Raw genomic sequence first — 286,323 nt, forward strand, 5'->3', positions numbered from 1 at the left:
TGGAAAAGGAGGGGAATGGGATGTTGAGATGAGAATTTTGTGTATATCTAGATACTTCAGGAAGTTTCCTTTTAATCTTCATGGCAAGAATAGTAAGTGTGTTTTTCTAGCTCTGCATAGTTGACACTTAGGTGTGAAATAATGATTGTGTATCTTTAGTACTTCAGGGAATTGGCATCCTGGAGGCAGGGAAGTGTGGCTGTGCTGTTTGTATCTCATCTTGGAGAGTTTTGAGAAAAAAATAGCACGAGCCAAAATGAGGTGGCCCTCAGAAGCTGCTTGAAATTCAGTGTCCCTTCCTGTCTTCTGCAGGTGGTTTCACCACCATGTGCTGTGTTCTCCAGTGCAGGTCCCTTCGTCCTCTCTTTATAAGCTTCCACAGGTTAGCTTGATGCCCTTTCTCAGTTTCTGGCATATTAACCCTGCTTCTGACAAGATCTAAAACTTGTACAGTCTTTTTAATCCTCAATTTTATCTGGCATAAAGAGGCCAGAGATTAGTATTTTGCTATAAAGGTCTGGAAATGTTATGTGCCCTTCTTGTAGCTGTTTTCCTCCTGCAGTGTTGGTGGTTTATTTCTTCCATTGCGTGCTTTTAAATTAAACTTTGAATTCTACTCACTAAGATAGCAATAGCAATTTTAAATTTTAAAAAAAAAAGGTGTACTTAGCTGTGTTTCTGTAACTTTTTGAAATGGAAAGTTTTAATTTCATTCTTAGCTTGTATTTAATATTTGTAAAAGTTGTGAAAATGATAAGGAAAAAAGTCTATGTAGCAAAGATGGGGAGCCTGAAACATGAGAGTCTAGAGATGAACTTGTAACTGGTTTCTTTCCTGAAATTTTAATAATTGTGAATCAGGATATTAATGAGAACACTGGAATTTGATGGTTTAAGTAAAGCCTGTCTAGGGACATGGAAGAGATGTTGCAGATTCCCTTTTCTCACAACTCTTGTCTGGATTATATGTATAACTTTTATTTGTGTGTTATGCTAGTTTAAAAATTACAGGGTTTTTTTTTCCTCACTTGAATTTTGGTTCAGATGTAAAAAAGAAGTCTCAGCTAATTAGTTTGAATAATTTGCTGTGTTAAAAAAAAAACCACCAAAAAAGTGATGAGCTTGTAAACATCCTTGTATATGTATAGTAATGCAGTTATCTTTTTTCTTTCAGATTTCCAGAACTGGTGTAGTTTTGAATTTGAAGGAAAGACCAGAAGTTGGAATAATCTTCACCTTTTATTTTGAATAAGAAATAATAATGCAGCGAAGGCAGGGAAGAGTCAACGCTGGACTCCTGCTGCTGCTTTATCAGATTTCTCAAGTGGGACTCCAGAACATTCCTTCTGTAACCCTTGGGGTACTTGCACTGAATATTTTTCTCTTTCTGAATCCTGTGAGGCCACTGCATGAAGTGTGTATCAGTGTCCATGAAGGCTTCTACAGAAAGAACTGGGAGCGTTTACTGCTTTCTCCTGTCCACCATGCAGATGACTGGCATTTATATTATAACATGGTTTCCATGCTGTGGAAAGGGATAATGTTGGAAAAAAAGATTAAGAGCAGATGGTTTGCATATATAATTGCAGTATTTTCAGTGCTGATTGGAGTTGTTTACATGGTGCTGGAATTCATGCTTGTGAGAATTCTGGATGATCCTTCATATGAAAAGAATTGTGCTGTAGGTTTTTCAGGTAAGGCACATAGTGCAATTTACATATGTAAATGACTATAGGTACTATATAGCAATATTGGTAGACTGCAGAAGATGGATAGTGTACATCCATATGCATGTATATTGTTATGCAAGTAAAGTTACTCTGTTTTATTAACTTAAAGCATGTACTTCAGGTAATGGCTTTTCTCAGCTCCAGGAATGCTTTTTTAGAGTTCAATCATTTTGTCAATGATTTCAACTAGAACTCCCATTTCTAAATTTTTGGGTGGATTTGAATACCTGAATAGCTCTAGTGAGTAGGCATATTAAAAGCAACTTAGAATTTGGCTACTATATAAATATGTAATTTCTAATCTTAAATCACTGAAAAGTACCAGTGCCAAAGCAGCTTAGAACTGTCACTCTTGCAGGCAGCAGCGTGCTTCATGGGGCTGTGAAACTGCATGGTACTTGAACTTCAGGAGTTAAGGTGTTTTTCATTTTGTAATTATTTGGGCACAAGTGCTTCTCTCCTTATGTGTCTTCTTGTTTGCAGGAGTCTTGTTTGCTTTGAAAGTTCTTAACAACCATTACAATCCAGGAAGAGTCAGCCATGTCCTTGGATATCCGATAGCCAGTAAATATGCTTGTTGGGTGGAGCTGGTGGCTATTCATTTAATCTCACCAGGGTAAGTGCATTTTAATATTTAAAAGTTAGGGGGAGAGATCTGGGCTGTCTGGAGTACTTTGAAATGTATTCAAGGCAAGGTTGGATAGGGCTTTGGGCAACCTGTTCCAGTGAAGGATGTCGCTGCCCGTGGCAGGGGTTTGGAACTAGATGGACTTTGAGGTCCTTTGCAACCCAAAGTGTTCTGTGATTCTTTGATATCAAAATATGTATAGTGTTCACTGGTATCCAGATGGACTGTTCAGGCTGCAGGTAAGTGTTGAGGCTACGGTCTGCTTTTTGTCTTTGACACCCTGTATTTTGACCTCATTTCCAAAGAAAGAGCTGAAATACTGTCCCCAGAAGTGTGTTACTAAGTATTTGAGGGTTAAGAACAAAAGTGGATGGACAAGGAAAAGGGAAGGTGTCTTTTAGCAAAGTACACCAACTAATACACTGTAGTTCTGAGGGCTTCACAAGGAAGAAAACATTATGCAGTTTGCTGGCTATTTCTGTGCTAGTCCCCTCTGTCCATTTCTTGTAGTCTCTCCTCTAACCTTTGATAAAGCCATCATCCAGTATTCTGCAAATTCTATGTAGGTTTTACTGTCCCACAGTCTTGCTCATCACCTTCCTTAATTTTCTTGTGTTCTGCTGAGAATAGTGCCTTTCTGTTCTTTAGCAGTTGATTTCTGGTGTTCTAATTGCAAATTAGTAGTTTGCTTGTATAGTGTTTTATAACTCTCAGTCATATTAGAGAATGTAGGTGAAGCACAGGTGCCAAACTTATAAACTACCAAACCACAGTTGATACACAATTTCCCACTTCACCTAAGTATTTTTTAAAGGGAAGCAATGCTGACATACTCTGCATGAGATACTGTGATACTGCAGATAGAACATTTCCAAGATCAGAATAAGAATTAAGATACTCCTTATTTTAAACACTGGTTTTATTGCCTTATGACTTGCTGAGGTTAGTTGGCCACTAAGGAGTCCTATGTTAAAAGAGAGAAGAGCTGCAGCGTGCTCTGTTCCAAATGCAGTTTTAAATGTGAGCTGAGAGGTCACTTGCGTGGCATTTCCACAAGTACAAACACACAGTTTGCATTAAAAACATTCTTCTAAAAAATACCATTTTTGACATTAGCTGCACATAGGTTTTCTTGGTCATCTGGCTGATGTGATTGTTTGGCACATCGTTCCTGAAATAAAACAATGAACACATCATACTGTGTCTGGTAGAAGGAAAACATGAGTTTAGTAGTTGGGTGCTACTTGGGGTTTAGTAGTTGGGTGAGTTGTTTTTCAGCTGCTTTACTGCAACAGAAAGTTTACTGGGATAGAAATTCACTGGGATAGAAAGCTTATACAAGGTCCAAAAAGAATGTCAAAAGCCTTTCATAATTCTGTGGAAGCTCCGATTGCTGCCTGGTCTAAAGAACCACTACACTGTCACACACAATTCTAATGGGATCATTTCACAGCACTCAAATAATAATGGATGCAATAGAAAACTACAGTAGTAGTAATCTCCAGAAATTCATGTCCCAGAACATAACATGTTTAATTAGTAACTGCCAACTGTCTTGAAATGAACCATAACGATTGTAGCTCTCAGAGCATTGCTCTTACAGGCTCATTTGCATGCTCAGGGCGCATTGTGATACTTGTAGATCAAGCTGCATAACTTAGTTCAGAATATATAAGAAGTTAGTAATTGGAGCAGAACTCTGTCCAGTCAGACACACAATGTTTGGGTCTACCTTAGTGGAATGATGTGTTTGGATCACCTGAGAATCTATAGTCAATGAAGGGCTATTGAAAACTGATTTGTTTGCTAGGACATTGTTTAGAATTTTCAAGTGCCAGTAAACCCCTTTCTCATTAATGTTCTTATTATAGGGAAACTTTAAAACACGTGCAATATAATCTTCACCTTATGTCAAGTAAGGATATCGAGATATAAGATCTCTGTAGCAATTCTTAGGATAATTTATTTGATTGAAGAACAGGCATATGAAAAGATACTTCATGGTTAATGTCTGTCTCTTCCACACTTGGGCATATGGTATCTGGAGTCATCAATCCCTGTTTCACTATTAAAGAAAAAGCTTATTTTTCAGGTTGTTTCTGATCTAACTCAAATATTTATTAAATTTACAAAAATGACACTTTAGAGGTTGGAAGCTGAACATTAGTTTTCTTCAAACTTTTCTTTCAGCAATTTGAGTAACAAAGACTGGAAATAATGGAGGAGCAGAAAGTTAGCAGTGGAGAAGAGTAAAGGATGTTATTTTTCTTAGTGTTCAGAAATGTTGAAGTTTGATATTGTGACTGTCCAGAATTGCTGGTTTTGCAGTTTGTCAGGAGTAGTGAGACTTGCTGTCCTGGAGTCCAGAGATTCTCAAAGAAATCTTAACATTTTGGTAGCTCGGTGCATCTCTGAAAACTCACAAGCATTCCTCTAGAGCTTCATTTGACATGTGTTTTGGTAGATTTTATAGTTACTGAGTTTCAGGGGTCTGATAAAGTTTTCCAGGTCTGTGGGTGATGCAATCCATAAAGTGTGAAATTATTTGTCTTTGATTGATTTCTATTTTCTAAATTACATCTAGCCTTAAGTTTGTTTCCAAGTTTCTCTTCAGAACATTTTCTAAATAACATATATTGGTGTTGATCTGAGCCAGTTCTGTTGACTGGTTATTTGAGGGTTTTTTTGGCTCCTTAAGATGCTTATTAGAGTTCTTCATCTTAAATAAAAGAGAGAGGGAGACTTTGCAAACTGAGAGCTATCCCACACAGGAACAGGAGCACAGCAACACATCTCCATTTGGCAATAGAGATGCAGATCATTGTCATAAGCATTCGTAGCTGACAACTGAAAATGTTATGTAGTTGTAATGTGTAATGAATCAACAGTGAAAACCAGTTGGTGCTTCATTTCACCTGGGGTCAAGGATCCATGGCAAATCAAGATTTCAAAGCAGATCATAGTCAAAAATAAATGTAATAGGAATACTGTGCTTGTTTATTAAAAGAAACCCAAACAAACAACAACCAACCCCACAGAAGTTTTTATATATATTTGAAAGTGCAAGAACATCTTTTGACAAATCTGACTTTAAATTTTTCATTATTTTGCCTTGTACTTCTGAGTCTCAGTCCTATTACAGTGACTGCTATGCATACAAATGTTTTGCATAGCTCTAATAAGCTTACCTACAGAGGATCTCATGAGGTTATCTTCCTATTTCATCTGCTTTTTAGATTTGTCACTTGTTCAGTGGCTAGGGATATTGCTGAGACACCCCTGGTTATCACTTAGGTATACTGTTGAATTGCTGCTTATACTGTTCATTGATGAGAACTGCTCCTTGGGAACAAAAGGGCTAGGAACAACCAACCAACTAGAAAACCCCAGGTTTGACAGGGATGGCATTAAGTGATGAGAACCACTTTACAGCCTCTTACTGATTTCCCAGGTTGACTCTGGCCTGGCCAGAACCAGGACACTGATGTGTTACAAAACTATTACCAAGTTTCCCCTCTCCATTTAAGGAAAGCAGTGGCATTTTCCCTTGTAGGGCTATGTAAAAATATTGACTTGTGCAGTCATTCAGTTGGGTTTAATCTGCATTCAGGTAGGTTGTTTAGCACTGGTAAACTGACCATTTGGGTTTTTGTAGCAAAGTGTATAAATTGTCACGTGCAGGTGACTGTTCATGTGCTAATTTGGAAATAAACTCTGCATAAATATATGGATTTGATTCCCATGGGTTTTAAAGAACAAAGTTGGCGTAGATTCTTCATTTCTGTTGCTCAGTAAGTGACTTTGTCCTGTGGTAATACTGTGTGTATAAACAATGCCTATCAGACTTGGGGGTTTGCTGTTGTGAAGAAGTTGTGGGAAGTGACAGGTGTAGATTATCCTCTCTGTTTGCATTTGTTGAGTCATGACTGACACATTCTGATTTGTTTCTGTTCTGTAAGTCACCAACAGTGATGAGGAATTTATTTTAATTCACTGTAAGGAGACTGCAACAGCATTCATGTAAAAGTTAAGGCAGAGGCTTGGAAATATCAGCTCAGAATTTGTTATATTTGAAAAGCAAATACCATCCAAATGGTTTCCCCTCCAGTGCTACCAGTGTTCCTGGAAGTTACACACACAAGTGGAAAAGTATAACTAATTCTGTTTATAAGATTTTTCTGAAGTAATGTGCACATCAACTTGGTGGCAGGTATCTTCAGGAAACAGTATTTAGGCATATTGCATAGTTGTCATTGGTGTGAAGTGAATGGTTGAGATTAAGAAGGGCTCTGGGAATATAGCTACACTTTCAAACAAAAAAAAAATCTTTGTACTGGGTAGAAAACTAGTTAATGTTGATAAAGATCATTGGCATTTAGAGAGGAAGCCATGCCATTGAAAACCTCAAAAACCTGTTTATTTCCATTCAAGGTTCTGCATGTGTTACAGAAAGTGAAAATTCTACTGTGGAAAAAATAAATTATCAGATTTTCTTTGTTATGTAGCAGGAAAAAAAGGCACTAGCTTATGTTGCAACCAGGTGAATGTTTCTTCACTAGTCTAACTGAAAAACATCAGCCAGTTTTTACCTAGTAAAATACTCATTCCCATCAAGGCACTGATATTTTCATAAATAGTGTAAAAAGCCTTTTTTGGAATTACTTAAGGAAGGTTGCTTTATTGCAGTTACTGTAAGAGTTTTTAACTATCTGGAACTATTTTCTCTATATAAAAAGCAGGCAATAGGAGTAAATTCAGTTTCCTAGATTAGACAAGTGGAACTCATAATACAAGTGAAAAGGAGCTGTGTTAATAACTTTAACAAGACTTTTTCACACAACTTTTGTGTTTTTTGTAAATTGCTTATTAACTTTTTCAGCCAAAATCCATGGTATTTAGCTCTAAATTTTGCATATAATCCTGCCTTGTGAAAACAGTTGTAACTTTGCCTTTAATGTCTGCAGACACAACTCATCCATTATGTGGATTTTTTTAAAAAGGCATTCTACTGAAAATTAAAATTCACTGCAAAATGTAGTCAAATGTCAAGAAGCTTGACATTGAGGTATTACTGGGGATTAATGGTTCATATGCACTTGAGTTCATTGGAAATAGGAGTATCCACTTTGGACTAAAGCATGCAGATAGAGGAATGTTAATTGCATGTGTAGAACAGTTATTTTTTTATAGTTTACTGAAATGGTATAATTCTAGTCTCTTAAAAAATATAGGATAAGATTATAGGGCTTCTGAATTACTCTGATCTCAGAATAAATGCTCTGATAACTGCAGAAGGAAAAACTTACATATAAACCTATACATGTGAATATAGTTAATACTTACCAATATTTAGTCTAATGCAGATGACTACTTTAATAAACTCTGGTTGCTGTTTGCAGGGTCTTAGTAGCCCTCTCATTTTCCCTTGTGAAGCAGAGGCAAGTGTGGGAGAGAGTGGATCCTGATCCTGGGAGGATCTGGGAGGCCTCTTTGGATGTGGATGGAGACCCCTCAGTTTCTCCAGTCTGCTGTTCTACTTAAGGGTTTTTAAATCTGCTGCTAGGACTTCTGTCCATTACTCCTTGTTCAGTGAATAGAGAATGTGGAGAGTACATTCTTTACTGTTTATAACAATCTTTTCCATATTTTAAGATTATTGTGTCCGTGGGAGAATTCAATAGACTTAAGGGATTGTGATCCCTTCAGTCTTGGAAGTTTTGTGGGTTGGCTGGTGAAGAGAAGGCTGTTTTCTGGGTTTTTTAGTTTGGTTTTTTGTGTGGTTATTTTGTTTGTGTGCTGTTTGGTTTGGTGGTGGTTATTGTTGCTTTCTTTTTTGTGCAGCACACAAAAAAGTAACCTCAGTTCTCCAGCTGAGTCCTACCACTGCTGAGTAGGGTGGAGGGTTATTTAATTCTACTTTCCAATAGTGCTGCTGTTTACAAGTTTCTGGTAAAAATACTTGTCTCTTTTGTAGTGATGTGCTGACCTGTGCTTTAATGCATAATTCACTGTGTCCCCCAGGTTCTATCCTGAAGCTTTCCTATTGTCCAGCCATTTGCATAGTTGATGGTTTCTGTGGTATCTTCAGAACTCTCTTTATCACATCATATTTCTTTTCCAAATCACTACTTCATGTTGTCAAGGTTGCTTTAAATTGTAATGTCATCTCCAGTGACCCTTACATCTTCTCTTAGCTTGTTGATATTTGTAAATAATATTTGGAATAGATTGTCACAAATCCACTGGATTTGTACCCTAAGTTTGATAATCAATCACTGATAAGTATTGAGTCAAGTTTGGTAACCACATAGGGATATCCTTAGTGTAGCTTTAGAGTTAAGGGCTTTAAACCTTCTTTATGACAAATACTGTGAGACAGTGCTGCATTCTTACAGCATGTGTGACATCTGTTGATTCTCCCTTTCTGTGAAGCTTGTTGCCTTGTCAGAGGAGGAATTTTGTTGATTTGAGATGTGTTCTTGATAAATCTGCTTTCTGTTTCTGGTGTTCTTACCTTGGTTGACAAATTGTGTGTGTCTTAGTAGTTGTTGAACACACAGCTTTAGCTGGGAGCAGAGGATAGTGACTAGTCTGTAGTTGTCTGACTAGAGTCCTCCTCTGTTGATCTCTTCAGAATTTTGCTGCATAGTTACATTTTTTCGTTTGCTTTGACAATGTTTAAAGCATTTATTAAAACAGCTTTAATAATGTGAGGGAATCTGTCTTTTTGTCCTTTATGGAATTCCTTTTCTCTAGGAATTACAGGAAGCAAGATGCTACTGTTGATCACACTGAAATTCATGTTATGACAGCATATGGTGAAAATTCTTTGACTTATCAAATGTAGTCATTTTCTGCACATCAGTGATAGTATCTGTGTGACAATGTATCTGATACTGTTTTTCATTTAGAAAAAGCTTTTTAAAAATTTCCATTTTGAGTTTCCACTTATAATATATAAATAGTCAATAGTGTTTAGGCATCCAGTACACTAACCTGTTCAAGAGACATGAAGTGGAAATTATCCTCCCAAAGACTTTTAAAAATGGAAGAGTTTTGATTATTCATATAGTGTAAATATATAGCAGTACTGTGTTGCAAGAAAAGATCTTGATTTTGGGGTTTGTGCATCAATGTTTTGCTCAGATAAATCAGGATTAGCATAAATTTTGTTTAAAACACTGCCAGGAATATAGGTGACTCGCTGTCATGTTGGAGATTTCTAGAGTAAGGCATTTTAAATAACTTAGTGTTATGTCTATAGATGTTTTCCCTGTCAGTCCTGTATCTTTCACAGATTTTGAAAACCTGATCCAGAAAAATCTGTTTGGAAGATTTGTTCCTTGGAGATACTTTATTTTCTCAACTTCCTTATAAATTTTCACATGATCATCTACATGTTACTCTTCAAAAAATTGCTGTTTACTTATGGGAAGGAACTGCAGCTCTACATAGCAGAATAACTTTGTGGGTACGTAGGCTGCAAAAGTGAATTTAGATTTGATCTTTATCTCCCTCTACTGACATGCGTTTTCTGGTGTACTTGTGTCAGTGATGCCTGGAAGTTGTACCATCACAAGTGCACATGCTAGGATCTGTGTAACTACTTTGGGTATCTGTCTGGAATGTAAGAAATATAATGTTTAAACCTGTTTTTACATCAAACAGAAGTTTCTTTCCTGCTTTATAAAGGTGCAAAACCACTCATCTTCCTTCAATCTCTGGACAACCAGTGTAAATCCAGTGGACTGATTTATTTATAATTGCATATACTAGGAAATTTTAATGTTTAGTGTATCAGCTTCTCTAACTTCCTAAGAAGTGAACAATTTACAAATAGTGTGTAAACTTGGTTAAACTCAAAATATTTTAATCTTAATTAATGGTTTAAACCTGATTAAACACAGAAGAACTTAACTCTTAATTTGAATGCTGAAAACTGAATTATGGATTTAGAGTAGCCACAGCCATGGCAGTACTTGGACCCAATCTCCTTATTTGCTGTAAACATACAGTTCCATGTTGACGACTTCTCAAAAGACCCTTTTCATCCTCTATGCAGATGGGCAGCTTCTTGTTTTAAAAGAAGTTGTTGGTATGAATAAAAAAGAATTTGGATCTCAGCATTTCCCTCATTGTTCTTTTAATTTTGAAGGCACCGTGTAACAAAGATTGCAAGATCCACATCCTTGCATATCTCAGGCTAATTGTAGGAGTGTAGTGATAGTACAGTAGAGGGTACTGTATTTGTGCTTTCATTTGAAACTAAGTTGTTTTGACAGAATCTGCCTGGACATTTCAGTGCAATCCTGGGGGTTTATTTTTTAATAAATTAAAACTAGTTTCCTACCTCAGCAAGTCTTTAAATGATTTCAGTATTCTTTCCTTTGTACAAGTAATTAAAATGACCTCTCCAATTATTTTCTAGCTTCTTCAGGATATTTGTTAGATACCTTTCTTTAACTGTCTGTACCTACCAATTTTAGGGTAGTTAAAAAGAAGGAAAACTTGTCACTATGTCCTTGGAGGGAAGTAATTTCTCTGATTGGTCTTACTTGGGTATTTTCTCTGTTACACCAACTTCTGCGCTCCTTCTGGAGCTCTACAAGAAAAGTCTCTTCCTTCCCATCACTCACAAGATTTTCTTCTGTTGTAGTACTTCTTTTGCTGGGCATCTGGCAGGCATTCTTGTTGGATTGATGTACACTACGGGACCCTTGAAGAAGATCATGAAAGCCTGTGCAGGTATGTAACTTTGCTCAATTTGTAAAATCTGCATAAGAAAAACTTACTTTAGAAATTGTGAGTCAGGCTTATGGAAATTCCAGCCATTCCCCCAATGTCCTTCAGGTATTTTTGCTCAGAGGAATATCTTTTACCCTTCTTAAACATTTATTTAGAGTAAAATGTGTCTCATAAGATGTCGATGAAAATGGCAGTTTAGGTGGAATGTGGTGAAGCCATAAAAATATGCCAGAAGACAGCAAGTTTCCATGTTGATTTCTAATAGTTGCAACCATTCTTGTGGCAGTCTTTAGAATATGGAAAAGGTTATGGGATGCTTGAGAAACTACCAAAATTCTCAGTTGTTCCAACAAGGTAATACCACAGCTTTTCATACTGTATTAATTCTTACTTTTTAAAAAGACAGGATTTTAGACATCTTTAGTCTAACAATCGTTTTAAATACGACCTTGGAATTGTAGGGTTGTAGTTCTTATGTGAACACTACAATACATTTCAGTGTTCTATTTGGAAGTCTAAGCCCTGTCACAACAGCTGTGGTGGGGTTGGTTGTCAGAATTGGTTTTATGCCTAATCAGTGACTAAGTTGAGGACTCTGTTCATGACTGTGCCATCAAGTTGAGCATGGGTATGGTGTTTGTACAGTGGGACAGTATTTGTTCAGATCTGTGTGCTTTTCACAGGAGGTGCTATCACAGTTTGGTGATGCAGACTGTAAGTCATACGTGTTTAGCAGTTTCATTTGGAAAAACAGACTGAAGCATCAGATTTCCTACCCCATAGGAGTGAACAGACAGTGTTACGTTAATTAAACGTTAACATTGCATGTTTCTGTGGCTTGGGGGAGCTGTCTGATGACTACTAGGACAGTCAAGTATCTGATTACACTGCCTAGGGAGGTTCTACAGTCTCATCCTTTGATGTGTTCAAGACTTGACAAGACAGCACTCTTCTGGAGTAACCTGGTCTGATCTTGTAGCTGACCCTGCTCAGAGCAGGACTTGGGCCAGGGAGCTTCTGAGGTTTCTTCCGGACTAATCATTCCAGGATTCTGTGATAAAACCCAAGGTGCTGACAGTGAAACATGCTATGAAATCCTGCCTCTGTAAAGGCAGCTGTGTGACAGACCTGGAGAGAGGAGTGTTTCAGTACACAGATCGTCTTTTTCTTCAGTCTAGCAGAGTGGAGATAGTGCAGTGTTATTCTAGTCCTCAGTTTTCTGTGCTTTAACCCATTTTTACCAACGTGCAATCTCAGTGCAGAAATTATTCATTATATGTTCTCAGAATGCTTCTTAGGTTGGTTTGCATTCTTCTTTTAGTCTACATGGCTATGTTGCTTAAACAAGGCACACTACTATAAAATCTAGAGCAGCAGACAAGTTTACCAATATTCTCTAAATGATGCCAAAAAAAATTCAGATACCCCTTGTTTCACATTTGTATGTTATGAAACAGGCTGAAAGAAAGAGAACTTCCATTTTGAATTTGTATTTTATTAAGGCAATGTAATTGTTTTATTCTAATAGTACATGTTTTATTCTTTTATTTAGGTGGAATTTCTTCATTCACTGACCCTGACAGGCCAAGGGACTACCATTCAGGTAAGTATTCTCACCTAGTTACCTGAAAACTTATTTGAGCTATAAAAGAAGTAAAACTTGAAGGAGCTAGTTGAATGGAAATACATAATATACAGGCTATTCTGCAAATCTGTATACTTGCTAAGCTTATTACTTCTCTGCCTATGTCTCACCTTTCTTTCTTAGGGAACTGTGTGGCTGTATTTTGTACAAAAGGCTTTAAACCTCAAATTAAGGTCATGACTTCCTAAACCCTACCCTGGGGAAATACTGTCCTTTTTGCAGAAGGTGCAGCAGGGGGGAAATTGTGTCTACTGAAAGCAGCCCTTGGAACCTTCATTATTCTGCCCTGATGTGGCAAATTGATATTTTTCATTCTACAAAGTTGGTTTCCCCACCTCCACCAACCCCCCCAAGGAACTCTTCCTTTGAGCACTTTCTGTGAATCAAGTAACTTACATGTTAAAAGCCCACTCCTCAACAGGATAAATTTGGTCTGTCTTCAGAGTTTATATGTGGATAGTTGAATACTGGCATACTTTGTACCACACTTGATTCACTTCTTGTGCAGAAAATTGAGTCATATGTGGAGTGTACAGAAATAACACGTGGAGGCCTTGGCTGGGAGGAGCCAGCTGTGAGAAGGGCTGTGTGTTGAATCAAAGCTAAGGGACCTATAGCCCAGTTATCTTACCTCCTGCGGTGACTTATGCTCTTTCCTAGGCACCTGCTGTAAGAACAGGATAAATACTTAATGATAACCCCCTCAGATACCTGCTGGTGTGCAGGGCCTTGTGGCTTAAAGATGTTCTCAGCAGGAAGGTTGAAGGGGGAATTTTGGCTTTAATAGCCTCTGATGGATTCCTCTTCCATGAATGTGTCAAAAGCTCTGTGAATCGGCACGAACTCTTCTAGCACCTACAACATCACAGCACAACAACTTCACAGTTTACTCCCTCATGTAGAATCTGTCATTTTTTGTTTGTTTTGGAACTGCTGGTTTCTAATTTCATTTGCACCTTAATTCTTCACTGGGAAGGGAAATAAAATCTTCGTTCTTAGGTGCTTTATTCACATTCGTTATGGGTTTACAGACTCCAGTCCTGTACTCACCATAGTAATCTCTCCAGTTGAAAACTCATAGTCTCTGTGGTTGCTTATATGATAACTATTTCATATGTTACCATTCTCTGATGTTTAGTCATGCAGAGGTTTTTATTTTTTATAATTTTCTATAAGAGAGATGTGCTTACTCTAAGACACAGTGAGCAAAAGTTAGTGCTGCTTTTATTCTGTGATAGAGTTTATATTCTATTATTTACCTCCAATTTTATTGTGTTAAATAATTCCCACAAGTGAAATTATGGACCCTTGAATGTTTTTGAAGCATTTGAACCAAAGGATCTTAACCTACTTTCCTTACCAACAGCAACAAGGATTGTTGTACCTTAAAAAGGTATTTACCTAGGATTTCCATTATTCCAGTTCTCAAGTCAAAAAAAGCTTGATCTAAAAATAAAATTAATACTGGGAATTAAGTAAGATGCCATCATAGACTGTGTAGTGAGCACAAGCTACCTGTTCCCATGACTGACAGTCTGAGCCCCGTTAAAGATGTTCATCTAGTTAGGGGTTTGCTGCTTGCATTGCTCTGTATCCTGTCTTCATAGAGACAAAATCTTCCTTCAGTATTCCAGTAGAGCAGGGTGGGTAGAAGCTCTAAAGATTTATTTGGGAAAAGGTACTTCAGTCGCTAGTAAGAAGAATTTGGACTTGACATTTGAACTCCATAATCTGTTGCAGTGACTGAACAAAGACCAGCTGCTGGGAGCTGGGGTGGGTATGAAGACCAACCTTGTGGAATAAGAGCAGATTCTGAATAGCCCTCTATTTTTCTTTCCCAGCTCTTCCTAAACAGGGTAAAGAGGAGAGATTTCACACAGCGTGCTGAGGGACTATATAGCACCTCAGAAAAAAACTTGAGTATGCTGATAGCAAGGAAGTCTGGGGTTTTTGCATGTCTTGGGCAGTCCCTGAGGTAGCCATGCTGTTGCTTTGAGTTGTGAAAAAAAAGGGAGATGATAGAAGAGAGTTAACCTTAATTAAAGCTTGGCTTTAGATGGAACTACTGGTTTTTGGTACTAAATTAATGTATCTACTTGCTACTGCCATTTAAATACCCCCTGACACATTTACGTTCATTCCTTGTGTATATGCTTAGTCTTTCATCCTATTTGTAGAAGTCTTTGTGGAAGTTTTAACCTTTTGCTTTGTGGATGATATATGTAATAAATTTGGGCATTTGTGAATTAAGAAAACTTAGTGTCACAGGCTAATGATGTATATACAGTACATCCTCACCTTGATTATTTTTTCATTTTCTGGTTTGCTGACTTATTTCTAATTTCAGTAGAAAAAGAGATGATCAGAAAGTTATGATCAGAACAGATTTTATGCAATAGTACAAGGAAGCAATTTAATAAGAAAAAAATATTTTAATACATTTAGTATTTGGTATCTGAATTAGGTTTTTTCTAAATGTGGTTCATGAATAAAGTATTAGGACATTGATTAATAGGAACACCTGGAACATGTCAATGTTACCCAACTGTTTCTTGAAAAAGCAAAGATGATGGCTTTCTGAACACTTGCAACTTGATGACAGTGTAAAATGTCAAACACACAAAAATTTACACTTATAGAACAAACTTAAAATACAATGTTCTTTTTCTTTCATCAGATAACTGCATGCTTGTAGTACCAGAATTTTATAGTCTTCACACATGCAGTTCTGAAGCCTCCAAAAACTAAATTTATAGCTGAGAAAATGTTCATTCAAATGAATATAATGCAGAAGAGAATGAGGTGAATACAAGAAGACTGCATCCAAAGTGCATGTGTGTTTGTATATATATATATCTAAAAAGCACATATCTATGTAAAACACAGATATGACAGTTAGATGGTATCTTGCAGTCAGTGTATTTTCCTGTAGACTTACACCTCTTAATCATAGTCAGTATGACTTACAGGCTTCTAAAATTTGTTTTAGGACTAATTCATACAGACTGAAAAATAAAAATAATACCTTCTAATCAGAGGAGTTGCCAGTTATTGGAGAAATGGCAGAATTTCAGGTTACTGCAAAATCATACAAAGTGGGCACTGCAGGTGTATGAAGTCTCCCAATGTCAGCTGTATGTTACAAAAAGGAAAAACCTGTAAATAGAATGACATTTTTCCTCTGTGTGACTGTAATTTATACACACATTCATGTGCACATACACATGGAATGAAATATGTGTAGGTATATTTGCATAATGCACACCAAGTAATATACACCCATACAAATCAATTTGGATTCACTTTCTCCAGTTTTTTTTCCTGTTTTTCCTGTGTAAATTTAAGGTACAGTTTTCTATTCTTATTTGTTTCAAGGTTCTAGAACTTGTGACTTTTTTCTTCAACACGTAACTAATTTCTTTTGAAAATTATGTCCTCACTTATCTGTCCTCACTTATCACAATCTGGGCTTGTTACTAATTGCAGAAGTTCCACAAGAAGGTTAAACATGGAATCCACATAACTAATGAGATAACACAAGACTCATCATTGTTGCTCCTGATCTGAAGGGAAGTGGCATGCTGTGTGTGTGTTACACAAAAATATGGCTAGTTACTTTATTTTGAGAAACCCATGCATGTTTTCTATCAGTTGGAAGAAACTGGCTACATTTCTGTACTTTGGTTCTTCAAAATCCCCTGTCCAGCTGTCTGGGAGAGAAACTGGAACAGCCCTGCAAGCTTTGTATTTTGAAGATGCCAAAATGGGGTAGAAAACGGAGCTTTTCGTAATAGTTTTTCTCAGTTTAGCTTTTCTGTGCTCAGGCAAGATCAGGTTGCTGTAAGAGGAAGCCTGTCTTGCTCAATTTTGTAGCTAAGTAATTTAAAAGATGTTTTGGAAGTGCCACGTGCCTGGGTGGGTGACTGTTCTGGTGCCTGGCTCTGAGAAGCTGCAAAGGGTTGGTAGTTCCCGGTTGTCGGTAGCGCAGGCGACGTGCGGCGACTGTGGCGTGAGGTGAGGGTTACGGTGCAGCGGTTCTTTTCATAGAATCATAGAATTGTAGGGGTTGGAAGGGACCTTGAGAGATCATCGGGTCCAACCCCCTGCCAAAGCAGCTCCCTAGGACAGGGCATACAGGGCGGTGTCCAGACGGGGCTGGAATCTCTCCAGAGAAGGAGACTCCACACCCCCTGGGCAGCCTGTCCCAGGGCTCCCTCACCCTCACTGGGGAAAAGTTCTTCCCCATGTTGCTGTGGAACTCCCTGTGCTCCAACTTGCAGCCATTGCCCCTTGTCCTGTCTCCACAGACCACTGAAAAGGGGCTGGCTGATTCCCCCTGCATCCCCTGCTTCAGATAATTATAAACTTTAATTAGGTCCCCCCTTAGTCTTCTCTTCTCAAGGCTGAAGTGTCCCAACTTACTCAGCCTTTCCTCATAGGGAAGATGCTCCAGGCCCCTAATCATCTTTGTGGCCCTTCTCTGGACTCTCTCCAGGAGATCCCTGTCCTTTTTAAATCAAGGAGCTCTTTTCTAGGGCAGGTGTAGCTGTGCAACAGCACAATATTAGCTGCATCTGTTCCTGCAGAACTTTGCAAGACCCTGTTTCCATGTGTTTTCTAGGTCCAAATGTTGCTTGAATTTGTGGTGACACCGGCGTGTATTTGTGCGTGGACACTGGGGGGAAGGGAGAGACGGGTGGGAAAAGCCTGAAACCTGCCTGTTTTGTGGTTGCTGCTCTACTCATATTAATAAGGTGCCCAAGTATTGACAAGTAAACATGTAAAAGGAGCTGATAATAAGTATCTTTCAATTTTGATGAGGAGCTTCTTAACAAAAGCAATTCTCTATGACACTCATAACAATTGTAAAAAATGAGATGCTGAATCCATCTTTTTTCTGTTGTTTTTCTCTTCTGTTACCAGAGTCTGGCTGTGGAAATAAGAAATTAATTCATGACACGTGTTGTTAAAATCATTGAATCCTAATATTTTTTCTTTTTCAAATTAAAATAACTTGTGGAAGGAAGATTGCATAAAGGTAATACCTGATTTCACACTCTTCTCCTGAGTAGCAGCAATTTATTTTCTTTAATTTGTATTTGTTTTGCAGATTATTATGGGTACCCAGGTTATCAATACAGAACACCAAGGAGCTATTATGATTATACAGGTGGGCTTACTGAAGAAGAACAGCTTGAAAGGGCAGTGCTAAACAGTCTTAATGAAAGAGGTAGGAGTTCTATTGTATTTTCTATTTTTAAGTTTGGTTCATACTGAGAAGGGAGTTGGAGGAGTGGGGGGTGGTGGAGAATGGATTGGTCATTATTTTCAGTATTTTGTATGTATCTTTAGAAACAGATGGAAATTTCCTGGTAGAATTTTCAGAGATGAAGTGTAACAGATTGTTCTCTTAGTGTGATTGCTTTTATTTGTTGCTTACTCTATGATTACCTTGCCATTAGTACAGTAAAAGAAATTCATTTATAACAAAAAAACTCCTAAATAAACCAAGTTTCAGTGCCAAAAAAACTTATACTTTGAAAAGTAGCATGAAGTGGCATGATGGAAGAATTGATGTTACCAATATGTAAACCTTGTCTCTGTGTGTGTGTGTGTGTATATATATTTGCTTCACTGATTTATTCTTCACACTATTCTTTCTTACCTTAAAGGAAGTTTATATTCCAGCTACCTGAAAGACCTAAAAAAAATACAGAAATACTTAGAAATAAAAATGGTGTTTGTTTTTAACTGGAATTTATTAATTGAATCTGTATAAAATATATTAATTAGAATATATTTTATCTTTATATAATGCAAGTGAAATCAAGAGGGGAAAAATTTGTAGAATCTGTTTCTCAGCTTCTGAAAACTTCATTACATGAGGAAAAATATGTGTAGTAGAACTGACAACATATTTGAGTGTCACATGCATAATTTTATATTAAAGTGATAAAGGGCAGAAATTAGTGTGTAATGTCTCACACTGAGATAGCTTCTCCTATCAAACACTGCTTCCTTTCTAATCTGTTGCATGTCAGTATAGATTATTTTGGGAGTTTAGCCAAAAGCTTTAGATGCTCCTTATTTATGAAGTCAAAAAGATTTCTTTTAAATTTGGTGAAGCTGTAACACTTAATCTTAACAAAAATAACCTGACTGAATAGCTTATGTCACTTTCATTTTTCATAGTTTTGGTATTTTATCTTCCTGGGTCCAAACAAGCAAACATTAGGAAAAAGGCACATAAGCTTCTGCTTGTAACTACAACCCTTAAAATGCAGAGCACCATTCATAAATACCTGCTTAGAAAATGAATTTACACCACTGTGTTATGGCTGTCAGAGAAATATCAGGCAAAATATGAAAATGAATTACTTGACAAATCCTCATCACTTTCAAACCTCTGTGATCCTGTTTTTATTACTAAGAACATGTGTTATCTGGAAGTTGGTTTTAAAAAGGCAGCAGATGAGGCAAGGTTGTGATAGGGAAAAAAAAAATTCCTTTTTGGTTTTTTTACAGTAAATACAGCTTTCTGAATTACCAAGTTGCATCTATTGTGAGAGTCACTTGGCAGGCAGAAGTGCAGACTTCTAGGGAAATGAGGGCTCCCTTAAGTGTTGGGTGTTTTTTCCAAATTATCTTAATTTTTATGTTCAACTTTGTTCTGTAAGTGTAGCTCTGTCTCACTGTCCTTCAGCATTTTGAAATGTTATTTTCAAATATTATTTCAGTAACATCTAACATTTCAAATGTTATGTTTGTGTTTTAGTTGTTATTTTTAATTATTAAGAAAATGATACAACTGACCAAGTGATGATAATACTAATAACTTGATAGTATACACTTAAAAACTTTTGTGTGCACTACACTAGCTACTAGAAAGAACATGAACTCAATCCTGATTGAACCCAGGGCACATGTATTCGTGTAGAGCACCTGCAGCTTTGTAGCCTTAAATAATCCACATCACTAGGAAAGTAAGTTGGGTTTTTTTGTGTCCTTGTGGATTTTGGACAAAGGTAAGTGTTCAACCATAAGAGGGGATATTTTCTTATTTGGAGACTGCCCTTTGAGGAAATGTGAGAGAGAATTTAAATAGCATCTCTGTACTAAGTGTGTCTCACTGATAGGTAACTGTGGCATACCAAGTCACATCTTTAACTTCAGTTTGAGACAGCAGGATATTTTAAGACTGGTAGTGTCTGTTCTGAGTGCTAGCTACAGTGGAGCACTTCAGCTTGGAACAGCAATACCTTAGAGCTGAATTCTTCAACTAATTCCTTAAACAAGCTGCTGAAAGGTTAAGTTTGCCTACAGACAGATGTTTTATTTCACAAAGAAAGAAATACAGAGCATGTAATTAATCATACTTGTTTTAGTGACACAAAGGATGAGATAACATTTATTGTGCTAACAAGCAATTAGGATATTCTTCCTTCAGTTTGAAAAATAATTAGCTTAAATGAGCACTGTCCTTTGAATGTGATACATTTTTCCCTAAAGCATGACATTCACAGTTGCTTGCAATTACATAGATGATGAAACAGGTACTCAACACAACTAAAAATTACATGAAATAATTTGAAATATCTAAATGGGTGTAAAAACAGGCACCACAACCAGAATGTAGGGCTCTCTCTCATTATTAATCTTCTTTTCCAACTGTAACATTTAAACTGTGACAGTTGTTCTGTGGATTGGACCACAGAAGTGTTTTGCAGTGGTTTACCCAGGTTAGTACCCTACTGAGCCAGTAAAGGAATCAGTGGCATCGTGCAGAAGTTCCTGGTGTCAGTTGCCCACAGCTGCACACTGGTTTGTGTTAGGACATACACTGAATTTAACCTCAGTAGTTACTCTTCTGTAATCTCATGCAGGGGTTACCTAAACCCACCATACAGTGCATTTCTGCCCACTCTGCATTCAGGAATTCCTCAACTGCAATTCTGTTTTCATGTTATATCCTGAAAATTCCTTAAATATAATTAGTACCTAATGCAATAACAGAAATTTCTAGGCTTTTTCATGGGAATTAAGTAGGCATTGCTTTTAAGGCTATGAAACTGTCATAAATGTTCAGGTCCATTTAATAAAAACAATTGTTACTTATTCTTTCCATTCCCAGCTGTAGGTTAGACATGTTCTTGTCTCAAGCAAGAATCCATTTAAAGAGTATTTTTTTTCCTCCAAAATACTGTGGGTGTTTTCCTCATTTTCAGTGTTCTCATAATTCTGTATTGGTTACAAATTGCAGTAATGGTTCCTTTAGTCAAGTAAAAAATAATTTTGGATTAAAAACCCCCTAACAGTTGATATTTAAATGATATGGTTTTACAATGAAGTTAAAATAGGTGCCTTGCCATTTTTAGTTAATACATTAAGAACAACTACTAGTAGTAGTAATGGCAGGATACCATATCTCTTGTCTGTTGCTTGCTATTCTGCTCAGAAGAAAGATCTTGATGAGTGTGGTATATGGGTTTGGATATTCACTGTGGTGGGTGTTGGGATTTTTCATGAGTTGAACATCAAAGTCTTTCAGTCTCAATAATGTGAAGAATCCCTTGCAAATTCATGGCTCTGCACAAAGGGATTTTCCTCTTTTTAAGACAAGGTTCTTTAAACATGTAGGTGGCAGTTTTTATAGTTTGTGACTAAAGAGAAATGCCTGTAAGAATACATCTATAGATAGATATTCCTCTTATATTTTATAGTGAAACTGTCTGTGCATTTCCTGAGTTCTTCTTTAAACTGAAAGACCCCAACCTATTCACTCTAAGTTATTTAGATGGCCAAGTATGGACTAGTTGTAGGTGCATTTGCAGTGTTGTTCAGGTACCTAGGCATCAGGCTGACCTGTTGTCTGAATTTTTAAAGGTTCCAATTACTTTTTCCTTCTACTGAGAATAGACTTACTAGTACTAGTCTATGAAATTTGCCAGATACATGGAACATCTTAATAAGAATGAAACTGATGAAATAAGACTAGAGAAAAATGCTGTATATCACAATCTTTTTTCTAGTCAGTGTTCTTTCCCTTCTGCAATTGTAGGAATATCACTCCTTGTATTTGACTGTGATGGTTTCTGTAGAAATGTCTTAATGTAATATGTTCAAATATGCAGGGCATTATATCTGATTAAAATACATTTTGACTAGATTAGAGATCTTAGATAAAAATGTGGTCTAGTTAATTCCTTCTTAAAAGCAACAGTACATGCAATGGTAGATTTTTTAAGCTTTGTGCACACTTGACCTTTAAAGATACTGCTCTGTGGCTTTAAATAGCATGTAAGTGTTTTGAAAATACTGGATGTAGTCTTGTCTCCTTTATTTTTGTTTAAGCAGAGACTAAATGCACTCAAGTCTTACATTTTAAGTATTTGTTTTTTTAACTTTTTAAAAGCAATGTTCGTTTGGTCCAGGTAGTAAACAGTGGATAACCAGTTCAGGACCAGCTGTGTGTCATTCAAGAAGAAATGCAGGTTATATAGAGGGTTTTTTCTATGTAGGTACTACGTTGAAGATTTTCAATGTAGCAAAGACCTCCAGAGAATTAGCATAACCATGGAAATTAGATGTTTATTTCTGCTGTCTCTTGTCCAGAGCACTACACATTTCTTGTAATTTCTCCTGTGTTATTGTTATGGTTATATCCATACAGACAATTTGACATTCTAGTAGAGGCATGACTTCCTTTCAGGAATAGTGTGTGGAGAGCCTTCCTTCAGATGTCTGGAGGAAAATGTACTAAGAGAATGCTTTTGATGTACTAAACACTAGAAAGTGCTGTGCAAACTGCTAGTATGGTCTTTAGTAGTTTGTTTCTTTCTACTTCCCTTCCTGCTCATTACTCAGGTGTTCATGTGTCAGCATCATGACACCAGTACACTGAGAACATCGGTTCCCTCGTTCCCGTTTGACACCCTATTACATCATGTCTCCCAAGGCTGTTTTGTCCTGGCATTGTTTGCTTCTCTCTGGTTTGCCCTGGATTATAGTACTGTGCTGAGATTGCCATATTCAGTTTTTAATGTTCAGGGGGTAGTGGCTCTCTTAATGCAGCCCATCTTTCATTCCTGCATCAGACACTGGGTAGTGTATCAGGTGGTTTTGGAAACACTGGCTGAAAGGTTAACATCCTTTGGTCTTTGGGCAACAAGCTTGACAGTGTCATAGTTGTTCTTAGGTTCTGATTATTGCTACAAAAGATTTTTGGAATTTAAAAAATCATTATTTTTTTTTTCTTTTTAAGAAGTATGTAGCACTAATACAAAGTATTTATTTAGATTTCCATGCAAAAATGTTTACAGAATGCTCATTTTTTGTGGGTGTGTGACTTCCTGAATATGCAAACATTTCTGAAGATACTGCCAATGCAGCTTTCTCTTGGATGGTTTCCTCCATGCAGAAGTTTCAACTGCCAAAGAAAACTAAAATAGGAAGAAAGCACTTTATTATTAGAGAAATATTTTTGACTGTAGCTAGACATGTTTTTCTTACATTCACTCTGTTACAAATGCAGGGTTTGCATGTGGAGGTAGAGGCTGTTCTAAGACTTGGTGTCACAAATGAGTCTTCTCACTGGCTTCAGTGATCTCTGGATTTTTTTCCCCTTCAGTAACTTGAACTTTTCTTAAAGGAACAAATATTGTTCCTTTCACAACAGGTTTGGCAGGGTCACCTTGATGGAGAACAGGTAGTTCTGCTTAACAGCTGTGAGCAGTTGTGTAGGGGCTTCTTAAAAAGACTTTCTTGCTTTTGAGAAGATGGTAGTTGCTGTGGAGTGGCTCCAGTCTGTATTGGTATCTCTATCCATCCATAGGGGTTTCTTAGTCTTGGCACTGGGAAATGGGTATTGTTCTGAGGTTTTTGTTGTACATCTTTGTTAGGCAAGCAGAAATGCAGCAGAGGAAAGACAAAAGTGTTGGTTCCTTTTCAAATGTGATTTTTATATACACACTGAGAGTCTTATGAATGTTAACTCTGTGGATGCTTTTAGGGAGAAGGTCAGTGAATATTCCTAATCTGGGGTTTACCCATGATTTACTGTTTTAACTCTTGTTTTATCATTGGATTAGTTGTGCAGAGTGAGTATAGTTTCCATTTTGTTCATTGGGACTATCTTAATGTGTTCTGAACCCTTACTGAGTCACTGGGACCGAATAAATCAGTCATTCCTGATAGTTTCAGGAAAACTATATTATATCTCATTGGTCAGCATCATGGCTGCATCCTTGTGTTCCTGAGGCCCACTGTGCTCTGGCTTGCTTCTTTTATACTTCTTGTTTTCTGTCCAGAGTGAATAGCTTGTATGTGAAATAAACCTGTAATTTGGAGCATGCCATAGGTTCCTGCTGTTGTTATTCTGCAGCAGGAGGCTTTGATTATGCAAAAAAGGAATATAAGGGAGAATGTTGTCTTTCATACTCAGTCTTACATGGCTGTGCAACCTTGTAGACATAGATGAGCAAGTTCAGCTTGCCCTGAGCTCTGCCTGGATATGAGCCAGTGCTCATCAAAAAGACTGTTTCATTAGCTCAGCTTTTCCTAGTGCAGTTAGTTACATGTAGCAAGTACAGACCGACAGGATCCTTTCTGCAAAGAAGTCATAGACATCCTGGCCTCAGTTGGGAATTCCAGTGTGGCTCACAGAGCGTTGCAAGGTTGTAGTGAACGTCTGCACTTGTTAAGTCTGACTTGGTGAAAGATGTATAATGCCACTTACATCCTGTAGTACACAAAAAGGTGTGGCTAGAGCCTGGGTTTGATGAACCTGAAATAACTTAAATCTAGCGTTGAGTGTATTTTCAAAGGGGAAAAATGGTGATTCAGATCAGCACAAATGTACTTTTTGTCTTTATTCACTCAAGGAATTACATAGCTTGAATGTTCAGTGATTCAGCTGCTGTCACTCCCTTACCTTTTCGCTTGTGTTTTAACCGTCATTAAATCCTTTTATTCAAGTCCCACATTGGATTTGAAGTTATTAATGTTAATCAATGATATGTAAATATTCTTTTTTTAACAATTGAGCAGGACACCTTTGTGTTCCATTTTTTCTGGTCACGTTTTTAGCATCCAGAAGGGACTAGAACTTTCCTGTCAGCTGTACGATTCAGAAACACTGAACCAAGTACTGTAACGTCACACAAAAATATCTGCCAACAATAGGTGTTTAAGGACATAACTTGTGAGTAGCTTCATAGTTGTAAGCAACTGCCTAAGGGTGATGAAATTTCAGTTGCATTTGTTCTTTGTTTGTGCCAGGAGAAACTTTCAGCCTTTTCAGTTCTACTTTGTGTAACTCCTTATCCTGTTTGTTCTTGCTCTACTCTTTGTCTTAGATCTCATTTATAGTCCTCTTGTTCACTCTTGGACAGTGTTCTTTACTTGATCTGTATAACTTACTGTAGAAAAGGTCCAAGAGAGTAACATACAGAACATATGAATTGTAAAGTAAATAAGTAATTTTACCAAGTACTGAATGTCTAAATATAATTTGGAGGATGGAATTTGAAAACATCTAAATGCTTAGGAACGTGCATGAACAGACCATCCAAGGGAGAAAGCTGTATAGAAAAGAGCATGGAATAAGAGGAGGTCCCCAATTCTAGGCTTTTGAGTGAAGGATGTACTGCAGGTACTTGAAAACCTTACAAATATGATTTTAACAACTTCTGTTACTTAAGCAAGAATTTGTTATTTTGATGTGGATACAGCAAGGGTGAGACTTTCAGGGATGACTAAAATCTAAAAATCCTCATGTGTGAAGAGATCAAGATGCCCATATTAAGTCTTAGCCATCTCTTTTTCCCAACAAAACCAAGTTATCAGAACTTCTGCAGGGAATGGGTTTGTGTGTTTCTCAGCATTGTCCTGCTCTCTTTTAAATATGAGAGTGGGATGGGTTGAGCATCCGGACACATTGTGCATTACTTGCCCTCTAACTTCATTAGCAACAACTAATTTCCTGCTAATTTGTGTTTTGATTTTTCAGCCAGTTGATTTTTTCAGCACAACACAGGAAAAAAATAGTTAGACTTGGATTTCTCCTCTTCACCAGTTTGTTATTTTTCAAGTCTGTGGATGAGGAATGTTGGCACCAGCACCAGGGAGAATAGTTTGCTTCAGAGCATGACAAACTTCTTTCATACCCTGACAGAAACTTGAAGGGCAGCGTTAGAGACAATAGCATAGGCTATTGCATGTGGTCTGCTTGGAGCTGAATAAGAAAAACAGAGATAAGTGCTAAAAGCCAAATCTGTCAGACTACATAGCATGTCTGCATTTTGCAGAGGGAAGGAGGTGAAAGAATAAAAGCAGACATTTTTCTCCCTTAAATTGTAGTTCCTGTCTGCCTTCCAGTGCAGTGTAAGAGTGAAAAGGCTGCTGTGTTTGTTTTTCCTCCTCCTCTCATGCTTTAGGAGGACTAAGAGGCTTCCAGAAGAGTTGAGGCAAACAAATATTGCATGTGCAGTGCCTTTCCTTAGGGTTGTCTGGGCACCTCGATGAATCAGGAGGTAGTTGGTTGAACTACCCTTAAGAGATTACTACTGATTGTCTGGGAGACGTGAAAGAACTAGAGCAACACTGAGCATTTAACTATCACTTCTTCCTGCCCTCCAGTTCACTTCTTCCATTCCATATGCATCAAAAACATCTGGCTGATAATGCATAGAAAATTAAATGCTTGGTTGTTCATAAATGGAGGGAACTCACATTTTCTGAAATAGAAGGCTTTAAACATTGGTATTTTGTGCAAAAATGGAAGTCAGTCAGCTGTATACCACAGGTAGGGCAACATAGTACACTGTATGTAATCTGTAGCGTGCTCAAGAGCAGTTTGTGAACTTTGGTTACATCCTGGCCTTACAGCATCACTAGCAGGGGTGTGCTAGTTATGGAAGAGGCATTGTATGAAACTGGTATAAATGAAAGCAAATGGAAGTCGGGACACTTGATCAAATACTTCCAAATCACTATTGTCTATTTCACACCTATTTTAGCAATCTTGATCTGTTTCTTGGAGGATGTCATGTTGAGACCCCCAAAGGACATCACAGCACATACCTTAAGGTCTGTACTGGAGGGTTCCAGACACTTTTTTATATTTCCATTTTCTTAATTTTAGGAGGAGGAAAGAGACCTTCTGTTCAGGAGCTGTGGGAAGATTACCAAGGATAGAGACTGTCTGTATTGTCTGTGTTTCCTAGAGGAGAGGTTTGAAGGGTCTGAACAAACATCCTGGCTTTCATGACAACATATGCCATCTTTAGACTCAAAACAGTTCCTAGAAAAAGGATTGGAAGAGCTTGCCAGATCTGTGAGCTGTTATGCCAACAAATACAGTATTTCTCTTACTCCTCTGATGGTGACATAGGTACAGATGCTGGCAGCCTGTTGCATAATCAAATGACATAATGCAGAAGATGCAGTGAAGCAATTAAGATGTATAAGTTGGTGATGTCTGTATGAGATGATCCTAACAGTACTGCATTTGTGGGGACCTAAGCTAACATAGCAGCTGCTGAGTGAGCAGTTTGTTAGCTGCAGAAAACCTGGTTTCAAGGAAAAGAAATCCTGCAGTGAGTTTGCTGCAGCCTGCCATGTAATACCTGAACTTGACTGCTAGGTGTAGACTTCCTGTCCTTGGCAGGGTTGTACCTGAGGCACTGCTGTGGGCTGTCCTCTTGGCACAGACACGTCTTTTCATCCAGATTGGGGTGCTCTGCTGATTGTTTAGGTTCAGAGAATGCTTTGAGTTGGAAGGGACCTCAAAGACCATCTAGTTAGCTGTATGCTCCTTGCTGTGTTGAAAAGATTGCTTGTCTGTGGTTACCTTCTACAAAAGTAAGAGGGTTTTTTGGACATGACAAGTATTTGTTCTTGGTATGAGTATGTAAGTGTTTGTGTGGTTTGGGTTTTGTGTGGGTACCACACTCAGGAGTGCCAGGGAAGATAGTGGTACTGAAAACTGTAAACTGTTAAACTAAAATATTCTAGGTGGCTCTGTTACAACTAAAGCTAGCATGGAAAAGAAATACAGACATGCTGCTTAGTAATACCAGCACAACTTATTTGCTACACCCCTTTTGTGTAGCAGCATCAATGCTTATCAGGAACTAATTGCATATTTCTACCAGCCAGATTTCACAGGTTGGTAGCTTGATAAATTCTTCCTGAAGCTTAGAGAAACTCTTGGAGATGCTGTTATCTAACTGAAAACTAAGGCCACTACTTCAGAGAGGGAGAAAAAATCAGGTGAGTGTGTTTTATGTGACACTTCTGTGGCTGGCACTAGAAACAGAACTAAAACCCTGTGTGGAGGTTTTTGTCTGTTTGGCTCACCCTGTGACATGACCAGTTGATTTTTCTTCCTTACGCTGAATTTCATGGAGAGGAGCAAAAAAATTCCACTTCACACATATTCTACAGGTGTTACTAGACTGGCAGGGTGGCATGGTTAAAACTCTACTTGCATCCCATCTTGATGAGCAGAAGGCAGTTGTGCAGGTGAAGTTGCAGTGGTGTGGCTGTGGGAGCTCTGTGCTGCTTGGGGGACTGCTCTGCTTGCATCTGCAGGGAGTTTGGCTGCAGGTTTGTGTGTCAGAGTGAGAAGAGCAGTTCTGAGTTATCTGTTAGACTGGTGTAGCTGGAACTTCTCATTCTATGAGGTCAGGTACAGCCTTTCAGCTGCCTGCTTTCTTTGGGAAACAGGAGTTGTCTTTGGGTGTTTTGATGGTCTTGGTGGGTTCTTACTAGAAAAACTGATACTTTCCTTCCTGTTCAAAGGCTGTTTCTGCTGAAGTACTCTAAGCTATAAATTGTCATCTCTGAAGAAGTCAGTTTTTCCACCTACTCCTGTCTGCTCTTCTAGCTGATGCCTCTGGTAGCTGTATTCTAGTATTTGAAGTGCTGAGGATGTAGAAGAGCTCTGGTGCCTTTGAGCTGGTTGCTGCCACAGGGAAAAGCCTCCCAGAGCAAGTTGTGTGTGTCCAGAGTGCAGAGTGGTATTGCAGGTACACAAAATGAGAAAAACACTACAGACAAGCTGTACTGGATAACAAGACAGGCAGAATCTGGAGGGTTGACAGCTGTTAGCTGTTCTGCTTCAGGTGTTGGTTATGTGCTTGGTCTCATCAGGAGAGGCATTTTGCTGTTGAGCACTGTACACCATAGCAAGCCCAGCCCTGAACTTGGCACTGGTTTAGTACAGAAACAAGTATATATGTGTTCCAGTGGCCTTCACTTTGCTCTCCTCTTGAAGAAGCCTGATGGAACAGAGGAACTGCTAGATGCTGGCAAGTAATCCCTGCGTTTCAATTCAGGGAGACAGTAAATAACTCTCTAATATTTAGTGCAGCAGCTTCTTTGGGGCCCATCTGCTTCAGAATAGCCCTAATTCCACTTCCAAGGTGTAATGCTTTGCTGGCTGGAGTTTGTCCCAATTTCTGTGGTGGCCTGTGTGGCTCCAGACCCATCTGCAGGGTTAGCCAGTCCCTGCTGCCTCCCTGCTGAAATGTGGGGCAGGGGACTAAGATCTCTTCACTTAATCACCTTCTTCCTTACTAATGAAGTCTTATGTGCACAATTAAAAGTGTGAAGCTAATACTACCAGCTAGCATGTGCCCTCTCTCCTTTTGTTTAGTTTCTTAAAGAGAGAAACAGGGACCCAGTTGCAGCTGTCATCTTGGGCATCCTTTACTGAAACATATGGATCTGCATGGGTTGTAAGTTCTATTACTTGACTATTAAATTGCTCCTCAAGCATCTTTCTCTGAATCACTTAAAGCAGTTTGGCATGTCATACTCTTGCTGCTTTGCTTTCTGCTACAAGATGATGAGCTTTTTCAAAATGCTTCAGACCTGAAGCTCTCTGGAAAAGATAAGGCTTAAGCCTGGGTAGGATCAACTCATGTCTTCTTGCTGACATCTCTTCTGGCTTTTGGGGTTTTTGACTAGATTTACTTTCTGGCAGGTAGGGAACTATTGGAGATTGGCTGTGTTAGTGATTTTGGGCAACAAACTGTGAATGTCCACAGTAAAAACTCCTGCTGTTTGCTCAGTTTGCAAGAGCTGCCTGTGCTTTAATACATGGGAGAATAAATAAATTAAATCTTTACAATTACAATTTTATTGTAATTGTCTTTTTTTTTCAAATATATCATGCAGTAGGTATAGCAACAGAAGCCAACGTTTTTTAATAATAGTTTTCATCAATTTTGCCTTTTAACAAAATAAATACAGTTTGATTCAAGAAAGAAGCAATAATAGTCATCTGATGCTGTCCTGATTGGCCTATAAAAGGTCTTAGTGTTATAGTAGTTAATTTGAAATAATCTTACTTGCAAATGACCTGTTACAAGCAAGGCAAGCTCTTTGGTGTCAGTTCAGTGATGAAATGAAAGTTTAGGTTTTACTTCATGAACATCTCAAGTAGGAATCCAGAAGGCACACTGAAACACTCCTTAACTTTCCTTCTGTTGTCACAAAGTCTCCAAGTAAGTTTTGGGCATTATCAGCTGTTGTAAGCTAATAGTACCCAGAATTGCATGAGAACAGAACTGAAATACAGGTGTACTGCAGAGTGAAGTCTTTCCTTTGAAAGAGCTGCATCCAGTAGGACAGTCTTTAACTCCTTGAACTTGTGCTGAGTTTGTGCTGTCTCTTCCTGTGTAACTTAGAATATATTTTCTCTTCTAAACCAGAAATACCCATTGCCTTACTGATGGCAGAATTTTGGGAATTACAAAACTGAGAAAGCAGGTAATAGAAGTTAAGATGAAAAACAAAAACAAACGCAACCAGAGTCTTTTCTTGGGAATCAGAAGAACCTGTACTGGGTGCAGAATTTTCAGTGCAAAGTCTTTAATGCCAGCATGGTATGACTAATAGTCCCACGCAAAGATGTGCTTTTCTTTCTGCCTCACTGAGTTGGGCACTTGCATTTAGAAAATGATTGTATTGAACATGCCAGTAATTTGATTCCAAAACTTGGAACTTGACTGGAACCCAGAGAGTCTGACAGACTTCAGTTTCTTGAGAGATTCCCCTGGTTACTTTTATCTTTTGAACTGAGAAGACTCCTGCTCAGTAGGTTGTTTTTCCTGTACTGTTTAAATCCAAAAGAAAGGGTGCAAATTTGAGTAGCAGTCTGTGTTGGGTTTTTAACTAGCAAAAATGGTCTCATGGGTCAGTTTTATAGTCTCCTTTCTAAAATTGTTGTCATGGTTACTGTGCAAGCAATTCCTTGTGCAAATCTCAACATAGATCAGGTGCTGAAGGAAGACCAGGGACAAGGATGGGTGGTGTCAGCACTGGCAGCCTGAGTGGATGAGCTGTGTGCTGCTCTGCTCCCCCCCTCCGTTTTCTCAGCTGTTAAAAAGAGAGGACAATGAGCATTGTCCCCTTCATTTCAGACCATGTGTCTGTGATTAATCAAGTTTCTGGTTTTGCCATGCTAGGTGACCTCTGCTCCAGTGCTTAGTGCATTGCACATGGTGCAGGGGGGGCTGGGGGTGCAGAGTGACGTGCTGCAGTGCCTGACTGCAGTGAGCATTGAGGGCATGGTAAGCGTGTCCATTTAATGTGTGGATGGAAATGTCTGAGGCTATTAAAGCTTTGTCTGTGTTACACTAATACAGGTGGAGTTAAACCAGTTGCAATTAGGGTGATTATCTTGTTTTGGTACAAAGTCCTGTAACTGCAAACTTCAGTGACAAGAAACAGAGTGAGGGGGGAGGTGTGGAGGGGCACCTCTGTCTTCTGCATTCACAGGACACAGCTGTAGTGCACAGTGGAGTTAACTTTAAAATCTGCTGTGTAAGGGTTGGTGTTTGGTACAGCATCCTTGGGGTTTGTCTGTCATCTGGTCTTACTGGGCTTTTAAATACCTTGCAGTCCCTTAGCCTGGAAGTGTTCTGCTGGCGTGTTGACAAGATGATGTTTGTTTCTTGCACGCCAGTCTGGGTGGGGTGTCAGTAGTAGCAGAGCCTAACTACCACTTCTGAATGCTGTGGCTTACATTGTGATTAAAGCTGTTACTAATGTGTATATTGTAATTTTAAAAAGTGCCAGGAAAACTGTTTTGGGTAACAGGATAATTCAAATATATCCCTTATGCCATATATATATGTGTGTATTTCAGCTATTATTAATATTCATATTGAAAGGATACCCATCAGAAGTCAAAGAAAATACTAGACATTTTAAGTGGTGTTATGTTATTACATAAACCACTCTGTGAAAAGCCCTTAACTTCCTGATTTTTCCCCATTTTTTCACCCCAGATACTATATACTTATAAAAAACCCCCAGTGATTTTTTTTTTCTCAGAAATCTTCTTGCTGTGACACCATAAATATCCCTGAGAATGCTGTAGTGAATTCAGTGGTGTTTAACTATTTCTTTACTTAACCATAGATGTTGAGTAAGATAAATACATTTAGATATACTCATATGTGGAGCCAGGAGTCGGGCTCGGTGATCCTTCCGAGTCCCTTCCAACTCAGGATATTCTGTGGTTTCTATTCCATTATGTGCCTACCATGATGACTCCAAAAGATTTCTTGAGCTTTCTCAGGCATTCAACATGTTTGTCCAGACATACTTCAGTGCTATTATGACAAGAGTCACTACTGACCACCTCAACTGGTTTTTTTAGATAAGGAGATGGCTCTTGGGTTAAAACAACCCAAAATGAGTATGTGTGCCAAGCTCTGTGACTTCAGTACGTTAGATTTCTATGGGATTTTGGCTAATATTTGTCAAATAATGATGTAGGTTTTTCAGAGGCAGAGTATTAAGTTTCAGTATTTTTTGAAATTTGTCTCTAGCAAGTTGAGACAGGGGGACAAGCTGAGGATAAAATACTAAAATATAAGTGAAATTCCTTCCCTCTATTTACATGGATTTGAGAAATCCCTTTAAACAGTGCATCGCAGAGCAACAGCACGTACGTTAGTGCTGCTGCCTGTCAGAGTTTATCTGGAAGCAGGTACCTCTGGAAGCATTTTCTCAGAGTTTGACATCTTGACAAACACTGAGGGGAAACTATGGACATGTTCTAACACTTCAAGGACTCATACCTGATTAGTGAGTACTCTGCAAGCTAAAATGCTGCTGTAATTGGATGAGAAGCTCACAGTCTCTTTGCAAATTGGACTTCCTGTCAGGTAACAGGCCTTGTGTGTGAGCTACAAACAAGTTCTGGTGCAGGATGCACCTGTATTGGAAACTCATCTTGAAGTCATGAACGTAATGGCACAACACTTGTCTGCTTTTCCTTACCCACTTTTGCTGACTGAGAGGAGATCCCAAGGTGAAAGTTTAAAAAGCACTGAGTGTGGCAGTGGCTGTTGTGTGACCTCTGCAGGTAACTGCTGATCCTGAGCAGCTTGCTGTGCCCAGAGGGACGTGTCTCCTGTGGCCCCTCAGCTGAGGTGGTGCGTAACCACGGCCTTGGAGTCGCGTCTCCCCTTGGTGTCTGGATGAGACTGCTGCTGCAGAGCTGCTGCACAGCCCCTTCCTGTCCCCAGGAGGGGTGCCAGGGCAGAGACCCTGGGTCTTGGTGTGCTGCTTCTGCTCACATTGTTTCTGAAGCTGCTGCTGAGGGCGGCTGGGTGCTGGCCCAGCACATGTTGGCCTGCGGTACTGAAAGCAAAACCAGAGGCAGGTTTTGCCAGAAGCATCTGCTGAGGATGCTTAGATAGCATAACAGTCTGGAGGTTACTGTATAAAGCAGGGATAGCGAAAAATGTGAACTCCCAGGCTAATACCTGTTCTTCCCTTTGTGCTTTGGTTTTCTTTTTGTTTCAGTGTCTGAAGAGCAGATGCTGGGATTGCCCTGAAACCACTGGAATTGGGAACGTTCGGTTCCTTTGTCTTGCAGTGTTTTGGTTGACAGGGTATGGGCATTTCTCACGTGCTGCAGAAGAAGTAACATTTGTCTCTTGTGCCTTGTAGATTCTGGTGGAACAAGGTATAACAATGAGCGGCGTCCCTACGGCTTCTGGCTCCCACCTGAGCAGCATTCGGAGGAGGAATGGCGGCGGCAAAGGCTTCGTAGGTTTGAGAGACAATGAGATTAGCAGGTCTCAATGATGGAAATTGTGAAGTGCTATTCAGAGTTACCAAAGTGTTTGTAATATTTTTATTTTTCCTTTTTTTTTTTACTACTACTTTACTACTACTGCAGAGATTTTGTGAGCTCAGGTTCAAAAATGGGAACTTGCATAAAGAGAGTGAGGTAGGAATCAAAATGTGATCTTTGGCAGTCTCCATCTTAATGCACCTTAAAGACTGATGGCTTTATCAAACTCTCTGGCCTTTTAAAAGAAGTTCTTTTTTGTAGCTTCAAGAATTCCTTGGCTTCTCAACTACTGTATTCTCAGACAACAGGTTTTCTTCATCCATCATGGGTGTAGAAAGTACTTTTTTTATACAACTGTCAAACTATGCAATTTTTCCTTACAGACTTGCCTCTATTACCTGTGGTGACCAACTGTTTTTGGGACTGGTGTCTGAAATGTCACTTGAAAAGATTGCTTTGATGACAGCTAGATCAGGAGTCTAGGCTTAAGCTATTCAGCAGTCCTAAACTCTGAAAAAGCTGTGGCTGTCCTTATCCTAAGGAGTTAACACAACCTTTGTGTTGCAGTTTTTCTTAAAACGTGCCATTGCACTTAGAGCTTGTATGCCACAAGATGAATTGTAAGCACTTGTTTCCTAAAGCCTTGTTTAATATTTATGTTTTAAATAAAACACTTCCCTGTAGAGTTGAAATAATTTGATAGGAGCTTTATGGACAGGGGGTGGATATGCCATAGAAAGAATACATTTATTTAGTAACTTAGGCTTTTTTGAAGCACCTATTTGCCTTTGTAAGAAAGCTTGGATGTTGTGCACGCTGTTCACGTGGCGTTAGAAATGTGATGCTTTCTCTGTACGTGTCTCTTCACGTCCAGCAGCAGCAGTAAGAGTTTGAAGAGATCCTGTCTAAATACAGGCGACCTCCAATTCTTGGTTTTCTAGAAAGCATTTCTAGAGGAGTTGATAGAGCAAGGGAGCTCAGCTGTCACCTTGGACAGACCCTCACCCGCCTATTCAGTAATGGTAACTAAACCTCAAGGGGTTTTGTTCTGCTACCACGCAGAAGTTCCTCGAAATAGCCAAATTTCTGCTCAAGTTGGGGACACTCCTCTGTGTTTTCAGTCCCAAAGAGGTGGGATTGCACAAGAATAATTCCATGACTGGCCTTTGGCCCACAGCTTGGATTTTCTGCTGCACTAATTTAGCAGAGCATTAGGATGAGCAATTTAATTTCTTCCCAGGTTCATCATGTGATCACCGGTCTTTGCTTTAAGAGGTCTACTTCTCTGTGGAGTTATAGTTTGAATGTGAAAATGTAGAGCTGTTTCAAAACCAGGAAAAGATCCTGAAACTCATTTTTTCACTGTGCTCTTGAAATGGAACACCACCTGCTGCAGCTAAGCTTTTGTTTGCAGAGAAGAGCACGGGCTGTTCTTTGTCTCCTGTGCCATTTTTGCTTTCACCATCCCTTTTGCTGAGTTTTATGCCGAGCAGCAGCACAACACAGTTACAGCAGCAATGTGGCTGGGGGTCCTGGGAGCCCAGAGGTGCGATGGCTGCCTGGCTCGGGCCGTACCCCTCAGGCAGCGGCAGAGCGGTTGCCGGCAGGTCCCAGCCCCTTCGTAGCGAAGAACTGTTGGCTGCTGTTGTGAGAGACCAGATACTCCTGTGCTCTCTAGAAACAGGCAAACAGAAACCTGCCTACAGTCTGCATATTGTTCTCAGTGGGAAATAATTATATGTAAATGAGGAGGAAGCAGTCTGAGGAGCCAATTCTAGTCTTCCACTGAAACCTCTGATCACAGAGTAACCTCCCATGTCTGGTAAACTCTGTTCCCATTATCCAAGCCCACTGCATTAACCCCCAGTCAGGTGAAAAAAAGTCATTCCTAAAACATGATTAAAGTTTTAAAAGCGCTTGTTTTTGTAAAGTGAGGTTAGAAGTATGTGAAACTAAGTATTTAGAAAAATGGTCAGGACTCACTGTTTAGCTGTTAACTTTTTTGTATAGAAAATTGAAATAAATATTTTTTTACGTTTCAAACTGTGTCTTCTCCTTTATAGCAATTAAGGCATATAACTTCAATTACAGGCTGCCACTAGAAATGAAGACCTGTGATACTGAGAGTAGAGAGTGATTGGTAGGACTAATCTTGTTTCTTCTTGAATTGAGTGGAATATCTGGGATTAGATTATTGGCAAATTCTGTACTTAATTATTTTGGGAAGTTTATTAACAGAATTAATAACTGTTCCTTAGTTGAAACCATTAACACACACACACACACACACACACACCTCCCCATCAGTTTAGGCTTCAGAACAGCAGTATGATAGTGGATGTGAGTTCCAATTTATTCCTAACACACTCACTGTCACACTTCATCTCTTCAGGGACAGAAATTAAGGGCAACCTAGAGCTGTGTATCCACCGCTGCAGATTTTGTGACACCGGCTGGTGCCTGGCTGGCTCACCACGGAGGACAGAGTCCTGAGAAGAAGCAGTTTGGCACAAAATATTCAGCATCTGAAGCTCGATTCCTTGTTGCAGGAGCTGATTTCTCATTAATTTTTTGTACTTCCTCTAAACTCTGTGATCAGGTACCATGTAAGAAATTCCATCCCCCCCTTAATTAATCCCAATCAGCAGACTTGTTAACAGGCACATTCCTGAAATGTAATGGCTGAGTGACCCAGCGTATTACTGCTCATGAAGTGAGGTTTCTCACAGTCCAGAATCAGGATGTGGAGAATGAACTGTGTGTCTAACTGCTGAAATTCTGTCCCCTCTTCTCTTCTGTCCTGAAGCACACTGTGTATTCTCATATACGGATGCTTTGTGTCCCAAAGGGGGAGGTGCCCTTTAAGATACCAAGGAAAGTTCCTGCCTGTTCCACACAGGACAGATTGTGCCAGGTGAGCGTAGGGGGGATTCTCAGCAAACAAGATCGGGCTCTGTCCTGTCCCCCTTACACTACCACCTTGGTGCCAGGGGAGACTGCTGCCCTGGCCTCCTCTCAGCAGTCCTTCTGGCTGAGGTTTTGTTCTCCCTGGCTCCCTTTCAGACAAGGTTTGCCTGCTGGTTTGGTTAAAATCAAACCCAGAGTTTTCATGGTTTGTTTTTTAAAGTCTGGCTAATGCCACCTTGTTTGTTTTCCCTGAAGAATCACTCTGACTCTGCTGGGGTGGTGGGTGCCCCAGGAGACAGAGAAGGGAATGGCCACCCTAACTTTTGCTTTTGTTTTTTTTGGTTCTGTTTTATTTGAAAGGGAGAATTTCACTCTTACTAGACATGGTTTGTTCATACCACATATATGCAGAAAAGGAAACATGACCCTAAATATTGGTTTGTTAAATTAGTGATCCATATAAAAGTCCCTGGAACTATGATGTGTCTGGGGAGAGTGGTGTCAGTCCCTGGTAGTTAATCTGACCTGTTGCAAAATGACTTGCTTTTTCTCCTGTGTAGTAACTGGGGGATTGTGAATGCCTGCAGGGCCAAAGTGACTTCCTACTGTTAAATACAGGAATAAAGAGCTGTTGAACCTGTACTCCTCCTGCCTGTGTCTAGACGGTGGGAACACAGGGCCGTGTGGTGCCTGGAGACTGCACAGTAAAGCCGGGTGAAGCCTGGAGGAATGGTCTGAGGAAGGGTTTAGGTAGAGCTGCCTCTGCTCTCGGTGCCGTGTGGTGGGAGCGGGTGTTGCAGTTGGTTTGTGCTTCTGAGTCCCTGGCTGGTGCCAGTTCCTGTGTGGCACTGACTGACTGACTGTGAGTCGCGCTGTAGCACAGCCGCTGGCTGACGGTCATGCCTGTTCTGTGGCCTCTCGAAGGGCCGTGCAGACCTGGAGGATGGAAGGGTCTTAGGATTTTCTTAATGCACTAATGATTGTTTCCTATGTATATAAACAACCAAACTGGTGATTTCTCATGTTAATAGATTTCAGAGGGCAAGAAAACACTAAAAGCTCTCAGCTTGCGGTGCCAGAGCTGCTTCTAAAGGAGGAACACACTTTCTTGAAGGGGATGAATCTTCTAGTAAATACTGATGAGTAAACCTCTTCCAGGAGCTGTGAAAACCAGAGAAAGGCAGTCTGCTGTGCAAATTTAGGGTGGTTTTCATTATATGGGAAGTGCTCAGAATGGCAAAGTGATTGGGTTGGTAGGAGAAGAGTGAGTATACCTGGGAGAGCAGCCTTCTGTTGTGTGAGAACAGAGGTAAGTTCATCTCTCTTACCCATCAAGAGCTCTGTGGTCAAGCACAAGATGAGGTTGGCTGTGAGGTGGTGGAAGATGCTGCTTAATATGTTGCATTGAGGAACAGCGTTTAGTACATTCATTCTAGAGTAACAAACAGGGCTGTGTTTTCCATTCCTCTTAAAATACCACCTCATCTCAAACTTGCAGTGCTATCTGGACATCTGGATGCAGTGACTAGAGCAGGGGAAAGCTCAAAGTGTGAGCGTGGAGCAGTACCTGTTCAAATGCTGAGCGGGGCTTTTCCTCTGCCCCTCTGGCTTTCCAGGTCACCAAGGCAGGCAGCATTTCAACAGCTGGTTTTGTTGCTTTGTTCCAGTTGTGCAATAGATCCCTGATGGAGGAAGCAACCATCTCACCTGCTGGAAAGCTTCTCCTGGAGTTGTCAGAAATGGTTTATGTTGGAGTGAAGGCAGATGAGCTCTGCCCTGGCCTAATGGCTTCTCTTCACAGCTGGCTTGGAGCAGTCCTTTTCTCACAACCCTGCTCTCCATTCCAGCTTCTTCCAGTGGCTGGGAATGTTTTCTTCTTTCTTGCCTAGGCAGCTCTAGCATGTGAAACACCGGAACAGAAGTCCTCATATTCGGAGCCTCCCTCTACGTATGGCATAACGAATTAATTCAGTTATTTAAGGGTTGCCTGTAAGGCCTGAGCAGGTCAGGCTTCAGCCTGGGGTGTCAGTGACAAGAGGTGTTACTTACAGCAGTTCACATGCAACAGCAGAAAATAAGTTCCCTGCATGGGGTGTGGCCATTGCCTTGAGCAGTGTGTTTACTCATGAACAATTTCAACTCTTCACACAGAATTTCCTAATTAGGTCCCTCTGAATAATTTACCACTTGTGTTTTCTCTTACAGCCACTAGACAAACAATGGCAGAATGAAAGCTTGTGCTGCTTTATGCTTTGGTCTGTCAGACTCACTTTGTAATATTAAGGAATTTATCTGCAGTTTGGTTTTGAATTAGCACAGTATTTCTGACAAAGGCCGGAGTCAGCTGAGCATGAAAAGGAAGTCAACACAGTGTTTAGTATTTAACCTATCAGTGGTAGCTTGCAAACACACCTTCTGTAGAATACATGCTTAGGGAACACAGTGAAAGGTTAAGCAGCACAGGTACAAAACCTCTGCATCAGGATAGCAGAAGCCATGGCAGGTTGGCACTGCCTCTTTAAATCAAAAGAGTGAGATAGTAACATGCCATGAAATGACTGACTTAAATTACAGGTCTCTTTTTGCTGATTCTCTCAGATGTTTTTAAGATTCTTCTGTCTACTTGTTCAAGGCCAATGAACACAGATCCAATTCCAAGATCCCATTTTATTCCATCTTACTTGTGTTCAGGTTGTCTTACTGTGACAACGTTCACAAAACCACAGTGTGTCATGTTTTTGTGATTGGTTATCTAAGTGCAGTGAGTACTAAAAGCCCCACTGTAAGAGCTCCCAGCTAAGCACCTGCCTTTCTTCAGTGTCTAACCTGCCAAGAAGCTGCAGATGAGTAACAGGAGATGGTGAGTACTGTCAGGAAACTCATACATGAGAGCTTGATGTGGAATTCTCCACTGGGAACACGAGGCATCGCCAGAGAAGGTGGGTGTTTGTGCCGCTGTGGACGTGAGCTGAAGCTGTGAGCCTGCTGTGGGCTGAGCTGTGTCCTCTCTGCAAATCTGAAAGAACAGGTGCTGAGGTGTGGTGCTCCCTCCTCTGTCCTGCTCCTCACAAGAGGCAGCTCAGCACCTTGGAGAGTCCCGATGTGCGGAACAGACTGGGAAGCCAATCTTGCCTGTGTGCGAGATGCTGTCTGGAGCAGGAGGGGATTAAATTACTTCACAGAGTTCAAAACAGAGATTTGTGCCTCCTCAGAAGCCTGTGCAGCATGCCAGAGCTGACATGTGCAGCTGGGATGGCTGAAGAGGGAACGAGAGGTGTGCCCTGTCCCATTGGGCCACTAGGACCAGAAGGGAAATGTTCCCAAGACAGGGGGAATCGGGACACATCCCAGCTCAGCAATTGGCCCTTTCCCAGGAGAAAGAGTGGGAGAGTTTGTTGGCCATCGTGTAAGCACAGCAGGTCAGAGAGGTTTGGTGCTTTCAGAAGGAAGTTGCAGAGTCTGATGTATTTACACTTGAATGGACTTACCCTCTGACTATTCTGTTTTCCCCTGGCTCAGCCAGGAATGTCTCTTTCCTGCTCTTTGAGTTTGGGTCCCCAACTTTGAAATTGGCTGATCAGCCTGTTGTACTCGTGATGGCTTTGGAGGGAGTTTTCTTTGAATTCGGACTCTTGGGTGCAGATCTCTTGTTTCCTTGAAAATCCTTTTGCTGGGGCACCTCTCTTAGCAAGCACAAATTGAAAAGTGCTGGAAAACCCATTTTATTCCATTCTAGTGCAGCATTTGAAGTGGTAAAAGGAGCACTTGTGGCCCTCTTGCACGTGATGAGTTTTCCATTTGCAATCTCCATTTCCAGTAGCTTCACCATGGTTCAAATATGCCTCTCATAGTTCTGGCTTTATAGCTGAATGGAGGAGGTATAAATGTGTTTTACCTTTCCCAAAAGGCTATTAGTGCTTTAGCTTATAAACCTTTTAACAATCAGTGCTTTAAAATATAAAAAGCATCCCTAGAGTGATGTTTCCAGAAGGACCTTAAAGGGGATGGTTCTTTTTTTGGGTGTGGTATATTTACAAAAGAAGCAGCAAAATAAGAACAAAGTTTATTAGCTTCAAGTTGTAGACATTTGTCCTAACACTTCTTATATTCATCACTCAGGTAAGTCCCCACCCATTTTATCTCCGTGCTCCTGTTTCTTTTCAATTAATAACAGAAACTGCTTTGTTTTTTCCATCTACTAGGATTGGAGCTTAATAATTAAATTTAACTGCTCTTAGAAAATAATTGCAAATATAAACATTGCCTTTAAGGATTTTTTCATCTCAGCTAATTTTATTTCCTTACATAATCTGCAGTTACAGGGATTTGCACCTTCGTGTCGCTCCTGCCAGCGCAATTTCCAGTGCTTTAAAGCACAGTTTGGTTCAGCATTGCAATGGCAAAACACTTGGATCTTCATTAGTTTTATTGTGATGGGTTTTCTAACAATGACCTTTTCCTCTTCTTGCAGGAACAGCACGTGCAGGTTTCTTTAGCTGGGGAAATTCAGCTATCTGGCTTTAAGACATTTGTGTCTTGGCACATCTGTGTCTACAAGGGTAAACAGTGATACTACGCCCTGTGTATGCAGCACTCTTCCTGTTGTGAATGCCATCTCTAGGAGGCAATGCAGTGTCTTGCCCAACACGAGTGGTTCTGTTGGTATTGCCCGTTCAGCTGCCCAAGCTCGGGTTGTTACCTGTATGTTCTGGCAGTGGACTCCAGCGTGAGAGTTTCACCTTCTGGAACGCAGGCTTTCCCACTAACTTTTACTACCTGTATCTGTGTCTATGTGGGTGGATGAGGCTCTGCAGGTCTGGCATCTTTCAGTCTTCTGTATCCATCCCAACACAAGGAGCAGTGCTGCACCCTCTCAAATATATTAAAACACTAAATATTCTTTAAACCTGTAGCCTGGTGGTTTATGCATGTCTCACTCTAGCTGTTTGGCTCTGTTCTGCTCACTAGCCGTGCTTCAGGCATACCTGGCATCTACTGATTTTCTTCCTCTGCTCTTGTCCTTCCTTAAGAGTTCCTGACAGGGGGGCTGATGCAAACTGCAACTCGGGCACCACGGTTGTCAGCCAGAAACTGTATTCGTTGGCAAAAAACTGACACGTTCCCCGCTGGCCCTGGCACTCAATGAATGGTGCTGATCTGAAGTCTTCCAGGCAACTCCCAGGTGACATAAGGGACTGTCCACCACCCTGATCACCAGATCCAGTGTGCTGTAAAGAAGAAAGAAAAAAAACAGATAGCTGTGCATGAAAGAGAAGTAAATTGTGTTGCTCTGCCTTTTTCTGACCTTATTAGCGTTTAAATGTACAGGTTTTGGTGATCTTGAGTTGAAGCTTCCTTTGCTGGAGAGGAGCTTCACTTGCTCTGTAATGAGTTAACCTCAGAAGTCTAGAGCCAGCTCACTTGTTTTTCTGGTATTCCTCAAACAAGAAGAGAGTGATCCAGGTAGATTCTGAATGATGCTGTTATTCACCCTACGTTGCTAACTGATGTTAACAGTGTTAGCTGGAGGGTGGCACTAACAAGACCTGGGACTCTAATTCTGGAAAGTGTCTCTTTGTACGTGGAGATCCTATTGCTTCTTAAAGACAAACAAGCAAAATGTGTAATTCTAAGGAATCTGTAGCTGCAGACTGTGCCTTTCATGTATATAGCTACAGCCAGGTTCTGCAATTTGGAACCTCATCCTGTGTCTTGGTTGCCTTTTTGAAGTTTGCTAGACATTGGCTGGCTTCCTTTTCAGACCTGAACATCTCTGAACCTTTTGAACACCAACCCAAGGAAACTGCTGCATATGGTCCTGTGCCCAGGCTCTTACCATCAGAAACGAATATCCTATCCAAAGGCTTCTCCAGTTCGCTGGGCAGGGAGGAATTGACTGATCTTGGCTGTGAACTGCTACTGCTTGGGCTGGGGCCTCACATACAGCACATCTGCTTATGTATGGCTGGATTTCCTCTTCGGAGAGCGGCGTCATTGGTAACGGAGCAGCACTTGACAGCCAGTAAGACTTATCGTTCCGGCTGGCGTAGTAACAGACTTGGTTGATGTTACAGTAAGCAAAGGGCATGGTATTAAACATAGGAAGACAAGATCCTGCCAGACCTGAAAGTAATAAGAAATGATGAGAATTTCACCACTTCTTTCTAGGTAAGTTGAAAATAGTCTTCTGGTCAGTGTTGCCACAAAACTAGATGTTCGCAGGAGTTAATTCCAAGATCTTCAATACCTTAAATATTTAATTGTGTCACAATCCAGTATTTAAACACTAAGGAGCTTGTCACTATGGGAAACTGTTATGAGAACAAAATTCTTCTTAGCTGTGCCAACACTGAAAAATAAATTAGGCAAGAGGTGGTGGCTGGTTTAAAAGGAGATTAGCTATTTACAAACTCATTAGGAGCAGTGAGAAACCAAATGCCAATGCTGATAAGTAGAATTTTTTTTTGTAAAGTACGACAAGCTGTTGCTACCAGTGCATTAAGCTGAAATCTCAGCAGCTGTTCTACTGCTTTCTAGAAAGGTTTCACAGACTCTCAAAGTGTGAAATAAAAGGATTGAGGGATTTTGCAGAGCTAGTCCTGCAAAATTCTCATCAGGCAGACATCAGTGGGAATTAAGAAGTGAGACTAGTGCATACTTCAGCTGTGAAGTTCTTCCAGAGCTGAATTTAGAACAGCTTCACGATGACCTATTTAGTTACATTAATGATCACTGCATAGATGTTCTGCCTTCAACTCTGTGCATGATGTATTATTTCTGTAACACCCCAAACCCTAATGCTTCTATACAGAAGCCAGTTTTGTTTATCACTGATAATATTCTATTCCAGTACTAATAAAGGATCTGGAGTAGCCTGAGTAAGGAAAATGCCTGCAAAGAACGCACTGATCCCGGGAACCAAGGACTTTGCTTCCTTTGACTCTTACTTTCCCTGCTGTTACAAGGTGTTCTGTTACCAACTGGCTCTCCTGGGGAATGCCAAACACACAATAGGGAAAATATTTTAAAACAATGCTGCTACACTAAAAATATCTCCTTTTTTAACCTTTTAAATACTACTCTTTTTTTGTCCAGCTTATTGGTTCTTGATCTTTCCTCCTAGGAACCTTCTCTGCCTCTTGCATAACAGGACACTAAGAACATAGGAAACTACTTCTGTGCAAACTGCCACCCATGAGTTCCTCAGGCTGCAAGTCAGGAGGCTTACTTAGTTAGTTTTAGTCAGAATTGTAGAAAATATAAAAGAAATGGCAAAAGACACAGAAAAAAGACATGTCTGAGAGGAATTCACCTCTGTCTTTTCAAAAAAATGCTGCTTCCTGACTCTTGGAAGCACACAGTTCTGCTGTATACATGATGCATAGTTTTATTTGTAAAGCCTATTCATGCTACCCAACTGTAACCAACTGACTTAACCAGATCTTTTTCCCAAGCTGTCCCTTCAGTAAAAAGGAACAGATCCTCAAGGGAGTTATTTGAAAGTGGACAAGTAAGATTCCAGATTAGGAAAATCTCTTCAGTGAGTTCAAAGGCAGCCCAAAATAAATTAAGTAAGCCACTCATCTCTCCAACTTCTATTCAAAATTACTTAGAGGTAGAAACACTTTTTTCATTCCACTGACCAGTAATGGGTCACATGATAGGGTAGCATAACCAAGTTCATTGTAATCAGTGTAAATTAAGTTTGAGTTTGTGGAAAATAACTCATTGATGATTCTATAGTGTGTTCCATTCAATTTGTCTTCCATTGTTTAGATGACACCACATTAGACCTTAACTGGAGAGCAACTGTGTACTACAGTACATACCAAGGTCTTGATTGTGAGCTTTCTCTTGTCCTTCCAGGTACAGCAGACTGTAGCCAGCCCATAATTTTGGCATCCCCTGGGGACAGAGTGGTTCTCTGTCTGACTGACTGTGAAGGACGAGCAAGAATCCACTTGCAGCTCTAATATGGGGGCCTGGTGGTCCTGGGATACCTGGCTGGCCAGGTGGGCCTTATACATAGGAGAAAAGGTAAAAGGAAGTTACTTGTATGAGCACACAGCTAGTGTGAATGTTGTACTGTGGTGATTCAGGGCTTCCTGACTGAATACGATACAACTTCACGGGTTGTCATCGGCAGTACAAACACCAGGAGGCTCAGGTCACCTTTGTGGGAGGGAAATGAACTAGACTCTGCCACTGGACATCTGAGTGCTGCCTTTTCTGTGGTGCTGCAGGGATTCAGAGGTGAACAGAGATGGATGATGATTTCCCAGACTTATCACTAGGAAAAGTTGTCTGGTCCGAATTTGCATCCCTGCAGTAACAGTCAATGCCCTTTCCTCACATGGGTATTAAACCATGTATTTATTAAAGCATTTCTTTATTAAACAGCAGTCACAGATAAAATACAGGTTTAATTACTCACAGACAGTGGCACCATTAGCCCCCACACATGCTTACTGATACATGGTGTTTGAGCACGTGTGGTTAATTGCCTTTCTGGTTAATAGTGGATGTTGAGAGAGATTTTCTTCCAATAGGTGTTTGTTGGGTGACACAAAGTCATTCACAAATGTCACTATCAGTGCTTGAACTGAGAGGGGGACAGAAGTGTCATGGTACCTCAGGCTAGAGGTGTGTGTGTCCACGTGTGAACTGTGGGAGTAGAGAGAACACTGTGTCTGTCTCCCACATCTCTCCCCAAATATCCCGTCTCATTCTTACCTCGTGGCCCAATGTATCCTTGCTCTCCTGCATTCCCTGGGTCACCTGCTGGTCCGGGTGCCCCAGGCAAGCCATCTTGACCTGGCAGCCCACATGACCCTTCTTCACCCTTTTTTCCTAGACAAAAGCAAAGGAGGCACTTTCTCTTCATGCAGCTGCATTTAAAGGTTCTGTGTTGTCCAGACACACACAACATGCCAAGGGCCAGTCAGCAGGATTGACAGGATCAAGAAGCAGCGGTTCAGGATGGAGAGTTGCAGCACTGCTTTCTGCTGGGAATTCTCTTTACAACTTAGTCTTAGGACTCTGGTTAGCAGAGGTTTGGGATTCCATTAGGGCTAAATTTTAAAGCATGAATATTTTAACATGCTCCAAATATAACCTGTCTAAAGCATAGGAATGGTTGAGGCATTGGTTTTTGATGTGCTGGTAAAAAGGTAAAGCACCACTTGAAGAAGTCTTTCTCAAGAGTGCATGAGGGTTTTGTCCTCCTCCTTGAAGGAAAAGGGAATGTACTGCAGGCAGGCTCCAACAGCCTGGTTCATCATTATTGATCCATCAGCCTCAGCACTGACCAGTCCACTGTGTGTTTCTGGAGACTATCAATCAGTGTTCAAGGGGAAGAGAAAGGGTGAAACTTAAAGAAGTAACGGTGACACTCAGACCCATTTAAATTTGTTGTCTTAGTGGCTAAAATACATATCCAAGCTTCCAAAACACAAGCTTACCTTGGGGTCCAGGGTGGCCTATTGCCCCTGGTAATCCTACAGGGCCATCCTCTCCTTTTTGCCCTGCTTCCCCAGGAGGCCCTGGGATTGTAGGGCATGAATCATCTATTTTTCCTGGTTCACCAGGGTCACCTGGAATGTATAATTGGGAAATAAATTGGAGACAAGATGGGTTAATAGCTCCCATGTGAAAAATCAGCTTAGCTGGTAGCTGGTTTTAGTATTCAAGTGTATACTTTAAGTATTTTAAGATCTGGAGTTATTCTCACCACTTTTAATTTTACTCTTAGTCTTTTAGAATAGCAGTTAACAGCCTGGCAAGCATGCATTGGCAAGTGTATGCTAGCTGATAGGTTTCAAAGATTCAGTATGCAGTTTCTGTCTTAGTGTGCCCCAAACTGATTTGGGTTAAAGCCTACCCAACTCCAGAACAAACACCTGGGCACGTGTGAAGACTCACAGTACTTTGCCTGTGCTGTGGCTGTAAAACCATCAATAAGCAGGCCAAAGAAGCTAACTCACAACAGCCATTTAAATTAACTGTGATAATAAAAAATTTTTAAAAGGCTGCATTTTAGCTATTGAGAGCTACTGGGAGCTATTAGCTACTTGCATTTTGGAACAAAATCAGAATTAGATCAATTTAGTTGATTAAGAGTTTAGTGTTTGTACTGATCCAGTGATAGGATCCAAGCTTGCACTAAGTTTTTGGTTAGAAAGCGCTTTGTGTGACAATGAAAACCCGCATAAATTGGTAATTTGAAACTATTTTATAAGTATTTTACAAGTCTAATTGCCATCATAGCATGGCACTTCTCAGGGTAGCATTATCATGACATTGGTCTGCTTGGAAGTGAAAAATCTATTAGAACTATGTTGTTGTAGCAGTATCTACTATTCCTCACAGCCAAGCCAAGACTATATTCTAATGAGAGTAGAATGTATCTATAGAGAAGGAAGTCCACATGAACAGAGCAATAATCAATAGTCATGAACTTACCTATGAAACCTGAAGCATTTGAAAGATGGAATGCAGGTTGTGGCCGGTGCGGTGCAGGTGGAAGCAAGTTTCAGGCATGTAAATTAGAGTAAATGAGAACTGAGATCACATCAGGTGACATTAGAAACATAGTTCAGAAATTTTTACACAACTCAGATGATCAATTAAATCGAGGGTTTTTTCCAAGATTGTTTTGTATTCAACTAAATGTTAGGAAGATCATATATGAATACAAAGGTCATGGTTACAGTTGAGTGACAACAAACAACTGGTTCATATTTACCTGTGGGACCTTTGGGACCAGGTTTTCCTTGAAAACCTTGGTCTCCTGGTTGTCCTATAGCACCAGGTGGACCCTGTGAGCCATGGATTCCCATAGGACCTGGGAAGAAAACAGTTGTGCAGTTGCATGCGGTTTCATTCCAAGGAGATGCACACATAAGATGAAGTCTGGCTGCTTGAGTTACAAAAAATGTTTGGGACAGCTCAAGTCTGTTGTTTCCCAGAAAGAAAAGCACATTTTTTCTCTTCTTTTTCTGGTGTTGAACCAAATTTAAATTTATGATTTTTCTTTTTGTAAGGATTGGAAGGGATTCTCTGCTGCATATGGAAGAAGCAGAGTATCTAGATCCCTGCTTGCAGACTAAGGGATCTGTTGAAAGCCCAAAGCTATTGATAAGAGGCATATGTGAGAGACTATATTAATTTAAACACATCTGCACCTTCCATAGTTTCTCAGGACTCCAGCAGAGCAGTCAAGGTTTGCTTTATCTGGCAAACTCAAAAGTTACTGCCTCATTCTCAGGTCGGTAGGGGAGTCTTCCAACAAGCTGTTGGAAGCAATACCTGTGAACCCAGCTCTAACCTGACCTTCTGCCCCTTAGGTAGAACGGGCAGAGCTCTGAAGTGTCCAGCCTACTCCTGCCTCACGCAGCCTCTAATGGCATCCCCTGTGCACGGGCTGTAGTCACACAGGGCTGGGTTTAAGTGCACATACCAGTTAAAAATATCTTAGCTCATACCCTTTGGGCCGCCTCTTCCTTGTTTCCCTGGAGGACCTCTGGGTCCTTGCGGCCCTCGCAGCCCAGGATTGCCTGGTGCCCCTCGAATGCCGATATCCCCTGGATCTCCTCGCACCAAGACAGTCTCTCCAGGAGGACCAGGATTCCCAGGATGACCTGTGGTAAAAGAACTTCATTCTTAATGTATCCACAAAGTAGAAACACCTAAAATAGCCAGGTTCCTTTGGGGTATTTTCCTTGAGATATAGGACAGCCCTTGCATGTTCCTGGAGATATTAGCATTAGCCATTCTCCAAGGCACTGTAACGAAGACAATAATAGGAATAGCTCCCAAAACTGTGGGTTCTGTGCAAGCAGAAGGTGGCAAGTTAATGTTACACACACTGAGACCCTGTTTCTCTGTGTTTATTGTAGTGCTGTACAATAAATACCCTTGTATTAGTACCCTTACAACCTCCCTCCCTTGTTTCCCATTCTCCCTGCTGGGTAAGGAAGGGTTCAAGTAATTAATTAATGTAAAGGATCAGAACAACTTCAGTTCCAATTGGCAATCAGAATCTGTAGGAATTGACTGGTGGATCCCTTGGCAAGTCCTGCCTGTAACAGAAGTGAGGTCTACATAAAGGTTTACAAAAGAGTTGCCAGCTTTAGCTTTCCCAAGACTGGATTTAAACTGGGAAACTTTTTGTGGGTTTAGGAACAGCAGCAGGCCTCTGGACAATGTGTTTTCTCCTCCTTGGTAGGGAGAGAGGCCAGTGACCTTAATTTCTGTTTGCTTCTGTGGAGACTGAGATACATTGTAGCAGTAGAACTTCTACAGAATTAATACAGGCCAGAAAACTGAATCTGGAGATCTGTATTTTAGCCTTGCTCTGATGATCTGCCCAGTGTTCACTTCTCTGTGTAGCTATTGAGGTATTGATTGGTTTCTTTGTTCCCCAGGCACTTTCATACGTTGTTCCACAGACAGCAACCTAGTGACTGTGAGGAGTCTTCAGGGGGTTTTACATGATCAAAGTCATGTTTGCTTGGGGATTTTTTGTTTTAATACCTCTGATGCCGTCTAAACCAGGTGGTCCTTGATCACCTGGAGGACCAGGAGAAGCACTATCAGGACATCTTCCCATAGGTCCACTGGGTCCAACAGGTCCTCTTCTACCTAAAGGATCAAATTTGCAAAATAAAATCTTGAGGGTTATTTTTAGATTACTGAAATCAGTTACAAACTAAAAGAATGTTGATGTGAAGTCACGGAGGTAATGTGTGCTGTCACTTGCATACTGTACATACCAGTAGTTAGGCTAACAAAGGCATCTTGTAGAAGTGAAAATGTTTGTTGTCTTTTAAAATTTTTAGTTCTTTCCATAAAATCTATTTAAATTAAAGAATGCATCATCACATCTTGGCACATTGCCACAAACAGCCACCTTCTCCTGAATTAGAACTGGTAAAAATATGAGTGGGGAACCTTGAAGTCATTCTGCCTGGCACAGGTTGAGTATCCACAGACTGTTCCTCCAGAAGTGAGTTCAGCCATTTCCAAAAGATGAACTTACTGGCCTTAAATGTAGCTTTTCCTATTTTTTTAATCTGGGTTTTTGCGAAATAAGACATTTGTGACCTTACATGTGACAGGCAGGATGAGTTGCAGGTTACCATTCTCTGTGTAACACTTAAATAGTTGCAGCTTGTTAGCAGGTGCATTGTGCTCTGTTGCCTTCTCTTTAAAAACAAACAAACAAACCAACCAAATCTAGTTTCTTCAGTCTTGTTTTCAATCCTGTCCTACCATGTTCTCTCTAGTGAGTTCTCCGTGATTTGTCAAAGCTGGGCAAATCCCATGGGAGGCATGGCCTCCTAGGTCAAGGTGTATTAATGCATCCTAGAATTAAACTTTTTCCCACATCAGCACCATTCTGTTGTCTCCTCCAGTTCACAATCCAGTAACTGAATTGAGAAAAATGACAACGTCTTCATCTTAGAATGATCCAGCTCATCAGAACTCACCTCTGCTATTTGTCTTCTAGATGCTAAGTGACACTGTTTGATAAAGCTCAAGTAATTTCTAGTCACAGAACTGCTGAGGCTTGAATAGGCCTTGGGAAACTTCCTAGTCCAACCCCCTCCTCAAAGCAGGGTCAGCTAGAGCAGGTTCCCAGTCTGTCCAACTGGGTCTTGCGTATCTTTAAGGATGGACACTTCACAACTTCTCTTGGCAACCTGTTCCCATGTTCATTTACCTGCACAAGGAAACCAAAACTTTTCCTTGCATTTAAGTAGAATTCCCACATGTCAGTTTGTGCTGCTGCCTCTTATTCTGGCAGTGGGTACCACTATGAGGAATGTGTCTCCACGTCCTGGCCATCACGTACTTGTACACGTTGATAAAATCCTCTGAGCCTTCTCTTCTGGAGGCTCAGCAGTTCCCACTCCTTCAGCCTCTCCTCATATGACAAATGTTCCAGTCTCTTAGCCTTTCCTCAAACACTTTCTTTTCACTACTTTTATGCAATTCCTGTGTCACAAAGGCTCTTAATCATAGCAAAGCTGTGATACAGTTCCATATTGCATTCACATCAGAATAGTTGACAAGTTTTACTGTATTTCTGTGACTACCAAATCTCCTGCACTCTTTTTCTTCAGGAATTTCATCCCAAGAGGCAACTCCACCTAACCATTCCCTGTGTCCATCCAAGTTACTTTCTATTCTCACTCCTTCCTGTAACATAATAAACAATAAATACTGGGATGTCTCTATCAACTCAGAAAACATCAGCATGTTATTGCACTAGAAATGTTTTTACAGAGGGAATCTTCTAGATATGTATCAATGTTCATACTAACCAGGGCAAGATCCTGTGAGGGCATCATTTCACCTCTGCAGGGCACCACTAAAGAGAAGACCTTTCTTACCTGGGAATCCTGGGAATCCCCTTTCTCCAGGGGGACCTGGAATAGAAATACCAGGCCATCCAGGTTCACCTCTGTCTCCTTTTGGTCCAGGTTCTCCTGGGTATCCTGGGGGCCCTGTTTCACTTTGACCTTTATAGGAAAACAGTTAAGTACGTAAAGCTTACAGCAGAGTACAAATACAGATGTGCAGAATAGAAATACCAGCTGCAGATGTTCCTGTGCAAGGGTTGCCTGGTGCTATTTTTCTGATTCTCTCTTGGAAGCTGGATAGAGTTTTGTTGAATCTGGCCCTTATTTGTCTCTTTCAAAGAAAGTAATCCCTTTGCTTTGATGTGCTTTGTTGGGGGTTATTTTATATGGTGTCATTATTGTCTGTAACTGGAAATGTAAACTGATTGCATGGTCCTAAATTTCATTTCCTAACATCATAAATTTGGCATCTGTAGATTGATGGTGAGCACTGGTTTTAAATACTCCTTCAAAAGCACCTTTTAGAAGTTGCAAATAGATCAGCAAGAGTGAAATCCAGGTTCCTCTTACACTTGTGGCACAACTCCCATGTACTTTAATGGGGCTGGGATTTTCTAAGTCTCCTTTTAATTTCTTAGTTTATCTTTTACATATGAAAAACCCAGAGACTTGGCTCTACTTTGAATCATCTGCACTGAACATGTTCATTATATAAACAGCCTTGAAAGGTTCCAACATAACTATGTGAGTAATGGAAGTTTTTAAAGCTTTCCCCACAAATAACTGCAGGTGTGTCATGAGGCATACTATAGATTCTGTTTCAGTTTAGTCTGAACCTTAATGGGCAAGGCAAAGAGCAAAATAACGTGCATCATTTTATGCACATTCAGTCATTTGAGAGATTTTCTGTTCCACACAGCTATTTCCCTTCCTTACCTGGAGTTCCTGCAGAACCTTTTTGACCTTTCAGTCCATCTAAGCCATCCAGTCCGGGCAGTCCTGGAAGACCTGAGAAGTATTACAGGCATGACTGGGTGTCACAATGATACTTTAAAGTCACAATTAAAAATTATGGCACTTTTTTTTTCTGACAACACATTCTGGATCAACACAGGGTATTTCTGGAATTTGATTTTTACTGGCAACCAAAGAGAAGATCACAGTGCACCTGAGTGTAGCCTTTTTGAAAAGGAAAATATGAAAAAAATTCTGAAAATAGCCAGCATAACACAGTTTCACATGAAAGTGATCAGAAAACATACCTTTTAATACTTTAGGTATTTCTACACTGCAGCTAACAGCAGGAAGCTCATTATGGGCTAATTTATTCAGTAGTGAACCTGGTGTCTGTGGTTAGACTGCTACTGCTTCATGTGATTAACTGATTCAATGTTAGCTGTGTTATCACTGTACAACCAGGTGACTGGGATGCAGACACCACCCAAAATAATGGTCAAGCTGCAACTTCTTTACAGCTTCTGTTCCAAATGTGAGTGCAATTTAATCTAGCTGTGCTAGAAAGAAGCTACATTTTCACCTGGCTTCTTTTCCCTGGTCCTGCAGATTTCACACAGAAAACTATGGGTGTTTTTGGTGGGGTATTTTTGTATCACATCATTCCAAATATTCTTTAAACTGAACAGTACAAAAAGTCTTTGAAGACAATGAGTATGTAATTGAGGCCTCTGCTGACATGTGATAGTACACAGTAGCTTTGTCATTACTGATGCTGACTAGATGACCAGAGCACAGGCTGAGTGCTCATGGCAGTCAGGTGTAACTTTTGCTTTGTGCTTTTATGAAAGTTACTGAAACACAGTAAGTAAAAACATAGATGGCATTTTTTTAATGTAATTTGGTAAACTAATCTGAGATTGTGATTGTTGTTTGTAGGGGAGGGTAAAAGTATCTCTCTGTCATTTGTGCTTTATAGTTTTCTAAGTTGTATAGATCAAGTATCAAATATGAAAGCATACTTAGCACATGTGTGATGCTCCTTGCTCCAGAGAGGGACAGATTAGAGTGGACAGTGATCATCAAGCAGTTGAACAATACTGTCAGTGCTTATTCCTGTCCACCTTTGCTGCTTCTGTCTGCCTAATTTCCTTCCCTGCCAGTTCCTCTCCCCGCTATGTGGGATTCCCAGTCCAGTTGCAGTGGGTTTTTTTCCACAAATCTGAATTATGTTTCTCCTTTTCTGGGTCTGACACGTGCGATGTAGGTTCTGTGTTTCAGCTCCTATGCTTGACCTCAGCATGTCTTGCAGCACACAAATCTGCTGTATATTCAGAGCATGAAGCACAGGAGAGTTTTACTCTACTGAAACACATATGAATTTCCCCAAGTTTATAAGGTGGTCAGATTGGGCAGTGACAGACAGCTGTGGGAAGAGCAATACAAATGCCCTTCACCAAATGTTTCACCTGTCAAATTAAAGGTCCCTAGTTCAAAGATAGGTCCTCTGTGCAATGTATTTTGCCTAACAGACATCAAAAATAATAATCCCAGAGTTTTGGTCTGAACTACTGAATTATTTTAGTTAAAATTTAATTTATGAATGAAAAAAGGGTGGGTGTGAAATCCAGCCTGTAGCAAACACAAGTCTAGAAAAATTTTAAATCCAGAAGATTGTTTGAAAACCTGCAAGACATTGATAATAGACTCCCTATGTAATCCCCTTTATAATATGGGACACTAGTAATCCAACCTGTAATATCATCTGTACCCTTAATTAACTGCTTTTTAACTTTTAATGACATTTTAAGTTTCAGTCCTGCTTTCTGTAGTCTGCTTATGCTTTGGGGACATTCCCATTTTCAAATTTATGGAAGAGTTGCATGCCAATTTGGGGAATTTAACGGTGGTATTGTAAAATGATTATGAACTCCTAATGATTTTTGGCACCCAGGTCACCATTTAAAACTTTTGATCTTTAGCTCATTCAATCAAGATTGATGGCTTGGTTTACTTGCTTTCCAGGGAATTTCTCACACATTTGCCAGCAATCCATTATAATATCAGCACTTGTAATTCTAGATTCCTGGATTGCTATCATCCTACATTTCTAGGTACAGCTGAATTGGCTGACCTGTGTATGAACCACTGTTTCTGTATTTTACAGCCCAAATCAGCTTCTACTCACACAAATAATTCTGATGTGCTTAATATTACTCGCTTTGTCAAGGATTACTCACACAAGGAAGGCTTGCCAGACTGAGCCCTTAACTAGTGAAACTATCTCTGTACTAAAGAAAATGTGATTATGCTTTGGTAGATGCTGTTTAACTATTCTTTTTAATGTAAAAGTTCTTTGGGCACATGACATTTAATGTAGATGAGAAGCAATTAGACTAACGAGGCCATGTACTTAGCTATGAACAGCCAATTAACCATTTCACTTCCAATGCTAGCAACAATACTTATTGAAAATAGCATTAAGATCTATATTCTCCCATTGAATTGGGATACAAATTCCATTCAGTTTTCATTACTGGGTGTAATTTCAAAGATGTTAACCTTCTTTTCAACTGTGCTGGCAATGTATAGCCTCCTAAGGCTTAGCAGGCAACTTGGTCTCTGAAGAATCTCCATTTGGAACTGAACATTTCCTTCTGCAGCAAGTGTGTTAATTTGTTACCTTTCCAGTGCTGGACTTGGGATAACCTCTGTACAGTGTAGAGAGAAGTGTCTTACCACTTATGGAAGAAGGAAAAAGTCCATCTGCCTCAAAGAAATTTTCAGCAGAACTATGGTTTTTGGGGGTTTTTTTGACCCCTCTCAATTTAGATACCCCTGTCACTACAGATGTCTGCTTTTGTTGCAGCAACTATGGTTTGCAACACTGAAATGTTCTCTTGGAGATTATGCACCAGCAAGGAATCTGACATGTCAGTTTAAATCAGTGCAACTTCTGTTACTATAAGCAATTCAATCTAGTCTCCCTTCTAATCATTTATCATAGTGCCAGTGTTACTTCACTGTGATTTCTGTATATGGGTCACTAATATGATTCTTCCTGTCCAGGAACTAGTTATGAAGAAGCACTCTGTAATACAGAAAGGACACAAAGTACATAGTTGATTGCCTTTCTTTATAAACTATTAATGTGACTTGTAATTTGAATCATTCTGAGTATAGTAACTGTTAACCATGCTCTCTAACAAAAACGACTGTACAGATGAACTGATGTTCAATCTAAACACAACAATCGTTGTCAGAAGTGTAACTTAGGATTTGAAGGAAACATTTCTACAGTAAATCCACCAAAATCAGGTTTCAGAGAAAAACAACACAAGAAGACCAACCCAAGTTATCTTACTACAGTTTGTTAAAGCAAATTTGTAAGAAAAAGCTGTTCCCAGCAATCTGCTGAGTTTGTAGAGTAACAGTGGCACTCCATGGTGAAAAGGTAGAACACAGCATAACTGAAGTGAAACATTTTAATTACAGCAAACTCCTTTTTCTTTCCTTAACTTCTGCTGTCAGTTACATCAGCTGAGCCAGAATGTTTCTACCTTCTTCCTTACTCCTTTTAGATTGTAGCCCAATTTTCTGAGGTAGCATTTCTATTACTTTTCAAAAGTTATGAGAACTGGGTTAATTCTTCTAGTAACTTACAAGACTACAGAATCAAAATCATGCTCAGAGTTAGGCCTTTCCTATTTTCATTGCTGAAAGGGTATTTATGTTTGGTGCTGTTACATTACCAGAACAATGGCATTGTAGACTGTTTACCTTTTCTGCCTCGGGATCCAGTTAACCCTTGCAAACCTGGAGGACCCAAAATTCCATGTTTCCCTTTTTCTCCTGGTTCTCCTGGCAATCCTTGAGGACCTGCAGCTCCTGAGAGTAGAAAAAAGAGATCTGTGAAGATGCAAATCTATTAAAGTGTTGAATTTTGTTTTCCTGCTGTGCAGCACACTCCATTATTCAGAGGTATCTGACAGCGTGTGGGAACGTACGAAGACCTGATGGATCTTCTTGTCTGAGGCTCTGAGCAGACCATGGCTGCTGTCTATAGGTAATGAAGTAGCCTTCAGTACAAGCCTTCATGTGACCTCTGATTTCTCTAGCCTCTTCTAGAGAGGTGCTACCTCAGCTGCATTTTCTGGTTCATGGCAGTATTTTTTAAACTTCAGCATTACCTGGTAATCCTGGCATTCCTGGGTATCCAGGGTCACCCTTGGATCCTGGTCTTCCAGGTTGCCCTTGGATACCTGGCAAACCCTTCTCTCCTGGGAATCCACAGAGTCCTTTAAGGAGGAAAAAAAAAATAATCTAGCATTGCTTTGTTAAAAGTTGCCTGTTCTTCATCTCACAATAAGTTTTAAAATATAGAAGTTTAGTGAAGGGTTTCTTGAGTAGAAAAAGAGTTTTATTCAGATACCTGGAAATGTCTAGCAAGATCCAAGCCAGGTTTTATTCTGGTAAGTGTTGTCCTGTCCATTGGTGTTGTACTAAACACCACCAACACTGTTGGCACAACATTGCACATTGTGATGCTTCTCCAATCCCTGGGTTTATAACTATAGAAAATACTGCTCACCATGCACAGAAAGCAGAGCTCCCTCTCCACTAAAAAAACTTAATGAAAATTAGTTCTTAAATTCCAATTCTTAATTCAATCTGACAGAGGTACCTGGTAATCCTGGGTCTCCGGGGGGCCCTTTCTGACCGTATGTCCCAAGCACAGGAGTTGGGTCACCTCTCTTGCCTGTTGAGGTACAATGACTTTTATTTCATGCAAGTATCCTTTTCATCCACAATACTAAAGCTCAGATCAGATAATTTACTCATAAATGTTAATAGCTCTAAAAGGGACTGAGAGAACAGGGAGTGAAAAATGTTTTGGCATATGCAAATTCATAGAATGGGCTGGGTTGGAAGGGACTTCAAAGCCCATCTAGTCCCACCCTCCTGCCATGGGCAGGGACACCCTCCACTAGCCCAGGTTGCCTAAAGCCCCATCCAGCCTGGCCTTGAACACTGCCAGGGAGGGGGCATTATCTCTCAGCTCAGCCTGTCTCAAAGCACTAAGTCTGTGTTTAGTATGACTCCTGGCAGTGCTCATGTGAATTTCCCATAATGAAAAAACAAAAATTATGTGAGCTTTCCCAATGCTGACAGCATGTACTGAAAATGAAAGATATTGCATAAATTCCCTACAGCACTTTATTAAACACAGAGAGCTCCTTACGGAGGTTTGTTAGGATGTGCAAAATCAATAGAGTGTGAGTCTGTTTACTTGGTAACCACACTTTTAGGGACTAGCTGGGGACTTTAGGCCAGCACACCTTCTTCTTTCTGTCTGTGCTAAAATTCTTGTGGCTTGGAATTATTGATTCTGTAATTAATTTTACCTTATGTTGTCTGTACAAATATCTGACCTCTCCTACCTATTCATGCTGTCTCCAGCTTCATTGTCTGATTTTGCTGCGAAGAGTTAAGAGGAAATATGGAGTTCAAGTGTTGCAAGAAATCCCCTGCCAAAGCAATCCCCACTTTACTGGCTATTTCCTGCTTTAGTATTAAGTTCAGAAGCTTATCTTGTTACCTTTAGATCCTTTTGGGCCAGTCAGTCCTGGGTTTCCAGGGATTCCTGGTGAGCCTATGTCACCCTGATTGAAAAAAAAAACCCAACAAAAATGTTTGGATATCTGATATGTGTAGCAAGAGTGATCTATAAGAGCATTTGTATCTCTTACACTGGGAAATGGACCAGAAATTTATATGAACAGCAAAACTGTATCTGAAGCTCAAGAGAAATGCCTGCTTGTTACATGTCTAACACTGACCATTAGCACTTCCAAAAAAACTGGACATTAGACTTGCTAATCATCTTGGATGTGTGCTTTTATAATTTATGTCAACTTTTGGCTTGAACAGCTTAAACTCCCCACAGATGGCTTGAGTAATTTGATTTAAAAGGTACTATAAAAATGTAGCAAATATTGTTATATGTTACTGAAAATTTACTATAAACATTAACCAGAAATATGTTGTGATATAACAGTAAAAATGTAAAGATGTCTGTGTTTCCTTTTGAATAACGACCCATAATCAGTAGAACACAGATTATCTCTTCAAAGAAATATAATAAAAGACAAGCCAAGCAAAGATATGTCCCTTTGCCATAAAAACAACTGTGCTTTATGCTGCATGTAATCTCACTGCCTGTCTACCTAGTATACAAGCCAGTGAAGAATTTACCTTATATCCATATGCAATATATGTGTGGTTTTGTGTAGCTGTCCTTGAGCAGTGCTGCTTGCCTGGGTTCTCTTTGGTGTGAGTTGTCTGTACAGACATAACATTTGGTTTGTCTTGGCTACTGGCTGCTGCATGCAGCAAGATATGAAGCAGCAGCTCTGTGTTACCTTGTGCTGCTGCTATATTATGATGTTTGCATAAGTGACTTGTCAATCCATTCTTAAGAATAATAAAGATTTGATTTCACATCCAGTTTTTGCCCCACTAATTAGGACAGTGTAGCCTGTACTTCCACCAAGTGGCAATTTAACAAAATTACAAGGTGCAGATAGGAGAGAGGGTAGAGGCCCTTTGGCCCTGAGTGCTGTTGCTGCTAAAATGTAATCAAAGCATTGAAGTGCTGCATGAAGGAATTTACCATTCCTGTTACACTGACAGTCTCTTCTCAGGAGGAACATCTAAAGGGTCAGTACAATAAAAGTACCCTTCGTGATATTCTTGGAGACAGGAGGTAATGGCAAAGTCCAGGACATTTCACTACCACTTTCAGTTTACCTGGTCTCCTGGCTGTCCTTGAAAACCTGTTATTCCTTGAAAGCCCTTTGGTCCTGGGAAGCCCCGTGATCCTGGAAACCCCATCAGGCCAGTGTCACCCTGATCACCTGGCAGACCTGGGACACCATTCTTCCCTGGAAATCCTGGGGTGCCTCTGAAGCCAATATTGCCTTTTTCACCTGAATTTAATTGCAGAACAAGAAAATGACCAATATAGTCAAGCCATTCTTTGACACTTACTGTGAAGATGGCTATGCCATCACACATTCTGGACTGCCTTACCAAGTGTGTAAATAAGCTAGCCTGCTAGTTTAAGAACCTATGAACCCAGAAAGGTTGCAGGATGTTACTGCAGCCACCAGCCCAAACCTGTGAAAAAACCCAGTGATTTCTCTCAGGCAAACGTGCATATGCAGGGTTTTATTTTGTGAACTTACCTCTTTCACCTCTGACTCCATTCTCACCAGGAAACCCTGGTTCCCCCTTCTGTCCTTTCTCAAGGCGGATGTTAACGCAGCCACTGTCTCCTGGAGGCCCCCTTTCACCTTTGAACCAAACATATGGAATGTGAGTAAATACTCACAAGTCACTTGTCCTGAAAATTAATTTTGGTGAAGACTTCCCTAACAGAGAATGCCTTCAAATACTGCTGTAGTTCTCTTAGTTTCAGCAGGCTCACTGCTAACAGAATTTATGATTGTTCTCTTGCTTTTCAGTTAATTCTGTAGTAACACAGGTGATGTTAAATCAGAATTATTTCCCTGTTTGTCTATATTATGAAAGTTGGCACTCCACAGTGTACTGTCTTTGATTTCATTTCACCTTGGAGATGGTTATTGTCTTTCCTATATTAATACTCTGAGAGTTTATTTCCTATATGTTTTACATTGATAAAAGAACACAAGCAATATGATTTAGTGGTAAATGCACCAATTGATCTGAGTGGAATTAAGTTTCTAGTTATTTTTCATTATGCATTGGTGAGATAACTGGATTTAATATTTAGTATATCTGAAAACAGAAATTAATATACCCTTATAAGAAGAAGTAAATATATTCCTAACACAGTAGTAACAAAACTAAACACAGCAGAAACACAACTACAGTGAAATTTTTTACCAACCTTTCATTCCTACATCCCCACAGTCTCCACGAGGCCCAGGTGGACCCATTTTTCCTTCTTCACCTTTCACACCAGAGGTTCCCATTGGGCCTTGTGTTCCTGGGAGTCCTGGGAAACCTTGGGGTCCTTGAATCCCTTTGCTTCCTGGTAATATTAAATGTATTGTTCACATATTCAATCTGCTATGCTGTTGCTGTCATATTCTAAGGAAGAGTATGAAGCAAAAGGCAGGAAGTTTAGAAATGCTCCATAGGAAAACACAAAGCTAGAGAACCAATAGCTGGAGCAAGGCTTCATGTGGAGATCAATGTTGTTAAATCCAGATTGCCCTGAAGCAAACAAACATCTTCCTCTCCCTGCTGCTACCCCCTGGAAATTTAGGCTACAGTTATTACTAAAGGACCTATCCTGAACATATCTTAAATACAAGGCACAGCCTAAGACACCACCAGATTTTGCATGTGGACACTTGGAGTCATGATTCCTTCTGTCCACTCAGAATTTTTGTCCACTACCCAGGGATGATTTGGGACCAAGGTCACTTTTTTTTAGTAGATGTAATGGGAAGCTACTTCTCCACTTAGTCATCAGCATACAGTCACAACACAGAATACTATTGTTACTGCCACTGCCCTGCTGCAAGGTCTTATTCTCAAAGGTGGAAAGGGTGGAGAGTGAAAAGTACTTTCTAGTTTTAACAGCAGTAGAAATAACTCCCTCTACAAGAGAATTTACAGAAAAGATGATTTGCAGGATGGTTAACACACCTGTTTGTCCTGGGAAGCCAGGTGGTCCTTTGCTGCCTGGAAGTCCTGGAATTCCTCGGAAGCCTGGAGGACCTGGGGGACCTTGTGAGCCAGGAGAGCCTTTGAGACCTTTGATTCCAGGTGGCCCAGGTGGGCCTCTGTCTCCCTTCTGACCTTTAATGCCTGGTAAGCCTGAGAAAAAGTTTTAATTTATGTACGTAAATGCAGGAACAGGGTTCAGCAGCTGCATTTAAAAAGTAGCCAGTGATAGATTTTGGTACAAATGTGAGTATCATCAAATATGACAAAATAACTTGGAAACTTTGCTACCACATCAGAGTTCTGGTTTTCCTAGACTCTTCATCTGGAATGTTTGTTTTCTTGTATTTCTTTACTCACAGATCTATCAGTAGAGGCACCCTGTGGAAAATCCCTACTAATACTTTTGATAGTCTGCTGTCTCTCCCTTACGAATAAGGAAAACAAAAGGATCACAGTAATGACAGGAGCTCAGTTCAGCTACTCAGGACAATAGAATAAGAGATGATTTCTCTGTTTGTTACTTGACAGTGACCACACTGGTTTGTTCAGTAAGGAACAGGATGGGAAGGGAAGTTGGGAACCATCTGAGATGCACACTACACATTCCTTGAGTTTAAGGAGATGTGCAAAACATTATGTACACCTCCACTAAGGAGCAGACCCCATGGAAATAGATATAATACCTGCCACAAAAATAATGTAACTATATCTACTAGAAAAGACGTGCAAACCTTAGAGCTGCGAGGTAACCTGATCGATGTTGTGTACCTTGAGGTCCTGGCAGGCCTATGGCACCCCTGAGTCCTGGTGGCCCTGGCAAACTTGTGTCACATGGTGGACCAGGGAAGCCTGGACATCCTGGTGCTCCTATGTCACCTTCTGGGCCTCTAAAACCTTTAGCACCTGGAAATCCCGGTGTTCCAGGCTGTCCTGGAAACAAGAAACATCATAAAATGTTTTACCTCCATTACTCACCATCCCTCAGAATTCTTATTTGTAATTTTGACATATACATATCCAGTGATAGCAATATTTTAGTTATCCTCTAGTTTTTCCATAGTTTGTGAAGCATGCTGCTTTTCTATGATGTAGAATTGTCTGTTTTGGGGAACTTTCTTTAAGGAACAAACCCAAATTCAACTCTCACTGACAGGCGAGGCACAGAAAGCTAGTTTCTCATGTGTAGGAGCAGAGGGGAAGGAGCTCACTGGCCTGCACCAACTACTCAGCACTGGGGTCAGTTCTGCAGGTGTTCCCTGCACAGAAGGGCGTGTGTTTCTGCTTATGGCCAGGCAAAAGACCTGTAACAGGAAACAGCAATATCTGTGGGAAGTGGGGAGGAAGCAGGACTGTGGCAGAAAACAGCAAAACTCCCCTGCAGAAATGAGGAGTGTAGTGCCTAAGGTGTTGAGGACTATATTGTAGAACTCTGGGCAAAGAAATTCACCTCTCTCCCCCTAAGTGTTCTCCCACCTTTTGCCAGACTTTTCAGATTTGAGTAAGCAATCTAAGGCAGGGACTGCCTGTGTGGCAGAGAAGGAGGCCCTAAACACAGAAGGCACTAGGCAGCAAGTAACAGTAGTAAGAATGGGAAGCTGCACTGTTACTCCACTGACTGGGTAAAGGTGTCTTCACCTTCCTGCAGTGCAGATCTCCCCAGTGGCTGATCAACCTTAACTGTAAAAATGTAAACATCAAAATAGGGAGTCCCCTTCACAGTCACCATTATGGATCCAGGTAAGTTTTAGCTGAATCAGGACTGACTTGGCTCAGCTTGCCACCAAAATGCATCATAAAAACCAGCTCATACCTCGAAGCCCAGGAACACCTGGATCACCCCTTGCTCCTTGTGCACCAGGGGGTCCTGGCAGTCCCCTGTTGCCTGGGATGCCTGGGGGACCATACGTGGTATCGCCGGGCACACCTTTCTGACCGTCTGTGCCAGGTGGACCTGGAGGGCCATTTTTACCATCCACTGTAGATCCTCTTTCCCCTTCATCACCAGGATCACCAGCTTCTCCTCGAAAGCCTGTTGATATGATTTTTAAATTGAAATAGGACATAATTCAAGAGTGGTTTTTTTCCTCAAAACTGCAGAGTAGTATAATGCAAATTTAACAGAATGAAACTTTGCAAAGAAAATTAACATCATCCTTTAAATTTCAGGTTTCTCATTTACAGCTAATGATACATGAAGGAGGCAATGATTCCTGTGGGAAGTGACAGTGGTTTTGGGGGGGGGGGGGGGGCAGCATCTATTTGTACAGTTCAATCCCTTTGCTAAAATGATACTAATTATTCTCAGCTTTCTGAGAGTATTTCCTCCCTGGACACTGAACTTTAGGTTGTTGCAGCATCTGCAATGCTGGAAGAAAGGAAGGGAAACTGGTAAAGATTCCTCTTTCATTAGCTTTTGTTGAAATATGCTTCCTATTCCACCATATTCTATTCTACCTTACCCTGCATACGTACTACAGCTTCATCAATACACCTCCTGGATTAAGAAAAGCACAATTCACCTTCTGGCCCAGGGATTCCTGCTCCTGGCCTGCCTCGGTGGCCTTTTTGCCCATCAAAGCCATTTGGTCCAGGATGACCAGGAGGTCCTCTTAAACCCTTTGGTCCTGGAAACAGAAAGAAAATATGAAAAAAAACCCTGACAGAACTCTAATATGTGTGATCTAAAGAAACACTATTGCATCTTTATCCCTTACAAATTCATGTACTCTGAAGACACAACTGGATTTTATCTGCTGCAAGCATTTTGGGCAAGAACCACCACCACATTTTGAGACATCTATCTGTTGAAAAACTAGAATACCATATTTTTATAGGATAGCTTCTTTTTTAATTGGCAACTTAAAACTACATTTCAATTAAACCCCAAAATTCTCCCATCTGTAAACATACCTTGAACACCTTTAAAACCTGGGGGGCCTGGATTTCCAGGGTATGGTGATGTAATGCAGACAGTCTCACCTGAAGCAAGAGGGAGAAAGAAACTGGCCTATTTGATTTTAGAAAAAATGGGATCTGAAGATGTGGAAAGGTAAAGAGAAGGGACTGTTTATGCACGTTGTTGTTTCCATATTACTTAAAGCTTGATGTAGAATCTTAACATGTATTTTTCTTGACATCTTTGTTTGCACAGAGTATTGGTAGTGATTCAAATTGTTGTAATACAACTGTTACTCTGTAAAGACAATTTTTTTCTACACATTGCACAAATTTGCAATTCCATTTGTCTCCATTGCAAAAAAGAAATAATACTTTCTTCTCAATTCCATGTACATTCCTGTTGTATACATGTTGCTGTCAGTGTATTTTTTTTTTTTAATTTTGCTGGGGGTTTTATAACCAAAAAACAGACCAAGACTTAAGCTTGAGCTGTGTTTTCCTGCTCCTTCAGCAAAAAAGCATTGCCTTGCAAATCCTTACATGCAGGAATATTTTTCAGAAAAATAATTCTTCTGATAGTGTCCAAGTTGCACTTTGCAGGTTTAAAGCCCCTAGCAATTCATATTCTCACTAGTGTCTGCTGCTAAATGCTGACAGTAATGTACCTTTCAGAGCCCATATTTCACATGGTCACTGAGCTTGCCAAAATTGATTTTCACAATAAATTAATACCACTGTACAGCATACATATAAACTTTAATGGAGACTATGAAACAAGGGTTTTGTTTATTGGTTCTTAATGTAAATATTCCAAATTACCTTTCTGGCCCTTTGGACCAGGTGCCCCAACATTACCAGTATCACCAAAGTCTCCAGGGCTTCCTCTGACTCCTGGAGGGCCAGGAAACCCCACACCAGGCAATCCCATCTGTCCTTTTATCCCAGGAAGTCCTGGGACCCCAGAGAATCCTTTGTCACCTGGCAGTGGTACTCCAGGATCTCCCTAAGAGAAAGACATTGTTAATAAGAAGTTAGGTTTTGGTATTTATTTCCTCTCTTTGATTATCAAAAGCCATGGTAGAGAATTTTCTGGAGAAACAGTAAGTGACTACATGGATGATATCAGTAGTTTCAAATTTTAAAAGGCAATAGCAACAGAGGTAGAGTTTTGTGTTGTGTTTGGCTTTTTTCCTGACCCCATAATATAGAAACATGGTATATGCAGATATTATATTCAGGAATACCAAAATACACAGTAATGTTTCCAAGGAAATAATGTTTCAAGGGATAAAAGTACTTTTTTAATCTGGTTAACATAAAATGATAGAAGTGATTAATCTGCTGTGAATTTGGCATAAAATGATACTTCTAAGTAGCTAGTCCTTTCATAAGACAGTATGTTAACTGAAATGGGAAAAAATACTGAAAAAATCAACTGTACCTCAACTCCTTTTTCCCCAGGCAATCCTAGTTCCCCATCTCTGCCATCATTGCCTCTTTGACCTGGAAATCCTGGACCCCCAATAGGACCTCTGTCACCTTTGATTCCTGAAAGTAATTTAAAAAAAAAAAAAAGGTAGTATAATATTTATAGTAAATTTGGGTTGTGGGGTTTATTATTTTATTTCTGCTCAGGTAAATTCCAGGTAACCATTCATATTATCTGTATGACAACTGCCAGATCTTGATTTCAAATTTCCTTAATTTTGAGACATTTTAGGCTCAGGAAGGTGGTCTCTAGCTGTCCACCTCATGGAATAATTTGGTGTCTCTGTAAAAGAAGTGTATAAAATCACTGCAATATTGTGTCTGTTGTTCATATTATATACAGAGTAAAAACATTTTGCTATTGAAGTCAGAGCTTTCTTCCTGATTTCAGGGAAATGAGGATATATATATAGCAATGCCATATGATGCAGAATATTTGCATCAATGTTCCCAACAGGGTTTTTTAATCTTTTTTCCCCTACATTTCTCTTTCAGTGATATTTATGAAAATTAAAGGTTTTGCATAAAAGACAATGAAACTGTTCTAACCACAAAGATTCATTTTGCTGTGTCAAGAAATCCCTTTGCAAATACACTGCAAATGTTTTGCCCTGTGCCAAACTCTGCAAACACAGGCATCTAAAGCTGAGCAAACTTTTCACAAACAATAATATGGACAATCCTTTGTCTGAATAATTAGTTTAGCATTTCTAACAAAGCTTTGCCATCAGATTGCAAAAGAAACAGAAAACAACAAATCACAGCTTTTGCAAATTACAACCATAACTGTGGAGAGGTTTTGATCTATTTAATTACAACAATTTCAGTTGTGCAACTGGTGGCCTATTGTTTCTCTTCAATGCCTGGTCAAGAGTCATTTTTAGAAATAGGAGCAGGAATCTAAATAGCCATTGAGACTGAGTTTTTTCCAAGAAGAATGTTGGTGTTTTAAGTTGAAATAATAGCTGGGATACTGGCATATGGCACTTCAGGAGGTGGCTTCTGTACAATAATGTTTCTTCATGCTTTTGCAGTAATTGTATTCTGCTTAGTCTTTGCTAAATAGACCTCTCTAATATCAATCATATGACATGAAAAGTAATTTTTTAGTATTAATAACAAGCTGTTAAAACTCTTTTATGGCTCAACTATAGAGTAAAAACCACAAAATCCTGTGTTGATCTTGTGTTAAGAAGAAAATGAATGAGATGGCACCAGGAAAGTGCTTTGGATATATTGTACCTCCACTTAGGTTATATCAGCAATTTAATTAGTTTATGAAAGAGTAGATAAACATGGTTTTCTCACACTATTACCTAGTCATTGTATAGGAAACAAAAAGGCTAATGATAAAATGTGTGTTACCTTTTATTCTAACTCTTCCTGGATCACCTTTCTCTCCTTTTTCACCGTGTTGTCCAGCAGAACCAGGTATCCCCTTCCCATCAAGGAAGAAAGAAAAAAAATAAAGGGAAAAAAATTGTCAGGTATCTCCAGCAAGAAATCAGTGTGGGAATTGAATGGAAAATTAGATACTTCATTCTTGCTCTTGCATTGTTTCACCAAACCAGATGACAGGCTATCAAGAAAAACTTACCTCTTCTGATGTCTGTAAAGAGGTGTGTGAATGACACTTGGCCTTCTCAGGATGCCTCTGCCACATGCACAGATGCACAATTACAAGAAACTGTGATGCTAGAAGAATCAGGTCCACAGCTGTATACAGCTGTGGCTCTAAATACAGGAATAATAAGGTGCAACTGATTCACAAACACTTCCCACTGCAGACTTCGAGCCACAATTCACCAAGGCTGCGCAGGAAAGGAAATCTCTGGAGTGCAGTGACTGCTGGATGAGGCTGTTCACCCAGAAGTGCACATGGCAGGAGGTAAGGCATGTGTTTTTGTTGAGTGAAAGCCCACAAAACTACCAATTAAAAATTTTCATCTACATCTAGTTAGCTACCTTGTATTTTCAGAAAAATGTATGACTTGTCATGTTTAGAGGGGAAAAGAAGTCCTTTTCTATATATGTTTATGCCAGTTTGTGCTCTTGGCCCTCCAGGCAGTTTCTCCAAGCAGTTTGCACATGATCATTTTTCTTCACAAAAAGTGTTGTCAAGCACTGGAACAGACTGTCCAGGGAAATGGCTGAGTCACCATCCCAGCAGTTATTTAAAAGACTGTTATTTAAAAGGTATAGTGCTTAGAGACATGGTTTAGTGGTTGGACTTGGCAGTGATATGTTAATGGTTGTATTTGGTCATCTTGAAGGTCTTTTCCAATCAAAACACTTCTGTGATTGGTGAGGATCTGATCTTGGAACAGTACATGGGGGTAAATAGGTAAAATTAACACAGAAGTAAAATGCCACTAAGGTTGAAAAGGGGTATTACTTAGCCAGTTTCCTCTGTTGTTAAATCTTTCACCAAGGAACAGGTGGAGAAAATACAATTTATAAAGTGATTGTAAAACATGACAATTATAAACCTTTAGAAAAATGTGGTATCTCTGAAAGAAACACTGACTCTGTTAAAATGTCTACATCTTCAAGCTGACAGAGACCAGTTACTGATATATGAAAAGCAAAATGAGCTATTGGGAAAAAGAGAGAGCAGAAAAATGAAAAAAAGCATGTGTGTGTAGAGATATATATATATATAGATAGATTTTAATGAAATAAAAAATATAATCCAACACAAAGTTCATAATGAAACTGTTGGAAGTAGAGTGACAGAGCCCGTCCACCTCCTCCCTTCATTCTTACAATGGTTCTGTTTTGTTGACTTTTGAAAGAAAATGTTGTGGAAAATTTTAGCAGTTCCTCATGTGAAAGAGTTCTGCTATTAAAACACCACCTCAAAAAACCCCATAGCTGAGCAGTCATAAAGCCAAGCATATCTAACTCTATTTTCAAAGGAATTGTTCTCACACACAAGAAAGACTATTAAGAAGCCTCCTCTGTCTGGCATCATTTTGGTACACAGCATCCTGGACATACAGTCCACAGGCCAAACCAGAACAAGTGGAACAAAATCACAGCACATCCAATATATCATCTTATAATAGATTTCTAAATCAGAGAGATTAAGTGGTGTTTTGAATTATCACTCACTGTAGGGATTAAAATAAACCACATGATGGACATTACAGAAAGTAAGCCTGTATTCAAAGGTAGTAGCAGGTTTCACTCAGTTAGGCAACAAGCATCACCCAGGAAAAATCTAGGTCTTGAGCTCAAATTGATTTTGTCTGTTAATCCTGCTGGCAGCCAATATTAAAGTTAGAAATACACATCTGACCTAATGTTATCTTTTAAAAATTTCTTAATTTTATTCCCCTTACTTTACCATGAAAAAATCTTCACACTTTTTTTTCCATTAAAAATTGCAATGAAGTGGTCTTGGGAAAACATAAACATCTTATGCTCATGTCAGATGATTCTAGTACTCAGAATCTTCACTCTAAAAAAGTTTCTGCTCTTGAGGAACTTGAAAGTGCTACATTGCAAGGAAGCTAGTCAAGCAAATGGAGTCTTTATGTTGATGCTTACAGTGACTTTTCCTTCTCAGAACTCTTAAATCAAGGGCAAAATTTGTATTCCATTTCAGCTTAAGTGCTAATATGAAAGCATAGAGAGATCAGGAATTGCCTGTAGTGGGTGATCTTTGTGGAGAACAGTTTTTGGCTGAGTAGTGACTGAAAATGGGAGATGATAAAGTAATATGGAACAGTAAAGGGATAAACAGTAACAAATAACAATGACTTTCAGACTTGGAGGTGGAGGGGAAGACTCTACATTATATTCAGATTGCCTCATAAAATAAGCATAGTAAGTAAATTAAGCCTTTCAATTAATTTCTTAAAGGAATAAAGAAAATTACTTGAAATGCCTGAATAAAATCAAGGGCTCCTTTTTCTTCAGACCCTGTCCCACTCCCAGGTGGATGTTTAGTCATGGAAACCATCTTGCCCTGCTGACATCATCTAATTCTTTTCCTTGGTAAGGTTTTGCTGGAAATTTTCCTTTGAAATAACTCAAAAATCATCTTCAGTGGAGCAGTTTGTGCATCTACAAAGTTTCCAAGAAAACCAATGGGTATTCCAAACTAAAAGTAAAACCAAGTCAAAACAAGATGAACACACACCTACTTTCCTAACCTTCCTGATCATCCCACAAACACAGTGTGAGACTCCATCCCTCAGTGTAAAACTCTGCCCACTGCCACAGGTAGAAAGTAACAAAGAGTGTCCTACAAGAAGACTGTAATAAGCAAAAGTAAATAAAACTTTCAGATAGTTTACTAGGGCAGTAGTGCTAGTAATGCCTCCTGCATGGGCGGTAGTTTGATGTTACTTATTTATGGAAATGTATGAAAACTACTCACAGGGAGCCCTGGTGATCCCATTGCACCAATTAAGCCTGGATCGCCCTTTTCTCCATGTCTTCCAGGGTATCCCATTTGTCCTTTCTTTCCTTGCATACCTGGAGGTCCTTGCATGCCACGGGGCCCAGGAGGACCAGCACTACATGAGCAGAGGCCTTGATTTCCTACATGAATGCATCAAAATTACACTGAAACAGTTGCAAAATTAACACACAAAAACCACTGCCCTTTTTCTTTTCAGTATCAGCAGTGCACAGATCATTTTATCTCATGATAGCCTTCAAAGGAGAGAGGCACATCAGTGTCTCTTTACAGTGCTGAGTAACTGATGGGTCTTATCCTACAAGTTACCATAAACCTGTCTCAAACTTAGGTCTGACATATCTGGCAATGGTCTCATACTCAGATTGCTGCTATCCAGGCACACTTACCCTTTTCTCCTTTTTCACCTTTTCTTCCTGGAAGGCCAGTCTGACCTTTTGCTCCAGGTTCTCCAGGGATCCCTCTTTCAGTACAGATTACACCTTTGAAAAAACAAATCATATAGTTAGCGTAAATCAGGTTGACTACAGCTTAGGTCATGTGTTCTCCCCTCCCTTACCTTGTTATCCTCATGTGAAAAGCTAGATACCTTATGAAATGCTTTACAACTCATCACTTATAGATCATACTTCAAAAGTGAGCCTGGGGAGATTTGATGCTGGCACTGTTTTTTAATTGCCACTACTTCCTTTTTCCGCTGTAGAATTTTACAATTCTTGGGGTTTTGCTAAGGGATGCAGATTTTGGCTTCCTCAACAGTTTGCTGTGTTTTTAACTTCAGGTTATTATGGTTTTAGGGACATTTTTAATGTTAATATTTGGGTTTAAATAACCCAGAAGACTATGAAAATCTTGTCATCTCCTTGATTGACAGGAAAATCAATAGGAAAAACATGTATACATCTCATGTAAAGCTTGATGTATCTGTCAAAATGCACTTCTCACCTCTATGTTTTTTGTATGAGCAACAAAAGCAAGAAATCTGTTAATATACAGAATAATATTTTTGTCTTCTAAACTGCTGTTGAACTTACTGGGTGGTCCAGGTAAGCCTGGTCTTCCTGGCTGTCCTGGTAGGCCTGGTGGTCCAGGAAATCCAGGTCTTCCTGGGACTGATTCACCCCTTCCAGGGAAACCAGGGTCACCTTGAAAACCTTGAGGTCCTGGTGCCCCACTTACTCCTGGCATGCCAGGCAGACCTATAAAGAAAATAATGGTATATGGTCCATACAGCTTCATAGTAACAATCGCTATAAGATGTCGAAGAGGAAATTCCAGACTATTCAGAGCTGTTCTGAAGAAGAGCTTCCATATAACAAAGACTGGAATCTTCACATTTTTCAGGATTAAAATAAAAAGGGACATTCCTCCTTTAGACCTTCAAATGCTTCTTTTCCTCCACCTCACTAGCTCATTTCCAGACATTCCAGTTAATCTAATTCCAAGAAGTCATCCTCATCACCTTCCTTCATATCTATTGAGATGAAGAGCACAACACTCCAGAAATAGGCATACCATGGATTTACAGTGCATGGTAAAATTCTGCTTTGTCTTCTGTTCCTGTTCTAACAATTCCTAATGTTCTGTCATTTTGGTTCTTTTTTTGGCCACTAAACAGTGAGCTAATATTTTCATTGAATGCTTTGTAGAGATCAAATCCTTATGTTGGTGACTTGCATCAAGCGAGAAGAGTTTTCTTTTTGCTGCTTTCTCTCCTGCCCGTCTATAATTCACATTTTGTCCCCTACTTCTCTTACTTGTTCCATCATCTCCTGGTCTTCCTAGCAGGCCTGCAGGACCAATTGGTCCAACTGACCCCAGATCACCAGCAGGACCCGGAAATCCAGGATCTCCTTGTGGACCTACACGGAATTACAAACACATGTGAATCAAACACCTTATGCAATCAACGGCTTTAATTTCAATTAAACTGCAACTAAAGTTATCATTTGGGAACTACACAAAAGTAAACTCTGGTAACCACTTTTGTCTTATGAAACATTTTAAAATGTGTAACAATTGAATTTTAAGGTGGGAGGATTTGGTTACTTTTCTACGGATTCCTGTCCATTTCATGGGCACAGTTTTAAGTGTTCATCACTCCACAGCAGAATTCTTGTGCTGCATATTTCAGAATGCTGAGAGAAGTGTTTGCCCAAAACAAATACATGAGGTGCACGTTTATTTTAAACGCTACATGTTTTGCACATTTGGCAGTGCACATAGGAAGGTCATTCAAGGATTCTCCTACTTGAAATTATCCATATTTTAAAAATTATATTTTCAAAATTGGTATAATATATAAATTTTTACAAAGCAATGACATAAAGAAAACCTGAATCAAATAGAAAGGGCTTAATTAAATTGCAAAACCAAAATATTGGTAGTAGTTCTAACAATCTGCTAAAGAATTCTCTGAAGAATGGATCCACTCATGCACCATGCACGAGTAACTTGTAGTCAGGCATTAGGAAATGTTTTAGGATCCCTAGTGATCACTTTCAAACACCTTATCAAAATAGGTTCTACACTTTATACAGCAGAAAGGCTAATTAAAACTAGCTATAACCTTTTATAGGAAGCAACGGAGTTCCAACAGCTCCAGGAAGACCAGGGGGCCCTTTTTCTCCTGGATCCCCCTGCAAGAGTCCAACAATAAATTTTATTAATAGATAAAAATATGCATTAGCATGTAACTGAAAACTGCAACAATAGTGGGGTACGTAAGGATGTGACCCATCACAGTTATGACACTTTATACCGTTTAAAGTCATGATTTAAAGCAATCATCTTTCAGTATAGCAGTGACTAAACAGTAATATACCTACTGCACATATCTATCTGACTCTTCAGAACTTGTGACTGTTGTCTTTGATTTCATTCATGTATTGTAAAGACGAATCAATTACAGTAAATCAATACCCTATTTAATGGAGATGTTTTCACTTAACTAAGCTGTAATTATTTACCTTAATCTTCTATACCAGAATTTTGAAATTACTTCTATGACAGATAAGCATTGAGAAAAGAGATTTCAGTCTGACAGATATTACTGATGGCAAAAGATGCTCAAAGTTCTACAAGAAGTCTAAAACATCTGCATTGGGGAAACATAAAACCCATAAAACTAATGGTAAGGAAAATCACTTCTGCTTGGAGGATTTCTAAATTAGCTTGGATTCTGATATTTAGAATTGCAAATGAAGTGGACTTCAGGGATGTCTTTAATGTGGCAAAATGTGTTAGACTCTCTGCTTTGTAGATTAGGAATCAACCCTCCTCTCTGCTGTAAATGGGAACTGAGAGAACAAGAATATGAATGTGGGAACTGCGTAGCGAGGCTGCATTCCTGTGACCGGACTTCAGGGTTTTTAGGACACAGACAAGGAGAACTGGGACTGCAAAACTGGATTCCCGTTCTTACAGAAGTAAAAATAAGAAATCCAAGCCTCTTTATGGACATTTTTGTCTTTGTTTTTAGTTGATAACTCTTAGATATTTAAACAGCTCTGGAGCTGTCACTGACCATCGTCCTCTTGTCCTTTGGCTCTTCAGCCAGCCTTTTTCCTTTCACTCTATCTTGCATAATGAAATTATTACCGTTGTGTCATCTTTGGCTATTTTAAATAGGAACGTGAATTTGTCTTGTGAATTTGACACAGACAAGCCTTTTGTGGGGCAGGAAAGAAAAAAGATCTTGGTATTTCTTTAGGTGACACGTTCCAGTGGTGATTTCTGCAAATCTGTGCATTTGTGCTGCTTGATGTTATGACCCTCTCTGGATGGCAGCTTTTTATTTGCTGTATTTTCACTGTTGTTACACTCCTACATAGTGGTATACATATGCTTGCATAATTTTGTTGGCTGAAACTGTTTTCCCATAAAAATTTCAGGAGTCTTGACTTGCTACCAGTTTATTGGAAAAAAAAAAATCCCCAAAACATCCAACAGAATCATATTTCTACCATATTCTGTAACCTGGAGTCTTCTTAAAATGGAAGCTTATAATCACCTATCCATTTTACTGATATCCCTATTAAGCATTAGACACTGCATTTGTTTTTTAAGTTTCCTATAGCATTATATAATGTCAGCAGCCAAGAACATTTTGCACTTCCTGTAAAGATCATTCATTATTTTAATGAGACAAATTCCATTAGTAGCAAAGACAAATGGTCTCAGAGTGATTTCAGCAGAGCTCGTATCTTCTGTTGTATTTTATCTAAAGTTGCCTTCTGTAGTTTTTCATATTTATGACAGAAAGGTTGATGGTTAGAAGGGACCTCTGTGGACTGTTAGAAGGGACCGCTGGGGATCATCTTGTCTGACCCCACTGCTGAAACAGGACCACCTAAAGCCAGTTGCCCAGGTCTATGCCCAGATAGCTTTAGAGTATCTCCAAGGCTGGAGACTGAGAGCAAGGCTCACCTCTCTCAGCCTGCTGGCAATGCTTCTCCTAATGCAGCCCAGGATACTGTTAGCTGCCTTTGCAGCAAGGGCATGTGGCTGGCTTGTGTTCATGATCCATACAGTGTGGCCAACGTCCAGGCTTAAGGATCAGAAGGTATGCCAAAAATTTCTTGAAGTCCATTCTATGCTTTAAGCAAAAGTTAACATTTTTAAAAGATTAAATCTACTTTGGATGTGACTTTTTCCTGAATCTCTTTCTCTTAAATGTTAGATTTGAATGTGTCTATTTCAGAAAATCCATATGAGCACAGGTTATTCTCAGGAAGGGTTTAAATCATATTCTTGTTCCTCCAGTTTATGTGACTTTTTGCTGTACATCAGCAACAGCTGGTGAGGCCAGATGAACAGTTGATGCAGACTAGATAGATCTGCACTTTTCAGGAATAATGATATTTATCAAGGTCATTTTCAAGTAAAACTACAGCATCTGTGCAATCCTTCTGAATTTTTGCATATCTGCAGGAGTTAACCTGACTTGGTTTTTTAAAGTTTGTGTCCATACTTGTTTCGTTTTCTTTTCCTCCATGTGTTAGCAACTGGAATTTCATTTTTCTGATTCATTACAGTAGGTAATTCAGTCTTTTCCCTAGTATAATTCACCAACAAGTTTTTTTTTTTTTGTTTACTGTTTGTAGTGTTAATTTATGGTGTCTCAGGCTCTGGGCTAATCAATAGAGACTGAAGAATGCACTGTTCTGTCTATACAATGTCTTGACTCACGTTTATTAATGATGCCCCCAATTAAAACAGTGTGCACATCAGGGTGACTACTTTTTTATCAATACAACACTTAAGGCTTGATTCCAGTTTTGAAGAGTAATGGACTGTAATGATCTTTGTGTTACTAAATAAGACATGCAGTGTTTCTGTCTAATTAGTATCTGGATGATCTCACATTGTTGCAAAGCTGCTAATGGGCAAATAGCAGAAAAATTAACATCCATGGACTATTTTTTTTTCCCTAAGCATGACTACATAAATGAAATCTTGGCTGAAGAATTTGATCTAGCACTCTCCTGGCAGTCCTAGCTTTGAAACAAGTAGGCCTGTGACTAAAACAGATGTTTTTATTGTACTTTTACTTATTTATTCCATGTGCTTGTCATGTCTCATTTGTAAAGCTGCTTCTTGAAAACTTGTTTCTTGCTTTTTATTTGTTGGCTTTCTGCTGCATCTTTAGTGATATACTACCTCTAGCAAGTTTGGACCAGCCACAGTTTATTTCCTTTTGTCATCACAGATTATGCACGTTCCAATTTTACAACAGAGGTGATTCTTGCTAAAATCTCTAGTGTTGTTCCTCTGATTTCACAAATCCAACTAATCATATTTTAAGGAAAGTTATTGTTCTATATGCAGCTTTCCAAAAAGATTATTTCAGAGGGAAAGAAACACTTCTTGAATTTTGTATTTCAGAATATTTAGAGCCATGTTCATTAGTGTCAGATTTTCTGTAGTATTGTTTTTGTCCTCTGTACTGTGGTAATAATTTGATGATGATCTTTTTTCCAACACTGCTGTCTCTACTGATGATCCTGTCACCCACCTTATTCGCTGCAGTATTTTGCTCCTCCTCCTGCTCACTGCTGACCACTTGTATCCTATCCCAGTGACTTCTTATAGCTTCCCCTGGCTAGACTCACTGCTGCTTTGCTCCTTATACTGTAGCATCCAGAAGTGGTTTTCCATGCTGAATGTGCTTTAGCATTGTAGATTCCACAGAAAATATAATAGTTTCCCTTCGTTTAGGTTTTTGTTGTTAGTTAGAACTACAATATGGTCATTGGTTCTGTGGCCTGAAGAGAATTCCATGAATTTCTATGCAGCCAGGTCTTCTGAAATGGCTACTAATCATCTCTTCCATGCTTGGCAGATGACTGTTCTCCTCTTTTACTGCTTACTGGATGTAACAAACTTCTAACACCTACTAGAAAGCAGCATGTATTCTAAAAGAATCAAAAATGGCTAGCATCATCTAAGTGAGCAAAAGCAGGACACTTTTAATTGATGCTGGTGTGAAGGAGTCCAATTTCCACTCTGTTACCCATCTTGGAAAAGCTACTGTTGTGAACAGCTTGAAACACATGCAAAGAGACTTTGGCATATCATGCAAACAGGCCCACCTGAAACAAATTTTGCTTCCTCATTTGATTCCAATTATCATCATAGTTCATGGAATAAAGTTTATAGGATCATACTGTTACCTAAGTAGCAGGTTCCTTTACCCAGCATGTGTCTCTGGGAAATGCAGCTCAGCTATGGATAATTTGAGGAGTACTACAGGTTATGGATTAGCTACACCCTTATAGTTAAAGGTAATTATTGTTAATTCATCAATTCCTCTGGTATGCAAAATGGAATTCCTACTCTCTTATGCACCAAGCAGGCACGTTTACTCACATTGTTACTTAATATCAGTTTAGTGAACAACTACAACTACCATGAAAACAGTTAATCTTAAAAGTAATTGTGAGTGTAGAAAAGGAAATGGCCTGGGAAGCAAATACATTTGGAAGGAAGCATTAGCATTTGTACAGAGCAGTGTGAGTGTGTGCATGCACACATGGGAGTTTGGTAGCTTTTTTACCTGTATGCCTGGATAGCCAGGTTGTCCAGGAAAACCAGATAACCCTGTTTCCCCCTAGAAAGGATTACATAAATGTCATTTGATTAATCTGTTAAAATACATTAATATAAGTAACTGAAGGAAAAAAACAAAACACCAAAACAGTCACATAATCCTATCATGTTATAACAGCATCTGCAGTTTGTTTCAGAAAAGGCTTGCAGAAGAGATGGTGTGTTTCACAGAATCTCTGGTTAAAATAAACAACAGGTATCACCAGGTTATGTAGATAGTGGTCAGCAGATTTAGTGTGGCTGGGCACAGAACTAGCTGGAATACATACCAGCAGACTCTAATAGACCGTCTGCTTAATACAGCTAAAATTGGTTTGTGCCTGCTGAATGTTTCTCTTAAACCACTACTGCATGGAAAGTAGCTGCATGTCAGCTCCTCCTCTCCTTTTTCTGATCTACTGATATACTCATCCGTCCAGTATTCAAACTCTTTAGGTAGGCAGTGGCAGAAAACAGACTAAGAAGTAATTTTGCAGATAAAAGTCAGCTGGAACAAAACTCTAGAGGCCAATGTCTGCACATTAATTTAATTTATGAATAGCATGATCGTTACTTTAAGGAGATTTGAAAAAGAGCTGGAGTGTAAAGACAGAGCCAGAAAGCTAAACAAAACATGCATATAACACCAAAATTTCAAAACCAATGTCACTGTGGCAACCAAAGTCACCATGCTGTGTAACTTTTCTGTCACTTTATATGCATGTCCCACTGGCTCTTCTTCCTTCTTGCAACTTCAGATCCCATTAGCCAATTTCAGCCAAATTTCTGAGAGCAGCAGCAATTCTAAGACAAAGGGTTCATACAACTTCCTGCAGTACCAGGTAGCAGAAGAGTAAGAAAGGAATGCAACGTGAGCCATCCAGCATGCAGAGATTCCAAATCTGCATGAATCCACTGAAAACTAAATCTCAGTTATCCCACTGTTCAGGGAGCTGCTTATATATTATATGTTGTCTTACCTTCATTCCAGGAAAACCTGCAGGTCCATAAGAACCAGGATTACCCTGATAAAAGCAAGTAGAATGTGAGCTAAACCAGTAAAAGTTTATTGAAAATTACACCTATTTGAAACTACCTATTCAGAATTGCTGTGGAGTTAGTGTTCCTTAGATAATTATTACTTGGAATATTTCCCAAAAACTTTACCAAGTTTTTGCAAATTCTTTACATGATAGATGGGCATGAATTTGAACTATTGTCCAAAGTTAATCAGTCAGGTCTTCACTTAATTGTTTTATCACATGGCACAAAGCACAGTAGTAGACACATTGCTCTGAGTGAGCACTGTTATGAAAATCAAACACAAGCTGCTGTAAAAAACTGCCATCAGCAAGTACATAATACATTACATTACTCTGCTAGTACTGCTGCAGAGAAGCTTTGTGCAACTCTAAATATTTAGAGGCTAACCCTACAGATTTACTTTCTTTCCAAGGACAGAAAGTCTGTATGAGCTTATGTTTAAGTCTGACAGGGTGAGTCCCAGGGCAGGACTCTGAAGTATTCTATACAGGAAGTATCATAGATTAGTTTAAAAAAAAATACTTTAAATGTTCCTCAGAAATGCAAACTTAAACTTCTAAATATATTATGAACCAAATTACAGAGAATATGTGAAGTAATTTATTCTGCAACTTCCTTACCCGCAATCCAGGGAATCCAGGAATGCCTTTTTCACCCTTTTCTCCTCTCCCAAGTTTGCCCTAGAGCATTCAAAGTACTTAATTTAAACAAGATGCTCAGTGAAGTTTGCCATAGATTTATTTTTTTATGCATGTTTATTGAATTATGTATATATTAGGTTAATGGTTCTAGTTTCACTTGTTAGACTCTATCACTGGGGCTTACTTCCTACAGCATCACTAGCAGTGCCTGCATCGCTTAAGTTATCAATGAACCTGCTATGGTCTCCCCTCCAAATGTAATGTACTTTCAGCAGTTTAATCTTATATGTATTTATTTTTTAAAGCTTTGGGCATCTTTTGTACTGCATCAGTCAATTTCTCAATTTCTGAGTTCCTGTTTATAACTAACAAGTGTTCTATTCCCTACATGGACAGCTAGTACTGGAGCAAGCATATAAAGCCCATCTTTTTCAAAGTAAATCTGATAGAAAAAAGATGAGTTTTGTCTCCTTTTCCAGTGTAAAGTAACAGTGGTCCTTTTCTGATGGAAAATTAATTTCTGAGAAAGACTTAGAAATGTGATGTTCAGGCTTCTTATTTCTTCTTTCCTGCCTACAAATGTAAGTAAGTTTAACATAAACTAGACTCGTTCTTTTGCTTTCTATTATCATCTTTTTCTGAGATCTGGTAGTTTCCTGCCTCTGGGTTTTTCTCTTCCAAATTTATTAGCAATGAAGACTCCACATCTTCTTTGTGGCTGCTTCTGCTCAGCATGCAGGAGTTCCTTACTGGCATACCAGTGTTTACATTATGTTGAGAGAAACAAAAGCAAAGGTAGAATAGAGACCAAACAGTGACTCTTTCTCCTAACAGGTAGCTTTGCCTCTCTACTCATGAAGGTACCTGCAAAGGTAAGTTCATCTCTTTTCCCTGACACACTTATGGAGACACACATCATGCAACACATACAGATTTCTCTTCTTGAAAATAAAAAATTCTCTATTTCTCTTCTTGAAAATAAATAGTCTGTGCTTCTGTTTTCTTCACAGTTCCAGTCCATTTTGTGTCAGTAGCCCAACTGGAAACAACACTGACCCTTCACTACCAGGCAACATCCAATAGATACTTATAAAACAGACTCAGAAGGGTTTCCCAAAGGGGTTTGAAATATTTTTGCTTTCATACTGATTTAGGTGGTGATTAAATGTTGCAGCACAAATGCTGTTATTTTTTCTATCACCTTGTAATTTTAAAGATTAACTTAATAACCAGAGAAGGACTTTGCCATCACCATGGAAAAGAAAATAAACCATCCCATTACTTACTTTGGGTCCACGTGGCCCTCTGTATCCTGTTGCCCCAGGCAGTCCTTTTTGGCCCTGTGCATGCAAGGAAATTTTTTGTGTATATTAATATGCAGGACATAGCTATGTGCTGTTTAACCTTTCAAAGTCCTGTTATGGACTGTTAAATAGTATTTTCTTAAGCAACAGGCCTGTTCCTCTGGGTGTACTAGGCAGAAGCAAGAAAGACAGACAAGTACTGATTTTTATCTCTGTTAACACTGTGGAGACAGGTACATCTTTTCACTTGTAGGGACCTGCTAATCTGGGCTTTGTGCTTTCAAACATGCAGACAGTAGTTTTTTGTTTGCCTCTCTATTCAGTTGGATGTAAGTATTCACACCTATAGATCTGTGCCTCCTGCCTAGCCTCAGTCTCAACAGGATGCAGGACTGGCTCATGGCCATGATCAGGTCAAGTGTTGCACAGCAGCGTATGTCACACTTCACAGAAACATGGGGAGTTCTTTCGGTCTTTTGGTCCTCTCCCTCTTCCTCACACATGTTCACACACCCTCCATTTGCATAAGCAAAACTTAAGATATGATTTGAGGCTGTAAATGCCAAATTCAGTTTTTCATTTGTGTATTCGAGCAAATCAAACTTGGGGTCACAGAGACTCCATTATTGGCCTCCATGATGCTGTTTTGTAACCCCCATTCTTTTTAAACATCCTAATATTTAAGCTGCACAGCTGTTGCTAGGTGCAATACTGACATACAGTAAATAACAGGAACTTGCATTAAAAATAGACAACAAAATTACCCCCAATTTTCATATCAAAAGAGCACACCAGAAGGGTTAGGGTTGATAGTTCAAAACATTATGTCAGAGAAATCTCAAAAAGATTAATTGCCAAAGATCTGAAAAATAAAAGCCTTAGTGAAGATGCACAAATAAGATTACATACCACAGTAGCTAACTTTACCTGAGATGCCTGAAATAAGATTTGCTAATGACAAAAAGTGAAGAACAACAAAGCAAGAGCAGTTATCTCCTTTCTGCATCAAGACAGCCTTCCCTCAAGGACATGAACTAAAGTATACATGGGCTGTCCTCTCCTGAAAGTCTATAGGAAAAGTGTGGAACAACAGGATTTCTTTTGAAGTTGATGGTTTCTTACTGGTGGAAAGCTTTGTGCTTTCCACCTTTGCAAAAATTACATCACAAGATTGTTCTTGCCGAGTTGAGCGAAATTACACAACTGAGTCAAATTAACACCTTTTCTCCTTTGAACAGGTGAGCTCCAGGAGGTCCAACTAACAGTGGTGGCCCAGGTGGCCCAGGAAGTCCAACATCGCCCTGTGGAAGCCAAGGGAACATCAGAGAAAGTGGAAGCCAAGGGAACATCAGAGAAACAATCTGTTCCATGTAGCATTTCAGTGAGACTCAGTGTGTTCTTCTGTTTTATTACAGCACTATATACTTCTGTACTCATTGAATATGCACTATTACTCACAGATAAAGGTTTGTACTGAGATCTCTAAGCCTCTTTACCATCTTCCCAGATGAGCAAGGCTGACAATCTTAATCCCCTCCTATTCTCTGTTATTAAAAATAACATTATGGCTTAAGGAAGTAAATGAAAACTCTTCTCTGAGTCTGCTGTGGTGATGGCTACAGGAATCTCAAGTCTCTTGTGTTCCAGAGCAATGCCTCTGATCACAAGGCTTTGTGAATGTGAACATAAATTAGTGATTTACTATGGAGAGTTGTGTATGATAGAAACTTGAAGAAGTAACTGGGCAAACTTAGAGAAGAAAAATCAAATGTTACACATTGTTTGTACAAGTCTGTATGTGCTTGTCTGTTTCTTACACCCTCTCTTTGGCATCTGTTGCTGGACATAGCAAGAGATGAGATTCAGTGACTGATCTAGTACAGCCACCATAACTAGAGGGTACTATTGTGATTATTCAGATAGTGTTTGTGCTATGTAAATGCTTACTAAAATATTGATTGTTGCTTTTCAAAACCTCCAGAATATGCTTGATTCCTGTATGCAGCTCACTGAAGCAATCACTTCTGCACAGAATTTATTGATTCAATAGCTTATATTACTTCTCCATCCATTCTAACATGATTACTGGGAGCACACAGGCACAAAGGAATGGGTTCCACAGAACACAGCAAGACTCTATTATACTTCTACTGCAAGAATATATTCAATATTTGATTTCTTTACTAGCATTTGTTTTCTTACCGGCTCCCCCTTTTGTCCATCCACTCCAACACCTGGATTTCCCTGATTGACAAAAAATGTACAGTTTGTAAATAATCAAAAAATGTTGACATGAAAATTTAACCAAGTAGTAACTCCTCTGAAAAACTTAGTAACTAATAGCCATAAAGGACACCTCAAATATTTGTATAAACTAATCTACTATTTCACTAACAACTTCAGGAAAAGTCCGTACCTACCTGTTCACCTGGCAAACCAGGGTAACCTGGAACACCCTTTAAAAGAGAAAGAAGACAAGTTAATATGCCTGATTTAGAGACAGCTTTGGTTTGAAAAGTACCAGTAGCACCTAGAGGCAGAATTTCCTCTTGGGATGTACCTATCCCAAAGTGCAATTTCCTTCACTTGGTCAGTACTTTCAGGCACTTTTCTGTCTCCCACAAGGTGGCCTTGGGGAAATGAATAAGGAGAGTGCTCCAGCAGCACTCCTGCATGACCACAGACTGCTAGGATGAAAAGTGTTCACACAGGCATGGGAAAGAACGACACATGCTCCAGTTCCTGAACTTCCTAACTCATGAGGTAAGGCAAAAATCTGTCTTTTTATCATCTTCCACAAATATTGTTTCTAGGCTTTGATTCACATTGAGACAAGTTTAAAAATTGGTAGAGAAGAATTTCTGTATGTCCTGAAAATGCAAAGGGGTTTAATGGTGGTGATCTTACAGGCAAGCCTGGTTGGCCTGGGTATCCAGATGAGCCTGTTGTACCTCTTGACCCTCGAGGTCCCTGGAAAACATGACAAAAGGTTTCTCTGAAAATACCAAGAGTTTACCTTTTTCTCCAAAAAATTAATCCTGCAAAAAACCCACCTGCATCACGTGGACTCAGTCTGCTGGCCACTGCATTCCACCCATGGCCTGAATCTTATACCATGCCTGAACCCTGTCACTAGAGCAGCTCAGCACTAGTTTCTGAATAATACCATACAGATACTCAACAGTGTAGAGTCTTATGTTATTAATGTTTTGAAAGAATACTTTGTCAGTAGTTGTGCTACAGTGTGGGGACCTGATACAGTTCATCAGTGAACACTTTTTTGAAGGGCATAAGAAGAGAAACCCAAAGCAAGCTCTTAAGTGTGTCAGCAACAAATTTCAACTCTCTCTTCTCATGTTTTTATGGCCAAAATATGGTAGTCTGCCACATGTTCTTGGGAGAACCACCAGACACTGTTGAAGAAAGTGGCACATCTCTAAGCATCTAGAGTTTCACAGAGAAAATGTTCTGCAAACCATAAGTTCCAGGACAACTCCTCTTCAATGCACAGTTAATGCAGGTGGGTATGGTCTGTTTGTGCTCCTTTTCAGCCAGCATGAACTGCTCATGGGGGCAGCCTATAGGGATTTGAAGTTTGCTACACTTTATCCTGGAATTTTGCTAAGGCAGGCAGGGAGAACCCCCAATATTTCTTTACTATACTAAGAAGGAAATTTTGAAAGATCTTCAAGACATAAAAGCATGAATAGAACTTGTTGAGTGTACTTACAGGCCTGCCAGGGGGTCCAGGATCACCTCTGTCTCCCTGTAATGAGAGTTATTTAGCAAATCATAGAATCATTACAAGTTTTGTTGTGGGTATTTTCTAACTGCATAGCCATTAAGATCACAAGCTTTGCATTCCAGTTGTTTACTTGCTTTTAATGATTTTTTTAACCAAGCTTAATTAAATGGTGAGGAATTATGAGAAAAAGTACATTTGGCCTACATGTTTCCTGCAAGACATGCTTATTTTTTTTTACAATTGGATACTTACTGGTGATCCTTTTCCAAAGTATGAAACATACACTGAATTTCCTTTTTCTCCTTTTTGTCCTGGATTTCCCTTTAATGGAAAAAAATTATCTTTTAAAACATGATCTACTTACTAATACCTTACATTTCTATGGAGATTGAATGATAATTTCCCAGGCTGTGCTCTTCTGATGCCTAAATAGGTTACTAAGTAACCCACTAGAACCAGCATCACCAAATAAGCATTTTGCAGTTCTTTTATCCAAGACCCTTAAAAGTAAAATTACCTTCTGTATAGTTGAGCATAAGCACTCCTAACAGCTTCTGGCCTCCTGCTTTCTTAGATGTTCCTTAGCTCCTGAGTATTTCAATATTCTACACTCTTCACAAATCTTGCCTTTAGTATCAAGTATACCAATATGCCCACCTTTTCTTTCAGTTACTCAGTGGTTCTATGTATTGGCACTCTGCCTTCTCCTAAAGTTCATGCAGTTATTTAGAAGAATCTAGCGTAATTCTGCATGCAGTTAGAAACCTGAAAATATGGACTGTTACAACATTTCCATCTATTAGGAAATATGTTTCACAGCCTACAAAAAAAAGAACATGATGCCCAAAGGCCCTTTTTTTTTAAACAATTAAGTTCCCATGGTAGTTGCTGTGGAGTCCTTCATACAACTTTGCCAGTCATAGCATGATCAAAACCTCAATCTGACTTAGCAGGAACAGAGGATTGTTTTTTCCAGATGTAATTGTAATGCTCAATCGATGGTGAGGAGTATGATATGTACATAGCTGAAGATGGATCTATTAAGACATTATTTCTGAACTTTTCTCACTTGAAATCCAAATGTAGTGCATATAATTTAACTAAGTCTACCAGTTTAACTATTGATTTCAATACAGTGGGATACTCTTTTTTTCATAGAACTTTACTTAGGAACTGTACTGGTTTCCTGATATTGTACAATGTTTGCACAAATCCTGAAGTCAGAATGAATCAGGGAAAGCACTTATCTCTGGAAGTATAATGAAAAGAAGAGTTACAGCTGTCTGCAGCTGGATATAACTACAGTAGGCTGGATGCAGATTACAGGTCAAACAACAGCTGCTAGGGAACACATTAAACACATCAAAAGCTATATTTGTCTTTCATTATTTCACATGTGATCTCTTGTGTAATGCAACATCTTTATTAGGTTCAGTTTGTTCCTTTCTACATGTCTTAGGAAAGGGCTAATAAATAGAAACTCTTTTATTTTCCAGTTTCATGGTGAGATAAATGTACAGATTCTATAAGATAATAGAAGTAAAGCTGATGAATATGTACATAATGTTCAATTAAATTATATGGGACAGTGTTATAAGTAAGAATAATATATGAATGTTAGCTGTACTATATAGTCTAGTTGGTACTTGGTGCAAAAATCTGATTTAAAAATATGCAATCTGCATAGAGAAGCTGGAATAGCATTCTTGTACACAAAGAATGTTGTTTTTCTGGGTAGCTAAATTAATTTGCACTGGAATTTTACTGTGTATATCCAAGGTTACATGCCTGTTGTGTCTCCTATGCTTTGTAGGTTGCAAATATTTTCTAGGCCTGCCAAAAAGCATGCTGTAATTTTGTCCCATGACTTATTTTTCCTTTATGTCATTTGGCTAATTACAAAAAGCAAAACTTTATTTTGAAAGCCACAGTAAGTAAGAAAATACATGTAAAATTAGAGTTTGAGATGTAGTGAGTTTACTCTTTGGAGAGATAATAGACTATTTTGAGAATTACAACAAATGAGACTGTTATCAAATTTTATATCAGGTTGTGTATTTCATAGCATTTATTACACGTCCAGGACTGAAATTGTATGTTTTTTCTAAGTGCTATATCTTTGATAACATCTCTTCACTCTGGCACCCACTGCACATTTTTTGATTCCTTGCGTCTGAATCAGCATTTTATTTACCTCCCACTAAAGATATCTGACTTTTCATGTAAATTGCAGTTCTCTTTAATTTTTTATTTAGAAAATTTCAGGGAAGCTATTAGACCAATTAATCAACTATTGATCACTCAGAACTAAAATTTGTTTCTATGAAAAGTCAAAGACTAGGGTCTAGATCTGTTCAGCAGAATTACTTTGGAGCTACAGTAATTTATATCCCTTATTGACATGAATCTGTGTTGTATCTTCATTAGAAGAGTACTACTAATAAAACTATTTAAACAATTTTAAAATATTTTTCATTTTAACAGCAAAAAACCCCCATTATCTAATTTTAAACATTTTAACTGAAATGATCCTTATGTATACAGATAAAGACCGAGGCAAGAGTAGGTGTGCATAGAGCAGTCATTAATTAATAGAATCATAGAATGGTCTGGGTTGCAAGTGGCCCCAAGGATCACAGAGTTCCAACCCCCCTGCCACAGGCAGGGACACCAACCTCCAGGCCTGGAACTAGAGAAGGTTGCCCAGAGCCCCATCTAACCTGACCTTGAACACCTCCAGGGATGGGGCATCCACCACCTATCTGGGCATAGGTAAGTGTAATAGTGGCACATAAAACTGCAAGAAGATGGTTTTGGAGGAGATCTACTAATAACTTGTGTGCTCAACCACTAAAAACCTTCAACTGTTACAGGACTTAAGTTTGTTGACGTTTCCATTTATTGCTAATTAATCTCAGGTATGTCCCTACTACTAAGACTTTTAAAGGAATTTCAAGTATTGATAAATGGTCTGATGGTTTCAAGCTACTCCTTGTTTGTGCTTCCATGAAATGGTTTTAGTTTTGGTGTGGTCATGTACTGGGGAAGCAAAACAGAATTTGTCTCTCAAGGTAGACTTCATATATATATACGCATGCACATTATATATATATATATAAAAATACTTTAGGATATATTATTTAAGATATCTTATTAATTATACATTATTTCCCATTCAGGTTTAACTTAACCTATTAAGGCAACAAGTGTCATTTACTCACATTAACTTTAGTAAGAATGTCTAGAAATTCACCATGTAGTGTAAAGCCCCTTTCTAAAACCCTAGTCTAAGACCCCCTAGTCTAAAACCCCTTTCATTTTAAAAGCTGTTAGCTAGGAGGGAAAATGTGCATGTGCAGAATCCACAGACAGGAGAATGCCTTTTGCGTACACAAGGACCTCTTGGTCCAATATAACCATTTTCGCCCGGAAATCCTGGATCTCCTCTTGAGCCGTTGCAGCCATCTAAACCACTCCTGCCCCTGGGTCCTGCACTTCCTGGTAGTCCCTGAAAGACAGTTATTAGACACACACCATGATAAATAGGGAAGTACTTGTAAAATTAACAGAACAGTTGAGAAACAAGTGTCATGGATCTGAAACAGTGGACATCACACAGTGGTTTCACCTTCATAGTCTTGGCACTAGAACTGTTTTCTGTTGTGACCAATGGATTATTTTATGTGTCGTTCCCTGAGGCACAACAAATATGACAAGAAGAGTACTGGTTATGAGGGCTGGACCAAGCTCTCACTTGAGTTAAAAAGTAACATGCTGTCTTCTCAGATACTACCTTCTTCCTATTTTTAAGGTTCTTCATCCCAATTTGTGGATGCTTTTATTTTAATTAATATTTTTCATAAGACGAATATACATTTCTTTGGAGTGCTGCTTTTTTGTGCTAAATTTTGGTCTTGCATTCTCTGCATTATACAGACATTCTGGCAACAGTCCCATTGTCAAGTGTGGACAGCTGACAAGCAGATGCTAAGACACCCACTCAGTTACTGGTTCTGTTTTCATTTTCAAAATAAAACATTTTGTTTGATCCATATGAACTTCCTAACTGCACAGGAATTTAGTTCTAATAAACAGCATTTTTCAAATACTGTATCTAAGACAGATTATCATTTTTTTTACTACACTCATTTCTAAAATGAAGAAGATACTCAGAAAATATACAGATATATTTAGGACCCATTTTCCTTCTACAGTCCCTATTCAGGTTAAAATTACTGGACTTGGTGGCTGCCTTTTTATTCTGCAAAAGGACTACAAGCCAAAATCAGAACACTTAAATAGAAAACAGTAGGTGAACTGAGATACTTTCAGAGGTGTTAAGAATGCAGCAAGTAGGCTACAGCTAGCTATACAGCCTCAGGAAAATAAACTCATTGTTTTTAATCCTAGCACTGACACATGCTGCATGGGCATGACTAGTCCCTACCTTCACTGCTCCACTCCTGCATGAATGGGACTTTGTGAAGACTGTTATCAGCAATAAGCACAGTTTAAGTTAAGAGGCTTTTACATTTTTTGCAAAACATGTAATTCTGTAGGTGACATAGTATCAATAGGTTAAAAGAAAATAAATAAGTAAAAAAGCCAGACAATTTATTGAGCATATTATTCTATTAGAGGTCTTTCCCATGACCTTATAGAAACTGGAAGTTTTATAAAGCAGTAGTCATTCAATACGTACAGGAACACCATCCAAACCAGGAAATCCTGGGACTCCAGTTGGGCCCTAAAAACAGGTGACAAGAAAATGCAAAGTTGCTGAGGTCATTAACTCTTAAAGAATGTGTGATACTATATAGCAAGAAACAAGAATCAGTCTTGTTTGATATATGAATCAAAAGCCATAACTGTCTGAAATAAACATCTGAAAAAAAGTTATATGGGCTGAGCAAGAGACTTGATAGCTACACCTGGTCCAGGACAAACATCTAGCACTCATACTCATTCTCCAAAGATTCCAAAATGATAGAAAAGGAGAAGTTGCCTGTAATTTATAGAATAATTCTATACATAATTTCACAACTTTGCTCCTGTTTTGATAATACCACCAGCACTATTTCTATTAGCAGGGCTTACATTTCAGGTGTTCTGGATGCTGACATTAGTGATTTCAAATCATCCACTGAGATTAGACCATTAAAACTAATATGAAGTACCAGGAGCCAAGCACAGGGACTGTGCAGCTATGAAAGATGTGGATTTGAACTGCAATTTAAACTCCACAAGGGGCTAAGAAAACTCTATTTAATATACAGTACTTACACTGTACACTTTACAAAGCACTGTACTCCTGCCTTGTGCTCCACATTCCTCCTACAGCCCTCTCTGAGGTTGAAGAGAATGACATGGTATATAACAATTGGAGACTCAGTGTGTTTTATTTTGCTTGATGTTGTCTGACAATTCTAATTTTGCAATCCACAAGAAAAATCCCCTGAAACATGTTTGTTTCAAAGAAAGCTGTAAATCATTTCAGTGAGAATTTTGTGTGACTAAGACCTGATCGTTCAGGTTTTGTTTCATTTGCCAATATCTAACATTGCATACTGTATACAACCTAAAACACTGTATACAGTGTTTCTTACCTTATCACCTTTTTTTCCAGCTGGCCCAGGCTGCCCATTCTCACCTCTCTGTCCTTTTTCCCCTGGCAGACCAGCTGGTCCTGTAGATCCCAACGACCCAATCGGACCTTGAGGTCCCAGCTCACCAGGCTGACCCTGAAAAGAATCCAAAGAGTGAATGACTACTGATGTAAGCCTTGCAGCAGGCAGCATTTCAGGGATGACTGTATGGATAAAACAAGGCTTACAATGTATACTTGCTCATGATTCAAAACAGCTTGCTGTACAGCCTGCAGATCTGTTCCATGCATTAGATGCTACAGGAGCATGACCTTCAAATTCATCTACTTGCTCAAGGTGATCATTTCTTTTCATCTTCATTAGGTCTCCAGTACCACCTCTCTGAGATGCCTGGGATAAACTGCAAGTCCTCCTGGCTCTACCAATGTAAGTAACAATTTCTACAACTGTAAGACTCCACTGAGCATCATATTCTTGGTACCAGGTAAGTGACAGCTCATTTTAGACTATGGGACCTTACAGACAATTAGAACAAATTGAGAGTCCCATCTTTCTTTTAAGTCAAATTACATATTAATTATCTTAAGGTTTTCTAGCTCACATATCTTCCATCTTTACTTTCAGATCTTAATGCCTTAATTTAGAGTTGCAAAATTTTCTACAGAAAAAGAGGCTAAGTTAATAGTTAACATATTTACAGAAAGTATACATTTTAATAGATTGTGTTAAAATAGTCTGGGAGGTTGCAGAATGTCAGTATCTAAACTGAATATCCAGACCTACAGTACTACACAGACCATCTCCATGTATTTCTACGAACTTTTCCAAGGTAATATATATTCTCCTGAAATAAAAATACTTGCCACACCAACTGGATTTTTTCAGTCTATAGCACTGGTGTGGAGTGGTTTTGGATATGTTGCAGTTTTTGCTCTGTGCTGCTAAACAACTATTAAATGATAGATTAAAAGTGCTGAATAAAGCAAGCTTTCTAATCAGGCTTCAAATGCGAGCTGTCTACACTTTCGCTCTATTTACAGGTCTTTATTTCTCCTACTCATCTCTTTCATTCTGTGTCATTGCCTTTGTTTAGCTATAACTTGTCTTGCTTTCTAACAGAAGAGTGTTTTGCTTTCTGTTTGGAATTCATCGGTCAATTTATTGCAGTATTAAAAATGAGAGCAAAATGGAGCCCCGTGCATTCCTGAGAAAAGCATGTGGCTCTGAGACCACTTGAGGGCAGTAAAAGACGTTTGAGTACAACCTCCATTCACAGAAATGACAGACCATATGTTTGTTTCTATGAATGGATTGAAGGAAAACAAAACGACAGAAATCCAAGGTGACTGTAAGCAGACATGTTAGCTTCAAATCACAGTGAAGCAACAGAACTGAATTGCTTGGTTTCCCAGTGTAAACTTTTCAGCAGACTGAATCAGTCTGAACAGAATCGTACCTTGTGAGTTGCAAGCTGGGATCTAAACCTCTTTTTCTTTTTACTCCTTCCCTGTGTGTCTTTTAAAATATGTCAGTAAAATCAGTGTGATTTGACAGGAAGTAAAGAAACGTGTGATCTGCATCATCCAATGAAATCAGCACAGAAGCAGAGGAATGAGACAGTTAACAATACATGCCTGGAACAGGAATGTAGTTTAGGCTTGTGCTGTACTGGAAGCAGGGCTGGATAACCACTGGCCCTGAAGCTAGAAATGGGAATTTAGTCCAGAGGCTAGGAAAAGGCATTCTACAGTTACAAATAAGGACCACCTGAAAAAGTATCCTCACACAACTTCTGTGCCATTTGTGCGTACTGGCTCCCCTCACTTAAATCTTGATTCTGCTTCCAGTGAAGTCACTGGCAAAAATTACTGGGCAGACTCAGCATGTTGTCTTCAGGAACAGTTACAGTTTCCTTGATACCATCATTTGAGCAGTGTGTAATATTATGCAAGTTAAGGGCTACTAGTATTAAAAACTGCTGATTCTGCATCCTTGTTGACAATGAATGGACAGTCAGGATTCTGGGTGTTTCAGTATTTGCTTTCAAGAATGACTGAAGCCTCTGTTGACATTGTCTTGCACATCCTCTGTTGTAAAACTGAACTTATTCATTGAAGAACTCTTAATGCAGCTACTGCACCCTTGAAACACTTGATAAAAAAATAGACTGGAGAACCATTTGAATTAAAGCCTACTTTTGAGTATAAGAAGAGTGAAATGAGACTAACAATAAAGTAAAATGCAACTGTTTGAAACATTCACTACTGAAAGTGGTACTTTACACTGTTCCCATGTAAAAGGAAACATATAGCAGGGGGAAAAACCCAAAAGACTTAAGATATGTCTCATTAATGCTCTAATGCCTTGGTCTTAACACTGCATTTTGCTTTCAAATTTCTGCAGCAGCTTCAATATTTTTAGTTCATGGTGCATATGCTCTGATTCAAGAGTTGAAAGAGAAAATTTTCAAATCATATCATTTGGATAGTTGAAACATGATTTTGACAGTATTCAGTAAAAAGCTGAGATGCTGTATGAATCCAGTGGTAGTTATTCATCATCATTAATCGATAAATGCTTCGAGGACATCTGGACTTTTAGGCCATTAAAATGTCATCGTTAGTTGCTACCCTGTGAATTTAATTTACTCCACAGTTTATGTCTTCAGTAGGAGGTAGTGAAGTCATAAAATAGAGTGAATCCAGAATTCACAATGGGTTTGACAGCTGATACAACTTTAGCATGCCATGTGAAGCTGGTGGATTGTCTCTCTTTCTTTCAGCTCAAAGACTGATAATGACTGGGAGCTTTGTTAAGACCAAACTGATACCATGTCATAACATCTATTATCACATCTATTATTTGTGCCCATCCAATGTGACTACCACAGCACTACAGTCTCAGGACAGCTGTACAAATAAAGAGGATGAAGGTAGTCATGCTCATGTGGAAATGACAAATTAGCTCAGTTAAAATGAAGGGAATATTATGCCTGCTCTGCCATCTGATGCCAATAAATTCCTTTAGGATTTCAATGCCTTGTTAATTGTCTAGGTCAGGAACTACCCATGCCAAGACTATGGTCTGTTATTTTAGCATATCCTGGGCTTGACCTGCAGTAAGAAACTGACTTTTGACAAAACAAGACTATATTTTTTTTAATTAAGTATGCTTCTTAAGACTAAGCCTGCAAATACTTCAGAATCATGCAGCAAAGCATTTAATACTGCTTGGAAAAAGTGATGGCCAAGGTTATTTTTTTTTGGTTGCTGACACTGAAGAGCACCTGACTTTGAGAGTGTCCTGAGCACTTTGTTAGAAAGCACAATGTTTTAGAAGAGTCCTAATAGGAAATAAAATAGCCTGGTTCATGCTGTCAGAGTGAATTCTGTCTTGCTTTTCAAAGTCAAGAGAAGTCCAGTTCTTGCCTTCAGTTAGGACAGTACTCTGTGTTACAGGCTAGGTGGATGTACCAGTGAGATGTGAAAGGCATTTACATTCTGGTCACATAAAAAAAAAACGCCCAGCAACTCCACAGAGTAAGACTGTAGGCAAACAAAATAGTGCCCTTTTTCATTCTGCCCTAGACTCTGTGCTGTAACCAGTCTTTCCCCTTCTACCAGCATTAGGATGGAGAAAGGAGAGCAGTTTGGGGGCAAGAGAGGAGTGCAGACAAAGCCATTTGCAGGCAGATGTTTTCTTTTGTAATTTGCTTAGTGAGGTGGGAGCATCTGCTAATACTCTAAGCTCCACCCATGTCCTTTCCCCTTTTGGAAGAGCAAAGCCACAGCTTCCAGGGCTCCTAGGAGTGTCCATTCTGAGACTTTCCACTTCTCCACTATCACTGTGTAGGACTGGGACCAAAACCATTTTAACTGTAAGTCAAGGCTCCAAAATAAAGCTTCCAAATATTTACTTTATCAAGGTGAGATAAATCTCAGAAAGTACACAACTTGGCATTAAATCCACTTTCATGTCCTTAATAGACCAATTTTTTCTGCAGTTGTGTAACCAGACTAATACAGGGCAGGTACTTTATTCTCAGTTTGGTCTGAAACAGCAGATCGTGGGACTTTTCAGTGTTAGACAACTTATTTTTACAGTCAAATTTTGAGACAATTAAATGCAATAGCAATTCTTAGTGCTTCTCAGCGCTAAGATCATTCTGCAAAACTACTGGAAAATTCTGTGGTCTTTTATCCTATTTTTCAATGATGCAGCTTCATATTCACAGTGACACTTCACTGTAGCACAACAAATCACAGAAAAGTGCTGGTGACATTTTTCACATCGTACTTTGGTTTATGTTTTAACCCTGTGCAACCATGAATAGAGAAAGTACCCAGTGACCAGTGGGTGTCACTGTGGTGCTAAACAAACACTGAACAAAACAATTTGGCACCGAAACTCTTAAGAAACACTCTTAATGTCTGAGAGAGCTGCAAATTGAGCACTTTAGACCACAAATAATTAACATCAGATTTGCTAGTAAAATAAAATTCACTTATGCCCTGATTACTTTTGCTGAAACAAGTCACTGATTGGCAGGTTTTGGTTGATTCAAATTTGTGAAAAAGAATTATTTTTTAGAGTTTTGCCTTGCCTGACATAGAAAAGTATGGTGGGACAGGGAAACCAAAAGTATTAAGGAAGGAAGATAGATGATCATGAAGAAAAGAAGGGATAATTTAGCAAGAGCAATCTTTTTTTTCTTTTTTTTGAAAGCTGTCTAATATGAAGAATGTGAATTTACAGATGCTGCAGCCGGACGTTGTATAGGAAGAAGAGCCTCAAATAGACCTTACAGGGAGGGGAATGGAATGATCTTGTACCTATTCCACATTCTGGTAAGCAGGCTCCATTCCCAACCAGTTCCAATCCTAACTTCTACACCAGAGAATTGCCTACTGTTCTGCCTACTTACAAAATATGTGTGGTCTGCTTGGGGTATAGATCCTGGGGGTCTCATTTCTCTAGGTCTGTTTTTCTGTGGTTCTCAACAAAGGTAAGTGAAATGCAATAGTGATACTACAGAAATGCACAGCTGGTTTTGCAAATCTTCTATTTTAAACCTGTATCATGGCTAATATGCAGAGAAACATGATCAACAAGTATGAGGCAAATATGAGAGATCTGGGTTCCCCCAGATGCCAGTCTGCATATAGCTCTGATAGGGGATTTAAGATCAAATAGATGGGTTTTACATATTAATTTCCCAACTGTACAGCTTGAAGATTCAAAAACAAGTGCTGGACGTTTCATGTGAACAACAGGCTGCCACTGCACACTGACATACAAAAAAGTTTGATTTAATAAACATCTCTTACTCCCCAGAAATTTTAGTTTCCCAGTTAGTGAATATTAGATGGTTTACACTGTTTTGTAAACGGGGCTCACTTAACCCACAGGATCTACTAGGGAGATGTGACAACCTACACAATACATTAGGGACATGTTACAAGAGAAGTGATGCTAGAAGACAAGCCTAATACAGAGTTAAATGTCACCATTCTTACCCCACTGCCCTGAAGTATACATCAGCTGACTTTCTAGCTTACCTGTGAGAAGCACCTGACTTAGTATCTCTTGTGAATGCTCACTCCTTACACTTTGTATGCCAGAAAATGTGTGACCCCCCCTTCCTAGGTTTCTGTTTGCTAGGTTCTCCCCTACACCAGCATGAAAACAGGCCACTCGCTTCATCTGCAAAAGAATGAACATCAGTCTTGCTGAGTTAATATTTATTATTCACTTTGCTCCAGGCATTTCACATGATCTCATAGAAGCTAGATCAGGTTGGGTCATGAATAGGCGCTTGCTTTCTAAATCTACTTAACTGTATAAACAAAGCCAAAGGAATTGAATGGGATCAAACCCTGGGGTGGGCACAGGACAGAGTTACAATTGGTCAGTGCTAGCTGCAAACATTTTTTTAACTACCTAAATTCTGTTAGAACAGCCAGCATTTTTTGAGGTCTCTGATATACAACACTGCAAGAGTTACCAAGGAAATCACTCCCCATGTCAGAGAAAGAGGGGGAAATGGAGGAAAGGTTTCATTGTCTGATGGACATATGAGGAGAAAATTAAATTCACAGACTGTAGGAGAGACCAAAGAGGAAAGGGGGAGGGGGAAATCTAAAACCACAAAGTTGCTGTTTGCCTCTAGTTAAAAAACATTGACATTGCTACTGCCTTATGGAAGACCATCCAACATGATTGAGAAAGAAGAGGCAGAAGACAGTCTTGATTGTTCCAGGCTGCCACCAAGAATCATGTAGAACTCTGACTGGCATATATACTTTCACTAGTGACTTTCTGCCCTTGTTTATCTGTTGTGTAGTTCTTAAATGAATATGTATTGTAGAACACAGTATGCACCAAGAGATTTAATAGCACAGTTTAATGGTGTGCTATGGAACAAAGAGTCTTTTCTGAGTTGTAGCATGAGATCAAGAGAGAAATAGTATAATAGTATAATATAAAACTAATTCCACAAGGATGTAATTCTGATTGAACAGAAATCAACTTCCACTGTGATGTGGACAACTGTAATGATATCAGAATGGGATATACTACTAGCACTAGTGACCAGAATGCTTTTCAGACAGTGATTCCTTGCTAATGAATAGTAATGATAACCTGTTTATAGCACAGACTTATCTGGGGTTGAGAAGAATGAAAAATAACAGGTAGACAAGCTCTTCTAAAACCCAAAATAGAAATCAGTGTGTCAGTATACTGGTTTTATATAAATATTAAACAACAGTTCTGCTATTTGCTTCTCTTTTTCTTCCAACTTGCCTGATTTCAGTACATTCAAGTACGGCCACAGTATTTTCCTTTCCATACCCGATGGTCATCTTTTATCTAGCTAAACTCTGAATGATCCTGTCTATTTAAAATGAAGAAGGCTTCCTATGTAGACATTTAAAAGATTTTCAAATTGGCAACTAGAAGGCAAAGTTTTCATTCCACTTGCATTCACAGTCTGCTGCAAAATCCTTACACAGAATCACAGAATTACAGGGGTTGGAAGGGACCTCAAGAGATCATCGGGTCCAACCCCCCTGCCAAAGCAGGTTCCCTAGGACTGGCTGCACAGGGAGGCATCCAGATGGGTCTTGAATATCTCCAGAGATGGAGACTCCACACACCCCTGGGCAGCCTGTCCCAGGGCTCTGTCAGCCTCACTGTGAAAAAGTTCTTCTGCATATTGGTGCAGAACTTCCTGTGCTCCAACTTGCAGCCATTGCCCTTTGTCCTGTCTCCACAGACCATAGAAAAGAGGCTGGACATTTCCCCCTGTGTCCCACACTTGAAATATTTATAAACATTAATCAGATCCCCTCTCAGCCTTCTTTTCTCAAGAAACAACCCCAGTTCTTTCAGCCTGTCCTCAATAGGGGAGATGCTTCAGGCCTTTAATCATCTTAGTAGCCCTTTGCTGGACTCTCTCCAGGAGATCCCTATCCCTCTTATACCAGGGAGCCCAGAACTGGAAACAATACTCCAGATAGGGCCTGACCAGGGCAGAGTAGAGGGGGAGGATCACCTCCTTAGACCTGCTGGCCACACTCTTCCTGATGCTCCCCAGGATCCCACTGGCTGTCTTAGTCACTATGGCACACTGCTGGCTCATGGCCAATCTGTTGTCAACCAGGACCCCCAGGTCCTTCTCCACAGAGCTCTTCTCCAGCAGGTCATCTTATACTGTCCTGGTAACCACAGTTTTAACTAATTGTACTTCAAAGTTTAATTTGAGGTGCCTACTCTCTTATTACCCTAGTTTTTTTACTGTTTTAGTGGAGATATGTTAATGGCTACAGTTATATCATCTGCAGCTCACAGTGGCTCTAGTTTTACAAAATGTGAACACACTTCACTTGTCACTGGTCATTACAAATACACAAAGCTGATTTATTTGTTCGTTATTATGAGCTCTAAGACTTATGTTCTACCTTAATTTTAGTAAAAAATTTTGTTATGGATTGACTGTAAGTCTGCTTCAAACACAGAAATAACATGTTCATTTTACTAGCTGAATTATCCGTGGGGAATGCTGCCAAAGTCTAAAAATGAAGGTAACATTCTAAAATCTGTAAAATAGCAATGTCATCAAATACCCATCATAGTGTTTTATATGTCAACAAAACCCCGTCAAATGGAACTAGCAACAATATTTTCCTCACAGTGTGCTGACAAAGTGAAACCCTTATCAGATAGGCACACCTTAACTTTGAAACTATACAGCTGCTATTTTATCAGCAGATAGGTATTCTGCCATCTCAAAAATCTCCTTTTCGTTAGTGTCTGCAGAAGGATGTAGGGAAATGACCATTAGGAATGTGCAGAACACACTGCTTAGGTTCTTATTCAGGTGTTAAACTATCACTTGTAAGCTGGACTTCTAACATCTCTCTAGGACAAAGTCTACGTTATGATAAAATGAGTGTGCCACAAATAAAGCTCTTTGCTAAATAGCTTCTCTCCCAGTGCACCTTTTTATGGGAGATACAAGTTGACAGAACTTTCCATTGAAACTGGAACTCTATTTGGAAGTATTCAGCCAACCACAAAGAATCAGAAAAACATATGAATGGTCATGTTCCAGCTAGCCTAATGAAGGATTTGGTTACAGTTCTTGAAAGAGTTTGAATAACATGTTTAATCAGTTCATCAAAGGTCTGATCATGTGTGTTTCTAACACAGATGACACCTTAGCAATACAAGACAATTTGCCCTTGCTGTCCTGTACATTGAGCAATACTGTGCTCAGTGGAAGATCATTAGGGGGAAGTTCTTTACAGAAAGAGTGGTGAGGTGCTGGAACAGGCTGCACAGAGAGGTGGTGGATATCCCGTCCCTGGAGGTGTTCAAGGCCAGGTTGGATGGGGCCCCTGGGCAACCTTGTGTAGCTCCAGGCCTGGAGGTTGGTGTCCCTGCCTGTGGCAGGGGGTTGGGGCTCTGTGATCCTTGGGGTCCCTTCAAAACCAGACCATTCTGTGATTATGAGGGCAATACCCTACAACTGACACCCTGTGGTAAAAGATTTTAAAAGTTAAAAAAAAAATTAAAAAATAGGCAGATGGCCTGTGTATATCAACATAACTCTGTACATCTACTGATGCAGCTCGCTCAGATGCTGTCGTTCTCATTCAGTCTCTGCAAAGGCCCCCGTTACTGCAGTTGGTGTTGAGATCTGCTAATAAGGTTGTCTTTCCAGCTGTTCTGGATGAGATTACTGTTCCATTGCCTTTTGCCTCCAAGTACAAGAACTTTCTAGAATTCTTTAGTGTTTTCAGCAAATGTTTGCTGAGAGGGCCAGCTCATCCTTAATTTTGACAGCTAGCCTGTGCTAAATAGTGAAAAGGGAAAAACATATGGTGCTAAAGCAACCAAATTTATACTGTTGGTCTTACCTCAACTTCTTTACAAAGAAGGATTATTTAATAAATGGCACGATTCTGAAATTTTAGGCTTACATATTGTATGATGTCAGAGGCTTTCAATGATCATTTATTTCTTGCACTTTAAAGACAGAATTAAGGGAGACACAAAACTCCGAGCAACCAGCCTGGGAACAGGATTCAGACAGAAAAGTAGATAAAGCAAATGTTTTGCATTCTAGGAAGCTAACAATAAGATAAACAAATCTTTTATTTTGTAATGGGTAGTCTCCACAAAAGTTAGGGAAGCAAAGTTAGTGTGTCATAGTGTAAAGGCAGAACAGAGCAAAGTTTAGGAATCAGCAGGATTGTAGGATGAAAAAAAAATCCTACAGAAAATAATTCATCACCATACATTAGTACAGAAAAAATTACAACAATCTATCTGAAGTGGTATTTAGTTAAGCCATATGTCATGTAGGGTCTGATACTTTCTTCTATTTCTTACATATTAATAGATATATTTCCATAAAATATAGATTCATATTATATTGGAGAGACTTCATCCATCAGTGTGCATACATATTTCAGAGCTGCTTCAGAAAATGCTATCATTCTTGAACTTATTTGTATAATGACATTGAGTTTTGAAATGTTTATTACACTTCTATTTGGCACTTAGGTCCAGATGCTTGGAATTATTTTGAAAACTAACTGCAAATGCAGAAATCATAGTTCAGTTTACCTGTGATAGGGAGGACATCTTAGGAAAGAACAATAATGACTGCAGTGAGTATTAACAGCTGATTATGGGCATGTAATTCAGAACTGAGAGAGAACCAGAATAAGGGAAATCTCCTCTAGTTTCAAATTCAGTTGTTTTTAAATGACACTTTACATGAGGGTTTTGGTATCCAAAACAGTCAATTCCATATCACTGACACTGTAATGCTGCTAGTCATAATACATTTCCTGGGATGCCCTTTTGTTCACACACTGTTAGAGAGATCGACACATCCTAGGCCCCTATTATGAAAATCCTACAGCATGGGGGACTTTCATATAGACATAATCCTGGAGGATTAGGATAGGATCCAAGGACACCAGGGCAGTGACCATGACACAGCAAAGCGTGCAGCTTACTGCAGAAGGACAAGAAAGAAAAGGTCTGTCTTGCTTTTGTGGCAGCCCTGGTTGTACACAAACAAATGGGGCATGCTGCTCTTCCAAAAACTTATCCACCATATTCAAGCTTTCTGACTCTAAATTTTAAGATTAACAATTCCTATCATTTGAGAGTTTTTCAGTTGTTCAGTAATCAGAGCATGTACCTAAATAAGATCCTTTCCTCATATAACGTTTAAATTGTTTGCTATCACTACAGAGAAATGCATTTTGAGAAAAAACAGCCAAGATAAACTAGTCACCACTGGACCATATTTCAGTTAACCAACATCTGCCATTACTAATTTTACTGTTAACATGAAATTGCTTTGGCTTCATTTAATGTTCCACAATTATTTATAGGGCAAAGACAATTCAGATTTTTGTTTGAAGTGCTTGAAGCTGGTAAAATAAAAAGTCTGCAACCTTCCCTGGAATCACCTAAGCCAAACCTAAATTCTTATGAAACTAGTAAATGTCTTAGTCATTCTCTTTTAATCAACCTAGTAGAAAACAAGCATAGATTTCTAAACCGTATATTTAAGAGTGACCTTTGTCTAAGTATTAAATATTAGATAGACCTCAAAGAATCCTTAACACAAAAGGGCATAATTATTACAAACCTAATTTACCAGCAAACCTGTTTACAAACAATCTTAACTTCCTCCGACAGTAGCTGTACTTCACAACAGTGAGAGGATTATGCTGTTTTGCTGTATGGAGGCTTGTTTATGGCTGAATATTGATGTATTTAAAATTGATTTATTGCTTTAGGTCAAACCATATTGATTTTAAAGAACAGCAATGTGCACAAAATGAAGAGCATTTACAACTGCAATTATCAGTAGTTCTAATCACCACTTACTCTTGAGCCTTTTTCGGGAAAGCACCGGCACACTGAACAATCCTGTTCTCCACATGGGCCAATATATGCATATCCTCCCTAAAAATTTAAAGTTTGCAGATTTATTAATATGCAAGAGACAAAAATCCATCAAATATTGTCAAATGGACATATTGTCTAGTTAGATTCTTTTTTACAGCAAAAGATTTGGCTGCCATTGCATACCCACAGGGCAGTTTCCTGCTGATGAACAAACTTCACATAGCAGCAAACTTCATCTTGGTGCATATGAAGCTTTTGCAATGTTTGCTTAATAAAATAAACCCATTAATACTACATTTAAAATCCTGCTGGTTTGGACTTCTCATCAGCACAAACATGCTGGCAAAGTAAAGGCAACAAGCAAAAGCTTATTACTGCTGCTGTAGACAGTGAAAGGCATTACCTACAAGTAATGTTAAGTAATGCTAAGTAGTACAGCTAAACACAACTAAGGATCTAGGCTGCATCTAGAAATATTTCTGAATTTAATTTGTAGTAATGTGAAATTTGTAACCCATCATGTTAGGTCAGGAGATTGTTCAACTACGTCTAAATGTTAAAAGGCAAAACAAGATGAAGAGCAACAAGCCCATTCAGTGATAAAAGACTTTTTTATTGCAAAACTGTGTAAATGATCAAAGTGGGTTCTAAAAGGATGGCAAGGACTTAAAAGGTTTAAGAACAATTTAGGTCAGCAAGTAAAGAGCGATAACATGAAAATATTTGGTAGGCATGGATTTCATTTTTATCAAGGTCAGCATTGGGTTTTAACTGGTTTTAATAGCTACCAGAACATAGGATAGGTTCATACTTCATTTTCTTCAAGGAGAAAACACTGACAAGTATTAGATAAGGAAGAAAAATTCTGTTCTTTCTATCTACAATATTTTTAGAATATCTGGTACTCCCAAACTTCAGAACAAGAGGGTATGATGGTTACTTTCAAACTGCTTCTATTTCACACACTGGATTTCCCATGAAATTACTTATCTAGTCCACATTAGTCTCTCTTCTAGTTGTTAAAAACTTGCCTCTACTGGAATGTCAATGGAATGCACGTTTCCAATAACATGTAAGCTGTTCTAATTTAACACATTCGTTTTAAAAAAATGCATCGATTTTCAGCAGTTTGACTAAAAATGGATTGTTTTAGGGGAAAAACAAGATAAGATAGCTTTTAAATATTTAAAAGAAACAGGACAGACTTCAAAGAAGTTTCGGTGAGGTCCCTCAAACCAAGATTAATATGGAGAACAGTACAGAGAGGAAAGTAAAGTAGATATTAAGGCTATATTATATGTGATTTTTATTTTGGCTTCAGAGAGATAGGAATGTCCAGGAAGGCCAATTTAAGATCTAGACTAACATAGAGAAGAGCTTGAAAGCTAGAATGAGTATATGTTATAATGTAGGGCCATTGAAGGGACTTTAGGAGGAAGGAGGGAGACTCAGAGCATGAGAGATTTTAATTTCTTTTTTTTTTACATACAGCTTTCCCAAAGCATCTAAAGACGCAAAAGTTAGAAGCTAGAAAAATGCAAAGGAGAAAATGACAAAATAGTTAAGCTGAGCAACAAGAATAGAAAGGAAAGTGAGAACAGCAGGAATACTGAAACATGACAGTTTTCCCAGAGAACTACAGGCCATTTTGGTGTATATAGTTACTTGTTTGATGTTTGCCATCCTCTGTCTAAAGTAAATATCAATGTCACTTACCCCATCAATTTCTTGTGCTGAAAAAACAATCAGCAGCCACCTGATTTAAAAGGAGAAAACTAAATTAAAACTTCCAACATCCAACCTTCAAAAAAAGTAGCCTCTAAAAAGTGAAAAGTGGGTATACATTATTAAGTCCTGTTTAGGGTGATTATTTAATAAAAGAGTATACTTAGAAGGGTTATGCATTATCAAGAAATAGTTAGCACATGCTATAATGTATCAAAATTACTCCAAACCTGCATATATTTAGGCATTTAGTAAATTTCCCAAAGTCCTCTTGGGTTCAACCTCTGTTTTAAATTTGTCACTCATGTGACCAAACCTTTGGAGCACTAAGAACTGTGCCAGCAAACCCAAGACTACTATACCTGGTTATTAATTATTCATAGATTCAGACTGCAAATTACATTACTTGTATATGCACTAATATAGACTGACAAATTCAATACTGAGAAATTTAACATGTTTTAGCCACTTATGCACATTTACTCTATATAATTCTTAAACTAATGTTGCCTGCTACTTTTTTTTGAAATACACAAATTTTACTGAAACAAAGCGTTTATGAAAATGATTACTGGTAACTGAGGACAGCAGCTCATACTATCTTTTGCTAAATCAAAGGACTGATCAAACAATATTTCCTCCATCATTCCTACTGCAGGGAATGGGGAGGGATGGAATGAGAAGAGCCAGGAAATTAATACCTGGCTTCGAACATGGTGTGAGAAGCAGAACTTTGGGTTCTTCAACAATGGGCTGGCTCGAGCATCACCAGACTTGCTTTCTAGGGATAGGGAGCACTTATCCCCAAGGGGCAGAGGTATACTCTCAAAGAAGCTGGCAGGACTCATTAATAGAGCTTTAAACTAGATGAGAAGGGGGAGGGGGACAGGGCCAGGCTAGATGGAAAAGAGCCTGGGAGTGGTGGTCCAGTTACTGAGGGGTGGTGTGCTGGCAGTGACCTGTGGTCAGGCACCCTAGTGAATGAGGGGGATGGTGCTTTAATTGAGAGTAGAGACGTAATTATTACTGATGGACTAGGTGACTTAACCAGCTGTCACTTGGGAAGAAAGGCTTCCCTTAGCAGTGTAACAAGATCAATAGACCAGCTGAAGTGCATCTATACCAATGCAGGCAGCATGGGCAACGAACAGGAGGAATTAGAACTCCTTGTAAGGCAAAGAGACTATGATGTGATTGCCATCACAGAAACGTGGTGGGATAATTCATATGACTGGAGTGCTGCTATGGCTGGGTTTAATTTATGAGTGTCTCTAGGTAAAAATCAGAGGAGCATGAAATCAGGGAGATAGAGTGATGGGAGTCTGCTATAGACCACCTGGCCAGGATGAGGAAGCTGATGAGTTGTTCTTTAAACAACTGGGAGAAGTCTCATGATCACCAGCCCTCGTCCTTATTGGGGACTTCAATTTACCAGATGTCTCCTGGAGGTACAGTACAGCAGGGAGGAAGCAGTCTGGCAGGTTCCTGGAGTGTTTGGAAGACAACTGCCTGACCCAGCTGGTGAATGAACCCACCAGGGAAGGTGCCCTGCAGGCCTCCTTCTTTGTAAACAGAGAAGGCCTAGTGGGGGATGTGAAGGTTGGAGGATGCCTGGGGCACAGTGATCATGAGCTGACAGAATTCTTAGTTCTGGCAGAAGTCAGGAAGGGAGACAGCAGAACAAGCACCTGAGGCTTCTGTAGGGCTGACTCTGGTCTGTTCAGGAAGCTGCTCAATAAGATTCCATGGGAGGCAGCCCTGGAGGGCAAAGGAGCCCAAGAGGGTTGGTTGCTCCTCAAGAAGGAAATCTTGGTGGCACAAGAACAGGCTGTCCCAGTGTGTCGGAAGAGGAGCCAGTGAGGAAGGAATCCAGCTTGGCTGAGTAAAGAGAGATCTGGGAAGATACTAGGAAAAAGAGGGGGCATTGGAAGAAGGGGCAGATGTCTTGGGATGACTATAAGGTCACGTAGGGAGAAAGTCAGAAGGGCTAAAGCTTAGAACGGAAACGGTTAGACTTGATCTTAAAGGTCTTTTCCAACCTTGTGATTCTCTGATAGCCAGGTGATCAGCTACAGAAGTAAATGGTGGAGAAAGCTTGTGCATCCCAGTAATGCATCAAGTAAGTCTGTGCAGTAAGGATTTAACTTTACAGGAATACTTAAACCAGGTAGCAGACAAGAGCATTGGTTTGGGCTGTGTTTGCTAGTAATTTAAGGCAAATTTTGCTTCTACCCTTCTGAACTTGTAGACAGTCTCTGTAAATATTTTTTCCCTTATCAATATTAGCCAGATGTGAGTTATTTTTTGTTGAAGGAGATGCTAAGTTGTCATGAAGCCCTTTCACAACTGAAAGAGAAATCTGATGCTGCCATTCTTGATGCACAGTGCTGAGGTCTCTCCTTTTTCCAGTCACATACAGCAGGCATGTGTTTGCCAGATTGTTCTCTGTCATTTCAAAATCCCTGCCTCCTGAAGCCAGACAAATGTTGCCAATGTACTCAAATCAGCACTAGACTGTCAGAGGTAAGTCAGTCACAAATAACACAGAAAAAAAGGCAAGAAGAGCTGCCTTGAAGAGATGGCTGGGCTGGAAGGCTGCAACACTGGGGACAGCTGAATAACAAGCAGCCTGGGTTTGCACAAACCAGATAAACATGAAAAACTCTAAAGAGAGTTCAGGCATATTAGCACAATGAGAGACTGCCTAGCAGCAAGGGTGTCAGGTTCAAGTAAAGTACATTTGCTGGGCCAGGTTCCCAGCTAGAAAACCATAATTTCACATCCCTAAAGAATGCATGACACTTTATAAAGATCTCAAGCAAGAAGAAAAACTGGATTGATTTTTTCTAGAAGATACTATAAAGATGAAATAATGAGCACTATACACCACTCTTCATGTCTTTTTCTTCATGTCTTCATTCTCCCTCAGCTGCAAAATTATTCTGGGGCAGACATTCAGCTTTGAGTTGGTCATTAATTGTTCTTCTCTAAATACGTTAATCACTAGATTGTAGGTATAGCTTCCTTATCAAACAGGCTCAGAATTATAGTTCCTGTTTCCTACTACTTAAATAGTGCAGTATCTGAATATAAATGGCATAAACTTATAGACCAACAATTAAGTCAAATACAATAAATTATCATATAGGCTTATTGAGTTTATGACAGGCTACAAATGATTTAACAGGTGATTTCTTATTATTGTAAAATTGATAGCTAAGAATAATATCTCATTGACTCTTGTTAAAAAAAATTAGTGATCTGTAAAACTCACCAGGCAGCTGTAATAAGCCACTTAATCCGTTCAAACGAATCCTTTGTTAATGCCATTCACACTGATTGATGATCTGTACATGCAGCACTTTTTTTCTTTTTTCTTTTTATTTTAAAGAGCAGGCCTTCTTTTTCCTTCTGTTTGTGGGTAGTCTATTAGGCACTGTTCCATACTGTTGTTGTTTTCCCCTCTGAACCTGTTCATATTAAAATATAAATCTGATGTACAAACATGAATACCAGATACCTAAAATATGTCTTAACCAATTACTTATGTCACACTGCATGGCTTTATGTTGGCAGTACATAAATACATTATATTATTTCTATTCAGGTCACATTTTATTTTATCAGTAATCCAATTTCCAGAAGACTACATGAATATAAAAAGGGTACAAGATTTCAGACTAGAAAAGATATAGTCTTCACTCAGTGTTTGAAATAATGAACAAAACACATCTTGCATTTATTTCACAAAAAGCTATGAAGCCCAGTATGTTAGCTAAAGGCATTTAAAAAAATAAAAAAGACATCTGTCTATGGTAAACACCCAATGAACCTTAAAAAAAAAAAGCTATACTTTCAAGCCAGTGTCTTCTGCAGCTGAGCTGGACCAGTGTCTGTTGTACACTGGAGCAGAGAACTACTCTGAATGCAGAATAGTCATCACAGAAGACCAGGTTGGAATGGGCCTCAGAGAACATCTGGTCCATCTTTTCCTGGCAAAAGCACAAACTAGACAAGATGGCCCAGCAGCCTGTCCAGATGACTCTTGAAAGCATCTGGTGTTGGGGAATCTACCACTTTCCTGGGGAGATTATTCCAATGTCTGATGGTTCTCACTATACAAAGATTTTCCTCTTGGATCCAATGGGAATCTCCCCAGGAGTAACTTGTACCCATAAATATGTCATATGCATTTTCAGCTCAAGAGTTCTACCCATATGAATGGATAGATGACAGTCATTGGAAATATTACCTAGATTCTTTTAGCTTTGATTTTAGACTGTTTTTTCCACAGCTTTTGCCAGGATTCAGGAAGCCCTGTGTGCAGGACTGACCAGAGGCCTCTACAGTCCCAAACAGCCAAACTTTACATGGTCATGTCCTGAGTCTCCTGAGTAAGCAAAGACAATCAGTTACTGAGAAGGGGACAAGGATGTGAACCTGAACCAAACTGGCTGTTCAAGAAGCAGCTATCTTTTGGTTGTAAAACCAGTGAGTGTCCAGTTCCTGAAATGTTACTGTCTTGCTTTCTGTTATTTATATAGTGTAACACCTTTCTAACCATAACTAATCTATAAATAATATTGACTCCCATGTGTAGGCACAGTATATCTATATCCCACAGTATGAAGAGACTTGGTAAGCTACTGTGCAGTAACTCTTGAATAAACAGCCTAAGGGCGGCTAATCCCTGCTGCAAGATGCACACCCTATGTGTGTTGTACAGTGCTCCCTTCATCTGCTAAATTCTTAGTCTCTTTCAATGCCCTAGTTTCCCATCTGTAAAAACAAAAACAAAAAAACACCACTCCTAATAAAACATAATATTCCAGTAACATTCCTACCTCACTGGGATTTTTTAACATTAACAATATAAATAATATAATCAAGCTTGTAAGGCAGTAAAATACTTCAGGGATGGATTGCCTCAAATGGAAAATCCAGGCTAGACATGAAGTGTTAGACTTTGCAAAAATTTGTTTCTATTGCCCACTATCCATCTCATTATTTAGTTATCCAAACAGCTTCTGGAAAATGAAAGAGAAATAGAAATTTGGTACTTTTGCTTTGCGTTGGCACAAACCTTTTATTTTCAAATTAAAACCTATTTTAATCCAACCTATTGACAGAGTTTAAAATCATACTTGATGCATGAGTGAAAGACTTAAAACTACTCTGCTTGCTCTTTCATCATGGCTATCAGAAATCCATCACTTTCTGAGTAAGCTTCCAATAGTTTGAAGTGTTAAGCAGCCAGTGCAATAATGTAAGGACTGCAAAGTGTTATATAGATTGAGATATCAAACTGATGTGATGTTTTATATTTTGTAGTAATCACAACATTTACCTCAATAGAATATTTAGCTAAGTAAGAAGGTAAAATGTTCCCAGAATAACACACCTAATACCACCAAAGAAATAGGTTTTATTACCAGCATCTCCCAGCTTCAGCTCATAAAATTCTCAAAAGCCAGAGGAGGAAAAGCTGACACTATAGCATAACTTAGATGTTTAGTTTCTAGGCAAAGACCAAGAAGGAAGACAGTTTCATTCTTACAGACTCTGTAAATAAGAGCATCAGACATGACCCATAATTCAAGGCAAACACACAGCTAAAGTTATTGAAGTGGAAAAAATTAGAGCAGCCCTAGCTATATTCTCATTACACCAGCATCATGTGTAACGGGTACTGAAGCTGCAAAGCAAAGCCTTCTGAGATTAGGAAATAAAAATCAGCGTTTTGTGCTCAAGAGGTTTTGGTGGCTAAGAGGGCCAATAGGATCCTGGGGTGCATCAAAAGGAGTGTGGCCAGCAGGTCACAGGAGGGGATCCTCCCCCTCTACTCTGCTCTGGTCAGGCCCCACCTGGAGTGTTGTGTCCAGTTCTGGGCTCCCTGGGATAAAAAAGACAGGGATCTCCTGGAGAGAGTCCAGAGGAGGGTTACAAAGATGATAAAAGGACTGAAGCATCTCCCCTACGAGGATAGGCTGAATGAACTGGGGTTGTACAGCCTTGAGAAAAAAAGCCTGAGAGGGGATCTTATTAATGTTTATAAATATCTCAAGTGTGGGACACAGCCTCATTTCTATGGTCTGTGGAGACAGGACAAGGGGCAATGACTTCAAGTTGGAGCACAGAAAGTTCCACACCAATATGCAGAAGAACTTTTTCACAGTGAGGACAACAGAGCCCTGGGACAGGCTGCCCAGGGATGTCTGTAGTCTCCATATCTGGAGATATTCAAGACCCATCTGGACACCGACCTGCGCGACCTGTCCTGGGGACCCTGCTTTGCCAGGGGGGTTGGACCCGATGATCTCCCGAGGTCCCTTCCAACCCCTATGATTCTGTGATTAGCATAGTAGTTTGAAGTACCAGAACCATACTGTTTTCCATAGGAGTCATTAAATATTAATTGTTGCAGAATAAACCCCAAACTGTTAATTTGTTGCAACTTTCAATTGCTTTCTAGCCTTAAGGTTGACCTCTCTGTTGTTCATGCACTGTTTTCAGGGGGGGGGGGGGGGCTTTAGGGTATTTTTTAAATTACCTCTACAGGCAGCTGCAGGTATACACTTTGACACAACTGAGGTTAAGCCTGCCTGGCCCATTGTTTTGCCAGACAAGACCAGCTCTCTGAGTTCGTAGCTCTCTCAAGGTATTATGGACTACAACAGTGTCAGCAACAGTCTGCATCAAGGTTTCATAGGCTTTCTTTGGATGGATGCCATCACTCACTGTAGCCATAAACAGCAGAGAACATCAGTGGCTGATCTCACCTTAGTTCCAGCTCAATACTACTTTGAAGTCATTAATCTGTTCTGAAAGCTCACATAAGGTCCTATGTGACAATCTCATAATCTAAAATTACCTGCTGTTTCCTAACCATAACACACACACATCACTTAGCAGCCAGCTGCCTAAGGTCAGTGAAATAGGTGGTGCCAGGATAAGACTGGGCTTGAAGAGGACATTTTTAAAATTATCTTTCTGTTGCACCTTCCTTGTTGGCACTTTTACATCTTTGCTTTGAGCTTTTTTTTTTTCTTTTTGTCCTTTTTCTTTTTTTAACATTTTCCATACAGGTTTTTCATCATCTGAAAACTGGCTCAATACCTCTCTACTATAGCAGTATTTCACCCACTGGATATTCTGCATATATTCAGTTATTTCTCTTAAAAGTGGTATACCTGATTTATTTTGTTTCTCCCAGTATTTCTTTGGACCAGTATTCAAGAGCTCTCCTATCTTCTTTACTCAGTGACAGTTATACTGACCATTCTAAATCTGAATTTGCATAATTTCTGAGGATTGACTACTGTCTTCCACTGTAGTCTTATTTGCTCTGATCTTCTTGTATTAGGAAACCTCGTGCCTTTTGTTTTCACTTTTGTTTAAATGAGTCTCTCTGTTGCCTTCCATCTAACACCAGTTATTCTAATGTTAATTTTCAGTAGCGGATTTAGGTACTTAAAATTTATAGATGCCTATGGCTTATAAACCACTGTAGACCCTATTTTGGTCCTTAATACAGTATCCCTGTGTACAAAATGTAGCACTGTTACAGTTGATGGGTTTAGGAGTCTGACAAAACGCAGTTTAGACATTTTATCCCTAAGATACTATTACCTCTACATGGTAACCATCAATGTGGCTTGAACATGGAATATTTTTCCCCTTTGTCTCTGCACTTGCCAGCTTGCTCTCACTGATGCTGAAGATTTTATAGACAAGGTGATAATATCTGTGGTGATGTACAAGATCTCTGACACTGAACATACTTCCCTGCTCTTTCAGAGATGTGTTCCTGTGGCTAGCACCAAACTTTAGGGAAAAGTAGCCTCTACCAACTATCTTTCACAGTGGATTTCATAGTGGCTGGACAGTACTGTCTACTGAATGGAGATTCAGCTGTACTCTCACACCTGTAAGAGAAGCTGCTTTACAAATCTTTGTGGTTAGCTTTATGCTTACCAAAGGCTTTAGATTTGTATCTCATTAGTAGTTGTAAATAGATGTATCTACATACATTATCTTGTGTATTGTTGCTGTTTTGGTATCCCTTTGGTGAGTGCCTGCATGGCATTCACAGTCGCTACAGAGAAGGTAAGATCCTGTAGCTGGCCTGGCAAACACACTTTCTGAGTTTGCCCCATCTGAGAACAGCACGCTGTTTGGTGAGGTGTTACCTTGAACACACAGTACTTTTGTCATTAACATAAACGTGATGAACTTTACCTATGTCCAACACCTTCCAAACCAAGCTTTTGTTCAGAAAACCTTTATGTCATGGTAAGCTATCACAGAATCACAGGGGCTGGAAGGGACCTCGAGAGATCATCGGGTCCAACCACCCTGCCAAAGCAGCTCCCTAGGACATATCACTCAGATAGGCGTCCAGGCGGGTCTTGAATCTCTCCAGAGAAGGAGACTCCACAACCTCCCTGGTCAGCCTGTCCCAGGGCTCCCTCACCCTCACTGTGAAAAAGTTCTTCTGCATGTTGGTGCAGAACTTCCTGTGCTCCAACTTGCAGCCATTGCCCCTTGTCCTGTCCCCACAGACACTGAAAAGGGGCTGGCTGATTCCCCCTGCACCCCCTGCTTAATATAATTATAGACTTTAATTAGGTCCCCATTAGTCTTCTCAAGGCTGAAGAGTCCCAACTTACTTAGCCTTTCCTCATAGGAAAGATGCTCCAGGCCCTTAATCATCTTCGTAGCCCTTCTCTGGACTCTCTCCAGGAGATCCCTGTCCTTTTTATACCAAGGAGCCCAGAACTGGACACAACACTCCAGGTGGGGCCTGACCAGGGCAGAGCAGAGGGAGAGGATCCCCTCCTTTGACCTGATGGCTATACTCCTCCAGAGGTGCCCCAGGATCCCATTGGCTCTCTTAGCCACTAAGGCACACTGCTGGCTCATGGCCAACCTGTCATCTACCAGGACCCCAAGGTCCTTCTCCACTGAGCTCTTCTCCAGCAGGTCACCCCCAGCCTGTGCTGATACAAGCGGTTGTTCCTTCCCAGGTGCAAGACTTTACACTTGCTTTTGTTGAACTTCATCTGGTCTCTCCCTGCCCAGCTCTCCAGCCTGTCCAGGTCTCTCTGGATGGCAGCGCAGTGTCCTGCCTGTCAGCCACTCCTCCCAGCTTTGTACCATCGGGTACTTGCTATGTGGAAAGCCTGGAGGGAAACATTTCTCACTGATTTACATTTATGCAGTGGGCAGCACTTTGTCCCTTCTGGGACTTCTTGGTCCCAGCTGTCTCATTAACAAAACCCTCGAGGGACAGGAAAGCACTGCTGGAAGGAAAACAGTCCTGTCAGCGCCCGGGAGCGCCCCGGCCTGCGGCGGGATGGCGCTGAGGGCCCGGGCTGCGCACCGCCTGCCCCGATGCCGCCTCCCGCACGCACCCAGCGCTGCCGCCTCCCACCTCGCTCCCGCCCCGGTTTAACAGACCTCTTCCCCCCGCCGGGGCGCTGCAGGCGACCCCGCTCCGGGAGAGCCCAGGCCGTGTCCCTGCTTGGCCGGTGCCCGGGGCAGGTCCGCGTCCCTGCTGCGCAGCCCTGAGGCTGTTTCTGTGGCGCCCATCACCTGCTCTCTCACGGCGGCGCGGGAGAAGCGGGCGGGGGACGGAGACAGGCGGGTAGTCTGGGATACCTCCAGCTGTCCCGGGATAGGGGTGGCCTCTCAGCGAGCTGCTCAGCTTCGGGAGGCGCCGAAGCCAGGTGTGATGAGCCCGTGATGAGCTCCAGGTACTGTCGCCTGGGACTGCCCCTCCGCGGCTCTCACCTGAGCTCCCAGGCGGGAAAGTCCCCAGCTTCTCGCTCACTCCATGCCCTCTGAAGACAGACAGACAGACGGACTGACGGACAGCGGCTGCTGGCACTGCCCGAGGCAGGAAACACGGGGCGGGGAGGAGAGGGAAAGGGGTGGCCCGGCCAGCCCCGCCCCGGCCCCTGTCCCCACCCCAGGGCGCCGGGAGCGCCGAGGAGGGTGCGAAGCAGCAGCCCCCAGGCCAAAAGCCGCGGGCGGGCGGGGGGCAGAGTCCGGGAGCCGCGGGCCGAGCTCTGCGGGACGCCGCGTAAGAGCGCCGAGCGCGGGGATGGGCGGCAGGGGCTGCCCCGGTCGCCTGGCGCCGCTGGTGCTGCTCGCCCTGCTCTGGCCGGGCCGCGCCGCGGCGGCTGAGGTGAGTGAGCGCGGGGCGGAGGGGCTGGGGCGGCGCGGCGGGACGGTGCGCGGTGTCCCGCAGCGTCACTTCGAGCAAGGCGAGGCTTAAGCCGCTGGCCGTTTCGGCGTCGGCACGTTGTGAGGGGAAAGCGAGAAGAAAAGGAGTGAGTTTATGATACGCCTCGCAGCCGCGCACGGCGAGGTGAGGTGAGGTACATCCAGTCTTGCTCGGCCGTGAGGTACCGTTACCCCTGTGCCGCTGCGAGGCGGGGATAAGTACTGGCGGGGAGGCCCCCGCACAGGGCAGGGCGTCACCGCCGCCTCAGGTGCGGAGCAAAAGTACGGCGTGTCGGCGGCCCTGCCGGGCGGGCGGCAGAGCGGCTTCCCGCGCTTCCACTCGGGGGGCTTCCGTGAGGCGGCGGGCGGGGCGCGCGGTCCCGCCAGGAGCCTGGAGAGCGGCCGCGGAGCCCCGACCCGCGGGCAGCGCGCCGCTCCGCCTGAGGCAGGGGCAGAGCCCGTCCTGGGTGTGGACAGTCCCTGAGGGAAACACTCTCAAGGCAGCGCTTACCGCCTGGACCACCTGCGCATTGATTTGGCTTTCAGGTTTAACGATGAGCCTGCATCGCCGTTCGGTCCGTTAAACTCTCCTACCGTAGCCTTTGCCGTGCCTTTCTCCTCTTGCCCGGTTGGGTCGTACCTTCCGAAGTGGGAGAGCAGTCAGCAGCGAGGGCAAACGGGGCAGGGTAGCTCTCCACATTGCTGGCAGTTACCGAGCAGAAACCCGCCGTTCTCAGTGTTTCTGACAGGCAGCACACACGGGAAACAGCTGGTTTCAGAACATTTCAATTTCTGTGCCTTCTCTGGTGGTCAACAGCGTTAGTTTCTCCACGCGTGTGTGAACGAAGCCCTGAGGCGCTACATGGAAATCCTTTATTGCCAACCAAAACGTCTTGCAGTTCACCTTTGTAAGGAAAGAATCTGCTCTTTTGCTTTGTTGTTGCTAAAATGGAACTACGTTCTGGTGGAATTACATTCTGTTGTAGCTGTCTGAAGCAGACTAATTAGTCGTGTTTCATCTACAGCCCTGCAGCTCTTTCACTCAGCCCTTCTGAGCAAAGTCCCTGCCAACAGCATAAGCACGTCCCCAAACACGTTTTCTTTTGTGGCAGTCTAACTTGCAGTCAGATTGAGTCATTTAACAAAGATCTAATTGTTTTATTGGTGATGGAATTAAAATACCTCTTAGTTCTTGTGTAGATCAGAGGTATGAGATCTATTTGTAATGTGCACGTTTTCTAGAGAGTCGTTTCAGGTTCTGCCTATATCTAATCTTACTCTAAAAGCAAGATGTGGAAGATGAACATAATGAAGACCTGCTTCTCTTTTACCCAGCTTGCTGTTCTTCAGTCCATTTTTCTCTTCCTCTGCTGGTACCTCCCATCCATTGCCCTTATTGTCCTACAGGTTGGACATCATCATATATGCTTCCGGATGGCCGTTAAGAAGCACAGACTGTACCAGGAACTCATCCCCTCCCATGACACACACACACTTTTTATAAGCCTGTATTCTGGCTGTGTTGATCTTGTTATCCCGTTCCATGTTTTTATCTACAAAGGAAGGGAAATTGAGGTGTATCTGCAAGTTAAGACCCCACATATGGCCCAGTGAAGCAATTCAGCACTATTTAGCAACTGCAGTAGGGTCCTAGATTATTTGCCAGTCTCACAGACTCATATACCTTAGTTCATTAGCAGCCTTTCTGCTAAAGATAAATAATAAAGCTCTGAGATACCAGTTTTCTGGAGTGTTGTCATTACTAGATCCTTATTTACACTTTGGCCTTATAGACATGATATGGATGCTGAGAAGTGTCTTCTACAGAAATCTTATGTTTAAGAAAAGTTTGAATGTAGTGTATTGATTCAGTGGTGCTCTGAAAATTCAGGGGATCTTAAATGTCATCTGAATTTAGTTTAAACTAGACTTGCAACAGATAACTGAGATCAGTTTCAGATTAAACTGTCATAATTTCTGTTCTTGTATGAAATTGCTGATACTGTCAAAAGACACTCTAATTTAACAAAATTTTCTAGATGATGGAGGAAATAACTTTCTAAAAAGCATTTTTAACTAAACTAAACACTAGTGGCAAATGTTACATGACATAAAATGATTGAAGAATAAATCATTGCATCTTGGCTGGACTGTCCATTGCAAATAAATAGGTACTGTTTGTGTTTTAAAATCATGCTACACTTTCATTTGAAAAAATATATTTAACTAGCCTGTAATCCTTTTTCCATATGCATAAATTTAAAAATGTTTCAACATTTCAAAGTTTTAAGTGTATGTCTATTAATAACACAAGAAGGAGTTCATTCCCAAGACAAGAAAGAAAATTAATAGTTTGTGCCTCCTACTGTTTAAACAGCAAATTTCGGTCCTCACAGCCCTTCACAGAGTCCAGATTTCCCTGCCCTTAGCAGCCTGAACTTTCTGGCACCTGCTAGGGAGTATTATTATCTGCATTCTTGGACACTGGCATGCTCTAATCACATCTTCTGAAAACTCAGCAGAAGTAACATCTTCCCATGTCAAAGGCTTTTCAGCTTGCTTGATGTATTCCTTCACTCCAAATACCTCTGTTATAATTCTTTGGATTCTTCCACTGATGATTTAAATACTGGAGAAGAATAATAAAAATTATCAATATGTTCCCTCAGACAACAAGATCTTTGTTATTCCTCATTTCTATTTTTGTCCTCTCAGGGAAAAAAACTGACTTGCTTTCACAGTGTTTCATTTTGTTCATTAGTACTGAATCAGTGCTGCTTCTTAGTGGCATTGATTGCTGTTATGGTGGCATAATTTTATCGTGTTCAGAATAAAAGAGAGGGTTTCTGCCTTAGCAAGCTTGCTCAGTTGAAACTTATCTTCACCTCATGTTACTACCACTTTGTTTGCATTGTAATACAATTGCAATATTGAATTAGCTCACAAGATAGAGTGCTCTGCATTCTGTATTTGCCTCAGTCATTACTCTGTACTATTTCATCATGTGCAACTGGCAAAGGAGGAGAGATAACAAGCTTGGTGACTCAAGATGTTTTTGAATCCCCTTTCTCACTTCTGCTTATTGTCTGTGACTAGAAGCAAATTTTCATATTTCCCAATTAATTCATTTTTTTATAAATGTTAGAATTGGCATCCAGATACTTATAAACTAGTCTTTTCTTAATGCATTTTAAAAAGTATATGCAAGCTATATTGCTGTCCTAAATAGATCTTAATACATGGGTCTGGAAGGAGACAATGCAGTGTTCTAGGCTAGTTAGAGTGGGATGCAAGATGAATTGCTTTGTTTAACTAGGAATCAAAATGTTGGAGGGACAAAGTGTCACAGTGAGAATGCTCCTTCTCTGCCAGCCTGTGGAAGCACCCAGGTTCTTTGTCCCATGAGGCAGCTGAGAAGGGAAGATGTGCACCTGAATATACAAAAGACAGTTCACTGAGCATGTTAGAATAACAAGTCCTTCATGAACTGCTGTGGTTAATATGATCCCAGCTCTGAAGTCAGTGAGGATGTTCCTCTGATAACCAGGCCCAATTATACTGGACTGTTCTGATCCTAATTGCATCTGCAATTTAGCCATCATCTCCATAGAGAGAGAGGCCAATGTTAGCTACTTCAGAGCAATGATTGTGCTACTGGGCCAAGAGAGTTAGCATAAATTAGTAGAGTTGCCCTAATATTTGTGCATCAAAATTTATGGAGTTCTGCTCTTATACTGTATGGAGACTTGCTCTGATGGCCAAGAAATGTTAAGTGAACCTATGAGTGTGCTGCATCATGCAACTGAAAGAAGATAAACCTCTTTAGGTGATCTTAGTAAATACCTGACAAACCTGAACCCTTAACATTTGATGTATGGCTTTCTTCTAACATCTGTAAGGTAAACATACATTTAAGCAAAAATCTATGGTCCAAGTTATGCTGACCATAAAATATCCTTAAGGTGATCACAGAGCTGGAGCACCTCTCCTGTGAAGACAGGCTGAGAGTTGAGCTCATTCAGCCTGGAGAAGAGAAGGCTCTGGGGAGACCTAATTGCAGCATACCAGTACTTAAAGAGGTCCTGCAGGAACGTGGGAGAGGGAGTGTTCACCAGGGAGTGCAGTGGCAGGACAAGGGGCGATGGCTCCAAGCTGAAGCAGGGTGGGTTTAGATTAGACAGTAGGAAGAAATTATTTACTTTGAGGGTGGTGAGGTGCTGGCACAAGTTCCCCAGAGAGGCTGTGGAAGCCCCATCCCTGGAAGTGTTTAAGGCCAGGCTGGATAAGGCTTTGGGCAACCTGATTTAGTGGTCAAACCCCCCCATGCCAGGGGGGTCGAATCTAGATGATCTTTGAGGTCCCTTCCAACCCAAACAATTCTGCGATTCTATCATCAAAGTAGGCAGGCAAACACTGGTTCTTTCTTCATTATTTTGCATTTCATATAGATATAGCAGGGTTCTGTGCAAAGGTCTGTGCTGGCAATCTCTTCTGCAATACCCAGAGCTGATGTATCATTACATGTCCTTGAAATCAAACACTTCGCTATTAAGTGTAACTAGCATGGGATGTCCGGTCATCTGTTCTACTGTCACATTCTCACCCTATCACCTAACAAAGTAATACTAGAAGGCTCAGCATGTTGGCATGGATTACTGGAACCTAGGAGGAAGGTGAAATACAAAAAGGCTTTTTTCTTCTTAACTGTTTACAGAATCACAGGATCATAGAATCGCAGGGGTTGGAAGGGACCTCAAGAGGTCATCAGGTCCAACCCCCCTGGCAAAGCAGGTTCCCTAGGACGGGTCACACAGGGAGGCATCCAGATGGGTCTTGAATATCTCCAGAGAAGAGACTCCACACACCCCTGGGCAGCCTGTCCCAGGGCTCTGTTGTCCTCACTGTGAAAAAGTTCTTCTGCATATTGGTGCAGAACTTCCTGTGCTCTGAGTTGTGGCCATTGCCCCTTGTCCTGTCTCCACAGACCATAGAAAAGAGGCTGGCCATTTCCCCCTGTGTCCCACACTTGAGATACTTATAAACATTAATCAGATCCCCTCTCAGCCTTATTTTCTCAAGGCTGACAGCCCCAGTGCATTCAGCCTGTCCTTGTAGGGGAGATGCTTCAGGCCTTTAATCATCTTTGTAACCCTTCTCTGGACTCTCTCCAGGACATCGCTGTCCCTTTTATACTAGGGAGCCCAGAAGTGGAAACAATACTCCAGGTGGGGCCTGACCAGGGCAGAGTAGAGGGGAAAGATCACCTCCTTTGACCTGATGGCCACACTCCTTTTGATACACCCCAGGATCCCATTGTCTCTCTCAGCCCCCAGGGCACACTGCTGGCTCATGGCCAACCTGTCATCCACCAGGACCCCAAGGCCCTTCTCCACAGAGCTCTTATCCAGCAGGTCATCCCCCAGCCTGTACTGATACAAATGGTTGTTCCTTCCCAGGTGCCAGACTCTCCACTTGCTTTTGTTGAACTTCATCTGGTTTCTCCCTGCCCAGCTCTCCAGCCTGTCCAGGTCTCTCTGGATGGCAGCGCAGTGTCCTGCGTGTCAGCCACTCCTCCCAGCTCTGTATCATCGGCACTTGCTGAGGGTGGATGCTGTTCCCTCATCAAGGTCGTTGAGGAAGGTGTTAAACAGGACCAGACCCAACACCGAGCCCTGGGGAACACCGCTAGTCACAGGTCTCCAGTCAGACTCTGCTCCACTGATCATCACTTCTGACAGCCAGTTCTCAACCCACCTCACTGTCCACTCATCTATCCCATGCTCTCTCAGCTTTGCTGTCAGGATGTCATGGGAGACAGCATCAAAAGCCTTGCTGAAGTCAAGGTAGATGTTATACACTGCTCTCCCTCCATCTACCCAGTTGGTGATGACATCATCATTTGTTTTTTCTCTTTAATCTGTGAAAGCCTTTCAAAAAAGGAGAAACCAAATGTGCAATAAGCTTTCTGTGAACAAGCTTTTGTTGCTTTCATTGCTGTTTGCACCACTTAACAGAAGATGCACACCAGGAATTTTATGAATATAAAAATACACAGGCTTGAGGAGATAACAGTTCTAGTGAATACCATTCCCACACTCAACAGTTGGGAAGAAATACAAATAGTGTGATGCCATGTTAACCATAATATGGTAGGTAAGCAAAAATTCACCAGTTAAATGGTATTTACTCTTTGTTAATAGATTGCTCTTTTGAGATGACCCTCTGCTAGGAAGGAAGGGCACGGCTGAATAAGCTGATTAAATGCCCTTAAGAGTTTGCTACACAAAACAGAATTCTGTGGCCTGAATTGCTAAATCTTTTTTTCCTTGCAGAAAAGAAGAATATTTATTTTTGTTTTACCCAAGTCCTGTTCAAGGTCAGAAGAAACCCACAGATATGAGGTTTATGGGTCTGACTTTGGATATTTTGCTATCTGAGTATATTGTGAACAGTTTGGTCCAGTTTCTGATAGTCCACATCACAGAGACTTCCACCCCAGTAAGATTATTTGTAGAGTAAGATACCAGTCATTATAAATACAAGTACCAAAATTTTTATGTGTTTTAACAGAAGAAAGCAAACCATTATTCCTTCAGTTTAAAGAAGGACTAATTCTGAATCTTCCCTTCATAGACCAAAAGCAAGTAAAAACCACTGAAACCCAGAGATTTAAATGAGACCCTCAATTTACAGTATTCTGAAATGGCACACAGCATGCCAGCTCACCATGCATATAGATACTGAGCAATTTTAAGCAACTTCTCCAACACAGGCCGTAGTGGTCATCACTGCAGAGCTCAGTTTGAGTTTGTGAAAACTCAGGATATTGGGGTTTTTTCCTAGATTACACCACTTTACCTGTTTTATCCTAATGCAGTGATGGTAAATAACATGCAGTGAAGTTTGGTAAGCCCTACCATTCTTTCATTCCCTAATTCTTTACTGTCAGTGAGTTGGAGAGAAGCGAGAAGCTCCTTACAGTGAATTCTACTGTATCTGCTTGGACAAGAATAGGATTGGCACCATGAAAGCTGTGTGTGGAACTATGTGCAAGGTGGCAGAATGGTAATACAAATGGTAATACAAACAGTAGTTTCTTGGAGCTTCCATACAGGCAGGCTTGTTCACAGCAAAAAAAAAAAAAAAGCCCTGCTGATAAAGATATTACAAAGGGGAAAAAAAAGAAAGAATTAGAGGGTGGTTTATGGATTTCTGGTTTGTTTTGGGTTTTTTTCATGTTTGATTGTGTGCTTTTTTCCCCAAGGTATCATAAGTTCTATGAAAATTTTGTTTCTATCTGCTTTATACTGTTTTACTTGAGGTTTATGTTACTGGGTTTTATTGTGATAAATAGGTATAATTATAAGGAAGAGATTTGAGAAACACTGCAAAATTGTTATTATTCAAAGTCCTTACCAAACAGGCTTTTGCTTTAAAAACTAAGAGGTTTTCAAAACATTTTCAATCTCTGAAGTGAGAAAGGCTTTTCATACGTGTTCCCTTGAAGTAATAAAAAGTTGTTTAAAAGTTCATCTACAGCAGCTTCTTCAGTTTCTCCATGCCAGTCATTTGCTCTGGTTTATAAATGCCATTATAAATACATCTCTATATGTTGTGAGTTCAAAGTGTGTGGTGGCAAATCAGGTATCCCTAAATTAAACGCTACATCCTGCTTCTGTCAAGCATTGTGAAGTTCTTTCCTGTGATCAGAAAGGCTTAGGACTTCTCTTCTGCACCTCACACTGAATGCAGCACATAACCAGTAATACAAGGACTGCGTGAGCGAGGAGGGACATTGATTCCATTGTTATTCCCTGAGCAAGGTTCCGGTTACCAGTGTCTAATGGAACTTATTCAAGCCTGTAGCATTAACAGTTACCTTCCACCGTGTCCTTTGGGAGCCAGGCTCCCTGCATTAGACATTATTGGCCGAGTTGTTTGTTAGTTAAACTTACAGTTGTATTTCTTTATAACAGAAAGCCAGAACTGTTTTTGTGTCAGGTGCTAGGTATTCATCTGGTGGGCAAAACGGGGCCAATTCTGATCGCCTGCATGGCTGTTAACAGGAGTCTTCTAAGGTAGGAATGTCTGGCTGCCTTCCAGTTCACAAGTGACTACACAATGTTTCAGGGTTTGGGAACTGACATATTTTCCTTCATCTCATCATCTCCTATTTCTGCTCTATGTTGTCTATACTTATTGAAGGCTTAATAATTTGGTTTTGTCGCACTGGCCCAGCAATCACTAAAAAAACACCAAGTTCTTCGTGGTCTTTGATAATTTTAAATGAATTCATGTTTGATGCTTAGAATGCATGAAAAACTTTTAGTATACAGATTGTAATTGTGAGACTGGTATTTTGTTTTGATAGCAATGTCCTGGAGTGAGGGGACTTCATTCTCCAGTACCTTCTACGCTACATGGTGATTTACAGTTGTGCAACATGAGGAATATGCTGCCAGGGTCACGTATCTACTAACCATGACTAGATAGAATTACTGACTGCTAGTCTAGCTAAGTATCCTAGCACAGGTGCATCGGACTCAGAGATAATATTTTCCTTACAAAGCCTTTTCCACAGTGGAGTTTTTTTTTCTATACAGATCTGCTCTCAGATCCTCTGTTTGAGCAGGTTAGCATAAATTTTCAAAAGCATAACTGTGTCCAAGCTAGAAACTTTAGCTAGCACTATAGCATCCTCAGAAATGTTGAGCTTACAGGTTTAGTAAGTGTAACTGGGAGCATACCCTGCCTGATCAGAGAGCTTTCCTGAGAAACATCCACACCTGACTTCTGATCTTCCCACTACCAGTTACTTTGTATTATAATTCCACAGACCTTCATGGAGTTGCATCTTATTTCTATCTGTGAAAATAAAGCTAGAAGCAGATTCTTTACAGAATCTGTATGCAAAGCACAGTTTTCAGGAAATGTCAAGAAATCACTAATTGAAATGCCAAGGTATGATCTGCAGAAGACTTGGTATGTACAGATACAGAAGAAACTTACAATCAAAGATAATCCAATGTGAAGTTAGATGCATGAACATATAGAAACTTACAATGCCACACAACTAATCAAGGTTATGAAACTATTTAAAGGAAAAGAGCCTTTGCTCTTCAAGAAGTCAGAATACTTAAATTGTGTTTAATTTGCCATTAGTAAGCTATCAGATCAATCTAGGTCTTGTTGTGTAAGCATATCACTTTAAACTAAACTGAAAAGACCAAAGATGATTTTACATTACACAGTCAGCTGGGTAATACTAAATGTTTTGGCATATGATTCTTAGATAATATTAGATGATGCCATCTGTAAAGGAGCTTTGAACCAAAACAAAAAAAGCAAACCCCAACACCATTGCTCACATATTACTGGATTTTCCCACATCCTAGCTACATACCTGGCGCTCCTTTATCAAAGGACCAAAACAAAACAATTGCCAGGTTATAAGATAAGGAAATTGAACATTAGTTATTAATGGTTTATTGAAAATCCTCACAACATATATAAGTAAATGATTAGCAAAGCTACAGGTTTCCTGCATGTTTTTCAGCTTTATGATTTTTGTAATAGCCCTCAACACTTATCTAAAATATTTAGATATGGTAGATGGCAGTTAATATTTTGTTCAGTGGGTGCAACCTTACCTATAATACTGAACTGTCCTTCCAACTCTGTGGGACTGGATTCTATGAGGCTCTGACCTCTTCCTGCTCCCAATTCAGAGACTAACTTAAGCATCTGTGTTCCAGTTCTCCCCTTCACTGAATCCCTCAAAGTAATGCAAAAATAAAAGGAAGAGATAATGAAATACGTTCTACATTGTCACCTGTACAAAGCTTGGTGTAAATCCAGCGTGGTACTGCTACTCCTGCTATTGCAGTTACAGCAACTTCACTTGCAGTATCAGAGAAAAACATACATAGCTCACTGCACTTTGTCAATAGAGCTAGTTATATGAAGGATGTCAAAGAATGTATTTAGGGTTGTTATCAAACCTGATTATTTCAAAGGCCATCAAAAAGCAGGTCATCCCTCAGCCTGTACTGATTCCAGCAGTTACTCCTTCCCAGGTGCAAGACTCTCTACACTTGCTTTTTTTATTAAACCTTGTTTGGTTTCTTACTGCCCAGCTCTCCAGAAATCAGGATAATTCTACACAAATGTTTATTCTTGTCTCTCTGGTGATAAAATCATATTAATGAAAATAGCAGTAAAGGTAGCATAGTCACATGCAAATTTTTGATGCCACTTGAATGCTAGCTGTCAGTTCAGAGGAATAAAGAATCTTCTTTAAAAATGCCAAAAAATATAAGTATTTAATGTTTGCAGCTCCTCAGAAATCTAGCTTGAAACATCAAGTAATCACAAGTACTTGCAGAATTTTTCCTCCTTCTTCAAAGAGGCACATAAAGAGATGGGATGAGCAGTTCCAAACTGGATGTCAAGTTTCCTTGTGTAGTCAGTGGGAAGAGACAAACACCATGAACTGTGTAAGAAATGAAGGCAGCTAGCTGATAGACATGCCTCAGTTTTGGATGATAAAGATAGAAGGAGTTGATCCTAGCTTGTGGGAAGGAAAGATGCTTTTCAATTCCATAAAATGTTTTACCTGAACAGAGGAAAAACAGAGGAAAAACCTGCTACAAGAAAATTTAAATTCAACAGCAATCTGACATTGTTTTAAAATGTACTGGTGAACATTTTCCTCTGTCTTTTGTTTTCTGGGGTTTTTTTTGAGAACACCACTGGAAAAGTAATAGATCTGAAATAGTGCTGCTTTTGTATTATGACCAGCTGTAGGGGTTAATCAATTCTGTCTTCAAGATCTAACTGGAAATTTCACATCATAAGGCTTTAATCTTGTAAGAAAAAGTACAATTCTTCCTTACTTTCTGAATTTTATACAACTTATACTGGCTATGAAGATATTTTTCTGTCCTCTTGGTCCCTTCTTGTCTGTAGCTATATCATAATATATGTTATAGTGATAAACATATATAGTCAACTGGGAGCATGAACTGAAAAATAACTCTTTCAAGAGCAGTACAATTGAAAAAAGTCATTCAGCAAGTGCTTTAAAAACAGAGGGAAGAACATGAGTGTATGAAATTAATGGCTTCAATAACCTCAATGATATTTTAGCATGTATAACATGGATATTAACAAAGGATTTTTTTGTTTTGTTTTCTCTTTCACTCCACTCTACATGTTTGTAGAAAAGTCCTTTGCAGTTATCCCAGCCAGACTGGGATGGCTCAGGTAATGAGTGCATATAGCTGTAGCAGGAACAGGACACAGAGGGGTTAAGTATTCTTACATTCACTTAGGACCTCAGATGTGCTCTGAAATTCTGCTGAACTCCCTGCTAGGACTACTTAGAACATGAGCTAGCTAATTTAGTCATGTTGCCTATCCAGTTATATACTGACTACCCTTGTTTGGGGAGATGGTTTGTTTCTTTGTTTCACTTAAGTCTGAACAATAAATAATAATAATAATTAAAAAATCTCTTCATGTGTGTTTAATCATTGAATTTTCCAAAGTATAGTTGTTCCCAGGTAGCCATGCTGTACTCTGGCAGTAGAGGTCATGGACTCAAAGAGCGGTTTGGACATTACAGTGCAATACTCAACCCTCCAAGGAGGTCTTTGGACTCCAAGGCTCACCTGAGGACACAGGCATGCTAGGAGTAGCTACAGTCCAGGACTTACTGCAGAACTGGGGACATCCCTGTGTGAGGGCACTCACTGTCACACAGAAAACCTCCAGAATTAAGAAACAACAAAGATAAGGGTCCTATGTAATTGTATTAGATACCATGAGCCAGGGTCAGGAGCTGAACGCAGCTACAAAAAGTCAGAAAATTATTGGTTAAAAGATTAAAATAAAATAATGTCATTGTAATCTATATCAATATCAGTATATATTTGCTTCCATAGTAAATTTTTTAAGAATCATCAATGTTCAGTGCTGTGAGCCCAAACTCTTGAATTTGGCACTTCATACTGGTGATACAACCCTGGTGGTGTTAAGGAGAGATTCTTGGCCTTTACCCCAACTGAAAGATTAAACTATTGTCAAAAGACAGTACAGGGGAATAATGAGCTCTTTTTCCCTGTTAAGAACTGCCACTTTTCACAATTTTTTTTTAAGTTGTGAAATAATTACCTTATAAAAAACACTGAGGTCTCATTTGCTGCTCATCAAAGAACAGAATAAGAAAAACAATTTTATTACAAAATTATTCTTTTTGTTTTTCAGAGCTGCATATGCAAAGGTAAAAGTCCCTGCTTTTGTGACAGCATGAAAGGTAATAAGGTAAGAACAAGTATATTTTTCTTTTTTTACAATTAGCTTACACTTGGAAATTGTTAATACATTATTTGGGTTGATAGAATGAGTGGATTTGTTGTGTGAGGGTATTCTGTTGACACAGAGTCTACAGAGAATTGTAAAAGCAATACATTACTTTAAAAAATCTGTTCAACTCTGGACACATCGTTTAACTGAGAAGATTTTGAATTACTTTTTTACAATGTTTTGGTTTGTTTATGGTATTGCATGATGTTTGAGCAGGAGCAGAACAACTCTCCAAAGCACCAGATCCCTTTCACAAACTCCTGAGAAATGCCCACTGATGCCATTACCCAGGCAGCAGCTCTCCTGTTACAGATTTTGTAATGCCATCAAGAGTGTCGTGTTCAGCGCTTCCCTCTTTCCAACTTTGGACCATGCCCATCTGCCCCCCTTGTCCAGCCCCAGAAGGAAAGCTGGGATCACACGGATGAGCCTCCCGCGGAACGACACAGGGGGATGAGTTTCTGGGTCCTGATCACAAGCGCTTTGCCAGTAGTGAGGGAGCAGCACCAAGCCCATCAAAAGTAACAGAGCTGCAGCTTGCTCTGCTGCCAGCAGCAGCTTGGCAGAGACTCAGGGTGGCTTTTAGACCAACCTGAATTACACAAATGCCAAAAATTCTTTCAAACTGCATGTAGTTGGGAAAAACAACTGATTCACAAATGAAAGGGGCTTTATTAAAGAAGTCATGATTGAAATTCAGGCTAACTGTGGACACAGTTATTACCATACTAAACCTTATCAGTATTTTCCAGATGTTTGTATAGACTTAGGGTTGTGATTAGTCCCCACTGATCAGCACATCTGGCTGATCAAGAATTACAACTTTCCTCGTGTACTTACATTACCAAGAAAAAATACCATATTGTACCACAGGAAGCCCTGCTAGTCTGGCCTTTGTGAAGCTTCATTTCAGTGGTGGTAAGAAATTCTCTTAAAGTGTGTTCCATATCAAAACCCATTTTCATAAATGTGAAGGTATTGTCATGTCTTTAGGGAAATCTCAGTGCTTTTTTGTGTGTTCATTGTTGGTCAAACCTGACTTTATGCTGAGCAGTAAAATTGAGACCAACTGAAAAATTAGAAAAAAATAAGCTGCCCACTAGAAGAGACAGGTGTTCATAATGAACACCTGCAACTTGTCTTCATCATTCCATGTTAAAGCAACTGAGAAATTAGTGGGTAAGAGTTAATCATTGTTTACATTGATGAAGTTTTTCAGGCAGTTGTAAAGTCAGGACAGTTACATTAATCAACATATTTTGATAACTGTTTAATATTAAGAAATTCTCCAACTTGAGAATCCTCTGATCTTGTTGATCTCTCAAGAAGAAAATGTAGGTAAAGTTGCCTGTACTGTATGGAGGGGAGAGCAGTGCTGCTCGGTATCTGGAGGGCACCCCATGGCTTGCTTCAGTCGGAGGGTGGCAAGCTCAGTGAAGGAAGATGGACTTTATTCGTTTTTCTGAGTTGGTACCACACCCCCTCCAGTGGCACATCTTGGTATAGCGTTACCCCTTTTTGCTTTTCTCGATATCAAGGTGCATGAAATAGACGATTTGCTATAAAAGGCTCTGCTGCTTTGTGATACAGATCTCACAGACACTTTATAACAGAATTTATGTTAAAGTATTCTTGGATTATACTCTATATTTCCCCCCCTTTAAATTCAGATTTGGCTTGTGGGCTTTTGAGGGGTGACAGTTGGTGGAGATACAAGCCAAACCATTTTGGCTTCCACAAGACTTTTTTGGATCCTGTCTTGTACAATGAATACTAAGATAATAGAAATTCTGCACAGCAAAACTCCAGAAGTTTTTTTTACCCTCCCCTGGTAAAGCAATAGGACAATCGACTCAGAGAATCGTTAACCTCTATCTCCCTGCTTTGATATAAAAAGTCTTCAATAGGCAGCTCTTCACCTATGTAAAATTGACAATGCTGAAATTGCTACTGAAGAGCTGAAACACATTTTCCAAGACTTCCTAGGCTTGAAGCACTTTGACCAAGATAAGACTTTAAACTTCGTTTTATTTAACTAAAAATCTGAAAATGTTCCTTCCACTGAAACTTACCCTCTGGTGTTCTAGCTTTAATCTTTTGTCTTTTCTTTATTATTTGGTTATTTGAACTTGACTTTAAAAAAACACCTGAAAAAGTAATTGGGTATCTTAGTCTCTGAGACTCAGAACAATCTTTAAAAGTTTTCACTTTAAGCAAACCACTTTTATTCTATTTGAATGGCTTTGTTGCATTTGAGACCCACTGTTTCTTTCCATGGCTGGCCCAGAGAGATGTGCTGATGATTTGGAACTGATGTTACTGTACAGCAGCAGCCATTAAGTTTGCCAACTACAGATTAGGGCTGCTGTGACGACTTCGGATTTGTGTTTCTTGTAGGGATTAAACATGATATAGAAATACCAACAAGGAATATCTATCAGTTGCCTTCTTAAACTTCTTACACTGCAAATTAACTTCTGTACACTGCCTAATCTTGAGTACCATTGTATCACGATATATTCAGCCAAACTTAAGAGCATTTTACTTACATGGTACTGTGTGGCCTGTCAACACACAGGCAGGGCCACAAAAGCAGGTCACTGTAGGCAAGGGTAATACATTTGCCACAGTAGCAGATGATTCTGTAGAAGTTAAGTAATAAATGCCTTAGAAGTAGCTTTCCAAAAGGAGAATTCATGGATACTTGACAAACGTCTTTCTCGTAATGTTTATAGGGTGAAAAAGGCTTTCCTGGTGTTCCAGGTCCACCTGGTCATAGAGGCTTTCCTGGTCCAGAAGGGCCTCCAGGGCCACAGGGCCCAAAGGTAGGTGTGTATGTGAGACACAGAGAGACAGAGAAACTACTGTGCTTGACTGTGGAAATGAGCTATGACTGGATAGAAAATTCTGTTTTAAAAAAACAAATCAAAACAAAACCTGTCTGAGATGTGTGGTCACCAGCTGCAATCCTGTCAGTACCCGATAGGATTGTGGGCTTTTATTGTCATTTGGCCAGTGTCTAGTGCTGAAGCACCTGGACTGAACTGGCAGAGGCAATGGACATGGATCTAAATGGATTTTAGCAGCATAACCTCGATTTTGTCTTAATAGTGGACTCTGACAGCTATTGCTGTAAAGAGAGGAAAGAAGCTACTATAGAGACAATTATGAAAAATTGATTTAAGAAAATTTGAATGAAAACATGGTTTCTTTAGATAAATCTTTATCTGTTGGGAAATACCTAGTTGCCTGTGGTATGGAAAGTGACTCTGGTGACTTGGACTTTCTTTCCTGTATGCCTATACTGGGTCTGAATATGAACATTGAATGACTCCTGCATAAGCAGAATCAGCAAATAAATCACTAATCGAAAAACATTATGTTTATATTTGTCGTGAGGAACAGCACTCCTGTTGCCATTGGTAAATCAGGTACAACCATAATCAAATTATATCTAGGACCTGCAGTAATTGGGGGTTGGAGCTCTATGATCCTTGGGGTCCCTTCCAACCCAGACCATTCTATCAAACAATTTTTGGTATAGTTTTGATTTGTTTGGTTGTTGCATTATTTTGTCCTATCTCATTTTCACCATACTTTGTGGAACTGATCCTTACGGTGAATTTCATATGTGTTGATGAGCCATTTATTTGAACTCATTGAAAAGTATTTAGTAGAGCATTTCTCATTTAATAAGTGATAATAAATTCTGCAAGAATGGCAAAAAGTAAGGATAGCATTAGCATCTCTCTTAGCCTGAATGCTATCTATTGTAGTGTAGTCCAGTTAGCTTTTCCTATTCAACACCTGTATGTTATCTTAAAGCATTGCCCAGGATTTCAGGAGCTATGCAGCTTTGTATATGTCCCTTTTCCTTTCTGGGAACAATAACAGTTTCTTATTGTCAGTAAAGCTCTAAGTGTCTTGAAGCAACTCTAGTGGGTTCTGTCTAGACTTGTGCTGTGGCATGTGTTGTTGTCTTCTTTCAGCCTTGCTTTCCTGTCTTGCTCAGCCCACTTTCAGTCTGCTCCTGGCTTTCCTTCCTGTGCACAACAGTGCAGATGAGAGAGGCTGGTACCTACATGTATCTGATGAACATCACCCACCTCTGGGAGCTAAAAAGCTCTTCTGAGTATTGGTGAGACTTCCAGCGATTTCCTCACAGGAAAGCTCTTCCAGGTCTCACAGCTTGAAGAGCTCCAAAGCAACTGTTTTCTCGACATACCCTGTTATTTTTCTGACCTATGATGAGATACATCCCACATAAACACTGAAAAGGAGGGAAAGATGCCAAGATTTACACAAATAGTCTTAAACATTTGTTTGCTTTAGTGTCTTTCATAGGCAAATATTATTTATTTATTTATATAGTTTTGTGTGCACATGTTGGAATAGGTTTTAAAAATACTGCATGTCCTGTTGAGATATATGTAATGCTTCTCAATTATATTAAAGTAGGCTGTTTTCCATTTGTGATCTAGGGTTCTCCTGGGCTTACAGGCTTAGCTGGACCCAAAGGTATACGAGTAAGTATATTTTAAACAATCTTATATGTATTAAATGATATGTGAAATTCTAACTTAGTTCAGTAATTTGTGAAAAATAAAAGCAAAACGTATGATTTTAAAGTACTTTTTAAATTCATTATATGGGGTATGCACATGCATTATCTATTTTTCAGAACTTTTGCTTTTTGTGCTGCACCTTACATACAGCACAAAGCTTGTACATTATATAGTGTTGGGGAGAAAATGTCAAACTAAAATTCCATGAAGAACTGGCTTTGCTTTTTTCTGTGGGTGAAACCCATCTATGTTAACAAGGCATAAACTACCACTATACTTGATCCACAGTAAAAAGGATTAAGGGAATAATGATCTTTCGATCAAATCATACCTGCATTCATTCTTGTTATGTGATCAGAGGGGAAACTGCATCATGAGCTTTTGCTTAATATTTGTGATATTATTCCTCTGTTTTTTTATCATTAGGGTGTCCCAGGAATACCTGGATTTTCAGGTCCCCCAGGCCTTCCAGTAAGTACAAACAGAACTAATGTAACCATTTCTCTCTAGTTTCTAGAGTCTTCAGTACACAATTATCCTCAGCTCAATGTGCTCCCTCTAGTCTCAACATCAACATTGTCTCTGTCAATTAGCCTAGAGATAGTAATCTTAGCATCAGCAGTTCTTACTCATTGTAATGATTTAAGAACACACTGTAATCTGTCAAGGCTTGTGAAACATTGCTGCAACATAAACTCTTTCACTGTTGCTGTAGGGTAATATGGATGTGTGAAAACAAAGCTTGTTTCAATTTTGCTCCTCTTTCTAGGGTGAACCTGGAACTGTTGGTCCTCCTGGGCGGTCTGGTGCTCCAGGATGCAATGGCACAAAGGTACAAATCAAGATGAATGTTGTGTAGCTTGTGTTTGGCTGTGTTTAGGAATGGCCAAAAAGCATTCTGAATTCCCCCAAACAGGCAATTATTTTGATTTGGTTTGGTTTGTGACTTTATCAACTCGGAAAAATTTGAATCATGAAATCAGGGGAAGGAAAAGTGCTGCCTTTTTGTGCAAGATAGCTAATTAAACAGTACATGTTTGTGATCTTTGCTAAATTAAGAATAATGTTTGATATTTTGACAGATAAAACTTTAAAAATTAAATCTAGAAGACCTAATCAGTTTTGTCCAACCTGTCCCTGTGTTGAAATGGGTTATCAAAGAGATAGATAATTAAATTTTATTTCACCACTATCTAGCTTGCAGTTCAAAATCCAGAAGTTCTGAAATTAATTAAAAGAAAAGGCTTACTCTTAAGTTACAGGTTTGTTAGCTTTTCTTTACTTGCAGCATTCTGAAAGAGGGAGTCAGAAGAGTACCTACTACAGAAAATAATACATTTCTAGTGAAACAGTAAACTGATCTGACATAGCTAATAAAACCTGCTGTCTGGGATAGAGGTCAAGACCCATACTGTCAGGCTCTGTCCCTTCTAGCAAACATGGTAGTAATGCAACTTAGAGATTTGGTATGAGAACATAAACCTCTTTTATAATCACAGATTATGATCAGATCACACAATAATATGCATTAACAGTCATTCTTACTGTGCAGGGCGATCAAGGTTTTCCAGGTCCTCCAGGTAGAAGAGGTGCTCCAGGCATTCCAGTAAGTGTCTGTGACATTCATGATTGTGTGCATTTCTACCTCATAAAGCCACTCACTGAAGCATTGTAAAGCCTTGTATTAGCTGGTATTGACAACAATTGAAATATATAGGTATCCCCATTTTATTAATAGGAAAACTGTGTGGTAGAGAAATCAAAGTTGAACATGCTTATCTGGGGGCTCAACTTCTTAGCCAATGGCTATATGAAAATTCATTGACTGGTGTTAGCTTTTTAGTGTCTCAAGGGATACTAATTAAAATCTACCATCCACATCTCTAAAGTTCTCCAATATATATTTAATAGACTGCAGTTTCAGTTCATGCCTACATGTCTTTGAGGATGTGGCCTAATTAAGTCAATGAGAGCCAGGAATTAAACACAGAGCTTCTCATTGTTTGCTTTGCTTTAACCCTAGGATTTATTTTTTCTCTGTAGAAATGTGATTTTAAAATAAACTTCTAAACAACAAATGAAAAAGCAATGCTGTCTGTCAAGTTTCAGATGCTTCAAATTTTATAAGTTCTAAACATGACATTTACTTTACCAGTTCTCCTGACCACTAGGTCGGTTGGTCAGTCTGTCTGTCTATTGATCTAATTTATTTCAGGCTTCAAAACTGTTCTGCCTTCACTTGTAGAGTTGTAACTGTGAGACTGGACTATTTTTTGACAAAATGCCTGTGGTTGGTTGGCCCTGGCTGAAGGCCAGATGTCCACCAAAGTCACTCTATCACTTCCCTTTGCAGCTGGACAGGGGAGAAAATATATATTGCAAGGCTGAGGAGTTGAGATAAGGACAGCCTCAACACAGTAAAACCATGTAACAAAACTATTACACACCCTTTCTTCTTAAATTGGAGTCTGTCACAGTAACAAGTCCCTGGCTATGCACCAGGTCTGTGAAAATACATAACTTCAAGAGTCACTGAGCTGAGAGAATATTTAGAATGTGTCCTTTCACCATTATCTCTTTTCTGTTTTAATAATATGATTGTTCTTCTCCCTAGGGTATCACTGGCATCAAAGGAGAGAAGGTCAGTTATTTACACAATACTGTGTGAAATACTTATTGGTGATCAAACGTGTGTATGTTTGCTGCTGGAAAAGAGTTCTTAACATCATGGGAAACAAAAGGTCTACTTTCCAAAAGAAGCAACTTCAAACTTTGATACTTCATCTGTATTAGTTGTGTTCACCCTGGGTTACCCAATGGTACATAATTATTTTTTCCCTTTAAATGCTGTTATTACTTGTATGAATTTAACCCTTTAAAGCACATGAAGAACTAAGGCCCCTGCCCCAAACAGCCTATGAATTTATACAGAAATCTGCAGATACTTCAGAGAGTATTTTAAAGGGAGAAAGGTACCAAAAAAAGCTGAAGGCTAGGACAGTGACTGAGTAATATAGGTATGTCTGAAATGAAGACTGCTCCTAACAGAGAACAGGAATTCCTGAGAAAGCTATAATCTGTTTAGGAAAATATTTTCTTAAAGGTAGAACTATCTGCCATCATTATGGAATTCTGATGTTGCTTATCTCCCTTCAAGCTGTATTTGAAGAGTTATTTCACTACAAAGCTGTACAGCATAACTTGTTATCTTCCTTTTTATCTAATTGTCCAGGGGTCCCCTGCAGAGGGATATAGCCACGATTATGGTGCAAAAGGTGACCCTGGGTTGCCAGGAATGCCTGGACTTCAGGTAACTCAGAAATAATTCAGATTGTACTGATGGGTGTGTAGATAGATAGATAGATAGATAGATAGATAGATAGATAGATAGATAGATAGATAGACAGATAGATGGATAGATAGATGGATAGATAGATAGATGGATAGATAGATAGATGGGTAGATAGATGGATAGATAGATGGATAGATAGATAGATGGATAGATAGCAAGCAACATGCATGTATATATTTGAATTATATAATGTCTATATTTTTATTGTATTATACATTTTGTATAGTGTTTTTACAGCTGTCTTGCTAATTTCTAAACCAGAAAAATAATTCTGTATCTTAAAAATATATGAACTTTACGTAATCTGATTAATACAATAAAATATTTCTTCTGAGTACACCAAGATGATAGTAATTAATTTTGTCATCAGAACCAATAGCATCCATTATGTGTTAGTAAAGTGAGGTAGGGAAGTCACATTTCAGACAAACAGTACTTTAGAAATGGAGAAAGACTGATCATAGATTCAGCAGTTTACCACTATGATACAGAATCACAGAATTATAGGGGTTGTAAGGGACCCCTGGAGATTATCTACAACAACCATCTAGTCCAACTGCAGAAATTTTCTATGAATAAGATTGAACAGCTGAATGTCTAGAGGAGTACTAACAAAGGAGAGTATGATCCATATTTTAGAAATGGAGATTAATAGGAAAAGGCAGAGCAGACATTTCTTTTGACTGTTACAGTACATGGAGGATAGTAAATTAAAAGGAAAATAACAATTTTTAATTTTCTAGTTCTTTGAAAATTATGCTTTAAAGTAGAGAACTTACTGCATAGAATTTTCAAAAGCTGAAAGGCTGATTAGGGCTACCAGTAGCACTATGTGACTTGGGAGAATGTCCTCAGTTAAACAGGTTTATTATATGTTTCCTCATGTTTCAAAACATATGCTGACCAATGAAGCAGTGAGGAGGAATTACATTTCTGTGTTATCATGAGAGAGGAAAAGGAAATCCAGAGACCATGCTGCTTCCCAATGAGTCAGTTCATTGAACTTATGAATTCATTGTGGTCTTGCCAGGAGATCTATTCCTGTTTCTTTTCTTTTTAACATTCAGGGTGTCCAGGGTGCTCAAGGTTATCCTGGGGAACTTGGACCACAGGGCCCCCCAGGACCTTCAGTGAGTATGAACTTATGTCTCACTTGTTACGTTAACCTTTGATTTTCACAGAAAGCTGTGGAGTTGCACAAGTACCTGACTCTTCCAGACTTACTTGAGGTCTAGAGACTTGTGTTTGTGAAATCCATACCCTTCTGCACAAATCTGACTTTTTTTCCAGTTTGATTATGTTTATGCATCATAATTTCAATGTTTTCAGAAGCATCCTTATCCATGTAGGCATAAATTTTAATTTTCAAATAGTTACCAGTAAATTCACTTTAAATGTGATGTATATGTTTGTAATTAAACTGTTCAGGCATTCTGTCACCCACTCACAACAAACTGAAGTCATAAAGATTGAAGAGAAAATAAAAATATAACTCAGGTGAAAATTGTGTACTTCAAAGCAGTGCTGGAGATGGGAATTTTTTTTAAATTAAGGGATTTATTTTTTTTTTTCCTTTTTGTAGGGTATGCCAGGGAAAGCAGGACCTCCTGGACCTAAGGTAGTCTCAGATTGGTAATAAAAATGAAAATTTCCTATTATGTGTAACATCAATTAACTCCATTTGTAGGTGCTTTTAAAATAGAGAAAATAAAATGGGGATTTTTTTGCAGGGTCATATGGGACTGAAAGTAATAGGAACCAAAGGAATAAAGGTAATTGTATAAAATGCCTAAAACATTTTTTGAGTTCTGTTTCTGTTTTATCCTTTTTCTGACATACTACAGTGAAATGTTTGGCTAAGTAGACTGAAATTAAAAAAAAAAATCAGTATATATGTAGAAGTGTTTATTGGAAAATAGAAACGTGGCAATTAATATCCAAGAACAAACTTTTCCCATAAGTGGTAAGGAATAAACTTCCTGATAGAAGGGTAGAAACCTAAGAGGAGCCAGTACTTAACATTTACTAACACATAACATTAAATTAATTTATATATCACTTGCTCAGTGTTTCTTAGTGCTTATCTAAGCTTGTAAACATTAGTAAACACATAGCATCTGTAAACTCACTTCTTATGGCCAATATCTTTTCAGTATCAGTCTTTGTGATGCTAGGAAACCTCCCAGTTTGAAAAAATAGGATGATTTGTTGTCCATGATCTTATTTTGTATCCCATATAGATGACGTTAATTTGGGAATGTCATTAACTAGGAGCAACAACAAATACATTTATTGTCCCTTGGGACATCAGCCTGCAGTTGGAGGGCCCCTGTAGTCAGTCTGAATGTCCTTACAGGATCCTTTCAAGAACATGGGGGATCTTATGCTAACTGACCTGCAGAGATTCAGCTGTGAGCTGAAATAGCACTGTCTGACACATTGGTTTTAACTTTGCAGTTACTACTGGGAATGTACTATAAATTTCCTGGGAAAAAAAAAATGTAGATAGAATTGATTATTCATTAGCATGACCTCAGCTGACAATGGAGCATCTTGCATTCTTTGCTGCTAAGCTACAAGGACATGCAAAGGCATTCTGCTTGCTTTAAATCACTGAAAATTATGGATGGTGTTTTGTTGAGCTCCACAGGAAAGATCACATCTAGGACTTTGCCTGTTCTAAAGGATCCTTACTGAAAATCTGTACTATGGTATTAATGTTTTTAATTAAGAACACATGAAAGGTAATGTCAGCAATATGCTACAATCATCTCCCTGTGCTGTAATACACAGACTACAGTTTTGAGGATTTCACCAAAGACAGCCCATGGATTTTATTGATTTACTTAAATTTGGAGTAAAATGATAATGAAGTACTTTGATTTGATTTAGAGTTAAAATGGTTATATAACTTCTAAGCAGATAGTTTTAAAAACTGAAGCTAATTCTATCAGGAATCAGCATATGTATTTTTGTATTTCTCAGCTGGAAGAAAGGTGTCATAATACTCTTCAGTCTTCAATGTGAATGTTTTATTGGAAGATAAATGGCAAGCAAAGAGAACTGTTAACTCTATTAACAGCGAAGTGTAATGTCAGAAAAATCTTCATGGTGTCAAAAGAATAGCGATAGTAGTTTGAAACAATAAAAAGAATTGCCTTTAATTCCTCTACTTTATTCTTTCAAGGGTGACACTGGATTAACTGGACCCCCTGGACCACCAGGAACCGTTATTGTGACATTGAGTGGACCAGAAAACATAACGGTAGTAACATTGTTAAACGTGGTGTTCAGATAAGCCATCTTACTAAGTTCTACTTTGAGAGGACATTTCCATCTTCACTCTTCTGATAACATCTCCTTTTACCCATCCTAACATTTTTCAGAGTTGTTTAGTTAGATACTAAGCTCTTCTTAGAGTGTGTCTGTACAGCCAGCTCAGCTGAGGTCTGTGTATTCACATGCACATCTGCACAATGCCAGTGGAATGCTAAATGCATAAGCATTAGTAACCCACCTGCTGTGGATCTCTGAGTACATGAAAAGTAAATTACTTTCAGCTTCACCAAATCAACATGGATTTTTTGAATGACTATCAAAGCCACAGCTGTGTTGTCCCCTGGGTCTTGTCACTGACAATATCAGGACCCTGAGCTATCAGTTTCACAAAAGCTCACAACATGTTCATGTACATTTCATATTTTATTTTCTTATTGTTTTTACTGGAACATGGGTAATCATGGAAAGTGTTGGGAGAACAGTATTGGCAAAAAGAAATACTATGATTCAGCTTTCATTTTAAATATGCTTTGTGAATTAAAATTCTTGCATTTTGTCATTATATAGAACTTAAACAGCAGTAGTTGATTGAAACACAGTTTTATGTCTTCAACTTGTCCTTGACACTTCTTTCCTTATTTAATTTTCATCTAACCCATGGGGTTATCGAAACTCCCTCTTGATTATATGCTAAAATAGAAAGTCAGTTTTGCATCAAGACTGTATTCCAGTCCCTTTGCATGCAATCACAGGTAGGTCCTTTTGAACTTGCTATATTCAGAAATATGTGCAGACCCAGTTTGCTTTTTCAAACATAGGAAGTTTCAGTTTCTTTTATTCATTTAAGTAGAACCATCTCTGCTTGAAGAAGCTTGCCTAAGTTAGCCTAAGGATATCCTAATGGTAAAACCTGAGCGCTATGGTAAGCACAGAAAAATCCAAGAAACTCTATCAAATTATTATTTTCTGTGTAACAGGACTTGAAAGGAGAGAAAGGAGAAAAAGGATCAAGAGGACTTCCGGGGCCAATGGGGTTTATAGTAAGTGACTAGAAGTAAATCCTTTCAATCCAGATGTTGAGGCATCATCACCTAGTAAATGCTACTCCTCAGAGTCCAGTATTTACACTACTTGCTCCAACCTTTAATGTATAGAAATAATGAATAGACTAGAATACCTATTAATAACATTCTAAGTGTAATTTATTTTTCTGCTTTTTTTAATATAACAAAGTTGAAAAGATACATTTGATGTAGAAAATGTGAATCTAAAAACATGTATATCTTGATGGTGGTTCTATTACAGGGGCTGGTTGGTGACTCGCAGAGTGAAAAGGGTGACCGAGGAGAACCCGGAGCACAGGTATGTGAAACTCTTGAATAAACCATATGTCAGTCTTTCATGGAAAGCAGTTTTGCACAAACGTTGCTCTCCAGCTTTTGCTTCAATGCCACTCAGAGCAAATTTTCTTAGATTCAAAAGCTCTTTCATCCAGTAAACCAGACCAGAGAGCTGAAAGTCAGGTAACTGTTCTTGTAGGCTCACATACCATGAGCACGTGAAGTAAGAGTCAGTTGATGGTAGATGTGCTGTTTGGCTGTAAAAGTTCTACTGTTGAAACTTAGTAGAAAAAAGAGAAATGTTCTTCTCAACACATACTTGCTTTGTAGTGCCAGTATATATGTAGAAGAGAATTAAAAATATTTGGTTTACTTAAGGCAGCATACTTAGATTAATATGTTCAATCAGCAGGTATGTGGAGAACTGAAGAAAGTTGTCATAGGATAATTGATTTAACAGGATAATATGTCTATATCAAATGGCTCTGGATTTTTCATTCTAGAAAAAAATGACTATTTTGTGTAAGCATGTTTTGAGCCTGTGGTGACATCATTCCAGCTCTTCCAGAGTACCACCTTTGCTTAAGTTTTGCTGTCTTTGCATTATTAGGTTGGGATTTTTTTCTGATGCTTACATTGTAATTCATGGTCTGGTCATCTTTCTGGAAATTACTTTAAGTTTCATTGATCAGTTCTGTGCAAAACAAGTTTCTAAAATGTACTTTGTCCCCTGTTCTGAGCTCATAATCTTGTATTCCCCTGTTATCTCACTACCTTCCTGCTGTGGGTTTTAATGAATCAGGTTTTCCTCATTTCTGCCTTCAAGCTGGCAAGTAAGGTACCCATATTCGGAACTGCAGTTTCATTTCTTTCTGGTTTTCTCCCCATTTTGCTCCCTTCTTTCCCTTCCCTTTTGTCTTTTGTTGTTGTTATGAATTATTTAACATTTATTGCTGCCCCACTAGACGCCAGGACCCCAGTGGAAGGTTGTCTAATGTGCTGTGTGCTATAGAAAACAGAAGATAACTCTGGCATGCTGTCTCCTCCTGTTTTCACTTTCCATGTACTGCTCTTCTTCCAGTACCTTTCAAATGCACTCCCTGTTCTCTTTCATTAAACAATTTCTCTTCAAGTCATCTTTTAACCCTATTTCCTGTATTGTTTTATCATTTGTCTTGCTTCTGCAAGGACCTGATTTTGCACCAGGCTTTCTACACTTACCGGGCACTCTGTGCAGGTGAAGTGTCAGCCTCAACTATTTCTCTCCACAGGAAAAGGAATGTCCAGGGAATATCTTACTCCCTGTTTTGTAGAGTTTTTTGAACATTAGTTATTAGAAATTGTGAGTGTTTAACAGAACCTAATGCTTTTCAGAATTTGTAAAGAGCTAAAATGCAGTTATATGCACAGTATTTAGTTGTTGTGCTCTCTGAATGCAATAAGTCCTCTTTTGGTTTTTTGGGGGGGTTATTTTTTGATTTTATGTTTTTTCTTTGTAGGGTAAACCTGGAAAAGAAGGTGCCCCAGGTCCACCTGGCCTACTGGTAATGAAAGGAAGGCTTCCAAACTTTTTCTAAGTAACAGTTTATCGTGGTCATATCTTCCTATCACAGCTTTCTTCCCATTGTAGAATGTGTTTGAAGATGTTGATTTGTATATTTTTGTATATACTGTGAAATATTTCCTTTCACCCAGCTAGTCTTGACACATACCATGTCCTCATAGTTACATGCAGGAGAGAGAAGCTGTTTATAGATGTTGTCTCTTCTGCACAAAATACAGACTTGTTGCTGCTATCAGATGATTTTGAGACATGGTCCAAGTTCTGCAAAATTAATACTTCTGAGTTAAAATCTAGTTAGTCATACTGAAACTTTTGTAAAAGACTGACACTTTCACTTCAGCATAAATCAAGGAACAAAATGAATGTCTTTAATCACTAGAATCAAAGACATTCTATTATGAAGAAAAGTTGTCAAGCTCACAGCTGCCTTGGCCTGAAACAAGTTGACCCTAAAATATTGTAACTGTTAGCTTTAAGTACACCTTTTCAAGCCAAAATTATGTCATGTGTATACTAATTTAAAAGATAAAATGTGTTTTTAATATTGTATTCAGTGGGTAAAATACCAATTCTTTATTTCACTTCAACATTATCATTAGGGTCACAGTGACCTTACAAATATCTTCTCAAAATTATTATTATCACAATAGCCCATTTCATGTGTATCTTACTAAAACATCATCTTCTTCATGCCAAAGTGACCTTCACAGACAGTCTAAACACATTCCAGTCTGACAAAGCACATGAAATGACAGACTGCAAAGCTCTAGTGCCTCAACTACCAGAAAGAAAACTTCCTGTCATGACAAGAATACATCATTGCTCTGTTCCCATTTCAACTTTACTTACTAAAAGCCTCCAAGAAGCTCCCTTTCCTTGCACATGCAGGCTTGCAGAAAGCCTTAGCAGCACTCTGCTTTTCTCTTGTGGCCCTGCTGACACCTCTTGAGATCAGCACCATCATGCAGACTGACCAGGTTCTGGGAGAGGGAGTTGCTGAATGGGAGTGTCCCACATTAGGTTCCATTTCTCCTCTTTCAGTGATCGTAGTTTGTAGAGGGAGAACAAGCTAGAGCCTCCTACACTTATGAAATCCTGAGCAGCTCTACCATGGAATTGGTGAAATCTGCTATTGGAAAGGCAGGTTTGGATGAGATACCTGTGGTGTTTCCACAGACATGGAACTGTGTTCCAAACAGTCTTTCCCTGAGATTTCTTCCCCTGACCAAGTTGACTGACCTTGCCATCACCATGAAAGATGAAAGCTTTCCATTTTACAGTTTACTGATGACAGGCTGAAAGATAAATCCTCACAAATGTCTGTACTGTCACCTGCAGGGACAAAAGGGTGAGCAGGGCAAACCAGGACTGGCTGGCAGGAAAGGAGCTAAGGTATTGTCTATTGGTTTTGTTGTTGCTTATGTGGATAAGGTGTGCTTTGAGGTTGTATACACACTGATAAATAAAATTATATAATATGTTTTACTTTACCTAAAAGATGACAAGTAATGGAATCCTGGAATAGGGAATGGATCAGCTGAAATAGAGCATGTGTTTTAACTGATTTCCATCTCTGCTTGCTGATGTGTTCTGTATGTTTTGGTGTATGTGGCTGAATATTTGTGTGAGGAACAGAGACAGGGGTGGTGAAGGAGTGGTCAGGAGTAGTTCTTTAAAGAGCAGCACACTGAAGTAACAGTGGGTACCAAATGTGTCATATATTCTTTATAAATACATCTGTCTTCTAATGAAGGGGGTGAAAGGAAGCACTGGTCCACCTGGAGCTTGTGGTCGAGTAAGTGTAAACTATCTTCATATCCTTTTTCTAACCCATTAAACAAGAATAAGCCACACTGACTCTATGAGGATGTCCAGTGATGCTGGTGTGGTTTGCTCAAAGTACTGATGCTGCTGGGAGTCTCCCAGAGAGGCATGTTCCTTCATGTAGAGGTGAATGCACAATCAGGGCCTGGTTAGACTTCACTCAGTTCCAGAAATTTTGGTGGGTAATTGGACTGTCACAGAACAGTTACAAAACCTCACAGGAATTAATTTTTTAAACCAGTCTCTAATCAGTTCCAGAACAGTTCGTGTTAGCTTCGAAATACTAAGAATTTTTAAAGAAAGCAAGAATTGCTATGAGTATAATTTCTCATGCTATATGACTAAAATATATGACAATAGTAATACTATCTTGCTACTGGTTTTCTTAAAGGCTCTAAGCACAGCTAATGGAAACCTTCTGCCCAAATTGTTCAAAACACATAACTTCGTAAAAAGCCAATTCATTTGTGGTATTGACAGAGTACTGTCAAAGTCTTGCATTTTAATTAAATGCACCTTTTAAGATTAGGACATTTAAATTTCAGTGCAACGTTTATGTATCAAGACACAATACTTGTTGTAATACTGATTTGCCTGTAATGGTGTCCATGCAAAATAATCCAGAGAAGAGCAAAAATGTGCAGTTGTATTAAACAAACATATATATATATAGTTGTAGCAAATTGCATTTTGATTTTGGATTGTCATTTGTAGAAACTTTGAAACATAATATTAAACTTTAATAACTTAATTATTAATTTTTATAGGAACTATTTTTTATTGCACATGATTTAAGTAGTTGATTTTTGTCTGTTTTCATGTATGATTCTTTAGAGCAGCGTAGATATAGCTCATACTGCTTTGAGCTAATGGAATAGACTAAGTGATTCCTGGAAGTTTCTTGGAAGAATATTTTCTGGCTTATGGTACCATAATATTCACAATTGAGGCTCCAGTTTGTACCTTGCCTGTCTAATTACAGCTGCAGACAAGGAGTTCTCTGGGAGTTGAGGAATTGAAAGCTGGTAGGGGACTGTTGACAAGGGCATGTACTGATAGGACAAGGGGAACATCCTTAAGCTGAAGGAGGGGAGATTTAGATTAGGTATTAGGAAGAAATTCTTCTCTGAGTGTGATGAGGCACTCAAGAAGGTCGCCCAGAGATGCTATGGATTTCCTCTTCCTGAAATTGTTCAAGGCCACATTGGATGGGGCTTTGGGCAGCCTGGGCTAATGGAGGGCATCCCTGCCCATGGCAGGGGGTTGGAACTAGATGGGCCTTGAGGTCCCTTCCAACACAAACCATTCTATGACTCTATGAACTAGCATGAAATCCCAGCCCCATTTATTTATACAGGTCCCTTGGCATTACCTGTGTGTAACAATGGTGATTTTTATTTCTGGCTGCTTGAAATTGCCATATGATTACAAAGGTCTCATGATGTCAGAACAAAATTATGGATGAGATCATAAGATTATTCTAACCAAATACTCAATAGGATGCACTGTGCTTCTCTCTTCATTCTCACTATTCTTCCTTCTCTTACCATCTTTCTTTTAAGACAGAGTATTCTGATAATGGGGTTGGTGAAAAAGGAGATCAAGGACCCCCTGGACCTCCGGGACCTAAAGGTCAACGAGGCATGCCTGGTGAGTGGGACATGAAAACTAGAATCTTCTAGCAAGAGCTGTCCACTCAAAGGTCTTGTTGCAGGCTAGGTTGTTGAGAATTTAGCAATCTGCTTCTGACTTCACATGAGTATTTACAAATTGCACCTATCAAATTGCAGGATTGAAATGTATCCTGAGACTTTTATTTATGGCTGTATTTGCTCTTAAAAAAGAAAAGACAATGGCCCACTTCTTTGTGCAGATAATTGAGCCGCACACCTACTCTCACTGACATGTTTTGTGGCCTTAGTGGACTGCTGCATCAGTTTGTTATTCACCTGTGCTATAGACAAACAGGCAGGGCTGTAAGTCTCCTGTTAAAGGTCATGCACTTTTTTATCCTTGTAAAAATTTTTGTAGTTTTCATAATTACCTTATGCCATTTTTATTGCCTATTCCAAAATAATAGGAATATGCAAGTGTTTCTTTTCTTTGTTTTGGCCATGCTGTAAAATTAAAATATACTAATTTCTTATTTAGGTTGTGTCATACAAGGACTTAACTAATGCATTAATAGGAGGTGGTATATTTGTGAGCAAGTAATAGTGGCAAAAAGGGGCAAATCTGCAGTCCTGTAAGTCATTCTCAAGCAATAAAGGGCATCTCCACCTAAGATAAATGCAGTGGATCCTGCTCCTACCTGTTGTAAATGTCCATATCTTGCCAGATTTCAGTGAGAATGGTCAGTATGCAACAGTTTCATATGTAGTAGATACATACTCAGGCAAAACCAGATGATAAAACAAGCTTAAAATGGAGAAGCCCAAAGTTTACAGTCAGTATTAATGTGAAGTGACTTTGCAGAGTGTACAGTGATTTAGCTCAAATTCTAAATACCTTTCTTTTGCAGGGCCACAGGGTCCCCGTGGAGATGCCGGTAGGCCAGGTATGTCAGTACTAATAATGAAATAGATCGTTCTTCCTGCCTATTATACTGCATCAGCTTTGTGGAATCTTAATGCCAGATGACTTCAAACATATCTCTAAGTGGTAAAATATTGTCACCCAAAAGCTTTAATGGGCCAAGTGTTTCAAGAGAGGTCAAACATGATTTTTAAATGTCTTTACATGGTCATTGTGATCATTAAATAAAATGGCAAGATGAAAATGAGTGAGATGAACTCAGTATGTTTGTCTCTCACTCATCCTATTGAGTACTTACTTTGCTTTGAAATTCCATCTTTGCAACTTCATTTTTGTCTACTTTTGTTAGGTGTGTCAAGACCTGGTCTGAGAGGTCCCCCAGGATGTCCTGGGCCAAAAGGAACAAAAGGAGAGAAAGGACAAACTGGCATCTGCATTGTAGGCCCTCCAGGACCACCTGGACAAGCTGGCAGACCTGGTTCTGTTGGATTACCAGGGCCTCCAGGAGAACCAGGTAGTGTTTTGGTATTGTATATATAATGAACAAGAACAAATCCAGAGGCATCTCAGTATCTAATGTATGAGATATGCAAATATGTTACTTATAGAGTATATTTTGAGTAGTATGGATGAATAGAATTTCTCTTTGGAAATTTTGTTTTATGATACTCATGAAGCAAAGGTCTGTGCTTCTCTGCTAATGAGATTCTATGGAGAAGATACAACGACTTCCCAGTACAAAGATTCTTGGCTTTTTGTATAAACATAACTATAAAAATCTGATACATAGAGCCAGGAAACACTAATGAGGGAAAATCTGTTCTTAAAATTAATTCTTCAAAAGCTGTAATAAATCTTTAAAACTAAATTCGGAATGGGCTAATTTGAGAGGTAGAGAAATCACTTGCATCCCTCCAGAGGTCTTAGTGTGTCTTAGAGCAGCTTTGAAATTCTGGTTGGATGAGAATAAAGTGGTAGCAGTTCATAAAACTTTTAGAAAATTTATTAACTAGGAATACCTCTTTAACTAGGACTACCAACAGCATCATATTTCTTTTTTATGCAGTATGTCCAAAACAAGTTTTTCTGAAACAATATCAGTGTAGTGCTTCTCTTTTAAAAAACATACCTACTCCTCAAATATATTCTTAGGAGAATCTCAATGCATGTTCTGTTTTTCCAAAGAAATAGTAATCACCCCAGAATAATTTTGTCAAAGATAGATGAGCAATACTAATAATTTAGGGTGAAAAGTTTCCTTTTCCTTCCTGGTAAAGGGTCATGTTTCTGTTGATTCAATAAAATGGAAATACTTTTCCCTGAAGTTAGAAAGCTTTTTAACAGTAGCCATATGGATCCAGCAGGCTGCTGAGATTTACTTTGGCATTACCATATTTATTCTTAAGTATTTCCAATTACAAGGATTTTGGATTTGTCCACATACTCCTCTCTTGTAAATGAATCATAGAATATCTCAAGTTGAAAGGGATCCCTAAGGATCAGAATATTGTCTCCAGCTCATCCCTGGAACTTTTTTCTCTCTTAGCAAGTAGAAAATTGTTTTAATAAGCTCCTGCTGTAATGGTGCCATGCTCATTTCATTAACAGGTAAAGTAACATTTAGAACAGGCCTACCAGGACTTCCTGGAGAGCCAGGGTGCACAGGACCTCCAGGACTTCCAGGAGATACTGGCATGAAAGGTCAGTTTTGGAAAACTGTACATCAGAAGTAGATAGTATAATCTTCATAGACTGTCATGAAATTTTGAATGTAAATTACCCTTAAACTATCTGAATTCAGAGATTTAAGAAAAGTCAGTAGGGAGATTCATAGCAAGATGCCTTCCTCCCCTTACAGTCAATACCAGCTGAAAGAGCAGTGCTACATCCCAGTTGTGCAGCACTGCTGCCAGGGTGTAGGTCTTCACTGGGACAAACAGTTATTACATGTTTGGTAGGGTTTCTTTATTCTCCCATTGCTATGTTCAACACTAACAGCCGTTCTCTGAGAGAACTGTTCTCTGCAAATACCACCCCAGGAGCTACTGAATCTTTGCCACTTGCCAGTCATTAAATTCACCCAGGCTGTTAAGGAACCACGTTAGTTTTAGGGCTATTCTTTTGAGAGAATTTGAGTTATCATTAGAGTGACTATATCCAAATGGCTTACCAAAACTACACTTGAAAAAAAATCAAGATATTTAAACTGAATATTTGTGGATTTTCAGTTAAGTGTGGTCCGTTCTGATTCCCTGCCCAACAACAGACAATTTTGGACTGTGCTGGAAGGGATCTTCCAACAAAATTAAGGCCATGTTCCTACCACTCTCTAGCCAAAAAGTCTTAGCCATCCCTTATAAGAAACTATGTAACTCATTAGTTAAGTTTGGGAATGACTTGCTGTGGAATAACTGATGAATTATTTTCTCCCTAGGTGATGAAGCTTGTGTGTGCACCGATTGCAGCTATATTCCGGGAATACCTGGTCTTCCTGGTTCTTCTGGGCCACAGGGCCAGGATGGCATGCCTGGTAAATTACCTGGGTGTTCCTAACAGGGTAGTAAAAATGCCAATGCTTCTGCTTTTAGCATGAGAATCAGGTATGGGCCTGTCTGCAGCATGTGGTCCTTGAACTAGCCCTGAGGTTGTGATGAGTGTGAGAGTCCGATGCAGCTCCATCTACTGGTAGGGACAAAAGCCCTAAAGAGGTTAAGTCAGAATGCTACTAGGTTTAGGTGCAGCCTCAAGCTGGCTTGTAACAAGCAGAAGCATTCAATGCTCAATGTGACTTTTGGAGTTTATCAAAATCCACATCCTTGTTTTCATAGTTCTTTGTAAAATATGCTATTTCTTTGCAGGTAGAGAAGGAACAACGGGTCCAAAAGGTTCCCCAGGTTTTCCAGGAGCACCAGGGTTTCCAGGAGCTCAAGTAAGACTGTGTTTTCAGGTTATTTTTCAGATTCCACAAGAATGACTTCAGAGAAACCTCACAGCTGCTGTTAATTGCAGTGTCATACTGTATCTTCTCAACAGTTTTCTTTCTGTAGTAAGGAATGTGTCTGCATGGGAGGCCTAGGTAGAGACTGTAATGTATGGCTGACCTAGTTTTACAGGAGCCAGTTGCTCAGTGCAGCAAGGTCAGCCCAGACAAATGAGGCAGGTAAATACCTGTTTGATTAACCTATACTGTATTTCATGATGGCTAGACTGCTGCTTCTGCCTAGTATGGGTAGTTTACAGTTAAGTTCTGTTTATCTACATAATTCTATAAACTTAGCAGTGGCTGTAAACCATATATAGGGGTTTCTGTGCTGTGATCTTCATCAGACTTACTTCTCTTACTTCTAGCATGCTCAGGACTTGCTAAAGCCCCAGCTGTGCAGAGAAACTTGCACCTCTTCAGGAGTGCAAAGGATATTCCCTTTTGGGAAACATTGTGAAAAGGGACACCTGCTGCCACAGACACTTGGTGGTTCTGACTTGTGCCTATAGTTGTAGTTATTTATGGGAAATTACTGTCAGTGCATCCAATAAAAAGTGTCATGCACAAGTAGTCTTTGTGGTGATTGCCACACAGATGCAGAATGAGAGTCTGGTAACAGGCTTTTCCAGAAGGCTCCCAAGAGTTCATCAGCCCAAGGTCACTAGACCCCACTGTGCTTTCAGCTTGTAATGGTTTTGGCTGGGATAGAGTAGTCACTTTGTATGCTTGAGGGGAATGAACAGAGAGGAGAAATTCACTACAAACAGTGACAACTGTGGCAGTTATAGTCTCCCTGGGGAGATATTCTAATTTGGAGGAGAAATCTCTAATTAGAGTTCAAGGTACTTACTTGTCTTTATTTTTGTGCCACCAAAGCACAATCAAGTACCCAACTGTCTGATCTATTAAATTATTCCTGCTTATAGTAGTATAAATTAAATGTTGATCATGGCCAAAAGGTGTAAAGGAAGGAGGATAAAAACCAAAACCCACAAGATATCCCCCCCCAACCTTTTTGTTTGAAGCATGCTATTGCAGAGAGTAAAGGTAAGAATAAAGAGAAAAAGAAAGCTTGGAAACCATTGACATATGTCTAGAAATTAAATTATTTTGATTGCTTTGTTCTAGGGACCTCCAGGTTTTAGAGGAGATCAAGGGCGTAAAGGATCAAAAGGTGAGCCAGGATATGTTTATCCAGAGGGGCCAAAAGGTGAACGAGGAGATCCAGGGGCCAGGGGAGACAAAGGAAGAAAAGGGTCAAGTGGATTTCTGGGAAGACCTGGCTCTAAAGGATTCAAGGGTTCTAAAGGTGAAGAGGTGGGTATGTGGTGTTTGCAATGAGTAGAAAAACCTAAGTCAGTATTTATATCTTGTACAACAGTCTATATTGTGTATTGAGATGTTTAACTGAATGTTCTCTGCCTGACTTAGGGATACTATGTTCAGTTATGCCTAACTCAGATACATGAAAGAATGAGAGTAAATATTCTCAGGAAATACTAGAGAGGGGTGAGGCTAGTGCAGATACACATTGCTGAAAAACCTCAGCAGTCTGTTGTAGTGTTTGGATATTTATATTGGAGCACTATCTTGGGATTCCTATAATCAATAAGATTTTTAAAAAGACAGTTTTCCTGGCTACATAAAATGCTTATAAGGAGTAACTTAAACTAATTCAGATAGTTCCTGTTCAGTCTTCAGGAGTTAATTTTCAGTCAGGGCTGATAGAAACTGCTAATGCTGGGAGGAGTGACCATAAAACTAGAATCATTAAGGCAGAGTTCTTTGTGCAGCAGAAACAAAAGGTAACAATTATTGTTGTGTTGCATTGACTGAGAATCTGATGAAGTAATTCAGACTTAACTGTCTCTAAACATGACTCCCAAGAATTCAAGGAGCATCAGAGCTGGAGTGTTCAATGACACCACAGCAATTGAAAAATCAAGCTGCTGTATTTATTTGTACTATTTTAACTCTTAATAGTCCTGAATTTGTCAATAATTTATATTAAAATTATTATTGTAATATTAAAATATATTGGTTTAATTACAACTAAATCAGAGGAAAAAATCCTCTTGAATTAGCAGAACTACTACTGCTACTTAAGAAATGCAAGACTATTGTCATACAGAGAATCAGACATTCTGTTATGAAAGCTGGTGTGGACAGCAGGAAACTGTTGGTATACACGTGTGTATATCATTAATATCATTATATCATTATCTGTATCATTCATAGGGATTGGAGGGCTCAAAAGGAGATAGAGGGCTACCTGGAATGCCTGGCAGTCTTGGTCTTCCTGGAGAGATGGGTCTTCCTGGAGTACCAGGATACGGACCACCAGGAATAAGAGGGTCCAAAGGCTCTAAAGGAATACCTGGTCCACCTGGATTACCTGGAGCAGCGGGTTTGTAACTTCCTGTTTTACCTGTGTTAAAGAGCACTTGACTGAAATAGCAGAGATGGATTGAATTGAAAGACATTATTTATGAAACACACAAAGGTTTTCTTGGAATGAGCAGCACTGTTCCAACTTTGGTCCAAAATAATAGCAAAAGTCTTCAGGTAACTGAGGTTGGAAGGGATCCTATGAGGACCTTAGTCCAAACTCCTGCTCAGAACATGGTCAGCTATGAGATCAGACCAAGCTACTCAATGCATTATCCAGTTGGGCCTTGAAAACCTCCAAGGACAAACACAGCACATCACCCCTGGGCAGCCGTTTGTGGTGCTTGACAGTCCTCATCATGAAAAAAAAATATCTTTCAATATGTATTATCATCATTAGTGTGAGCTAAGTTACCAGGAGACAATATGGAGGACCCCATAATTTGAGCACTGAAAACATATCAATGCATGTGTTTATAGGCAAACAATCTGGATAAACACAAAGTTGGATGGCAGATAAAGCCAAGGTTTCTTAAAAATAATACCCATTAAACCTTTATGAAATTGAGTTGCAGGTTGAGTATTTCTCAGTTGCATCATTTACCTGCTGACTTTGTGCTTCCTTTTCTGAGTCACCACTACTGTGCAGGAGGGCTGCACAGGATCTGTGAGCCAGGATCTGAAGGCTTTTTAAAGTCTGTTGGATTTTCAGAAATACAGAAACTGTAGAAGACTGTGATTTGAACAAAGTAGATTGATCACTAATACTTCTAAATGCTTAAGCTTACAGTATTGCCAGACTATAAACCTTTGTAATCATTGATTATGTATTTGCTGAAGGTCTGAAAGGAGAGACCAGTAGGGTAACTCCACTGCCTGCATTGCCAGGACCTCGAGGACCAGATGGTTTACCTGGCCCCCCAGGAGTGCCTGGTGAGTACATCTGCAATAAGCACAGTGAAAATCAGAGATAATCTGTTTGGGATCTCTCTCACAGCTATGGCCAGGTAAAACTCCTGTCTTACTTTGAAATAACTAGAAAAAGGATTTCTGTGGTACAGAAGCTAAGGAATTAGCTGTAACATTTCCTTCCAATAAAACCAGGGGAAGCAGATGTGAATAGGAAAGGCACATTGGTCTGTGTCCATGGTGTGCACTATGGCAGAGATACTAAGCAGTCCCATGCTGTGACCTGGTTCCTCCAAGAACCAGAAATATCTGGTTTATCTGCCACAGCCTTTATATCCAGAAAGCCACTTCTAGCATAATTTTGAGAACAGTGTAACCTAAACTGTGCTAACATCACTGCAATCTTCAAAACAGAAGGAAGAAAACCAGGTTGAAGTATTCTTAATCTCCCTGAAGCCCTTGGCGGTTCTTATGCTTTGCAGTGGCACAGTCAAAAGAGTAACTAAGTTTCCCAGTTCATTTTTGATGTGTCTGTTACTGTTATTCTCAGGTATTCAGAAACTCTGTTTCCTTTTTTGGGCAGGTTTTGGGTTTGGGTTCTAGGTGGGATACATTTTTTGGTTGCTGCTGTTTTAAATTTTGCAGAAGTTTTGAATTCACTGAAGGGCAGTAAGTGACATTGAGGCTAACTGTAAGGCACCTTTGCTTTGGTTTTGTAGGTCATCAGTCCTTAAAGCTGCCCTGAATAGCACAGGAAAGTTTCTCAGTAGCTTTATGGGAGCTTCTGTTCTTGTAGGTGCTTCTGTTCCAAGCCTCACCCCTAGAATGTGTGTTTTGTCTATTCAACAAGTGGAAGATCTGTATCTGCACATAGTTGTTTGTGGAAGTCTCAGAATTTGAGCAAATTGCATAAAAACTTAATTCACAGGGTGATGCCTGCTTTGTGAATACAATTTACATTTTAACTGTGAAAACCTACTGTGGAAGAGAGATGTCTGAGTTATAACATAATCTACACTGGTGTCTTAATAATGATAGACTGCAAACCTCCTAATTTTACCAGCTGATGTTCTGTGGTAAGATACATCACCGTTTACTAATTTCCTTTGTACAGGTAGGGCTGGACCAAGAGGGCAGCCGGGTGATTCAGGACATCCAGGACCAACGGGTGACACAGGCTTTCCAGGGATTGGGTTTCCTGGAAACCCAGGTCTGAAAGGTAAAATACTATTTTTTATCTTCTAAAAGAAATAAAAAAATATCTTAAAAAAAAATACTGTTTGGAGTACTGCCCAAACAGGTGCAGCTCATCTGAGTGCCACCCTTACTTCAGATGGATTCTTATTATCTGGGTATGTGTTACAGAGTCAGAGCTGTAGCAGTGTGGGTACTTTAATCCACAATGTAATACCTGCTCTACTGTGTAGGTAATAGAAAACATTTTGAATGCTACAAATTTGGCTGTTCTTCATGCAAGTTCATACTCCCCTTTAAACACTAGAATAAAAGCAGTTTACATGATCTCAGTGAGGGGGAGAGAAGAAAGCTCTGATACTAGAAGTGCCACTGAGCTGCTTTCTAAAGAAAACAGAAGGGAACTGACATCAAAATAGCTTAACTTTTAAAATAAATAAATAAATAAATAAATAAATAAAAATCCCCTGTGAAATCATTGATCTGAAGCAAGTAACCAAGCAGTGTTACAATCAACATGGAGTCAACATGCAATGAACAAGATGCAGTGTGTCAAATCAAGTGTGTGAAATCAAGATGCCTTCATCTCATGCAACCTACTGTGTCAGAGGCTTAAAATGCCTCCTTACAAATTCCCATTTGTAAAATAAACTGATAACCATAGCATGTGTACTGACATTTAATTCATTTTTTCAGGAGATAAAGGACTTGCAGGAGTCAGAGGGGCACCAGGTTGCGAAGGAAAGGTTGGAGATCCCGGGCAAGCTGGAAACCTAGGACAACCAGGAGAAAAGGTTTGGCTAGAAACACAAACTTTTCCATAGGTCCTATTCATTAAAAGTGACACTGAGCAAATAAACTAAGTGTGAGAAACATATCTCCTGACCTGTGATGCACAAACTGTGAATTGAAATTGCTTGTATAAAAAGGGGCTCAAGCTAAATTTTTAAATTCAGAAACAGAATTTCAGAACTCCAGGTGTTTGGGATGGTTTGGTACTTGAGTTTTCAGAGCACAAGGACAACACTGTGCTGCTTACAGCAAAATATTAAGGTTGCTACTTCTGAAAATATGGCTATTTAGAAATTGCAATTAAACATATGCTTAATGGAGGTCAGTAGCAAGAAATTATTCAATTTATGGAAGTGCTTAGTTGAATTGAAGCCTAAAGTAGCTTGGAGATAATACTCCAGCCACTCTTACTGATTAGCAAAAGCTAATCTACTGATGGCATATGTAAATATAGGATTCTTAACTACTCTGTACTCAGGATTTAAATTTGAACACCTCAGTGTTTTGAAAAAGTGACTTTTCTTTTTTGTGTGTGCTCATATCTCATTCTGTTTATGTTATGACATGACCAAGTGTGAGGTTTGGGGTTGTAGATTTTCTTTGTTTAATTATTATTGAATCTGTGTTTGCTGCTACAGAACAGCTGGATGTAGAGTGGCCTTTGTGGTCCAAGTATAGCATCAGTGAATGGTGTAAGCTCAGCTCTACTAACCTGGTTTATGAACATGTTGATTTGCTGGTGCTCAAAGCTAATAGTCAAAACAACCATCAGTTCAGTCAGCCAAAAAAAAGCCCCAAACAATTGGAACTTTGCTTTCAGGGACTAGACTTGGGTCACTTGTGATAAAACCAGTCTTTATGGAAAACACATTCAGTTGTTCATTTGGAAAAAAAACAAATAAATGACTGAGTGTTCCAAGGCATATCTTGGTTGTTTGAATAAATAGACCTTGGTTATTTAAATATTTCTATGAAAATAGGACTATTATATGAAATAAAGGAAAAGTTTTATTTGCACACCAACAAAATGTTCAGTTACAGGTCCAAAGCTTTTTCACAGCTACAGCAAGCTTTGCAATTCAGTAAAGGCCAAATGAAGGGAAGTGATGTGCATTTCTCAGCAGCAGTTTCTTAGAGTTAGGAGACAGAATTCAAAAGCTGTTTAGGCTAATTAATCCTCTGCATAGAGCCTACAGCTGGCTAATAAGGAACATCCAGTGATCTGTTGAATTGGAGCCACTATAAGTTATAATGTGAAAGACCTCCAGGGAATGGAGAAAGTTGAATAAAATGTTAATTGATCACAGAGTAGAGAAAATATTTTGGCAGATTTGCCATACATAATACGTGTGGATTGTTACATTTCTCTCTGTGTTGCAGGGTGACCCAGGCGTGGTTATTGCTGGAGAGCCAGGTAGACTGGGTTCACCAGGAGGCCATGGGATTCCTGGCTCAAAAGGTGATACTGGATTTCCAGGACTTCCAGGCCTACCAGGGCGTGCTGGACATGATGGTGATGATGGCCTAAGAGGTACTGTTGTCAAACAAGTTCAAGGAGAACATCAAGTTATTTTAAGGAAAGGAAAGCCAAGTCAAACAATGCTCGCTCCAAGTCTGAAACTTTTCCTTTAGTCATTGTAAATCCATTCTCTTTTCTTGTAGGAGACCGTGGCCCACCTGGAGTTCCTGGAGATCCAGGTTTTCCAGGGAAAGCTGCTGAATGTCTTATTGGCCCGCCAGGTTTGCCAGGTGTCCAGGGAGCAACAGGCCCACCAGGTAGGACCTTCTGAATCAAGCGTGACATTTGGCTGGCTATGTTGTGTTTTACAAACAAATATTTTGGTTGGAAAAGAACTTGAAGCTTATTAAGGGCAACTGGTATCCTAGCACTGCCAAGTCCACCACTAAACCAAGTCCCTGAGCTCCTGGGATAGTGTCTCAATTGCTTCCCTAGGCAGCCCATTCCAGTGCCTGACAACCTTTTGGGTGAAGAAATTTTTCCTAGTATCTTATCTAAACCTTCCCTGGCACAACTTTCCTCTTGTCCTATCACTTGTTACTTGGGAAAAGAGATGGACACCCATCTCGCTACAACCTCCTTTAAGGTAGTTGTAAAGAGTGATAAGCTCCCCTCAGCATCCTTTTCTCCACACTTCTGCCTCCTAATGGTGTGAGGCAACTGAAGTTGTTTCTGGATATTGTTTATAAGATGAGAGAAAATGTGAGCTCTCTTAAAAGATGAACTTTCTGCACATGCACTGATTAAGCTGCATTATGAGTCAGGTGCCATTGTGTAGTACAAAGAGCAATCACAAAATGGCCCAAATTCCACAGAAAGAGGGATATTTCAGTCATGTGTCCCATCTGGAGCTGAACTTAGATTCCTTGCTACAATGCAGTTGATAAAAAGAAACAAAAGAGAGGAAAAGATTAGCTAGGTTTAGGGTCTCAAAATTTGATTGTTGTTTGTTTGATTTTTTTTGTGGGGTGGCTTGTTTTTTTTAGTTGGTTTTTTGATTGGTTTTGTTGGGGGGTTTAGAGATTATTAATTAGACTAGAATTCATACAGAATTGGTGGGGGTTTCATGTTTGGGTTTTTCTTCTTTTTCTGAGAAAGAACCAAATTCTCTACTCAATTTTTTTTTTCTTTAAAAATGGTAATAATGAAAAAAAACCCAAAACAACCCCCCAAATAGCCCCAAATCAGAAACATCCAAAACACAGAGCTCTTCCAAGATTTCCTGAATGTCTGTGTTGTCTTACAGATCTAATGTTTAGTGCTCTAACAGGCATAATTGAAGAAGAGTTTCATGCTCATGATGGCAAGATAGAGGTAAAGGTTTATTTTCCAAGCACATGTACCAGACTACACTGTTATGCATTTTCTTTAGGAAGAAGAGCTTCACAAGGTTCAAAAGGAAAACTAGGTCCTCCTGGCTTGAGTATCCCAGGAATCTCTGGAAATCCTGGGGAACCTGGATTAATAGGTCTTCAGGGAAATACAGGATTACCTGGTCCCAAGGGACAGTCAGGAAGGCCAGGAATCTCTGGTGCTCCAGGTAAGGATTCTCCAAATACTTCTTTTAACATAGAAATTAAGTCAGTCTCTGCAAAAGGGTGTCAGTCTTATTTTTCCAAATGGAAGATGCTGAAATATTTTTCCATTAACAGCTTTCATCTGTCATTGAAGTAATACTGGTTTACTGATCAAATACTAACAAATATGTTCCTCTTACTTCAATTCCACAGGCTCAAGGGGAGATCCAGGTATGATGGGCTTGTTAGGAATTCCTGGACCCCCTGGCATGATTGGAAGACCAGGCAACCCTGGTGTCAGAGGCAAGTGGCTATAGTATCTGTCCTTGTTATTACTTAGAATATAGAAACTTCCATGCTGAAGTTGTCTGGTGATTCATCTTGATCTATGTTATCACTCCTGAGTATGCATGTCATACTGGCATTTCTCTGAGCCTTAGTGATTCTTTGAGTTCTGTATGTGTATACAGACTGAATGACAGCATTTTACTTTTTAGCAGTTTTGAACCAGAACCTTTTTTAGTTCATTGCTATTTGTAGAAGTGGCTGGCCATTTACTATATGAGGGGCAGAGAACCTTTTTGCTATCATTTTTCCTTATCCCATTCATGTTCCAAATATAATTATCATATCTATACAAAAGGTTTCTTCAGAAAATTTCATTGTGTTTTCTTGCAGGTTCTTCTGGCTTCCCAGGACCAAAGGGAAGAAAAGGGTTCCTTGGAGCAAAAGGTGAACCAGGTGATAAAGGTTTTCCTGGACCATCTGAGACCTTGGTTGATATTGGGAAGAAAGGAGAACGAGGCTTAAAAGGTATCCATTCATTATTCTGCCATTCAATATCTATGTTGCAGTTCCAATGGACACTAAAACATGGAGGAAACAGGCTCTACTACTGAGACTATTCACGTGGCTTTGGAATAATTATCATTGAATGCTGGAAATGCCTTGTTATAGATGGGATAGTTAGATATTAAATTGAGTATTTATTTCCATTTTAACAAGTTTTTTAAAAAACCCTCTTACTGTAATGTTAAGTCAGCAGTAATATGTCAATAGTACTAGGAGGCTTATATAAACATACACTATCCATGCATGTTTTTACACATTTAGTAGCCTGTGAGCACAGAAGGGGGCATACTTAACAACCAGATTGCAGAGAAATTGAGTATGTTCAGAAATACTTCATTATCAGAGTAACTCCTTTGTCTGCAGTATTAATATAGAGTCTGTTTATCAATTGTACATGCTTAACTAATTATTGTCTAGCTGTTTTGTGTAGGCTTTTTCCTATGGAAACTTTCAGAAATGTCCTTTTCTCACCATGTGAGAAATACAGAGGGCATTAATTGTGAGCTTGTGTCTTGCTTGTATGCATTCAGAGTGAAAATCCTATGTTCCACTTCTGCTTCATCAGCTTTGGGAGTTACAGATCTTTAAACTTTACATAAAACATATTCTAAGATGTTGGTTTGTAATATTTTTTTAAAATCCAACTTAATTTTTTTTAGGAGTTCAAGGAAGAGTTGGCCTAAGAGGAGAAAAAGGAGATGCTGGTATGCAAGGTCCCCCAGGACTTGATGGGTCTGATGGAATGCCTGGTCTACCAGGTATGGAATACATATATTGAAAATTATAGTATCATGTGAAGTGCAGAGATAATATTACCTCAATGCTAGCACACAACACTGCTCTTGCACCAGCACTACATTCTCTGTATTAACTCTGAAGCTTTTCTGAGAGTGCTGAAACTACGGTTTCAAAAGCTGCTGTTTGAAAGTCATAGCAGCTACCACGAAATGAATATTGTTTTTCTTTCAAATATAGACCATTATTTAGGCTGATAAATAGAAAATCATATTAAATCCTGAATAACTTTAAAAGCTGATGAAGCCAATGAATAAAAATTGATATTTACACAAAGGAAGAAAAGTTTCAATTCCCAGTATTATTAAAAAAGGGAAGAATTCTAAAATAGGAACATTACAGTTGTGCACATGAATATCTCAGAAGCTTTTGATTGTACTTAATTTTTTTCAAAGCCTGCATGCTTTGCTTATTTTTTTAAAGTTATCTGGTCTTCAGCCAACAACAGACTTAAAAAGAACCTGCATAAATTATAAACCTATCTAAGCCATTTCACAAGTTTTTGCTCCATCATTACCACAACATCATACATAATGATACCTGTTGACCCATTTGTGAGACAATGCATCTGTTTTTTTCAAATTAATACTAATAAAAGTCTAATTGTCTGTACTCTTTTATTATTTGAGATAACATTTCTAGAAAACCATATGACACTGTAATTAGCTACATTAAAATGGTGACAATTAGAAATAATTTTACACTTGTAATTAAAGTGCCTCTTCTCATGATGGCAGTTATCTGTGCTTTATTCTGTTATTAACATCCTTTGTAGTCATTGCAGTCTAGGCAGCACAAGGAAAAATACCAATGCTCAACTACTACTAATTTTTTATGGAAGAAAGTAAAACCTCACCTTCCTGAATGTTCAGGCATTGCTAGCACACTAGAATTTAGACATCTGAACATTCTAGGTGCAACTAGATCATGTAGTCATTAAACTGAATGCTAATTTAGCTAAATTACGTTAAAGATAAGTGAGTGGGGGGAGAACTGCCTACACTATATAAGCAAAACTCTTTTGCTAGTTATGAGAAGTGCATAATGAGTAAGTAATAATGTGGTTGTGGCATGACCAGAAACCTGACTGAACTCAGTGGGACAATGAAAGGAGAGCCCAGTGCATAAATACAAATTCGTGATCTTGATCATAATTTGCAGAAGTGTATTTCAGTTACTGCCCCTAAGCACTGTGATCACAAACCTTAATTTCTTAGTTTTGATGTTGAAACATAAGATGCTTGCTATTTCACTTACTTCCTGACAACAATAATGATAGTTTTATCTGTGTCTGGACCCAGAGGAAGAATTATACTTTGGCTGCATGTTGATATATGAAATCATAAGGTACTATGACAGGATGTGCAATAGAGGATTCTGTATTCATGACAGTTCCACCAGCCAGCCAGTGTCCAAGGCAAACATGTGAACATGACCCTTCCTTCATCTTACAGGTGTCAAAGGTTTTATGGGCCTTCCAGGGCTTCCTGGAGAGCAAGGATTTCAAGGCGTACCAGGAAACAAAGGAGACATGGGAATTCCAGGTTGTTTTCCATCAACTCATATTACAAATTATAGAGCCTTGGGCAGTTATTGTAAGCACACTGTACAATACTTAGACTGGGATTTATTTGTTGCAGTACCTATAGACTTACCATCATCCCAGCATTTGCTTTCCTTGCAAAATTTAGTTCCCTCTCTCTAAATGAAATACAACTTCTTCTGCTTATATATTGTTGCATTCAAGAACCTCTTCTTAATGCTTTTAGAAATAAAATCATTGGCTGTGTAAATGACTTTAATGAAGAGTGAATAGATGTATATACAAGCAGTAGCTCATAAAACACGAGGTATAGTATGCAGCAATGATCCTTTTAAGAATAGCATCAGTATCTCAATTTTTCCAGGTCCAAAAGGACAGAAAGGATCTCCAGGCTTTCCAGGACCATCAGGTGACCCCGGTCCACGAGGCTATGTTGGCTTTGCAGGTGACAAAGGAGACCCTGGGTACCCATCTGCTGGGCCTCCAGGAGAACCTGGCCCAAAGGTATAAAGGCAATGGAAATACTGTCATATTAGACAGCAAGCAGAGCCTTTGTGAGTTTGCAGAAGTAGATGATTTGTTAATTATAAGAAATATTAAAATCCTATCATTTCATTACTCAGGAGAAATTTTTGAGTTCATTATATTTCATTTTCCTCTGGTGCAAGAATTTCTTTTTTTTTAAAGATGGAATGTCTTGGAAATACATTTGTTTCTGTAAAAGTTGCTAATCCATTAAGAATGAGGACTTGCACTTTAAAAGTCAGCAGTAAGAATACTTGTATGATAAAAAGCACAGAACAACATAATCTTAACAAATCCAAGAGTTCTGTAATCTAGAATTGTACTGTTGGTTTTTGGCAGTCTAATGATATCTTATACAACCTACATTATGTTCAGTAATATACGTTGCCAAAACCAAAACAGTATCCTTTAAGTTAGGTCAGTAGGATACAATCTTACTCTGCATATTCTGGGTGTGGAACAACTGGGAGTCTTTTTACAGATGGGATTATCTGAAATATGTGGTTGAGGCTGTAAATCATACTCCTGTAATCTAAATTATTTTCAAAAGCAGCTGGGTGGCCACAATGAGTTTACTGTTGTGAAATTCAGTAGGAATTCAAGGAAAAACATGTATTTCAGTAATTTGTGTAGTTGCATGTTATGTAAGGTGTCTAAATTTGGATCAAAAGAGGAACTGTTAGGATAAAATTGAAAGGAAGTCTATGTGCAGGTGAAAATATTTAAAGACTGAAGTTGGTTTCTACATATTAAATAAAGATTTTTTTTTTCTTAGCTATGTCTAAAAGATCAGTGGTGTTAGAAGACTTCATATTAGTCTACTTTGATTGTTTTGTATGAAAAGTAAAGGTTATGTAAGTGTAATCATAGTTTATTTGAAATGGTGTATTATTTTTCTGTTGTTCAAATATGGAATGTGATATATTTAACATAATGTGATTCATACCTCTTTGTGCAACTGCTGTTTCTCAGGGAGATCCAGGCCTCCCAGGAGCTTTGGGTGTCAAAGGAGAAAAAGGATGCCAAGGTTATCCAGGACATAAAGGAGTACCAGGACCACATGGGACCAGAGGGGAAACTGGAAGTGCAGGAATCCCGGGTATGGTTTGTTTTGGAGTGGTGGTGAGATGTTGAGACACTTCTAGAAGAACATAATTTCTTAATAAACTACCCCTGAGTGCCTGTGAGGTGGCACGTTTATATTCAACTGCTGTAAACTTGAACAGGACCTTTTGTAGTCGGTGTAGCCAAGCTAGTTTATGTCTCTTAGAGATCTCCTGCAGCTGTGAAAAGAAAAATGATAGCTAAGTTCTTATGCTGAGTCTGGATCTAGTCGTAACGGCCTTTCTCTTCTCCCACACCCTCTCTTCTTACAGGGAAGCGTGGACCTCCTGGGGATATTGGTGTTAAAGGGCAGCAGGGCCAGCCTGGACAACAGGGCATTAGAGGACCTCATGGTATCGTACACACCATCTATCCCAAATTCGTTATTTTCTTGTAAGCAGGCAGTTGATGTTCTTCTGAGCTTTTTGGTGATTTAACTTACCCATTTGCAGTCTCTATTGACATTAATTCTCCAATTCCAGCTAAGCTCTCTAACAGCCCATTTTCAGTGTTACCAGTTCAGCTGAGGCAAGAGGCTTTAAGTTTGTTTCACTATTGTGAAGCTTTTTGCCTTTTTTTTCTTTCCTCCATACAGAGGTCTTAATATCTGATATCCACACAATTGAAAGAAAGGCTTGTTCTGCCTCCTAAAAGAGAACAATAGTTTAAGATGTGGCTAGGTGAGGAGCAGAAGAAAATGAATTAGAGTAGAAAGAGAGGACAGTTGCAGCTGTTCGTTAAAGCAACAGAAAAGAACAAAACAGTCAAAATTATGTAAGGGGAAGATGTAAATATGCAGCAACAGACAGGTATGCCGTGCAGACTTCAGTAACCTGAGTGCTACTGTCTTCAAAAAGAGCACTGAGTGCTCTTATATTAAGAGATCCTCATCAAAAGTACCATGTTCTAGTTTTGTAGAATTAAATGAGATTACACTGACTTATCAGCAGAGTGAGCAAAGTACCTGTTTTCTCTAAACAGGTACTCCCTGTTTAGAGAAACACTGAATTTCCAATAAAGCCAGGGAGATAAATTATATTGTGGTCTATTATAATTCACAGGTGCTGTTGGAGCCCCTGGAAAAAATGGACTTCTTGGTGAGAGAGGTAATCAAGGTCAGGATGGCATGCCTGGTCCCCCGGGAATAAAAGGAGAGCCAGGTAACACTGTTGAAATATTTTCATTCTGTTTTACAATTGTTTGTTTCCATAGTTAAACTGACAATGGTTATTTAGGAAGGATTAATAAGGAGCTTCTATGGAGCCAAATATAAACATTTAGAAGTAGAAGGTTTTTCTCTTCTACGTAATTCACGGTTTCTTTTATACCGTTGCTGTACGTGCTGTCAACAATGTATATGTCACTGCTCTATTATACATGTGATTTGTCTTAAATTCCCCTAAAAATGTTATTGTTTGCAAGAGCCTAAGTGATGCTGTTAACAGTTCTTACGTGTGTAATCTGAGATGAAAAGAACCAAAATTCTTTTAAAGGAGTCTACTGTCTTACGTGGAAATAAGATAAAAGGAATCACAGTGTTTACTTAAAATCATGAAGGTTTCCATAACCCTTGGGTTGTAAAGTATTTTATTTGAACATTTCTTCATTAAGGTCCACAGATAGATTTGGTCTGAATTTAGTCAGAAAATGTTTTCATATTTTACAGCAAAAATGTTTCTTTGCATATTAGTATGAAAAGAATAAGGGAAAGGTATTCATAGTATTTAGTAAGTCTTTCATATTAAGTCTTAAGCAATGATTGTTAACATATTTTCTATTTACATTTCTTCTTTTATTTTTCTTAGTATAAAACATGGAAAGCTTACAAATTTAGTTTTTATTTCTACATAGAAGAAATGGAAATAACTGGTAAATTGTATTTTATATATAACCAAAATCTACATTTTGATTCAGTGAATTCTGAAATCTATGAAGTATTAGACAATTATGATGTTTTTTAACAATTCAGGACTTTGCCTATAATGTAACCTAATATTTTATAGGAGTACCAGGAAGAGGAATCCCTGGCCTTCGAGGTATTCCTGGTCGTAAAGGTGAGTTGTCTTTTTCAGAAACTAGAAACTTAATTTTTAAATACCAGAATAGTCATCTTCATCTGTAAGTCACCTCCTGCTTTTGGATGCTTGAAATGGCACTAAGTGTCAGAGCAAATCAAACATGATTTTGTGCTTTTGATCAATGATTCAAGGCTATATATTAGATATCAAAAGTTCTTGCTTCTAAATTTAAGACTATTGTGAAAGGGAAATGAAGAAGCTAATGCCTATGGTTCTATGAATTTGATGTACACATTCTAGAGCTCTTGAAATTTGATTAATAGAGTATGTCCTAATGGAAACAGCTGCTGCTGATGATACTAAGTGTACTGTAAGAAAGCTACAGTGATTGCATTTAAAGTTGGTTCAACTCCCTTTTTTATTGATGAACAAATGATTGAGGAGACTCTATTTTTTTACATTTTGAATTGTATTTCTAGTACTGGTATAAATACATTGATTTGCTTTACTTTACTTTCATACAGTCCATATATATCATGTACTCTAAGATCAATGGAACAATACCCTTTTTAGATACTGTCCTATTTTGTTGTTCTTGTATTGGTGCTTTTAGCTGGAATTTAATTTAAAAGGATTTTCCAGTTCTGATGTTCAAAGAAGTGTTTCTTTTATTTATACATCAAGAAATATTCTCTGCTGTGGTCTTTCTACTCTCCTTTCAGGCTTACTCCTTTGTATGAGCAATCCCTGAAATAGAGTATAAAAAACTGTGTATATGCTACCTTGCAGTGAGTCCTGTTTTGCTTTACAGTACTAAGGTGGCTTTGGGGACTTCTCCATAGTAACAACAAAGGCTAAATTCCACCTTTGTCATATAGCAAATGCACATATTCTGTGGTGTCACATCATTTTACCATCTTGACAGCTCTCCCCATATGTAACGCTTGCACTTTGCAGGAATCAAAGGGAACATGGGACTGCCTGGCTTTCCTGGACCAGTGGGTATGAAAGGTCGTCAGGGTGATCAAGGACCCATTGGACCTCCTGGATTAATGGGGTTACCTGGATTTCAAGGCGCAACAGGCATGGCAATTACTGGCCAAAAAGGGAATAGAGGCATTGCTGGTGCAGATGGAAGACCAGGTGTGCTGTTATAATTCCTTATTTATCTGAAATGCTCTACTGATAATTGAAAAACAGAAAATTCAGCCTGTCCAGAATGAAAGACTGAAAAGGGTCTTCTTGCCCCAGAGAGCTTCGTAATTAAACAGGTAGTTCCTTTACCAGGTAATGCAATGTTACCACTGCAAACACCATGATGGTCAGTGCAGGATGATGTAAATTAAAATAGCTCTAAGCTTTGCAGTCCACTGGATTGCATTCTTTTGCTTTCTTCCTATGCAGTCTCTAGGGCAGCTGAGATCAAACTTCAAAGAAGTGAGATAACAGACAGAACTACAACTGGAAGATATTCAAAAAACCGTTGTGCAAGAACTGTAGTGGGAGAACTCAGCTCTGATCTTAAGATTAAATCAGCAGGCTAGGAAAAATGAGGGTTTTCTTTTTTTAAAAAAAGTGTATTATTTCCTTGTGTATCACTGAGGTGGTAAACATGAATACTGTAGAATTGTTGAATGTTGCATTCCAACATTCACATACATGTAATGTTTGTGAAATGCTGTTGGCAGTAGTCTCTACTCACTCTGATGTTTCTCTGCAGGTGCTCCTGGTTTTCCAGGACCTCCTGGTCTTCCCACACCCAGCATAAAAGGAAGCAAAGGTGTTAGAGGGGCAGATGGCATACCAGGGCCAACAGGCCCACCTGGAGACACTGGGCCTCCTGGTCCAAAAGTCAGTAAAAGAAATATTTCTTGTTTCTTACTCTATTGTTAATTTTGTGTTTACCATGAAAATAACACCCAGGACAAGTTTTATAAAAACAAAAGAAACCTATGTCCTCTGAAAAGCCCTTGTAATAAAGGCAAGATATTAAAATGGATACAAAAAGCAGTTTTTATCGACTTGAGTGGACCAAAAAGAAGTTACTGTGAATTTCTGGCATGTTATTTCCTTGGCTATTCTGTATTACAGAATAATACTAACAAAGATATAACTGTTTCTAACATGCTCACAAATGGAGCAGATAATTCCAGTTGTAGCATATTCTTTGAACATAATGCTTTAAATGTTCTGAACAAAAAGGAAATGTACTTCATAGTGTCCAGATGCTGCTTTGTGTTTATTTTTGTTGTTCTCTGATTTGCAGGGTATAGAAGGTCGATCAGGTTATCCTGGTGTTAGAGGGGACCCTGGATTTCTTGGATTCCCCGGTGTAAAAGGTATTCATAGATTTGTTGCATACACTTCTGTGTGCCTGATACAGTCATTCAGATGTTGCATTATAACAGTACATGCATAATAGGGCTGGTCCTAGAGACATGAGGTTTTTACCAGCCAGAGCATGGTGTAGGTCACCTATAAATGAAAGGGTTCACTAAGCATTTTTGTGGAGTTAGATGCTATGGATATGTCCAAACTGAAGTTAAAGTGAGGAAGGGGTGAAACTTCAGCAGCCTCTGTTCCAGGCAAACTCAAAACAAGTTTGTCCTTAGTGACTAATTATGTGTAAGGACTTTGGGACTGAGTCTGCTAATTAGAAATGCCACACGCTGCCAGAAGACAAGACTTTCTGGCAACCTGCTAGCTGTAAACTCAAGAGCATTTAATCATAATTACAAGAGAGAGCACTGGATCCTCTGTTTGCTGTGAGAATAGTCCTAATTATAATTTAATTTACCAGTTTATCAGCAGATGAACTGTCAAATGTATTGGCTTCTTTAATTTAATATTCCTTAGGGTTAGTCGGATCAGTAGCTGGCTAAAAATCCTGTTAATGTAGATGTTTTTCTAGTGAATCAAATCTGATACAGGTCTGCAATACTCCCAACAGCCTCATTTTTTAATTACAGGATTTACAGTGACACAAAATTGTCATTACCTGTATAACCTACTAGTTTGTTTTTCATGCTAATTATTGTACATTTAAAACCTGTTCTAATTTGTAAAGTCACTGTACAGACAGTAATTGTACTTTAAGTTAAAAGCTCTGATTTCATAGTCAGTCAAATCTCCTGTCTTGATGATAAAAATACTTTTTTATTATTATTTCCAGCATAGTTGTGGAGAGTAATCTGAATTAACCTCATATTGTGCACAGTAAAAAGAATTGCTTCTAAAGTTTCCAAGACTTGAAAAACTATACTAGCCCTCCTAACAGCCAGCAGTATAACTGACAGTAGGGTTTCAAAGGAGTTGAACACAGCATCACTGAAGGCAGTGCTTGACCTGCATACTCAGTGATAAAAACACATAAGATAAAGAAAGGACATAGTCTAAGATTTTAAGCTATAGCAGTAGAGATGTAGAAGTCCAGACTCGCATTTCAAGAGAGTCTACAAACCATGACTCTTTGGGAAGGTGGCATGGATCATGCAGGATGCTTAAATAAGCCTTTGAAACTTTGACAGTTGTTTTGACAGCTGGAACCAGACAGATGTTTCTCCAATCTTCTTTTTTAGGAGAAAAGGGTAATCAAGGACCCCCTGGGCCACAAGGGGCAGAAGGGCCAAGGGGACCAAAGGGCCAGCATGGTAACCAACCTTTCTCAGTCTAATACCAGACTTAGGTCACTTTGTTTTGTTTTGTAGTATGTTTGCTTTCTTTTAATATAAAGCAATAGCTCTTCATTATATTTTTGCTGCTAGGTCCACCTGGAGACCCTGGGAGAATATTCTCTGTTCCAGGAAGCAAGGGTCCTCCTGGACTGCCAGGAATCCCAGGACCACCAGGTGATCAAGGAATTCAAGGGATTCCTGGACTACAAGGTGGTTTATATTCTTCTCTCTGTACATGTTTGTGTGTGCTGCTTAGTGAAACATTTAACTTTGGTGGGAAAACATACTTCTGCATAGAAAATGGATACATATTTTAAAATGCCTCTCTGCATTTATAAGTATCTTTGTACCTTGTTAACAGCCTTTTACTTATAACCCATCCCATTCCATCTGCCTTCCACCCTTGCAATCACTAAGTTTCTCCTTCAACATAAGCCTAAGCAAATAATGGAATAAAAAGTAAACTTGGATCAAACCATTCATCACTGATACAACCAGAACCCTGCTCAGGATGTTTGACATTTCTGGGGAGGAAATTACCACTGGTAATAAAGAAACTCTGGATGTGCTACAATGTCATTATGTCTGCCTCCAGCATAACAAAGCAGGCCCTGAAGAATTGTTCTTTTACACTTTCCTTAAAGTTGTTTCACAAAGGAATTGCATCATTTATAGAATTGCAAACCATGACCAAGATGATTATTGCCTGTTGTTATATTTTTGAAATACTTCTATTGTATGGCACATGCTAAAGGAAAACTCTACATGTTTTGGTGTCTGTAAACGTTTCTTAGGAGAATAGTAATGTTTTGCAATATATTCAACCGTATTCTACCTGACAGGAAATACAGTGACAGTAGCACTACAGACAGTCTCAAAATTTAGTAAATTCATGCTGCTGTTTTTACTCTAACACAGTTACATTTACATGGGGATTTTAACTGTATTTATTAACAGTTATTAAAATCTAGAATAACTACTGCTGTGTGATTCTGGGTTTTTTTCTTGGTTATGATTTAGGACCTAAAGGAGTAAAAGGTCTACAGGGAAGTTTTGGTCATCCAGGTAAACCAGGACTGCCTGGCCCAAAAGGAGACAGGGGATTTCCAGGACAAAGAGGTACAGAGAAGCAGATATTTCTGACTGCTACTACTGAATTTACAGATGAACTGTATTCCTGGTTTCTGTAAACCCTTCCTCTTGCATGTGTACAGTAGCTTTAGGGCCACAAACACATATAAGCACATTGTTAGCTTTTAACAGATGCATGTTTACAACTGAAGTAGTAATCTGCAAAAACATGTCTTGACAGTGCACCTCTGTTATTAATCACATGTATTTATCCACTTAAAATCCCCAGGTACCAGTGTGCCTTTGTAGAACCAAAATAGAACTAAAAATCGTTATTCAGTCACCATAAAATGTTATATTTTAGAACTTTTTTGGTAAAGACAGACACAATTTTTGAAAATACCTCATTATTCCATGAGACTGCAATGTAAAGCTGCCTGAGCTGGGTCAGAAGGAGTTAAAACATCTGTCCACAAATACTATCAATTTTCACGTCATAGCTTCTTATTGGCAATTTTTTTGTTAGTTTTCAAGTGGTTTCACTAAAATGAAGTGAAATTCAAACAAAATGTTAATATTTACAGCCATGTTTCTTTCCCCTCCACAGGAAGACCTGGACTGATTGGCTTTCCAGGTCTACAGGGATTACCTGGATCACCAGGTACTATCATTGCCGGTCCAGACAGAAGAGGTTTTATCTTTACCCGGCACAGTCAATCAACAAAGATTCCTTCATGCCCACATGGGACATCACAGATCTATGTTGGCTATTCGCTGCTTTTTGTACAAGGAAATGAACGAGCACATGGACAAGATCTTGGTACTGTATAGCTAAAGGTTTTGAGATCATTTTCTTCACAGTCCAGTTGTCATGTAACAAAGCTCAAACCAAGTGTCCACGATGAACACTGGTTTCAACCATAAGTCTCCAGAGTCGTTGGTGGCTCTGAGTCAGTTCAGGAATCGTGGCTTGAAAGACACCTTTCTTTCCCATTTTTTTCTGTCCCTAGGTATTTTTGAGGAGGAATTCAGTTACTTATGGATAGTTGTGTAGTATAAGCATTCACAACATCTGCACAGGGCTGACAGTAACAACACAAGATCTGAGATTCTTGTTCATCCCTTGTAAATGGGATGCTTCAGGGTGTCAAAAGTGGCAGCTGAATCCCTGCTACTGTGTCAAGGACTGGTACTATTCAAGAAAATATTAACAGGTTTTGTTCTTAGCCCTTACTTTTTATATATGTGGTTTATATACACCATAAGCATTTTGCTTTTGGGTAAATCCCCTGCACAGACACTTCTCTCTTTATAGTTACCAACTGGTTTTAATTCTCAATATAGTGGGTTGCATGCCACCATGTGTCTCTTCTGTTCGCTGCACTAAATATAAGCTCTCATCTGTCACAAACCTCTCCTCCTTTGTCTTTCAGGAACAGCTGGTAGTTGCTTGCAGAGATTTACCACCATGCCATTCTTATTCTGTAACACCAACGATGTTTGCAGCTTTGCTTCTCGCAATGACTATTCATACTGGCTGTCAACTGCAGCAGTAATGCCAGTGGACATGGCACCAATTTCTGGCAGGGCACTAGAGCCCCACATAAGCCGGTGAGAGCAGAAGAATTTTGTGGTTCTAGGCCTGAACTACTAAAGACATCATAAATTATTTTGAATGGCAAACCTCAGGCAGAGACCTGCACATCTCAGCCAGTACAAGCCCTGTTTTTAACCACCTGATTTTGGATTTCTCACCTGAATGTGTCGGATATTCAGTGGTATCCTAAGAGGAGTAAGATTAAAACTGGGGTCCGATTGGAGGGCTTAATCTGTATAGCTGGCATGAGAAAACAGCTCACAATCCACCTGACTGGAGTGTGGGTTTGGTTTTGGCAGGGTTTTGGGGGTGGTTGGTGGGGTTTTTTTAGAAAAACTTATTGTAGAGCATATCAGATGTAGACTAAGATGAAAGCAAGATGGATTCATTATTTGGAATAGAGTACAAATCAAATTCTATATTCAGTTGTGTGATAGATTTACTGTAGGTGGTGAAGAACATTGTACATTAGGGCCGAATGTTCTCTACTGTGAAACAGCCTTGCACACATGTGGCCCTTTGTAGTTGCTGTAGAACAGCTGAGGAGGATGAAGAGTGTATTACAAAGAAAAGCTCTAAAAGCATGAAAAACCAAGACCACCAAAATCAAAGATGGGAAGGCAAGCTCTACATTCTGTCTTCTAGCCTGCCCCACTCACTTGTTGCAGTCTAGTAGTTCAGCTTCATAGTTTCTTCAGTTAGGAAATAAAGATCACTTTTTTCCCAACCTTAGCACATAAAGGTACAGAACTTTGATCTAAACCATAACAACATGAAGAAGAAGGTAAAATCTAGCTTGTTACTTCAGTAAAAGCAAAATTAGAAAGCTGAAATTTTCTGGGACTAATTCCCATTTTCTAACATTTTTTATCCCATGTAACTACTAGAGATTGCAGAGCATGGTATTTTGGTTACCTTGAATTTACTTATCTCATTAAACAGACTTGTAACATTTACAGTAAGACCTGCTACCAGGTAGCTACTAACTTAGAAGATACAGTTTCTGTCTGCTCACATTTTCCCTCATATCAGCGTTGAGTGCATGTGTGATTCCTCCTACAGGTGTGTTGTCTGTGAAGGAGCTGCAATGGTAATAGCAGTTCACAGCCAAACAACTGTAGTTCCTGCATGTCCAGAAGGCTGGATATCTCTCTGGAAGGGTTTTTCTTTTGTTATGGTAAGGATATAAAGACTTGCATCATTAGTTTTATGTCCCTTCACTTCCATTGGCGTTTTCATTTGCTCATAGCTCATTCGTTTCTCAATAATTGTTAAAATAATTTCTTTTCCTTTCACAAGAAATTGACAATAATTCTATTAACTCTGACTGAATGCCAGAAACATAGGAAAAACTATTCTGATCTGTCCTTAAAAATAGGTGACAGGAGGAAAAGGGACAAGGATTAAAGGAGAATGACAGGATTTTAGTCTGACAGAAAAAACTGCATGATCTCATTTTCATGTGTCATGCTAAGACCTAGGAAACAGATTGTGGGAGCAGAGCGGTCAAACCAGTCCTGAACACAAATACACAGAAACAACTGACCTACTTCCATACCAGGCTGTTCTTTTATAAATCAGATCTTGAGGCTGAACTCCACAGAAAGCTGAAACAAAAACAAATGCAGTACACTGTCTACAAAAGATTGCCTCAGCAGTTTTGATGCCCTAATGAGATACAAGTGAAGAAAGTTCATTATGGGCCTACAAAGTGAGAACTGATTATGGGAATAAGGGTGTATCTATACTAGGGGAGGCAGCACTTCATCTTTGTTATCTGTGCCTGTGGGATGCCACAGGGACACCAGCAAATTCAAGAAAAGACAGAATTAAAACCCTCTCTTTTTTGCAAGGCACACAGTCCTTTCAGGCCTAGTGTAAAATACATTGTCTCTCCTGGATTTGGCCCTAAGTAGTAGTAGTAATAATAATGGTATTGGAAAAGAATGAAAGAATTTTTCCAGCATATGGTTAAAAGAATGTTCTTGTTTCCAACGTCAGCAAATTTAGATGGTATTTTCTAGCCAATTTTCTACTGTTATAAATTATTTTAGAGCTATTTCTACAACCATTTACTAACATCAGGAAGGAAAATGTTTTCTTTGGTTCTTGTGTTTGGAGAAGCCATCAGGGCAACAAAAATATGCACACACAGAAAACAGGGGATTTGTCTATTTGTAATTCAGTTACTGTTATCCTCAGCTGGGTGGAAGCCAGGTACTTTCTAGTCTTTGTACTGGTTACAGTGTCATGCCTTTTCATGGAGCAGAAAAAGGCCTTTCCAGGGACTTCAGAAATGCCATAACTCTGCTGCTTGAATTTTCATAAGGCTTCTGTGCTTCATTATAAGTGTGATAAAGCTAATCTGTGTCCATTCTGTTTTGTCCAAGATATACCACAAAACATATGGTATGTTTTAGAAAGAGGTTTCTTTTTTTGCCTGCAGTTTACTAAAAGCTGATGGGACAAGTTCTCATAAAAAAATGTATTGGTGGTTACAGTATACAAGTGCGGGCTCAGAAGCTTCTGGCCAAGCATTGGCATCTCCTGGATCCTGTCTGGAAGAATTTCGAGCCATCCCATTCATAGAGTGCCATGGCAGGGGAACATGCAACTACTACACAAACTCCTACAGCTTCTGGTTGGCATCGTTAAATCCCAGAAGAATGTTCAGGTAAAGTCTGCTTCCCTGCATCCACATACACCACATCCATGCTGCAAGCACCCAAGGAGACTATAGCTGACAAATGTGATCCCCCTTTGGTTTAGATGTTCCCTTTTGTTAGGTTTAGGATCATTCTGTAGCACAAAGATCTCTCAAGTGAGCCAAGGACTTCAGTGTTGTTGTCAGTAATCCCATATCCAAAGTTTTGTCATCTCTTCCTGGTTTTGAGAGAAAAATATAAATGGCTTTTTTTTTTCCCCTGTCTTTTAGGAAACCTCTGCCCCAGACTTTGAAAGCAGGAGAGCTAGAAGACATCATAAGCCGTTGTCAGGTCTGCATGAAGAGTCCAGTCTAACCAGTGGCCGCTCTTGATGGAACATGAATCTCTGCTTTTCTTACAAAGGATTGCCTAACTCTGAAGAGCTATCATTTATTAAAGTCCAACTGCATCTGGAAAGAAAATTATTAATTGCCAGTGCAGCACTGGGGTGAGGTAGGGCAACAGTTTGACTTTTGTCTCTTGGCAAATGACAAAGCACTTTGTTGGAGAAAGCTTGCAATGGCAGACTGCAGGGGCTTCTCCTCAACTGGGTCATTTCTAAGCTGCATCCTCGTGATAAAACTCTGGCATTGCCAGATCTGTAGTGAATGACATTAATTCTGCCTTGGGTCGTGTGCTTTTCAACCTGCAAGACAAACAAAATCATCTAGTATCAGCTCACATGTGTTCAGTGTTCAAAGTGGATACAATATTTAAGATGAAAATCTGGCATTTATGAGAGATAGGGCTCAATAGGAAATATTTTCAGTGCACTTTTGAATATATATTGATTCATTTAGGGTTGGTTTGTTTTGCTTTTCATGTCTAATAAGCAAGTATGGGGTTGGACTCGATGATCTCTTGAGGTCCCTTCCAACCCCTACAATTCTGTGATTCTGTATCTGCCCACTTACCTCACCCTTCCTCTGGCTGGCACACAGGCTCCCAGTCTGGTTTTGTACCACTCTAATCATACTGGTTCTTGAGTAGCCAGCAAGGGAGCTACACCATGTGCTGGGCAGCCTGTATGGTGCTGGCATGCACTGGCTTTGTTCTCCAGAGCGATGATGGCTGTGGGCTGACTAATTGAAAGGGTTGGAAAGTTTTCATTAGGTTCCATTGCTTTTGACATGGATCATGAGAGCTTTTAAATTCTTCAAAAGTTGCTATATTGGGCCTTTATTATGACTGCATGCTTTTCACCTCTACTGAACGACTATTTATATCCTAACTTGGGATTTTGAAGGAATTAACAATTACTGTTTGGCTCAAGGGCTCCCACGGCATTACCAGCTTATCACACCCATCAGGATGTGATCTCTTTGTATTCTAGTTTATTTTTAATAAATACCACCCCCAACTTTATAATATTCCATATTTAAATATTTATCACAAATTAGAATCTGTGTTTAAATACTTCTCACACATTCCTGCACATGAAACTCCACCCAGTTAAATGCAGAGATCCAAAAGCTTTAAAAAACCCCAACCTGATATTTGCATTGTACCATTTCAGCACTGACTAATACAAGAGAATCCAACTGAATGAACATATATACTTGAAAAGCACTTTCATTTACTCCTATAACTTATATAAAATTGTAGCTCTGAGGTTTTTTTAATATTTATAACATTGCACTTGTGAGGCTATTTAAAATTGTAATGTTAACATTTAAAATGTTAATATTTTTAATACTTGCACAATCTATCAGAATTCCAGTATTTAGTGTTACAGATGAAGCCTAATTGATCTGAATAGTTCTGTAAATACATAATTTTTAAATGTAGGGTCTAGCAATTAATTCAAATAACCAAGATTTATCATTTTGATTTTTTTTTTAAGCCAGTGAAGTTTTATATTGTTTCTGTTAAAATACTTGCATTGTGTTTGTCTGACTGTTTGAATTCTCAGTGTTAACCTAACTAAAGAAAAAGCTTTGTCTGTGTTTCATGCCAGTATCTTCTGATGGAGATTACATGAAGACACCATTTACATGAACTGAATATGTATTTTAAAAGTATTTTTTGCTTGAACAGTCACTGTCTGCAAGGTATAATTGTGAATTTGCAGGTTTTTATGAAATCTCTCTATGCAGGTGCACTACTGATAAGAAATTGTTAATGTCAAGTTAATATTTAGTCTTTTATTTGAACCAGATTTGGGGATGGGGGTGTTTTCCTTAAAACAACCACGTAGAAGATTTTTCTGTCAACTGAAGTTTGCTTGAAATACTCAAAGACAAAACCCACACCCATGATCCATGCCCGTTCGGCTGAGAGGTTTTGAACTGGTTTTGTCCATTAAGGTTCCTATAACAGCCACCCAGAGGCACTGTATGCTGTAGGCCATCCTGGGGGCACCCTCCTGTAAAACTGGCTAGTACAGTGCAGAATGTCAGTGCCTGAGGCTGAAGTCTGCTGGAAGTTGGTCAGTAGAGGATAATGCATAAGGAGAAAGTTAAAGGATTGTGGTTTTAAAGTCCAAAGTTACACAGAGTTCTGTTGTGTAGCACAAACCTGAACGTCACGCCTTGTTCCCAGTTTTGGATTCTGCTGCTCACTTACTGTGTGGCCTTCAACAAGTTGCTAGAGAAAGTTTTCATAAATTGCTTTAGATTTGGAGTGATCCAGCTCAGGCTTTCTTTCAAAAGCATGAAGCACAACTGCAGGGACACAGAGCTTCATCCTGTCCAGCGTAACGCAGGCTGGACACTGAAAATGAAGCTAAAAAAACCCACCTAGCTGGAAAAAGCTGATCTTAAACTCCTCACCGTGGCTGCAGATGGTTTTACTTCTTATTGCTAATGATTGTGGTGAGGATTAGTTAACTCATGTCTGTAAATGCTTTGAGAGCCTTAACTGGAAAATGCTGAAGAGGTGCAAGGTGTTAATATATTGTACTGACAGAATGAATGGAAGCATGAGAAATTGGAAATAATGAGCAAAAAAATTGGGGGTGGGGAGGGCAGGGGGGGAGAGGGGGAGCAAACCTTCTGCTAAATACAACCAAATAAAAGTATTTTGACTAAATAAAAGACCCATTTCACTTGTTTGGGGTTTTTTTTTTCCTGGTTTTTGGTTTTGCTTCCAGTGCTAATGAACTTTTCCACTATCTATGTGTATTGTTATTTACAAAAAGAAAAAAAAAAAGTGAAATTAAAAGACAGTAGGTGGAGTTTGGCCTCTGAAAGATGCTCCCTCTTACCAACTTGGACTACATTAGAAGTCTAGCACTCCAGTGTAGATAGCAAAGCTGGCTGTCTGCATGCTAACTTTATCCCTAAGCATATTTCTACGTAGGATACGGTGATGGGCTGGCAACAGAAGGTGATTTTGATCTGGAACAATTCATACATGTTCTTCTCTTCTACTGCACTCACTCATATTTTCTGCTGGGTTCATATGTGTGAAGCACAGGTGGGTGGCAAGTCGCTGTTGACAGCAGTAGCATGAGAGGAAAGGGTTGTGCTGGCACTAAGGAAAAGCTAGGATGATGAAGGTGGCTGGCTGGTGGGGCCCCAACCACACCAGCAGCCCCCAGGTGCCCTGGTGAGCTCACACCCTCGACACTCAGGTCTGGGTGCTGCATCCAAGCTCTACCTTGGGCCTTGCCTGAGCTCTGCTGAAAACAAATGTATTAAAAAAAAAAGGATGACTTTTGTAGCATTTCCTCAGGGATGTTCTGTAAGTGAACACAGACAGACAAGCAGATTGTGTGCAGGAAGGACAAACCTAAAATCATTATCAAGATTTCAGTGTGAAAATAAGGAAGACTTACCTGAACATCACACTGATAGTGTTGTATGCAGCGTTCTTAAGGATGGGATTTTAAACTGCTGAACAATAAGAAATCTAGGGGAATCTGCAGCAGGATCTGAAAACTGTCACAATTACTTGTGCTAGGACTTTTAGGCATTGAAAAAAGGGAGAGCATTCTGAAAAGCATACCTAATACAGCTGGAGCATGGCCTGATGCCATCCTTTTTTTTGAGGTCTGATGGAATACATCGGGCCTGGACAGACTAACATAGTCATGATCTACTACTGGTAATTTATAACATGGTACTACACTAGAAATCCCATCAGAGCTCTTCTGGAGAATTTCCCATGGGTTGGAACCCAGGTGACCAGGCTATGGCTGCTTTTACTGTGTGACCACTCCATTTCTGAAGAAATAAAAAGTTCTATATGAGGAGTCATGGGACAAGGTCCTTATTTTTAGTGTGCTTCAAGATCCAGTTTTAGGCTTACTGTTTTTTTAAAGACTGTCAATCAATCTTGGATCCTAGAGATTGATAGGAATTGCCTGATAAGATGTGCCTAGGCCAGCAAGTAGTGTTTCAAGGAGGCCAAATGTAGTGTCATATATATCTAAAGGCAAATAATGTGTAATTCTCAATGTTACGTAACTTTTATCTAGTAAGAGATCGTATTTCAGACCAGTTGCCTCTAAAAACAATGGTGTATGTGTTTATAAAGAAATGAATTAGCAGCTTGTGGGCCTTGGATCAATACACACTGAAATGGCATCACTATTCATTTTGACCTCCAGAACCTTACTGTGACCGTACAGCTCAGATGCTGCTTCCCTCACTTTAAAAAAGAAACAAGAAAACCCCTGCTGTTTCTAATAGCATTTTCCATTTTATTTTTCTCCATGTATTTGGGAAATTGAGTTACCTACACATGTGGAACCCTGTGTAGGCCAACTCTCTTGGCCTGTGCTGAGAGAGTTTGAGGAAGGGCCACACCGACTGGGCCCCTCAGAAGCATTTCCTGGCACCAGGACACTGCTCTGCTGGTCGGAACCGAGGCACAAGATGGGTTTCGTGAGGCAGGACAGGGCGGCTCAGTCAACCACCTCTGCTGACAAATGTTACGTCCCGCTAATGGAGTGGCGACTGACACCAAGGGGAGAGGTTCCGCGGGACAGCCCTGGTGCGGTCTGACGAGCGCTGGGGCTCCAGCAGCGCGCAGCTGCCTCCCCTCCAGCGAACGCGCCTGGGCGCTGGCTGTGAGGGGCTACGCCAGGCGCGGCGCGCACACTGCAAGGCCTTCCGCTCGGTCACCGCCTCACTGCGCGTTCCTGCGCCGCGCCACATACACCGTGTGTCACACACAAGCCGCAGCGCGCCCTGCGAGGCGTGTGGGTCACCCCGCCCGAAGGCGGAGGGGGCTCAGGGCGCGGCTGCGGCAGGAGCGAGCGGCCGCCGCCGCGGGTTGCGGCTCTGCGGGGCCTTACAGCGAGCGCGGCCCGAGGGCGCTTCCTCACGGGCGCCGCCCGTTACCGCGGAGGCACGGCAGCTCCCGGGCGGCGGAGCAGAGAAGCCCCAGAGCCGCGCCCCGCAGTCTCCGCGCTGGCCTGTGCAGCTCCCCGCCGCCCTTCGCGCTCCCATGGCAGCCGCTCGCCCAGGGCCCCGTCCCGCCCGGCCTCGACCCCACGGCTGACCTTCTGCCGCGGCCTGCGGGCACCTCCCAGTGCGCCTGCGCGGCGCCCGCCTTCCCTCACTAAAAATGGATGCCCTCCAGCTTCCTCGCACGTGAGGCGTCAGCTAGAGTCCCTTCCGCCCTCTTTCAGTCACGTGGTGTGCGGTCCCCGGCCCGGCAGCCCTTACGGGAGCCCGATGGGGACAAGCGGGCCGGCTTTTGCGTCTTACCTGAGGAGGGGGCTGAGAGAGCGCCGCGCCGCTTAACGTGTGTCCCCCCCGCCCCGCTTCGCCTCGGGAGGCAGCGCCAGGGTCCGGAGCGCGGCAGGAGCGGCCTGGCAGGGCAGAGCAGGGGCTCGCCGGCCTCCTTCCCGCCGCTCGGGGTGAGTACGGGCTGCCGGGGCCTGGCGGCAGCGTCCCCGGGCCGCCCCGGGGGTAAGCCCGGCCGCGGGGCAAGAGCCCGTGCGCCCCCGCCCTCACCGCCGCCTCAGCCCCTTCCCCTCCCGCCGCCGTCCCGCTCTTCGCCCCGTGCCTGCCGCTCCACTCGGCTCGCAGCTGGCTCCTTCCCCACCCCTCCCTGCCCTCCCCGACCTCGGGGCACCTTTCGGCTGCCCGGGCTGCCCCGGGCGCCTCTCCCGGCTGTCTTGTCGGCGGCCGCCCTTCCCTCCGGCGCCGCGGCTGGGGGCTGGCGGCGGCCCTGGACGCGCCTTCAGGGGACTCGGCCCTTGAGGAGCCGCGGGGGCTCTCGGGTGGCCGTGGGTGCCGGGGCGGGGGGGTGGTTGGGGGGTTGAGCTCGCCGCGGGTTGCGGGCTCTCCTGAGCGCCCGGTTCCCCTTCCTCCGGCCGGGCCCGCTGCTCGTGATGCTGCCGCAGCACGACGGCTGTCTGGGTGTTGCAGCGGAATGGCTGCCGGGGTGGGACAGCTCTTCTCCTCCTAACGTTTCCTGGCCTGTAGCGTTCTGTGATCCCTCAGCCTTGTTCGTGTGTGGTTAGTTCATGTCATCCCTCCCCTAGGGGCTGGGAGCATGGTGATGTGAGTTGAGCACGTGTGGCTGTGCTGCACAGAAGAGCCTGCAGCCTGCACCTGCCGCCCGGTGCCCTCACTCTGCTCCCTTAGTGCCCTGGGGCTCCATAGCCTCCCATCCCGGGTGCCTCCGGGACACGTCTTCTGACACTGGAGACTCCCTTAGAGTACATTTCCTTACTTTGGGTCTGAGTCCTCCTCTCCTCTTTGTACTTGTCAAGGGCTTATCTAGGTACTTGCCAAGGGAGCGTTCTGTGGTTGGTGTGCGCTTGGCCAGGCTGGCTGTAGAGCGGCCACAGCAGGAGCAGAGAGCAGTAGCTGGAGAAGTTCCAGTCAGCGCTGTGTGGTCTGTAAAACCTGCTCTGCTCTGGGTGCTGGCACAGCTGAACTGTTACCAGCACTCAGCTGCATACATCTCAGAGCAACGGCAACATCCACACTCTGCATAACGTTCCCAGTGGCAGCAGCACAGGCATGGCCAAAGTCTGACTGTTGCCACAATGCTGACAGAAAGTCATCCTTGAGACTGATATGTGTTGCTTCACCCCCATCTCTTTGCTCCTGTTTAAGGAAGGAGGTACCCTGTGTATTTCTGAACATGTATAATTCACTTTATATAACTCCTCTTGCTCACTCTTCCTCCTTTGGATTTTCTCCCTCATTTCTATTTTGCTAAATGCATTCACTGCGTGCTCTCTGTCCTTTATTTATCCTGTATTTCTGATGGTATTTTTCTTGTTTCATCATTCTTGGACCTCTTCTGCATGCCTTTTTTAGAGCTACTTAGTTCTGTAAATATCAATTTTAAAATCCTCCTCCCTCATTTATTATTAATGTTGTCTGTAAAATGCTTTGTGTAACAAGAGCATCTTACAGAAAATGTGATTTTTATTTCCATTCCCTTTAAATAGTAGGGGGGTTTGTTAACAAGCTCTGTTTAAATATTTTCAGTTGTCTTACAAAAATCTCACTGTTTCTTCTTTTGCTTCTAAAAAGGGGTAAGAATTGAAATAGCTTTGACAGAAAATGCAATTCTCAGTGACATCAGGTAGTTGAGAAGTAGACAAGAGTAGGAAGACATTGAGGTATTGTATCTATAAGTCCTTGGCAAGTACAGCTAAACCTACACAGTGATATTTAATTTATAAAGATTTTATAAAGCAACTGTTGTGTTGTATGTGTGTCTCACCTTACAGCTGGAAAGCAGCTGTCCTGCAGACTTTTGTGCAAAAGCAGAGCCAGGCTTTAGGGAAGCTATGGTGGAAAGCCTGCTGCAGTGTAGTGATACGTGATGGTCAAAGCCAGAGCCAGGCAGGTGTTTAAAAATGAGAAAGTGAAGAAGCACTTGAACACCTTTTATCAAGCAGGTGTTTGCCAGCAGATGTTTTGGGTACTTTTAAGTTCTTCAATTTTGTTCTCTTTATTGACATTATAATTTGTACTCTTATCAATTTAGAAATGCTTTACTGATCATAGACCATGTTTTGAAATGAAAAAGCAGCTTCTGGAATGTGGAGCATCAGAAGACTGTGTACTTTGTTCATGTCACTGGCAGATCTAGCCTCTGTCTTGCAAGAGGGGCAAATCTAGTTTGCAAGACCAAAGAGTAGGGACAATGTGAAATCTTAAGAATTTTGAAGTGACAGAGCTGCTTAAGCACCTCTTGAACTTCTGTAGAGTGTTTATTTCTAATTAAATCTGTTGTTCCAGTTCCTTTCACTTCATACATATGAACAGTGAGAATTAATACAGGTAGACTAAATCTGCATCACTTCAGGTATTTCTTTTTCAACTTTTGTTTTTTTAAGTTTACATAGAACAGTGACCTCCTTGTCTTTTCCCTGACCCCCAGTTCTCCTACTGTGGAGCAGTGAGGCTTTGAGATGAATGAGATTCTTTCATTTGATCTGTGGTGATCTGAAGTCCTGAAAACAACACTGAGGATCCCAGGCTGGGTTGCCAAGTGGATCACATCTTGATCATATTAAATGTGTGCACTTAATACAGCGTTACACAATCCAGATTCTTCTGTGTGCTTCCCCTTGTTGTCTGAAGGTTACTACTAGCTTGAGGTTTTATTGATAAATACCACAAGTCTTTCTTCTGTGTGGTGGTGGGAGGAATGGCTTGTGGTCTGTCTCACCAGGTGCTCTGCACTGAGACATTTTGTTGCCAAGTTCTGCCTGTTCTGCTTAGGAAAGTACACACAGAGGAGACACAGCCTTGCTGCCAAGCACAGTAGAAGAACACAGTTGCAATTATAGTGGTAAAACAGCAGGATTTGCTGGGTTGGATCACTTCACTAAGGGAACTACTTCAAGGAACACCACTGAAAGAGTCCTTGCTAGAGTAAGCTGTGCTTCCCATCAGTGAGTTTGCCAGGATAACTCCACTGACATACCTTGTGTGTGCACATACATGAACAGAAGTATGTATTTCTCCCAATGCTAAATCTAAAAATAACTGTAATGCCAGTCTGAGCTGTTGACAAGTGCCTACAGCCACTGCCTGGATGAAAAGTTTCTCACAACTGAGTATTCTTTACAGGGTGGTCTCCTCTGGGAGCCCCTGCACAGCTCCAGGATGTGTCTCTTAACTGAGCCCCTAACCATCATCCCAGTCTGAGCCATCACCCATCAGAGTTTCCTTCAGCAGTCCCTTCTTCCCAGCTCACCTACAAGTGGAGCTCTAGGCTTCTTTTTCTCTCAATCTAATCTCAGAAGCCCCACTTAGCTCAGTCTTTGTCTTTGATCTGGCTCCCAGCAGTTGCCACGTTAGTTATTTTCTTGCAGCCTGGCTTGTAAGAAATTCCCCCACTGCTTCATTTGAAGTTCCCCTCTTTTTAGGAAAATGTATATATGAAGTATTGGCAAACCCTTTTTAATTTTAAATGAAGCTTTGATCTCTGCCCATTTTTTGTCTGTTCTGCAAGACTAAGGTTTCCATTTACAGAAAAATTCTGAAGTTCACAGAACTGCTTGTGATTGGGGATGGGTTATGAACATGCCAGGTTTTCAGGCTGATCTGACAGGATGTTGATAGGGAACTTTGTCCTTGTAGGATGGAGTGAGGTCTGGGTGACAGCAAGCTAAAGGCTGCTACCCAAACTGAGCCCTTTCATTTATTCCCAGACTTCAACATACAGATTTGTAAGACTTTATATCCTTTCTCCCAAATGTTGCTACACTGGATCTGTGTAAACCCAGATCAACATTTCACAGTTCTTACCAGTCCCAAAAAGAGTTCCTACCTACCAATGGTTTGTTTGTTTGTTTGTTTTCCTTCCAGCCAGTGTGGGAATAGTATGTTACATGCAGAGATTCTGGGGACTTTTGCCACAGCTCAATTTGAGGTCACTCAGAGGGTTGCTTACAGCATCATGTTGTTCTTCTGTCACTGCCCTCAACTCTCAGCCCCTTGTGACCACACTCCCTACAAGCTGTATCATGCAAGTTGTTTCTGTCCTAAGGACCCTGCTTTGGCAGGGGGTTGCACTCCATCTCTTGAGGTCCCTTCAAACCCTTACAACTCTGTGGTTCTCTGAGTAAGCCTGTTCAAGCCCAGCACTTGCCTAGAAGCCACACAGAGCTTCCTTTGGGTGCTTCCTGCCAGCCTGCAGTGCTGCTGTTACAGCTTTGGCTTTCCCTTTGCCAGGATGAGTGGGGCTGTGTTCCCCTCCCCAGCGGCCGAGATGGCAGAAATCAATCGCCTGCAGTACGAGATGGAATACACTGAGGGCATCAGCCAGCGCATGAGGGTCCCAGAAAAGCTCAAAGTAGCTCCTCAGAACGCTGACCTGGAGAAGGGTGTCCAAGAAGGATTTCCAGACACCAGTGTAACCATGCAGGTCCCAGAGCGGATTGTAGTGGCAGGTATGTCTGCGTCGCGGTAGAGAGGGAACTGGGGAGAAGTTAAATCGGTTCCCCAGACTTGTGCACAGCCAGAAACGCATCTATGGAGTGGTACTCTTAAAAGAAAACCTTGTAAAATGTTGTCTGGGTCTCAAGCAGTTATTCCTCATCAATTTTGACTTGGGAAGTTTCTTAAACTCTGAAAATCTTTCATGAGTAGCGGGGCCTGCAGGACAGCTGGGGATGGGCTGGTTATAAAGGTATGGAGTGACAGGGCAAGGGGTGATGGCTTTAAGCTGAAGGAGGGGGTATTTAGATTAGATCTAAGGAAGAAATCCTTCCCTGTGAGGGTGGTGAGGCCTGGCACAGGCTGCCCAGAGAAGCTGTGGCTGCCCCTGGATCCCTGGTAATCTTCAGGGCCAGGTTGGATGGGGCTTTGGGCAGCCTGGGGTAGTGGAGGGTGTCCCTGCCCATGGCAGGGGACTGGGGCTGGGTGAGCTTTGAGGTCCTTTCCACTGCAAACCATTCTATGATTTGTTGTAGCTTGTAGAGGATACTGTTAATGAATTAATAATGAACAGAAAGTTGAAGTGCTGACTTTTCATCTCACTAAACCGTTATTGGAATAAAAACCAAAAACTATGGGACTTTTCTTTACACCTGCTTTTTCTTAATGAACTATAAGCTAAAGTAACTATAGCAATCTTGGGGGTGTACTATATGTCAGCCATACAAAATGTATTTTATTACAATCAGAATGCTGACTATGTTAAAGATCTGTCTATGATGGGGTGGAATTTATCGATACTTCTTTAGCATTTATGGTTATGGCCTTTAAGGTGACAGACCTGGCACTGCTGCAGGCCTTACAACTTGCAACATGCTTTTTTCTCTTTTTTTTCTTTTATTTTGTTTTTTTTTTTCTTTGTAAGAATGTCATCTTAACACCCCCCAGGGTTTTTAACAAATACACCTTTACTAAGACTATGTCTTGAAATTAAAAGTGCCATTGTTTGCAATAACAGTGCATGTTGCTCAGGATTACTACTCAGGATTGGTTTTTTTCAGAGTAACTGCTCAAATAAGTGCTAATTAACGTGGTCTAGCTGAGAGTTTTAGCATACAAGCCCTGTTAAAGGAAGGTATACTGACGTGTCCTAACTGTGCCAAATAATGAAATGATGTGATGTCTTTCTGAACTTGCACATTAGCCCTCAGGCCTTGGACCAGATTGCTTTATATTGACAGCTGATGTCCTTGCAGGTAATAGTGAAGACATTCCATTTTCCAGACCACCAGACCTTGACCTTCTCCAGTCTGCTCCGTTCAAACCACTGGCATTGAAAACTCCTCCCCGTGTTATTTCTCTTAGTGATCAACCACTAGACTTTTTGGACCTGGAAAAACCTCCACAGCAGACACCTCAAAACGAAGAGGCTAGTACCTATTTTGCTTTTTCCTTAGTTGAGAAGCATTATACTCAAGACCAGTGATTTCTGTACTGTGGTGCAGATCTGCTTGATGCTAACATAAGTTGGGAAATATAATAATATTTTCATGATCACTGTAGTAGTTCTAATTAGGACTTTGATGTTCCATATTTAACTGCCAGGTGGAAAGGTGTTACCACTCTCAGTAAGCTTACAAAGTATTAAAAAAATGAAGTCATAATTAGAACAAGTCAAAGTACTTTTAACAGAAAAATCCTTTTGGTTGAAGAGAAAGTCACAATTTTTTTTTTAATTTGCAGCCTGTCAGAAAACAAAGGTTCTTTTAACATGTCTGGCTAGCCTTTGGAATTCATGGCTGGATGATGTACCACCACAGAGAATTAGTGAGTTTTGTTAGAACTCTGAAAACCAGCTCCAGAGAGTGGCTTGCCATAGGCATCCAGATGGATGGTGTATATCTGGCATCTTAAAACTGAAAAGTATTTGTGAAGCTGCATGTTCTATAGACTCAAAAAATACAGTAGAAATATATTTATCTCTGGTGATAGGAAGTAATATTAAATGTAATATTGTTTTCTGACATACTCAAAATTCTCCTTGTTGATACTTTTGGTGTGAAATCAGATGGATAGACAGGGACAGGATTGCAGTAAGTCTGGGCCTTGGCTTTACACGTGCTGGTTCTGGATCCTGTTACCAGTAGTTTTCCTCCTAATCGCTGTGAAGCCCATGCAAAAGTGCCTCTGTATCTGAGGGCAGACCCAACTTACAGATCTCCAGTGCAAGTTATTAAGTGTCTCCTGGAACTCCCTGCCTTTTACCTCCTCCTTCCTGCCCTTTTGTGCAGGTCCGCTCGGTGGGAAGACTGAAGAGAGAACGTTCCATGAGCGAGAACGCCGCTCGGCAGAACGGCCAGCTGACCCAGAATGATTCCATGTGAGTAGGGCAGCAGGGTGTGGCAGCACAACTACACCTGGGACATGCATTTCCTTTGTTTCTTATCTTTTTCCAACTAATATTTTCTACTTTGTGGCCAGTACGTAATTTTAAATACAAGGGCAGCGTTTTTCTTGCTTTCTTTGCTTTCTCTGTAGTGAGGTGACTCATTTGTCAGGTATCTTCTTGCAGTGGATGGGTGGGAGTGTTTGTGGGTTCATGTTTTTCCCACTAGTTATCATGAACTGTTACTTAAGGAGATTTTTCAAGTTTCTAAACTGGTATAACTTTTTTTCCTTGAATTTTCAGGAAAATTCGTTTTTTCTCCATCAAATTGTTTCTGGTTCTCTCACTGCAGATAATATGCAATGCTTTTCATCCATAGAAAAAGGAGTATGTGTTTCTTTAGAATAAGTAGTTTTTCTCTGGTGTCTGTACTGGAATCTGTGAGCACACCTCTCAATCTCTTGAGGCCAGCATGGCAAGCAGCATTTCGAATCAGCAACTTCACCCAATGATACCATCTGAGGTAGCAATTTTTGTGGTGCTTTCAGAAGACATACAGGTTTCTGCATTTTTATTAGATACAATAGGCTTTGATTAATCAAGGTTTATTCTGAGTGACAGCACTTTTCCACCTGGCGATAACTGATTTTGCATTCTAACACTTAAAACCTGTACAGCTACTATAAAGAATACTTCCCCTTGTTGAAACATCTTATATCTAAGTTCTACAAGATGGGATTAATCTGTCCCAATGTAGGCTGTGTTGCTAAATCACTATAAACTTAATTTTCAGTAATTAGAGGGAAATAAGGGCATGGCCTACTTAGGGTCTACCTATTTTTGTTCTAAAATAGATCAAGTGAGTTATGTCCTAGAAATGTCTGATTTCTTCTATCTACAGCAGGGGCAGTAGGAGGTACTGTATGTACTACACATCTGTTGACCCATTGGTTTGTCTAAAACTGATGAAATGGGCTCTGAATCATGTTCCAGACATGTTGTTCTCCTTCATTCCTCCTGATCTTCATGGAAATATTTTTCAGTGCCTTCTTACTTAAGCAGACTTTTGGCTGATACAAGCTTATAGATTGCACATAGTCTAAGTACTCAAGTCTGCCAAGTCATATATGCTCATATATTGACCTGGCAAAACCATTTTCACATCTGTAAAGGAAAAACAAATGGTATATCAGCTCTTGTGATTGCTTTAAACCACTTTATCCTTTCTCCCTGGGTTAGTTTAGTCTTCTGAAAGTCACGGGCTCTGCCTGCCCAGCCATCCATCCAAGAGACTGTCAAGATCAGCTCTAACTGGATGTGTCTTGCTATTAGATTTCTCACGTATGTTTGGGCTTCTTGAACCTGAATATCATAACTCTCCTGTGTATTTTGCTGTCACTCAGTAGCTATATAGAGAATTACTGGTTTAAAATGGTCTGAATATTATTTGCTGTCACAGTTTATTAATCTACTTGCAGTCTTTCAGAGGCTTAGCAATACAATACACACCTGGAATCCTCTAAACTTACACAGGGTGTGATCAGTGAACTGATAGAACTAGTAGCTTGTCTGCCTCAGTTTATCATTTACAAAAGCCAGGAAGTGATGATACATCTAGAGATTAGTTTTTCTCTCTTGATGGACATACTAGTGCTTTCATAATGTCTGTCAGAGAAATAAACTTCTGTGTCAAGCAGTTTCTACTGTGAGTCTTTATGTAAACTTCAGATTGATCCAGAATCTCTTTTTTTGTATGGCAAATAACAGCTAGTTCATCTTGAGCCTGCTGTATCTTCACTCTCTGCTGCATATGTGGAAAAAGCTCTTTCTTCACTGCAGCATTCCACACTTGCTGACCTGCAGATCATGTATTTTACTATAATGTCATTTGTCTCTTGTCCTCTCCAGTGCTTGTTTTCAAATGACAGGAGTTGTGCTGTGCCTGATGTGCAGATCGTCTGCTTTGAAATCTTTGAGGCTCCTAGAAATGACTTCTTGTTCTGCCATCCTTGCATTGTCTGACTCAGTGGCACCCAAAAAAAGAAACCACTTTGAACATGGTTTGGCATTTCCAGTGATGCTGAGTCTGCTGAACCTGCCTTATCTGGGTTTTGTCAGTCTCCCAAGTGGAGAATGTGGCTGTGCACCTGGCCAACCTGCAGGACAATGTTCTGTGAATTCAGATTCTGAAAACTCTGTGTTCAAAGTGGAAGTTGGATGGCTGACACAGATGCAGGAGAGTGAAGGCCTTTGCACTTGGTGAAAAAGTATCTCTTGGCTCTTCTTTCTTCACAGTGTGGGCCCACAGGAACATGCACTGTAAATTGGAGAGGAGGAAAAACGTAATTCCAAGTTTCATGCAAATATAACCAGAAGTAGTGATTCCACAAGCAGAACTGATGCTGTGGTGTTCTGTGTTCAGTGTGGTAGCTACTCAGAGAAGCTACCCATGTGGAAGTGTTAATGTGTGGCTCAAAACAGGCAACACTAAAAACTTGCTTGATGTAAGTTACGCTACCTCAGATGGTTCTGAGCATCACTTAGCTCACAGGCTGCTCTTTCTGTTAGAGCTTTGTGGTGAACATGATGCATGTCTTCTAAGCTTGGATTCCTTTTTGGTAAATTAGATCATTTCAGTAGATAACTTCTACTCCAGATGTGTCCTTCACACTACAGGAGATGTAATGGTACACCTGTTACCTCGTTTGTATCACAGTGAAACTCCTTCAACCTCCTGAAACGTTTATTGCAGTGGTACAAACCACAAGGCACACAGCTGCAGCTGAAGTTCTGCTTTGGAGTGTTGTCAGCTGAAAACTGTTTGTTCCAATTACTGTAATGATACATTGTTGCTTTATCAAAACTGATTTGACTTTTAAGTGTGTATTATGCCTAAGTATTTTACTGCTGCAGTGACAAAAGTTATGGTGCTCTAACTTGACAAAGATCAGCTCTTATTTCCTGTTCTTGTGTGAATCTGCTTCACCTCTTCAAATAGGAAGCAGGCCACATTTTACTTAAAATACTTAATTTTTATCCAAAGAATACTAGTTTGGTTTTTTTTTTATGCTTGTTTCTTACATCCTTGATTCAGTTTCCTAATAGGCATGATAGTCTACTTGGGTGCAGTTATGAGGACCCCATTGAAAAGGCAGATGGAGCACTACCTTTTCAAATTCTTGCTTTCTAAATAAGACTGTAACACTCAGGTTTTAATCTGGGGTGCTGTTGTCCTCCTGGACAAAGTGTTCAGATATACTGCACAAAATTCTGCCCTGTGAAGTGACAAACTGAAACATTCTGGAGTAAGTTGTCAGACTGGAGTGGAAGAGTTGGCTGGGCTCCCTATCATCACAGTGTGCTCTACATAGAACAAGTAGCTGTTTATTTACTGTTCTTTTTGTCTTCTTGTCATCCACTTGCATGCAGAGACAGTTCTGAGAATTCTTTGGGAGTTGGGCTTTAGTAGAGACAATAATTCTCAAATGCTTTTAGAAAAGCTGAGACTCATAAGTAGGCACATGCTTGTACAGTAACTAACTATGTAGCAATAATGATAGCTCTCTAAATGACAATCCCTCTATTTATAAGGATGCTTACTTAAGCCATTACAATTATTATTCAAGGTGGCACAGATCAGATACTGTCCCAAGAAATAAAATGCCACGGTTCCAGTCACCTCTTTCGACTCAGGACTGCACGTAAGCCTGAATGTTACCTGGTTTATGGAAATCAAGAGTGTCTTTTAATTATGTAGCTTTCTGCAATACTAATTTTCTGGCTAAGTACCTGTAGTTTAGAACATAAAACTTGAAATGGCCTTTGCTACACTGGATGTGTGGTTTCTAATTTTGCTTCAGGGTTTCTCAAACTTTGCCACGTCGTTTCCCTGTGTGAAGAACACAGGGAAAAACACCTGGCAGCAGAAGGAAAGGGACAGCTCCAACTAAGAACCACTTGGTAAAGAAAAATCTAAATTTCAAAAAAGTTTGTTTGGTTTATTCTTTGTTCTCTGGCTGGGTTTGAATCGCTGGAGAAACCAAGCTTTTTGTTGGCCATTGCCAGCCAGTGTTGAATGCACAGATTCTACTTCTGCATCAGAAGTCAATCCACTGCCAAAAATGCATGGAAAAGGGGACTGCATTTAATATGTTTTTCCTGCTCCAGCCTTTCCCTTGGAAAAGTAGATCTCCAGAGAGTTCAGTTTCACAGTTTGAGAAATTCTGTGCTTCATGCAAGTCATGGGGAAAAAGGTGATGGTGTGCATGTCTTTAATGAGAATACAGCCTGTGTGTAGGGTTCAGTTTAAAGTAACCTTGGCTACTTAAACCCAGTACTTCTCATTGGATACTGCCAGAACTGTAAGTCAGAGAAACAGCTGAAATAAACCCTGTGTAGTTCATGAAGGTTTTTAGGGGAGATTACTGCTAAGCTGAAAACTCTGCATGTAATAGACTGTTACTGGGCTCTTCCATAGTTATTTCTGTAATTCCATGTTGGGTGTTTTGGAGTTTGTAACCAGGGAGTGCTAAAATAAGTGACTGGAGCTGTGTATAAAAATTCTTTTCAGGAATTTGAAACAAATTTATACCTAGGACTGAAACCATTTAACTCTAAATGGAGAAGAGAGGGGGAGATAGCTACAGTGTCTAGTGATAAGTAGTCATACTAAATGTTAGAGAATTTTCCTTATGTTAAAAACCTTTTTTTTTCTTGTGTCATCTGGGCTCATTTGTGTATCAGATATCTGCCTCTATAGCATTTCTTTTCCATGGTCTCTGATAGAGTCTAAAGACCTGCCCCCTGTGTACAGGACAAATTTGAATTCTGAAAAGGAGCATAGAATTAAAAATAGTTTGCTTTTTTTCCTCTCCTCCTTGCCCCACCCCTATATTCCTCAATCCTGACATGTGAACCCTTTATAAAATTATTCTCCCTTTCAGTCAGAAAGGAAGAGAGATCCCTCAAACTGCACAATTGAGGAGGAGATTAAAGTTAGCAATAGCCTTTGTGGAGAAAACGTGAGTAATCTCATGCAGTTGAGCTCATGTCTAGGAGCAAAGAGATTTAAATAATCATTTAAATAATTAAATCATCTAAGAGACTAAATATTCTCTTAACTAAGAATTAAATAGTAGCTTAAAGTGAATTAACCTCTTGAAACTGCTTTTTCTTACAAGCCATCTACAAAACACTGAGCACAAAGTAGTCCAGGGACTAGACCGTGAGGTTAGGAATCACCGAGTTCAGAAGCCTGCCTTGGTGTTTTCCTGGCTGTGTGAACTTCCATTTAACCAGCAAGTGTGACTTCTGTGCAGTTTTAGTTCAGTAGCTCTTTGGAACTCTTTTCTTTTCAGTATCTATAGAAGACTTTGTATGCAGATAACATGACTGTGATCTTTACAGTAATGCTGTTCTGGACACCAGCAATTCCACAGTATCTTCTACCTGCAGTATGTCTAAATACTGTTTGTTACCTTTCTTTAAACCATCCTTCAGCCTATTCTGTAAACCTCTGAAGTGATGAACAGGGAAAAACTACTTTTAATATAAAGCATGTTATGAGTTTGAGCCTTCAGCTCTTCCCTTGTTTCCCCCAAGCTGGGAAATCCACAAAGGCATCAAAATGTTCATGGATTCACTTTGGGGGGGCAATATTTTCATACTTGCCCCTGCTTCTTGATGATTATTTTTTTCTAGTGGATATTGGCATTTCCAGTGCAATTCAAGAGTAAGATGTGTGGGGGTGACCACTCACACTGACTGCAGTGTGGAAGTTACCAGACATAGAAAGGAAAGGTGTAGTCTACAAGTCTTGGAGAATGATAAAAGCTGCAAAGAAGCAAAATAGATGTTAATTGATGTCTTCTCCTTTTTACTTGTCCAAATGTGCTCTACAGCACCATGAAAAAGCATTTGCCACTCAGGTAATAAATAAGGACCAGTGTCAGCCACACACCAGCCTCTGCTGCCCTTGCACCTCTCCTGAAGCACAGGATGGCTGAACTCTTCTGTGGGTGAAGTGACATCTGTGGATCTTTTTTTTTGTCTTTTCAGTTGAATTTTCTTCCTTATCTTTTTGATCCTGGTGCCACCAGTTTCAGAGCAACTCTGCAAAATCAGTAGCTGTAGAATTATGACCCATCTAGAGGTTATCCAAATATCAACCCAGCTTCCAAGCACTCAGCCACTAATGCTTTGCTTAGTTTCTTAAAAATGCTGACAGCAGGGAGATTGGCATTGTAACTCCAGCAGCTGTTGGAGCAAAGCATGAGTGGCAAGAAAAGGAAATGTGTTGACTTAGAGATGCTAATCTTGAAATAAAAACTATTTCAAGATTTAAAGGGTGTATTGACTCACACTGTTTTGCATCTGTGTTAATATTTACAACTCAGTTAACAGGAATTACTTCCTATTAAAAAAGTATTTCAGCTTTAATTAAAAGTTTCCTGATTTCAAAAAACAAATGTTGATGTGTAAAGGACAATATGGGTAAAGTCAGGTTGATTGTAAAGAAACATGAGCAAATGAAAAGCATTTGACCAAAACTTACTCTGTCTGATAGAGGTGAGGTTTGTATAATGCAAGTGGTAGTGTTTGAATTTGTCCTGTGTATTTTAAATATTACTTTTACATCACAGTAAAGAAAATTCCAGTCATGTAATTTGTTGCCACTGGGATATAAATTCTTATTTTTAGAGTTTCTTGTGGTTGTGTTTAGACTTTATTCACATCCAGATGAAAATGTTACCCTGCTCTTTAGTCACAGCTTGAAGAAAAACTTCTGTTGAAGAGAGTCTCTGAGATTCTCCTTATTGAAGAAGGCTTGTGGTTTAAGAAGAGATGATGGGTAGAATTCTTTTTTTAAGGCTAATGCTTGTAAAAACACTTTGCTGATTGATGTCAGTGTGGACCTGAACACTGACATCAACAGGTACCGATTCAGCCGGACAAGGACTTTCTAAAACTAACTCGTGTAACTGATCAAAACTGTGTCCTGTTACAACTTGTGCTTGTTTCTGAAGACCATATATGACCATAGCTCATGCTCCCTACGCTGCTGGAACTGGGGAATGTTACCCTGTAGTGGTGGGAGAAGGGAAAACCAGAAGCAAGCAATAAGCATTTTGGAATGGGGTCTATCTGAATTTTATTTTTAATATTTAAAATCTGACTGTAGTATTTCTCTCTTCATTTACTGTGCTTGTACAAACAGTGTGACACCATCACTGCAACAGGCTCGTGTCTGTCCTGCCAGTCTGTTACCTGAAGATGGAACTAACCTTTACTCTGCCCGTGGCATTTTGTCGTTTATCCAGTCTTCCACTCGTAGGGCTTACCAGCAGGTCTTGGATGTGCTGGATGAAAACCGCAGGTGATTGGTTGTCCCTGGTTCTGCCAGCTTCTGCTGCTTGGTTTTAATTGTCTCTTTCCTTTGTTTTTTTTCAGTGGATTTTGGTTTCTGTTTATAAAGCAATGACATGAAACTATTTTGCTTTTGCTTTCCTTTGCTTTCACTATTCATAAGCAATTCAATTGTCCAAAATTCACATTTCAAAAATGCTTCAGTTTCAGCCAAATGCAGCATTGGTTTGGTTTCCTTCCAAATAACAAGTGGGAGTGGGAAGTGTCAGCCTGTGACTGAAAGGGATTTCACTGTTCCCAGATTGTCAGTGTTTTCTGCAATTGATACTGAGCCTGAAACATGATTAGCCTTGTCTTCTGCTGCCCATTGGGGAGCAGTGGTGCAAATCAATAAGATTGGGTTGATGTCCTAAAGCACAAGAACAACTGTGCAGCAACAGGGTAAGATGTTACACAAGGCACTGTGGGCACTGCATTAAATAACATCAGGAATTCAGGCTGTTCCAGTTTGTTGGGAATAGTTATCTCTGGTTGATACATGACTGATGGTGGCCACTTTTCTGGATGCCAAGAGCAAGAAAGGGGGTGTAGCCTGGAGATGGTCACTCCCCTGATAAATGCTGTGTCTGTTTTCATGGATAAGCTGATATTCTGAGAGGCAGTGAGCCAAAGCAGACCTGGGGACACTCAGTGTGCAGTGTTTCCATCCTCTTCAGTGCAGTATTGCCCACCTGATGTGTGCTTGGGCTGTGTTGCTTGGGCACTTGTAAGCATTACAAGAATGGCACGTCTATAGAAGCATTTATAAAGCCTGACAAAGCCAAGGTCCATTTACCAAAATCCATTTTCATTTCCACAGTACACTAGCACAGAGTCAGGTAGAAATTGCACACAGTTAGTCTCTAGTGCAGGGCTAGCTGAGACCCTGAGGGCTTGCCAAGGCATCCAATTAGAGGAGGTAACTGGCAAGAACACTGGGAGGAGCTGCTCCTTCCTCCTGCAGCCCTTCAGCATGGCCTGTGCTAGCAAGTGCTTTGCAGTTTGCCATCTGCCTCTGGTTGTGAAGATCCAGGCATCAGTCCCTGTGTTTTGTAATGTGAGGTTGAATGATTTGCTCTGCAGTTGTCCTGGTAATAAAATGTGACTCTCCAGCCAATCTTACTGTGGATGACTGGGCATTGGCAGTCACTTTCCAAACTGGGATCTCCTGTGGCTCAGCATGTTTGCTGACCTAACAGTGTATAAATGCCCATATTAACATTCCTGATTGTGTAGAACTCCAGTCGAGCTGACCTGTGTGTCCTTAACCTGGGACTTGAAAAATAGAAATAAAATAAAAAGTAGGTGCATAGTTCCCCTTCAAGTGCTGCAATATGGATGCTTCACTCTGTGCACTCCCAGGCCACAGCTGTTAAAATATTGATGCCTGTCAACAGTTGGACAGCATGACCTCTTGTTCCCTGTCAACATTAAAAATTAGATGGAATTACAAGGTTTTGGTTTACAAAATTAAAGCTCACAGATCAGGAGCATTTGTACTGTGTGTGAATAATAGCACTTATAGACAGTGTGCCAGGAGTCTTTATTAAAACACAGACTAAAATTCTAGCCCTTTCCCCAGCCTCCAGTGAAGCTAACAGGTTTTATTCTGGCTCCCATTAAGCATACTCTTGCCCATGTTTTGCTCAGTTCTGGAAAGGACACACACACACAAACAGCCTGTGTGCCATTTCAACAGGGTTGTCATCAGAAGTTTTCCAGAGTTCTGAATACTTCAGAAGCTGCATTATTCTTCCTGGCTTAGGTTAGTTTTTGAGGTGGTATTACTGCCCTTCCTAGAAGAAAGGGGAAACCTGGTTCTAGTCACCTATTACCAGAGAGCTGCCAAAACACCAAACTTTTCAGTAAGGTGGAAGTGTGTTCTTTGTGGCTGGGTGTTCAGATGCCCACTGTTACTCTACAGCTGGCGTAGGAATGTGAAATTTGGATGATCCACATGCATGGTTGCAAAATATTGTTCATTTTAAATTGCTCCAAACCTGCACTGTATTCTTTTGCTCTGTGTAATGTGCTTTCTATCTCAAAACCTTATCTATTTTAATATTTTATGCTTAACACTAGAAGAGATCTTTTAAAGTGAAAAAGATCTGACTGTTACTCACTGGAAATATTTTAAAGTTGTTTCATAGCTTGCTCTTCTTTTCAAAATACTTTCCAATCTACTAAATCTGCTGATGGTAGGTGCTGACTGTGCTGCTGCAGGTACTGAGTTATGCCTGGCTTAGCCAGCACTGCTAGCAAAATGGGCTGTCTTTAATGGGCAACAACTTAATGACCCCTGCTCACGCTGTCTGTTTACTCTTGCATTTCCTTCAGCTTGGACAAGGACAATAGGTCAGTTTTGTTTTCTAGTTCTAACCATTTCTCTATTCCAGTTTCTGTCCAGTGACTGACAGTAGGGCTGATATTTAGTGTCTCTTAGAAGACTGATCTTTTATGATGTAGGCAACAAAAAAACCCCCAAACAAAACAAACAAACATTTAAGTAGACCTTAGTGTTGTCTTAAATGCAGGGGGAAAAGTTGATTTTATATCCAAATAGCATTGTATTGAAATCTATACATTATCTGAACTGTTCTTCATGTCTTGGGTTGATAACCTTTTTATTTAGGAGAGAAAAATAGTATGGGATTTCATACTCCTTCCTCTCTTTGGGGTAGCCCCTTCTAGAGAAGCCGCTGTTCTTAAATGCCAGACATCATCCCCGTGAGCAGATCCTGAGCTGTCCTGAGATGGCTTTTTCTATTGAGCAAGTTAGTGATATTTTTCATTAGAAACAAATTGGGGTGTAAGTGAAGACCACTGCAGAGGGCTGTGTGTGACTTGGGGTTGGGGTGGTACAGCAGGAGCACAAGTGAGGGGGGCAGTTCCATCCAGTCACCGATTCTTCAATGCGCTGATCCGTCCTGTGCTTGAGAAGTGAAGCTGCTTACCCAGGTCACATCAGGACATGTCCATAAAGTCCACATAGTGCCCCATGTTACAGCCTTCCAGAGATTCCAGAGGTGTTTGAAAGGACACAGAGAGGTGAATGTAGCTCCTACCTCTGCTGAGCAGAGAGAACGTGCTGGCTGCGGTCCCCTCTGTGCACGCACAGACATGGTGGAACCTGGGCCCAGGTACCTAGATTGTCCAAAGCTTGTTCTTTTCATCCCAGACCATGTGTTTCTGATTGCATCATTACTGGGGCATTTCCACTGCTTGATCTGCTTTAGGCAGAGGAAGACAAACCGGATTTGTTTGGTCATTGCCTCTATTTCCTGTCTTCCCACTGTTATTAAGTTGAATTACTGTGCATTCCCTTCATGGGTCAGCACTGCAGCTGTATTGCAGTGAAATAGTTCAGTGTTGAGTGTATGTGGCCTCAGAGTTGTGGCTGCTTCTGCTCATGTGGTAATGTTTAGGATAGAATTGACAGAAGTCACTAGAAAATGTGAAGTTTTAACGTACTGTGTATGTCACAGCTGCACCACCTCATGGTTGAGCATTCTGTATTTCCCAAAACCAACTTGCTGCTGAATTGGTGATCTCTGTTATGAGGCCACTGTGATCCTCATAATGATTTGTTGTTGATATAAAACCAAGCAAGGAGAAAGTGTGGGAGAGGCAGGGCAATATTCTAGTGATCTCTTTGGGTCCATCTGTAAAGAAATACAATATGAACTGCAGAGAGCAGGAAGAAATCATGTGCAGCTTCCTAACAGCCTGGCTGTGTTGGGAAGTGGGATTGAAGACATGCCTTCAGATTCAGGTCCTGGTTTGCCCAGGTCCAAGTGCTCTAGTTTCATTCCTTGCTGTAGCCCTCAGCTCCCTCCCAGGCCAGTGGCTTTCCTTGGGAAGGCCAACGTGCCCACCTTAGTTCTGCAGCAGCTGTCAGGCTTTGTTTGCCACAATACCAGAGGCCAAGTGTTTAGTGAGCATTTGAGAGCGACCTTTCTCATCACAGAAAATCCAAATATTGTTGTCCTGTGTCAGCTGGTGGGGAAATGCCTGCTGAATACTGACAAGCTGGCATCCACCTATCTGCCAGTTAATTACAGGTGACTTCTGTTCACAGGGAATTTCTGTCACCTGTTCCATGGCAGCTGCTTGCTGGATTTCTCAGGCTTTTGCCAAAATATTTAGTCCTAGCGTCTGTCAGACAGCACTTGGCACTGGCTGAATAATGTCTCTGATTAAAAAATAGGAATACTTCTTTTATATAACTTTCTGCAGGACCTCATGCCTTTAGGTAAGGATGTTATTGTATGCATTGGGAACAGTGGTCTCTGTTTTGCAAAACACATCAGGCTGGCCTGTGTGCTAGAAGGAAAATCATTGTGCTCACTTAGGGTGCTGGCTGGAGCATGGTGCCAGCTATGTCAGAAGGTCCTGCTGGCATCCAGTCTTCTGTAAGTTGGGACACAGCAACTTCTTACTGCAAGGTTAATGGATATTATTTAGTTAGCAACTTAGAGCTCTGCCTTTTCTTCCTTTCTGCCTCAGAAGAAAAGGAAAATAAATTTGGAGTAGCACTTATAAGACTGTTGATACCATATATCTGAACCTTTTAGTCACTCTTCCTAGAGAGATGCACATCTTTTCAGCTGCTGACCCAGGTTTTCTAAACTGCATCCAGCATAGATGAATAAAGAAGAGACACATCTCTCCTTTCCCTAGAGGGAGGAGAGGATAATTGAAAAGGCCTTTAGTAGTATGTGTAGATACATATTTTTTTGCGTTGGTTTTGGGTGGGATTTTAGTTGGGGGGGTGTATTTTTCAATTTTTTTAACTGAGGTTTCCTATGGTTAGTTTATAAGGCCAAGAACCTCTGCCCAAATCTCTATTCCAACAGTTTGTCTTCCAGAAATGAAGCTGTATCATCAAAAACTTGCCTACATGTCATAGCACTAATCAGCACTGAATGTTCAACTTGGGTGTGTCAGATCTGAAAGTGCAACTTGCAACGAAGTAATAGCTAGATATATTGTATTAAAACATGATGCAGTAGAAGTATTTTGATGTTCCTTTGTTCTGTATGTTTTACCTCTTGTCATTTCCTGTTTCTGTCTTGTGCTTTCTATCTACAAAACCCTGCTGTAGGCCAGTGTTACGTGGTGGGTCAGCTGCTACCACTTCCTCTAACCCTCATCATGACAACACCAGGTAAAGAGGTTTTTTTTTGTTAGTCATGACCCACTAATTCAGATTCTAAAATTCAGACTTGAGTTGCCCTATTTCTAGCACCCTTACTTGAAACCAATGCTCATTTCTCTCCTCCCTTTCTGCTCTTGAGGTGGTTCAGGCCTTTATTACAAACATCCAGGTCACCTGCAAAGACCTCACTTGTCTAATAGACCCTGTGTGCTGCAGACCTCAGAGTCAGAGTAATGTGTGAGGGGGGGCTCTTGACTGACACTGTGACTGTTGTCTCTTCAGCTGTGAGTTCCAGACTTGTACTGCTAGAAAATTGGGACTTGCATCACCTTATTTTTTTTCCAGGTGTTCCCAGGAATGTGCCTGTGATTCTTAGTGGTAGATGCCTCTCCACTGCCATTATCCTGGCAGATGGATGTCATATCAGTGGAACTGGCTGTAAGATTGACACACAATCTTGTGGTCAGGTTGAAGGAGGAAAAAAAACTAGTCCCTTGCACATCTGTTGTTCCCATTTGTCACTGCACTTCTGTGTCTTCATCAGAAGGGAGATGGTGTTTGCTCTGAAGTAGGGAGTGGATTCAAGCAGGTGATTCTTCTCTAACTCAGGAATTCAGTGTTTGTAATGGCCCAAGAGATAATCTCAAGGGATTTCTTGCTAGTAACCCTCTTGATTTAGTGCCTGGAATGGTTTGGAAGTTGGTCAAGCAGCACTGGCATACTGTGACTCTGCATCAAATTCTTGTGACCTGGGAGGGAGGTGTGCCCACCTCACTGAAATAATGAGCCTTTCTGCCTTTCCCAAGAAGTGGTGAGGGACAACTATGCTGTGGGTCAGCTGGGATTTACTAATTCTTTTAACAATCTGCTACCATTTGGAAAAAAGTTACAAAAAGACCCTCCTCAGAAACCTCTGGCTTTCAGAGGACCTGTAGTAGTAAGGAAAGTTTGGTTTATTTTCTGTGATCAAAGCTTCAGACATTTTTTTAACAGTAGAAACATTCAAAAAGTTTATTTTCTTAAAGTAACTTGGAGTTAGCAACATGAACTTCACAGCACTGAGGGAATACATTAAAAAACCCAACCCCCTGTACTTTCAGTCTTCCTAATATTGCCCAAACTGAAAGAACTACAATGAACAGCATATAGTTAAGTGAATGTTTGAAGTATCATTAGAATAACAAGTCAGTCACAGCCTTAATGAGAAAATGGGGTTTCTAACAAAAGGAGTTGCCAAAACTTTTGTGTTGTCCCTCATTGAGTTTCCAAACCAGCTTTGCCTGTTGACAGACAATGGCTTGTTTGGCTGTTCCCTTACAAAAAGCTGTTTTTACCCTGATCTCACCTGGAGAAGGCTTCCCCTCCCTGCATACTGTCCAACCCAAAGAAACACAGCTCAAAACACTATTAGCTTCCTGTCTTTCATATGGGGTTGCTCAAGGATCTCACTGGTCTCTAAGTGCAGACTAAGGCAACTCCCAGGAATTCTTATTCAGAAACAATACCTTCATGAACAAGGGTACAGGGAAATGTTTGCCAAGTTGTTTGGTGGGGGGGGGTGGTGTCTTGCCAGAGCTGAGGGAATTCTGTAGGCATCTGCTGAAAGCCATGGCAGAACTCACAGTGCAAAACAGTGTCTGCACTTCAGTGTGTTCTGCAGGAGTTCTACTGGTATTTGTTAACTGTCAGTCAGTGCTAACAGCCTTGTAGGTGTACTGGGGTGTGAATTCTGTAGCCTTGATGTTGTTTTGTTCAACTTCCTAAGCTGGTCCATCCCGATGGGAAGGCAAGTCAAGGGCAACTAACACTGGAAACTTGGGATTTAAAATGGGAAGTGAGATCTGCAGTGGTAGGTGTGACATCAGGACCTGCTTTTACCTGTTAGTTGTTGGAAAAGAATCTGGTTAAGATGTAGCATTTGGATGATCAAAGCACACACTTTATGTAGGCTTCTGCCCCTTCCCAACAGAGAATAAATACTCTGTATTGAATTGGCTTACCCTGGAGTTAGCCTGGTGCTTTCTCTGTGTCGCTGCATTATGGAAACAGAGACACGCTCTGGGCACTAACTTATAGATTCATATGAAGTTCAGCAAGCAGTGACTCTGCCCCAGACTCCTTATTTCCACAGTTCTCAGCATTTTAGGCAAAGGTTCATGTGACTGAGACCATGAGGCTCAGCAGGTGCTCGCTTGGGATATCTTGAGTAGGTACCGAGCGTAATACACCCAGTTCTTCCTGCCTCTTCATTTGGTTGTTTCTCATCTGTTGCAGGGTCTCTTGCAACTTTAGCTCAGGTGATTTATTTTTTTTTCAGGCTTCATTAATCAGTTAAATAACCAGACACAGTCTTTTGAGAGGCCAGGTAACAGCAAGAAGTCCCATCTGCCTGCAGAACTTGCAAAAATGTTTAAAGCTGGAGAGCAGTACACCCAAATCCAGTCCCACACCTGCCCCCTTCCTATGTGTCGCTGCTCTATTTCATTGGGAACCTACTGAAGCAGACAACTCTGTAAAAGCTGGGAAAAAATGTTAAGGAATTCTTTTCTCCATCCCCATCAGCAAATACATCTGCTAGAAAGTTGATAAAATATGGTACTTGCTAGTCTTGGTGTGGACAAGGCAGCTAAGCTCTCTCCCTTATTTGACAGGTATGGCCTTTCCAACTTGGATAGTACACTTGAGGGAACACCAGATGACATGACAGTTGTAGATGCCGCTTCCTTAAGACGACAGGTATGTACAGTGCAGTAGTTAACAGTACAAAAAGGGTGTAGCAGTAAAATGGGGGGCAGGTTTTCTGAGTGGCTGCAAGGTATCCTTAACAGATGCAGTGAGGCATCCTGTCTGTACCTCTGCTGGCCCTCACACCCCTGTGTCACTCTGGGAATCCAGAGGGTCCCACTGTCCCTGCTCACTAGGGACAGCAGCAAAGCCTGATCGCTGGTGATGGAAGGTGGGAAGTCAAATGATTGTGTGTTTGGAGTCCTTCTGCCTGAGATACTGATGTTAGCTGGCTGTTCAGCCTTAGAAAAAGCCTGGCAAATTTTAATGAAGTATTAAACCCCCTTTATTTATTTTTAGATAATCAAACTTAATCGCCGCCTACAACTTCTGGAAGAAGAAAACAAAGAGCGTGCTAAAAGGGAAATGATCATGTATTCCATCACTGTAGCTTTCTGGCTACTCAACAGCTGGCTCTGGTTTCGGCGCTAGACACGGCTCTCAGAAAGATTTAATAGTTATAAAAAACCCCACTTTGCAAAACTCTTTGTTTCTGTTTCTGAATTGTTGCTATTTTATAATTCATACACTGGAAACTTCCTTCCACCACAGGTCAAGGCTGTAGAGCTGCAGTGTTAAAGGGACACCTTGCTGTTCAGTTCCAATGTATGTACTAGATTTGCATTGCAGGTACTTGCAGCATCCTCCTTTGCATGCTTCCCTGTAAATACGGATCCGCCGGTACCCAGTTTGCTTCGGGCAATGTGAGGACAGTGACTGACAGGAATAACCACTGGATCTTTTCTTGTGGTGGGAAGAGAGCAAAGGGGATGGGTGTGGAAAAAACGTGACAACAAAGGAATAATAAGTAGGTTTTATTGTTCTGTCCTTAGATGCAATGAAACGTGATTGCACTAGTTGTCCTTTAGTCGGAGTAGCTTGAGGTGTGCCATATTCCAGGAGTGTGTCCTGTTTCCTGAGTGTGTCCCTTGTTTAAGCACATGTTCAGGTCAAACAATAAAAGGTATTCTTTGCTAACATGCAGATTGTCCAGAAGTGTGTAATACATTTTGTTAGCTTTCATTTTGCTGGTGTTTTTCTATAAAATACGTTTTTAACCAAGTCAGTCTGAGTGATCAAAAGATTATATGCAAGCTACTGCTGTAGTATGTTTAATAAAACTCTCAAAAAAACCCCCACCAAAACCCAAACCCTTGTTTAATATTTTAAGAAAATATACTTCGGGACACACTGAACTGTGTCTTTGAAGTAAGTAGTAGTGATGTGGACTAACAACTCAGAATGGGCAGGTGAGCATCGGCTCCCCTGGATGTTGTGGTTATTGGTGTGTGGGGCAAGTCTGCAGGTGTGAGAAACGAGCTGTGCTCCATTTCAATATCCCCTGTTCTGTACCACAATCTCCTCCCTTTTGGTGCCCAAGGGAGGGCTGAGCAGCACCCAGTGCTGTTGGGGAGACCTCAGCTGCCCTGTGTGTTAGTGGCTTCCTGCCCCTGTATGGCTACAGCCACCCCTTCAAGCACATGCTATAGCAGCCAGAACACCTTCCCTGGGGCTGTATGAAACAACTCCCAGCGTCAGCGTGCAGGGCCACGTGGTATCCAGAGCTTCAGTGGTGACCTTTCCTAGAACTGCTCGACCAAACACGCTGTGCAGGACCCTTCCTGGGCTCTTGAAGTTCACAGACCGGTGAAGAGATGATGGTACCCAGCAGATGAAGAGAAGCGATGTCTTCAGCTCGCTGTGCCGCAGCAGAGGCCGTGGAACACTTGCCAGGATGACCTTTGTGCTCAGCCCCCCACCAGCAGCGAGGGCTGAGCACCACCAGCACTCAGGGCAGCTGCTGGCTACGCGCTCTGGTGTGGCAGTGACAGAGCAGTACCTGGGTAAGGACAGGGTGTTCAGGGACCACTGGCATGAAAAGCCTGGTGCTGCCAGTGCCTGACCCAGGAACACTGTGCTCATACATCTCACGTACCCGGCGTGCTGCAGCTTCCGCGGCGCTGCCCGGGCTGCTGTGGCTGCTGCCTTCCTGCCCTGGCTGTTGTGGAGGCTGCTGTCAGCTTTGTGCCATTTGTGTTTTGTGCCTCCACGGGCTGTTCTGGGCGTTTGCTGTGCACGTTCTCTTGCCAGGAATGTTAAAAGCGTCTGCCTCTCAGCAGGAGGGGAAGGGCAGGGCCCGCTTCGTGTGTGTTCTGTATGGCCGAGCACTTTATACCATGACCTTTCAGTTGAGTGTGTGCTGTGTGACCGCCCATGATGCAGATGAGCATGTTGGAGCTACCCGAGGATTTACGGAGTTGTGTGGGTAATGGGGGAAAATAAAGCCGCTTTTATAGAACTGTATCTTGTCTTGTAAGTGGACGTCAAACTCCAATCACAGGTGAAGCTTTTAAAAACCTCCCCAGCAGTGAGGTGAGGGGGGGTGCGGGTTCCTGGCAGAGCCGAGGGGCATGCACACCCCCACACACAGACAGACCCACCCCCACACACGCACCCCGGGCTGGGGTGGGTCGGGCCGAGCCGGGCCCAGCCTGCACCGCGGCGGATAATGGCCGGGCAGCCGCGGGCGGGAGCGGGAGGCGCCGGTCTGGCTGCGGCCGTAGGAGCTGCGCGCCCACAGGTAGAAAGGCGGCTTTGCCCACGGCCCTGACCGGAGCCCGGCGGCCGTGGGTCGGAGCCCGATCCGGGCCGAGGAGCTCCAGCGACGCAGCTTCCCCGTTCCCGTCACTGCCGGGCCGGAGGGAGGGACAGGGTAGACCTGGCAGCGGCCGACACCCCCCACCAAAGACAGTCGCGACGCTCGTTTCCGCCGCCGCTGGCCCTGGCGGTATCGTCCCCGACCGGGAACGCTTCCGCCCGGAACTAGCGGCGAGGGGATGGTGGTTCCCGGGGAGCACGGGGCGGATGCTCCCCCCACCTGCCCCCGCTGCCATGGCCGCCCGGCTGCTCTGGTGGGCGTCGCGGCCGCTGCTAGCCGGGGCCGGGCGCGTCGCGCTCAGCACCGCGCCCAGCACCGCGCCCAGAACGGCGCCGGAGCTAACCAAGAAGCGGTGGCTCCGCGCCTACCTGGAGCAGCAGCGGCTGGAGGCGCCCCCGCAGCGGCGGTGAGAGCCGGGAGGGGAGGGGAAGGGGCGGCGGGGAGGCCGGGGCAGGGGGTCAGGGCAGGGAGCACATCAGGCTGGAGGGGGGGCGGTGGAATCAAACCGCTTTCGCCCCTCCTCGTCACGCCCCGGAGGTGAGCGGCGGTAGCTCCGCCGGTCAGCGCGGCCGGGGTTGTGAGCGGCCCGGCTGCTGAGGGGCGCAGGGCTCCGGCTGGCAGCGGCGCTGGGCAGGCTGTTTGCGGGACTGGGTGTGTGTTCTCCTCCGCGCCTGTAGGTCAGAGAAGCCCAACTGGGATTACCACGCAGAGATACAAGCCTTTGGCCACCGGCTGCAGGAAAGTTTTGCTTTGGAGCTTCTCAAGACCGCGTTCGTGAATTCCTGTTACATCGAGAGCGAAGAGGCGAGGCGCCGGCACCTCGGGGTGAACAGAGAAGCCGTGGCGCTCCGCCTGGAAGACAACAGTAAACTCGCTGAGCAGGGGGTGGCGTTCACCCGCGCCTTCCTGGCCCGGTGCTTTGAAGGGGGCTACCCGGATTTGCCTGCAAAGGGCGTGGGAGCACTCGTTGATTTTCTTACCAGTCGAGAGCTTGTTTCCTACGTGGCTCAAAACCTGGCTATACAGGACCTGACGCTGTGCAGAGACTTTCCCACCCCGCCAGATGTGCTACAGAGAACGTTCTTTGCTGTGATCGGAGCCTTGCTGGGCAGCAGCGGGCCTGAGAGAACAGAGATCTTTGTGAGGGTGAGTCCTTACTCCTGGCACATCTGTGCACTGATGACAGTGAGACCTAAGGGTCTCGGAAGTCACAGGGGAAAGAAGGTGAAAATTAAATGCTGTCCCACTCCTTGAGATCGGGAGAGGTTGGCAGAAGTTTTGCAGCACCTGGTACAGTTCAGTTTAACAGGGAGATTGGGGAGCGGGGTGGGTCTGGTGGGATTTTTGGCTTTGTTGTTTGGGTTAGGGGTTTTTTCCTTAGGAAGCACAGACTGGTCAGGCAGATGAACCCATATACTTCTGGTTTATAATGGTGATGTTTTAGCAGCGACCGACACTTGCTAAGGGGAAGCGTTGTGTTCCGTGTATCAGGTAATGAGATTATCCCACTTAAGGTCACACACAGCTTCAGGTTTTAAAACTGTGTTATTGAAAGCAAGGGCCGTGTGCATGGGGCTTCATGTAGGCACGGGGTCTCCTAGAGAGGCTTTGTGTGAAAACGTTCAATTAAAATGCAGCACAGCAGAGTACATTGGGCAGCTACTGTCCTTTCAGTTCTTTTTCCTTATTTCTAGTGTTTCAGTAGGGAAATACTTGTTAAAATCTGTTGGTGCAAGACTGCTGAGATGTCTCTCTAAGAGCAAGTAACAGTCACCAGGCAAGAGAGCGATCGGAGCGGGTGGAAATCCCGCGAGTTCCCTCCAGCCTGTTGGCAGAACCCTTCTGGTGTACAGCTGCTTCTTTGGGCTTTTTACGGGCAGTCTGGAGTTGCTTTCCTCATGCTCTGAGCTGTGCTTAAGCATCGTTCTGCCCCCCCAGCTCAGAGCTGATGCTGTTCCTTCCCTGGGCAGTTGGCCCTGCCCACAGCCACATGGGACCCGGAGCCGCTGAGCGAGGCAACAGGGGTTGGCTGTGCTTGGCTGCCACAGAGCACGGAGCCGTGTCATCGTGTGTTTCAGCAGTTATTCATCAGCTGTGTTAAAGCCCATTCATACTGTCTTTTTATCAGAGCTGGAGCTTTAATTCCTTTTCCCGTTAATTGTAACTTCTAAATGGTTTTTATTTAGGATTTTTTTATTCCTCAACTGATTGGAAAGGACCTGTTTGAGATCTGGGAAGTTGTAAATCCGATGGGCTTACTAGTGGAAGAACTGACCAAGAGGAATATCTCTTCTCCAGAACCAAGAATCACCAGGCAGCTGGGAGTCAGCACAGTTCTACCACTGTACTTTGTTGGGTTGTACTGGTGAGTGCAGCACTCAGCTAAAGTGAAATGGGTTTAAGCTGGGGCAGTGGGGAGGAGGGAAGAAGATCTTTTGCTTTGCTACTCATGCCCTTTGATTGAGTTACTGCAGCAGAGGAACCTAACAGTGACTTCCATGTAAAATCAGCCAGGTAAGCACTGGCAGTAGCTTGCTGTAGTGATGCACAACAAGCAATCCCTGACGAAAGGGCTTCAGAGTCTCAGCTGGGGGCACGGGAGCATCTGGACATATGTTCTGGGTGGCTTGACAAGGGAACTTTGCAAACAGCGTAACTGAGTGGCTGCAGAGAGACCACAGCTGTACCCAAGGGCTTAGGGAAGGGGAAGGAGACATCAAGGGAGGTGGGATTGAAGAGGCATTTATCTTATCTTTCAGGGAAGGTTTTTAGTTTTCAAATCACAGGCACTGTAAGCTAGGCCAGGGGAGTGAATGTATCCGGTGAGACCTGGGACTTGCCAGTCGTCCCTGCTGCGCTTGTCTCAGGTGTGGTCAGTGCCTGTCCAGACAGGACCTTCTTCCATCAAACCCCACATCGTGCTTTGCTAACTGAGAAGATTGCCATAGCTTGTTCTGATTTATCATGCTTTGGTTTATAACCCATCTTAAAGTTCCCTTCTTAGATAAATCTTATTTTTCTTCTGTAATCCCTGGTGTTCCGTCACAAACTGTTCTTGTTCTGTGCCTGTAGTTGTTGATTGAACAGAGCTGAGTACACACTTCATAACATACTTCACAACTCCTCTGTGAATCCTTTTGAAGAGTTTTTAAAACACTTTCTTACCAGGAGAGGAGAAAAGACAGAAGCATTTTATGTCTTTAAGCTAAACAGAAGAATGAATTTGCATATTTTTAATAGGGCTAACAAATTGAATGCTGTAAAAAATCAGTGATACATTAGGAATCTAATTGAAGAGAGTAGTGCTCTTCCCAGAAGTGGGTGCATTTCTGATTTGAGTTTTTGTTGATGAATGTACAGGCACTTAGCTTTGCAGAGAAGCCCAGTGGAAATATTTACATCTCTGTGTAAATAGAAATTAATGTCAGTATTCACAGACACTGGGGGGAAGAAACCTCTAGCAGCCTTTGTTCATGATCCACGGTAGTGCTCAGGATTTTATGAAGAAAGTGTCTCTAATTCTGTTACTCTTTTCCCCAAGCGACAAGAAGATCATAGCTGAAGGTCCTGGCGAAACGCTGCTTGCCGCAGAGGAAGAAGCCGCCCGCGTGGCACTGCGGAAGCTCTATGGGTTTACAGAGAACAGGAGACCTTGGGATTACTCAAAACCCAAACAAGGTTTGGCAGCTGAAAAGGCCATCAGCAGTAACTAGATCATAAAAGCCATTTCTGGTTTCTCCTGAGAGTTAACGGCTTCCACGCTGAATATAGCTGCACTCGGGAAAGCAGAATTCGGGTTGGGTTTCTGATCTGAACTGCTTGAAGTTCTCACATCAAATACAGTTGAAATAAATAAAGTCTTTTCCTTTTGCACATTGCTTAGTGTTTGCTCATTTTCCTGGCTGTGGTGGAAATGTGCTTTTTCTGAACTTCCCATATGTCACAAGAGATTCTTCATAAAATGGTGTTTAATAGTGTGTGGCAGAATCTCCCCATATAGAGAAAGGGATCATGAATGCTTCCTTGGGGATTGTGCTGAAGGTATTGTTGATAAACTGGATTGAACATCCTCCTTTGGATTGTGTCGAGATTTGTTTGTCCTTGGCCTTGTGATGTCGATGATGCTGGCAGCTTGGGTGATCTGATTTTAAAACCAGTGCAAATGGCCCTTTGGGGACTCGCTGCTTGTACACGAATATTGCTGGTTTCGGTCCTTAGAGCTTGCTCTGACAGAGGGTGTGTTTCTCACTGTAAAATGTCTTGAAAAGAAAATAAGGATCACAAAGGCCTGACTGCAAAGAAAGCAGAGACCTTTGCTGAATGCTAGGCTGACAGATAACCTACAGCCACCTTTTTGCTTCTTCCCACTCCGCCCTTTGTACTTGCTCTGTTGAGCCAGGCACTTCATTTTTCTCCTGTCTTTTGGAGGCTGAATTTAAGTGACCACGGGACTGAACTCTTGGATTCAGTGAGTCAGTGTTTGTTTTGTTCACACCTTCTGTAGCTGGTCTCCTGTAACTCCAAGTCAATGGAAAGTCACGCTGGAATATCCTGGGTACCTGTATGATCTTCCTATTAAGTGTCATAGAAACTGGGTGTACATACCAGAAGGCAAGTCTGTGAGGTTTTTTGAATAATTCCCTTTAAAATGAAGTGAGTCTATTACAAGCTGGGACGGAGCCCTCAGAGGAAGAAAGGAAGAAGCTGAGTGCAGGACAGTGGTTAAAGAAGCATCTCCTGCTTTTTCCCCATGGTGAACACTGGCAGTAAAATAAAAACCAACAAGAGGTAAATGTGCCTTCGCTGATGAGGGGGGAAAAAAAACCCACTGGGGGCCATTCAGACCAGGCTGATGTTGCTGTCCCTAAGAACATGCATCCCCTGCCTTTGGCCCCCAGGATCTGTGTATTCAAGCAAACAACTGGATGTCTGCTGGTGGTGTGTCTTTGGTGTTTGGGTGTAAAGTGCTGGTGTGGCTGGATAGCAGCGACCTCTTCCCCCTGCATCTGGCGCGGGAGATAACGTGTGTGAAAGCTGGAAGGTGGAAAAGAGCAGAAAGATCAGTCTGGCATGAAACAGGCACAAAATTCCTTGTGTTAAGTGAAAAGTTTCATCTTGATAATCTGTTATCGCTCGTAAAAGCAAAGCCAGGGGGGTTACTGCATTCCAGGGGAATAACAGTGGAATCTGGGAAGGGGATGGAAATTGCACAGGCTATGTTTAGTTTCCACCTGAGGTATTTATCTTACCTTCACCTAGTTTAAAAGGACAAGAGTAAAATTGCTTTGGGTTTTTTTTTCCCCATCCAAAGTTTGATCTACCTAGTGGTTTTTATGCACAGATCTATGTGTTTTGAGAGAGTTAGAGGAAAAAAAAGCCATTTTCTGGCAGTTTACCTTAAAAGAATATTTAAAGTCTGATTACTGTGGTTTTGCAGTTTGGAGTATGGGCATAGGTCCTAGGGGAAGGGGGCTGCTCTATAGGGTGCTGGGGAAACAACTGGGTAATGCAAGGTAAATGAGTTTACTGTGTAGTGTGTGTATGGAATGTCTTGAGCTCAAACAGAGAGACAGTTTGGGGACATGGAAAGGACAGACTGGGTTTTTAGAGCTGTGAGTGGGAAAGGAGTTTCTGTAAGAAAACATGTCCTACTTTCAAGCTTCCAAAAGTCAGAAAAGCGTTTTATATGGCATTTGTGCTTTAATTTCTGGCACTTAAACATGTATTTAAGGTTTGTAATGGGGTCATTTACACCCTTAGATGAATAACTTTTTTCCTTTCTTCATTTTTTTTGATTTTCCTCTGAATCAGGAGCCATAAACTATATCCAAGTGACATTAAAAGTGCTCTAGACCCACAGAAATCAGTATCTGTCAAGTCTAGTGAAAACGGCAGCATTTCTCCTGCTGTGAACTTTGTGAAATTCTATGACAGTTTTGTGGTCTGTAAAATACTTTGTAAGCTGCTTGCATAGCTTCTGACTCAGGTGCCACATACAAGAGCATTTATGTCTCCCAGTGGTGGTTCCTTTCCCAAATCCCACTTCATTTATCTTCCAGAGAAGACAATAGATCAAGCAGGGTGCCAATAATTGACTGACAGGAAGGAATTAGGACGGTATTCTTGCAACCCACTGAACAACTCGTTTTATTGATGATTGTTATGATGCATGTTTTGTTCCTACTCAGCAGTAGGAAAAGGTGTGTTCTCTAATGTTTATGGAGTTCTGTTACAGGATAACATCATCTCAAGAGTCAGCTTGGATTATGCTTTTCTGTATGCCTTTAACCTTGCCTGATGCAGGCATTTCTGCTGCTGTACTTGCATTTATCCTTCTTTTAACTCACTCAAACCTTACCTCCATAATCAAGATTTTATTTTTTTAAGTGAAAAGTGTAATTGGTAAAGCAGAACACAAGTAACAATATTCCTGGACTATCTTAAAATATGGTGTCACACGTGTACTAACAGCTGTGTTCTGACACATGTGCAGTACTGTATGTTGACCCTTTTTTCTAGCTTGCTTTTCCTTCTTGATCTTTGTATTCATTTGCACCAGTATGCCAAGATGCTTAGACACTGGGGTAAGTTGATATGTGAAATCAATGGACCACTACTCATTAATCTATTAAAAGCAATGGCTGTTTTTCTATTGATTTTTGTCCAGATTTGGTTTTACTCCAAATGTTAAATAAACTTAGATTGCTGTTTCTGTCATCTAGATCATCTTTTTTTTCTGGAAAATAATTTCAAGGGGATTTTGGTTTGACTCCAGAAATAATTCTTGTGCTAATTGTTGCCATGACTCAAAGGCAGGAGCTTAAAATGCAATCACTTTACAATTATCTTCACGTTAATTAGGAGTTTGAAATTGCCACCGAAAAGGTAAATCTTCCCTTGGAATTTCTTCTACCAAACAGTTTTGGTTTTGTGATAAATCAGAAATGCAAGTAAGTTGCTCTGGTGTTATATTGCTATAAAAAGCCACAAAGAATTCAAAACTTCAAAAGATGTGTTGTCATTCTTTTCTGCAGGGCAGGGGCAGAGAGATGATGCAGAACAGAAATGCTAGAAGAGCCCTACTTTTCCATGTCCTCAACTGTACTGAGTGCTGTGGTAAACTTTAAACAGGCTCTAACCTATTTGGTTTCTCCAGTATATCAGAGCTTTGAAGTTTAATATTAAGAGATGCACTTAGTGAAGAGAAGGAAACATCTAAGGGCAGATTGGGTTTGTATTTTCAAATTGATTGCTGTGGTGCCGTGGCACTCGTTTTGTGTGGTTACCATTTCACTTATGGTTGGTAAATTAGGAAGATGGCATGGTCACCAGGCAGGCAGTGAGTAGCAGAGTTGCACAGCAGACACAGAGTTGGTCTGCGTGGTGGGTGAAAGTCATTACCTGTAGCTTGAGGCTGAAGGAAGCTCACCAGTGGAGCACCACTGTCCTACAAGACCTACAAGGGAAAATGCAGAGTGACAGGAGTTCAAAGATACCATTCTGCAATCTCTGCTGGTGGAGCAGCTCCTTCACGGACACAGCCCTACGTAATTAAGAAAATACTAATGAAAATGAGGATATATTCCAGCATTAGTCCTGCAAGGATGAAGTGGGGGGAAGCATTCCTGTCACCAGAGGGCAATAATTAGTCTAAAAGTTCTTGCTTGGTCCAGCAAAGGAGTCGGGTTACTTTTATGCTAATCTTAATAGCAAGAGCTAGGAGGCACAGCTTTATCCTCTGTTGTGAGCAACATCATCAGTGCTTAGAATGATGCCCTAAAAAAATTATTTGTAAAAATAATTCTCATGTCAGAGTATGTTTAAGGAGGAAGAGGGTCCTTAGAGAAAAATGGCTTTGTTTGTTGAATGCTTATTCTCTTTATTTTCAAATGATAGGAACTGAAAATGTTTACAAAATAAATTGGTTTATAGTCCATCAGACAAAAATGTTTGCCTGATGTAAAAGCGTGTGTTTGAAAGTTGCTTATTCCCTTACACAGACCTGCATCAAGTAACGACTGTGACAATGAGCTTAGTAGAACCACTTCTGTAATTTGACAGGAGTTTCATCCCTGGGGAGCTAATGGATTTCAACTGGAGTGATTTATATGTAATTTTCTAATATTGGAGGACAGTTTAGTTTATGCTTCTTTTGCAGTAGAAATGTATGTTAAGTATTTCATTTCTATCTCAAATATCCTGCAATGCTACCTCAGCATGTTTGGAACCAGGCAGGCATGTTCAACAGCCTGTGTCCACCAGGCAATGAGACAGACCATGGAGAAGGAAGAAAAAAGAAGAGCTTCATATTGGCATTCAGCACATCCCCACAGGACAGTTCATTATGGCTTCTATTACTGCTTTTACTACTTTAGGATGAACCTGCCTAGATGCACATACCCATATAGTTTCACTTCAAGGCCCATGGCATTGTGTGTTTTTCTCACAGCTGGTGGGAATCTGCACTGACAGTCAGTATCTTGTGACTTCAGGCATGATGTCAAATGTGGTTTGTGGTATTTCCTTGATTCAGGCTGTGCCACACGAACAGCAGGCAGGCAGCTGAAGTTCACAGAAATCTAGACCAGTAGCAAAACTATTGGTTATTCTCAGGTTGCAGGTAGGTAACTTATTGCATGGCTTAGTTCCTTAGAAGTTTCTTACTGAATTTGTCAATTCTTAATTGGTTATTTCAACTGACTACTGGAAGCTTGGCTGAAAGCTCAAGTGTTTAGGAGATGATTGTGGATCAGATTGAATTTGGTTGGTATCATTACCCTTTGAGAGATAAAAAGGCAGTTTGAAAATAACAAATTTGAACATTTTATTCATTTCTTGACTGGAGTATTATAGTTGTCATTCCCTACTAACAAAAAATCAGGGATGATTATGCAAAAATTATTATTATTGTTATTATTTAATACATTATTATTAATTAATACCCCGACTGCAGAAGGGATTTGCTGTTGCAGACAAAGTCCACTGCTGGGCTGTCTGGCTCTCACCAGACTGTTTTAAACCTGCAATGAACGCTTTTCATACTTGAATATAATTTCCATTTTTGAAGGATAACAATACATCATCGTCACCTGATGATGTCATTCCACACAGTTTGTGTTGACAAACAGCTATTTTGATTTTGTTATACAAGGGGGTGAAACCGGCTGCAGAGAAGATGAGGGGCAGTCCTGGCTGTTGCCTGGCAGTGCTCAGAGGCTCTGGCAAAGCAAGCAAACCCCTGGTACTTCAGAGCGAAGCTGAGACTGTGGACAATACTCTGAAAATTCATTGACTGGTGGGTGCTCAGTTTACAGTGAGGATGGAATAGAAAGAATTAAACTCTTTGGCAGGTGGGTTTGTACAGTGATGGAGAGAGAAGCATAAAACAAGAGTTTGCCAGGTCAGTAAGAATGGAGTCTTTTCATTAATTACCATGAAACCTTTCTCTGTTGACCATTGCTTTGCTTAAATGGTTTTCTGCTGAATGATGGCGCTCCCAATTCCAAGTTCCAAGAGCTGTGCTCTGCACCTAGAGCCAGCAGCGCAGTGCGGCACGGCTGCTGGCCGCTGATCGGCACGGCCGGCGCCTCTATCTCCTGGCTGCGTGTGTGCGCTGCAGTGGGGCCGTTATCTGTGTGCGCAAAGGCACATGCAGGGGGAAATGAACTGAAGGGAAGTTCTGGCACCAAAGCTGTGTTTATAAGCTGGCTGCAGAGTTATAAGGCTATGAGGCCGTGTTTTTGAAGCTGAGACATTTGAAAGGTAGCCTTGAGTACCAAAGTCCTGAGATGTGAAATGACCCCACAGCAAGAGGAGCAGGATGCAAGAACCCCTAGTTGTTCATAAAGTGGATCTTTGTAATTTAGGAAAAGCAGGGTAAACTTGGAGAGCTCCAAGGAAATTATACTAACAGTGTCACAGATTCCAACAATTACCAGTGAAGTTCCGCACCAACATGCGGAAAAACTTTTTCACAGTGAGGGAGCCCTGGGACAGGCTGCCCAGGGAGGTGGTGGAGTCTCCATCTCTGGAGATATTCAAGACCCGCCTGGACGCCTATCTGAGTGATATGTCCTAGGGAGCTGCTTTGGCAGGGGGTTAGACCCGATGATCTCTAGAGGTCCCTTCCAACCCCTACAATTCTATGATTCTATTCTATGATTAAAACTCCCAAGTTGTAAGAAATACTATGCTTACCTAGTAGTTTCTGTAATACTTTTGTTTCCATATTTGTCATCATTTATTAACTGTCAGGTTCCTTTTCCCTGCCTGTATTTCTCAAATTCCTGTAAGAGGATGTTATCCCAATTTTTTTTTAAATTCACTGCACTATTTCAGAGTATTTGCTGTCTTCCATTAACTCCTTTGTGCACAACCCGAAGTGAAAAACAAACAAAATATTTTGTTCTAGTCAGGCTGCAGTAATGTTCTGCACGCTTCCTCTTTTCCATTTCTTAAGACACAGTATTTAGAATGTTACTAACTCTATGCCCACCATGCCTTAATTGTTAATTTGTTTCTGGGTTTTGTTGGGTTGGTTGGTTGGTGGGTTTTTTTGGTGGTTTTATTGGTTTGGCTTTTTTTTTTTTAATTTATTGAAACATGAAAGCAGAAATATTAATATATTCCTGTCATGTCTTGAAAAAATGCTTCTTTTTCGTGTCAAGTGGCTTTGGTTACGTCGCATGCTGAAGAGCATTTCTCTTTTCCCTCTTGCTTAAGAAGGAAGCCAATTGGCAAATACTTCCAAAATCTGCATTTCCAGTGGAAATTTACACAGGTGGTTTCACAGAGCCATGTCTGCCACTGACACTTAACTTGCAGGAAATCCTGAATATTTTTAAGCAGCTTGTACCCACAACAGTTGCTTGCAGAGTTGACGATGGTCAGTTCCAGGCATGAGATAGAAAGTGCTCTTGCTGTACAGAGGCCTCAGTGTCAGGGGATTTACTTTTCTTGTTACATTAATTATCCTAAACAACAGCTTGACAGTTTTTCCTTTTACTTCTAAACTAAATGGCTGGAGGGAAAGTGCTAATAGGTTACTATTTCAACAGTGGTTTTCCCGTGTATGGATTGAGATTAGGTTTCTCCTGCAGAAACCTCATTTAAGAGGATATTTGCAGCTCCTGGGGATTATCCATATCTGTTCACTGCCACTGCACAGGCCTGTGCTACATTCACCAGGGGATTTTTTTTGTTGTTGTGTGCATCTTGTTAGTATCCTTACCCTTAACCTGTTAATACTGGTGTTCAGAGTCCTTCCCTGTTCTCCGTCCTCTCTTGCTGTTTGGACAAGACAAATTCTCAGGGATTTGTGGGAAAAATCCTGGTCTGGTCACAGAATCTCATATTTTCAAATCACAGTAATGAGAAACATTACACTGAATTTGAAGGATCAGCTTTCCTTTTGTAGTCCATTTCTAAAATTTTTTCTTTCATGAACAGTGTGACTGAAGAACTTTGTTTTCCCATATTCACATTACACAGCTTATTTTCTTTATGCTTCTATCTGAATGCTTGATACTTGAAAGCACTGTTCCCAAATTTCCCAATTTTCATGGCTTGTCTTGGCACTTTTAGACTCAGCTCACTTTTTCCTTCCCTTTTGACCTTTTTCATTTTTTATATGTTTAGGTTGACTTAGAGAATTAGGCAGTTTGGGGCCTGTTTGCTCTGTGTGTGTGTGTGTGTATTTGAGTTCATTCAGGATTACTGCGAGCACTGAAAGATGCCTGCTCAGAACAATTAATTCTACTCTCATGTTCCCCAAATCAACCTTCAAGTGATGGTTGTTAAAAGAATTAAAAGTTTAAGGAAGTCTGAAGGGGGGTATGTCAGCTTTGTGAGGAGCGGGAAAGTAAAAGAATGGTTGAGAATATTACTTCTCTTGTCTATTTTAATACTGTGTTTCCCTCACTGAAAGTGCTTGTTACATTACCTGTAATTCTTATTGCCAAATCTACAGCCCTTTTATGATAGCACTGTCTGATAGTTGTTTCCACAAATTAGACTGGCTAATCAATAATTTAGATTCATTAGTGGAGAGGAACAGAGGCCTCTCTTCATTCCCCTGGGAGTTCTACAGAAACAAGCAGGAAATGGTCATCATCAAGTGGAAAAGGAAAATTGAACTTGAAAATACACTGGCTTTAAATTTCATTCTTAGGGCAAGAAATCAGTTAAGTTATGCCAAGTTTAATGTGAAAATTAGGAAGTTGTTCCCATTCAGAGAGCTGGGAAAGCATTTCCTGGTTTAGTATGTAGCCAAATACTAAAGACATCGTTGGTGGTTTAGATATCTATTAAAGTTCTGTCTCTCCCTCTTCTTATTTGGAACCTAAAAGTTAGAATTAAACTGTCTTTCCTCAGCTCTTTGTCTCCTAAGGTCAGTTGTTGGCATCCTTCTTGCTTTATTCTCTCCTCTGCCTCGTGTATTGCTGACATTCCTGTGGGCAGGTCCAGCAGACGTGAGGCTGGTGGGGCTTACCGTTACGTTTCTGTTGCAGTTTATAGGATCAAATATGAATATACTTCCTTCCCAGCTTAAAGGGGTCCACTCTCCTCTGGCATATTCCTCTGAAAGGATGAACGAAACAATCACTTTACAAAAAAGCCCTGTGACTGACTTGTGGTACAGTTTATAAAAGCCTCACTCAACTACAGGATCCTATAGAGCAATGATAAACCAGCACCAATCAAAACCAATAATGGAAACAAGGGGATGTGCGCTAAAAATAAAGGTACTACAAAGATGTACTTAAAACACATTCACCTCATATACTGAATATTCCTATGACAGGTGTTTTGCCTTTAATGCAACTGTATATAGACATGTTCTTTCCACTACCTAGCCTGTGATTACCAACTGGAATGTGATCTTGTACACTTAAGGCATGATGGAAATTCAAGAACTGTGTCAAATAAAGGGGCAAGGTTGAAATATTGATAACCTTTCTGCATCACTGACCAAGCTAGAAAGCAAGAAGAGAATAATGCCTCCCCAGCTACCCAAATTTCTCACAAAAAATCCCACAAACAAACCCGCCCAAAATCCTATAACTCTGGAATAAGACAATCTGCTGAAATGTTCTTCCCAGGCATGAAAACCTGCTGTTGAACTACCTGCTGTTGGTTTAGACTCAAAAATCCCCCCCTGAAAAAGAATAAAATTTGTTCTTCACTGAACACAGGGGCTGAAGGGACTTGGGAATCTTAGGGCAGTGAAATAATTGTAATCATAAACAGGACTGGCTCCCAGGGTCCTCTCGTGGCTCTCACCCAGCTAGGAGAGAACAGTGTCTAACTGTAAGCACGATCCAGTAATGCAGAAGCTGCTCAGTCTTCTGAACAACTTTCTAAACAGCTGAAATTCAATAACAGACTTTCTTCTAATCTTAATAATGTGTGTGTATATGTATTTATATTTGGTTTAGTTTATGAGAAGAAAACAGAAGTAGAAGATGAAGAAAGCCTAAGGAGAGTATTTCCATTAGAGAGATTATAATAGTTTAGTTTAGTTAAGTTGAAAAATAGGAGTGAGGGAGGTGGACTGGATAACTAGTGCTACATGGGAGTCCATCCAGGAAATCTCAGTCCTTCCTGCTGAAAAACTTCAGGTAGATTCAACTCAACTACAAAGCGATAGATTTAATTCAGACAAAAGGAACCATATTTGTAACAACACTAACTTTATGATGTCACTGATTCCATTTGTTTCAATTTGGATTTCCACCCAAACAGCTAAAAAAATTAGTGACTGCACGAAGCTCATCTAAATTATCATTTACAGTGGAACCTTGGTTCTTAGCAGTTATCACCAAGAGCAGAACATCAAGCTAAGTGGAAAGCTACTTAACTACCTCTGATGTTGATCTGTTGTGTTAATTTTGGAAAGGCACTCCACTCCTTTATGGCAGTCTTCTTACAACCTGTCGGGATCGTTCAGATTAATAGGAAAATGCTAGTTTACTCTGCAGGAAGGCGATTATGTGTCTTGCCATTAAAGCCTGCTACCTGGCTCTGCACGGCTTCAATCGCTCTCACTTGGAAACCGTAAAAGCTGTTCTATCAATAAAGATACAGTACACAGGTCATAAACTGTTGAGGGAGAAGACTAAAGGATTGCTTTTTCTAGGTTTTTGTTTGGTTTTATTTTTTGGTGATGAGGGGTTTGGGGGTTTTTTTGGGAGGGACGGGGGTGTTAATACTTTTCACTCTTCTACCTGCTCTTGTTTCTCTGTCACCCCATACCTTCAGCCTCCTCTATGTCATTCTCAGAGCCAGCTGCTTTGAATCTCAGACTTTCACTGCCGTCCTGGCTGAAAAGCACTTCCTACCCTACATTTCTTGAAAGGAATTAGGTGCATGTCACACTATTAAAACATGGCATTTAAAAAAGAAAACTAAAATTGAAGACCACTAACTTGGGTAGTGCAAGAAAACAAGCTGATGTGACTGTGCCTTTCTCTTTATTGTGAGATCTGTTTCCCATGAGCAGCTGTTACAGCATAACCCTGTTAAAGGCAGGGCTATCTGTCATTTCCCTCTTCTGCTGTGTTAAGGTTGTAGCAGTGGGTGGAAAATGTCAAAGGGAAATGGCATTTCAAATAAAAACAGTTTTGTAGCTCCATCCTATTTGTCTGACCATTTTCTGCAGTTAAATTGTCTAGATTTAAGTAACTGTCAACAACCAATAATGCTGTATGTAAACATTGCTATGATTGTCTCTTGTTTTGAACTCTTACTAAAAGGTTTCTACTCCTTACTAAAGGTACTGCTTAAATAAGGCCAGGCGCAGACGCACGAGGGTACCCTCACTTGATGGAACCTTTAACAGAGCGTATCCCTGAACATTCCTGCCAGATACACTTGCCCTGTTCTTGCTTAGCACATTCAGAAAAACCCTCCCTCTACAAATATTGCAGTAGCAGTTTACCACAGATCTGATATACCTAATCCCAGGATTAATTTTGTATGCCCATCAGTCGTGGAGCAAGATGGATTTAATAGCCCATTAGTCTTTCAGCACGATAATTTTCACGTCACTTAGCCTGCTGGGTTAATTGCTTTAAAATGGATATTATTGACCTCAATCCTAGTGACAACCCGAGAATGTCTTATTCATCTCCCAAATGTACATTCTTAGGCTCTTGTTTCTTTCGGTCCTGACAATAAGTCCCCTAGATTATGTGTTTGTATATTATAATTTATACCCTATTAGCCCGTACTTAAGGGTTTATGAAAGTAACGTCTTGCAGATATTGTTACACACGACTAGGCTGACTTTTAAGTTCTGGGTTTTTTATGGGAAGAGAAATGTTTCAAGCATGAGGAATCATTGTTTTACCTCTTGTTAAGAAATTAATGCTAAAAGCTGGAGCGGGCGCAGCAGGGATTAAGCACTTTTGGAATAAACAGCTGGCCAGTATATTTCCAACCACAAAAGTCTGGCCATTAGGAGGAGAGAATGAAGTACAGATTTGGACAGAGAAGCTGTAGCAAGGGAAATTCATGTCCTAGGGTAGAGAAACAGAAAAATATATCAGGAAAAAGAAAATCAGAGAGTAAAGCTGAAGACTAGACTTTTTATTCATGGGCATTTTTTGTGGATTTTTTTTCCCCTTTAGTAATTTAGAGAAAAAAAAAACAAGCCATCTGCTTTGAGGAAATTAATGCTGTCTGTGAGCAGCACAAAATAGAGGAAGGAGTGGAAGAGTGTTTGTGCTATTTCTTGCAGAGGTGAAACTGGGCTGGAAGTTAATGTAGCCAGTTTTCAGACCTACATATGTCAACAGTGTAACACACTGGTTTATATATAGGTGCTTGTGTTTCTCAAGCACTGGTTCCTATGGGAAACAAGATGTTAAGGTACCAATGCTCCATTGTAGGAACCCAAGATTTAGAGCAGATGTGGTCAAAGTCTCTAGAAGACTCCAAATCCCACAGAGCTAATGGGTATTTGTAAAAGGACACGACCCTCTGAAGTCTCATTATGTAGGTTCTTGGGGTAAATTTGCTTTTTAAGGTATAGAATGGAGAGACTTGATACTTTCAAAAAGTTATTTCTAAACCAAATGAATGTTAATAAAGGTCATATATCTACTAGCATAAGCCTGTCTTGGTGTTGACCATGAATGACATTGGAAATGTTTCTTCATGAAACAAATTAGAGCCTGCTCTAGTGTAATATAAAACCCACAAGACTCCTATTGAATAGCATGATTGGCTCAAACAGTAGTAGGGTCTTTCCTGGGAGTTCAGTTCCACATTTTAATGACAATGCCAATTTTGTTGCCAATGGTATTTTTTTATTAACAACTGTTTCTATGTGATGTTCATGTAAGTATGCTCATGACACAAACAATTCAAGTTGGCTTTTCTCATTTCAGTTACAAACACCTCTGACTCTCATTGACATGAAACCCACGTTTCACTACAGCAAGCAGTGTGGCCGAATCATTGTTCTCCAACGTATTGTCCAGGAAAAAAACGTGGGTTTTAACCTTTAAACTTTGGGAGTATGGGGCTATTCTGTTGTTATTTGTTTTTTTCCCCCCTAAATCTAGTTCATCTATTTTGGGTCATGTAGGTCACTGGCAAATCTCCAATGTTAGCATGTTTTGCAGAAGGCAAAAGAATGAAACTTTCTGAATAACAAGAATATCAGCATTTCAGAGAGAAGTGAAGAAGTAGAGGAAGCAGTGAGAATTTTATAAGACTGGAAATATCTTGTGTTTACTTTTAGGAATGCTATTTTAGCATTTGCGATTGTTTAATGATTTACTGGTGTTTAGTTTTCACTCTGAAGAGACGCTGCCATCCCTAGTAGAAAAATTTGACATTAGTGCATTATACTATGGGTTTAAAACTTAGGACTCGTTGATCAGATCATGTAAATCAGCACATCTAAAGAAATCAGAGCGGGAATGCCAAATTACTGAAGTTGAACACCTAATCCTAGGTTTTAAAACTAAAACTATGAGGAAAATACGGCAGATCAGATCTTGCTCCCACAAAAGCTAGTACTAAGATATGTACTGACGTCAGAAGTGCAAAACTTGGCCCTAAATACACACCATTGTGAATCATTTAACCTCAAGAGATTTCAATCACACATAGTGTTGCCAGGCAGTTTTTCAAGTTAAATCACCAAATTATAAAGTACATTGGGTTTTTTTCTTTAAAACTACCTTGCGCTGTTGAAAAATATGCCTTTAGGCATCTTTATGAGGAACAAACATGTACTTTGTAGCTCAGTGCCAGGGGTTCGAGTTCACGCCAGAGCCAAGGGTTCCTCAAGGGTATCAGCAGATATACGTGACTGCTGGCTCTGCTTCCTTCCCTCTGATGAGGAGAGCGTCCAGTCAGGCACCAAGAGCCAAATTCCCAAGGGGAAGCTGTGCCCTTTTCATCTCCGTAACAAAAGAGAGACCCCTAACAAAGTTCTCCTCACAGAACCCACTGCCTTCAGAAAATGGCGCTGACAATGCTCCTGGAGATCCTGTGAAGCTCTACAGGGACGCGGCCACGCCGCGGGGACCCTCCCCACCATACTGCTTCCAGCTGGGGCTTGGCAGGGCTTTGTGGCGACCACATCACCTCAGTGGGTGCCCTCTACGAGCCCCCACGGTGGGTCTGCAGACTTTGGGGAGATGAGGGCAAGCTAGAGGCTCCCAGGCAGCGCTGTGGCGGGGGGGGAGGGGCGAGGTCAGTGCTTCGCGGTGTCACGCGACCGCCGGCCGGAGCCCGCCCTCGGCGCGCGGGGTTGCGGGGCCCGTGGAGAGCTTCGCCGCCAGCCGGAGCGGGCAGCGGGTGCGCCCGAAGCGCACCGCGAGACGGGGGCGACCCCCTCCCCCGGAAAAGGCGAACCGCAAAGTTTATTGAGATGCCTTTCCCCACAGCGATTCCCTGCAGGGCTGCCCCCGTCCCCGGGGCGCGCTCCGCAGGGTCGCGCCGCAGAGCAAACCCACCGCCCCGCCGGGTCACGCCAGGTGATACGGCCCCGGCGGCCGCGCCTCCCGCGGGCCGGGGTCGCGGCGGGAGTGCGTCCTCCTGCGCGAGAGGGGGCGCTGCCGCGGGCGAGCGCGTTCGGCTCCGCCGCCGCCATCTCCTTCTCTGATCTCATAAAGGTGTCGCGCAGGTTCCGCCCGGGCTCGTCATTCAGCCGCCCCGGGCCTTGGGGCAGCCGCCGGCCTCCTCCACGCCGCGGCCCTCGATCCGCCCCTCTCCTCCCGCCCGCCCTCTCTCGCGGTGCCGCCGGCCGGCGTAAGCAGCGACCGCGCTTCCGCCCCGGCTCATCGGCGGGCGCCGGGTGCCCTCCCCGCCCCTTCCTCCCCTTCCTTCCCCTCCCCCCCCGCCCCCCTTCCCCGCCCCGGTCCCCTCTCCCGCCGTCCGGGCCCCGGAGCGCCGCCGCCGTCGGGGTGTGAGCGGGGCCCGGCGCCGTGCCGGGCCGACCCCTCGCCGGCGGGGCCATGGCCGCGAGCGCCAAGCGGAAGCAGGAGGAGAAGCACCTGAAGCTGCTGCGGGAGATGAGCAGCCTCCCGCCCAACCGCAAGTGTTTCGACTGCGACCAGCGCGGCCCCACCTACACCGACATGACGGTGGGCAGCTTCGTGTGCACCTCCTGCTCCGGCATCCTGTGAGTGCGGGCGGGGGGGGAGACCTTCGGCCCCGTCCCTCCGGCCGGCCCGCCACGGGGGAGGGCGGCCCCGGCGCTGGCGGGGTGACCTCCGCCCCTGGCCGGCCTCCGGGCCCCGCTTCGCCGATGGGAGGCTCGTCCTGCCGGTGGCGGCAGCGCCGGAGCCAGCCGCTACGTGGGGCGTAGCGCCTCGCCTCGGGCTTCGCTGCGCTGGCCGCTCTCCTCTGGCTTTGCCCTTCCTGCCGCACGGCAGCGCCGGGCTGCTGCTTCAGCCACGTCGGAGGGGAGCGGGCGGGGGGGATGGGGATGGGGTGTGTGTGGGGGGGGCTTTCCCGGGGAGGGGACGACAGTCGAGAGAGTTTCCTGCGGGTATTCGCTAAAACAATCCCCCTTGGACCCCCCCGGCCCAGGCGATGGCGGTTGGTAGCTGGCTGCGTGTGCGCGGGGCCGGGCAGCGCCGCAGCCTTCCCGCCCGGCGGGAAGCGGCCGTCCGGAGTTCATCCCGCCGCCGCTCCCGGGGAGCTGTTTCCCTGCACGTAGGGACGCCCTGGGAGTCACTGGAGGGGCAGTTAGCGGAACGAGAGCTCAGAGAACGCTTTTGGGAAGAGAAGGGGTCACAGGGATGAGCGGGTCACTCTCATGACAGTTGTGAAGGCTCGTGGAGAAGAACCCTGTCGTGGATGGTGGGTTTAACGTGTAAAAACCTTGCTTTAACATTAAGTTAAATGGCCACCCTAGCCGTTTGTGTATCAAATTATGCTTGATAGTAGTTTGTAAGACTTAAACTAAACTGTAGTTTGGAGAATTAACTCTAGCCCTAAGAGTTTAACGTACTCAGTTACAGAAGTACTGGAAGGTTTTGCCTTACACCTCTTACTTCCTACAAACTATGTATATAAACCTTGGAAAGGGATTGGCCCTGATAAAGTGGATTGCATTTTTCCTGTTCCTCGTTCCTGCACAGGCCTCCCCCCTGCTCCTCCCTTTTCCACCCTTCTTCCTCCAAGATTGTGGGTATGAAACCAGGAGTTGAAAACTGCCAGCTCTGAATTTTACTTACATACATGTAACTTGGGGGGGGGGGTTACCCTACTGTCTTCAGTGTTACTGTTTCCGTAGCTAAATCTGTTTGCTTGCTCATGTTTCTGTGTCATTGTGCTTGCAGAATGGAGCGGATTCAGAGTGGCCTAAGTGTGTATCAAAGGATGCAGATTTGTGTTGGCGAGGGCTTGAGTTCATAAAAGGCATTCAGGACCATGAACTAATTTCTGTCCCTTTACTGAGGAGGACTGAGTATCCCACACAGGCCTTCCAAGTAATGTCTGGTGTTTCAGAACAAAGTTGGTGATTATATTGAGATTCAGAACAAAGCAAACATGTTAGTTCTATGCTGAATTTACATGGAACAAGCTGCCTTTTATACTACTAGATGGCTAATTAGTCTTGGTGCTTCCCCCTCTACCCCCACCCCTACGTTTTGTAGACTTCTGAACAGGCTTGACAGAAATACAGAAAATACATTCAGGTTGTGGAGCTGAAAAGAGATTCTAATTTTTGACACACACATGCTACTTAAGCAGCCAGCTCTGGCTATTGTTTGCTCTGTTAGCAAACTCTTATTTATGCTGGCATGTGAAACTATTTTAAGCTACCGTACAGAGCTTTTTTAATGGTGCACATGTTCCTACTGGTTAAACTGACAGCATGATAAAACTGCTCCATGAGAGAGTTTTCCTTTATTTTTCAGGCTTCTTGACCTTAATAAACAAATATCTCTTGAGTGCTGCTGAGATGTTTAGCGTGGGCTCAGTAGGGTTTGTTCATTTTATCTGTTGGCTGGGAGGTATTGGCCTGCTGAAGTCCCAAGTCCAGTTTACAGTAACCAAAAGAATGTGCATGCAGTGAGATGGCCAGTAAGCAGGGGACAGCTGTCACTTGCTGTTAAGTTGGCCATCATTTGGATGTTAATGTGCCTAAAGTAGGAAGATTTTTTTCTGGAAGAACAGTTGTTAAATGTATTGGTGTTCTAATAAAATGGGAACAGCTCTTACATTCTAAATATGTGGTGGTTTTGTGTTGCTGGAATATAGAACCCACAAACAACGTTTTTAGTTGTCACAGCTAGTAACGCCCACACTTGAAGCTGGAGTAAGGGACTGTTAAGAGCACTTAAGGCTTTCTTCTGAGATAAATTAGGGCTTGTTCTTCCGTGTTGATTTGGAAATCCTTTCATAAAGTGTGTGTGCAAATTCATGTGTATTGGTTAACACCTTAGAACCTGGCCAGTGGGGTATTTTTGTTAGTGATGAGACTTAGTGTAGAGATAGGTCATGTCTGTTTCACAATTAGAAACTGTTATTTTTGACACTTCTGCAGAAGAGTCCTTCATACAACTTGTTTATTTCCAAATGCTTTTCCACAGTTGAGGGAAATTACTTGGGAAGAAACCACATAATAGCAAATAAATGCAAAAGTGCTGCTGCTTCTGTAGTTCTTAATGGCTGCGTGTATTCTCTCTCATAATGCTTGCTTTACTGTAAAGCTTTAATGATCTTGTACTTTGTCTTGTTTGTATGCTATGTGAAAGGCTTGTGTTGCTGCTTCTCTTAATTTTTTTTTCTAATCTGGCACAGGAAGCTTTCTTGGAGTTGCATAGACCAGTTTTTTCAAGTATGAAGCGCCCAATGTAAGGTTAAAATAGTATGTTCCCAAGTCTCCTTCAGAAAGGTTGCTCAGTTAATTAAAAGTGGATACTAACATTGGTATCCTCTTACACGGGCATCTTGTTGTAGATACAGTTAACTCTAAACTTTTGAAATCAGAAGTATAACTTGCTTTTTTTAAGCTTTCTTTAATGTTTATTCATTGTGCTGACAAGGACAGTCTATTCAACACCAAAACCTTCCTTCTGGATCCATCATTAATTTCTATTAATGATTATATGTGTAGAAAAAGTGATGCTATTTATTACTAGATTTAGCTTTAAAAAACTAATGTTTTCTTAACTGTTTAAAAAAAAAGTGTGTATAGCTTGTTCAAAGTACTGGTAAAATGAGGAGAGAACCAATGACTTGCTAAAAGGATCTGTTTCTGACTTGGATGCTGTAGGTGAGTCTTGTCAAGCTGAGATATGAATAACATGGAGGAGGTGCTTTCCTGTAACACCTGGGCTTTAGGTTCTCTCATCTGGTTTGGTTTACCAGAATAAAAAATGAGCTCTGCAAAACGTTGCGTGCAGGAGAGAGTTCATGCGTAGCAGTGTGGATAGTGGCTTCCTCTTAGAGTACCTCTGCTTGTTGTCCCCTGTGTTTAAATTCTCTTCATGTGGAAAAAAACCAAAAACCCATGCTAGCATCATACAAGCTGTGCCTCATGCAACTGCTTGGTGTTGGACAGAAACATAGGAGATGTAGAAACATGAACACCATCGCTTCTTACTGGACAGTGGGAGGAGGTACTCAAGAGGAGCTCACTTCTCTGATCGGGTATTTATGGTCATACAAAATGAGAAGATGCTTCTTCATAGCAAAGCCACACCTCAGGAAATGTTGGTAGAGAGAGTCTTTCAGTTTGACAGAAATACTTCAGTACAGAGTTGCATTGGTAACTATGTCTTGTGTTGCTGGATGGTGCCATGTGTCCTGCTGACTGTGACATCCTTCCCTTTGTCTTATCAAATGCCTGCTTGCCTTGCTTCTCAGCTGTCTGTTTATCTTTGCTTTCAAGCACTTATGTCAGCCTGCTCCTGTATTTCATAAAAAGAGCATGGTTTTATATTATTAAATGGAAAGTATCCCAGTTTGACTAAGAGTCCAATTCTATGAGCTTTATACTGTAGAAATTTTTTATCTAATCTTGATTGTATTATTATCTGCTGATGAGGTCATTAGGACACTCATGCAACCGTAGAATCACAGAGTGGCTGAGTTGTAAGGGACCCATAAGGATCATTGAGTCAAACTCCAGGCTCCACACAGGGACAGCCAACTCAGAGCTTGGGACTGAGTGCGTGGTTCAGACTCTTCTTGAACTCAGTCAAGCTGAGTGCTGTGACCACTTCCCTGGGCAGCCTGTTGCAATGCCTGACCACCCTCTCAGTAAAGAGCCTGTCTCTAATATCCAACCTAAACCTCCCCTGTCGCAGCCTCCTACTGCTCCCTCGTGGTCTATCTATCCCTTCTCCTACTCTTTCCCTCACTGCTGCCCTCCTTATTCCCTCCCTTCCCATTTACTGAGGGAGTATCTAGTTCAGATGTTTGCACTTCTGGTTTGTATCAGGAAGGAGTGGCAAAGAATGTTTAGAACATACAGTTTCTGCAGGGAATGCTGAAGCACTTTCATGCTGGTTCTTACAATTATTGGATCATGTGGCCTTTTTTTTGGCTGATTGTACTATACCTAGTTGAAATTTTTAAATCAAGTTTTCCTGGGAAAGGGACTTCCCTACCAGCCAGTGTGGAGTATTTGATGGCAGATACTAACAGCAAACTAAAAAAAATCTTTGTGCAGTGGTGGTGAATTACTGTCCCTTTCCTCAGAAAGTTTTGGAGAAATTAAATGGCCTAAAGAAACAGTGTTAGAGTGAAGGTGCTTCTGCCTCTGTTGGTATGACTTTCCTGTCATCTTTTTCCTTTGAGCACATTTGGAAAATGTCTCTCTGTGTTACATGTATATGTATATATATTTTAAGGGTATTTTCTCTACTATATTTCTTGTTTGCTCTCCAGCCATGGCACTGGAAAAGAAATGTCAATATTATGCAGTCCAGAAAAGATGTTTGTTTTTCTAAGGAAAAAAAGTTAAATTAACCTTGACTTTGCTCCTCAGTGTGTGTGTGTGCACCTTTTGCTGTTAAAAATAAATGAGCTTGTGAGATGGTGGAGGGTCTCCAGGGAGGTCTGCAAGTATGAGGAATGGCCAGTACTGCTTATATTCTCTTTTCCTAATAACAAAAGCATAGAAATAATAACAAAAGCCATGACATTGGGTTTTCTAAAGCTCGTTTCCAGGCACCTGGGCATGTAGGGTGCCTCTCTGTTAGGGTGGCATTTGACTTGTTTCATTAACTTCCTGCTTTTGGGGGTAATGAGGTTTTTCTGGCTTAGACTGGAGGTCACATTAGAATCTGCTGCAGGGGGGCACTGGCCGTGTTCAGTAGTCATCTGCCCACCCTTCCTCCCACGGAAGTCACCCTCTTCCAGCAGAGCCCACTCTTTACATATTTTTGCCCTCCCAGCCCTGGCCTTTGCAGACAGTTTTGCTGACATTTGTTTGAGATGAATGCAGGAATAGCTGCTCTGCCAACAATCACAAGTTCAACCAGAATTTGCTACTAAATTATGTTGGTAACAAATGTTCAATGCTCGTTGACAGTGTTTTTTGAATGTTTAATGGTTCCATTGCCAGACTTCAGAATCTCCTGTCAGTGGCCTTAAATCTTCCTTTGTTTGCAAGAGCACCAGTTCTAAGGATGCTCTTTGAAAAACAGGCATCTCATGTTCTCTGTAGCTGCCTGTGATAGGCTGTGTCACCAGAGGTTTGGGCTGATGGATGGTGGGTCAGTAGAGGATAGTCACAGCTGGATGTCCTGGTCACAGAGCTACTCCACAGAAACAAAGCCTGAAGAGGTTGGCAGTGATCAGTGGGGTCTGCGTGGGATGTTCTAGCTGGGGTGTGCTGGATAAGTGCAGATGGCACAACAGTCTTACTCGGTCACCTCTCCCAGGGGCCTCTGGGGAGGTGGCTGTGATCTGGATTAAGTGCTGAGGTAGCAGTTGGTGGCTGCCTTCCTCAGGAAGGCTGTAGTAGAAAAAGGAGTAGCCGGTACTGCTGCATGAGTGTAGGTTGCACATATTTGTTCAGGGTCAATTTAAATTTAGGCATTATAAATTTGGATTAAGAGGCTATAATCCATTTTGCCTCCTGTTAAACAGGGAATACTGTGAAGCATTAGGACTGTGCGAAGCGCTTATCAGGTACATGGGAAGAAACAAAACAAGTGGTGGATTTTTTTTTCCCTATAAAAAAGGTTTGTTAATTCCTCATAAGGGATATGTACTTGGCTGTCTACCAGTAAGCTTCCCCCATATGTAGATGAGTTTGTGAATCATTTGGGTCATCACATAATCTCTGTAGGTAAGGAAGGGTATAAAATATTTCAGGATTTTGAAGTAAGAGTAGCTGTAGTACTTAGGCTTGGTTCTTGAGTCCTGCTTTGAAATTCTCAACTACTCTGTTTAAGGGAGATTGTAGTTAGTTCATGGGCATAATTTATTGAAAGTGGCTCGTGCTAGTTAGAAATGGTAAAAAAAGTAGGGGTTTAGCTGTTTTAATGGTAGAATTGAAGCAGTTTGTCTAAGGAACATAATGCTCTGGGTTGTGTTTGTATGCTTTATAATGCAGCCTCTTGTCTTGAATTCCTTATACCAGTCTGACTTCTTACATTGCTTTAGGATAAGAGGCAGCTTTTCATAGGCTTCCCCCCACCCCTTGCCATGTTAAATAAACATAAAAATTGCTTTTATGTAGAGTACAGCAGCTTGATAGCTAACAGCGTTTATGGCAATTAAAATTATGTTCAGCATTTCCAGTCATCCTGGACCACTGATGTGATGATACGCTCTCTTTCATCACTGGAGACATCTGACACTTCTGTGTTGTGATCCGACCTTTAGGAGGGGGGTGTGTCTTCCTCCTTTAGCAGGAGAATGTGGAAGAAATGAGAATTCATCTTACCCCACATCATGGATATAATATGTAAATTGGGGAACTTTAACTACAGGTCATAACTCAGGTTATAGGCTGAACAAAATCTAATCTACACTTGAAGTACATTTAATATCGCTGCTTAACAGAACTGAAGGTGGGTGTTTGATGTAAATGCTTTGAAGAGCCCTAGTACATCACTGTTGAGTAGGTACTGCTTAAGTATCTTGTGTGATGCCTTTAAATTGCAAGCATGGGTACAGTACAGCACTGAAGCAATGCTCAAAAATCAGATTCTAGAAGTTGGTGGGAAAGTTTACATGCTACTTGTGCTGAAAAACATGTGGATGTGCTAGTGAACAACCCTAGCTTTTAAAAGTCATGAAATAGTTTACAGCTGTGCATCTTTATTAATACAAAGATAAACTGGGCAAACTAAGGTAGACTGAGCTGCTTTTATTCTTACTGTGGGAAGCAAGGGACAGGGATTGCCATATAATATTTGATGGAGTGTTTTGCCAGGTAGATCCCAAGTTTGTTTCTACACTGTCACTTAGTATGTCATTCTGTGGTGTCACTTAGTAAAATGTAATTATTCACACACACAGAGGAAGGTGTTTAACAAACAAAGCCCAAACAAAACTCAAACAGCCAAACCTGACACTGGCACTAGCCCTGGAACAATGAATTTGAACTGCTTAGATTTTACAGACTGCTCCTAGGGATTTTTTTGAAGTTGCATCATCCTAAAATAGAATTCTTAGATAATAATACAGTATTTTAATAAGTGGTGCTTGTGATGTGGATGTGGATTTGATTTAGAACGAGATGAAAGATGTGAAATGGGTAACTTCAGTTTACTATGGAATTTAAAGATTTTGAGACAAGAAATCAATTTGCTGATGGCTGAGTTCAGTAAACTCTTAAACCCACTTTTTCTGCCTTTCTGTCGATGTGCTGAACCGTGGAGTCTTAATTTTAGATGCTCAGGTGTGAAATATTTGCTTAAGCAAATAGCATTCTGTAAAATTAACTCTCATACATGAATAGGTTTGTACATGACTTCTCTTTTTAACATACACGTGAGTTCATTGCATTTCTTGGATAAAAAATAATTAATTGTATTTTCTCAAGTGTTTTGAACATTGAGTGTCTTAAATGATTTTATTATGAAACTTAGGCTGAAATGTTACTGCTCAGTGTTGTAATTGCTATCCAACTTGTAACTACAAATGTGAAAGTTCTTTTTAATGCAAGATGAGAATTGTCATCCTACAGGTACAGTGTGAATTTACACATCAAGGTGAATTTGCAAGCAAAACGCATGACAGTCTTCCTGCCCCCCTGCCCCTTTTCAGTCTAGAAATATTCTTTAAAAGTTGAGTAGAAAATGTTAGCATTTGGAACATAATATTTCTGTTGTTTGCTGTTTTGATGGATAACAATTTAATGTATAGTTAGTGTTCTTGGAATAATTACTGGTTGTCTTAGGTGGGATATCGGTGATTTTTATTTTTTTATATTTCTAAATCAATCTGAACCAAACCTATAATTAAAGGAAAGTAAAAATGTAAGCAATAAAGCTAACTCTTATCAGTTGATAAGCCAAAAATCTTAGCCCTTTCTTGCATTTCTGGAAAGTTTCTCCCAGTTTCCTTTTGGGATACCTTCTTGTAACACACGTAACAATTTTGTGGTCTTTGTCTCATAGTAAATGTGTGAGTATATAGTATTGTCTTTAAAGATGATATTCCAAAAATCCAGGCCTGATTATTAAACTAACCCCATTGTATTGCCCAAGTTAGCATCTCCACTTTTTGGCATAGGTAGGATGCAATGTTCTTGTTTCCATTGAGTAAAACATGCTGGATTTTAATTGTTAGTATTTGTGGGCAAAAGCAGTAGTTATTGAAAGAAAGAGCTTGAAAAGAAAGAAAGCCTTTTCTTGTACTGGCACTGTTGCACAGCAGGGTTTCTCTCTGTGCTCGCAGGTTTTGACTGAGCTGGGTTTGACAATGTCAGGCTTTGGCAGGACAAGTGCCCTGGGTTTCTGTTAGCCCTGCTGCAGCAGCCTGTGGGGTGCATGTGAGCGCGGTGCCAATCTCTGTGCAGGGCAGAGCTGCTGAAGGTTTGAGCTGCTGCATTAGTAATGGTCTGTCTCCTTTGAGAGCACAATAAACACGTTGTCTTCTTGCTTTTGTTGCTGTTATTTATGTACTGGTCAGGGGGAGAAGGAAGACAGACCTGTGGGCTGAGGGACAAAAAGTAAACTGGAGAAAAATGCTGGGAGGAGGCAGGAAGTGCAGGTTCAAGGAGGTGAAAAGGAATCTGAGCTGGGATGTTCGGCTTGAGATCTGGTCAGTGGGCAGAAGTTATAGTAAAAATAGGTTGAAGGAAGGGAGAAGCTGAAGGGAAAGGGCTGTGGCAAAAGGGCTCAAAATTGAGATAAAGGGTAGAGGTAAGGGTGAACAAGTTTGGGGTAGCAGTTTAGCAGTTTTAAAGTCTAACTGTTTTAATACAAATTTGCATAGAAGGAATCAGAGTTCTCATGTGAAGTTAGATGTGGCTGTCCCCTAAAGCTCAATTATTTGATATAATTTTTTGGTATGCTTAGCTCTTAAGTTATAGGCACTGCTAAAATGAGTGTGTTTTAGAAATGGCTCCTGAGCAAAAACTGACTGACTTTGGGTTCTAACGACTGTATGATGACAGATTTCCTGAATACTGACTAAATACTTGTTGCTTCTTCTTTTAGACGGGGCTTGAATCCACCCCACAGAGTGAAGTCAATTTCAATGACGACTTTCACACAACAGGAAATAGAATTTCTGCAGAAACATGGAAATGAAGTAAGTGTTATTAGGAGATATAAAGTGGTTTTGTCACTTTATTAAAACTTTAAAACACTACTTAAGGATAACTTTCCTACTTTTGCTACCAAAAAAATCATCTTTTGAAGCCAAGATCATTTGAAGTGATGGTTCTAAAGAGCTTGTTTCACTTAAGTAGCAAGTCATCATCATGTTCTGTGTTATTGCCCAACCCTGGCTATCTAGATTCACATGATCAGTGTTTCTGAATTGGGTTTTCTGTTCCTTTTGTGTAAGGCCATATGCATCTGTGTGTCTCTTTCTGCAAATCCAGTCCTTCAGACTGACTGCAGCAGTGTTTCCTGAAAGAGATGACCATGACAAAAAGTAATTTATTGCTGGTAGCTCTATTTCTTCACTGTGGGTGTCAGAAAGTTTTCTAGTGGTTTCACTACCCTCTAATGAAAGTATTTCAGTGTTGTAGGCTCTTGAAGAGAGGAAGGAAAGGAAGAACTATTTTTTTCTCTAAGGATTATCTAATAAGTATCTGCCTGTTTGGAGTGATTTTGGGACAGCTTTGAAGATAAAAAGTCCTAATGTACTGCCTTTGTGTTCTTTTCAATAAAGGAAAACTAAATCTGAGGTAAAAATTGGATTGGCTTGGGGGGTGGAAGGGACAAAGTGCATGTAAACCCTGGGTTTGGCTGTTGCTGTCTTCAATTTGAAGATGAAATTTGTGTTTTAGCATCATACTGTAGCCTTGAGGACTTCAGGGACAGCTTTTGCTTCTGTTCTGAATTAGAAAAACCTTTATTTCTCTTTGATTGGATCTTCATTCTGTTTTAGTAGAACTATTGATTGTAGGTTACAGAGTGTCTTATCAACATGTTCTTGTGAAGCATTGTGAGGATAAACCCCATCATTAGCTAAAATGCCTACACTCAACTTTCTCAAACTTGTCCCATTCATAACTCTCAGGTTGAATGAAAACAGAAGTAGCAATTTCTTTTTCTGTCCTGGTAAAAGTGTGTTATTTGTTGGAAGTGCCTGTTCATGAATGATTCCTCTTAAACCTGGAACAAGGTCTAAACTCTTCCAGACATTATGAAATATTTTTAATGGCTTTGACTAGTTTTTGGGGTTTTTAATTGTTTTGGCATGTTAAAGTTCTATAACATTGTGTGTATAGGTATATACGTATTGCTGGGTTTCTGCTTAGGAAGAATAGTGGTAAAATCTTTCATCAGAGTAAATTGGAGCCTTTCCATAAGACTAGATTGTAAACTCAGTTTTGCTTTAAGCTTCAAGTGTAAAGAAAAAATGTGTGTGCACGTCTTTCCCTCCCTACATCTGTTTTAACTTCAGTTTTTTACTGAATCTGCAGCAGCTTGAATGCTACCAGTTTCATTTTTCACTGCTTTGAAACCTTAAGTGATCCCTACTCAGCTGATCAGTGAAGTTATCCATCTCATTGTAGACCTGACTAGTCTGCCACTCATAATGATTTAGTTAATACATAATTTATTATTGTCACAAAGATCACAGATCTCTGGAATGCTATACTACATTTTAAAAGCAAGTGTCTTTATAGCACTTACTCCTCTAATTAAAGTATTGAAATAATTTAAATGAGCTACCTCATAAATGAGATGTCTGCCTGAGTTTATTTTTAGGTAGCAGTGCATTGCTTTCATTCTGAAATGACACTGAAGACTTGTAATTGCAGATGGTAGATTTAACAGATGCTCAAATACTGAACAGAAGTGATGTTTTGAACACTGTTAGAAGTTTAAAACTTAATTAAACATGTTTTCACTTTGTCATGTTGTATGTTGCAGTGGTTAAATAAACATTTTGCTTTCTCTTGGTGGTGTTGGACTTTGGAATGCTCACCTGTGGATCAGATAAAGTATTGGGCAGATGACCTCACAAAACACCTTCTTTGCTTTTCAGCATAGGTGACTCTTGTGTGTATATTAAATGGAATTTTGTAGAATAAACTTGTTCAAACTTGTTCAGCCCATAATTTTATGATGTGGACATTTGAAACAAAGTACAGTCACTGAAGAACTGAATGGTTTAGATGTTGTAACATACAGCTGCTTTAGGTGTGCAGATATATATATATACACATGCACTAAGCTTTTTGCAATTGAGTTTAACTTGATTTTAACTCCTATTTTGCCCTCCCAGTCGTCTTCCAATGTGGCCAAGGCCTCTGTGTTAAGCTTTCTTGCTTTCAGATGAATAGGTTCTGGTGTACAATAGGAACTAGTTTTTCACTGTCCTTTAAAGAGTATTTAGAAGGTCAATGTATTGTTGAAGATTGAACTTCTCAAAAAGAAAAACACCCCAAAAAAATCAAACCAAAACCAACACCCCCTTCCCCTCCCCAAATCCTAATCTATGAAGTACTAACTTTTCCACTGTTGTCACAAATTGCCATCTTGGGGGCAAGTATGGGTAAAATAAAACATTACAATTACTAAAAGGCTTCCAGAAAGTGACTCCTTTGGGAAGAGATTAATCAGAGCAGCTTCTCTTCAGGTGTGAGACACCATCTCCTTCTCATATATAAACCTCCAAGGAATGTCTTTCTGGCCCAGGCAACATGAACTTTTCAGATGAGTTTTTATTGCTTCAAATATAGATTTAAATGTCTTTACTGCAGTGGAAGAGATCTATATTTTGGTGTTGCTTACTCATCTGCAGGTATAAATGTATCTTCAAGCTGATATTCCTCAAGTGCCTTCTGAAGTGCTTTTCAAGGATAAAAGCAGTTCTGACTCACTGGGTGGGATTTTCCCCCTCCTGGTTTTCTTCATGGAGAGCAGTGTGAGGTTTTTCACACTGTTTTCATGTTAAGAACAATGAGAAGAGTGCTACAGAGAAAATTCTGTTTGAATACTCATAATCAAGTGATGCTAACATTATTGGGCCTCTGATTCACTAGTACAATGATAGTAGAAAGTGAGCTCCCTGCTGGAAGTGGAGGTGGTACTTGTGTTGTCATTGTAGCTGTACATATTCAGCAGCTTTCACCTGAAGCTGAAAAATAGTAGTATGAGGTAAACCAGTTACATGGTTAATTTTTCTACTACACTTTTGAGAAGTGCAGTGTATTTTGTAACCTTTCTGAATAGCCTATTATGCATTTGGTGGAAGAAAATTACTTGGGTGGTCTTGTATTTGAAAATCTGTGTTCATCTAGGGGCAAAGCCTGTGCTTACCAGGAGCAATTGAGTAGAATGCTATGTGGATATGCTCAACTGCTTGGGGTTAGTTTATCAGTGCTTAATTTGGGTTTTGTGCCTGTCTTCCTGACTCTTGATAGCAGCAGTGTGTTTCTTACAGGATTCCTGCACTCAGGGTTCCAGGAGAATCTGCAGTTGCAGAACTAGCAGCAGTATGGGGCTGATTCAGGGCTGGAGCTTGACCTGACCAAAATACTTTCCTAGAATCCCCTGTCCTGTGGGTTGTGGCCTAGAAACCCCAGAGTGGGAAGAGCAGTACTAAGCTGGAGCTGATGAGTCCTGACAGCGTGAGCTCTGCAGTCAGGTGTCCTTGGACATCCCTGGTTCTGCTAATACGCCACAGAGATCCATGAGCTGATTGTGTATAGAACAAGGTCTTTGTCTCAGGCTTTACTAGCTTCAGCTCTGTGCTTATGAAAGCAGCTACAGCTTCTGTAGCCAATCTGGCTGTGAAATCAGTATACTAGCAATATGAAATTCTTTTAACCTACAGAGATTAATGAATAATATTGACATCAGAAGTGCTGAATTACTAAACAAAGCTATAACTTGCTTACATAAGGGAACTCTTTCCAAATCTTTCTTCCTGTGGCAAAAGTTATGTTTTGGAACATAGTTTTGTTGTGTGGTAATCTGTAGTTCTTTGCACTGTCAGCATTGCATTTGGTGCATAACTGAGGATATTGTACTAGGGAGGAGGGTGAGAAGAAGAAATTTAATTCAGCACTTACCAGTAGTGTCTCACCAGAGCTTTTTAAGCTGTACTGACATGTGTAATCTTCCTATGCAGTGGTATGTCTGGGGCTAAACCACAAGTTCTCTATTGCTGTAGGTCTACTAGTGTGTTTTTTCTAGCTTCTGCCAGCCAAAGTACTTGTCCTGCTGTAGCTTTTCCTTGCTGTGCTGCCTTCACTGCATACAAGAGGGGGTGGCTTCATGGGCAAACAATTTTGCTGGCCTAACTATTTTTATTATTCCTAACTAGCACAGCTATGCTAAGAGGAGGTTCTGAAGTGTGGTAGCTCAATGTGTTGTGTAAGCAGAAGGCCTTTGTCTCTCCCATATCCGCCTTCCCACACACACTGGAGATCTGTATCATTGAAATAGTTATGACGTGGTAGAGTGTTTGGTGGTTGAAATAGGTAGCACTGGAATAGAAATAACTGAAATCTCAGACTGTCTCAGGCTTCCTGTAAAATTTGATGGGTACTGCTGAGTGTTTTCTTAGCAGTTTTCCTGTATACTTGTCTTTTCCTACCTTCCCAGCTCAGTAAAAGCACACTCAAAAACCCCTGAAACATAACAACTAGAAGCAAAATTAATTAAAAGTTCAACATTTGTGGATAACAGGTAAGTTTATGTTCCTCTCAGCTTTTGAACCTTGCCTGGAACTCCTGAAAGCATGAAATACTCCTGTGAGGAGGCTGGGTTTTAAACCAGAAGCCCTTCTGGTCGGTTTTGCTTGTGCATCTGTTACTCCACAGAACAGTGAGGTGACTTCTTTGTTCCTTTGTGTTTAAGCTGAGAAGAAGGGTAACTAATCAAACCCTAGGATTACAAATGTAAATGATGTATCGAAAACAAGATGGGCAAATGTGGTGGTTATAGGAAAAATAGTGTATCAGGTAGAATAGCTGTTGAGTGCAGATTCAGGGAAACCAATGTTATGAAGAGAAATATAGGTAAAGACTTTATTATAACATATAATATGCACTTGGCCCAATTTCTCCTTTCAAAGATATATTTAAGTTATGGCAACTCACAGCTTCTGCCTTGCTACCTCCTGGGTTTTTATTTAGGTCAGGGTGAGTAGGATGGAGCTGGTTGTGGTTCTCTTTCCCTCTTTGCTTCATGCTGTATGCAATGATCTGATTCTGAACTTCCCGATATCTTGTTGCCAAATGTCTAATGACAGCCCTTGCAGGATTGGAGCCTGTTGGCAGAGAACAGGTACTGTTACAACCAACTAGTTGTAAAAGGATTCTCACAGACTTTTACATTCCATGAAGAGAACTGCTGGGTCTTGTTTTCTATTTATTGTTACCAGAGAAGATAAAACTCTGCCTTGTCATGTTACTTTGCAGCTCCCACAGTGTAGTAGAGGGAGGCAAAACTGAAGTCTTGTTTCTGTCAACCCCTCAACAAAAGTAGATTTTTCAAATGGCTGTGTGTGCTTGATCATTCTGTCTTAACAGCTGCCCCTCTTTCTTCTTGCTGCATTGGTGAACCAGTGGGACATGGACTAATTACGCTTTTCAGGGACAGTGGACAATGATTATGGATTGTTGGATATGTTCCACTGTTTCTAGGGGCTTCCACATAACTTGAATGTTTACTCTTGGCTTCAGCTTGCTAGCCTCTTCTCTAAGCAGAGCATTTTGTTTAATAGAGCTTTGGTTATCAAAAGGAAGAGTATAGCAAGGTTTTTGGTGAATGAATAAAGCTTTTGAGCAGAGGCTTATTTCTGCTGCTGTTGTAAACACAACAACATTAACATTAAATGGCTAACGCATAGTATCTCCAAGAGGATGGCACCATGTGGAAGGATTTCAGAAACCCACAGAATTTTTAGGTCAGTACCTTAATATTAAGGTGTAACTTTGTGGTGAGTTGGAATGCTTGTTCATGTATTAGCTGTAAAGGCAAAGGAATGAGTAATTCTGATAAAATGGAGCTTAAGATATATCCAGAAAATTGGGCATTTTCTGAATTAGCTTTGCAAGACAGATTGATGTATGAAGTGGTTAAGACTGGAGACATGCTCTGAAATACATGCTTTTTGGGGTATCAAATCCAAATTTCTCAAAGCATATATTCTGAATTGCTGCTTCTGAAGACTACCTTCTTGTTGGCTATTTTTTTCCTTGAATAATAAGTTTGTATTAGAAAGCTAAGAAGAAAACTGTGTTTAGTGGAGTGGTCACTTACAGCTTGGTTTTGTGCTGGTTTATATGCCCTTTGCTGCCTTTTGCACTGTTCTTCCTTATCCTACAAGTAACGGCTGGGCAAGAGCCAGCACATGCTGTGAGTGGTGTCCTGCCTGGGAGCTGTCAGGCCAGACAGCACAAACAGCTCAAGCACTGGCAGCTCAAGTTGTCACTCTGACTTTTCTACATTTCCACTTAATTTTTCTTTCTGTTACAACTAATCTTTTAGTATCTGAAGTGCTGTCAGATTTGGATAGTGGATTTAAAAAGTAATGTTGGGGGTAAGATGTAAATGCTGAGTGATCATTCCCCACCATCACCCAGCAGTAAGTTGCATGACATAATTTCCTTAATCTGTATCATAAGAGGAACTTTCAGATAGCTTTGAAATAAAGATTGTGATGGTCTGATTTGGAAAAATATTCACATTTCTCACAGCAAACTTTTCTTTGCTCAAGTTTCAGTACTGTTAGTGACTTGTTTTAAGACTATGGAAAGGCAACTCAAAAATACCCAGTTGTATGATAATGTGATTTCTGACTTTGACAGTATTTTTCTAATTTTAAATTTCAATTTTGATTTAATCTTTATGGGGTTGCACAGCACACTGACACTTTCTCTTTTGTAGATAGCTGAAAATTGTGTATTACAGCTAGCTTGAAGCATAATCAATGCAGTATTGTGGATCCCTGTCAAGTCAGATGATAGTAACAAAAGTATAGCCAGAAAGAGCACACAGGTCACCAGCAAACAAGGAAAGACAAGGGGCCTTTTATTGTGTTCTGAATGCTTGCTTGGAATGGCTGCTGATGTTCAAAGCATTGTGTGGTACTTCATACAGAAATAGATAAAGCTGTCTTTTAATAGTTTCTTGTGTGATATTAAAGCTTTAAAATTTGGCTTTGTATTTAAGCCTAAAACTGTACTGTCTTTGAGAACTTTTTAGGGAAAGAAACTTACTTGAAGTTTAATTTGCATCTCTGGTGTGGTGAAGTAGGTGTTTTAACCTGTGTTTGTATAAGCCACTGCTGCTCTCTTAAAATAAGAAGTTCTTGCTGAAGTATGTGTGGTGAAGCCTGGGGAGTTGGTGTTTGTGGTGTTGGGTTTTTTTTTTTTGCTTGGTGGCTGTGCTGCCCATCAGTAATACTGTTCTCTGTTAACTGTAGCAGAGAACCAATGCAGAGTGCCTGGCAGGTTTAAGTTACAATAATGACTTGCAGTTGTTACTGCTTTTGTGTTAAGTATTTAGAAGAAACTAGTTGCTCCAGGAAATGCTTTTGGAAGCTTGCTTTCTGAAGGTTTGCAAGAATTGCAATGCAGTGCAAGAACTGACACCTTTAAGAAGCTTGCATCATTTTACACCAACAGTGCATTTGGACAGCACAGTTCTTCATACCTGTTTGCTTATTCACACAGTTCTTATCCACAATAGTTGCATAGCTGGTGAGTGATCCAGAGTTACAAAGGACACCTTTTTCTCTTTTCTCCTAGAAATTGCCTGTAGTGGGTAGGAAGGCTTGAGACTGTTGGACATGGAGCTGTTTTTTGGTGGGTTTTTTTCTCCTTCCTCCTGAATGTTCAGGCACTTCAGGGGTGAAGATGAAGCAGAAAACCTGGGAGGTAGAAGGGTGACAAACTGGACTGTGGTTTGACTGTTGCTGTGAGTTGATGTCAGGACAGGTTTCAGTGGTGCAAGTGACATGGTAATTGTGATGAGTTTCTTTGATCTGACTTATTTTGGGTGGTAGGAAAAGGGGGAGTAGTTTAATGGCCTGATATGCGTGGGGAAGAGGACCTCCTCTTTCTTTTGCGAGCACATCTTAGGCTGGATGTAAACTGATCATTGTGGTATTTTGAGTGTTATTTTACTAGGCACAGAATCAAGTAGAGGCTGTTCCAACACTTGTCTTTCTGATTATCTGAAATTAGTTGTAACTTTTCCTCAGTGTTTTCTGATGTTCCTCCCAATACTGAAGTCAGGGTGGGGGACAGAGTGAAACAGGGCACTGGATTTGGACACCACTAACTCCTGCTGCCAAGTATTCTGTGACTAGCCATAAACAGGACTTCTCTTCCTTCTAGCAATTATTGGCTACTAGTTAGTACAGTTATACTCTTAAATCTAAGTATGGCAGTAGTACTCCTAGCCCACCTCAGACTGTCTACTGCAGATGTGTAAAGCTATTCCCACAAATACTCTGACTTCATCAATTTTGTCATCAAGAAATAGTGCTGATGTGAAAGATTACTGCTATTAGTGCTTTGTACTATTGGCTGCTACTTTAGAACAGACTTGTGACATTTTGGCTAAGTTTGCATGAAAAAGTAATGAATACCTTCTGTTTCCTCAGCTACCACACTGCAAATAATGACTATTTGGAGTTGTAAATTGAAATCAGTGCATTGAGCATTGGAGTACAATTGGTGAATGGATGCTGAACAGCTGAGTTCATTTGAAGTAGGAATTACTGATCTTATTTTTAGATGAGTATTTAAATCGCCAATTTAGGACTATCTTTTGATCATCCCATCTATTTCCCATTGTTTTTTGTTTCTGTCCAGTAGATGACAGCAAGAACTATGTAGCACTGGACATGGGAGCAGGCTATATAAAACTGAGACACCAAGGATGAAATACATACTGATATGCTCTATGTCCAGTCTCTGTCATCCTCAGCAGTCTTCAAATGACCTAAGATTTGCCATGTTTGGTAACTAGCAGTCCCAAAGATGCTAATTTGCTACAATTTCAGTGAAGCTAAGTGGCTGCATAACGAAGAAATTTCCACACATATATCCCCCCTTAAGTTAGTGCTGCTCTGGGAAAGATGCAGTGGAAGCATCACAGCTTCTACCTTGATTTGCCAACTTTCAGAATAATCAGTTTATGCAGCTCTTGGTTGTTAGAGCATGTGTTTGCTCTGAAGGTCACGGGGACAGCGCTGAAAACCTGACACTATTGTAGGGATAGAGGGCAACATATGTGGCAGGCATGTCAGAGGGCTGGTCAGGGCTATTTTGGAAAGGGTGTGGGAAGAAAGGGTGTGCATCATAAAAACAAAGCTTTTTTTGCTTCTCTGGAAGAAACCTGTTCTGAAGTGGCAGAGTCTGCTTTAGAGGGTAGCTAATGTTTGGTATGTTGTTTAGGTGCACAGGCAGGTTACTTGCAGAGTAGTGCTTAAAGAAAACAGTGTGACAAATCTCATGTCTGTCTTAGAAAGGTGACTTTCTTAAAACTTTCTGTTTTGGTCAGGAATTGAACATACAGAGAATTTAGCAAGTGTTTCAACTTTTGCTCACAACTACAATTAGAAAGTTAGAACAGGAGTACTTTTTTGCCTTCTCTGATATCCTCACTCAAACTACATGATACCATAGAAGCTGCATCATTGTTAAAAACAAAATCCTGTACTCAATAATTTATCAAACCTCAGATCCTTTAGCAGCTACCATCTAGGGCTCGTGGCATATGGAACCTGTTGAAACAGCTTAAACCCTGAAGCATAGGTAAGGGCATGTGTAGAATTAGGTGAAGGAGGAGAATCTTAAAGATCAGGTGCTTTGCCCTTCCTGAGTACATACTACAAATATTTGGTAAAAGCGATATTTGATTGTGAAACTGGCTGCCAGGGTTGGCTTGCCCTGCTGTGACAGATGGTCTTTCCACTTGTAAGGATTTAGATCAGTACGTGGTGCACCAGGCAGTTGTTGAAGCAGCTCAGTCTGGAACAAAAAATGTGCAGCCACACACTTTTTAATGGTTCAGTGTACTAACAGTTGTAAACTTTATTAATAGGTTTTGGTTTAATGTATTTTCTTTGATTAATCTGTTATGTCTTTGGCTTTTTTATAAGGTGTGCAAACAGATTTGGCTAGGCCTATTTGATGATAGATCATCAGCAATTCCAGACTTCAGGGATCCACAAAAAGTAAAGGAATTTCTACAGGAGAAATATGAAAAGAAAAGATGGTAAGATGACTTTACAACTATAAAGATTGTCTCTAGGATAAGAAGTGAAGATGGGCTGTTACCCTCACATTTTTGAGTGTGCTTTCCTTCTGTGCTCTTGGGAGCTCTGTAAAGTGAAATGATTTCTGTACTTTATTTGGAGCTGCTGCAGGAAGCAGACAAGACAAAACTGCTTAAAGAAGTTTCTCAGTGTGTGGTTCATACTGATAGAACAGAAATGGCTTAAGGGGATGTCAACAACAGTGTCAAGTGAGGGGTTTGTAGGCTTCTCTTAGGAGGTAGACACGACATATGTGGCTTGCAATAAATAAGTGCTATAAAATATTGATGCCTTGGAATTCTAGTCCATTTCTTAAAGTATTTGGCATAATTAAATAATGGGTATTTTGCAAACTACTGATAAGTTGTTGCAGGGTCAGAGGGTAAAATAGCAAATATGAGGTCTATCAGTTGTCATGCTTGGGTTTTATGAATCTAAGGCAGAAATCAGCTTGAAATAAATTTCTAAATATTTTTATATGCACATAGGTATGTTCCTCCAGAGCAAGCAAAGGTGGTGGCATCAGTCCATGCATCCATATCGGGGTCTTCTGCTAGTAGTACAAGCAGCACACCTGAGGTGAAGCCACTTAAATCTCTCTTGGGAGAAGCTGCACCCACACTGCACTTAAACAAGGGCACACCTAGCCAGGTGAGTAACAGAGGTGGGGAGCACAGCACTGTTCAGTGGCACTACTTTAGTGGGACAAGAATCCTTGCAGCATCAACTCTTACCTAACACTGTGATCACTAAACACAACTTGGATTTTCTTTTTCTTTTGTTGAAGTATACAGGTGTGTGCAGATCAGGTTCTGAATTAAGTTGGTTTCTGTTGACCAAGTTGATTTCTCTTTTAAATGTTGCTGGGATTTTTTCTGTCTTTTTTTTTTTTTAGTAAGCAGGGGTTTCCAAGGTGATTGGCAACTTTAATTATGATTGGCTATTGTATAAATGTTTCTACTGTTTGAACCTAATGTGATATATTTTCATGTTTGTTTTTCTATTTGAAAATTATAAAGTAGTTGATACTGTTAACTGTGAGATTAGTGGTGAGTATGTGCATGAGAAGTTCATTATTACTTCCTATGCATTCTGTAAACGTCAGGTGCCTTTCAGCAAGTGTCTGTGTACTGTCATGTAAAGACAAACAACCCTATATACTTAAAGTTTGCAGGGAAGACAGTTTTTCAAAACTGCTTCACCTTTAGGATACAGGCAACTCTTGAGTGGACCTCTTAAGACTCAAGCAGTAGAAATTTGCAGCTTGCGACTTCTCTATGAAGTTCTTCAATTTCTATCTCCCTGTACTGAACTCTGAAGACTTCTGCAGAATGCAGTGAATACTTTCCAACTTATTTTTACAAGTTTTATCACTTGTATTTGTGGTTTTAAAAACATAATTTTGAAGCTGCTTATATGCTGCTACTTTATTCTTCTAGGCCTTATGAATCCATGAAAATCTGTTGCAGAGTTCCTCTAAAAGCCACCATAGTATCATTAATAGTCTTCCTCATACTATTAAGGATGAGGGATCTGTGCTGCATACAGCATCTTAAACTTCAGGGCTAAATGGCTTATTAAGAAATATGTCTTATCTTGTATTTTGCAAAATACAAGAAGCTTTTATTAGCTGATGGAAGTGTTGTTTGTAGTCTCCTGTTGTAGTTCGATCTCAAGGACAGCAGCAACAAGAAAAGAAACAATTTGACCTCCTCAGTGACCTTGGCTCAGATATCTTTGCTGCTGCTCCTCCTCAGTCAACTGCTACAGCAAATTTTGCTAATTTTGCACACTTCAACAGTCATACAGGTAAGTACTCTGAGCGGTGCATCCCTCTAAAAACCTATAAAATGTAGCTAAACATCACAAAGTGTATGTGATTTCTGTGCCTTGAGAATGCTGTATTACTCAAGATTCCCCTTAGAAGTTAATAAAGAAAGATTGAAGACACAGAGGCTGACAATTGTGCTGCTTGAAGTGGGAGTTCTTACAGCTATTTTCTACGATACGTATGATTAGGCTGCTTCTGCCTACTACTGGAACCCGAAAATTTTCGGGGGAGTGAGAGGATGAGTAACAGAATGTAGGGAGAAACTGCTATTAGATCTTCAGTTTTCTTTCTGAAAATTATCAGGAATAGCATTCATGGGAGGAAAGCAGATATAGAGAGTTGAAGGGCATTTGAATGTATTGAAAGTAACTGTCAATTTGTTAAGAGAAAAACAGACTCCTTCAGTCTAAGGGATGACCTCCTCTTGTGTGTGTGTCTGTATTTGAAAACTGAAGACTAACCATGTGGGTAGTATTCTGTAGTTTCAAGAAGAAGCTTTGAGCATATGCCTTGACAGAGGATGGGGGTAGGCCTTGAATTCTTAAAGAATGACTTCAGCAAAATATATTGAGCCCCTAGGGTTTATTTTCAGCCAAAGATCTTGAGCCATAGAAGTCTATCCTAAAGAAAACTTGACTCTGTGGTCACTGAAGTATGCTGTTGCTAACTTGCATTGTAATTGTGGGAAAGTACCTTTGCCTGTCTTGTCTGAATGGCCTTTTATCTAGTTTTTCTGAGAGAAAGAGGGATGCAGCTTAACCAACATGAATATGAGGTATTTCCTGAAAATCAGCCCTGAAATTGCTAGTAGCTGAGAGGCAGTGTGATGGAGGGGACTTAAGGCACATCTGAAGAACTGGGCAAAGGATCAAGGCTTTCTCAAAGTTAACTTGAAGTTGTGGGATAACTGGCTGAAATGGGTAATACAGGACAAGAGTTGCTGGTGCAGTGTCTTTTGTAAAAATCCTGAACATGAGATTTCATGCTAATCGTCTTTTTGGAGGTATATTTAACTTGAACAACTTGTGCTGACTGGCCACATGTCACTGGAGAGGTTACAGATACTTAATTCTTTCTAATAACTTATTCTTTCCAAATGTGTTGCTAAATAAGTGTCTACATGCACATAATTACTCTTTGTGGGTTTCAGGAGATGAAAATTCCATTAGAGCAGCATTTCAATACTGTGTTCCAAATCTAGGTAGAATTCTGCTGTATTTCTGCTGGGTAACTTCTAAAAGGATAAAAAGCATTAGCAATGCTCAAGAATAAATATAATTTTATGAAAGAGTCTGTTAATTTTGGTTTGAAATAAGTGCTGAAAATCAAAATTGAGAGTAATACTCAGCTGTACTGGCTCGGTTTCTGTTTCAGTAATTAACCATCGTGGTCATTCCCATGACTCCTTTCCATAAGTCCTAGAACCCAAAGCAGTTTGAGGGCTGGTAAAAGTAATTTCTGAAAGACAGAAATCTAGTTCTGAGCATGTGATAGCTGAATGTGTGTTGCAGAGTGGGTTCTGACTTGCTAGCATAAATCACTTGTAAGGCTTACTCTCTGTGCAGTCACTACAGGGTAGCTGCTAACTGAAAGTATTAATGAAATGTTACAGGCTCTTTCTTTTGGAACACAAGGAGTGTTGATCAGTCCACCAGCCTTGACAAAAATGAGTTTTGAATGCTCCTTTAGGGAGCTGTATGAACATGTAACTCCTGTTAGTAATCACTCCCTACAGCAGAGCATGGAAGAACTTGCACTTAGTCCAACATTACCTTCTTGAAGTTTATGGTCTGGTGTTCTTGTTTTAGGGCTTGGTTATAGCTGTGCCCACAGTGGACAGTTTTCTCTGTCTGGACACTGTGGATAACTAAAGAAATCACTGAAGAGCATCATCAAATTTAAGGCACAACTTCTGATAAGTCCTTTTTCTGAGTTTTCTAGTGTACTAAGTTGGCTCAGGGCATTATTGTATGTTGAAGGGGAAATAATGCTGACCTTACAATTGCTGAATATGTGTAATTTACAAAGCTCTGAAACTAGCAAAATGATGAGGCTTTGAATATGATGGTAGATAACTCTTCTCTGCCCATACCTTACAGACTGATAGTGACAAAAAAAGATAGGGTTGGCATGTAGACTTTCTATAAACTGGTGGAAGACCTCAAAAGCTTTTGAAAAGGCACAGTGACACAGCACAGCTCTATCATGGGTAACAAGGGAGAAGATGCTTTACCTAGAAGAAATAAATAGTATGACTTTAGTAATTGTCTTCTAGAGAATTATCTTTAACTTTGTAATTGAATGACTATATTTTAGGTTTGTTGGGTTGCAATGTTTCATGCCTTTATTCCACACTAGGTAGTGCAGACCACAGAGAAGAAACTATGGAAAGATTGTAGGGGCAGCTTGCACTCCCATGACCAGTGCTGTCATAATAGAGCCAGCTTCAGCCAGCCAGCTTTTATACTGCCTCATTGATCTACAGTCAGAACATGAGTTGTAAATCTATGCCAGTCTGCAATCTACTGCAGTTTTTTAATTTTACTATACAAAATAAAATAAGATTAATGTTTTTGACATAATATTCTGTTTGTATGAGTGGTTAAAACGAAAGAATTTCTCATGATTCCAGGAGTGCTGTTGAACTTAAGCCTGTTTTGTCAACTAAACATTCATCTCTGATTAGCCCCTATCTTACTGGTCCCTCAGGATAAAAGCATTGCTTTCATTTTAAAGCAAGGCATAACTGAATTCTTCCTTTGCTCCTCTTAAAGATAGTGGTTTCAAAACAAAAAACCTCACGCTGTGCAATATGGAGCTGAAATCTGTAGAATGCTTTTTGAAACAATACAGATGGTATAATACTAGGAACTAGTTTTCCTCTGTTGACTTTCTCCTCATATGCTTTAAAGGTGAAAATTAAGACTGAACTTTTCCAAGACCTTGCTTTCTCATTGGTATCTTGTTTGTTTCTTGTTGACTCTTTTATGCTGTGGTGGGTTGACCTTGGCTTGCACCAGGTGCCCACCAGACTGCTCTTTCACTCCCCCTCCACTGCAGGATGGGGGGGAGAGAAAATATGAAAAACTTGGTAAGTCAAGGACAGGGTGATCAGTTGCCAGTTACTGTCAGAGGCAAAACAGCATCTGCTTGGGAAAGATTAACTTAGCTTATTGTCAATTAATAATGGAGTAGGATAGTGAAAAACAGAAAACAAAGCTAAAGCCACCTTCACTGCTTCTTTCCAGGATCAGTTTCACTCCTGACTTTTCCACCTCCTCCCCCTGAAGGGGATAGGGGCTGTAGTCAATTCATAGCATTCATCTCTGCCATTTCTTCCTCCTGAGGCTCTTCCCTTGCTGCATTGTGGGTCCCTCCCACCCAGTGGGATACAGTCCTTTGCAGACTTCTTCAACATGAGCCCTTCCCATGGGCTACAGTTCTTCAAGAACTTCTCCAGCATGGGTCCCCTCCATGGGGGACCCTTACTTAAGTATGTTAAGTATGTTTTCTGAAGTATGTTACCACATCTGTTGCCCAATGCTAGTGGCAACTGAGATCTGGTTTGGAGCTGGCTGAAACCAGCTGTCAGGAATGGGGGCAGCTTCTGATCACTTCTGACAGGGGCCACCCCTGTGGCCCTCAGCAAACCCCTGCCATGTGAGCCCAATACACACACATCAAGGAGAGTCAAACCTCACCCACGCTCCCAGCATCCCTTGTGAAGGGAAATGCTTGCACTTTGATTTATATTGGCAGCCTTGTGGAGTACAGTAGTCTGTATAAAAATGCCCTTTTTAGTTTATAAATCTGTACTACAGATGGTTTTTAAATAGAAGTGAAATAGTGCAACTTCTTATTGGCATTATCTGGCTATTAAGTAACAGTACTTAAACAGCCTGATCTATTGTTTTTGTGTATATTTAATCTGCAAAATTCCTCCAGAATAAACAAATTCTGACCCAGAAAATGTCAGGCACTGCCATATGTTATTCTAGAAGATGTTTTACGGGCTTTCTTTAGATATTGCCTCAGGTTACCTATGTATAGGGGTTTGCTTTGCATTTCATTAACACCATTTTTTCACATCCTCCTTGTAATAGTGTTTGTGACTTTGTGGAGGTTATCAGCTAAGCACACAGTTCCTGTTGCACCTATAGATGCTTGAATGTCCAGGTGTTTGAAGTCAGATGGGTGTTAACTTCTACTTTCTCCTATAGTATGGCACGAAAGGAAGGCGAAAACTGAAATTCTATTTGAAATTTCCTTGGATTTTATTTTGTGGATGCACTCTATGAATGCTATCTTCTTGACATTGGTATTGATTTTCCATATTTCTGTACTCTGATTTAGTTTTTTAAAAACTGACTTTTCCACTGAATTGAATTAACAGACCTAGCCAAAATTACTCCAGTGCTGCCTAACTAGATTCACTCAAGGAAGAAACACTTTGTGTATGAGGAATTCAGAATGTTAGAAGAATATACCTCCTCATTTTTATTCCCAAAGAAATCTTCGCTTAGTCCACAAATTCTGGTTTTAGAAACTAGCATTTAGAAAGCTACCTGGGTTGGGTTCTACAAGTAAGTACCACTGCTGCAAGTACTCCAGGGTTAGGCTGAACTGGACTTCATCAGGTCCTGCAGTTGTGAGGAGTAGCATGTGTGAGAAGTAGCAGCAACTCTGGGAAGGTGTTTCATGAAAGCTTACTCAAAGACAACTGTCAATTGTAGAGTATCATGTGTAATTTTTGACTTAAAGAAGGTTCCAGGTAGGACATAACCCTTGGAGGCTGCCATGACCATGAATTCAGTTAATACATCTGTGTGTTGTGTTTATTTCCCATACCCATTAACGTGTTTTGTTCCTTTGCGATTTACAGCGCAGAACTCTGCCAATGCAGGTTTTGCAAACTTTGATGCATTTGGACAGCCTAGTGGCTCGAGTAATTTTGGAGGTTTCCCCACAGCAAGTCAGTCTTTTCAGCCCCAAAATACAGGTAGAACTCCTAGCACTTTTAATTAATACCTAATGGAAGTAATCTTTACCTTTATGTTGGAAGGTATTTAAGCTGAGTTTATTTCTTGCATCTGCCTGCTTTAATGCAATCAAGCCATCTGAAGCTCTGGGGAAACTCAAAATGAATTCCTTCTGTTTTAGTGTTGATTTTCTTTTCTTTTTTTTTCCTAATGCTACTCAGAAGTCTGATTTATGGCACTATGTGTTTCTTAGCTCTACACTTGAAATAACTATGATAAGAGTAAAGAATACTGCGTTTGAGAAATACTGAATTGACTCTCTATTTTGTAAGAAGTGTTTCAGTAGACCCAAAACCATATCACAGTAAAAAGTGTGTGTCTGCATGTCTGTGTAACATGCACACACTTCAGTACGTTTGACTTCACGTGTAGAGCCCACTGTGAGATTTATTTTGCTTTTCTTTAATTTGATCACGCTTTAAAACTTCTGCTTGAGCTTACACTTGCTGTTTGTCTAGATCTTTGGCTGACTGACTTTCTTTTCCTTTTTTTTTTCTTTTGAGTGTGGTGTCGTTTTAAACTTTGTTTCAAATTTTCTTTCTCCCTTCTTATGTTAACTTTAACCCCCACACAATTTCTGGCTGTCCAGCGTTCAGAACGCTTTCATCTAGCTGCAGTTTTGGTGAATTTACTTCAGCTTTTCCTCTCCAGGCTGTACACAGTAAGTTCCACGCAGTGGAAAACTCAGCTTGCTTCATCTTATGCCATTGTAGAATAGCATTTTCATTCCTACTGTTGCATATGTTTTAACTTCTTGATTATGTTGTTGGAAAGCTGTGTGTGCTGTAGTATGAGTGGAATCATCTCCCAACTGTTATGAAATGTGATACACTTAATGGAACAACTCACTTAAATTTAAGAATTGCACCTGTCTAGATTAAATTGCTTGGACACAGAAGAGATGGAAGTTCATGGTTTCATATTTGAACTGAAGTTCAGTTGTGTGGACCCAAAGCAGATTTTTTTAAAATTGACTTATGAATATCTGACATCAGTGGAGAGTTGGTGTAAAGAGCTGTGTTATGTCTTTCCTGATTGGATGTAGTCCAAACCTCTGGAAACAGAGAACCAAACTCTCTAAACCTTGGCATGAAATCAATCATACTACTCTTGGACTTCTAGACACTGTGTTTTCCTTAGAATGATATCTGACATCTGAAATGGTTAAACATTGTACCATTAAGTAAATACAAACAGTAGCTATTCATTAGGCACATACGACAGGAAAATGAAGCTTCTGTATTTTGAATATTAAAGATTCAGACATTTACTTATTTTTCTAGCAAAACATTGTTGAAATTACTTTAACAGCTCATAAATAGCATGCAGTTTTTCAAGATCAAATTATGACTTAAGCTGTTGAAGTTGGGGAGTTTTTAATGTCCCCAATCTGCAGAGTAAAAAAAAAAGGAAAACTTTAAAAATTATTCTTGATGACCCAGTGTAACTTTGAAAAAACAGAAAAAGGTCTTAAATGTGTGGGCTGGGGTGGGGGAACACATTGCTCCATGTAACCACAAAGGTGGGATTATTGTGCTATCAGTTACAGTTGGGAGAGGCTTTGTCTGGCTTAGGGGTGTTGATCATGTTTAACTTCATTTGTTACAGGTGGAAGTGCTGGATCAGTGAATGCTAACTTTGCTCACTTTGATAACTTCCCCAAATCCTCCAGTGCTGATTTTGGAGCCTTCAATGCTTCTCAGAGCAACACGACAGCCACTGCAGCCAGTAAAGCTGGAGTGAACAAACCCAATCTCCAGTCAGCTGACAAATATGCAGCTCTTGCTAATTTAGATAATATCTTCAGTGCAGGGCAAGGTATTAAACTGTTCTTTGACGTGCTTATTCTACATGGGTATGCTTGCCACAGGGGTGGCTGTGCTTGTCAAAATAGTTAATGATATTTCAAAACATCCTTTAAGATACCAGTACATTTCATGTTGGTGTACCTTTCATGTGCAAGGTGTAATTTTTAGGACTAACACGCAGAAAGGATGTCATCAGAAGACTGCTTTTTGGGAATCTGCTTCTTATCAAGATGACAAACTGAGTGGAAATAACTGAGTAGTTTACTGCAATGAGGAAAATACAAGAACATATAAATATTTTCTTATATTTATGCTAAAACCAGTAGTGAAGCTTCTTGGAGAGCTGCAGCTCTTGCAGAGAGTTGCCAGAGTAGCTTTCCAGTCTCCCTGCTACAAAGATTTGGCTTTAGTTTTTTTTTTATAAACTAGTACCAGAGGTACTTGGATTTACTTGATTCTATGGAGGAAAAAAAAAAAAAGCTTTTCTGTAACTTTTTTTCTTCTCAAATAGTGTTTAAAAACTTGTGTTGGCTTGTAGTGTAGAGCTGTGTCCTGCAATAGAGTATTTGAGGGTGGTGTGTGTGGTGTTAAATTCTAGTTGAAGGTGATGTAGTATTAGATCATCATTTTCCAGGGAAACCAGGGGCTCTTTGGAGCAGCAGAATACCTATAAAAGCATAACTTTGCTAATGGCTAGTTAAATGCTTTGTTGTTCTCCTGTATGCCCTAGTGCATTTTGAAGTCATAAAGCTTAAACTGTCTGTGAACTTTCATTTAATTCTTAGCATTGGCAGGGCAGAAAGTGAAACCACGTGCATTGCTTTTAACCTGCTTTTTTCTTTTTAGGTGGGAGTGAGCAAGGAAGTGGCTTCAGTACAGTAGTGTCAGCATCAGCAGGTCCTGCCCTGTCAGCCCCAAATCAGTCAAGTGCATCTTCAGACAAGTATGCTGCTCTAGCAGAACTAGACAGCGTGTTCAGCTCCACAGCAACCTCTAGTAATGCATATACTTCCACCAGTAACGTTAGCAGGTACTTTGTTAGAAGTAGCTTAATTTCTAGAGTGACTTCAGCAATATGCAGAAAAGTAGCTCCAAGTTGTTTCTCAAATCTGGTTTTAATTCTTCTCTAAATGAGGAAATGTTGAATGAGTTTAGAGGTACTACTGAAACCTCGTCCTTTGTTCTAAATAATAGCAGTACTGTCAGGATATTGTAAGATAAAATTAAGAATGCTTTCTGTCAGCATAGTGTCTGCACCTTTTTAGTCATTACATGCTAAACCTGTTAGATGGTACTATTTTCCTGTACAGAATATTTGCATGTGTACTGACAATCGTAGGATCATCCGTGGCAAATGATATTCATGTGTTTATGATGTAAAAGGTGCCAACCACTTCTTTCTTAGGTCATTGAAGTAAAGCCTGTCATAGCTCTGCTTGGTATTGCTAGTGCTTCAGAGCTTCTGTGCAACCTTTATGCTGATGGCCCCTATGTGGTGGTATTTTGCTGTTGGTGGAGATGACTTTTTGTGCTCAGCACTAGTGTTAGTCTCTGGCATCAGGGAGTTATTGCAGTTTGCAATCTGCATGTAAGCCTTCCTTTATATTCTTTTACGTGCCAGCAATAATTGTAAGTTGTATTTAATTGTTGAACAATCAATTCTGACTTCCCTGGCTATATGAATTATTTCTAGCAATGCTTTTGGAACAGTACCCGTGGCTGCTCCTGCACAGACACAGCCTGCATCTTCGAGCGTGCCTGCTCCATTTGGAGGTACATAAGTGTTACTAACACCTTTTTTCAACTGTAAGCAAACATCTTACTAATTTTTAGTTGATGGTGCTATATTTTGACACTAGAGGTATTGAAGTTACTAAACAATGGCAAAAAAGAGATACTGTTGTGATGCATTTCAATGAAACATTTTATTAGCAATTCCTAATTTTTCATGTAACTTCAGCTATTTATGTATCTCTGTATGAAAGCTGTATAAACTTAATGTGAGGCTGGGTGTTTGAAGAAGACTTTATTAAATATCTTTTTAATCTTTCAGCAACACCTTCCACAAATCCATTTGTAGCTGCCCCTGTTGCCCCAGTGGCACCTTCAACAAATCCATTCCAGACCAATAGCCGAGGAGCAACAGGTTAGGAAAAAAAACCACTAAGTGTTTGAGAAACTTTCTTCTAAGACTTGCTTTGATTCTTTTTTCATAGCTGTGTAATTTGTTCCTTAAAGATTTTCTGCATTATCTGTCTCTGGTCTATTTGACATGTTGTGTGTGCTCACCGTAGAGTATGATATTTATAAACAGGCTACCAAAATCAGCTTCAATTTATTTTTTTTAGATAAGTGATGTGTTTTTATGGGGCTGAAGACATTATTTTCCTGTTTCTGTCCCAGTCATAGAATTTCAAGTGATAGCCATGAAAAATGTCAAAATTATTTAAGACTAATACTACTGAAACTATTTGTAGTCTGTATATTACCACTTGAGTACCATCCAAGAGCATAACCTTGACTTTGAAGCATACTTCATAGCATGTTACTCAAGTCAGGGATCTTGAAAGCTCTGCTGCTAAGCTGGTACACTTGCTTTTTAAATTTCTTTCTTTATTGCAAAGTCCTGAAAGCCCTTGAAACCAAAGAGCTTGAAGCTAGAATGGGGAAAGACAAGGCTTTTGGGTGGTTAGCTCCTCACCAGTTCACAAACTTGAGTACCTTGGTGGTGTCCTTTATTTTTCTCTTCTGTAACAGATGTTTTACTGTTTAAATATAGTCCTTACACTCATGAATTACAGAATCCTCCACCAGAAATTTATTATAGAATCCTCATTCCATAGACAAAAAAAACTTAATCCTTTCTAAAAAAGCACACTTGCACTTTAAAACACTGAACTTGCTTTTAGATGACTGCTAATTTATGCCAGTTATCTCCAAAGACACTGTTAATTTTTGGCACTTTTATCTGTTAACTGGAATTCCACAGATTTAAATCTGCTGATATATGCATTTTAATGTTAAGTTCTGCTTTGCTCAAAGCTTTGGGTTGACTTAAACTGATCATGCAGGGTTAAAACTGAATTGATCAAACGTGTGCCTTGTGCTAAAATGTATTTTGCTTTTCAGTCCCACTTGAGATATTCAGCTGAACTTGCTCAGCTATTTAATGCCCCAAGTATCTTTTTGCTTGTGGCCTCTTCATATAGAGTTGCCACACTCAAATTTTTCCTTCCACTTTCTGTCAGAGGTTCCCCCCTGTATGTACTAGGTGGCAGAGATCATGACTATATATGAAGACAATATTAAACCCATTTCAGTGTAAGATGTAAATGTGTAGCTTGTCCATTTCTGCTAAGCTTTCTTTCTGCATGAACTTTGCTGTTTATTACATGGGAGATCTGTTTTGTAGCATTTATTTCTAAGGGTTTTCTTAGCTTAATCTGTTGCTGGTCACGCTATGGGTGAATTGTTTGGTACATACACGTGTGTATATTTTTATATATAACTAAGGAATGACTGTTAAAGAGTGTATAAATGATCTGACATTGTCTGGTCTCTTTGTGGCTTCCATAAGGCCTCTCGGGAGCAATGCACTCTCACATATTTCCTCAGGCTCATTTTGGTAGGTGGCCACATTTAGTATCAAGTTTCTTGTGGCTAATTGTTCTTGCTTGTAAAAGCTTATTGACAGCTATCTGGTTCTCTGCACGTAGAACTTTGGGAGACTTTCCTTGTTTTAAACTGGAGTGGGTGTGGGGATTTGGCAACTGGGCAGAGGGACAGAAGAGCATACACAGACAATTAAGCAACTAAAACAAAACCATTATTGATACCCTCCACGGTCACAATATAATGCTAACACATTGAGTGACTAACACATTGAGTTTCTAACAACAGTAGCTTGATGCCTTTTGGGATATTCCAAGTTGCTGCTCATTTTGTTGTGCTTATGTTTCCTGTTGGAGCAAGTTTTCCTGTGGAATGACTTCTCTGCTCACTTGAACAGTGTTAGTACCTTAGTTCTGTGTGTACTTTGTCAGCACTTCATGTATGTATAATGTTTTGCCCTTTAATATTTTGGGGTAAATTTTTCAACTGATAATTAAGCCACGGTGATTAAACATACTAATCTTTTACACAGTTGAGCCCTGCATAAAATCTATCTTGTATCATTTCCAGAGAAAAGTCCTGTCTGATGTTTAACAAAAATAAAATGCCTGGTGTCTGTATTTGTACCACCCCACCCCCCCACCCCCCCCCCCAGTTCTATATGCTTCTCCTTTCAAGAAAAACTCCCAAAAGACTGAATAATGGTTTTGTTCCTACATTTGCACACTTGATGTGCTCCTCTGTTTGCTGAAGGCATGTGGAATTGCACATGAGCTGTGTGTTCTTTACTTGAAACGTTCAGCAGAGAATCAGATGAAAAGTGTTGGGGTTTCTTGTTTTAAGTCTTACCTCAACAGTGAGAGTGTTTGGCAGTAAGAACTTTGCGTGCAGATAATGTGCATGGTGATCATTTCCTTTCAAGTGACATTAAGGATGGGACAAAGAGAGAGGGGATGCATGTATCCCTTAGGATTATGTTCTTTTTCCACTCATAACGTCCTCTAGTATGCTATGAAGTAGGAAGATCTTTTCATGTTTCTTCTCAGGAGAGAACAGAGAGGCTTATGCTGCCTGAAAGTACTTGCTTCTGATATGTACAGACTTTTACCAGAAAAACTCTGGGGGAAATATATAATAACATAGAGAATAAAAAAAAATTATTTCCTTTTGAGAAAATGTATGTGACTGTGCTGGATCTAGTAAATATTAAGTGATTCCATTCATTTTTAAAGTGCAAAAGCTTAATTATCTACCTAGTCAATGGTGATCCAAGCTAACAAATCAGTTCAGTCTAGTGGCTGTAGAAGTTGAACTTACCTTTAGTATGCTCACTGAGGCATTAGGAGACTTTCTAGCATGGCATTAGAGTAATTTGTCATAAAATGATTTCTTAAAAATAATTGAATGTTATTTTTTGCCTACCAGCAGCGACATTTGGTACTGCATCCATGAGCATGCCTGCAGGATTTGGAACTCCTGCTTCCTACAGTCTTCCTACTAGTTTTAGTGGCAACTTCCAGCAGCCCACATTCCCAACCCAGGCAGCTTTCCCTCAACAGACTGCTTTTGCTCAGCAGCCAAATGGTAGGTCTACATGTTTTGGATAATCTTGTTCAGATCAGAAACATGGAGAAAACTATCTGTCTTTGAGTTAGCAATGATGGGTGGGTATTTAGTTCTGTATGAACTGGGTGATAAAACTGAGGAGGGGTTCCCATGCTCTATTGTGGCTTCATATTTGAGCTTTCTAAGGTGGCTGTGTGCAGTGCCATAACTGAAGCTTTGCCATAATCTGATACTAAAATTACAAGTATGCCCAGGCTTAAAGGCTTTATGCAAGGAATGTTTTGTCTTCATTTTTGGAGTGTCTGCAACCAATTATAACATATTCTCTGTCTTCATAGACCACAGGCAAGAGAAAATTGGAAAGCACTTTCTCCCTAAATTTAAATGATAAAATAACATTGAAAGAAATGCCTATGTAGAGATTGATTGAAACTTCTGAAAGATAAAAAAAAAAAAGCCCAGCTGTTGTTTTTTACACTTAAATTGTTCATAGTATTTAAATAGGATCCATTCTGCTGATTGTGCAGTCCAGGCTTCCACTGTGGGGAAGCTGCAGCAAGGAAGATTGTTTACTAGTATTAATATTTTTTCACTTATCTTTCAAGGAGCAGGTTTTGCTGCATTTGGACAAGCAAAGCCTGTAGTAACTCCTTTTGGACAAGTTACAGCTGTTGGAGTACCTAGTAACCCTTTTATGGTGAGTTGTAACATTTAATAACTTCTGGAGTCTGAAGAGGCCTAATCTGTAACGCTTTAGACACACACAAATTTATTCTGTTTCAAATTAGGGAAGGCAGCATGAGAATCATATAGTCTCACAGGTTTGGGTGAAAGGGACCTCAAAGCCCATCTAGTCCCACCCCCCTGCCATGGGCAGGGACACCTTCCACTATCCCAGGCTGCCCAAATCCCCATCTAGCCTGGCCTTGAACCCTGCCAGGGATCCAAGGGCAGCCACAGCTGCTTTGGGCAGCCTGTGCCAGGGCCTCACCACCCTCACTGGGAAGAATTTCTTCCTAATATCTAATGTAAATCTACCCTGCCTTCAGCTTAGAGCCATCACCCCTTGTCCTGTCACTCCATGTCCTTGTAAACAGCCCCACTCCAGGCTTCCTGTAGCCTATTTAGGTACTGGAAGGCTGCTGTAAGATCTCCCTGGAGACCCTCTCTTTTTTTCCAGGCTGTACAAGCCCAACTCTTTCAACCTGTCCTCATAGGAGAGGTGCTCCAGCCCTCATGTTGCTTTTTGTGGCCTCTTCTGGCCTTGCTTCAGCATATCAATATCTATCTGGATGCAGTGCTGCAGGTGGGGTTTCAGCACAGCAGAGCAGAAGGGGAGAACCACTCCCCTTCACCTGCTGGTCACGCTGTCTATGAACAGCCCAGGATACATTTGCTTTTTGGACTTGCCAGCTTGTATTGAGCTTTACATCAGTCAGCATCCCCAGGTCTTCTCAGGGCTGCTGTCCATCTATTCTCCAACCAGCCTGTAGTTGAGCTTGGGACTGCCTTGATCCATGTGTGTAGGACCTTGTGCTTGGCCTTGTTGAAATTCATGCAGTTCATACAGGCTCACCTGTCCAGCCCACCTCCACCTTCCCTCCAGCTTGCTGACTGCACCACGCAGCTTGGTGTCAGCAAACTTGTTGAGGGTGCACTTGAACCCATTGTTCATGTCTCCAACAAAGATGTTAAACATCTGGTCTTAGTACCAATCCCTGAATAATCTCCTAGATGGAATTCAGTACCACAATGATGCAGCATTTGTAAAGCTGTTCCCATCCAAACAGAGGTGCCTGTATGTCATGCTCTTACAGCACTGTAATTTGAAAAAAACCACCAAAAAAAAACTGCAGCATAAACCAGAAATATTTCTTAATAGGCTGTTTTCTTTTTATATATCCTGCACTTAAGTCTTACAATATGGAAAAAAAATCATCAATATTTATCTTATTGTTCTTCTTTCATTTTCCCCCAGGCTGGTGCACCAACAGGACAATTTCCAACAGGAAGCTCATCAACCAATCCTTTCTTATAGCCTTATAGACACTTTACCCAAAAGAACTCTTATGTGGTCACATAACATCTCTGCGCCTCTTGCACTGTTGTCTTGTTTCACTGATATTAGCTTTAAACACAAAAGAAGTCTTTAAGAAGTAAAAATAAAAGCCTGCATTGTGTACCTTTAAAAAAAAATTAAAAACAAAAAAGATAAATACACAAAACCCAAGAAAAATCACCCCCCCACACACCAGGTAATAACGTGCAAAACAGAGGGCTGTGGTAACATCCTTGAACCTGTCAACTGGCAGGTGAAAAGTAGCGGTATCATGTATATTAAAATTGGCTAATAAGTTATTGCAGATACCACATTCATTATGCTGCAGTACTGTACATATTTTTCTTAGAAAATAGCTATTTGTGCATATCAGTATTTGTAACTTTAACACATTGTTATGTGAAAAATGTTACTGGGAAATAGATCAGCCACTTTAAGGTGCTGTTGTATCTCTTGGAATGAATGAGCTACATCATTTTAACCATTGGTATTGGAAGTCATGAAGTTAAATTGAAGGTTTGTTCATTTCTCAAATGTTTTCCTTTCCTAAGAGCTCTTCTATTTATACATGCCTAAATCTCTAATGTTAGAGGGATACCTGTCTGCATAATAAAGCTGATCATGTTTTGCTACAGTTTGCAGGTGAAAAAAATAAATACTAGAAAAAACAATTGTGTAGCATTATTTTTGTGCAGCAACGTTTTATTGGGTTAAAAGGTGTGTACTGGGAGTCCCACACACAGGTGACTTAACAAAAACAACGTGCTAAAGGTGAGTTAAGCTTGAAATGTTTGTGTGCCCCACTTGAACATGTTTCTTTGTGTCCTTGTGATTAAAGTTGCTCTTTGAGTTCAAGTAACGTATCAAACTGGACAATATTAAGTGAACTGGGATTATTTTGACAGAATGGCTGTGTGACAAAGGACACTGGAAGCACTGAGAAGGGTAATTATTCCAGAAATGGTTAGCTGCAAAAGATGCCTAATTATGGGTAGCTAATGACAGACATGGAACAAAATTTAGTTGTGATCAGAACAATTTGTGTAAGAGCAGGCCCAGGGACCACAGAAGTAATGGCATTGTTGTTGTTAAAAACTTATGTATCAGTAAGATCTCCCATGGGATAATAAATGAATTCATGTTTTTATGTTGGAATGTTTCTTGCCATACTAGAATGGAATTTGTGGAGGGGGGAAAAATGTCAGACTTGTCTGGTGTGTGATAGAAAGAAGGTTTAAGAAGCATACAACTCTGGGTCAGGGTAGTGCAAAGCTACTTAATGGCTGCAAACTCCCAAGCACTGTGCTGAAACAAATGCTGAGGCAAGAAAGCAATTTGAAAATGACCAAATTCAGTTGGAATTCCTGAAAGATAACTCTAAGTATGATGCCAGTGTTCTGCTGTCTTTAAGGGCAATTTTAATGGGGCAGAAAGGCAAGCTCAAGCAGCTTTTAAATGTATTTTGTAAAGGAATTCATGGTTCTTACTTTATTGTGAGCTGAACTGGGGAAAACATCAGTCACTTCTGACTTGGTAAATCTGTAAGTTGTGGTAAAGGAACACAATGGAATTCACTGCTGTCTGGTGCAACTGAGCACAGTTGGAAACATTCCCTGATTAGCCTTAGTTACACCTAAACTTTGAGTTGTGTTAAGAAAGGCTGCCTGGTATAGAAACTGCAATGTCTCCCCATGGCTTAAACATGTGTTTGTGCATTTTCACCCACCTAACAGCAACGCTGTACCTGCACCAGTGGCAGGCTGTGTGTACAGTGACGTGTTTCCCTTGGCCCTGTGATGTCAGATTTCCGATGGGCGTGTTCTCGGTGCGTGGTCTGGGGTGGCTGCGTTTGGCTGGGTGTGAACTGAAGGGATGGTGTCGCTGTGCTTTATAGCATGGCAGTAATTTACCTTTGGACATACAGAAATAGTGTTTGTTGGGGAAAAAAATGGTTTATTGGTAATTGTTAATGTGCTTTAAAGTGTATATTGCTATAACTTCCAGTTGAAAAGCCTCTTGAACTTTCAAAAGGCTTCTGTGGCAAGCTTCCCACAGATGATCTTTCTGCTGTGGGGCAACTGCTTCTTTGCGTTCTCCAGAAATGTCTGAAGGTCTTATGTCTGTGACTAAATAGCCTTTAATTGAAATGTTCTGTAGAAGGGGCAGGTCAAAGGTTGTGTTCTCTAAGCTCTTCTGTTGTGAGGTTCAGGCATCTTGTATGTACTTGCTTGTTATACTCATTGTGCAGTAATAGAAGCTTTGGTATCAGATCACTAAGTTAGAGTTGAATAGATTGAGGTTTTTGTTGGCATTAAATTACTGGTGAAGGAAATGGGCAAAGCACATTATCCTGTTGACAAATCCCTTGATGCTGTAGAGTCAAACAGCTGGTTTCACCACTAATGGGTCTCGATTGAGCATTATGCTTCTCCTAATTCATTGTTCAGGTGGTACAACCTTCTGCACTGTTGCTGGCAACCATTGTTTTTGTCGCTGCTGTTAATGCTCAGCGCTGTCACCAGCCTCACTGGTGTTCCTGCACTTGGTGGAGGTGATGGTGTATACGCTTCTGATGAGGAAAATTCCAGCTATGAACGCGAAGTAGCTGCCGTAAATCAGAAACTGGGAAACGGAGGTGGGAGAGGAGGAAGAAGAGTCAGAACCTGCTTTTTCTGTGAGGTGATAACTTAAGGGGGTGTCCCTCCACTGCTGCCTTCCCTGTTGCCCATGCCTCATAATTATCCTGTCTTGAAAGGATTCAAGAAGTCTGGCTGCTTGACTTCGTACTGTAGGGAGAAGTGCTTTCCCCTTTCCACCTTGATAAAGGGAGAAGGACAGCTGCCTTGCACTCCCTGGCTCTTGACAGCTAGAGACTTGGACCTCATGCAGTATGTAAACTTTTAAAATTAGAAATCCAGTGGGCAATCATGAGAGAAATTCTGTAATTACAGTGACTTAAAGGTGCATCCAGAGAAATCATGTGACTTCAAATTATCCAGTGATAGACCCAGAGATTGCCTTTCAGCTTGCTCCCTGCCTCTGCTCGGGGCACTCTGACAATAAACTTGTGAATAGAAGCATTTAAACAAATTTTTAAAATAAGAAATCCAAAGCTGAACGTTTCCCTTCTGCTCTGTGGAAATATTCTTAAAATCATTGCAGAATTGCAAAACTGGCAGAAGTAGAGGACAAGCATGTTGTAATTACTGCCACTTCACTTGAAAGTAACCTGTTTTTTCAGTGAGTAAGGGGTAGCACATGACTTTGTGTCTTCCCAACAGCTGGTTCTGGTCTAGAGCCTTTTAGAGTGGTGTAGGGGAACTGAAAGTAAGATAAGTCTTGTATCTTACCTGGGTGTTGATATCCAGTCCCAAACCTCTTGGATCTACTACAGTAACAGTTAAAACTGTCTGAATCACCACTGCAACAAAGTTGTTGAAGCCAAACATCAAAGCGTAACGCTCCATGCTTAGATTGACAGCAATCTGGAACCTGAAAATTGGTGAACAAAGATGTTTGTGATTGACTTATGGAAGGTTGGGAACAAATTTATGTGCACAATGGATGCTTGAATATTGCTTCTTCAATATTAAATTAAAGCTTTAACAGCTTCATTTTGGCAGAAATCCCTTGTTTTTCTGGCTTTGCACTTTTGTGCCTCCTATTTACCTTTTACTTATACAGGTGGGTGTTTTTGCTAAATAAAGACCTGTGTATGTTCATTGGTTCATGTAGAGAATACTTGTATGTGAATCACTGAACAGCTACTTGCAGAGTAAGGTAGTTCCTGACTTGGAGTAACCTGTTGTAATGTAACTTTAAGTTTTATAGTTTTATATGGGCTAGAAATAATATGTGCTGCTGTTATAACCTAGTATCTCCAAATAAATGCTCAGTAAGACTTTGATAAACTTAAAAATGTGACACTTGGTGATTTAAATTAATTTAATGAGAAGAGTTGCACACTATACTTACGTTGCTATTGTTATGAGGAGCATATAGCATGCTTTAAATGCAATGTAACCAGCATAACATGCCCAGATGTTGGCAGAAAAGTGCATGAGGAACAGGGAACCAGCATCCATTGCAGAGAAAATTCCCAAAGCCAGTTCGCCAGAAAGATCCCAGTTTACTGTCATACATCCAGCTGCCATGGATGTTGCTGAACCTACAGATTTAAAAGTAATACTTCAAACTCTGAAACACCACTTCTCTAGTCATCATATGTAAATAGATCCTGCCAGGAGCTATTGAGACTGTTGCTGGCTTTGATAATGGTGTGGTTTATATTTGCTGTTAGTAGTGTGGGAGTCTCCTCCCTGGGGGTCTTTCTCTGTGCTCACAGAGCCTTCACAGACTGAAGTACTCCAAGAAAGTGCCTCATGCCTAAGGCTGGAGGCAGCAGTGTAGAGTCTATTGTGGTTACTCCATTTTTTGGACAACTGTGAACAAAGAGAAGAACAATCCTACCAAACATTTTCTGTCACAATATGCATAATGGGGTTTAATTCCTTTGTGTAAAGCTCTTTATGAAATGAAAATGTGTTGTGCTTCATGTTTGTGTTTTTTAATGAAAGCATCTTTTCAGGGTCTTACAAACTGCATTTGTCAGTGCCTTGCTGACCAGTGCAGAGGGTAGAAACCCTGAAGCATAATAAGGTGTGACAAACTGTAGTGCTTTTTTTTAAAAAAAAAAAATCTCTGCAGTAGTGATGAGGATTACTCTTCTCCCTGTCTCAGCTCTGGAGAAATGCTGTGTACTGCTCTAAGAATGTTATTGATCTGGGGGGATATTTTACATTCCTTTAGCAGAGAGGTTCAAATGCAAAGAGGAGTTTGGACCAGGCAGGTTATACAGTATTGGGGTCTCAGCGTCCAGGGAGTACCAGTTGCCCAGGTGTCTTCAGGCAGACTGGAAAGCTGGACTTCATTTGCTGGTTGTGTGTGCTGTGCCTCAGCATTCAGAAGGTCATGGCAAGCCTACTCCTTTGGGCCATCGCTGCTATAAGCAGAGGTTCCTAGTGCTGCCAGTGCTTTCTGTACTCTGAAATGGTGTCAAGGGCCAGAAGGTGTGAAAGCAAGAAAGCCCTTGGAATACTGCTCAGACCAGTTGTTAGAGTTGTTGTGGAGTAGCTACAATAAATGAATTTTCATGCTGATCACAGGGAGGAAGAATAAGCTGACAGTTCTGTGTAGAAATGTGAGATCAGGCTCCTGGCATGAAGGAGGAGACATGGCTGTGTGTGGAGTGTGAGCTTGAAAATGAAGGTCCATTGGTCCTGTTCAGCTGTTGAAAGGAAGAAGTGTCACTTTACCCATCTGCCTTCTGTGGCTCAAGGGGAATGCCATTTGGATGGACTAACTGCAATGAGAGTTGGAATGGCTGAGGTTGGAAGAGACCTCTGTAGATCACGCAGCCCTGCTAAGAGGAAGCTGTTCAGGCTGCTGTCTAGCTTCTGAACATCTGGGGATGGAGAGTCCACACCTATGGCCAACCTGTTCCTGCATCAAATCACCTTTATGGTAAAAATGTCCTTGTATGTTTAAATGGAACTATAAATATTGTCGTGCCCCTTGCCTCTTGTCACTGGGAAGAGTCTGGCTCTGCCCTCCTCACTCCTCCCCTTCAAGAACTCACGCACATGGATAAGATCCCTTGGTTTCAAGAGGCTGAACAATTGGTGCTGTCAGCCTCTCCTTGTATGCCACAGCCAGAGGCATGCTCCTGGATCAGGACACAGGTGCAGTTACAGAGAGAACTTATTCAGGAGTTTAACTGCTTACTTGGGGTTAAATTCAGCCTAAAGAGAGCTGAGAAGACTAGAAGCGCTTTGGTGGAATAAGGTTCTGCAAAGAAGGAAAAGCATTTGGATGTCACAGGTTGGAGGGTGCTGCTGTTGACCATGGTCCTTACAGGAAATAAACAGGCAATAAAGGCAGTGCTGAAGAATACTGTCAGTGCAGGATGGGTTAGGAGTAGTTGCTGAAGAGCTTTTACTTACCTAAAAAAGTTGCTATTGCTTCAACAGCTCCGTTGTACACTGCTGAGCTATCAGAGGAGGCTCTGAAGTCCCACAGCACCTGGATATAATTCACAACCTGGTTAAAGCCTGCCGTAGCCAGAGCCCACCACAGAGACCAGTAGAGAAGCTTCCTTGAGGTGTAGCAATCCCTCAAGTCCTTGCAAAGCTGCACCAACACCCTGAGCACGTGGTTCTGGGGCTTGGTGTTACCAGGCTGGGACCCTGGCGCTGGGGCCCTGTCAGCAGAGGCTGAGCCGGTGTCCTCGGGGTGGCCCGGCGGCCTGTCAGAGCCGAGCGTCGCCAGGGCTTTGTCTGGGCCTGGCAGAGCCTCCGAGTCTTTCCTGTGGAAGAACATACTCTGCTGAGGCATCGGGAGGAAAAAGGAGCACACGAATGCCAGGGACACGGAAGCCAGAGTGAAGGCGTGGAGGTGGAAGTAGGATACGTCTGCTAAGGACACCAGCAGCTGTCCCAGCACGGCGCCAACGGTGGCTGCAACCAGGGTGATGCTTCTGCAGTAGCTCGTCACTCTCTGGTAGTGATCGGCGCTGACGACGCTGTAGATGTAGGCGTAATAGGCGACCTCGGTGGCTGTCACCATCCCATAGAAGAATTCCACCACCTGCATGGCTGCCAGTCCATGTGCAAAGAGGAGCAAGAGCCACGTGGTGATGTAGCTGATGCCCTGGAGGAGGAGGACGGGCTTGTAGCGCACGTAGTCTGTGATCAGGAAGACGGGGAAAAGGAGTGCGAGGTAGGAGTATGTCCACACTGGGAAAATCTGGTTGTTAACCTGGCAGGAAATAAAGGAGGAGTTATTTTTTAAAGTTGTGTTTAAGATGTTGGGTTTGAAGCTTTTGATGATGGCACTGAGGGAACATAATTGCAGTGACAGCCAACGTGGAATTGTATGAACCCCACAGACTTAAGCTGCCTTAAATTATAAATGTACTTCTCAACAGGCAAAGGTAGGGAGGAGTCTCAGGCTCTGCTGAACAGACACATACATTGGCTTAAATAATGCTGCTACAGGCCTATGCTAGAGCATTCTGATTTTCAGTTCTTCAAAGCATTTATAACAGTATTTTTGTCAGAGAGAAGTCAGTCCAGCATCAAATGTTATTCCCCACAGTAGCTGGAAATGAGTACATAATTAGTTGTAGCTTCTCTCTGAGTTGTTGTTATATCTCTGGCCACCTCTCTCCTTTGTTTGAATTAGAAAGAAAAATACGTGTGCCTGGTGGGGAAGCTGGATCTGTACATGGTGAGTGTGTAGCTATTATCCTCATCTGTATCTTTTTCCAGTTTAATGCGATACAAGTAAGCAAGTCTGTGCTGGAAGAGTATTTCAGTCAGTTTTGGTTGGCCTTCAGTGCAGAGATACTCTGAAATGAAATTTCCTCTTTCTAAACCTGATGTGCATTCATGTAGGAAGGTGCTGCTTATTGTTGCCATTGTAGCTCAGTGCTTGCCCAGGCAGCTTGACTACAGCTGTGGGGAGCAGTGAAGGGGGTGGTATCCCCTCCTTCTAGATACAGTCATAGAAAAGGTCACTTGCTGTAAGTGACCTGCTTTGGGGAGGTCTTATCCAGCAACTGCAGGAACTGCTAGGGTGTCGTTCATGATCACTTTTGCTCTGCTTCAGCAATTAGACTAGAAAGGAATCCTTTCAAATGCTGGAGGAATGACAACGTTAGGTGGGTTTCCTTTCGCTTCCAAATGGGTACTGGAGGGAGCTGCATGGTGAGCAGCACATTCAGTATCTTTCTGTGTGACTGACTTTGTTTATCTAGAATCTTTAAGTGTTTGACTGAAACTTCTGGAATTATATCACCAGAGGTGAGTTTGGCTGGCTGAAAGAGCCAGTATCTGTTATACACTTATATTTGAGTCAGAGATTCTTGCTGAAATCGGAATGAAGACATCCTTCAGGCTACTTGTGTATTTCATGTAGGAGAGAGAATTTCCCTTTGTGGTTAAAAAAAGTTAAATTAAAAAAAGCGAGGGAGGGGGGGATGGGACCACCCCCCAATGACCCAAACCACCACAAATGCCTGTTTTGGAAGAAACATTGGGTTCACACTATGCTGGCTTGTTCGGCTTTCACACTCGCTAATGCGCATCAGGAATGACTGTTCTTCATACTAGCAGGATGTGAGTGCACCAACCTTGTGTTTTCCAATTACACCATTAGCTCCATGACTCAGCTCCTTGGTAACCCTGTCCCCTTTTGTTGGGAAGTGTTCTCCTCAAGCAGCCAGTGCTGAACAGAGGAGCAGAGCAAGGAAGCCTGCAGTGCATGCTTTTGTCAAAAGTCAACCCAACCTTCTTTGAATATGAATCTGACATCCACGGATTAATGTTTGCATGAAGCAGCCCTGTAACGTAGGTAATAATCCAACAGCTCCAAAGGGGGGGAAGTCTGAATTCCTTCCTTATGATTTGCAATCTCTATGTTGCTATCAACATAATCAATTCCACAATAAATATAAATTGACCTTAGTATTGCCCCACCTCAGAGGTTCTGGGTGGACATTAGAACCAGTTGGCTTGAAATACCAATTTCTTAAACAACTATCAATGTGGTTTCAAAGTCCTAAGTATGAAGGGACTTTAAAGCTTTGTCCTTGTGCAAAAGCAGTGACTCCTTGCTCTTCTCCAGAAGTATCTTAAAGATGAGTTTCTAGGTAAAACATACCTGTATCACTGAGCACTTCCTTTCCCCTTCAGTTAATGCTGTAAAAATTAATGCTTTAAGCATTTCAACTAGCAATTAAAAGAAGAGTTTCATACCTCTTCCAGGGTCAGGTTTTTGTCCGGTCCGGTTAAATAAGGAGTGAGAAAAGCTTCTGATGGCCTCATTGTGGCAAAAAATCCATTTGCACAGATGATGAGGGTGGGATAAATCCAGCTGTGGCCTGCTGCTCCTTCCCAGCAATCCATTGTCTACCTAATAACAAAAAAAAAAAAAGGAGAAATGAGTACACCAGGAAACTTCTGAAGATGCTTTCAGAATTGGTAAAAATTCATTTATAAGTTTGCTTTTTAACTACCCCTACCTCAGGTAATGTTTCTTTCACTAAACCTGCCAGTGATCACAGATGCAGCCTGTAAATGAACAACTTGGCTCAAGGTGCATTGGTGGTGGTGAACTCCGGGCTCTGTACCCTCTATCAAAGGTTGTTCTTAATAATGTACTTAGAGCGGAGTGGAGGGATCGTAGTGGAAGAATAAAGCTTCATTACAGTCTCATTTCTGAATAAATGAGTGGGCAAACTGGGATTAAAGCTTGCTTTCCACGTGCTTTATTGTTTTGACTTGCAGCCTGACAGCCAAGTGGAGCAACAGAGGAAGGAGCCTTTACAGAGACAATAAAAGCCACCAGCCAGCTCCCAAGCCATTGCAAGCTCAGTTTCCTCAAAATGCCTCAATGCTCATCGTGGTTCTTGTCCTTCAGTCCTTTGAGTGAGTCAAAACAGGGACAGAAACTGCTCATGATACCAGCTCAGACTTAGAAAACGGGAATCTTAACTTTGCTTCTGAAAGTGATGATCAAGAGAAAATAATAAGATTTGTTTCTTCACTGTAGTTGGCAGTAAAAAGGAGTCTAAAGAGATTTGGGGGTTTTATTATTTTACTTGTGTTAGGAAGTCAATTCCACTGTTCCCAGGAAAACAAGTGAAACTGTTCTGAAACACAAGGGAATGAAAGCAAAGCACTGGCTGATGTTTAATCAAGCAGCTACAAGCTATTTCTTTTCAATTGTTGAATTCCATTTTATATCAGACACTTTCTCACTGGGCTTTTCCTTGCACTGTGAGATTGTATTTATCAAAAATTAGCAAACACAGTATGCTAAGAGAGTATTTCTGTGACCTCAGAAGAATGCTACAAAAACCAGCCCTAACCTCAAAACTGGAGTTTAAATTGTTGCCTCTGATTATGATCTTTCTCCTGCATTCCATTGTATGAGAGGAGAAATATTGTCTGGAAGGATAACACAGACTACATTTAATTCTAGATTGGCATTGAAATCTTCTGAGAGCTGTTATTTTTTTCAAAATAAAAAGATATTAAACCCTGGAGTGATCAGTAACAATCAGCAAATTTTGCATCACTTCCAACTGCACTGAGCAAGCGAGCAGCCAGCATGTTCCCAAATAACTCTGGAGGTGATGAATTACCTCTCCAAGCTGTGGCTGGGGTGCACTTGCTGTGGGTTTGGATGCGGTTTCCTCCTAGGATGCCTTTCTGTCTTGAAGAGCAACCAGAAACCACCCTCTAGGATTGGAGACAGTAAGAAATTTCCATGTCTTCTTGTTTCCTAAAGGTTATTTCTACACTTGATAAAATGTTAAGGGAATTTAAATAATGATAATCCATTGTAGCTGCTCTTGCTCCCAGAATGTGTCTGTGCAGATTGCAGGGGCAGCTTTCTCCTTTACAGGTGTTGTCAGCAAACTGAGTTCTAATGTTAAGGTAAAGCCTTAAGACTCCCAGTAGCTAATGATTACTAAAAGCTGACAGGGCAAGAAAGCCTTGCCTTGATTGCATTTTGGGGTTAATAAATACCTTTAAAAGCTCCTGTCTCTAACTAATGGATAAGGCAGAGTGTCTATTTTACAGCTTGGGCTGAGGCTGCACAGCACAGTGGCCCCCAGGCTCAGGGGGTCTCTTCTGAGCTGGCTTTGCTGGCAGTGTGTGGGGATAGGGCACTGACTGCCAGGAGTTACTTCCATGGAAGGGCCAACGTGTCATTTAAAGGCAAATAGCAAGGAAGGGAAGGCTTTAAATCTAGTTTGTACATTAAACACACACAAAGTTCACCAGAGCTGCTTCACAGAAACCCCTCAGCTTTGTTTCCTTTCTGTGGTGTGTGTTGTTTTTTTCAGAGTGGACTCCTTGTGCCTCCCAGGGCCCCTCAGAGGATGGAGCTGACCGTGTCGCCGGGGTGTGTGTTGCCCCTGGGAGTGAAGGCAGCAGCCCTGGCCAGAGGGGCCCCCATGCACCCCCCAGAGCAGCCTCGTGAACCAGATGGAGCTGCTCTTCTACAGGTCTGGAAACATCTCGTGCTGCTCCAAGTGTGTAGTGCAGCCAGGCAGGGGGGTGTTGGGAGAAAGCAGGTGTGACTCTGCATTTCATTCTCCTCCTTGACCAGGGGCTCTCCAGAAAGGGGGGAACCCCAGGGGAGATGCTGCTGGGTAGCTCTACTGGCCTGCTGAAAGGAGGCTGCTGACTAGCATTTCTCTGGTGAGCTGCACAGTGCTTGGGTAACACCAGCTTGATTTGAATACAAAGACAACACTTTGTGTGCTGCCTTGATGTGCAGAACTGTCTTTGTCAGCTTGCTGGGCTGTATCTTTGTGGAAGACTTCTGTCCAAAGCGACTCATGCTTCAAAAGTAGGTCGTGTTTATTATTTAGAGGGGGTTGTACCTATGGGGAAGGATGAGCTTAGCTCTGGAATTTCATGTTTATGTGCAGTGCTTTAGCACGGTGGGGGAAAGATAAGCATCTAATAATAAAAGCTGCCAGGAGAGGTGGATTTGTTTAGTTTCCTTTTCCTGCAGAAGTAGAGAGCCTGTGGCTCCAGCCTTGCTCATAACCTGCCAAGCCTCAACTCTCCTCTCCAAAGAGAGTGTGTATGTACACAAACACAGGGACATGTGTGTATCTTACTATTTTGGATGAAATCTCTAACTGATTGCTGGTTTAATACCAATGTGCAGCTGAAAACCCAGGGTAATGTAAGGCATTACCTTTCTCTTGCTGTTGTTTCCACCTCCAACATGTTGTGGCTTTCTGAATGCTCCTGCCTGCTTGCTGTCCTATTCCTCCCCTCGCTTCCAAAATTCTCCCCTCCACTCCCAACCTCAGGATTTTTTTCTTAGAGGTTTGCAAGGACAGGAATAGATCTTTCTCTTCCCAAGCCTTATGTTTTCTGACAATAACAAGTATTAAGTTCCTCATCTTCATTTAAACACAAACTCTAGTGAGCTTCTAGTCCAGGTTTGTTCTTTACCACTAGCTCTTAAAGGAAGATTTCTAACTGCAAGGAAGTGGTACAGAATAGTCCTTGCTCTACTGGACTTTGACATCCCCCTTTTTTCAGGACAGGGGTATCATGCCCTCATTTATGCAGGACAAAATATACTCACTGCTTAGTAGAGACTTAAGGACTCGTCCCACTCTTACAACTGCATTGCTTTAGCTGCTCTGCTTAGAGCCAGTTTCAGCAATAAACAAAAAGCCTAGAAGTGAGCTGGCTTTGGTCAAATCCTACCAATTCTTCTTGTGACTTGAAATTGTTTGTCCTGCCTGCTCTCACCTCTGGCAGTTTGTTCAGTTGCAGTAAGTGACAGGTGTGAAAAGCAGGTCTGTACAGATGATAGCTCCTGTCTCTACAGGAAAAAGTATTCTGTAAATGCTAAGTGGTTTCTGTTTTTATTAGTTACATGTAGGTATTGGAAGTTAGAAGCGAAAAGCAGTACAGAAATAACTTTAACATATGGGAATACTGTATATTAAATTAGGTGTTTACTATGCAAACTCATTTATAGTCTCTCTTTTTTTTTTTTTCCTGCTGGACTAACAGTCCTTTGTGCCACACTAAAGTGGCTGTAGCACTTGAAGTTTCTTGCTAAATGCTGAGATGGTGATCCTGTGAAATCCATGGCCAAGATTACTGGACCCCCCTCATTTGGCACTCAAAAGCATGCATGATGCTAGCTTTTTGTTTCAGTTACAAATCTTCTTGGATATTTGTGTTAATCTGGATTTTTCCTGTGTGAAATCAGCTACATTTCTCCACAATATACCTCTCTGGCTTTAGTCCATACTGCCAAACCCCTTTATTTTTCCTTTTCCTGTTGAAACAGGAAGATGCTCAGTCCTGAATTTAACTCTGCTGGAGGCAGAAGGAAAAGAGTTGGGGGGAGGGGGGGTGTCTTTCATTTTGTTCTGACCCTGAAGTTTTTCTGTCCTGGGCTGAAATTGCTATGGACTCGGTACAGTGTGGAGGTTTCAGCTTTCAGATGTGGGCCCAGGGACAGATGTGGCTTAGCACTGTTTCAGTGAAACCTTCTTGGACAGGTTGTGCAAACCCTGCTTTTCCACAGCCCTGTGTGCAAAAGGCCTACTTCTGATGTGGGCTTTTAAATTAGGTGGGAGGAGCCTGTCACCAAATCACCTGTAGGTAGGAAAGAATGCAATGATGCAAGCACATTCCTGTCTTCCTTGCTCCAGAACAAGGTATGTGCAAAGGGGGGACTGACCCTTCACCCACATGTATGCAGGGAAGCAGCTGGCCAACACCTTAACAAGAGCTAGGACAAGGCAGGCAGGGTGAACTCTGATCTTTGCCATCGTGTGCCGTGGGATGCCAAGGTGGCTGCTGTGTTCTTGGATATAAATCACTGCTGTGAAGCTATTTGTAGGCAAGTAAATGAGAATCTAAAGCAACTTCTCTTCTTGGCACAGCGCCACGACAGCGATCTCTCAGCTGGCGTATGTGGTAGCGAGGCGCTGTAATGATTCAGCGAAGCTTTTCAGGGCTGTGTTGTGTGTTCATCCACTGCTGTAGGAGCTCTTCTCCCATGAGGGCCACGTGAGCCTGCCTGCCTGGCTCCTACAGCCATGTCGTGTAGCCAGTTAGAATCTGCTCTTTTGACTCGTGTGCAGCAAGGTTCGGGTGCTCCTTGCAGGGTCTTGCTATTTTCCTTTTGCATTTGCTTGAGACAATCATGCAAATGCTTCTGATTAAGAAAATCCCAGCTATGACTGCAAAGTAGCTGCCATAAATGAAAAACTGGGAGGGGGAGAGAGAAAGGCAGAATTAATGAAAAGCACATAGGGAAATGCTCCTGCTTCTGGAGATGACAGACACTCCATTATTTTGTTTCCTCGTGTTCTGGCACAGTTTTGCTGTGTGGAGAGTTTTTGCTCTGTGATTAAGCAAAATCTTAGCTTTTCCAGCAAGCAGCAGATCTTTGAGAAATGAAGAACTGCCCCTTGCTTCTAATCCTTGTGGCCCTTAATAACCATCGGGGCAGGGGCAGCATAGGAACAGTGTTTTTGTCCTTTTAATGCAAAATGTAGAGGTAGCTTGGTTACATAGTCACTAACAATGTAAGTGAGGAGTCTGATTTGGTCCTTTTTTGCTTTTATTTGCATGTTTCAGTGCTGTCACCACACTGGCTTCAGTAAATGCCCCATGACTTTGTATCAGTATTTCTAACAATGGTGGCAAGGCTATTTATTAAGGCCTACATATTCCTGTCCTCAGTTTGAATTTTTAGTGTTTAATTCAATCTTTAGTCTTTTCAGGTAACTTTTTCCTTTCCCTTTGCAGAATATCTGAATAGCTTTACTTGTCTTTTAAATCTGGGGGAGTAGGAAGCTGCCCCAGCTGAGATCCTGCTGAGAACTTGCAGAAGTCAGTACGTTTCAGTTGACTCCAATATGAGTGGAATCAGGCTGACTGAAGCTGGGAATGCTGTTGTGAGATAGGATATCCCAAAGCAAGTGCCCAAACTATGGGCAGAAAACTACTCTTCATGTTGAGATGCAGACCAGGTTTGCTCCTAAACTGGAATTAGGAGGCAGGTGTCCTTTTCACTTCATGTAAAATAACTCCAGTAATCCATGCTGTGCTTTGTGGCCTTGAACTCCCCTAATAACATATGGTCACACTGATTCTGCATCTGAGAAATTCAGCCTGAATTTTTGGGTCGAGAAGTTGTTCACTGTCCTGTAAATTAGCAAAACCTGGTCAGATAGCAGCCCCTGATTATTTAGGTTCTGGTGTATCTGCCTTTAAAAAGTGAAAGGCAAGCACCTGTTCATCCTACTGCACTAAAAGGCAAAAGGGAGGAAGGATGGCTGATGCAAGGGAAGAGCAAGATGTCTAGATTTCTGTAGAAGAAAGCATTAAATCACCCAGTGGCACAGCAATTTCCATTTTGGTAAACTTAGGACCTGGCTAAGCAGTAAGTAGGAAGCAAATTCATATAATCACTTACCTGAGGTACTATGTCCAGTCCCAGGCCTCCTGAATCCACGACGACTGCTGTAAGAATGGTCTGGATCACCAGTGCACTGAAGTTGTTGAACCCGAAGATCAAGGCGTAGCGCTCCATGCTCAGGCTGACGGCGATCTGGAACCTAACGCAAGACCGGCAGGTCAGTTACTTCACGCTGGGTGGAAAGAGGCTGCTCTCTGTTCAGCTGGTGAAGAGACATGATTCATGCAGGTGGCATTGTGAGGATGGAGTTAATGGTGCTTCCCTTTGTTTGTTTGTTTGTTTGCCTCCTTGCTTTCTTTAATAAAAAAAGGCTATCACAGTGTAGTTTGGAGGTTTTGCACTTTCTTGTGTTGCTTTTTCAAACCATGTTATTAGGTCACCTGCTTTATCTAGTAGAGTATCGGATCTCTTTAACCTTCTGCTTTGTTCCTTCTCTACTTTCACTGTCTGTGCCAGACAGGTTGTAAAGTCTCCATGGTTGGAAGCTCTCAAAGACCTGAGCAGACAAACCATGTCCTGACCTGGTGCTGTCAGGAGTTCTCTTCTGGCTGGGAGCTTAGAATAGAAGGTCACTATGGATATTTTCTAACCAGCTCTCATTGGATGATGGGCATCACTTTTTGCTTTGTAGCTCGACAGTGGCAGTAGCACACTGTTTATTTCTGTCAAGATTTTCCTTGCAGTACCTTTTTTTGCCAATAATCAGAACATCTTTCTTTGCAATTGTTACCTCCAAAGTTTCTGTCTGAACAAAAGGTTGTTATTCCTGCAGTAATCTTTTAATTAATTTTTAATGCAAGCTTTTACTTTTTTATAATGTTGAAATAGTCTGTGTGTGATCCACTATAATGAACAAACAATCCACCAAAATGAATGATGCCAAGTGAATCCCCTGTTTTCAAGATAAGCACAATCTTATATATAATTTCAGCAGGTTTTTTTTAAATGGTATCTGAATAATTTGGGGGGTTAGCATAAAAATGCATCTAGTGTTATGGTTAATGGAATAGTGTGGTATATCTAAAGACATTCCAAACAATAACTATAAGTGGAGTAATAAAAACATGTTATACTTATTATACAATATACTATTTTTTCATTTATATTTGCCTATTTCTGACAGCAGAATATCTCAGTTTCCTAAGAGATCTTGTCTGAGTTCATATGTCCAATGTTCTCTCTTATTCCTCCTTTACATCATTATATCACTAAAGATTATATATGTGAGATTATGTTGGGGAACACTCTATGCCAAATCTTTTCTACGTTCATGCAGTTCATAGCATGATAAAAAGTGCATCAGCAAGATGGCCCTGACATAAGGGGATTTAAAGGATGTTTGTCAAGGGGTGCTTGTTCCTGTTTCTCAGTTGGCATTTATCTTCCATGTCAGGAAGGAGGAAAATAGCTTCTGTTTCTCTGTTGCCATTGCCTTTAGTAATAAAAATACCTTGCACCCCATTTACTTTCTGCCTAGAAAAATGTTCAATATCTTTTTGATAACTTCTGTATTTTAGAAGAACCAAAAGAAAATCCAACTAGACTTTTAATTGACCTTGTCTTTACCTAAACAGTTCTGTCTCACATTGGATCAGCTGCCTCTGAATAAAAGGAGGGATGCCCAAAGTAAACTGAAAGTATGGTCAGCGTTCTGTGCCTGGTGGCAGCACTGTGAAGTTTTATACTTACGTTGCTATTGTTATGAGGAGCATGTAGCATGCTTTGAAAATGAGATAGCTGGTGTAACATGCCCAGATGTTGGTAGTGAAGTGCATGAGAAATAGAGAACCAGCATCTATTGCAGAGAAGATCCCTAAAGCCAGCTCTCCAAAAAGGTCCCAGTTAACTTTCATATATTGTACTGAGAAAGATGTTACTGAGCCTAGAAAAAGAAAAAAAAATAAATCAACAAACCCCAACAGGTAAATGTTGTATCTGTTCTATGGCCTGTATCACCAGGTCTGGCCACCCTGGCCTGCTGAGAGGCAATGCTGAATAATGAAGCACAGTAGTTCTGAAGTGTTTTGAAAGAATTTCTAACAGCTTTTGAAGCTGTGCACCTGACTGGTCATTTTTAGACAGCTGCATAAAGCAAGGCACTGCCATTCCTCTCTTAATGTTGTATTCCACTTCACAAGGGAAACTTTTCTGTAGAAGGATTCATTATTTAGCTGTCTGTACCCAGCATGTATCTCTAGGGAGAGAATAAGGAACATCTGTGGAGCCCAAGAACAACCATTCTAGCTTCTACTCTCTTACTTCATAGCTAAGGCAGTAAACCTTCCAGCATACCAGTTTAGCTCTGTACAGCTCAGAAAGGGGCTAAACTGTCAAAGGGAGTTTTGTGAGGTATCAAGCAATCGTGTTCAGGGAAATTAGGAAGGATATGCACTGTTTGCCTCTGCTGGGCCTCCTATAAGGACACACCTATTGTGAAGGTCAGACACCTGACTACCCATCTTAGGGGGTCATGCAACTTTAAAACTTGTACAGAGAGAAATAAGCAATTCTATGAGAAAGGAGGATTCAAGGAGTAGGCACTACAGCAGTTAAGTGCTTCTAATTCATTATTCAAATGGTATAGTTAGTTTCCTAACTCAAGAGGAGGGTAGTTTTTAATCTTAAAGGTATCTATTTCCCCTTAGAGGCGGTAAGGGTAACTTGACTGACGAGGTATGATGCAGGCAACTTTACTTCCCTTGCTGGATCACTCCCCAGTGTCTTGTGCAAGGTCTGTACAGCAGCACAATATGGAAATGTGAAACACTGCCAAATCAGGGCGTTGTTCTCTGATGTTACCTTTTGGTACCATTGCTCATGTGGTGTGGGCATCCGCTTCTGGCATGGAGGTGTAATAGTTAATATCAGGAGGGCAATGAATTCAGTAAGGTCTTTTTCTAAAATTCTTTCTATCCTGCTGCAAAAGAGTATTTCACCAAAAAAAGTTTAATAAGAAGATTGTGAATTTTTTTTTAAAGAAACACTTTTCACCTGTGTAAGTTGATACTGTTGTAGAATTTGTGTGATCTTTGCCTTGCTTTTGCTTTGTTTGGGGAAAACCAAACGAACCCCACCACCTCATGCTTCCAAGTGGATTTAGTGGCTGGATGTACAGCTGTGGCTGCCCCCTCCCTGGCAGTGTTCAAAGGCAGCTTGGATGGGGCTTTAGACAGCCTGGGCTAGTGGAGAGAGTGTCCCTGCGCATGGTGGGGGGGTTGGAACTAGATGGGTTTTGAGGTCCCTGCCAAACCAAACCAGTCTGTGACTCTAAATCTGGGTCACTTGTAAGCTCCCTGCATACTGGTAGGTTGAAATTGGGTGTCCCAGTCCTAAAGAAAACTAGCACAGCTTACGTTTGAACTGTTTTGTACATCAAAGCACTAGGTCCAGAAGGCACAATGGACACTGGCTTCCTAGAGCATCAGCAATGGAATGGCCTTTAAAAAGGCCTCTAAACTTCAGAGGCTGCCTTTGTGATCACTGCTTAGACACTAACTTACTCAGGAAAGTTGCTATTGCTTCAACAGCTCCGTTGTACACTGCTGAGGTGTCAGAGGAGGCTCTGAAGTCCCACAGCACCTGGATATAATTCACAACCTGGTTAAAGCCTGCTGTAGCCAGAGCCCACCACAGAGACCAGTAGAGAAGCTTCCTTGAGGTGTAGCAATCCCTCAAGTCCTTGCAAAGCTGCAGCAACACCCTGAGCACGTGGTTCTGGGGCTTGGTGTTACCAGGCTGTGTCTCTGGTGCTGGTTCCCTGTCAGCAGAGGCTGAGCCGGTGTCCTCGGGGCGGCCCGGCGGCCTGTCAGAGCCGAGCGTCGCCAGGGCTTTGCCTGGGCCTGGCAGAGCCTCCGAGTCTTTCCTGTGGAAGAACATACTCTGCTGAGGCATCGGGAGGAAAAAGGAGCACACGAATGCCAGGGACACGGAAGCCAGAGTGAAGGCGTGGAGGTGGAAGTAGGACACGTCTGCTAAGGACACCAGCAGCTGTCCCAGCACGGCGCCAACGGTGGCTGCAACCAGGGTGATGCTTCTGCAGTAGCTCGTCACTCTCTGGTAGTGATCGGCGCTGACGACGCTGTAGATGTAGGCGTAATAGGCGACCTCGGTGGCTGTCACCATCCCATAGAAGAATTCCACCACCTGCATGGCTGCCAGTCCATGTGCAAAGAGGAGCAAGAGCCACGTGATGATGAAGCTGATGCCCTGGAGGAGGAGGACGGGCTTGTAGCGCACGTAGTCTGTGATCAGGAAGACCGGGAAAAGGAGTGCGAGGTAGGAGTATGTCCACACTGGGAAAATCTGGTTGGTAACCTGGCAGAGAAGAGGAAAGAAGTGGTGTTATTGGACAAAGGAAGTTCATTTATTTCACAAGCTTCCCTTTGTAGAGGGATGTTTTTGCTCTGAAGGAATTCATAAAACATATAACCACACAGATGTGGCATGTGACTGTTGAGCAAGGAAATGCGTCTTAAATCCATTAAATGCATCTTTTATTTATGCCCTGGGCTGCAAACTGTAACCTGCCAAAGCTGGTTACAGTTAAGCTTTTTATAGATTTTATCTTTGTTTTAAAACTCTAAAGAAAGTAGTTTGGTGGGGTATTTTTTTTTTTTGCTGCTGTGTGTAAAAGGAAAGGCAGAAACAACCATACCTCATCTATGGTCAGGTTTTTATCCGGCCCTGTTAGGTAGGGTGTTAGGAAAGGTTCTGATGGCTTCATCATGTAGAAGAATCCGTAGAGGCAGATGATGAGGGTAGGGAAAGTCCAGGTGTTCATTTCCTCTTTCTTCCAGCAGCCCATGGCCTCTACAGCAAAGGTGAGGAAGTTGGTTAAAGGGATGGTACTGCCCATGCAAACACAGATATGTCTTGCAGTTGATTTTTATTTTATGGTCTCTAACACAAAGGAGTGCTCTTTAGAGGCTGGCAGCTGGAAAACATTTTTCTTCAGAACTTTGAAGTGAACAGTTTTCCCTTACACTTATCTGCTGTTTCTCTTTCTAGATAGTGTATGAAGAACGACTTGGAGGATCTTTAACTGGGAGACAAATTACACTGTCATTCAATCTGCATTCACCAAGCTCACCAGAGGAGAATCCTTTCTAGACAAAGGTTGCTGAAGACAGCTGAGCACTGAGATTTCATGACACCATGACTGATGTCAGCCAAGCACCTCAGCTGGAATCAGCTGCATCATCCAGTTTGGATGCAGACATTCTGTTTTCAATCTATAGAAAACATTTGTGGTCACTGAAGGTAACAGTTCACACTAAAATGAAAGGAACCAGGTATTTTTGTTCTTGTCTCTAGCTGAGTCTTAGGGAATAAATTAAACTTTGCAGCTCTGCTGGACAGAGCCCAAAGAGAAGTTGAAATGGGTGTAACGGGGAGCACGCAGAGGAAACAGTCCTGCTCCATGTTTCATGGTTGGTATAGCCAATGTCAGGAATTGAAATGTGTGCTATTCATCTTTTTGATCCCTCTGGAGGGTACATGCTACCAGCTGGGATTTCCATCACTTTGCTTTAGATTTTAACTTGTTTATGTCCTGAGAGCATTTTTATTGTTTTCAGGCAAAACATTTAATCTTAAAAATGAGGCATTTTTCAGGCAGTGCTTTTCCTCAAACTTTTTTATGAAGAAAGATCTCTTCCAAAACAGCCAAAAACATTAATGTACCTGTTGACTGCATCACTTCAGATTGGATGAGCAGAGGATCCTCTTACAGGGTGTGATAGATAAGGCAGCAGGCATTGTGCACCTTCTTTTCTAACTTCACACCATGACAGCATATTTTACTAACGGCCTGATGTACTAAGAAATGTGTGCAGATCAAAGAGGATTTGAATTATTTCATCCTATGGCTGAAACCACTGACGTGACAGATCTACTGCAGAAGGGAACTGAGCTCTGTCAGCTCTGCAGTGGTAACCACTAGAGGGCAAGATGATCCCAGCAAAGGAAGAATGTGTATGGGAGGAATGAGAGACACACCGGAGCGCTCAAGGAAAAGCATTTCTGCCCCTCTTCCCTTCCCAGCTGTTGCAATAGCTTCTGCTGCAAACAGGGCTTTGGCAGGACCAGTTTTGGCCCTTCCCAGGATCACACACACTTAGTCACCATGACATTCCCTCACTTTCCTTTCACATGATAATCATTTAAGTGTTACAGCACCCTAATGTTATGTGAAAGTTTCATGTGGTACTGAGAGGTTCTGAGAAGGTCATTAAGAAGAGGGGAGTTGAAGAGCATCTCTAACACTGTAATAAAGAACACTTGTACAAGTTAACTAGGTGACTTCAGTTATATCTTTCCCAGCCTAGACTCTGCCTCAGTCTGTTTCAGGTCTTGTGTTTGCTCTTTCTCTGGCAGGCTGAGTGCCCCAAAGGCAGCGGGTCTCATGGATCCTTTCAAAACGCCCTGTACCCTGAGAGGCAAGTGGAGCAAAGTGCTGTATTCCCAGGGGGTGCTGTGCACTGCCCCTCCAGTGCTGTCCATCTGTGGCAGGGCTGTGCCATCATGTGCAGTAATCCCTGTTTTGAGCTGTGAGTAGAAAAACTTCAGGTGTGCCCAGGTTGCTGCACCCCTCCACTCCCAGCCCATGCACTACTGGGGGTTTTCTACTAGACATGTACTCTATTCTGCAGGTTTACCCTTTGAGGCTGGAAAACAAGTCAGGCAGAAGTTTCCCACCTGATTTAAGTAGCTGTGCATAAAAAACCCTGCCACTGGTGCTGAGGTAGGAAATGCAGTGGGCTGCAGGCTTTTGGGGCAGCCCACTCTGCCCTCAGGGAGTGGGAGGTGGGTGTCATTCAGGCTGCAGTGGGGTGTGAGCTCACCTCGCACCCCAGCCTTTTGCTGTCACTGAAGAGCTCTGCTGCAGCCCCAGCTCAGCTCTGCTGGTATAACTACTGTGCCTTTCTGCATTCGTGACCACAGACCTCTGACAGGCAGAGAGGTCTGTACATCGGTGCGTAAGGAGGAGGGATTCAACTTGTTTCACTCACTCACCCCTGATGATCAGTTAGTCTTTTATAAATATAGGTTTTTATCAATTTATGGAGAGAGAGTGGGATGCTTTGGTGTCGTTCTGCAGCACAATAATCCTCTGCTGCTTGTTTCCCCCACCGATGCTTTCGGTTAGCGCCGCAGCTGTCAGCTCCTTTCCCACACAGCCTGACCCAGACCCCTGTTGCCCACCAGGCTGCTCTCTTATTTTTTTTTCCTCCCTCTTTCACTGCAGGATTTCAGAAGTTCATATATAATCATACCTTGTCTGCTGGTGATCTCTCTTTCCTACTGCCAAGGGAAGGGTGTCCGTTTAGTACTCCCAGTCTCTCTTCTGGCTGCCCTGTATCTGTTGCAGCTACTGGACTCTGGGTTCTGTGTTTTTCCTGTTCTTCTGGTATTTCAGCTTGCTCTGATGACACCTCCTTTGAAAACATTTCCAGTTGGCTTACTTTCAGCATCCACTATCAGCACCCTTAAAGGAACAGCCAGATAATCCTGGCCTGTCCTTGCCCAAAGGCAGCAGTAAATCAAGGCCCAGACTGTGGTTTGGTACTTGACTGGCACAAAAGCTAGAGCTAATCCTATTTCCAAAAAATTTTGGTTCTGTTTGACAGGGTGCATGCCTTGGGATCCACCTTTGCCTTAAACAGGTCTATATTAAAGATGGAGCAGTAACTATGTGTGGGTAATGACAGAGATGAAGGAGAACAAATACCAGTGTTATAAGATTGAAATGTTTCCCTGCTAAATACATGGGCTGAGCAAAACGCTGTGCTCTGCTCCTCCTCGGCCTGTTTGTTACCAGATTTCTCAGACCTTTTGCTCATGCAGGTTCTCACCATTTACTGAAGATGGAGGTGGTTCCTTAGTCATCTTCAGAAGATCCTGCAGGACTCTCAACAGCAAAGGGTATGATCCAAAACGTACAGATTTGTACAAAAAGTATATACCTACCAATCTAGATCCACTCCCACCCTGGTCTGATAACGTATTAGGTCTGTAATGAAGGATATAGTAATTAGGAGTACAACAAATGCAGTAGGAAAAGGACAGATTTGTAAATAACAGTGAATTATCCAACAATTTCAGATGGGGGCAGCCTCTTAGTTCATACACAGTGAAATGGTACAGTACCACCAGGGAGTCAGACCCAGTCCTTTGCCTCCAGCCTTCACTACATTTTGCCGTCTCTTCGCCTCCTCTTCCTCAGCATTCAAAGCTATGGGAGTAGTGATGTTAGAGGGACCATCCCTGTCTGTTGTCTTTATCGTTTGTTTGCTGACCTGTTGTTCATCAACCCATCTAATCTACTGTCTGGGACACTGCTCGAACTTGTGTGAGCTTTTGTGATGTACTCATGTGTGCAAGGAATGTAATGATTCTTTCTGGATCTTTCCTAGCCATCAGTCACTGCCTGACTCTGATTCCAGAGCTGTTTTGGTTCTGTGTGTTTACCTATAGGATGCAACAGAGGCTGTATATACCTGCATTTTATGTTGTCTTAAGAGCTCTTGCTGAAATGCAGAGATCTTCTCTTGAAGTGAGTAGCGTTACTCTGGGTTTGCACTGACTTACTGAAGTAAGAATCCAACTCAGATTTCTCAGCACTGAAAAAAAACCCCAAAATTCTGTTTTTCCTGTAATGTAATAATGAGAAAGAATGATTTAAGTAGCTTCCAGCCACTGATATTTGTTTTTTTCTGCTTTCAGACCACCCTTCTATTCTCTATGAGCTGTTCTTTCCATACTCTTAGGCCATCTTGTTTCTACCTAAAATTTCATCCTTTTTCACTGACTCACATCTGAATGCTGAACAGACATTAAATGTGGGACAGTAAAACTGATTGTCTTATGCAAGTTTGTGGTCAACTTGAACCCTGTGTCACAAGCTATTTGCAGTGGAGCTTGGTTGCTGGGTTTCAAGCTTGCCCTTTATGCCGAGTTTGAATGTAACCTGTCTGGAAGCAGAAGTGCTCTTCAGCGTGACAGGTGGGCTGAGGGATCCATTTATAGTTGGCATCCCGATTCTGTTCAGTTGGGGAAAGGAAGAGTTGTAAGACCTGGAGAAAAACCATGAGTTTTGTAGTAGTAGCGTATCCTAAAGTGTTAATGCAATAGGGTTTCTAATGAATCAAAGAGACAGGAAAATCCTGGTGAGAGGAGGGGAAGGAAAGGCAACAAGAGAAGACTGCAAATCTCTGTCACCCTGGTACCTCTTCCTGCCTCTGCTGCCCCTTGGGCTTGATCTCTGGCATTTCACAGGCTGGCACCAAGGCTGAGAGCCTCACCTCACCTTGTGCCGTTTATCTCTCTCAAGCTGCCTGGTTGGGGGCTGACTTAAGCGCTGATTTAGGCACTGACTTTCAGCTCCCAAATCACATCTGCTTCTTCATGCCTGCCTAAATCAGAAGAGATGTTGCAAATCAAAGTATTGTACTTTCTGAGGAATGGGTACCACAATCCCTTAAAGAGTGAGAGCAAAGAAAATTTCCTATGGCTAATACTGAAGATTTTTCAGGGTTGGTGGCCAAACACAGCCCGTGCACAGAAAGATTGCAGTGGCAGTAACAAAGCTTAAACTGCCTTTTTGTTGAATTCTTCAGACCCTGGAGTATCCACAGGGTAAGTTCATTTTTTGATTTAGGGGTGAACTGCATGTCCATTTTGGGAATGAGCTGGTGTTTGCAGTCGAAGCCTGAACCCCATGGTGCATAGGTGAGGGCTTCATAACACAACTCTCAGCTGAATCTCATGTGGAGTTCCCAAGGCAGGGAGACATTCATGTGCTGGGCTCAGATGCTTTTCGTCTGAGACACTTAACATGCTTATGCAAAGTCTGGTTTAGAAATTACTCCAGCAGGTAAGAGTGAGAATGCTTTCAAGCAAACTAATGTTTCAGGTACTTAGTTTAAATGTAGAGTTATGAGTGCTTCCTTGCTAAAAAGTAAAGCTGGAAGGTTATTTTCTTCACTACACTGCTACTTGCACAAGGCTAATGCCCTTCCTTTTTGTCCAGCTGCTCTTCTTACTCATGCCTGTTGCCATTTGCACCGTGCAGGGTAGCGGCTGTTGGTGCAGGATCTGGAACCAACAGCTGTGTCATAAATTATCACCTTGAGACATTTGTAGAGTGGTTAATTCTTTTTTCCTACAGGCAGTATTTTGGTGGTGGCATGCTTGGATGTTTTTATAAGGAAGGGCTGGAGCTCTTGCTCTGATGTGTTATTGACATAGCATGTAACATAGAAGTTTTGTGATGAGTTTATCAAGGCTGGTTGAACCTACTTTGCTTGCAGAGCCGTGCTTTATGTCTCCTTTTGTACAGTACTAACTTGAGGCCAGTGCTGGGTTGAAAGGAGAGCTTGACCCTTTTAATCTCCTGTTATTGGCCAGGGAAAATTAAATTCAGTATTTAGCTTTCTGCCATGTGAATCACCAGTCAGAATTTCTCCTCTTTTTGCTGCAGTTCATTGTTGAATTAAAAGTAGGTGACTGGTCAACGCCTCCATAGTTGTGAGAGGCTGGGGAAGCAGCATCCGGTTTACACTGCGTGTCCCTTTGGGAGCACTGCCAGGGCTTCACAGGGATGTATGGCATCCTTATTTGCATCCCAGTGACCTGCATTGCAGCTCTCTGGTTTGTTCCATGTCTCTTGCGAAAACCTGTCAGAGTCATTGGTAGGTTTCCAAATAAACATGTATCTCATTGTCTGATGACTGCATTTGTTGGTTAAGCAACATCCCCTTCACTTTCTGATTGGCACAACCAAGCTCTGCTCTCCCAGCAGTGCAAAGCAGTGTGGCCCCAAGGAGCCACAGAACTGAGACAGAAGATAGTCCAGCATGTGAAGGTCTCTGCTGATAATTCACTGTTGCAGCTGAAGCTGTATGTGAGCTCCACAGCATCTTCCCTTTCCACTTATACATCTGAGAATGCTGGAAAAGTAGATTTTAACATTTTCAACCTTGGTTCTTATGGTTCAAAACTATTTTTGAACAACAACAAAAAAATCAATTAGGTAAGCTGACTAGATGGTAAAATGTTCAGGCTTGAGCAGAAAAATTCTATCTTACATATGGTGTAATTATATCTTACATATCTTGGCATCAGTGTATATTTTACTCCTAACATCCAAATTTCAGTTGCAGTTGTACTAGTAGCAATATACTGTCTTGAAGCTTTTAAGACAGGGACTTCAAATCCAAAGTTTACTGGAAGTTGGTCATAGTCTTCCTGTTGTTACAGCAGGGCAGAAAGGCTTACGGGAGAATAGGTTACGCCTTAAGTAGTTCCTTTTGTTTTCCTTACATTTTCCTTCCAGATTATCATCAGAGGACAGGAATTACAACTTTGGCAATGTGATTTTTTCTGGGGATTTTCCTTTATTTCAAAATTTTATGGTGGTTGCTGAGTGCTGGTGGTGCAAGTTCTGGCTGTGGGTGGGTGTGTTGGGCTCTAGTTTCGCTGTGCCCCACACACAATATATCTGTCAGGTCTTCTACTGGCATAGAAGCCATCAGTGTTTAAATGAAGAACAGCAGTCTGATGGTATTTCTGGATGAAACAGAGAATAAAGAAGTGGCTGAATTTTTGTTGTGACTGCAAAGCTACCTTTCTTCATCCCTTTAAGACTGTCAGTGTGGTTCACAAGTTGGCTTTGAGCTCTTCAGTTCTGCAAACGATGTGGTTGAAACATGCCTATTTTCTGTGGCTAATAACATTTTGCTTAATACTTCCTTGATATGAGCTACATGTTCCATGAAACAACTGCTTTCATGAAGTACTAAATGTTCCCAAACTCGTGGCCTGTTTTCTCATCAGTGCCAGTCACAGCTCACTCCCATGACAGCTATAAGTGCCACATGACTGATAAGCCAGCCAAAGTCCATGTGGCAGTTAGTGTCTGGATATAAAGGTTGTGCCAACTCCTGCTGACTTTTTATTTTTAGACAGAAAGTTAAACCCCCCTCATCTTTTTAATTCAATGTGATCATTGTTCAACACTGTTAACAGAAAAATGTGTAAAAATCATGCTTTTAGGAAACAAGGAAGGGAATAAAAGAATCTATTAAGCTTCACCTTTAGAGTGTGAAGGGCACTTCAGTCATGGATGGATGCCTGTAGTATGCATGTCTCAGCACCCAAAAACCCCCAGATCTCTAAGTTTGCTACTTGATGATTGAACCTGATGATTTTGCACTGTTTGTAGTGACACTATATCATCTATTTCAATGTGCACTCTTAGCTTGGCTTTGGCCTTTTATTGTTTCTTAATCTTCAGTTAAATAACAAAAAGGAAAATATATATATAGGTCAAAAATCTCATTTAATTTGGTTAATGCTTTTAGTTGCTAGTGGTGACTTACTGTAGATTGCCAAAGAGAAATGAGAGGAGCAACCTGGAAGGATTTCTAAGTAACTTTCTGTGTTGAAAGATGACTTTCTGAGGTGTGTTCTCCTGTACACTTATCCTATGAACCTCCCACTAGTGGCAGATTCCGCCCTGTCGTCACGGACCGGACATCTCGTTTCAGAGATGCAAATTTGCATTTGCAAAACTCGTGTGTGTAGGAAGTTTCAGCTCAGCATCTCCACTCTACCTTTTTTTTTTTTCTCCCCTCAAGGTGCATCTCACATTACAAACACTGTGGGAGACTTTGCATCATTGCAGCAGCCCAGGTAGTGCAACGTCCTGCTGGAAGAACGTTTGGCACACTTTGATAAGTGCACATAACTGGCTGGATGCTTCATTTACTGCTAAATGTCTAATGATATTTGTGAGAGACTTCAATAAATGCATCATGCTGCTGGTGTTTGCTTTAAGAATTCCTGTTCTCAAAATGTCCTGGATTCTTCTAATATCTTGAGTTATTGCCAACTTACAAGAGTTTGGATAAGAGTCACCAAACGTTTTCAGTTTTTTGTTGGTTTCCCCTCCCCACCAACTGTGTGTTGGGTTTTGTCACTTTCATAAAGAATTAAGATTTTTTTTTTCCCCATGTGCTTTGATCCTCCCGTTAGTCCTTTCAAAGGCAGCAGTTATGCTGTCATATCCTGAAGTTTGGGTCCTCATGTGCGCTAGGTTGTGTACAAAGATGATAAAAAAGGACCATTCTCTGATCTAAGGAAGGCTAAGTCTAGTAACTTGAGTTGAAAATGTTCTTGTAAAACAGGTTGTTTTGGAATAGATTTATTGTCAAGGCCAGATCGCTTGGCTTAAAACATTGTGGGGGTTTGACCCCGGCTGGAGGCCAGATGCCCACCAAAGCTGCTCTGTCACTCCCCTTTTCAGCTGGACAGGGGAAGAAAATATATATTGAGAGGCTTAGGAGTTGAGGTAAAGACAGGGAGAGATCATTCAGCCATTAGCGTCATGGGCAGAACAGACTCAACGTGGCCTAAAAAGGAAAAAAACACATCTATTCCACTACACACACAGTGAAACCAGAGTAGGAAGAGAAGTAAAACAAAATCTTGAAACACCTCCCCTCTCCCTTCGTAGCAGAGTTCACTTTATTAATGATTTCTCTCCTCTCTCCCCCTTCCCCCACCCCCCTAGTGGTGCAGGAAGGGGGGGATCCAGGTAATGGGGATTTGAGTGAGTTCCTCACCAGTTGTTTTCCTCCTTACTTGGGTGGGTGGGATGCATTCCTCACACCCTTCCCTTGCTCCAGTGTGGGGTCCCACCCACAAGAGACAGCCCTGCATGGGACGTCTCTAATGTGAGTCCTTTCTGTGCGGGTCACAGTGTCTTCCGTATGTCTCCACCCTCTCCAGCGTGGGGCCTCTCCCCAGGCTGCAGGTGGGGTCTCTGCTCCCCATCCTTTTCCATGGGCTGTGGGGGTCACCACACCCGTTCCACCATGGGTTTCTCCAGGGCCTGCAGGGGAATCTTTGTCTCTGGTGCCTGGAGCACCTTCTCACACCCTTTCTTCACTGACCTCAGTGTCTGCACAGTTTCTTACCTCTTCTCACTCCCTTCTCTGGTGGCAAGCTGCTGCCAGCATTTTTTTTTCCTCCTAAATGTGATTCATAGAGGTGCTATGACCATTTGGCTCCGCCTTGGTCAGTGGTGGGTCTGACCTTGAGTTGGGTGGTGTTTATTCTGTCGGGCCTGGAGAGAGCTTCTAGCTGCTTCTGGCAGAAGCCACCCCTGCAGCCGCTCCCTCCTCCACCTGAACCCCGCCACACAAAACCACAACAAATATCTTGTGTTTGAGCAGCTTTTCTGGCTTTGTTCTTGCAGAACAAGCCCTTTTGATTTCCAGGAGCCCTTCAAGCTTGTGAGCAGTCCTGCGTGGTTGGGAGCAGCGCCTTCCTTAAAGCCCTGGCCAAGGAACTAACCAACAGGGCACCGCTGTGGCTGACTGGAGTTGTCTGGGCAAACAATAAGGTGAGAAAGACTTTGAAAATAAGGACAAGCAAGATGTGCTTGAAGCAGTCAGGGGAATCCTCATAGAAATACAGGAAAATTACCCTGGCAGATGTTTCCTTAAGGGGAGCTATGGCCAGGCTTCCCTTGTTAGGGCCTCCAAAACCTCTTGTACAAATGGAGAGGTGAGGACTAAGGTTCAGAAAAGGCGTTTTAAGGGTATAAAAGGATAAGCAAGGCACTATTTATTGGGTTATGCAACTGAACCACAAAGAGTTGCAATGGAGGGACCCAGGTTTGTGGTTTACTTGGAAAAAGAGCAGGACTCTTGTCCCAGGGAGAAGTCTCAGCCAGCTGTTTTGAGTAGCTGTGGTTAAAATCTCCCTCCAGGAAAGTCCCTATAATGTAACTGTGTAATGCCCACAAAGCTGCAGTGATTGCAGCACTTGCCCTGAGAAGACCTGTGCAAATGGCTAATCTGCCAGTGGTCATGATGCAGCAACTCAGCAGTGTCAACTCATATCTACTAAAAATGAACTTGTTTTTTGCTTGGTGATCCAAAATAACAGGTGCTACTGGGCATTTCTAAACTAGTCTTCCAGTAACACATGAAAAATGCCAGCTGTGTGAAGTATGTACAAAGTAGTTCAGCGTGATCAAATGTTCTATGTGTCAACTGTGACAGTAAATCCTTCAGTTAATGACTTCTATTGGTTAACTTAAAGCTTTACCATTTCATGTCACTTACCTATCCTCTCTTTCCTCCTTTCTTTTCTTTTTCCCTGGGTCAGTTTGTTTTAAGACACAAAAATAGAATTGAGAAAAGAGAAGCTTCACATTTTCTAAATTATTCTCTATATTTTTTTTAGATAAAACTATTCCTCTTGTCTCAAATGAATTCATGACTAGCTTCAGCCCACCTAAAACTGCATTTCTAATGAAGATTTTTAAGTACAGATTTTCTTGCCCACCTCTATTCTTATCTACTGATTATTAAAATCTGGAAAATGTTGCATATCACCAAGGAATAGAATCTTTTTTCCTCTTTCTGAATGAAATATTTTTAAGTGCAAACCCTCACTTGTTAGTACTGAAAGGCATCATGATGTTTGGGCTATGGATTTGGGCCCAGCCACTATCTTTTTCCAGATCTTCTTTGGGATGTGTACATCTCTGGGAAACTCAGCAGCAGAGCACTGACTGACGTATGAGGTGGTGAGGTGGGGCCTGTAGGAAAACAGAAGCTTCAGGCTTAGTTTCAATGGGGCTGTACGATGACTCAAGTGCTAAGAGGGTGCTGACAGCTTTTTTTTGTGAAGATTGCAAGATGTGACTGGAGTAAGTCAGTCATTCTAAATCATAGTAAATTGCTATTTTTTGTCAGCAGGTTATTTTTTGTCTAGAAATGACAGCTGGTGGTCTCAGTGCCTTGCAGAGGAAACACACTGTACCCTCAAGTGATTCCTTCTCTTTTCCCCCACCTTTGTGGACG

At 40.8% G+C, this 286,323-nt stretch overlaps 8 protein-coding genes across 11 annotated transcripts; 5 read left to right on the forward strand and 3 right to left on the reverse strand.

The window, feature by feature from the left end:
• Positions 1-1,180: 1,180 nt before the first annotated feature.
• On the forward strand, positions 1,181-33,839 carry RHBDD1 (rhomboid domain containing 1; the record flags this gene model as incomplete). The annotated part of the gene is made up of 6 exons (XM_084267253.1): positions 1,181-1,693; positions 2,213-2,345; positions 11,014-11,102; positions 12,655-12,705; positions 17,858-17,977; positions 33,721-33,839. Exons 1-6 carry the CDS (start codon positions 1,261-1,263, stop codon positions 33,837-33,839), a joined length of 945 nt encoding a protein of 314 aa, XP_084123379.1. The 5' UTR covers positions 1,181-1,260.
• Positions 33,840-41,714: 7,875 nt separating this feature from the next.
• Positions 41,715-105,533, reverse strand: COL4A4 (collagen type IV alpha 4 chain; the record flags this gene model as incomplete). The annotated part of the gene is made up of 46 exons (XM_084267246.1): positions 41,715-41,982; positions 42,591-42,877; positions 44,584-44,772; positions 45,488-45,604; positions 46,216-46,347; positions 47,499-47,597; positions 48,238-48,393; positions 49,289-49,396; positions 51,151-51,279; positions 52,057-52,128; positions 55,855-55,962; positions 56,265-56,372; positions 56,759-56,833; positions 57,674-57,737; positions 58,885-59,063; positions 59,322-59,429; positions 60,008-60,151; positions 60,775-60,945; positions 61,564-61,725; positions 62,606-62,824; positions 63,315-63,419; positions 63,706-63,774; positions 64,513-64,696; positions 65,135-65,241; positions 66,547-66,619; positions 69,569-69,732; positions 70,000-70,092; positions 70,645-70,809; positions 71,368-71,472; positions 72,180-72,249; positions 76,668-76,721; positions 77,680-77,724; positions 78,364-78,423; positions 79,671-79,724; positions 80,909-80,989; positions 81,891-81,932; positions 82,109-82,144; positions 82,596-82,658; positions 83,419-83,454; positions 83,686-83,754; positions 86,825-86,941; positions 88,136-88,180; positions 89,040-89,174; positions 100,458-100,535; positions 102,195-102,234; positions 105,478-105,533. 46 exons carry the CDS (start codon positions 105,531-105,533, stop codon positions 41,719-41,721), a joined length of 5,037 nt encoding a protein of 1,678 aa, XP_084123372.1. The 3' UTR covers positions 41,715-41,718.
• A 6,775-nt stretch (positions 105,534-112,308) lies between these two features.
• On the forward strand, positions 112,309-170,756 carry COL4A3 (collagen type IV alpha 3 chain; the record flags this gene model as incomplete). The annotated part of the gene is made up of 52 exons (XM_084267131.1): positions 112,309-112,392; positions 124,698-124,754; positions 127,532-127,621; positions 129,278-129,322; positions 129,788-129,832; positions 130,131-130,193; positions 130,914-130,967; positions 131,976-132,002; positions 132,594-132,671; positions 133,781-133,843; positions 134,296-134,331; positions 134,444-134,485; positions 135,901-135,978; positions 136,970-137,032; positions 137,298-137,354; positions 138,832-138,876; positions 140,235-140,288; positions 140,650-140,691; positions 142,283-142,370; positions 143,242-143,277; positions 143,605-143,769; positions 144,864-144,956; positions 145,690-145,785; positions 146,114-146,184; positions 147,367-147,555; positions 148,477-148,645; positions 149,467-149,563; positions 150,654-150,754; positions 151,426-151,523; positions 152,902-153,052; positions 153,184-153,297; positions 154,413-154,580; positions 154,771-154,860; positions 155,236-155,370; positions 156,069-156,167; positions 157,659-157,748; positions 158,112-158,251; positions 159,245-159,371; positions 159,649-159,729; positions 160,438-160,536; positions 161,380-161,430; positions 162,352-162,537; positions 163,115-163,245; positions 163,661-163,733; positions 164,973-165,044; positions 165,159-165,278; positions 166,089-166,187; positions 166,747-166,959; positions 167,573-167,750; positions 168,799-168,913; positions 170,238-170,410; positions 170,672-170,756. 52 exons carry the CDS (start codon positions 112,309-112,311, stop codon positions 170,754-170,756), a joined length of 5,016 nt encoding a protein of 1,671 aa, XP_084123257.1.
• A 5,312-nt stretch (positions 170,757-176,068) lies between these two features.
• MFF (mitochondrial fission factor) lies at positions 176,069-199,460 on the forward strand. Of its 4 annotated transcripts, XM_084267302.1 has the most exons (9): positions 176,069-176,250; positions 180,545-180,762; positions 182,005-182,177; positions 183,040-183,128; positions 186,761-186,835; positions 190,351-190,509; positions 195,643-195,705; positions 198,348-198,432; positions 198,781-199,460. In XM_084267302.1, the coding sequence occupies exons 2-9, from the start codon at positions 180,546-180,548 to the stop codon at positions 198,910-198,912; spliced, it is 993 nt and encodes a 330-aa protein (XP_084123428.1). In that variant the 5' UTR covers positions 176,069-176,250; position 180,545; the 3' UTR covers positions 198,913-199,460. The 4 variants fall into 4 exon arrangements, with proteins under 4 accessions (XP_084123428.1, XP_084123429.1, XP_084123430.1 ...); XM_084267303.1 differs by lacking the exon at positions 195,643-195,705; XM_084267304.1 differs by lacking the exons at positions 190,351-190,509; positions 195,643-195,705.
• Positions 199,461-201,370: 1,910 nt separating this feature from the next.
• MRPL44 (mitochondrial ribosomal protein L44) lies at positions 201,371-205,005 on the forward strand. The gene is made up of 4 exons (XM_084267286.1): positions 201,371-201,545; positions 201,817-202,285; positions 203,326-203,504; positions 204,681-205,005. Exons 1-4 carry the CDS (start codon positions 201,373-201,375, stop codon positions 204,850-204,852), a joined length of 993 nt encoding a protein of 330 aa, XP_084123412.1. The 5' UTR covers positions 201,371-201,372; the 3' UTR covers positions 204,853-205,005.
• Positions 205,006-219,612: 14,607 nt separating this feature from the next.
• Positions 219,613-256,061, forward strand: AGFG1 (ArfGAP with FG repeats 1; the record flags this gene model as incomplete). Its single annotated transcript, XM_084267300.1, has 13 exons — positions 219,613-219,779; positions 229,240-229,333; positions 239,330-239,445; positions 239,974-240,136; positions 241,138-241,294; positions 246,199-246,315; positions 247,964-248,173; positions 249,010-249,193; positions 249,857-249,936; positions 250,217-250,309; positions 253,201-253,359; positions 253,947-254,038; positions 255,320-256,061. 13 exons carry the CDS (start codon positions 219,613-219,615, stop codon positions 255,377-255,379), a joined length of 1,692 nt encoding a protein of 563 aa, XP_084123426.1. The 3' UTR covers positions 255,380-256,061.
• Positions 256,062-257,880: 1,819 nt separating this feature from the next.
• On the reverse strand, positions 257,881-264,366 carry LOC311194358 (thiamine transporter 2-like; the record flags this gene model as incomplete). Its single annotated transcript, XM_084267449.1, has 5 exons — positions 257,881-258,022; positions 258,751-258,892; positions 259,376-259,568; positions 261,403-262,216; positions 264,217-264,366. 5 exons carry the CDS (start codon positions 264,364-264,366, stop codon positions 257,900-257,902), a joined length of 1,422 nt encoding a protein of 473 aa, XP_084123575.1. The 3' UTR covers positions 257,881-257,899.
• A 4,683-nt stretch (positions 264,367-269,049) lies between these two features.
• On the reverse strand, positions 269,050-275,249 carry LOC311194357 (thiamine transporter 2-like; the record flags this gene model as incomplete). The annotated part of the gene is made up of 5 exons (XM_084267448.1): positions 269,050-269,229; positions 270,443-270,584; positions 272,135-272,327; positions 273,946-274,759; positions 275,100-275,249. The coding sequence occupies 5 exons, from the start codon at positions 275,247-275,249 to the stop codon at positions 269,050-269,052; spliced, it is 1,479 nt and encodes a 492-aa protein (XP_084123574.1).
• Positions 275,250-286,323: the final 11,074 nt, after the last annotated feature.

Source organism: Gallinula chloropus, assembly GCF_964237585.1.
Source record: "Gallinula chloropus genome assembly, chromosome: 8".
Taxonomy (NCBI): domain Eukaryota; kingdom Metazoa; phylum Chordata; class Aves; order Gruiformes; family Rallidae; genus Gallinula; species Gallinula chloropus.

Bases quoted from the DNA above. Each gene is read 5' to 3' on its own strand.
- MFF (XM_084267302.1), top strand. From the start codon at position 180,546: ATGAGTGGGGCTGTGTTCCCCTCCCCAGCGGCCGAGATGGCAGAAATC. The intron at 180,763-182,004 runs GTATGTCTGCGT...ATGTCCTTGCAG, and splicing joins AGAGCGGATTGTAGTGGCAG to GTAATAGTGAAGACATTCCA. The intron at 190,510-195,642 runs GTGATTGGTTGT...ACCCTGCTGTAG, and splicing joins GTGCTGGATGAAAACCGCAG to GCCAGTGTTACGTGGTGGGT.
- MRPL44 (XM_084267286.1), top strand. From the start codon at position 201,373: ATGGCCGCCCGGCTGCTCTGGTGGGCGTCGCGGCCGCTGCTAGCCGGG. The intron at 201,546-201,816 runs GTGAGAGCCGGG...CCGCGCCTGTAG, and splicing joins GAGGCGCCCCCGCAGCGGCG to GTCAGAGAAGCCCAACTGGG. The intron at 203,505-204,680 runs GTGAGTGCAGCA...CTTTTCCCCAAG, and splicing joins TACTTTGTTGGGTTGTACTG to CGACAAGAAGATCATAGCTG.